This window comes from Aspergillus ruber (assembly GCF_000600275.1).
Source record: "Aspergillus ruber CBS 135680 unplaced genomic scaffold scaffold00019, whole genome shotgun sequence".
Classification (NCBI taxonomy): domain Eukaryota; kingdom Fungi; phylum Ascomycota; class Eurotiomycetes; order Eurotiales; family Aspergillaceae; genus Aspergillus; species Aspergillus ruber.
Window position 1 is genome coordinate 1 of NW_024467315.1, and position 256,822 is coordinate 256,822.

At 47.1% G+C, this 256,822-nt stretch overlaps 94 protein-coding genes across 94 annotated transcripts in view; 44 read left to right on the top strand and 50 right to left on the bottom strand.

The window, feature by feature from the left end:
• Positions 1–2,986: 2,986 nt before the first annotated feature.
• Positions 2,987–3,274, top strand: EURHEDRAFT_413754 (uncharacterized protein). Its single transcript, XM_040782242.1, has one exon. The coding sequence runs from the start codon at positions 3,026–3,028 to the stop codon at positions 3,236–3,238; it is 213 nt and encodes a 70-aa protein (XP_040637453.1). The 5' UTR covers positions 2,987–3,025; the 3' UTR covers positions 3,239–3,274.
• Positions 3,275–3,322: 48 nt separating this feature from the next.
• Positions 3,323–4,305, top strand: EURHEDRAFT_524286 (uncharacterized protein). Its single transcript, XM_040786920.1, has 3 exons — positions 3,323–3,532; positions 3,599–3,874; positions 3,933–4,305. The coding sequence occupies exons 1-3, from the start codon at positions 3,362–3,364 to the stop codon at positions 4,161–4,163; spliced, it is 678 nt and encodes a 225-aa protein (XP_040637454.1). The 5' UTR covers positions 3,323–3,361; the 3' UTR covers positions 4,164–4,305.
• A 13-nt stretch (positions 4,306–4,318) lies between these two features.
• EURHEDRAFT_378762 (uncharacterized protein) lies at positions 4,319–5,045 on the bottom strand (the record flags this gene model as incomplete). The annotated part of the gene is made up of 2 exons (XM_040779101.1): positions 4,319–4,591; positions 4,668–5,045. The coding sequence occupies 2 exons, from the start codon at positions 5,043–5,045 to the stop codon at positions 4,319–4,321; spliced, it is 651 nt and encodes a 216-aa protein (XP_040637455.1).
• A 3,479-nt stretch (positions 5,046–8,524) lies between these two features.
• EURHEDRAFT_459223 (uncharacterized protein) lies at positions 8,525–8,869 on the bottom strand (the record flags this gene model as incomplete). Its single annotated transcript, XM_040784563.1, has 1 exon — positions 8,525–8,869. One exon carries the CDS (start codon positions 8,867–8,869, stop codon positions 8,525–8,527), a length of 345 nt encoding a protein of 114 aa, XP_040637456.1.
• Positions 8,870–9,660: 791 nt separating this feature from the next.
• On the bottom strand, positions 9,661–10,491 carry EURHEDRAFT_413756 (uncharacterized protein). Its single transcript, XM_040782243.1, has 3 exons — positions 10,399–10,491; positions 10,124–10,226; positions 9,661–9,976 (listed from the first exon to the last, which is right to left on the bottom strand). The coding sequence occupies exons 1-3, from the start codon at positions 10,424–10,426 to the stop codon at positions 9,841–9,843; spliced, it is 267 nt and encodes an 88-aa protein (XP_040637457.1). The 5' UTR covers positions 10,427–10,491; the 3' UTR covers positions 9,661–9,840.
• Positions 10,492–11,720: 1,229 nt separating this feature from the next.
• On the bottom strand, positions 11,721–13,032 carry EURHEDRAFT_403835 (uncharacterized protein; the record flags this gene model as incomplete). Its single annotated transcript, XM_040780258.1, has 2 exons — positions 11,721–12,788; positions 12,847–13,032. 2 exons carry the CDS (start codon positions 13,030–13,032, stop codon positions 11,721–11,723), a joined length of 1,254 nt encoding a protein of 417 aa, XP_040637458.1.
• Positions 13,033–16,082: 3,050 nt separating this feature from the next.
• On the bottom strand, positions 16,083–17,981 carry EURHEDRAFT_378764 (GMC family oxidoreductase; the record flags this gene model as incomplete). Its single annotated transcript, XM_040779102.1, has 3 exons — positions 16,083–16,163; positions 16,224–16,387; positions 16,442–17,981. 3 exons carry the CDS (start codon positions 17,979–17,981, stop codon positions 16,083–16,085), a joined length of 1,785 nt encoding a protein of 594 aa, XP_040637459.1.
• A 476-nt stretch (positions 17,982–18,457) lies between these two features.
• On the top strand, positions 18,458–20,840 carry EURHEDRAFT_481565 (catalase). Its single transcript, XM_040785510.1, has 7 exons — positions 18,458–18,981; positions 19,041–19,170; positions 19,226–19,460; positions 19,518–19,610; positions 19,681–20,100; positions 20,172–20,256; positions 20,307–20,840. Exons 1-7 carry the CDS (start codon positions 18,948–18,950, stop codon positions 20,795–20,797), a joined length of 1,488 nt encoding a protein of 495 aa, XP_040637460.1. The 5' UTR covers positions 18,458–18,947; the 3' UTR covers positions 20,798–20,840.
• A 4,284-nt stretch (positions 20,841–25,124) lies between these two features.
• EURHEDRAFT_413762 (arylamine N-acetyltransferase family protein) lies at positions 25,125–26,758 on the top strand. Its single transcript, XM_040782244.1, has 4 exons — positions 25,125–25,259; positions 25,340–25,920; positions 25,976–26,030; positions 26,083–26,758. The coding sequence occupies exons 2-4, from the start codon at positions 25,520–25,522 to the stop codon at positions 26,596–26,598; spliced, it is 972 nt and encodes a 323-aa protein (XP_040637461.1). The 5' UTR covers positions 25,125–25,259; positions 25,340–25,519; the 3' UTR covers positions 26,599–26,758.
• Positions 26,759–27,313: 555 nt separating this feature from the next.
• Positions 27,314–29,260, bottom strand: EURHEDRAFT_413764 (MFS transporter). Its single transcript, XM_040782245.1, has 5 exons — positions 28,952–29,260; positions 28,385–28,893; positions 27,789–28,338; positions 27,673–27,738; positions 27,314–27,612 (listed from the first exon to the last, which is right to left on the bottom strand). The coding sequence occupies exons 1-5, from the start codon at positions 29,083–29,085 to the stop codon at positions 27,435–27,437; spliced, it is 1,437 nt and encodes a 478-aa protein (XP_040637462.1). The 5' UTR covers positions 29,086–29,260; the 3' UTR covers positions 27,314–27,434.
• A 159-nt stretch (positions 29,261–29,419) lies between these two features.
• Positions 29,420–31,299, bottom strand: EURHEDRAFT_459227 (sulfatase family protein; the record flags this gene model as incomplete). Its single annotated transcript, XM_040784564.1, has 4 exons — positions 29,420–29,755; positions 29,801–29,922; positions 29,968–30,921; positions 30,972–31,299. 4 exons carry the CDS (start codon positions 31,297–31,299, stop codon positions 29,420–29,422), a joined length of 1,740 nt encoding a protein of 579 aa, XP_040637463.1.
• Positions 31,300–31,874: 575 nt separating this feature from the next.
• On the bottom strand, positions 31,875–33,655 carry EURHEDRAFT_413766 (putative extracellular lipase). Its single transcript, XM_040782246.1, has one exon. It carries the CDS (start codon positions 33,647–33,649, stop codon positions 31,961–31,963), a length of 1,689 nt encoding a protein of 562 aa, XP_040637464.1. The 5' UTR covers positions 33,650–33,655; the 3' UTR covers positions 31,875–31,960.
• A 728-nt stretch (positions 33,656–34,383) lies between these two features.
• Positions 34,384–35,085, bottom strand: EURHEDRAFT_459069 (UbiX family flavin prenyltransferase; the record flags this gene model as incomplete). The annotated part of the gene is made up of 1 exon (XM_040784549.1): positions 34,384–35,085. One exon carries the CDS (start codon positions 35,083–35,085, stop codon positions 34,384–34,386), a length of 702 nt encoding a protein of 233 aa, XP_040637465.1.
• A 211-nt stretch (positions 35,086–35,296) lies between these two features.
• Positions 35,297–37,806, bottom strand: EURHEDRAFT_108546 (Zn(II)2Cys6 transcription factor). The gene is made up of 7 exons (XM_040777684.1): positions 37,211–37,806; positions 36,906–37,162; positions 36,628–36,859; positions 35,790–36,581; positions 35,663–35,742; positions 35,504–35,607; positions 35,297–35,444 (listed from the first exon to the last, which is right to left on the bottom strand). The coding sequence occupies exons 1-6, from the start codon at positions 37,786–37,788 to the stop codon at positions 35,567–35,569; spliced, it is 1,980 nt and encodes a 659-aa protein (XP_040637466.1). The 5' UTR covers positions 37,789–37,806; the 3' UTR covers positions 35,297–35,444; positions 35,504–35,566.
• A 127-nt stretch (positions 37,807–37,933) lies between these two features.
• On the bottom strand, positions 37,934–39,632 carry EURHEDRAFT_503163 (UbiD family decarboxylase). Its single transcript, XM_040785789.1, has 2 exons — positions 38,580–39,632; positions 37,934–38,530 (listed from the first exon to the last, which is right to left on the bottom strand). Exons 1-2 carry the CDS (start codon positions 39,543–39,545, stop codon positions 37,994–37,996), a joined length of 1,503 nt encoding a protein of 500 aa, XP_040637467.1. The 5' UTR covers positions 39,546–39,632; the 3' UTR covers positions 37,934–37,993.
• A 709-nt stretch (positions 39,633–40,341) lies between these two features.
• Positions 40,342–40,839, top strand: EURHEDRAFT_403844 (uncharacterized protein; the record flags this gene model as incomplete). The annotated part of the gene is made up of 1 exon (XM_040780259.1): positions 40,342–40,839. The coding sequence occupies one exon, from the start codon at positions 40,342–40,344 to the stop codon at positions 40,837–40,839; it is 498 nt and encodes a 165-aa protein (XP_040637468.1).
• A 2,848-nt stretch (positions 40,840–43,687) lies between these two features.
• EURHEDRAFT_403846 (flavin reductase family protein) lies at positions 43,688–44,412 on the top strand (the record flags this gene model as incomplete). The annotated part of the gene is made up of 2 exons (XM_040780260.1): positions 43,688–43,741; positions 43,792–44,412. 2 exons carry the CDS (start codon positions 43,688–43,690, stop codon positions 44,410–44,412), a joined length of 675 nt encoding a protein of 224 aa, XP_040637469.1.
• Positions 44,413–44,485: 73 nt separating this feature from the next.
• EURHEDRAFT_378774 (flavin-containing monooxygenase) lies at positions 44,486–45,946 on the bottom strand (the record flags this gene model as incomplete). Its single annotated transcript, XM_040779103.1, has 1 exon — positions 44,486–45,946. The coding sequence occupies one exon, from the start codon at positions 45,944–45,946 to the stop codon at positions 44,486–44,488; it is 1,461 nt and encodes a 486-aa protein (XP_040637470.1).
• A 636-nt stretch (positions 45,947–46,582) lies between these two features.
• On the top strand, positions 46,583–47,492 carry EURHEDRAFT_413771 (lipase/thioesterase family protein). Its single transcript, XM_040782247.1, has one exon. It carries the CDS (start codon positions 46,593–46,595, stop codon positions 47,427–47,429), a length of 837 nt encoding a protein of 278 aa, XP_040637471.1. The 5' UTR covers positions 46,583–46,592; the 3' UTR covers positions 47,430–47,492.
• EURHEDRAFT_413772 (putative short-chain dehydrogenase/reductase 2) lies at positions 47,482–48,832 on the bottom strand. The gene is made up of 3 exons (XM_040782248.1): positions 48,345–48,832; positions 47,904–48,297; positions 47,482–47,849 (listed from the first exon to the last, which is right to left on the bottom strand). Exons 1-3 carry the CDS (start codon positions 48,637–48,639, stop codon positions 47,576–47,578), a joined length of 963 nt encoding a protein of 320 aa, XP_040637472.1. The 5' UTR covers positions 48,640–48,832; the 3' UTR covers positions 47,482–47,575.
• Positions 48,833–48,973: 141 nt separating this feature from the next.
• Positions 48,974–50,644, top strand: EURHEDRAFT_459414 (cytochrome P450; the record flags this gene model as incomplete). The annotated part of the gene is made up of 2 exons (XM_040784581.1): positions 48,974–49,975; positions 50,027–50,644. 2 exons carry the CDS (start codon positions 48,974–48,976, stop codon positions 50,642–50,644), a joined length of 1,620 nt encoding a protein of 539 aa, XP_040637473.1.
• A 45-nt stretch (positions 50,645–50,689) lies between these two features.
• On the bottom strand, positions 50,690–52,573 carry EURHEDRAFT_516399 (CobW domain protein; the record flags this gene model as incomplete). The annotated part of the gene is made up of 5 exons (XM_040786473.1): positions 50,690–51,386; positions 51,452–51,895; positions 51,964–52,251; positions 52,310–52,398; positions 52,451–52,573. The coding sequence occupies 5 exons, from the start codon at positions 52,571–52,573 to the stop codon at positions 50,690–50,692; spliced, it is 1,641 nt and encodes a 546-aa protein (XP_040637474.1).
• A 407-nt stretch (positions 52,574–52,980) lies between these two features.
• EURHEDRAFT_403852 (MAPEG family protein) lies at positions 52,981–53,580 on the bottom strand (the record flags this gene model as incomplete). The annotated part of the gene is made up of 3 exons (XM_040780261.1): positions 52,981–53,180; positions 53,235–53,527; positions 53,576–53,580. 3 exons carry the CDS (start codon positions 53,578–53,580, stop codon positions 52,981–52,983), a joined length of 498 nt encoding a protein of 165 aa, XP_040637475.1.
• Positions 53,580–56,053, bottom strand: EURHEDRAFT_108649 (putative C6 transcription factor). Its single transcript, XM_040777685.1, has 4 exons — positions 55,483–56,053; positions 53,938–55,437; positions 53,836–53,892; positions 53,580–53,784 (listed from the first exon to the last, which is right to left on the bottom strand). Exons 1-4 carry the CDS (start codon positions 55,999–56,001, stop codon positions 53,713–53,715), a joined length of 2,148 nt encoding a protein of 715 aa, XP_040637476.1. The 5' UTR covers positions 56,002–56,053; the 3' UTR covers positions 53,580–53,712.
• A 259-nt stretch (positions 56,054–56,312) lies between these two features.
• Positions 56,313–57,071, bottom strand: EURHEDRAFT_503185 (uncharacterized protein; the record flags this gene model as incomplete). The annotated part of the gene is made up of 2 exons (XM_040785790.1): positions 56,705–57,071; positions 56,313–56,639 (listed from the first exon to the last, which is right to left on the bottom strand). The coding sequence occupies exons 1-2, from the start codon at positions 56,858–56,860 to the stop codon at positions 56,313–56,315; spliced, it is 483 nt and encodes a 160-aa protein (XP_040637477.1). The 5' UTR covers positions 56,861–57,071.
• Positions 57,072–60,105: 3,034 nt separating this feature from the next.
• EURHEDRAFT_503187 (putative ABC multidrug transporter) lies at positions 60,106–65,375 on the bottom strand. The gene is made up of 8 exons (XM_040785791.1): positions 64,548–65,375; positions 63,162–64,488; positions 62,860–63,069; positions 62,200–62,809; positions 61,673–62,151; positions 60,839–61,623; positions 60,447–60,789; positions 60,106–60,396 (listed from the first exon to the last, which is right to left on the bottom strand). Exons 1-8 carry the CDS (start codon positions 65,024–65,026, stop codon positions 60,247–60,249), a joined length of 4,383 nt encoding a protein of 1,460 aa, XP_040637478.1. The 5' UTR covers positions 65,027–65,375; the 3' UTR covers positions 60,106–60,246.
• Positions 65,376–65,562: 187 nt separating this feature from the next.
• EURHEDRAFT_413779 (uncharacterized protein) lies at positions 65,563–66,639 on the top strand. The gene has a single exon (XM_040782249.1). It carries the CDS (start codon positions 66,027–66,029, stop codon positions 66,225–66,227), a length of 201 nt encoding a protein of 66 aa, XP_040637479.1. The 5' UTR covers positions 65,563–66,026; the 3' UTR covers positions 66,228–66,639.
• A 173-nt stretch (positions 66,640–66,812) lies between these two features.
• EURHEDRAFT_378783 (F-box protein) lies at positions 66,813–68,213 on the bottom strand (the record flags this gene model as incomplete). The annotated part of the gene is made up of 2 exons (XM_040779104.1): positions 66,813–67,473; positions 67,837–68,213. The coding sequence occupies 2 exons, from the start codon at positions 68,211–68,213 to the stop codon at positions 66,813–66,815; spliced, it is 1,038 nt and encodes a 345-aa protein (XP_040637480.1).
• A 162-nt stretch (positions 68,214–68,375) lies between these two features.
• Positions 68,376–70,113, bottom strand: EURHEDRAFT_108769 (F-box protein). The gene has a single exon (XM_040777686.1). It carries the CDS (start codon positions 69,985–69,987, stop codon positions 68,539–68,541), a length of 1,449 nt encoding a protein of 482 aa, XP_040637481.1. The 5' UTR covers positions 69,988–70,113; the 3' UTR covers positions 68,376–68,538.
• A 1,637-nt stretch (positions 70,114–71,750) lies between these two features.
• On the bottom strand, positions 71,751–72,573 carry EURHEDRAFT_378785 (uncharacterized protein; the record flags this gene model as incomplete). Its single annotated transcript, XM_040779105.1, has 3 exons — positions 71,751–72,258; positions 72,314–72,417; positions 72,469–72,573. The coding sequence occupies 3 exons, from the start codon at positions 72,571–72,573 to the stop codon at positions 71,751–71,753; spliced, it is 717 nt and encodes a 238-aa protein (XP_040637482.1).
• Positions 72,574–73,393: 820 nt separating this feature from the next.
• EURHEDRAFT_108879 (uncharacterized protein) lies at positions 73,394–74,141 on the top strand. Its single transcript, XM_040777687.1, has one exon. The coding sequence runs from the start codon at positions 73,436–73,438 to the stop codon at positions 73,850–73,852; it is 417 nt and encodes a 138-aa protein (XP_040637483.1). The 5' UTR covers positions 73,394–73,435; the 3' UTR covers positions 73,853–74,141.
• A 1,204-nt stretch (positions 74,142–75,345) lies between these two features.
• Positions 75,346–76,799, bottom strand: EURHEDRAFT_516405 (DUF1996 domain-containing protein; the record flags this gene model as incomplete). Its single annotated transcript, XM_040786474.1, has 5 exons — positions 75,346–75,359; positions 75,592–76,018; positions 76,065–76,245; positions 76,300–76,424; positions 76,473–76,799. 5 exons carry the CDS (start codon positions 76,797–76,799, stop codon positions 75,346–75,348), a joined length of 1,074 nt encoding a protein of 357 aa, XP_040637484.1.
• Positions 76,800–77,353: 554 nt separating this feature from the next.
• On the bottom strand, positions 77,354–78,042 carry EURHEDRAFT_378788 (uncharacterized protein; the record flags this gene model as incomplete). The annotated part of the gene is made up of 2 exons (XM_040779106.1): positions 77,354–77,753; positions 77,810–78,042. The coding sequence occupies 2 exons, from the start codon at positions 78,040–78,042 to the stop codon at positions 77,354–77,356; spliced, it is 633 nt and encodes a 210-aa protein (XP_040637485.1).
• A 357-nt stretch (positions 78,043–78,399) lies between these two features.
• EURHEDRAFT_413783 (alphaN-acetylglucosamine transferase) lies at positions 78,400–79,720 on the bottom strand. The gene is made up of 2 exons (XM_040782250.1): positions 79,188–79,720; positions 78,400–79,128 (listed from the first exon to the last, which is right to left on the bottom strand). Exons 1-2 carry the CDS (start codon positions 79,657–79,659, stop codon positions 78,464–78,466), a joined length of 1,137 nt encoding a protein of 378 aa, XP_040637486.1. The 5' UTR covers positions 79,660–79,720; the 3' UTR covers positions 78,400–78,463.
• A 163-nt stretch (positions 79,721–79,883) lies between these two features.
• On the bottom strand, positions 79,884–81,714 carry EURHEDRAFT_524308 (uncharacterized protein; the record flags this gene model as incomplete). The annotated part of the gene is made up of 6 exons (XM_040786921.1): positions 79,884–80,363; positions 80,415–80,458; positions 80,598–80,812; positions 81,021–81,056; positions 81,243–81,334; positions 81,386–81,714. 6 exons carry the CDS (start codon positions 81,712–81,714, stop codon positions 79,943–79,945), a joined length of 1,137 nt encoding a protein of 378 aa, XP_040637487.1. The 3' UTR covers positions 79,884–79,942.
• Positions 81,715–82,320: 606 nt separating this feature from the next.
• EURHEDRAFT_108905 (putative O-methyltransferase) lies at positions 82,321–83,817 on the bottom strand. Its single transcript, XM_040777688.1, has 5 exons — positions 83,659–83,817; positions 83,461–83,608; positions 83,397–83,411; positions 83,224–83,350; positions 82,321–83,177 (listed from the first exon to the last, which is right to left on the bottom strand). Exons 1-5 carry the CDS (start codon positions 83,710–83,712, stop codon positions 82,400–82,402), a joined length of 1,122 nt encoding a protein of 373 aa, XP_040637488.1. The 5' UTR covers positions 83,713–83,817; the 3' UTR covers positions 82,321–82,399.
• A 648-nt stretch (positions 83,818–84,465) lies between these two features.
• On the bottom strand, positions 84,466–87,149 carry EURHEDRAFT_459391 (putative C6 transcription factor; the record flags this gene model as incomplete). Its single annotated transcript, XM_040784580.1, has 2 exons — positions 84,466–86,982; positions 87,072–87,149. 2 exons carry the CDS (start codon positions 87,147–87,149, stop codon positions 84,466–84,468), a joined length of 2,595 nt encoding a protein of 864 aa, XP_040637489.1.
• A 1,657-nt stretch (positions 87,150–88,806) lies between these two features.
• EURHEDRAFT_413788 (repressor protein) lies at positions 88,807–91,661 on the top strand. The gene has a single exon (XM_040782251.1). The coding sequence runs from the start codon at positions 89,163–89,165 to the stop codon at positions 91,575–91,577; it is 2,415 nt and encodes an 804-aa protein (XP_040637490.1). The 5' UTR covers positions 88,807–89,162; the 3' UTR covers positions 91,578–91,661.
• A 352-nt stretch (positions 91,662–92,013) lies between these two features.
• Positions 92,014–92,849, top strand: EURHEDRAFT_378794 (uncharacterized protein; the record flags this gene model as incomplete). Its single annotated transcript, XM_040779107.1, has 2 exons — positions 92,014–92,105; positions 92,168–92,849. 2 exons carry the CDS (start codon positions 92,014–92,016, stop codon positions 92,847–92,849), a joined length of 774 nt encoding a protein of 257 aa, XP_040637491.1.
• A 527-nt stretch (positions 92,850–93,376) lies between these two features.
• Positions 93,377–94,484, bottom strand: EURHEDRAFT_459084 (ditrans,polycis-polyprenyl diphosphate synthase; the record flags this gene model as incomplete). The annotated part of the gene is made up of 2 exons (XM_040784550.1): positions 93,377–93,951; positions 94,001–94,484. 2 exons carry the CDS (start codon positions 94,482–94,484, stop codon positions 93,377–93,379), a joined length of 1,059 nt encoding a protein of 352 aa, XP_040637492.1.
• Positions 94,485–94,644: 160 nt separating this feature from the next.
• On the top strand, positions 94,645–98,043 carry EURHEDRAFT_524313 (exocyst subunit SEC10). The gene is made up of 2 exons (XM_040786922.1): positions 94,645–97,250; positions 97,300–98,043. The coding sequence occupies exons 1-2, from the start codon at positions 95,085–95,087 to the stop codon at positions 97,801–97,803; spliced, it is 2,670 nt and encodes an 889-aa protein (XP_040637493.1). The 5' UTR covers positions 94,645–95,084; the 3' UTR covers positions 97,804–98,043.
• A 3,652-nt stretch (positions 98,044–101,695) lies between these two features.
• EURHEDRAFT_413793 (uncharacterized protein) lies at positions 101,696–104,446 on the top strand. Its single transcript, XM_040782252.1, has 3 exons — positions 101,696–101,830; positions 101,947–102,249; positions 102,691–104,446. The coding sequence occupies exons 2-3, from the start codon at positions 102,193–102,195 to the stop codon at positions 104,278–104,280; spliced, it is 1,647 nt and encodes a 548-aa protein (XP_040637494.1). The 5' UTR covers positions 101,696–101,830; positions 101,947–102,192; the 3' UTR covers positions 104,281–104,446.
• Positions 104,447–104,921: 475 nt separating this feature from the next.
• EURHEDRAFT_459001 (vacuolar protein sorting/targeting protein 10) lies at positions 104,922–109,452 on the top strand (the record flags this gene model as incomplete). The annotated part of the gene is made up of 2 exons (XM_040784546.1): positions 104,922–108,775; positions 108,822–109,452. 2 exons carry the CDS (start codon positions 104,922–104,924, stop codon positions 109,450–109,452), a joined length of 4,485 nt encoding a protein of 1,494 aa, XP_040637495.1.
• Positions 109,453–109,615: 163 nt separating this feature from the next.
• Positions 109,616–110,914, bottom strand: EURHEDRAFT_531843 (cytidine deaminase). The gene is made up of 6 exons (XM_040787199.1): positions 110,783–110,914; positions 110,574–110,707; positions 110,438–110,523; positions 110,147–110,228; positions 109,741–110,082; positions 109,616–109,668 (listed from the first exon to the last, which is right to left on the bottom strand). Exons 1-5 carry the CDS (start codon positions 110,856–110,858, stop codon positions 110,044–110,046), a joined length of 417 nt encoding a protein of 138 aa, XP_040637496.1. The 5' UTR covers positions 110,859–110,914; the 3' UTR covers positions 109,616–109,668; positions 109,741–110,043.
• Positions 110,915–111,218: 304 nt separating this feature from the next.
• On the bottom strand, positions 111,219–112,650 carry amcA (putative mitochondrial ornithine carrier protein AmcA/Ort1; the record flags this gene model as incomplete). Its single annotated transcript, XM_040779711.1, has 2 exons — positions 112,142–112,650; positions 111,219–112,088 (listed from the first exon to the last, which is right to left on the bottom strand). Exons 1-2 carry the CDS (start codon positions 112,250–112,252, stop codon positions 111,219–111,221), a joined length of 981 nt encoding a protein of 326 aa, XP_040637497.1. The 5' UTR covers positions 112,253–112,650.
• Positions 112,651–112,782: 132 nt separating this feature from the next.
• Positions 112,783–113,642, top strand: EURHEDRAFT_413799 (CGR1 family protein). Its single transcript, XM_040782253.1, has 3 exons — positions 112,783–112,905; positions 112,978–113,123; positions 113,175–113,642. Exons 1-3 carry the CDS (start codon positions 112,842–112,844, stop codon positions 113,313–113,315), a joined length of 351 nt encoding a protein of 116 aa, XP_040637498.1. The 5' UTR covers positions 112,783–112,841; the 3' UTR covers positions 113,316–113,642.
• A 5,615-nt stretch (positions 113,643–119,257) lies between these two features.
• Positions 119,258–120,414, top strand: EURHEDRAFT_459340 (uncharacterized protein; the record flags this gene model as incomplete). Its single annotated transcript, XM_040784573.1, has 2 exons — positions 119,258–119,688; positions 119,751–120,414. The coding sequence occupies 2 exons, from the start codon at positions 119,258–119,260 to the stop codon at positions 120,412–120,414; spliced, it is 1,095 nt and encodes a 364-aa protein (XP_040637499.1).
• Positions 120,415–120,593: 179 nt separating this feature from the next.
• tma22 (putative RNA binding protein Tma22) lies at positions 120,594–121,443 on the bottom strand (the record flags this gene model as incomplete). Its single annotated transcript, XM_040779108.1, has 4 exons — positions 120,594–121,000; positions 121,076–121,163; positions 121,281–121,300; positions 121,380–121,443. The coding sequence occupies 4 exons, from the start codon at positions 121,441–121,443 to the stop codon at positions 120,594–120,596; spliced, it is 579 nt and encodes a 192-aa protein (XP_040637500.1).
• Positions 121,444–124,322: 2,879 nt separating this feature from the next.
• EURHEDRAFT_516421 (protein phosphatase regulator REG1) lies at positions 124,323–126,020 on the top strand (the record flags this gene model as incomplete). Its single annotated transcript, XM_040786475.1, has 2 exons — positions 124,323–124,936; positions 125,003–126,020. 2 exons carry the CDS (start codon positions 124,323–124,325, stop codon positions 126,018–126,020), a joined length of 1,632 nt encoding a protein of 543 aa, XP_040637501.1.
• A 767-nt stretch (positions 126,021–126,787) lies between these two features.
• EURHEDRAFT_516422 (ELMO/CED-12 family protein) lies at positions 126,788–129,042 on the top strand (the record flags this gene model as incomplete). The annotated part of the gene is made up of 3 exons (XM_040786476.1): positions 126,788–127,054; positions 127,152–128,526; positions 128,579–129,042. The coding sequence occupies 3 exons, from the start codon at positions 126,788–126,790 to the stop codon at positions 129,040–129,042; spliced, it is 2,106 nt and encodes a 701-aa protein (XP_040637502.1).
• A 475-nt stretch (positions 129,043–129,517) lies between these two features.
• On the top strand, positions 129,518–132,179 carry EURHEDRAFT_459085 (putative cell cycle checkpoint protein Rad17; the record flags this gene model as incomplete). The annotated part of the gene is made up of 2 exons (XM_040784551.1): positions 129,518–130,318; positions 130,371–132,179. The coding sequence occupies 2 exons, from the start codon at positions 129,518–129,520 to the stop codon at positions 132,177–132,179; spliced, it is 2,610 nt and encodes an 869-aa protein (XP_040637503.1).
• A 224-nt stretch (positions 132,180–132,403) lies between these two features.
• On the top strand, positions 132,404–134,248 carry EURHEDRAFT_413806 (putative UPD-GlcNAc transporter (Mnn2-2)). Its single transcript, XM_040782254.1, has 5 exons — positions 132,404–132,606; positions 132,669–132,935; positions 132,990–133,015; positions 133,069–133,085; positions 133,145–134,248. Exons 2-5 carry the CDS (start codon positions 132,711–132,713, stop codon positions 134,185–134,187), a joined length of 1,311 nt encoding a protein of 436 aa, XP_040637504.1. The 5' UTR covers positions 132,404–132,606; positions 132,669–132,710; the 3' UTR covers positions 134,188–134,248.
• Positions 134,249–134,515: 267 nt separating this feature from the next.
• On the bottom strand, positions 134,516–137,047 carry EURHEDRAFT_403881 (dynamin-related GTPase DNM1; the record flags this gene model as incomplete). Its single annotated transcript, XM_040780262.1, has 3 exons — positions 134,516–134,830; positions 134,887–136,875; positions 136,949–137,047. The coding sequence occupies 3 exons, from the start codon at positions 137,045–137,047 to the stop codon at positions 134,516–134,518; spliced, it is 2,403 nt and encodes an 800-aa protein (XP_040637505.1).
• A 421-nt stretch (positions 137,048–137,468) lies between these two features.
• EURHEDRAFT_516426 (putative actin binding protein) lies at positions 137,469–140,042 on the bottom strand (the record flags this gene model as incomplete). Its single annotated transcript, XM_040786477.1, has 4 exons — positions 137,469–137,558; positions 137,682–139,529; positions 139,594–139,781; positions 139,838–140,042. The coding sequence occupies 4 exons, from the start codon at positions 140,040–140,042 to the stop codon at positions 137,469–137,471; spliced, it is 2,331 nt and encodes a 776-aa protein (XP_040637506.1).
• A 1,353-nt stretch (positions 140,043–141,395) lies between these two features.
• EURHEDRAFT_403883 (uncharacterized protein) lies at positions 141,396–142,913 on the top strand (the record flags this gene model as incomplete). The annotated part of the gene is made up of 1 exon (XM_040780263.1): positions 141,396–142,913. The coding sequence occupies one exon, from the start codon at positions 141,396–141,398 to the stop codon at positions 142,911–142,913; it is 1,518 nt and encodes a 505-aa protein (XP_040637507.1).
• A 186-nt stretch (positions 142,914–143,099) lies between these two features.
• Positions 143,100–146,589, bottom strand: EURHEDRAFT_413808 (AMP deaminase). The gene is made up of 4 exons (XM_040782255.1): positions 144,996–146,589; positions 143,819–144,939; positions 143,618–143,745; positions 143,100–143,565 (listed from the first exon to the last, which is right to left on the bottom strand). Exons 1-4 carry the CDS (start codon positions 146,394–146,396, stop codon positions 143,228–143,230), a joined length of 2,988 nt encoding a protein of 995 aa, XP_040637508.1. The 5' UTR covers positions 146,397–146,589; the 3' UTR covers positions 143,100–143,227.
• On the top strand, positions 146,530–147,014 carry EURHEDRAFT_109279 (uncharacterized protein). The gene has a single exon (XM_040777689.1). It carries the CDS (start codon positions 146,642–146,644, stop codon positions 146,969–146,971), a length of 330 nt encoding a protein of 109 aa, XP_040637509.1. The 5' UTR covers positions 146,530–146,641; the 3' UTR covers positions 146,972–147,014.
• A 17,047-nt stretch (positions 147,015–164,061) lies between these two features.
• EURHEDRAFT_413814 (ubiquitin-specific protease UBP14) lies at positions 164,062–167,020 on the bottom strand. The gene is made up of 6 exons (XM_040782256.1): positions 166,779–167,020; positions 166,653–166,720; positions 166,457–166,597; positions 166,122–166,395; positions 164,366–166,070; positions 164,062–164,316 (listed from the first exon to the last, which is right to left on the bottom strand). Exons 1-6 carry the CDS (start codon positions 166,807–166,809, stop codon positions 164,172–164,174), a joined length of 2,364 nt encoding a protein of 787 aa, XP_040637510.1. The 5' UTR covers positions 166,810–167,020; the 3' UTR covers positions 164,062–164,171.
• Positions 167,021–167,157: 137 nt separating this feature from the next.
• On the top strand, positions 167,158–169,656 carry EURHEDRAFT_413815 (replication factor A subunit protein RFA1). Its single transcript, XM_040782257.1, has 6 exons — positions 167,158–167,422; positions 167,490–167,641; positions 167,714–167,804; positions 167,851–168,394; positions 168,455–169,347; positions 169,411–169,656. Exons 1-6 carry the CDS (start codon positions 167,379–167,381, stop codon positions 169,502–169,504), a joined length of 1,818 nt encoding a protein of 605 aa, XP_040637511.1. The 5' UTR covers positions 167,158–167,378; the 3' UTR covers positions 169,505–169,656.
• Positions 169,657–169,924: 268 nt separating this feature from the next.
• Positions 169,925–171,777, top strand: dbp3 (RNA-dependent ATPase DBP3). Its single transcript, XM_040782258.1, has 3 exons — positions 169,925–171,262; positions 171,340–171,411; positions 171,486–171,777. The coding sequence occupies exons 1-3, from the start codon at positions 169,980–169,982 to the stop codon at positions 171,640–171,642; spliced, it is 1,512 nt and encodes a 503-aa protein (XP_040637512.1). The 5' UTR covers positions 169,925–169,979; the 3' UTR covers positions 171,643–171,777.
• Positions 171,778–171,795: 18 nt separating this feature from the next.
• EURHEDRAFT_459364 (oligosaccharide translocation protein RFT1) lies at positions 171,796–173,452 on the bottom strand (the record flags this gene model as incomplete). Its single annotated transcript, XM_040784576.1, has 2 exons — positions 171,796–172,650; positions 172,709–173,452. 2 exons carry the CDS (start codon positions 173,450–173,452, stop codon positions 171,796–171,798), a joined length of 1,599 nt encoding a protein of 532 aa, XP_040637513.1.
• Positions 173,453–173,957: 505 nt separating this feature from the next.
• On the bottom strand, positions 173,958–175,109 carry EURHEDRAFT_516432 (OST3/OST6 family protein; the record flags this gene model as incomplete). The annotated part of the gene is made up of 4 exons (XM_040786478.1): positions 173,958–174,139; positions 174,192–174,547; positions 174,609–174,706; positions 174,765–175,109. 4 exons carry the CDS (start codon positions 175,107–175,109, stop codon positions 173,958–173,960), a joined length of 981 nt encoding a protein of 326 aa, XP_040637514.1.
• A 350-nt stretch (positions 175,110–175,459) lies between these two features.
• Positions 175,460–177,422, top strand: EURHEDRAFT_540099 (uncharacterized protein; the record flags this gene model as incomplete). The annotated part of the gene is made up of 3 exons (XM_040787370.1): positions 175,460–175,480; positions 175,573–175,836; positions 175,896–177,422. The coding sequence occupies 3 exons, from the start codon at positions 175,460–175,462 to the stop codon at positions 177,057–177,059; spliced, it is 1,449 nt and encodes a 482-aa protein (XP_040637515.1). The 3' UTR covers positions 177,060–177,422.
• EURHEDRAFT_413820 (RlmE family RNA methyltransferase) lies at positions 177,269–178,553 on the top strand. Its single transcript, XM_040782259.1, has 6 exons — positions 177,269–177,519; positions 177,585–177,635; positions 177,698–177,724; positions 177,786–178,087; positions 178,151–178,199; positions 178,265–178,553. Exons 1-6 carry the CDS (start codon positions 177,325–177,327, stop codon positions 178,463–178,465), a joined length of 825 nt encoding a protein of 274 aa, XP_040637516.1. The 5' UTR covers positions 177,269–177,324; the 3' UTR covers positions 178,466–178,553.
• EURHEDRAFT_413821 (putative autophagy ubiquitin-activating enzyme ApgG) lies at positions 178,315–181,569 on the bottom strand. Its single transcript, XM_040782260.1, has 8 exons — positions 180,913–181,569; positions 180,732–180,840; positions 179,908–180,668; positions 179,703–179,847; positions 179,170–179,637; positions 178,753–179,115; positions 178,478–178,700; positions 178,315–178,426 (listed from the first exon to the last, which is right to left on the bottom strand). The coding sequence occupies exons 1-7, from the start codon at positions 181,101–181,103 to the stop codon at positions 178,620–178,622; spliced, it is 2,118 nt and encodes a 705-aa protein (XP_040637517.1). The 5' UTR covers positions 181,104–181,569; the 3' UTR covers positions 178,315–178,426; positions 178,478–178,619.
• Positions 181,570–181,653: 84 nt separating this feature from the next.
• Positions 181,654–183,322, top strand: EURHEDRAFT_413822 (deoxycytidine monophosphate deaminase). The gene is made up of 7 exons (XM_040782261.1): positions 181,654–181,763; positions 181,831–182,179; positions 182,240–182,601; positions 182,667–182,799; positions 182,861–182,948; positions 182,998–183,048; positions 183,101–183,322. The coding sequence occupies exons 1-7, from the start codon at positions 181,742–181,744 to the stop codon at positions 183,152–183,154; spliced, it is 1,059 nt and encodes a 352-aa protein (XP_040637518.1). The 5' UTR covers positions 181,654–181,741; the 3' UTR covers positions 183,155–183,322.
• A 105-nt stretch (positions 183,323–183,427) lies between these two features.
• Positions 183,428–185,439, top strand: EURHEDRAFT_413824 (imidazoleglycerol-phosphate synthase). The gene is made up of 3 exons (XM_040782262.1): positions 183,428–183,666; positions 183,726–185,171; positions 185,225–185,439. Exons 1-3 carry the CDS (start codon positions 183,544–183,546, stop codon positions 185,312–185,314), a joined length of 1,659 nt encoding a protein of 552 aa, XP_040637519.1. The 5' UTR covers positions 183,428–183,543; the 3' UTR covers positions 185,315–185,439.
• A 934-nt stretch (positions 185,440–186,373) lies between these two features.
• Positions 186,374–188,479, top strand: EURHEDRAFT_459357 (cleavage polyadenylation factor subunit MPE1; the record flags this gene model as incomplete). The annotated part of the gene is made up of 5 exons (XM_040784575.1): positions 186,374–186,545; positions 186,667–186,967; positions 187,022–187,122; positions 187,179–187,899; positions 187,981–188,479. The coding sequence occupies 5 exons, from the start codon at positions 186,374–186,376 to the stop codon at positions 188,477–188,479; spliced, it is 1,794 nt and encodes a 597-aa protein (XP_040637520.1).
• Positions 188,480–188,912: 433 nt separating this feature from the next.
• Positions 188,913–189,340, bottom strand: EURHEDRAFT_459338 (Trm112p-domain-containing protein; the record flags this gene model as incomplete). Its single annotated transcript, XM_040784572.1, has 2 exons — positions 188,913–189,110; positions 189,167–189,340. 2 exons carry the CDS (start codon positions 189,338–189,340, stop codon positions 188,913–188,915), a joined length of 372 nt encoding a protein of 123 aa, XP_040637521.1.
• Positions 189,341–189,693: 353 nt separating this feature from the next.
• On the top strand, positions 189,694–191,815 carry EURHEDRAFT_524339 (yippee-domain-containing protein; the record flags this gene model as incomplete). The annotated part of the gene is made up of 5 exons (XM_040786923.1): positions 189,694–189,952; positions 189,988–190,378; positions 190,481–190,580; positions 190,774–190,781; positions 191,059–191,815. 5 exons carry the CDS (start codon positions 189,694–189,696, stop codon positions 191,813–191,815), a joined length of 1,515 nt encoding a protein of 504 aa, XP_040637522.1.
• On the bottom strand, positions 191,703–193,735 carry EURHEDRAFT_413828 (SHNi-TPR domain-containing protein). The gene is made up of 2 exons (XM_040782263.1): positions 192,528–193,735; positions 191,703–192,464 (listed from the first exon to the last, which is right to left on the bottom strand). Exons 1-2 carry the CDS (start codon positions 193,611–193,613, stop codon positions 192,168–192,170), a joined length of 1,383 nt encoding a protein of 460 aa, XP_040637523.1. The 5' UTR covers positions 193,614–193,735; the 3' UTR covers positions 191,703–192,167.
• Positions 193,736–193,997: 262 nt separating this feature from the next.
• Positions 193,998–196,292, top strand: EURHEDRAFT_403897 (DNA polymerase epsilon noncatalytic subunit; the record flags this gene model as incomplete). The annotated part of the gene is made up of 1 exon (XM_040780264.1): positions 193,998–196,292. One exon carries the CDS (start codon positions 193,998–194,000, stop codon positions 196,290–196,292), a length of 2,295 nt encoding a protein of 764 aa, XP_040637524.1.
• Positions 196,293–196,626: 334 nt separating this feature from the next.
• Positions 196,627–199,957, bottom strand: EURHEDRAFT_459302 (mediator of RNA polymerase II transcription subunit 14; the record flags this gene model as incomplete). Its single annotated transcript, XM_040784568.1, has 2 exons — positions 196,627–199,242; positions 199,298–199,957. 2 exons carry the CDS (start codon positions 199,955–199,957, stop codon positions 196,627–196,629), a joined length of 3,276 nt encoding a protein of 1,091 aa, XP_040637525.1.
• Positions 199,958–200,712: 755 nt separating this feature from the next.
• Positions 200,713–203,271, top strand: EURHEDRAFT_413830 (MFS transporter). Its single transcript, XM_040782264.1, has 3 exons — positions 200,713–200,988; positions 201,050–201,315; positions 201,380–203,271. Exons 2-3 carry the CDS (start codon positions 201,174–201,176, stop codon positions 203,041–203,043), a joined length of 1,806 nt encoding a protein of 601 aa, XP_040637526.1. The 5' UTR covers positions 200,713–200,988; positions 201,050–201,173; the 3' UTR covers positions 203,044–203,271.
• A 1,123-nt stretch (positions 203,272–204,394) lies between these two features.
• EURHEDRAFT_459147 (uncharacterized protein) lies at positions 204,395–206,704 on the top strand (the record flags this gene model as incomplete). Its single annotated transcript, XM_040784555.1, has 10 exons — positions 204,395–204,539; positions 204,588–204,809; positions 204,859–205,055; positions 205,112–205,292; positions 205,344–205,520; positions 205,566–205,781; positions 205,832–206,030; positions 206,096–206,221; positions 206,364–206,402; positions 206,470–206,704. Coding segments are annotated over 10 exons (1,737 nt in total), but the record flags the coding sequence as incomplete, so codon positions are not given.
• A 1,178-nt stretch (positions 206,705–207,882) lies between these two features.
• Positions 207,883–209,594, top strand: pdiA (protein disulfide isomerase PDI1; the record flags this gene model as incomplete). The annotated part of the gene is made up of 4 exons (XM_040784579.1): positions 207,883–208,256; positions 208,328–208,706; positions 208,763–209,202; positions 209,264–209,594. 4 exons carry the CDS (start codon positions 207,883–207,885, stop codon positions 209,592–209,594), a joined length of 1,524 nt encoding a protein of 507 aa, XP_040637528.1.
• Positions 209,595–210,256: 662 nt separating this feature from the next.
• EURHEDRAFT_524345 (uracil-DNA glycosylase) lies at positions 210,257–211,412 on the bottom strand (the record flags this gene model as incomplete). The annotated part of the gene is made up of 3 exons (XM_040786924.1): positions 210,882–211,412; positions 210,366–210,825; positions 210,257–210,314 (listed from the first exon to the last, which is right to left on the bottom strand). Coding segments are annotated over exons 1-3 (1,038 nt in total), but the record flags the coding sequence as incomplete, so codon positions are not given.
• Positions 211,413–211,553: 141 nt separating this feature from the next.
• EURHEDRAFT_413834 (transcription factor domain-containing protein) lies at positions 211,554–214,199 on the top strand. Its single transcript, XM_040782265.1, has 3 exons — positions 211,554–211,689; positions 211,786–212,941; positions 212,995–214,199. Exons 1-3 carry the CDS (start codon positions 211,603–211,605, stop codon positions 213,714–213,716), a joined length of 1,965 nt encoding a protein of 654 aa, XP_040637530.1. The 5' UTR covers positions 211,554–211,602; the 3' UTR covers positions 213,717–214,199.
• Positions 214,200–215,192: 993 nt separating this feature from the next.
• EURHEDRAFT_378833 (uncharacterized protein) lies at positions 215,193–217,247 on the top strand (the record flags this gene model as incomplete). Its single annotated transcript, XM_040779109.1, has 4 exons — positions 215,193–215,464; positions 215,508–216,093; positions 216,151–217,161; positions 217,215–217,247. 4 exons carry the CDS (start codon positions 215,193–215,195, stop codon positions 217,245–217,247), a joined length of 1,902 nt encoding a protein of 633 aa, XP_040637531.1.
• Positions 217,248–218,176: 929 nt separating this feature from the next.
• On the bottom strand, positions 218,177–219,758 carry EURHEDRAFT_403904 (actin family protein; the record flags this gene model as incomplete). The annotated part of the gene is made up of 3 exons (XM_040780265.1): positions 218,177–219,053; positions 219,125–219,620; positions 219,716–219,758. The coding sequence occupies 3 exons, from the start codon at positions 219,756–219,758 to the stop codon at positions 218,177–218,179; spliced, it is 1,416 nt and encodes a 471-aa protein (XP_040637532.1).
• Positions 219,759–220,435: 677 nt separating this feature from the next.
• On the top strand, positions 220,436–221,516 carry EURHEDRAFT_413840 (telomere length and silencing 1 family protein). The gene is made up of 3 exons (XM_040782266.1): positions 220,436–220,463; positions 220,538–220,923; positions 220,981–221,516. The coding sequence occupies exons 2-3, from the start codon at positions 220,560–220,562 to the stop codon at positions 221,220–221,222; spliced, it is 606 nt and encodes a 201-aa protein (XP_040637533.1). The 5' UTR covers positions 220,436–220,463; positions 220,538–220,559; the 3' UTR covers positions 221,223–221,516.
• A 1,338-nt stretch (positions 221,517–222,854) lies between these two features.
• EURHEDRAFT_111200 (transient receptor potential ion channel family protein) lies at positions 222,855–225,346 on the top strand. Its single transcript, XM_040777690.1, has 3 exons — positions 222,855–223,299; positions 223,360–224,877; positions 224,933–225,346. The coding sequence occupies exons 1-3, from the start codon at positions 222,990–222,992 to the stop codon at positions 225,235–225,237; spliced, it is 2,133 nt and encodes a 710-aa protein (XP_040637534.1). The 5' UTR covers positions 222,855–222,989; the 3' UTR covers positions 225,238–225,346.
• Positions 225,347–226,178: 832 nt separating this feature from the next.
• Positions 226,179–227,755, bottom strand: EURHEDRAFT_459162 (heterogeneous nuclear ribonucleoprotein HRP1; the record flags this gene model as incomplete). Its single annotated transcript, XM_040784556.1, has 4 exons — positions 226,179–226,315; positions 226,376–227,429; positions 227,488–227,651; positions 227,719–227,755. 4 exons carry the CDS (start codon positions 227,753–227,755, stop codon positions 226,179–226,181), a joined length of 1,392 nt encoding a protein of 463 aa, XP_040637535.1.
• Positions 227,756–228,967: 1,212 nt separating this feature from the next.
• On the bottom strand, positions 228,968–229,372 carry EURHEDRAFT_459191 (uncharacterized protein; the record flags this gene model as incomplete). Its single annotated transcript, XM_040784559.1, has 2 exons — positions 228,968–229,265; positions 229,329–229,372. 2 exons carry the CDS (start codon positions 229,370–229,372, stop codon positions 228,968–228,970), a joined length of 342 nt encoding a protein of 113 aa, XP_040637536.1.
• Positions 229,373–229,932: 560 nt separating this feature from the next.
• On the top strand, positions 229,933–232,274 carry EURHEDRAFT_111901 (GTPase-activating protein GYP1). The gene is made up of 7 exons (XM_040777692.1): positions 229,933–229,993; positions 230,070–230,175; positions 230,237–230,353; positions 230,416–230,921; positions 230,976–231,856; positions 231,911–232,003; positions 232,069–232,274. Exons 2-7 carry the CDS (start codon positions 230,129–230,131, stop codon positions 232,225–232,227), a joined length of 1,803 nt encoding a protein of 600 aa, XP_040637537.1. The 5' UTR covers positions 229,933–229,993; positions 230,070–230,128; the 3' UTR covers positions 232,228–232,274.
• A 47-nt stretch (positions 232,275–232,321) lies between these two features.
• Positions 232,322–233,597, bottom strand: EURHEDRAFT_378839 (dimethyladenosine transferase; the record flags this gene model as incomplete). Its single annotated transcript, XM_040779110.1, has 3 exons — positions 232,322–233,071; positions 233,127–233,348; positions 233,415–233,597. 3 exons carry the CDS (start codon positions 233,595–233,597, stop codon positions 232,322–232,324), a joined length of 1,155 nt encoding a protein of 384 aa, XP_040637538.1.
• A 208-nt stretch (positions 233,598–233,805) lies between these two features.
• EURHEDRAFT_413847 (U4/U6-U5 snRNP complex subunit PRP6) lies at positions 233,806–237,104 on the top strand. Its single transcript, XM_040782267.1, has 3 exons — positions 233,806–234,238; positions 234,344–236,624; positions 236,702–237,104. Exons 1-3 carry the CDS (start codon positions 233,859–233,861, stop codon positions 236,843–236,845), a joined length of 2,805 nt encoding a protein of 934 aa, XP_040637539.1. The 5' UTR covers positions 233,806–233,858; the 3' UTR covers positions 236,846–237,104.
• EURHEDRAFT_111281 (uncharacterized protein) lies at positions 236,879–237,636 on the bottom strand. The gene has a single exon (XM_040777691.1). The coding sequence runs from the start codon at positions 237,526–237,528 to the stop codon at positions 237,019–237,021; it is 510 nt and encodes a 169-aa protein (XP_040637540.1). The 5' UTR covers positions 237,529–237,636; the 3' UTR covers positions 236,879–237,018.
• Positions 237,637–237,744: 108 nt separating this feature from the next.
• Positions 237,745–245,978, bottom strand: EURHEDRAFT_516454 (uncharacterized protein; the record flags this gene model as incomplete). Its single annotated transcript, XM_040786479.1, has 9 exons — positions 237,745–238,409; positions 238,463–238,571; positions 238,641–238,915; positions 238,993–239,253; positions 239,768–240,880; positions 241,039–241,444; positions 241,498–242,835; positions 243,447–245,141; positions 245,787–245,978. The coding sequence occupies 9 exons, from the start codon at positions 245,976–245,978 to the stop codon at positions 237,745–237,747; spliced, it is 6,054 nt and encodes a 2,017-aa protein (XP_040637541.1).
• A 940-nt stretch (positions 245,979–246,918) lies between these two features.
• Positions 246,919–249,352, top strand: EURHEDRAFT_387544 (putative mitochondrial respiratory complex I chaperone (Cia84); the record flags this gene model as incomplete). The annotated part of the gene is made up of 2 exons (XM_040779712.1): positions 246,919–249,131; positions 249,184–249,352. 2 exons carry the CDS (start codon positions 246,919–246,921, stop codon positions 249,350–249,352), a joined length of 2,382 nt encoding a protein of 793 aa, XP_040637542.1.
• Positions 249,353–249,401: 49 nt separating this feature from the next.
• On the bottom strand, positions 249,402–250,835 carry EURHEDRAFT_413852 (uncharacterized protein). The gene is made up of 3 exons (XM_040782268.1): positions 250,663–250,835; positions 250,475–250,611; positions 249,402–250,421 (listed from the first exon to the last, which is right to left on the bottom strand). The coding sequence occupies exons 1-3, from the start codon at positions 250,791–250,793 to the stop codon at positions 249,718–249,720; spliced, it is 972 nt and encodes a 323-aa protein (XP_040637543.1). The 5' UTR covers positions 250,794–250,835; the 3' UTR covers positions 249,402–249,717.
• Positions 250,836–251,761: 926 nt separating this feature from the next.
• EURHEDRAFT_413853 (NAD(P)-binding protein) lies at positions 251,762–253,674 on the top strand. Its single transcript, XM_040782269.1, has 2 exons — positions 251,762–252,731; positions 252,854–253,674. Exons 1-2 carry the CDS (start codon positions 252,218–252,220, stop codon positions 253,264–253,266), a joined length of 927 nt encoding a protein of 308 aa, XP_040637544.1. The 5' UTR covers positions 251,762–252,217; the 3' UTR covers positions 253,267–253,674.
• A 43-nt stretch (positions 253,675–253,717) lies between these two features.
• Positions 253,718–254,771, bottom strand: EURHEDRAFT_413854 (NAD(P)-binding protein). The gene is made up of 3 exons (XM_040782270.1): positions 254,678–254,771; positions 254,022–254,620; positions 253,718–253,968 (listed from the first exon to the last, which is right to left on the bottom strand). Exons 1-3 carry the CDS (start codon positions 254,717–254,719, stop codon positions 253,746–253,748), a joined length of 864 nt encoding a protein of 287 aa, XP_040637545.1. The 5' UTR covers positions 254,720–254,771; the 3' UTR covers positions 253,718–253,745.
• Positions 254,772–255,509: 738 nt separating this feature from the next.
• EURHEDRAFT_413856 (MFS general substrate transporter) overlaps positions 255,510–256,822 on the top strand; it is a 2,584-nt gene continuing 1,271 nt past the window's right edge. The window contains exons 1-6 of the mRNA XM_040782271.1: positions 255,510–255,865; positions 255,930–256,043; positions 256,100–256,137; positions 256,187–256,241; positions 256,292–256,658; positions 256,710–256,822. The exon at positions 256,710–256,822 is cut by the window's right edge and continues 526 nt beyond it. Coding sequence (XP_040637546.1) covers positions 255,716–255,865; positions 255,930–256,043; positions 256,100–256,137; positions 256,187–256,241; positions 256,292–256,658; positions 256,710–256,822 — 837 coding nt within the window. The 5' untranslated portion in view covers positions 255,510–255,715. The remainder of the gene's footprint in view (positions 255,866–255,929; positions 256,044–256,099; positions 256,138–256,186; positions 256,242–256,291; positions 256,659–256,709) is intronic.

A 256,822-nucleotide genomic window follows, 5' to 3' on the forward strand; every position in this document is an offset into this window, starting at 1 on the left:
GAGAATTCGGGGTGGGCTGGGAAACCCGCCCCGTTAGCTGCCCCAAACTAACCATGGTTGGAATAGTGCGATATTCGATCGACTGATTGGGTTTAGTTTTGAGAGTCTCGGGGTTTTGGGCCAAAACCCACCCCAACCCACCGGGGCCTTGGGGCAGGAAGGGTCATTGCTCACCCCGCCCCAAAGCCCGCTGGGGCGGGGCATCGCCTGCCAGAGCCCGCCCCACCCCGCCCCGAGTGACACTCTAATGACAATCTGTCACGGTGCCGGGCTGCCATCTATGCACGTGACCCGCACTCAAGCACTCGGACTATCGTACACGGCGCGAATATATTGCCCTCTTTCGTTTCAATAAATTCCTCCATCTAAGACCTCGTCTAATCGCAGATCATTGATACCTCCGATTCCCCGAATCCCCACTTCAATGTTAGTACCCATCGGGTCACGTGTCTGACCGCCCTCGCTTTCTGCCCGGTAGTCATAGTTAGCCCAGCCGATAGACCATCGGTCCGATCAACTACTCTGGCACACTAAAACGAGATATCTCTGTCTGACGCTGATCCTGTTGCAGCTCTTCGAACTGCATTTTGTCTATGAACCTGTAGATAGCCTGACTGTAGCTTAACCTGTTCGTCAATTCCTAATATATATCTGTACCCGACCCTGCACCCTGACACTCAGTATGTCCATTGTAGCGTGTGGGCTGGCTTGGCGGGCTGGGTGATCTTTTGGGAGACGAAGAAAGATGCGAAGGGGCTTCTCTGATTATGGTGACTTGTATGGGGTCCTGGGTTGCCTGGCAGGTGTCTTAAGGGTTATGATTGGGGTTCTTGCAGCTTCAGCATAACCGTTGTGCTCAGCAGGTGGAGGTTGATGATTCTCTTCCTCGTTGGTGGGGTCCCCAGTTGCTAGGTTCTTGCTGAAATTGAGGACCAGGGTCCTGATGTCCTTGCCCAAGGAAGCAGCTCCTTGTAGGCTCCTCTTCTCCCAATTGGTGATTTTCTGGCTGACCACAGAGACAAGTCCCAAGACTTCACCTCCTGTATTCTTTATCTGCATGGTGCACGATGCCACTGCTGATGCACTGTGGCTTTGGAGTTCCAAGCCCACTTGGCTTCGGGCGTATTCTGGTTCGGGTGCCCAGGCCGTAGCGAGTTCTCAGGGATAGAGGCTGGTTCTATAGCATTCTTTGGCGTCTCTGGTCTCGGCCGTTTGGGCGGTCGCTTCGGGGTGGTGGACTCCCGGGGGGAAGCGGTCGGGGATTCATGGGCGCCCGAGGCTTACCCCATATTGAGATTGGGCACTGGATTGGCGATAGCAATGGCTGTACTCGGTGGCTGGCGTGGGATTCGTGAGTATCTGCTCACGAATTTGGCGCTGCAGAGTGTGCCTCCGAATCCAATCCTATCCAAAGCTAACCATTGTTGGGCTAGTGTATCACGTGTTTACCTAAGTAGGTTTAGTGTGGTTGGAGCGGATTCGGTTTTTGTTCATTCAACCCGAATCCTCAGTGGTGTAACCCACTCCAACCCGCTCCAAATGCAACTTTATGTGTTGCCATGTAATCCTATACTGAGAAAGGAAGATGATCTGCCTTAGACCTGGCTTTGGGCCACTCTAGGATCACTTCGGCGCGGCTCCCTGATCGCCCTGCTCCGGATACGCTCCGGGCTGCTCAGGGAGCCAAAAGCGGCGAGAAGTCGGACCGAAACGGAAAGGGAAGGTTCCCAGACTTCCACAGAAAACTATCACAATAGCTAGTCATTAGCACCACGAGCCTAGCTCATAACATTCCTCAGTAAAAGTCCGAGCCCATTGATTTCAAATAATAACCGGCCACACTTTATTTTTTATCTACTCTGCGGAAATCTCCGTCTTTTTGCTACTGCATGGCCAGCTCACAATGCATGGTGATGCAAATAAGTCGGATCAACTCTCCTTCGACGTTCCTCTTTTCGGGTCTTTTCTTGCTTTTGTGATAGAAGCGGCGCGGGAATTATCGGCGTAACATGATTCAACCTTGATTTCATGTCGAGAAGCTGCAAGACAAGATGTTCAGCCCTGAGTCTCTGTCTATCTCGCTCTAAAATGTTGGGTGATATCGTCGGTGTAACTCGATCATAAAAGATAAGATGGCCTTTTCCGATGGGACGAATGATTCTCAGTGGGCTCGGTTCATCGGAAAGATTGAACCTGTTTTCCAGTTCACTGTTGGGGAACCTTGACCGCTAGTCTTCACTAGGCTTGATTGGAAAAGGGAAGCTGCAGGGACGGATTTCCAAGTTGTTGTCCATGACAGATAGATCAAGGCATGCCAAATGAAAGACACTCGTTGGATGGAGTCTTTGGCAACGCTTGCTGTTTTGTGGAGAGCTGAATGCAGGCTACGGGGTTATTGCTCGATCCAAAGTTAATTTTGTAGAGAGGATTCAATAGGGCCTGATCGGTCTTGATAGCCAGATCCGCTCCGACCACCTCTCTTGATATGATTTGCTTGCGATGGTCACCGCAATGTGTTTTCGAGTGATGGTGGTTCAATGACCATCACTTTGAAATAGGTTAACCCAGTGGGCGTGAGGATGGGGCACCCACTGAGTCCCCCCCCGTCAAAAGGACGATCTGCAGCACTAATGGCTGCGAACCTGAAATTGGTTCCACTTCAGCTATGCCTGAGCGCCAACTGCTAATGCGGTCGAGTTGCATTCGGACCTAGTCAATATCATTGTAGGAATGTTTAATGCTCTAGTAAGCAGCTAAATGCAGTGCATGGAAGATAGTCCTGACAACAGGAAAAAGATATACTTCTATGTCATTTACCTCAATCTTCAACGAATATAGTACCTACCTGTGTACCTGAATATTGAGGGCCTACAGCCATTATACCATGGCCACAGCAGAATCTTCAGCTCGCCTAGTCGGTGGCGATTCTGAAGACTCAAACTCATCTTCCGATGCGTCCAAACGATACGCTGCTGGTCACTCATGCAACGCGGGTCCCAATCTTCTGGCAACATGGGAGATCAACATGAACCGGTGGACCCAGTCTTGGCCCCCCGTTCGAACCCTGAACGAACACCTTCCAGGCCTATGTTTTGCGCCGATCACTTCCCACATATGTGTTCATGGTATAGATTGCCAAAATCCTGTCTATGATGCTAGCCACAATCACCAGAGTGATTTACTGAAAGGAGCAAGAGCCACATTGCTAGGTATACAAGAATTTGGGTACTCGCCTTGATTGAATGAGCTGAGAATGCCTATATAAACCCCTTCAATCCTCGAGGAATCGGGAATCATTCACTCATCACTTCTATCCTCCAAAGCCTTCTCTCTATTCTCCTCCCTCTTCTCTACCTTCAAAATGCGTTTCACTACAGTTTTCACATCCGTGCTGGCCCTCGCCGCCGGTGCCAACGCTGCCGTCAGCGCTTCGGACATGAAGAACAATATCGACCAGATTACCGATGTGTCTGCTGACACCAATGACATCGCTAAGTCCCTCTCCGTGACGAACATGTTCCAGAAGGCTCCTGTACGTTAAACATTTACATCTCTCCCGTGCAGGGATTATTCGATGTATGATCTAACTGGCTTGCAGGAAGTGATCGAAAGCTTCAAGCGCATCATTGTGATGGTCACCAAGGACATCTCCGCTATGAACGACAAGCGCTCTCTGCAGGCCCGCCAGGAGTGCCTGAACGTCAAGGATATTGAAGGATGTCTCGAGGGCCTTGGCGAGATCATCGAGGACCCCGGCGAGATCCTTGGTAGCAAGCGCGACGTTCCGGACCTCGGCAAAACCCTTGGTCGCAAGCGCCAGTCTCCTGACTACAACGACATGGAGCAGAACCAGATCTGCGGAGCTTTCCGTGGTGTAAGTTTTCCTTTCATGACCATCCAATTTGAGCGGCGCGGTACTAACATCCCAATAGTTCGTCCAAGTCCACCAGGAACTGCTGAAGACCATTATTGGCAAGCACGGCCTGCTGAGCCTGACTCCCTTCACCCAGCCCATTGCTGCTGTTCTCCGCACTCTGGAGGTTGTTGTTGACACCATTGCTTTCAGCATCATCGACACCGTTCCTACCTGTGCTGAGGGTGCTACCAACGACAAGAGCAGCCTGGACGACACCCTGACGGATGCCTTAGACACCTACAACTAAGCGTAAAAGCATGGAATGCGCTCTTTTGGCATCAATTAATGCTTTCAATTCTTAATCTTCTGTCATACTCTTTCTAACGTTACAACTTTGAGATATGCTAATGACGACTATCACTTGAGATTAATTGAATAATACTATGAACTCTTCTACTACAGTCAGCTCTCGCTTATGGCACCAAATTTCCGTGGATGGACCCACTCCCCCTTTTTACCGTATATGGAGTCCCTCAATTGACCAACTGTATTTTCCCTGAGGAGTCGGAAGTTTCTGTTGAGAACCCCAGTGGCACCCCCAATGTGCCACTGACGGGGATCCTTTGCCGGCAGATACTCACTTTGCGGTGATAGGATCTCCTCAAATGTAGGCATGATTTGCACGTCGCATATGTCCGTAGAATCATTGTCATGGCGTCCACCTGGCGGTTGTGCCTAACCGCAAATGACATTTCAGGTGGTTAGTTTCTTTTGACGGGTCGGCGTGCCCCGTCAACTGATGGTAGCGAACTGTCAATGTCAAGATGGTGAAATATACGTTCCAGGTAGGTCCTGGCGATTTGGAGAAGGTCCACAGTGTCTTCCGAATGAAATCTTTAAATATTTCCGCAAATCTCATTGCCACGGGTTCGAAAGGCTCATGGGTAAAGGCAAGGGAATTAAGTTTGATAATCTGCCAGTAAACGACGAGTGACAACTCGAAGTGATTAAGGGTTTCGGTCGTCGGCTGTTCTCTATTCGAAAACACATTGATGAGAAAGCCAAGAAGGGCAATGCCTCGCCTTTCAGTGTTGCCAAAAAGGACATTGTAGATTTTCCCAACTGCCTGCTCCAATACCAGGGATTCGAGGACGTTTGGGAATGTGATGATCTCAAGAAAGGGCAGCATCCGGTTTTGAAAGCGATAGGTTGGACCACAGCCGCTATGTGATCATTGTCATATTCGACAAGCTCTTGTATCCGCTTGAGTCCTCCTTCAGTTGACAATGCTCAAACTTCCTGAAGGACACCATCCCCTTCATCAATGAGCCTCCTTGCTTCTTTGAAAAATGGGCCCAGATGGTTTCTCAGTGGACGGATATTAACCAGTTTCAACGGTATGTCGTTCTTCCAGGCGCGAAGGACTCGCTCACTGCCGGTGAGTTCGGGTCTTCTTCGTTCGGTTAGCTCTGTTCGATCGTCGTGCGAGAATCTGCAGTTTGAAACTCTGCATCTTCTGCTAACGATGTAACGACACATCCTTCCAAGACAGTTAAGTCAGTATGGCTGGATCAGGGTATTTATTATTATTGTTTAATCAAGTATATTGTCCATATCGAGCCTTAGAGCTATGACAGACTATAATTCATAGACTCGATGCTTGCAGCTATTCTGCAGTCTTTTGTCCCTATGAGTTACTGAGGCAGTCTGGCCTCCCCTTCTATAATCTTTCTGATCCTTTTCCTCGCCCCAGACCGCCTGTATGCGAAGGGCTTTCGAGCAGTGTGCTCTCCTTGCGTTTTGGAGCAGGGTGGGTATGGCCTAGGCTGAATATCAGCTTAGGCTACCCTCCCTGCTACCCCTCTCCTGTTCTAGCTGCCTCCTCCAATGCTTCCAGCGCCCACTCGTCATCTCTTCGGGCCCTTTCCGCCATCCGCTGTAGGTGCGCCCGGGGTTGAGCTACACTGGTGCTGCATGAATGAATGTAAGACGATAAACTGTACTTTGGTGCCAAAATCCACTATGGCACAGTTGTTCTACAGTCACTATGCCCAGTCAATGGCAGGATTAACCAAACATTGCCTGTATTGATCAAAGTGAGGTTTGAAATCAGTGTTGTGGCATGAGAGCATGAGAGCATAGTGTCATGGGGCGTAATAGACCAGAAATTTGACAATAGAGCACCAATCATTCATCACTTGGCAGTGAGGTTTGGTTCCAGATTTTACAGAACCGCCTCCGCGGGAATTTGACCGGTGTCTATGGCAAGAATAGCCAACAAAACCACAGGTGAGGCATTTATGCCATTGGATTTGTTTCTCCCGGACGCTAAATCATTGTCATCTGGGTGTTCCAACCGCATACGCTGCACATGGGATCAGCATGGTTAGGGTGAAAGTGCGACGCAGGACAGGCACCCATGGAAAGGGGCAATGAATGGGGTTGATTGTAAGCTGTAATCAGCTTTGGGAGTCTGTCAAGCCTGGAGTCAATATCTTTCCTTTGATAAGGGAGTTGAAAGGGCGGATACCAATAATGAAGAGCGGCCGGAAAAGCAAGACCTCATGTAAATTTATTTTTAGTAGAAGATAGGGGGCAGAGAATATGAGCCAATTCACTGCATAAAAAAAAAGAGACCGAATCAGCTTGAAACGCCGGTCAACGTAAACGAGGAAAAGGAAATTCACAGGTCCTCAGTTTACAAGTGCCATATTCAGGTTTTGAATCGGACGCAAACATATCAATTGATTATTAGACATAACTATATAATGTCTATTTAAAGGCAGGAGCTCGAATATGTGTTTGAATTTGTCGATGCAGCTGACATCTCACTATTTTTAATCAAGATATACACATATTCTCTGATAACATTATTCTAGCTCTAATATCCTACAATACAGGGTAGAAGGCCTGTCAACCAGGTAGCAATGCAATGCTTAAGAGGTTGCAATATGAAACAGTATAATAGGGCAGAACTAATCCTAGAGGCAATGAAATTAGATACATAAATTGTGTGATCCTTTAGACCCCTCCTTCTGATGGACAAGGACTCGGTGCCCTAATTATGGGGTTTTGATGCCTGACCTGGCCGGGACCCAAGATACATGATAGGATTGATAGTTTCCATGGTTTTTCCTTTCCACTAGCTTAGCTTTTCCTACTTGATGAGCGAAACTTAGGAAAGCTAATGTATTTTGGTGAGTATAATACTCAATTGCCTAATTACACAATCTTTGTATATGTAATGAAGCGGATTGGGCGGGATTCGTGGGTTAACACATGGCGTTACAGCGGAATTATATATTTACTATACAAGGAACTGTATATGCATTCTCGTCAAACACTATCCTTCTTAGATAATCCAGCTAAATCCCTTCAACTCTATTTAAGATAGCATCAAAATAATAATCTAAGCCTAAATTATATTCACTTATAAAAATAAAGAGAAACGGTTGTTTTTCTTTGGGATTCTATGAACTTGGAACTCTTTTTCCCTCCCAAGTTAAAGGCTACAGCAGCCTACAGACAGAGTTTTGTGGAGGATTATGGATGACAGCCCCAATGGCGGGGTCGAGAGAATATTTGCAATGACCAGGAAATTCAAGGATCAAGCTGTGACAGCCGAATGCAGCCATACTACTATGCTAGAAGCAGCTATATGCTGCAAGCTGGCACACAATCCATGGAATAGATATGAGCCTCTCTTTCTGTAAATAAATTTCTCTTCTTCTTTTTCTTTCCTCTCTGTCACGGCGCTCTACTAGGATAATGGAACATCCAACTCATGGGTTCTACCTAGGTAGCTATCGACGAGAATAATCAACATGAGGAAGAAACAAAGGAGGTGATGCCATATTCATCAACAAAGCAAACAACTGCATCTTGTGTGATAACTGTGACAGTCTCGAACAATATAAATTCATTGGTAGACTCTCTGTCGAAATACTAACATGGAGAAGGAAAGAAAGAAGCTCGGCCTGCCAGCGCTGCGCTATCTAGTGTGTGAAGGGGGTTCCTGCCCTATATTCAAACAGACCAAAGTATACAAACATCTTGCGTTGTTGGTGAATGCCCGTACTCCGTGACAATAGCCAGCCAACGTGACCTGGCCGTCACACTCTCCAGCTTCGATATTCTCGTCAAACACTAGTTTAGATAGGAATATCAGTTTATTATTATCTACTAGTCCGAGCCCGTGACACAAGCGACTTAGGAGGTAGAAAGTTCTGGGTCAATGGATTATGATATGGCCCACGTAGTATCTCCTATCTCACATAGCATCCCATATCTAATGTAGTATTTCTTATCTCTCCTAATTGAATAGTCTGTGAGGGTCGGGGAGGGTCACCCATGGGTGACCCTCCCCGACCCTCACATCCTGTAGAATCCTGCAGAAGTCCAATATTTAGCAGTCCAAATCACTAAATTTGGCCTTTTGATAATATATCTGGTATTATCCAAAGGTGAAAGGTAAAAATTTAGTGGCAAGGGAGATGAACAGGCCATGGACAACTAAATCTGAAAGTAACTCCACGAAGATATCCTTCTTAGATCTATATTCAGTTATCCTACAGGCACATAAGCATAAGCACAATCCCTGTTCCTAGATTTTTTAACAATTTATCTCTGGGTTATTGGGCTCTGCTTGTCTCTCACCTAGACTGCACACTAATCTGTTAACTCGCCCGCTGCAATCTTCGCATCCAACTCAGCGATTCTGTGGTCGAGTTCCTCACATATTTCGTCCGCTGCCACAGCAATGACAGTCCCATCAGGATCTTTTATGTAGTGGCCATCATTAAAAGGGTACAAACTGGCAGCTGGGTTTGCCAATTGGATTTTGGCAGCTTCAGCAAGGGTAGTAAAGACACTGACACCCTCAGGGATTGGGTCCTTGTAGCGAGTAATTGACATTTCTGAATTCCTCTCAGAGCAAAGATTGGGAACAAAATGAGTGATGGGCAATATAAAAATGTAAAGAGCAGCAATTAAAGTGTCACGGAGTATGGGCATTCACCAACAACGCAAGATGTTTGTAAACTTTGGCCTGTTTGAATATAGGGCAGGAACCCCCTTCGCACACTAGATAGCGCAGCGCTGGCAGGCCCAGCTTCTTTCTTTTCCTTCTCCATGTTAGTATTTCGATAGAGAGTCTACCAATAAATTTATATTGTTCGAGACTGTCACATAAAGAACAGTAATCTATCAATGCCCTTTTATAATGCAGCATTTCATATGGATGTGATGTGATGTCAGCCCAGTAGCCTTCTGATTGACTACATCTTAAATAATATGGCTTCTGATAAGATTTTTTGATTGTCATCCACTGTGCTAGTAACTAGCGAAGATCACAGTTTTCTGATAGCGGGGTCAAATCCTTGGGCCCCAGTCATCATGGGAGTGGCGGGCGAGACCTATCAGAAATCTGTGGATAAGAGCTGTAATTCCACACAGACCGTCTAACGACTTTGATGGAGTGCATAGAGGAATGTGGCAATTCACAGAACTTAATGTGATAGGCTATGCCTAGGTCAGTGCTCTGAGCAGGTCCTCGTTAACACGTGACAACTTGGTTAGATGCCCAACTCACATCGAGCATATCTTCACGCGGACTCTTATATATTAGTCTTTGATATTTGATTGGCGTTCTTCTTTCTTTCTCTATCGGATCCTTTTTGTATATAGCTAAATAATAGCTTCCGCGGTCTAGCCCCTTACACTTAATTCAGTTAAAGAGACAAGTACCAGTTATGGAAGATGGGGGAAACGAGATCCTGATCTATTTTGAGTAGATCTGAGTAAATCCCCCAAGTTTCTGAAGTGCACGAACATCAGTTCTTCTTATTGCTAATTTCCCCTCATCCATCCATTAGAAATACTACGCATAATCCACTTCCTATTATGAAATCTGATTACTCGAAATTGAAGTCTGAGATGACCTTCGTTTTGCTTCTATCATCTACTAGCCACCATTAAAAAGGTCCCTAATCCGACGTCGATACTGTGCTGAGCTCTTCGTTACGAGTAGCACCGTCTCCACTCCAATAGAAGTAATCTACCGTGTTGCGATGAGTCCGACAGTAAGGGCAACTCGTCTTGTTCTCATAACTCTCATAGCAGCTGATTAAACATTAAGATCAGCATCTCTTTTCTAGTCAACCTAACTCCAAGAGCTCTGCTACAGCAAACTATGCATGTCCCTTTGAAACATGAAACCGGGTGTAAAGCGGAAAGGAATTGGAACAGGAAGAAAAAAAAATCACTTACTATCCGCATAACCAGTGCACGTGGCCCTGATCGAAGAGCTGGGTGTCGATTGTATCGCCAGTTACACCAGGGCAGTATATATACATGTCGTATTTGGCGGCATCTACCCAAACTTGTGCTTAGCTCAGGTTTCGTTAGAAACAACTGCTGCTCACAGACAAACTACAGCCACAACCATGTCCCTGGGACTGTAGCATTGTCGCGGAGGATATAGACAGATCAGGGTTTGAATAAACACAGCCATGGGATATTTCAGAATCCAACGAGAGACTTGCATTGGCATATATAACATCCAGGGGCCATCTTGGTTTTTGGCTTACTATAAAAGTCGTTGATCGTGTAGAGGAACAGCGTAAACGATATTGGATTGCCGAAGAAGCAAACGACGTGGAATGTAGGAGAGGTGTACGCCCAGCTCTATAAATAAAGCCAGATTGACTGTCTGCAACCCGGGCATGTTGCCTGGAGCGAGGCGCAATGAGTAGTCGGATAACGCTGTTCATATGACCTTGCCCCGCAGCCCCCGCTCACCGTTATAAGGCTGATTGGAGAACAATATGCCACGGCGTCAGCCATTGCAGAAGCGAAGTCTACAAATTATATCCTTGTCTGCCAATCTGACATGCATTAAGGCAGGTTTGGATGACCTGATCTCGCGTGGTCCATCCAACTACGAGCCTAATCACAGTTCTGTATAGGAAATAATCTACTGATACGTCTTACTGGGTTCCGATGTCAACTCTACATTAAACTCCGATAATTTTCTCCGTCTCATACAGCTCACATTCAGCTTACTTCCGGCATCCCCCCAGTTTTTCCATTTCTGCATAGTTTTCAAGCTAGCATCTGTTTTTCATACCCCCTAGGTGAGAATCGTCACCCCGGTCTTTAGAGTTCTCGATCATATCACCCGCACTCACCCTAGGGTGCCGCTTTGGTGCTGATGTTCTATTGAGAATTGGCCGTGTAGAGTTGGGCTGGACTTGACCGGGAGTGGCACCGGGGCCGGCACCGGGTGTTGGTGAGCAGGATGGGTGTTCCACTGGCTGGGCCCGGCTTCTTGCAAGAGTTCGCCTTCTCTGAAATATCGATGGACATTTAGATGCATGTTACAATGCCGTAGTTTCTGTTGCTCCCACTTCATCAATTTTTAGACCATTCCGAGGCTGACACCCAAGTCTGACTTGGGCCCATCTCCATCGTGTCCCGCGGTTATTATTCTCAGGCGAAACCCACAGGCGCGCTTAGGCCTGTCCGTCCGCAGCCGCAATCCCGTTCGGGTTGTTCAAGACAGGATCTTCGGAGTACACGGGTCGGCTGGGGACTGGATTGGGATGTTGGTTTAAGTCATGACGGCCAAGCTGATGTGAACACTGGAACCTGTGCAGATCCAGAAGCGAGCTACGCCGGAGGCAGCAGGCAGGGGGCGGTTCCAGAATGTTGCACAAGGCAACTGCTATTGCTTAGAGGAATGCAGCCCCAGCAAGTTCAGACACTAATATTAAACAATATTGTTATTAAGGCGCTTGTTCAACAAATGAATGCATCCTGATCGACTGCGTTCTATGGTCTACTGCGTTCTCTGTAACCGCCATATCTAGTTGTTGTTGTCCTTCTTGGGGCGCCAGCCTTCGTCGATGTCGCCATCGTGGAAGAGCGCCCCTCGCCCGAGATCTCCTTGGAATAGCTCTTCCGCATTGTGAGCCACATCCTCAACAGCAACAAGTCGTAGATGGCTCTTTCCATCCACCGCGTCGCTCCAGTCAGGAAGATCCTCGAATGAACCAGGGAACCCCTCCAGGTCTTCGTCCGTGCGCGCGAGCGTGTTGATGTACCGGAACCAGATCAAGTTGCGAGTACGCCGGTTCTTGCCCCCTTGCATGTTCCCCATGCAACTCGTATCACCAGCACTCCCCGTATCCTGTAATCCGACTATCGAGACGACGTCTCGACTGACGTACTGCGTGAAATATTCCTTTGGCGTCATGCGCTTGCCTCCCGTGCCGGGGAACTCATCGAAGCCGTATCTCCAGGTATTGTAAGAATCGCAGGATTTTTTCGAAGTGTCGGTGTCTGGGAAAATAGGACGGTGTTCGGTGAAATACATGCACGACGATGGGTCGCCGTGGATATACCGAACGTGGACATTGTCAGGGGGATCGTTACCCAGAGCCGAGTACCGCTGGGCAAGCTGACCACCGCCACCATGGCCAACGACGGTGACATTCTTCAGATTCGGATACTTCTCCTTGTCTGAATGAAGCTTGACGAGGCCGTCCAAGACGTCGAAAGAGGTGAGGCTTGTATTTGCGGGATGAGTAGCCTGGCCACCTGGTTGCCATGCGTTCAATTCGTCCCACGCCAGCTGGTTTTCCTTGTACTGGCCAGAGTTGAATTTCGTCGAGAAAAACTGCGGGGCGAGCACTGCCATCTTGCGGTCCGTTCCCGGGAAGTTGTCGTCTCTGGCCTTGTTGATGGCGCTGTTCAGCGTCTTCCAGTAGCTGTTTCCATCCCGTAGCCTCCCGTGGAGAACAATAAAGAGATGCTCGATAGACTTCGCGTCCAAGTCCTTTGAGATGAAACCCGCGATTTCCTCGTCGCCCTTCTCGTTGACATTGAATGACGTGAACTCAGCGCCATCCGGTACTCCGATGTCGCCGTGGTCCTGTTGTCCAACCAGTTAGCTGGTCCTGTGAGGTAGCAGCCAATGGGTCCGGACCTACCTCTCCTTCCTCGCTTTTATCGTGTTTGGTCATAGCCTCGGCTTCTGCAGCATAAATGTCCTGTTCGTTCGACACATGGACTTCTCCATAACGGGACTGGTTGTATCGGAATGCAGAACAGTAGGGCATTAGGACTGCCAAGAGGGCTGCCCAAACCAGCACCCGGAATGCCAGGGTGACGGCCATGGTGCAATTCGGCAAGATCTTCGGGTCAGACTTCCAGAGACGTTAGCTCCTGTCTTTTGTCGATGAAAAGAACTCGGGGGTTGCTGGTATTGCCCAGTGCTTACCTTCCTGGTTTTGCTGAATGTGGTCGGTAACGATCAGACTAGGTCCAGGTCGGAGAGGGGAGACGACCAGATACTTAAGGTATTTAAGATATTGGGCTTGGCAACCCGGGTGGAAATTTAAGGTTGGTCCCTGGCGATCGCTGACGTCGGTACATGACTCGACCTCGGGTCGCGAGCTTGACCAGAAAGGGAAAGCACTTGGAGCATGATCTTCAAATATTATGTCGACCCACGATAAGAAAAAGAACCACATGACGCCTGAAGCTCCCACAGCTGTGGAGTTTATTAATGAATATCAGCGGCACGAAACTTCTAAAGACTGAACGTCATTACGCACGAATCCCCCTCAGGTCCACCCTCGGGCCCAACTTGTTAGGCGAAGGAGGATAAAAACAGGTTGCGTTGGCCCAGAGGTCTAACAAGGTCCCTTCCCTGGCCTCCGCTCCTAATGGGAGGCAGGCCTCCTGCTCAACCGTAATGCTCGGGGGCCAAGAGTCCCGTTCCCATCTCTCGTACTTGTATTATCCAGCATCCCATGTGGTATGAAAAGGCATAACGCCCGTTAAATTGACGTATCAAGACCAAAGCTGACGGCGCGTCTAAGCTGATAAGCTGATAGGCATGGAGGTGATGTGCTTTTGTTTGGGCCTGGGCCTGGGCCATGACGACTTGGAAGAGGTATATCTATCGTCTTGTAGATCATGTGGAGTTGCCGATATCGCTGCTACGGCTGTGTTTAATGCTGGATATGTGGGGGATGCGCAATTCTCAGGGGTCAGGCTCAATCCTCCGGAGTCGGAATGGCACGAAAACAACCGGCGGAACGACCACTGGAGGTGGGCCCGTGGACAGGCGGGAACCCGTTGCCGTGCATTCGGTCCCGCGCTGGTGACTCGGCGGTCCCACTCGTTAGTTAAGTATGCTCACCTTCGCTTCGCTTATGAACACTTGCACCCAGCTGTGATGGGGCTGTGATGGCATCCCCAGACCCGAATGGGGCCCCAACGGACGGAGATTACGGCAGGACACCAACGACATTTCTATCAAAAGTCCGGGTCGCATTTTCTCGTCCAAACATAGATAGCGTTTTATAGCCGTACGTCATATCGTACAAGTTTAACCCACTCCACAAATTCATAGAAAATAGGGTTGCGATATACGCGCGTAGGGGCTTGAATTAACTTTCGCGCGGGGGAGCTTGAAGGGCCGAACTAACCTTCGCGTAGGGGCTTTAAACGACAGAGCTGCGGCGGTCAATGTCGTTGGTCTCGGCCCCGGCTGCGCCCAGCGCCCTCTGTCGCTTGCCAACTGTTTGCAACTGTGTTAACTACACACGGGTGTGATGACGTGAGACTCTCATTCTGATGGGTGACGTGTCGAGCGGACGATCGAATCCGCCGTGGGCGATGTGCGGTGTCGATGCGGCTTGATGAAACCGAGTATGTCCGTATGGCGCTTTATGTCCTAGCAGAGTCAGTGAATTCCCAATCGCTCCTAGTCGAGATCGACTCCATTGGCCCTCTTTGTCGAAACCCCATCCGCGACGGGCAGGTTCTACCACCGGGACGACCGACTCCCGACTGCTTACAGGCGGCGGAACAGTTCCCGCATAGCCATGGAATAAAACACGCTGGGACTGGTATGATAAATCCGAATCCGAATCTGAATCCGATGTTACCAACACTATCACTGATCACTTGTCAAGGGAAGATTTGATTGTGGCTATGTGCAGATGCCAAGATAAGTCGGTGTTTTGAAGCTATAAAAAGACAGCCAATGATCAGCTGCTGTGGCATGCCATTAGATGGAGGGGTTTCAAAGAATTGAGATTGCGCGGTGCTGCGCGCGATGTTGGATGATGGCTCACCCTCCATGCTTGTGGTGGTGTGAATTGGATTTTGGTATCTGTAGTTTGATGTAGCATAGACAAGTCGAAGTAAACGCAGCGGTGTCTATGGGTGCCTGTCCTCTCAATCTGATGTCGGCACAGTTTCCATATCGTATGTAAAAGGGACACATTCGTCACTAGATCTGAACTGGTATGGGCCCTGCATCTTGATTCTAATGCTGTACAACGTAATTAGACAAGAATAAACTTGAGGGTTATTGATCTGCCATGACGAGAAGATATCCTCGCCGAAATCCCAACCCGATAATCAATCTGTTAAGAGCCAATCGAGCCGAAAGCTGCTTGAAGTTCACCAATTTTCGGTGTTTTTACCGAGGAAAGATCGCGGAGCAGCTTCTGACAATCACAGGCCTGTCAACGGCGGCGATGGCAAAGACTTCACGGGGTGCCTTCGGAGAAGTCATCACTGTGAACAGCATGGATTAGGTGGGGGCTTTGGAAATGAGTATGCGAGCGAGCATGTGCAAGTTTTTCTAAGAGCCCGCGGGATGCACTGAAACGAATGACGAATTTTGGGGTTCTGTTCCTGGGCAAAAAGACGTGTATCATATGGAGACAAGTCCTTACTCAGGCCCATTTTTTGAGGTACACAAGGGCTTACATCTCCCACGTAATTGGCACTAGCCATGTCCTCCCTACCCGGACAACCGCTAGATATACTGGGGGTCGCTGGGTCGGCAAGCATTTGAAAACATGCACCTATCTAGGGGTTACCTCCGACGAAGCCAGAGGAAGCGTAGGAAGTCTTTTTGGATGGGCTGCACGTGCAGAGAAATCTGATGCATGCGCGATCTGGCGATTTGCGGGCCAGTAAATATATGGACGACAATTTTGAGTGGATTGAGAAGACTCGGAGATAATAACTTTGAACCATTCTATATGTAGCTGTATGAGGTTAGTATGGGAAGAAGTTTTTGTCGTATGCCTCGAGGCGGTCTCTTGTATTACGCAAAGCCTAACCTATATATAAGAAAAAAATAGAGACCAGAAAGTCCAATTGCGTAACCATCCCACATTTAACAGCCTTCTTGACCTTCTCACAGCTTGCTTGGAATAAAGTATGGAATACCCTTCATCTCATACAAGTCTTTGTGCTGAGCCTTGATAATGTCGGCACCCTAGATTTCGTTCGTTCGTTAGTCGTGCCATACCTTGAAAAGAAATGGGTCTGATCTTACCTTTTCGCCAATCATGTACACTGAGTTTTGAATACGGCAGTCAGGAATGACGGGCATAACAGAAGCATCAATGACGCGAAGATTCCTGACACCGTGAACACGGAGCTTGGAATCAACAACACCTTGGTGAGCGCTCTTCGACAGACGTGCTGTGCCACAAGGGTCTGAAACATAATTAGTATCCGCAGCGGATGAATAGTAGATTGTTAGATACTTACGGAACCCAGTCTGACTCCGCTCCAAAACAGCTTTGTTCATAGCCTCGTCGGAATGGATAGGCATCTCCCAGGGATACTCCCCGACGACAATGTCCTTGAATCCCTGGCCATTTAGAAGAACATCATAGGTCCATCGGATACCCTCGCGCATAGCCAAGATATCCAAGTCGTTGGCAAAAAAGTTCAAATTGATGTTGGGGTCTACAAGCGGATCCGCGCTGTTGAGCGTGACCTCGCCTCCTTCAGACACGGGACGCAGAAGGTCCACAATGACCGTCATGTAGCTACCCTCCTTCGGCACAGGGTAGTGCCACTGGAACGCAGTGCTGAACATGCCCACAAAGTCCAACTCGAAATGCGGTTGGCCACCTGGTCCAAAGGGATCAAGGCCATTATTTGCTGCTTTGGCTTCGCGGTAGGTCGGATATTTGTTCAGACGCTCATCAATTCGGGGGAAGCCCACGAGTTCCAAAAGGCCGGATGCTGCTGGGCCGGTCTTGTCTCGTCGGTAGGCGGCAACTGCGGCTTCGTTGGAAGGGCCCGCTCGCAAAAGGTGGTCGTCAAGCGTGTAGCCATCTTTCAATCGTAGGGCAAAAGGGACGATAGGATGGTCAAGCAAGTGCTTACCAACATGCGGAGAGTCAAAGACAGTCTTGATTCCGTGTTGGGCCAATTCTGCTGCGGGGCCGATGCCGCTAAGCAAAAGCAACTTTGGAGTCTCAAAAACGCCCTGGGAAACGATAACTTCCCGGTCTGCATAGAAGTCGTGTTCGGTGCCGGTTGATGGATTGACAACAGAGACACCTACACATGTATTGCTCGCGCCATCGATCAATAAGCGCCTGGTATTGCAGGATGAAAGAATGGTAACGTTCGGCCTGTTTTGCAGATAGAGGAAGCTACCCTGGCGCTCTCCTTTATAAATCGTATCCACACAGTGAGTGAGGCCATGCATCTCACCCGAATAAATATCCTCTGAGAGAGGCTCACCCTTCGACACCCAGGCACTTGTCAGTGCTTCACGGAAAGGTTGAAGCTCCGGGACAAGCTCCGCATGGGCAATCTGAACAGGACCACCAGTCCCGATCTTGTCGAGGTCGGACGGGTACAGTTTCTCATCATCGTGATAGGTCGCACATTTCCGGAGATAATCGACGCAATTGTCCCAGATCCATTCATCGCCACCAAACTCAGCCCAGTCATCAAAGGTGGCTTTGGATCCAGGGATCCAGGTGAAGTAGTTAGCACAGGAGCTACCACCTAGAATCTTGCCGCGGGTGTTTGGTTTCTCGGTGCGTTCGTAGTCATCTCGCTTGATCATGGTGCTCTTATAGGCCCAGTCATACTTGCTGCCTCGGATTCCAAAGGACTTGGATGGGGTGGTGATGTCTTCGATTTGGTGCGGGTTTGCAGTGCCGGCCTCGATGACTAGGACGCGGACGTTGGGATTTTCAGCCAAACGGCCAGCAACGGCGTTTCCAGCAGTGCCGCCGCCGGCAATGATAAAGTCAAAATGGGAATTATTTGCAGTGGTAGTCATTGTACCGAGAGAAGAATTCGGATATCTAGTATGATGAAACTGAATGATGGATGTAGTGTTGTCCTCGAGAAGTCCCTTGATTTATATAAATACTTCTTTTTTCCAATGGTATGAACAGTCGTATAGAGTCCATTTCCATCTATGCTTGCTGCTTGTGAGGAGGTAGCCGATTTCCGTGCGCATTTCATTCTCTCCTCACCGTTGAGTTACTGTTCCATACATCCAATGGAATAATGACAGTCTTACTCATACTACTAAGTTCCATGACAGGCGAGATCGCCCCACAAAAAGAACAAACCTCGAACACTCCGCGAAAATCCCGAGCTAGAACGTCGGTACGGTAAACAATCGGAATTAGCTCGGAGTGCAATTTGTCCCTCGCTGAGAGGTCAATTAGTATTCCCTTTTTCAGAATGGCTGCATTTATAATCTACGGCGTGTATCGTGAGAGGAATTCTTTTTAAAAAATTGTGGATCTTCGTGCTATGTATGGGTGTTTGCTCTTCCCTAATGCACCCACAAAATGAACGAGTGAGTAGTCTTCCATGCTTCCAAAATGCTATTCCCCTCACGGAATGATAATGAATAATCATAGATGAGGGGAATACCCAAGCGGGAGAAGATTGTTCTCCGCATACGTATTTGATATCATCAAGAGTGGTTACGCGATACCGGCATGTATGTCCGAATTCATCCTGACATCTCAACCTTCTTGGAGGAACCACTGGTACGCCGCTTAGAGAAGAATGTTTTCTAATACAAATGGTTGTAGTATCGGGACACCGGCACATGTCGAAAAGATAATGGCTTTTGAGGGCTGACATATCTGAGTATCGATATGAGGAGACAAGAAATCTATATATAAATAACGTATATCTAGGATAAAGTGAGAAATATTTATGATCCCTATCCTTTCAGTACTTCAGGTTTTATCATTTAAACTTAGCCGCAGCAATCATCAAAGCCATGAAGCCCGCTCCTACCTTTACCTTGGGCGAGGGTAAGGGAATATCCTACTGCTAGCACATCTATCACTAACCTTGCCCTTCCCTTTCTCAGGACAGCCCCTTTCAGACCCTGCAGTCAGCACAACCCTCCCAACCTTTGGGGGAGGTGGTCTGGTTCCACTCCAAGATACGCTACTACTCGAGACTTTAGCCCATTTCAATCGTGAACGGATTCCAGAAAGGTAATTTCATGACTTGGAACTTAGTCTAATAAACTCCCTCGATTAACCTATGTAGAGTCGTCCATGCCAAAGCAGCCGGTGCTTGGGGTGAATTCGAAGTCACTAATGATATTTCCCACTTGACCGGGGCCAAATTCCTTCAGGGCATTGGAAAGAAGACACCGGTTCTATGCCGGATCAGTACAACTGGAGGTGAAAAAGGAAGCCCAGATACTGTTCGAGATATCCGGGGGTTCTCTGTCAAGTTTTATACTGAGGAAGGCAATCATGACATTGTGGGAAACCATGTGGTATGCTGGGAAACGGAATTCCTTTCATGGGAAAGAATCTGACGATGACTTTAACAGCCTGTCTTCTTCGTCCGCGATCCTGTCAAGTTTCCTTCGGTAAACCGCAGTCACAAAAAGCATCCGCAGTCTAATACTCCCGATGGAAACATGGTAAGCACTGGTCTCAGTTTTTCATTTTCATTTTCATTCTCATTTTCATTCAGCTAAAAGATAACATCAGTTTTGGGATTTCCACGTCCACAACCCAGAAAGCGTCCATGCTCTAGTTCACCTCTTTGGATCTCGTGGCATCCCAGCGTCAGTTCGCCGCATCACAGGCTTTGGTGTGCATACTTTCAAACTAGTTGCCCCCGACGGGTCCTTCAAGTACTGCAAGTTCCACCTCCGTCCGCTACAGGGAGTAGACAATGTGTCCTCCAATGAGGCCACGCGCCTTGCCGGTGTGAATCCGGATTTCCATACACAGGAGCTGTTTCATGGAATTTCCCGAGGGGATTATCCATCGTGGGGTTTGTATATCCAGGTTATGGACCCGGAGCAGGCTGAGAGACATGGGTTGGCGATGTTTGATATTACCAAGATTTGGCGCCATAAAGACTTTCCGTTGATTCCTGTTGGGAAGATGACGTTGAATAAGAATGTAAGTCTCTTTCCTGATTTGATTGATCCTTGCCTCTTTGACCCATTTGAGCCGATATTAATAAATAATAGCCGACCAACTACTTTGCGGAAATCGAACAAGCAGCCTTTTCACCGTCCAACATGGTTCCTGGCATAACCTCCTCCCCAGATCCGAGTAAGTATTGGCTACTCTGAAGTAGTGGAAGGCCATCTAACACCATGCAGTGCTCCAAGCACGCATGTTCGCATACCCAGACGCCCAAAGATACCGCCTCGGCGCAAACTACCAGCATCTACCCCCCAACAAACCAATTGCTCCAGTGAACGCTCCCTACCAACGTGACGGCGCGGCCACAATAACTTCCAACTACGGGGTAGCGCCGAGTTACGTTCGCAACGGATCCATGCCCCATGGCATTAGGAGGGAGTCTGTATCGACTGCACAAGCGGTGAGACATAATGAGTGGCTTCGAGGGGGAGCCTCTCTGGGATTGAATGAGATTCCGGATACTGAGGATGACTATTTACAACCGAGAGAGTTGTGGAGGAGGGTATTCGATGATGCGGAACGAAGGCTGTGGGTTTCGAATGTTGCGGGGAGTTTGGAGGGAGTTTCGGATGACTTGAAAAGGGGTGTTATTGAGATGTTTGGAAGGGTGGATTCGGAGATGGGGAGTATGCTTGTGGCGGAGGTCAAGGAGACTGCTAGATTGTAAGACGTGTAATGCTTGTCTATAATGGACAGTCAAATAACCCTAGATTTCACTGATAATGCAAATAACAATGTCTACTTGTGGGGTAACCCACGTGAGTGGTGTTAGACCATTGAACCTGATATGCCCCATTGTGGTCACAATTAACTGGCCACTGTGCTGTGTCAATCTTCTCCTAGCAAGAAGTTGAGTTAATCCGCGGAAGAAACTTCTGCAACAGGCCCGTGGTGAACCCCGGCGGAATTGACACCAGAAATGGGTTCTGCACTGTAAAATTTCATTTAGCGACGACCCCATCTTAGGACGTTGGCTCCCCTCTCTGTATCTCCATGATGATTTATTACATGCTGCCGTGCTGTTATTTCTGTGTTATAGTAGTAATTGCTTTGTCTAGCTAAGGTGGCCTCGATTAGTTTCCGGGTCCCCACAATTGTACCACCGCGATCACGACCTTTTGGGCTGAAACTTTCCCCGCTAAACTTGTCGGCCATTTCAAAGAGGCCTGAAATTTTATGCGGCGACGTCGGAGTCTTGATTGTGGTGGAAGTTAGGAAGATCTGCTGAAGCGGGGCAATCAATCCCCGAGGATACTCAATAGGGTTACAAGCAGCAAGAACCGGCTTCATAGTGTTTCCAGCTTGTCTTCGTAGCAACAAGCTGGTAATATGTCTCAGGCGAGGCCCAGCCCTGGTCCGCAATTGTCATTGACTGGCGAAGGCTGGCCTGCGACGACTGTTGTAAACAGATGATGGCTACACCGGAACATACCGCTGAGGTTATGGGATGATTAAGACACTGGTAATTGACTGAATTATACGTGCAGCTAGATATCAGTCCTCATTGGTTGTATATCTCCCGCCAAAGTCGTAGTGGCTTTTGCTGTTCCAGATGCCGTAGTGGCTAGTGCCTGTCGGTCGAATTTTGAGGACACCGACAACTGTCCAAGCGAGGATTGTAAATCCTGCGTACAGGGTGACTAGAAGAAGTATATAGGACATGGAGGCGATTTCTGTCGTAGATGGTTTCTCAGTATGCTCATCTGTGGATGGAACATGGCTTTCTGACCTATTATGTAGATTATGGTCTTCTACTGGTAAATGTTACAGGCTCATGGTGTGTATTGCGTTATTGAAATGCGAATATGGGACGTGTCAAGTATCTCTTCTGTGAGAACAGAGACTCAGCTGGTTCTGGACAAGGATGACAAGTATTCTTATACCGTACCACACTACGTGCAGAGAGAATGCGTGAGTCCATCTAGCAGGTGATATCATATACCACAACTGACATTCATCAGAACATCAAATGAATCCTGTAATATCCTGTTCTAGGAATGGATGAAGAAACAGATATTCCCACATCTACAGAGGGCTCGGACCGCATGTTTGGGACAATCACATTCAACTAGGCTCACCTTTCAGATCCTCCCCAGGCTTTGCAGAGGAGTTTTCGTCGTCGATCTCTAGCTATGACAAGACAGGATATACTTCTACAATCCCCACCGCGTATGCTTTGAATGGGTCTTCTGCAGCACCCACTACAACGGTCTCATCAACTCCTACAGTGGGCACAGACTACCCTGACTCGTATACTATCTGGGATGATGATAATTGGACTTCGATTTCTCTTGCACAGAGTGTATATAACTTTTGGTTTTCTCTATTGGAACTCTCTGGATGTCGGCTGTATCAACTTTCCTTCCCGGGATCGAATGTCTGCCTTCCCACGACTTGTGAAATATACACTTTTCAAGGTAATGATAACTGCTATGAGATTATCTCAAAGCACACCATCAGGGTCACAGTACTGAGCTCCAATCGGAATATCTGGATATCAATATTTTGTTCCAACCTGAATGACTACACAGGAACACAAATTTGCATTGGGTAAGCTAATAATCCTGGAATAGCTGTCTTCTAACACAAACAGAACTCCCTCCTACCTGGCCAACACATCCATGAGCGATACCAATCCAGTAGGCTTAACTCCAACCGAAAGGCCCCCTAGCCCATCAATATTATGAATAGAACCAACACTCACTGCCGAAAATACCATCGAGTCGGCACGAAGATGAGTGCAGCTCACTCACATCCAAATATGGCATCTCCCTTTCTAACTTCTACTTCCTCAGCCCCGAGATTATCGGCGACTTCCAGAATCTCCAGCTCAACGGATGATACTGCGTAGCGCCAGTCGGCGATATCCCCACTTAATTCAACTACGGAGGCACATGTGACACATGGGGTCCCTGTAAAAAGGCCTTTGTCCCCTCTACCTGCTACTAAGACGCATCTTCCCTTCCTTCTGCTTACTTTTTGGGAGGGAAATTCACCTTTGCTACGACCAGTGCTAGCTCTGCAACGGCCGGCACCACTTCATGTACGAGACGAGCTGGTCCCTCGATTGCACCGGGCTCTGTAAGGAATCTTTCGGGTTACGCACATTTTGCAAAGTCACCGGATAATGCAACAGACGTACATCCATTCGTGTTCTAATGTTGCCCTACTACACAAGTGTAGTGTCGGTAATCTTTCACAGTGGAACCCGTCTCTCTCGTCGGATAATTGTTCCTGGAAGCTTTCTGGTCCCACGCAGAGCGGGATCCCTTCTACCCGTGACAAACGGGTAATAAAAACGGATGGAGTGTATTGTCAGATATGGCAGATAATGCTGGTATTTCACTCGAACAGTTGGTCAATCGGAATCTGGCCATGGCCCATAGATAATGATTACAGAGGGTTGAGCCGGAATATGCCTACCGTATCTTTCGTGATTATGGACAGGGTATGAAAAATTGACTGTCTGTGCGACATATTTCCTTGTGCGGTAGCTGAACACAGGAAATTACTCCGCGAGAGAGATCCCCTGTCCCCCGCTAGTCTTCTGCACGATTTAGATCAAGCCACTATATACAATATGATATAAAAGTGCTAGGTACTAGGCTCGACTATTCGTCTCCACAGGGCTCTATAATGCAATTGTCTCATGAGTATGTGGTTTATTCACTTACCTCGTTTATACGGCTGTTAGCTAATAAAAGAGGCTAGGAAATAGACAGTAGCCTTCCCAACACGTTTGAAACTTAATCCCTTGCCCTAATCTTGTCTACCCAGACTCATTGACAGCACCGTCCCGGTTCTGTTTTTTCAAAATAAGTCAGTCACTGTTGTCCACCATATTCCATAACACGCAATTACCTTCAAGTTAGAGCAATTCTTGCAATTGGTACAGTTTATCATATTGGAGCAATTGTGGCAATTTGTACAATTGGTCATGTTCGCGCATTGCTTAGAGTTTTCGCAATTGATGCAGTTACTGCAAAATGAACAGTTGGTACAGTCATTACAATTGGAGCACTGGAGTTACTTGTGAGTGTTTTTCACTGGAGTCATATGGTGTAGAAGCATACATTGTTGCATCCTGTGAAGTGATGAAGTGACTTTTAGCATTGTCAAATGTTAACCCCAATCGCAAACTTGTAGGCTTACCTTTGCAATTTTGACAATTGCTGTTGTTTGTGTTCCCATCATGATCTCTGTAGAAGATTGGTCAGTGGTTGGGTCCAGTTATTGAGAAGGAACATAACGAATACCAGTGAATAGGAAAAGGGCTTTGAACTCACGGAGCTTGTGAACCATGCACCATATTGTCTATCTAGAAAGATCAAATTTGTTGAAATTGTAAGTGCTTTCTCCTTCAACATGCAGTGTTAAACAAAAAGAATCTGGTTGAATGAGCTATATAAACAATATATATAGTTGTATAACCATGTGTCATTGTGATGTAATCAATATACAGATAGTTTGCCTGTTTCAGGCTGATTTCTATTTGAGGTTTGAGTTTTTGTTTTCTTAGGTAGTGACTTGTATTCCCTTTACTCCATAAAAACTGCTTCTTAGAATTTACGAAGAATACGCGTATAAGATCATGACCTCGGTATTTCTCTCGGAATATAGAGGTTGGTTCCTTACCAAACAATACCAACTGATGCCTGATTAATGCCTCGCTGATATCATATGGCGCAAGCAGCTTATTTACTCTGCCATTATTACTGCTTTGGAAACCGCACGATAACTTAGTATACTCTATAAGGTAGTCAACGATCTTATATAGGATCCTAGATAGCACTCTTTTGCAAGAATCAGAGACCTCAACCTTATACGCTCGATACGTACTTTCGACCCTGACTAAGCTGTGATTCCGACAATTTCCTGCGACTTTTGGATTCTGATGAAGACCGGATGAATATCGAGCCGATCTAGTGAGCTCCGGAGAGGTTTTATCGTACGGCGATGAAGCTTTTAGTTAGTTCTTAGCAAGCACTTCACAACAGAATCAGTACTACGTACATTCTCTACTGCGCAATACTGTCGTTTTCGTTCTCGGCTGTCATATAGGCCTCGTACAGTTATCCGGAGAATCGGCATCGCTGCCCCGAAGCTTCCCCGTTTCAGATTCCAAGAGAGTAAGTCCTCGGACCGCATAATGTTCCGTAACCGTGTAACAATCTCTGGTGACTAAGCTAACAGGGGTTGACTAACTTAGTTATTAACCAACTAACCTTCGGCATCGGACTAAGCTAAACTGTGCTTAGGAGTCATCCAGACCGTCGCTCCATTGATACTTATTGCGGTCTCCCTTCCTTGTCTTTCAAGGGTTTATATTGGCATATCCTTTAAGTTCTTGGAATAATCAATTGATCTGCGCATTTTTGCTATCACGACCATGTCGTCTATCATATACAACAGAGCGAAGCTTGAAGAATATCTAGAGCATATTGGCTACGCTGCAAATAGGGCTTGCGGGAGAGCAGGGAAGCTAGACCAGCTAGAATGTGACATGCAAGAGAATTCCCTGACTGTCTTGTCGGAACTCCAGAGGAAGCACCTTGGTACGATTCCATTTGGAAACACGGCGCTTCATTATTCACAGCACCGTACCCTCTCTCTGCAGCCGGATGCCCTTTTTCATAAACTCATCCAAAGAAAGCTCGATGGCTACTGCATGGAGAGTACAGGGTTATTCTACAATGTCCTGATGTCCCTTGACTTTGATGTGTATGCGACGGGTGCTCGTGTCTCTCATGCAGTTAGTGGGAGTGGCCCAAAAGATTCATTTGCTGGCTTGTATGAGTTCACTGCACCTAAAACAATCCTTATATCTGACCGATTTCGTCTGTAGTGGACATATGGTTCTTATTGTGACGATACGGGCGGGGCACTTGGAGCAATATGTGGTATGTTTGGACGGGGCCTTGTTACGGTGGGAATGACTGACGGCGATGACAGGTTGATGTTGCATTCGGAACTCAATGCATGACAAAGCCCCTTAAGCTAGAGGAAGGTACAGCTGTTCAAGTGATAGACCCGGCCGAGGCAAGGTTGGTCAGGATGAGCATCCGTGAACTCTCTGATCGCCAGAAAGTCTGGGTTTACGAGACCCGTTCTCGTCCTCAAGTAGATTGGTCACCGGCATATTGTTTCTCAGAGGTAGAATTTCTCCCTCAGGACTTCGAGATCATGAGCTTCTTTACCAGTCAACATCACTCGAGCTGGTTCACCCAAAAATTGGTATGTGTGAAGATGCTCCTCGACGATGACCATCAGACGATAGTTGGTCAGTACGTGCTATCAGGGAGCGAGGTGAAGAAGCGGGTTCATGGAGATGTCAAAGTGGTTAAAGAACTGAGGACAGAAGCGGACAGGGTTGAAGCATTACAGGAGTTTTTCGGCATAATCCTGACGAAGGAAGAAATCGATGGGATCAGCGGCACGGTCGCACAGTTACCTGTGCAATGTTCCTAGGTCTCTCTTCTACTTTGTTTCCTTTCGTGACATAATACCCTGGTGATTTCCAATTAGGCAGTTAGGTTACTGTTGGATTTTAGACATCTCTAAATCACATTTCTCTCCTCGCCTCTGGAACATTATCTGGAATTTGAGAACTCTATCCATGCGAAGGGCGTCTCGGGAAATAGCGCGCACCATTTCATAGTCTATTCCTGCTCACACTGAGCAGTCTGGTGAGCATCTTACATCCCAAGTTTTAGTTATCTCTTTGGCTTTTGCACACTCAAGCATCATACCATGCTTCTAGTTAAAGGAGAATATAAGTCTTTAATCCATCCCGTGACTAGGATTAATATTGAGTGCGGGCTTTCTGGATCCAACTTCGACTGGCGGTGCTCGGTTGTTTCTAGTATTGCTGGAGACCAGCAATGGTATCGGAGGTCACTCCAACATATCTTGCTCGCATTGAACCTAAAATATGCCAGCACCTTGCCTTAAGACGCAGACAAGGTCAGTTCTGCCAAGCCACTGAGCGCACAGGAACTTACAGCCGTTTGGTATCCAACTTCCCAGCCACAGACACTTTAATTTGGAAGAGAAAGCAGACACATAATGGAAGCGCTGCTTACTTTATGCAGACATGGTAGGATTGTCAACCACAGAACCACAACTGGGTAGTATCAAACCGCTGATCACTGCACGAATAGTAACATGGAACCACAAATGGACTCAGCAGTCAAAGCAAACGGGGAAAGCAACGACGGAAGCCCTTGTTTATTATATTCCTATGCTCAAAAGCGACTCGGGTATCAAATATATTGGACTATATCCCTGTACACAACTCATCCAAATCAACTCGTCTTCCGTCTCCTAACAAAATAATGCAAATTCAACGCCGCCGCAAGCACCCACGCCGCTCCTGCCAATGCACAAATCGCCGTTAAGCCATGGATATATCGCGGCTTGTCGCTTGTGCGGAAGATCTGGGAGCCGGAGATACCAGCGCAATTGGCAGCCATGACGATTACACTGTTCACTCGTAAGATTAGCAGGTGCTAGAATTTGGGATGGGGAAGGTAAGGGACATACGCCATAGCGACACTCCGTTCCTGAGGACGTTCGCAGTAGACAGACAGCCAGCCGACGTTTAGGATGCTGGTCTCATTAGCTTCAACTTAGATTAAGGCCAAAGTGGGGCAACGCACTGCATGCTGATGTAGGCTACATTAGCCACACAAATAACGCCGTATCTATGCCACTGCGACGAATCCCACGGCGTCATCCGCAAACACGGATATGCAATAACATTCCACGTAATAGCTAGCAACACGAATGGACCGCGATGGCCAAGCCAGTCAGATAGATACGCCAATACCAATGTCCAGACCATACTGCAATACACCGGTACCGAAGCTAGCGCATTCGCATCCACGCTGTCAAAACCGAACGATTTGATCATACTAGGCGTGTAGTGCGTCAAACCCTGGTACGCGGACATGGCGACGAGCGAGACCATAAAATGCTGAATGACGTTTGGTTTCCGCATTGTATCCCAGATATCGCGGCCGGTGATTTTGATATGGCCCTGTGCTTTTAGCGGATCGTCAAGGATGACACGGTCACGGATGATTTGTGATTCGCGCTCGGTGAAGTAGGTCCAGCGGCCCATGCTGAGTAGTGGTTTGCCGTCTCCGGCCTTGGGAGGAATGAGGAGGGTGAAAATGACACCGGCGAAAATGGTGATGAGTCCTTCAACTGGATGTTGTTAGCCAAGTTCAATGGCTCGGGGAAAAGGACATACCCAACCACACCCATCGCCAACCCGCTAACCCCCCCTTCCCATCAAGGGTCAACAAACCAGCGGATATCAAACTCGCAGTAGCCCCAGCGAACATTTGCCCGAAAAAGAAAAGCGTGGTCCGGAAACTCGTCTCGTCGCGTTTATACCACGTTGACATATAATAAAGCGCGCCAGGTATAAAGCCACCCTCCAGCATTCCCAAAAGCAACCTCGTGGCCAAATACGCCGGGTACGACTGCACAAACGCCTGGAACGTCGCGACCAGTCCCCACGCGAACAATTGTAGCGATAACCATCTCCGCGGACCCAGCCATTGAAGGACGATATTCGATGGTATTTCCGTCACGACGATTCCGGCTGAGAGCAATTGCGATCCAACGTTAACCTGATTTGTCGTGATGCCTAGATCATCGGTGATTGTCGATGTCAGGACGGCGCTGATGTTCATGCGATCAAGCTGGAGGGAGAAGAACGCGATTCCGAGGATAGGAAGGAGGATGCAGTCGATTCTGGATTGTTAGATTCCGATTGCGATTGCGATCGAGAAATCGAGTAGAGTGATCTTACTTCCGCCGTAATGGTCCCTCCTCTGCATCCCAGTCCTTGACAATCCCGTTCGGCGCATCGGAGACCTCATTGTTAACGTTCTTTTCGCTCGCGGCGATGCCATTGTCATGGTCACTGTCCGACTCGAATGCCATAGTCGCGCGCAGCGCACAATGTCCCTCGTCTCAATCTCACACACGGAGCGAAGTCCTTTGCGACACCCACAAATCTTATAACTACCGGACCAGGTGAACTTATCGCTCCGACCCGACAGCTGATCTGCTTACGCAGCTTTAGCGCAGGACTTCCCCCCCTAGAGATCCCGAGGTCTTACGAATAACTGGGAACGCAAGGCGTAATCGGCGTTAGTGGCCAGTCGAGCGAATCACGGCTTCATTATGGAGCGCGCTAAACTGTGATAGGAAATGCTTGATCAATGCAAACTAACCGCGTTTGTTCTAGTGTCAATACTTAAATATTTAGTGGATTTTAGGTCCACGATTCCCAGCTCAAGCCATCGCGGTAAAGCAAGTCCGCTTGTGGTCCCTCCGCATCGACGATGTAGCCGTTTTCGCATCGGTCGAAGGCGACGTTTGGTATTGCTTGATAGAGAGTGTTGTATTGGGGTTCGAGGGCGGCACGTAGGTTCTGGACAGAACCGTCGGGGTGGAGGACGCTCCATGGTTTGACGCAATTGCGACCTTCGCATGATTTGAGAACAAGTAAGAGCGAGTCGAGTCGAGACACAACATGCTCCAGTGGGTATCCGAGGATATGTTGCGAGCGATCGTCCGAATATAAATTGTTCATTTCGTAAGGGTCAGTCTGAGAAGTTAGCAATGGACATGCAACTTATCCCAGACCACATACCGTCAAGTCATATAATTCATGCTCATTAGTGCAGAAAACAGAGTAGTACAGGTCATATCCGTCACCGATAATCCGCACGGACTTGTAGGTGTTATGGGAAACGTTGAATTGGCCGCCGGGACCTAGTTCTATAAGCACTGAACATTGGCTTCTCGGGAAAAACCTACCAAGTCCGCCCTTCTCTCCCTCCAAAAACGCCTTGCCCCAGTATTCCACAGTGACATGCTCATGCGTAGTTTCAATTGAATTGTGAACGGGCATCGGGGCTCCATCAAAGTCCTTGCGCAATGGAATGCCAGCTAGGTCGAAGAACGTCGGCGCTAGATCGATATGAGTGGTAACTGCGTCTTGCACCACTCCTTCTGGAACACCAGGTCCGCGGATGAAGAAAGGAACACGGATGTCCTCATCGAACCCAGTCGACTTTCCCGGCGGCAGGCGGTGCTGACCGATATGGAAACCGTTGTCGGACGTGTAGATGATGTAGGTGTTGTCGAGTTGGTTACTCTCTTCAAGACGGGTGACCAGCGACTCGACCAGCTCGTCCACTCCCTGTAGAGAACGCAGGCGTTGACGATAGAAATGATCGTTGTAATCAATGACCGACTGGCCCTGCAGAGGCAGGTCGCGAATCCAGCTGACCCCACTTGGCTCGTCCGGGTTGAAGCTTCCAGTGCGTGGCACCTTGGCATCTGGAAATAGATCCTTATGCCTGTCAAGCGGGATTGCCTCTGTCATTGCCGCTCCGCCAAACGTCGACGAATTCACGTTTGTATGCGGTGCAATTGGCGAGACCGCCAGGAAGAACGGCTTCTCTCCCTCAAGAGCATCTTCCAGCAGGCCTAATGCCTTTTCCGTGATCACTTCGGTTGTGTGCCGACCTTCGTAACTAACCGGAGGATCGTGGTTCCGCTGGTAGGTAGAGTTGAGATAGTCATAAGTAAACGGATCAAGCAAAAAGTCCGATCCGGTAAAGCCAGCTACATGGGGCTTGTCGTAATTAGAAACCGTATGCGCATTGAACAACTTCCCGGTATAGTATGTGTTGTACCCGGCTTCTTGCAGCCAAACGGGAAGAAAGTTATCATTGAATCCGCGCTCCACGAACTTCGGATACCCGCCTATACCAGTTAGCAGTCGAACCACTTGCTAATAAGCAATTGAGACATACCATACGGCGGTCGCACATCCGTCACATTAGTATTATGCGCCTGTCTTCCCGTCCACAAACTAACTCTTGACGGACAACACAACGCCGTTGTGACAAAATGATTCCGAAAAAAGGTCCCCTTCTCTTTAATATACTTTTTCGTCAACGGTGTATAATCCGTAGACCCCAATGCCAGATCCTGGTCGTCGGAGATAATGAAGAGGATATTGGGTTGTTTGGCGGTCTTGTTGCCCGGGTCAATGAGGGGGGTTTGGAGGTCAGGTACATTGGCTTCTGCGAGCACGGAGAGGCTCGCTGCTGCTATAAGAAAGGATTTAGCGAATTTCATGGTGAATCTTGGAATATTGAGGAGAGGGGAATGGATTCGTCGTGAGAAGTGCAATATATCAGCTCGGATGATGCAATTGATCGGCGGTTGCTAATTGGCTGTCGTTTGTGCAATTTATTCACTGTATAATGTATGCACTATTCCGCGTAGAATAGAATCTAAAGATGTTGTATGGATAATGCCATGGAGCGCGGGCGAAATGTTTGACTACTTTGGCCCGTTTGAAAATAGGGCAGGGACTCCCTTCGACTAGATAGCGATATCCCCATACACTTGCACAACGGATATCCACCGCAAATACAGAAGCCCCAGGAAGCCCTAAGCATAACATAGCACAGCCGTTCCTTAAAATACGAAATACCAACCCGAGTCATTCATCATTACCCGGCATAAGTTGACAGGGCCTAATCGTTGGCTTTCTAAATATAAGGCGGTGTGATGGTTCAAATCTTGCCTAAGCATAACACCAGGCTTTTAGCCACATGCACTCGGCCACCTGAGTATAGTCCTAGCTGAGCAAGCCTACTTAGTTTCTATTATCAAAGAGAGGGCGTGCAGATGACATGGGTGAGTGAGCTGATCTATCACCTGAGCTATCATGTGCCATATACACCTGGACAATAACCACTAACATTCGTCTAGGCTGCTATATACACAGCAATCAAATTCTGAACGTCTGCGTATTCTCCAACAAAAACGCATACGTCTCATTCCGGAAATCATCATTCAACAACTCCCCCTTATCCTTGAAAAACTGCATCAACTCCACTCCCTCGTTTGTCCACTGCGGCCATTCTGGAAACTCCTCCCCACGTCGTTTATTCGGGTCGAGCTCGTGCACGAAACTGAAATAATACGAGTGTATCGACCTCGACGCGTAATTTGGCAAGATTCCATAGAATACCTGGAGGATGTCGCTGCCGTGGAACGTACCCAGGATCGGGGTGCCGTAGTCGTATGAGGCGAGGTAGGACCATGTGGGGACGTCAGGCTTGAGCTCTTTGGCGTATTTGAGGAAGATGCGGCGGGTGATGGTAAAGGTCAGGTCTCCGAGAATGGCGGCTAGACGCTTAAACTGCGGGTACCAGTTGTTGAAGATGCCGGTGCGGAAAGGAGAGCCGTTTTCAGCGATGTCTTCGTAGGTGTCGATGAGTGTTTGTAGCTGGTCGCGCGAGGCGTGGAAGAAGAAAAGGTTGGAGAAGTATTCGATCAGATCGTCTGTTGTGGTTATGTTGGATTGGAAGAGGGCGAATGCCGTGCCTTCATCTTCTTGATCGCCGACGATAAACGGTACTGAAGCATATTTCCCTGACTGCACAGCGAAATCGGGTGACTGCGTGAAAACCTTACCGTCGGGACGAGGCAGATACGACAGTGACACGGAATGATAGCTCAGGATCCCAGGGACCGAGTTCGCAGCGTTGAGAAAGTCCGTGTATTCCAACCCGCGCAGACACTCCAATGTGTCTTCGGCTGTATTACACCCAGCGTACGCCACAACGGTGTCGTATATATCCTGCCCCTTGTCACAATCCACCGGATCTGCAGGTACCACACTCCCGGAGTTCATAATGGCACCCCGGAACAACGGCGACCCATTGTATTCGATATCCCCGTCGTACAACATCATCTGGTCAAACACGGAGATCGATCCCGCCGACTCACCCCAGATCGTCACCTTATCCGGGTCCCCTCCAAACGCAGCAATATTATCAGCAACCCATTCCAGCGCGAGTCGTTGGTCAAGCAGGCCCAGGTTTGCCGCGCCGTCCGCAAGGATCTCGGCACCAGGCATAAACCCAAATCCGCCAACACGGTAGTTCATCGCGACGAAAACAATTGGCATATCCAGATCAATTGAGTCCTGCACAAGCGATGCCCCATCATACATAGTCGACGATCCTAACTCAAACCCTCCACCGAAAATCCATACTAGCACAGGTAGTTTTTCCTCTGCTGTCGTTCCCGCGGGACGACGAATATTCAATGTGAGACAATCCTCCCCAGCATTAGTAATTTTTTGGAAAAGCGGGATGTTTGCTAGCTCCCCGATGACAGACCCAGGGAACTCAGATGTATCCGTCGTAAAGAAGAACTGCGGACATGCCTGCGCAATACCCGTAGCATCGACATCCCCCAGATCGCTCTCGATAGGTTGCGGCGGTCTCAGTCGTAGAGATCCAGTCGGCGGCTGCGCAAACGGAATCCCATTAAACGACTCAACCTTTAGCCCAGCCTTACCCGTAATAGTAGCCTGGGGAGACGAAATAGTAACGGTAGGTGCGCCCAGAATAGCCGGTACTGCCAGGACGGCTGGCAGCAGGGCCAGAATAGAAATAAAACGAAGCATTTTTGCGGATGTGGTGCGGATGCGCACATAGAACTTGTCTCATTTAATACCGAGAGCGGACATGTCACATTTATACTCCAGTCAAGATTGAAATTGTTCGGGAACTGCCTGATAGGCAGGCACGACCGCGACCCATGTGCCTTTGTCCCTGCATTCCTGTCTTCCTGCCTGCAACCCAAGACATAGTGGCTGAATGTGTCATATGGACAAAACAAACGCCAAGATGACTCGTAGGATGTCATATTATAGCCTAATTTGGAATCCTTACTGTAACGGGAAGGTTATACACGTGAACCGAGGTCTGTCTGTACATTTTTCTATGTGGAAGGAGTAGATCAGATCCCCGCATTCTCCTCCCCGCGGGGAAGTATGTTAAAGATGATAGGCGCGGTTATTAGCACAATGTAGGAAAACAGGGTTGACAGTTGCGTTTCTTGAAGTAAATCAAGTTGTCTATTTGGGTAAACACTGCGTACAAAACCTCGGATCATGCACATCCGGAGAACAAGGATACTCTGAGTACTGCGTGCAGAGCACGGAGCAAATGTGATAGGAGCCTGCGTACGTCCGAGACACCCGCATGGCCTTGTCCTCGATATTGCTGATACGTTACACGGAGAATATACCCAATTTATTGAAATGCATCGCTAGTCTATTGACAAACAAACCAACGCCATCTATGCAAAAGCAATATACAATAATCGAAAATGCACAAGCGGAACAAACAAAGAAACCTATGACTCCGCCCACCCATTCCACCGCTCGAACTCCCCTGTATCCAAGTCAAACAGATCTAACATCCTCCCCACGCTCTGGTCAACCAAGTCTTCCACCCCAGCAGCTCGGATATAGAACGCCGGCACAGGCGGGAAAATGACAGCCCCACTCTGCGTTGCCGTCAACATATTTCTCAGATGGATGTCGCTCAGTGGTGTCTCGCGCGTAACAAGCACCAGCCGTCTCCGTTCTTTAAGCATCACGTCTGCTGTTCGAGAGATCAAGTCGTCACAAAAGCCCGAGGTAATTGCAGCCAGCGTCTTCATGCTGCATGGCACCACGATCATTCCGTCTGTTTTGAAAGAGCCGCTGGAGATAGGTGCAGCCATGTCATTTATGTTGTGGACGTGGTCGGCTAGGGCACGGACGTTGGATGGATGGTAGTCTGTTTCGTATTTGATGGTTGCTTCGGCCCATTTGCTCATGACCAGGTGGGTTTCAACATTGAGGCGGCGGAGGGCTATGAGAACTTTGATGCCAAGGGTCGCGCCGGTGGCTCCTGTCATGGCTACCACGATGCGACGGCGGCGGGTATTGTTGGAAGCATTGAAGATAGTGTGGGTTGTGGGCCGCATTTCGGCGTCGGGGGATTCACGCATTGAATGTGGTGTGACAGTGCCGTTATTGTTGGTATTGCCAGAGAATATCGAATTCAGCATGGTCTGAAATGCTGATTATTGTTTGTTGACAGAACGATTTGGGTGTTTATTGCTTCGAGTCGAGGCGCGTTTCACTAATCCTTGTGCAAATCCTATGAGATCCACTATGCTGCAAAAGATGGAATCGTGTCACATCCTGACAGACGGCTTTGCTTCTTATATGATCCACCTTTTTCCAGACTGCGAGTGGGATATCAGTCATTCCAGAAAATATTGACTTGACGTTGATATGTCCGAGACCCGAGATCCCGAAACCGAGACCGGGTCCCGAACTGTGCCAAACCTGATTGCAATGTCGTAATTTGCCATGTTAATTTTACATGCCAAAACAGGGATAACATTTTTGAGACGATGATATTCTGCAAAGTTCTGCACGTCAGATCTTTAATGGCACAGAGTACATTCATGGTCTACTAACTTCGTGGTTTTCTTACCTGTGTTTCGTCCCGACGACCCGGACCGACCGGATACCTATTGCCGATTACAGAAATTGGCTCTCCTGCGATATATCAAAAAGCGGAACTGTAAAATCAGACTGAGTCAATTATGACCGAGCCTCCAGACCGGCCGAACTCACCGTTCATGATGGAATCGATGTACGTAACAGGTGATACGTCGGATACGTTCAGTCCCTCAGGGAAAATGTTTGATATGTTCCTGATCTTATTAGCAGTCCCCAGAGTAACAAAATATGCTAGACGTACCCAAAACCAGGGAAGAGATTGTTCACATCGAGCGTGGTCTCGGCGCCATGCGGCATTGTCTGCTCCGTCTGCTGATCCAAAGCGCTCCCCACCGTATTACGGAGGGTGACTAATGCCCGAATATGTTGCTCCGAGAGCCACTGTGCGTTATCGGACGCTGATTCTGAGTCACCGCTAGCCGGCTCTGCTGCTGAAAACACTTCAATCACTCTCTGTTGTAGATCCCGACATTCCGGGTCGTGTCGCGTTTCTTCCCAGATACACAGCAACAGCGTCGAGCTCAGTACTGTATGCACCATCGACCATGTGCGAAGGGGGACGGTACTCAGTGCTTGGAAATCAAGGAATGCTTTGGAGGCCTCCTGTAGGCTGGCTTTAGCACGGGTGCGGAGTAGCTCATGTCCATAGAATGCATCCCGCGACTGGGTCCGCTTGACCGCTGGACGACAGAGGACTGAGACCCCGAAGCAGAGGTGCATCTTCAGTGCCAGATGCTCGAGGTTCTGATGGAAGGTCTTGCAGTACTCGCGCGAGCACAAATGTGGCTCTGCTCGACTGTAGACATTGTCCAATGTTGTCAACGCATCAAGTGACCGGCTAGTTTCCTGCATTTCTGTTTCGTCTGACCTGATAATATCCAGAGCCATCCGGCAGAGGTAGTGCATGATATCGGTGTATGATAGATTTGTGCGAGAGAATATAGAGGTATCTGTTGCCCAGCCGGACACAGTGACGATGGGTGGCCGGTCATAGCAAAGACAGAGAAGGCTATCTTGCCACACAATTGCAAGCCTGTTTGGTCAAAATAAAACAAATTAAAGATAAGGTCAGCACCCACCATAGTGATTTGGCCCTGGACCGAACATATTCAGGTAAATGCGCCATGCTTTTACTTGTATGCAACCCCAGAGTTTGTGCCAATCTAACCGTCGTCCCCAACAATGCCCAAGCAGCATCTGACTGTCCGTTGTTCTGCAGCGTATTACCCAGTATTAACAGAGCCTGGATGATATCCAACGACGGTCGAAAGAGAAAGTTAGCCAGACGTAGAGCGTGGAATGACCGTCGGGCTGTCAAGCATTAGCAGGAGTTCACAATATAGACCGCTAGACATACCTAGTTCTTGACATGCTTCGGAGCGCTGCTGGGTCTCCAGATTAGAATAGTGTGCCCCAGCAGCCAACGTAGCCAGCAGCAAACTGATATGGCCAACGGACCCGCCTGTTGACCAACGCTCAGAGATGCGATTTGGGTCCCGGAACTCTCCGGTAGCGTGAGCATTTAGATACGAGCAGAGATCCGATTCAAAGCGATCCACGTCCACAAGAATGGGATTGAATGGATATGCACATAAGCGATAGAAATGGAAGAATCTATCCACATTAGCTCGCTGAATGCTGATCGTATCATAGTACACTCACTTAAGAACTTCCTTCCGCTGAGGCAAGATCTGTAGCAACGAGGACCACTGTTCCTGCGGCGTCCTTGAGTCCATAAAAGGATAAGTGTTGTACGTATTCTGCAAGCCAAGCACCGACCCGACCTCCCGGGCCATTAGACCGTTGGCATCCTGCGTGCGCTGACGAAGAATAGAGATGACGGAGTTATCCCCAGAGAATATATACTCCTTCTCACCTCCGTCCGCGATATTGGCTCGATTCTCTTGCGGTTGAACTTGAACCTGAGTCTGTCCTTGGTTCTGATTTCGAGGACTTGGCAAAGACGTCTGCGATCCTAATCTTGGCACTGGTTCCGGTCTCCAATTCAACTGCGGACTAGCAATCTGCTCATTCCCAACGGACGCAGACCTATTCCGTGAATGAGACACATCATAAGCGCAGATTTCCGGATGTCCTCGTCTCTGACATGTCCGACATGGCTGCGTGCCGTCGCATTTGACCTTGCGTTGGCGGCAGGGGTAGCAGGCTCTGGACTCGCGTTGCTTCCGCCTCTGCTGCAACACGCGGTCTATTTCCTGTTTGTCAATGTTGTTTGCCATGACATCGTTGGATTTGATTGAGGTTGTTCTGAGTTCTTTACATTTTGGAGTTGAGTTGATGTCAAGTCAATTAGTCAGCGGTTTCTAGAATACACAAGAGCCAATCAGGTTTAAGCTCCTTTACAGGGACATTTTACATTTATTACTGTCCAATAACTAATAATTGATTTTTCTATATTTATATAAAAATTCATTTTATATTGATTTAATTACCACGGAAGCCCATCTTTTCCCAGTTCGCCAACACCTTCGACTTGACCTCCTCCGGGAACGAGCTCTCAAAATCAGCAGTCTCCCAGTTCTTGCCGGTGGTATATTCGACGGGCATCAATGCATCCGAGACCACTTTACCGCCCTGGACCGGCGAACCATTACCCTTGCCCATATACGGAATCAATGGGAATCCTCGGACATTCTCATAGTGTGTCTCGTCCATACCAGGCCGGCAACGGGTGGAGAAAGCCCACATAACATCGTTGCCATCGTAGACGTCGATATCGTCGCCAACGAGCACGAGCCGGTGGATGGTGTATCCAGCTTTTTCGTTGAAGATAAGATCACCAACCTTCTTTCGGAATTCAGTGCTGTTAGTCTTCATGCTGCGGAGCTTGGCGGTGTCCACGCGTAGAGCCACCCATGTGACTTGGGATTCGAAAGGTGCGAAGGCGTCGGTTATGGGGAGGTCGTGTTGCTGGCAGATTTTGCGGATTTCTGCGGCGGCGAGGGAGCCAATCAGGGTGTGCTATATCCATTAGCTAGATTATATACCCGGAGAGAAGTTAAATACTTACCGTTTCATCAGTCAACCGTCCACAAGAGGACATGGGAAGGATAGGGTTGTTGCGGTATGTGATCCGGTTCACCTTGTACTTGGGGCAGACGTGGACATCACCCGGGAAGATGTATCCGTGCATTTCACCAAACGGGCCCTCTGGACCACTCTCGGTAATGGACAATGTGCCTTCGAGAACGATCTCTGATGTCGCGGGCACATACAAATTGTTGGTGTCACACTTGACAAGCTCCAACGATGAACCGGTCATCGCTCCGACGTAGCCCGCCTCGGTCACACCGTCGGGGATAGGCATGCTCGAAGCCATAATAGCAGCAGGGGGCACACCAAAGGCCAACGCCCACGGAACATCCTTTCCTTCTTTCTTCCACATTTGATGAATTTGCCATATATGCTGAGGGGGAATGACGAGTCCAGTCAGATGCTTTTCGTCGGAAACCATGGCCCGGGCAATGGACCAGTTAGTCCATTTGCCGTCGGGAGTCTTAATAATGTGCATTCCGTAGGTTTGAATGTATTTTCCACCGTCAGACTGATGGACCATTGGAACCGGAAGAGCTGTCAGATCAATCTGCGACTCCTCAAGATGGTTTTCTTTGCAAGGTCCGGTAGGGAGAATTGTGGGCTCAATCGGAGGCATCTCGCTAGCAACAAGCATCTTGTCAAGGATCTCCCTCATAGTCGCAGTGGGTGGAAGACCAAGGTGTCGGGCCAAACGGCCGTAGCGGTCTTTCGAACTGTTTCTCAACGAACCGGGAGCTCCGAGAATGCGGAAGAGACCGTGTTGCATACCAATAACATTGTTGAACAGGGGTGCCTTGTCGTTAGTCTCACAGACTCGACGAGTGATGGCTGCGGCTTCGAGGTCGGCATCGATGGGGGTGTCGATTTCGACGAGGTCGTTGTCGGCCTTTAGGGCCTCGACGAAGGAGCGGAAACAAAGGTGAGCTTGTGTTTGAGACATGTTTATAGATATTGATGTTAGAGTAGATTAATGCAATCTAGAGTCTCAAGCCTACAGGAGATCTGCTTTGGTCTTTTATAGTCTGACTCAGGATCCGGCATTCTGACAATAGCCATTGTTGGCAACCGTTGGGGAGGGTTCGGAACTCGCTTTTCGGGGCCTCGGAGTGGCCATTCTTCTGGTTCTGGTGTGGGCCGTGGGATATTCGGCACTCGGCATGCCGTGACTTCATTTTCCTCATCAGGAGATCAGAGCTAAACTTCAACATTAAAAAAGTCTGCCGTAATCCGAAACTCAATTACCGAGCATGATCGGTGCTATTGAGCACATCTGCCTTCATGTTCATGATGTCTACATCGCCTAAATCATCTTCCTTCCCCATATGCCTTGTTGTCATGTTATCCAGGCCACTATTAGCCTGGCTTCTAGTTATACGTAATACGTACAGAGTCAATTTAGAAATGACATGAAGAGCTTATCGAAACTGTCCTTTGATAAAACGGGAGCTGCCATTGTAGGGCTACCATCGGCCCTTGACTTGTACCTTGGTAGCAATCCGGACCCTTCCATACTTACAGATGACGGGAGTATACAACAGCCTACAGCTCGAAAAAGAGCAGCCTACTCGCTAGAGAAAGACTAAACCTTTATGAGTCTTCCTTCAGTTATAGATTCTCTCTTTTTTTTTTTTTTTTTTTTTTTTTTTTTTTTTTTCCTACAGCCACCCGTTACTGATCCATCCATCACATCAAACTAATACTTACAAACAACTATCTGCTACTAATATAGAAACAACATGATTGCCTTTAAATTCTTTCCTAAGTGCAAATTTCTATTCTCCAAGGACACGATGAAGGCCAGAGTGATTCAACACGAGTCCATCGAGCTTACTGACATGGGAAGCCACTCCCCCCTTTGCGAAGACAACATGATAGCAGAGAGTATATTTTGCAAGGGAGTGGAGGACAATTCGCTGCGTTGTGAAATTGAGAAAATCCTTGTCAACCATGGGATCTCATTCCAGGAGGTCACTTTCGAGATGGGAGATGAGTCTTGCTATGAGAACAGAGTATCTGCCCCCTATGTGCGAGTGAAGTGTGCCACCGGTCGTGTGCCGCATTCAACCTGGTTCGAAGTAAAGGGACAGATCGCTGATGTGCTTCTGAAAAGAGATTTGGGGATATTTAAGATCGATATAAAGTCCGACATGCCTGACAGGCCTGTTGAGCCTGTTAGGTGTCTTAAAAACAAGCCTTCCGCGTCTAGATTGGGTTGGTTTCGTTTATTGGGATGACTTGCGTTGTCGGATACGGAGTTTGTGTATTAAATTCTTAGACAGTTAAATCAATATCTTTTTTTTTTTTACTACAACACAGTTTAAAGCTGCAGCAAGACATCATTGGTAATGAATTAAGTAGAGGCAGTAGTGTAGGATCGCAAAGAATAAGCCATCCTCTTCCTACTTTTCTATGTTTTCTCTGCCTATGTGGGACGTATAGCGACATCGATCCATCGCTGCCTGCTGCGCCGATGCCTCAAAATTGCTTCATGTTGACCATCAGAGAGTGCATAGTCAAAAGGGAGCAATGTCTATGCCTCCAACGTCCTGTACTAAACAGCAAATTTGTGGTATGACAGGAAGCCTTGCTTTTCTTTCCTGATTAATAATGTGTAGGAGTGATGTAAGAAATCTCAATCGACTATTTCAAGCCACCCCATATCGAGAAATGCTGCAGTATCTATACACGGGGGATTACACAGTTGGATCCGATGATGTAATGAATGCAATGGACTATACTACCTCGTCGACCCGTTGAGCTCCGTGCAATCCGTAGATAGTGAAGAATCCGAAGCCGACGAAGGCCTGTCCTTGGGGAGTGTCTTGCCGTTTTCCATGTGAGAATATGGCCTCGGAGACTACCTTCGGATTGACGTTCTCAAGGTTACGACAAAACAGCAGTTCCAGACCACACTTGACCAGGTGAGTGCAGGGGAAGCATTGGTTGAGGTCATTAATGAGGTCTACAACTCTACTCTGGAGTCTGACAAGGGACTGCGAGATATTGATTACACCGTCATTCTTGGTAGGAGACTTAGTAGGGGTGTATTGAGAAAGGTATCAGATCTCATTCCGATCTGATTCGGAGTTAGGTATAATGGAATATAGACTAAATCTGACTTATACTGACTCAAATCCAAAATATTTTCCTCTTTGGGTTTAGTGCCTTACATTATTCCTGATTTAGCAATGGGTCTCTTCTGGTTGGTCCAGCATCAGACGGCCCATCTCAATATTACGTGCGGAATGAAAGATGAATTATTGGTTGTATGTGCGCAACAATCTATGATGCGGCTACAGTGCTCGCTTATATGTGTCAATACTTACCACAAAGAAACTCATTTGCAGAGTACAGCGGTGGAATTTCTGATCTGGAATGTATATCTATTTATCATGCTCTACTGGCAACAAAACTTGTCTATTATCAACCCTAGAACTCTTTTTGGAACACGATGGGAGCAAGTACTACGGAGAGTTACAAAATAGCTGACTCTATTTGGGTTTGCTGACTGTAACCTGTGATTCATGTAGTACGACGCTGGAGTCAAATAGGAGTCTGCGCAACATTATGGTTCAGAACGTGATAGACAATAGCAAGGGTTTCAACAAGGTAACAGGAGCACATGTAACTACACTATAGGAACTTTTGTGAATGGGTAGAATGGGAAATGCAAGTTCAAATAACTGTTCTTAGAAGCTTTCAAAAACACAAGTTATTCCTCCGAGGTGCGTGCTAGACTTCAGTTTCGGTACGTAGTGCTGATGCTTCCTCGAATTCGACTCGTAGAATCACATGCAATATTTTGTTCAATCCAGCCACTGAAAATACGGATCTCGTGCCACACGTGTATTGACTATCCTCAGCTATATATAGGAATCCGATTACAACAAGATGTCTACTCCCACGTAAATAACCCAATCTTTCGAACCTGTCATGATTTATTAACAAGGGAAGATGGTTTCGCAACCATCTACGGCCCAGTGGTTTTAGAACCATGTGTGGTGAAAAGATATTCCTGGTCCATCTAGACGTTATCTGTTCTGGTTGTTCTCATTTTGCACGTGCCAATAGATCCAGGGCACGTTCATTCCAGCTTCGTGTAGCCTTTTCAACCAACGGAAACAGGAGGTCCTGACACAAGAAATCACATTCAATGGCTTTGATCCTCCCTAGATCGAAAAGCCACTGGAATACTTGTGCACGGGGGACTATACTATTAGCGATAGCGGTGTGAAAACCCTGATGAACCACACCAAATCATCTCCCCAGAGAGCAGCAGTGAGCGCTACATTTTCCGAATCCTGCGAGAACTCATATGACGGAAATGACATGGAAGATGGCGATGCATTCGTCTTCCACGCAGAGATGTACAGTCTCACCGACTATTTTCAACTCAAAGGCCTTCAAATTTTGGCTAAAGAGAGCTTTTATTCCATGTTCAAGACAGTAACAAGCAAAGGACTGACACTAGTGATTCGTGTGGGGTATGGCGTGACGCCAGAGTCGGGTCCTCTACAGCTTTGGGTGGTTTATAAAATATTCCGGAGTGAAAGAGTTGTGCTCAGGGAGATGTTGACCCAAGTACGCGAACTTGCGATTGATCTGTGTGGTGCAGCGTTGACTGCTGTTCGTCAGAACATTACGTTTACTGAGGATGGATATTGGTGAGGATATGGAGGTGATTATCAGGGCTGATAGCCGAGAAATCATGACATCGATCTGGTTACTGTAGGCTATCTTCGGATTAGAAGTCATTGCACACGATGCATACAGTGAGGTTTAGACGAAAAAAAAAAAAAAAATTCTCATATTCATTATCAAGTATATAACCTGTGCATAACCTACTGCACCTTATGTTCCTCCCCGGAAAACCCCCCGAACCACACCGCAGTGTGGACCTACACGCATCTAAGCTTCATCCTAGGCCTAGTCCGGTTGAAAGATTTCCCCATACAGTAGCAATATGTCATCCGAGGTCCGAGTTCCCCACACTCTCGGGGGCTCGGCCGGGGTAGTTTAAATAACCCCCAGGGTGCTGGATAGCGACATGTTCACACATCTAAGAAAGGAAGCAAAGTCACGATGTTCTATCAACCAGGTACAACAGCGCATAACCTTCCCCATGATCCGTTCAAGGTATATCCCTCACCCTCCTCCTCCACTATTAATCCTGATAACGGCAACAGGCTTGCGTCGTCCCCCGCCCAATCGGCTGGATCAGCACCAAATCCCACGACGGCCACGCCAACCTCGCCCCCTACTCCCAATTCAACAACTTAACCTTCGACCCTCCGTACGTCATGTTCTCCGCGAACCAAACGCCCTCCCATTCCCGTAAAGACACTGTTGTCAACGCAGAAACCACAGGCCATTTCGTCTGGAACCTAGCGACCTACGATCTCCGCAACGCTGTGAATATCTCCGCAGAGCAGGTCCCGTACGGGACGGACGAGTTTGTGCGCGCAGGGCTGGAGAAGGAAAATGCGAGTTTGATGGATGTACCCATGGTCAAGGACTCGCCGGTGAAGTTTGAGTGCGTGTATCATTCTACGCTGCGGTTACCTGCGAATCCGCCAATGGGGACTGTGGATGTTGTTATCGGGCGGGTTGTAGGTGTGCATGTGGATGAGGGGGTGTTGACAGATGGGAAGATTGATGTGCGCAAAACGAAGCCTATTGCTAGGTGTGGGTATTTCGAGTATGCGGTTGTGCAGGATACGTTTGAGATGGTTATTCCTGGAGCAAAGGAGATTCTTTATGGGTTGGAGGGGAGTGCGAAGAGGAATGCCGAGATTCCGAGGTTGTAACCACGTGCAGAGTAGTAAGTACAGTATGTACCAGTGTGCATTCTATCATAAGCGTAACATAAATGTACATAGTCTACAAGTCCTTCTTTTTGACAACCTGAAGATCCTGATTGAAATTCCCCCACTTAGCGAATGACAGGTCTGAGATATAGTTATCCCTCGGTCTCCATGGCCCCCGATCAGCTGCCTTGGGCAGGTCCTTCTCAGCAACGGTGACATACGTCGAGTTGAGATTCAACAACCGTCTATTTTCCAAGTGCGCATTTTCAGCCAGGCGCGGCGTCGCAGAGACAACACCGTTATCTTCCATCCACCGCATCAACCGGATGATAAAGTGCGCTGTCGCATCAGCACCGAGTGTCCACGATGCATTCGTGTACCCGATCACAAACGAGGTATTCGGAACATCCTGCAGCATCACGCCGTTCCAGAGGTACTTATCGCCAAGATGGACCGGTTCGCCGTCGACAGTGATGGATGCACCGCCGGCGATCTGCAGTCGCAGACCGGTAGCCGTGATTAGAATATCAAGATTTTCGAGACTATCGCCCGAGGCAAACTTCATCCCGTTCTCCGTGACATGGTCGATCGTATCCGTTTTGATATCTGCGCGGCCCTTGCGTAGCGCTTTGTAGAAGTCTCCGTCCGGTGACACGCACAAGCGCTGGTCCCACGGGTTATACCGCGGGTTGAAGTGCGGGTTCCATGGGATGTGCGCAGGAAGCTGGCTCTTGGTACGCATGCTCATGATGAGCCGTGCTAGCCATGGGAAGGACTGGCAGAACAGGAAGAAAATGCGGGACGTCCAGATCCATGAGATCCGCTGCATTTTACGCGACCATGACGAGGGCAGAATGTATGACCAGATGGACGTGTTACGATTTGGGAGGGAGAGGATGTATGTCGGAGAGCGCTGGACCATGGTGCAGAGGCGGGCTTTTTCGGCCAGATTGGGTAACAAAGTAACTGCCGTCGCGCCGGAGCCGACAATCGCAATGTTTTTATCGGTATAGTCCAGGTCTTCGGGCCAGAATTGAGGGTGGATGAGCTGGCCGCGGAAGTTGTCGAGACCCGGGATGGGCGAGTGCAGAGGTTGGTTGTAGTCATAGTAGCCTGTGCCCCAGACGATAAACCGCGCGTTCATGGTCTTGGTCTTGCCATCGTGCTCAACTGTCAGCGACCAGAGGTTTTCCTCGGAGGACCAGTCTGCGGCGAGGACTTTGTGTTGGAAGTGGATGTGCGGCGAAATCTTATATTCGTCTGCGGTGTCGCGCAGGTATTTTGCTATCGATTCGCCGGTGGCGATCGGGTTATCCTGATGCCACGGATGCCATGCGAACCCGAATGTAAACAAATCCGAGTCGGAGCGGATACCGGGGTAGCGAAAAAGGTCCCACGTCCCACCGAGATTATCGCGGGCTTCAAGAATAGCGTAGGAATGGTTAGGAAAGGCAGATTGAACGCGATATGCGGCGTTAATGCCGGAGATACCAGCACCGATTATGACAACGTCAGTGGTCTGTGTGTCTGCCATGTTGAAGAACATTTGCCAATGTAGTGTTCTGGAAAGAGGGAGATGCAAGTAATATACTTGAAAGATGCTCGCAAGGATTGCAGAAAATAGCAAAGATTGGCCAATCAAAGGCCGTTTGTCGATCCACGGTTCATGGGCAGCCGAGTTTCCTAATGCGGTATTCACGATGCTATTCAATTTCGAGATTCATATTCAGATCAGATGAGAGATCTGGCCTCGGACTGTTAACTGTTCCTAGACCGAGGTTCATTCTTTGGGAAGTTTTTGCGATGCTCGCAAGCCCGTATGTATTTGTACTTGTAGTCTGATGTCCTTCCCCCCTTGATCTGTACAACTCAACAGGTTACACTGTGCGACAATGACACAAATCACCCTCCGGCAGAAACTGGACCTGATCCCAGCCATCGCTTCAATCTGGCTGACTATTATCTTCGCCGCACTAACCGGCTTATTCCAACGCCGAGCTAAAACGTGGTATTTGCATATATGTTATGCAGTCTTGCGAAAGGTCACCCGGCGACTATCGCCGTTGCAGATGCAGTGCGTCCCTACAAACTATGAATAAGTCTACTATATACAAAGTACGCAATATGTTAACTAGTGTAGATGGGTGTCCCCCTCGACAAGCACATTGTACAACAAGTACATGGCCAAAACTAAACAACCACCACGCACTGTCTCACTAGGATCCGGTGCCTACGGACACTGGATCGGATCCCCTGGTGCCTCGCATGTGCTTATCTGGTACCACGGCGGCGGATTCGCACTCCCAGCAAACAGAGGATACTTCAAATTTTTCGCGCGACTGCTGGCAGACGCGAATAAATCGCAGCCAAACTCACTGTCCGTGTTCTGTCTGAGTTATACGCTCGCTCCGCACGCGCAGTATCCAACCCAACTCCGCCAAGCAGTCGACTGTCTACGCCATGTGCTAGAAACCCACACTCCAGAGAAGGTGTTATTAGGTGGCGATTCCGCCGGTGGCAACCTGGTCGGCGGGGTGCTCTCGCATCTCGCGCACACCCACCCCGAAATCAAGCCCATCAACCTCTCCGGTGCTCAAATCAAGGGCGCCATAATGCTAAGCCCCTGGACATCGCTGGACAGCGAATTCCCCGACCAAGATATTGATTCTCGGGGTGACATTGTCACCGAGTATGTAGCGGGCCCCTGGGCAGGGGGGTACCTCGGTTCGGCGGCGCGAGATTATTACACGGATCTGTCGCGGGCACCGACGGAGTGGTATGCAAGTTTTCCGGTAGAGCGGATGCTTGTTTGTGCGGGGGGCACGGAGATTATGCTTCCGTTGTTGGAGGATTTGGTGGGTAAGATGAAGGCGGGGAGGAAGGTGGAATTTGTCGTTGGGGAAAGAGAATGCCATGTTGCGCCGGTTTATCATTTGTATGTTGGGGAGGGGACAGAGACGGAGCAGGGGAAGGAGGTCAAGGTGTTTTTGAGGGAGTGCATCGGGAAGGCACAGTAGCGCGTCGGTCATAGTAACATTTATGCTTGTGATTTAGTACATAGGAAATAATACCAGCACATATGACATATTCAGTACATAAGATGATATTCACATACAGAATCGGAATAATCATACAAATTCATACATAACAATACATAACTAAATCATTGCCCACTTTGTTCCCATTTGCGCAGCTTCCGCAGAATCCCCGATCCAATCCCCCGAGCAGTCTCCTGCATCCACGACGGAAACGCTCTAACCAGCGAATAGTAAGACAACCGCGAAGGTAGGATCACCTGGCCACTGCTCTGTGTCAGGATCTGCTTGACGACTGCCGCAGACACGGTCTGGGGTGTCAACACCGGCTGATTGAATTGGTCACCGGCGTCGGTAAGCTGCTTGATCATGGCTGTGCGCACCCAGAGGGGGTGAATCACGCTGCGTGTGTTAGAACCGTATTTTGAATGGAATGTCTTAAAGAATGGTACCCACCTGGTCCGAACCTTGGGTGCATGGTACCAGAATTTCAACTCCTGTCTCAGCCCTTCATGGAACGCCAACGCACTGCTCTTGGTACAACAGTAATCCACCATCTCACCCAATGCCATAAAACTAGCCATACTAGCAATCGTAATCACATGGCCGTGGTTCTTCTTGATCATGTCCGGAAGGAACTCTCGGACAGTCATGAAGTGCGAGACCGTGTTGACTTCGAAGGTCTGCCGGATCTTGTCCTCGGGTTCCTCGAGGATGGTCCCGTCATGGCCTACACCGGCGTTGTTGACGAGGACCGTGGGTTCTCCGTGTTCCTGACGGATTTTGTCTCCTACGGTCTTGAGGCTGGATGAATTTGTGATGTCGCAGATGTAGAAGGACACGTTTTTGGCTGTTCCGTTAGCTACTTATCCACTTATACCAGAGGCATGGACATACGCAGTTTGAATTCAGGCTCCTTGATATCCACAATAACCACTCTAGCACCCGCCTGTGATAGATCCTCCATGACCTGACGGCCAATACCGCCAGTACCTCCGGTGAGAAGAACCAGCTCCTTCTCACCCTGCCAAGAGTCTGAATTCCAGTTGTTCAGACTCCATCTGGACAGCGTGCGATTGGTATACCTCAGGAAACCCAGGGCCAGAATCGCGGCCAGGGAGTTCTGGGCTAATGGCGATTGAAGTACCTGCTGGACTTGGGGGTGGGCTGTGAGTTCTTTGAATTGATCCATTTCGGTCTTTGTTAATATAATCCGTACTTGTGGTTAATTTCCATATATCGCACCGGATGATAGATCACTTATAAGTCTCCGGGATAAGATATCCTCGGCTCACATGGAGTTGATATGGGTTGGAGTATGGCTGGATTTGAGTTATCATTACCCGATGGGGAAATAGTTGCGAATTGATGATCTTAATGATGGGGTTGCGAGCCGAATATTTGGAGCCTCCGGGTAAACATGCATTGATCTCCGTCGATATATTAGCTGCCTGGAGTATAATTGTCTACTGAATATCTATTGTACGGGGCAATTCTCAGTTTATGTACTTGTTGAATATTGCAAAATGCTCCATCTGACCGGCCTGGCCATCATCCAAGGTTACACTGTCCAACACTTCTTCCCCGAATACCACTTCCGCACGACCGTCTTGACCTCTCTCTGCCTTAATGTCCTCCTCTACGCCTTATACCGACTCTTAATCTATCCCTACTTCCTTAACCCCCTCCGCCATCTCCCCACGATCCCCGGTCGTCCACATGTAAAAATCATCTTCGACAACCCCCGCGGCCGCATCCCCCTCGAATGGATCCGAACAGTCCCCAACGAGGGCCTCATCCACTTCCGCAATGTCTTTTCGCAGTCCATGCTGCTCGTTACGAATCACCAGGCGTTGCTGGATGTCATGTCCTCGCGCACGTATGATTTCGAAAAGCCATGGCGTGCGCGCGACTTTCTCGCGCGGATCATAGGGTTCGGGCTCATTCTGAGCGAGGGACAGGCGCATCGCAAGCAGCGCCGGGCACTGACTCCGGCTTTCAATATTAAGAATATTCGCGCGTTATACGGATTGATGTGGGAGAAGACGGGCCTGCTCTTGGATGAAATGGAGTCGGAACTCCAGTGCAATCCGTTCGAGGAGGTGTCGAGCATGGGCAAGATCGAATTGAGTATCTGGGCCAGTCGACTTACGCTGGATATCATCGGCCCGGCTGCTATGGGACGCGACTTTCGGTCGCTGCATAATCCTGAGAATAAGGTGGCCGATAGCTTTAGTGCGATTCTGGAACCGACGCGTGAGAAGATGGCTTTCCTGGCGGTCAACTTTGTGTTGCCGCAATGGTTTGCCAAGCGGCTGCCATGGTCCTTGAACAAGGTTATTGACAACGAGACTGGATTCCTGCGCGATCTTTGCAATGAAATTGTCCAGGAGAAAAGAGCGGCTATCGTGGCCTCTGGAGCGACGGCCAAGGAACTGGAAGCTGATATCCTGGGAACGATGATGATGGGCGGTGATTTCACTGATGACGAGTTGGTCGATCAGATGTTGACTTTCCTCGCTGCTGGCGTACGTCCTACACCCTCTCCATCTTAAAAGACTAGGTACTAACAAGACCAGCACGAAACAACAGCCAGCGCCCTGACCTGGGGCTGCTACCTCCTCACCCTCCACCCTCAATACCAGGACCGCCTCCGCGCCGAGATCCGCGTCCGCATCCCCTCCGGCAACGCCCCGATAACCTGGTCCGACCTCGAATCCATGCCTTTATTGAATGGCATCTGCCAAGAAGTCCTGCGCCTCTACCCAACTGTCCCCGTCACAATCCGCGAATCCGTCCGCGACACCATCGTCGCCAACAAACCCGTTCCAAAGGGCACGAGACTCATCCTCTGCCCGTATGCTATAAACCGGAGTCCGGAGTTCTGGGGCCCCACGGGGGACGATTTCTTGCCAGAGAGATGGATAGATACGGATCCTGAGAGTGGGAAACAGACGCCGAATCAGCATGGTGGGGCGGGGACGAATTTCGCGCAGATTACGTTTTTGCATGGGCAGCGGAGTTGTATTGGGAAGGATTTTGCGAGGGCGGAGCTGCGGTGTGCTATGGCGGGTGTTGTTGGGCGGTTTAGGTTTAGGATGCAGGATCCAAAACAGGAGATTCATATTGCTGGGGCTGTGACTACGAAGCCCGTGGAGGGGATGCATTTGGCTATGGAGAGGGTTGATGAGTGGTAGTCATGATTTATGAATATGAATGTACATGAACTTTTGAAAATACAATCAATGCATATGTCCATCTTCCTCCTCGGCCTCATTCCACCCCTCAAACCCATCCTCCCAAATATCCATCATAGCATCTTCCTTGTCGTCCCTCGACCCATCACCCTCCATAACACCCTCCCATTGCTTCATTTCCTCATCATCCAACAAACACTGATCGAACACCTCCGTGACCTTCTCCGTGTCAATCCCCTCCCCAATCATCACAATCTCCTGCCGTCTGTCTCCCCATCGTCCATCAAAGTCATTCTCAATGGACTTGCGGACGTCAGGATCCTCGGGCCAATTGGCAGGATCTTCCTCGGCAAACCACTTCCCGCCGCAGGAAATGGTCAGGATAGCGCCGGCTTGTGACCACTCACCTGATTGGAAGGGGCGGGATGCGAGCCAAAAGAAGCCTTTAGATCGGAGGAGGGGGGAGAAGGCGGGGTGGGTGCGTTTGTTTTGGAGGGCTTCGTCGGGGTCGATTACCATTTCGTTTTCTTCATCAGAGGCTCCTTCTTCGTTTCTATCTTCGCCTTCGTCCATTTTGTCCTCACCATTGTCGTCCTCATCCTCATCTTCGTCCTCCTCTTCTTCATCTTCTTCTTCGCCATCGCCATGTTGGAGAAGGATGAACTTGTTATGCAGCAAGTCCCATAGTTTCCGAGGATTAAATGGCCGTCTTGCCGAGTACACAAAGTTGTTGATCCCGTATCTACAACAATTAGCATCAACTCATCCCAATCACAAACAAAGAAAAAAGAAAAGGGGGGGACATACTCAAGTGTCTCCGGCTTCGGTGCCATTCTCTCTCCATTCCCCGTCTTCTGCAAAGTCATCTCATGCAAGCTCCTCAACCACCCAGCTCCACTAGCAGCCTTCAGAAAATCAAACCGTCCCGTCTTGATGATCTCCCTTACATCGACCTTCGAGTACTTACTCTCCAGCACCTTGGCATTAGGATTCAGTAGTGTAAGAAGGTGTTTTATCCTAGCCAGACGGGGAGGATCAATCATATCCGTTTTGTTGATGATAAGAACATCTGCAAACTCAATCTGGTCGACAAGGAGGTCTGAGATTGTGCGCTCGTCTTCAGGGACGATGGCGTCGCCATAGCGGTCAGAGAGGAAGTCTGCAGTGTCGAGGTTGGCGTAGATGTTGAATGCATCGAGGACGGTTACTGTTGTGTCGAGGCGGGCCATTGTATGCAACCCATTCTTCTTCCTAATCCCCACCACCATCAGCACACATCCAAACCCATGTCAATCGAGACCAAGAGAAGGGGGACGTACACATCAACCAAAACTGCCTTATCCTCTTCACTCAACTCCCCCAACTCCTCCTGATCAAACACAGCCCCGAACTCTGTTGTAAATGTCTCAGCAACCTGCATCGGCTCGCTAATCCCCGTACTCTCGATAACAACATATTGCACGTCGTTCTTTTGGGCCAACCGGGCGAGTTCGGCTAACAGGTCGCCGCGCAATGTGCAGCAGATGCAACCGTTTTGGAGTTGGATGAGCTTCTCTTTGGTGCGGGTTACGTGGTGGTGGGTTATCAGGGTTGCGTCTATGTTCAAACTACCCCAGACTTTAGACTAAGTTGGTATGGAGTGTGAAGGGGTGGGGGAGGGCGTACCGAGACATGTCATTGACAATGACAGCAATTCGAAGACCATGGTCTGGTGATTTGAGAATATGTTCGAGGAGTGTTGTTTTGCCGCTTCCCTGTTTTCGTTAGCCCTGCTCACCATCCTCGTCATCATATCAGAATGCTCACCAAAAACCCCGAAAGAAGCGTAACAGGCAAAGCCCTCTTCTCCCCGCTCTCCTTGCCCACAACCTGATGCACAGGCTGCTGGACGGGGTACGAGAGGGTATCTGTACCGGAGTTTATGACCATTTTGCTTGCTTGTTTCGAGTTCTTGGGTTCTTGAGGGATGTTACAGGAATTGGTTCTTTTGCCACGGTTTCCTCGTTATATACCGTGCTATAGAGAGATACCTTGGGGACTTCCTCCAAGGTATGCTGTCCCCAGTTTATCCAGGGATATGTATGTTTTCTATGGGTTGTTTATAGACTAGGGTTATCGTGCTTAGAATTTCAGAGATGTGATTGGTGAATCCAGTCTCCAAGGTACTACAGCAGGGTCCTCGCTGTCGACCCTGGTGTGCGAGGGCGAATCAGGGCGAAGCAATTATATGCTTGACTTCGTAATCAATTATACTCTGTACATTGTCATACTAATCTTAATGTGCCGTTGCTTACTCCGCGTGCCGTGGTGGTATCCACTCCGTGAAGTGCGTGCAGTTACAGCCTCTTCCCGGCCAACACCAGCGCGGTGATACAGGCCGAATTGCCCGACCACCACAGCAGCGACCGGAGGAAACTCAATGTCTCAGACTCGATGAAGACATAGGCGAGACCGTATGCGACGCGGGATAGTGTGTACCAGGCGCCGATGGTGTTGATTGTTTCGCTGGGAACGCCAGCCTGGACGGCCAGGAGGACTGTATGTTTTTTCAGCACTCGTTTAGAATGCTTGTTAGAGGGAAAGAACATACCGCCAGCGACGAAAAAGGGGAAACCCTCAACAGCGTTGGCATGCGCGGCCTCCTGTCTCTTCAACCGGTTCAGCGTCGTCCGGCTCAATTTACCAGCCTTCACGGCGGCCTCGCCGTATTTGCTCAGATCCTCACGGGGCGACACATTATGGTCGAGTCCGTGACGGATTTTGCCGCCGCGAGTGCTCATAAGACCGTAGGCGAGGACGAAGTTGGCGACGAGGTAGCCCGCCGCGTGGTTGGGGGGCTGTTGGCCGGATGCGGCGCGGAGGCCGAGGGTGCTCAGAATGGTCCTGTGCTGTTAGAATTGCCATCGTGACTTCTGATTATGATGTACTTACGACATGTTGTGCAATTGGGGGTGGTTGTGAATTCGGGTTTCATACAAGAGGTATTGATGAGGGGGATCGACTGTTTATACCCCGTACCTCGGTGATCGGCATTAATAACAAACCTGCTTTCAGTTGAACAATTCAAATCAATTCCCGGAAAATAGTCCATTCCATTCCGGGCCATCGGGCAAATTAAACAGCGTCCCAAAATCAAGTGCCTGCAGCGTCAGCATACTGAATACTCCATTGGGACACCTCGGGGTACATACTGAAAGATCGCTGAAATCCACCGGAAACACGTGAACCGGGTCGAATACAGATGGTGTCTGGAAATTAGCAACTTTGCTCCTGGGGAAGCAAGGTAAGCGTACCTTATCGCGGTCCTCTACAAAGTTCATCATCGCCTTACAAGCCGAGAGCACCTCTTCCGATGCCCGTCCAATCGCAGCATGCACATCTTCTCCATTCGATTTTGCCTTGACCGATGCAAACACCAAACAGAGGAAAATATACGCCTTGCCTCCTTTACCGTTAGGATAGACTCGCGATTGTAAGGCGTGGATCATCCGTTCAACGGCCTGCATCATCACGGCTTGCTGCGACCGCACGAGATCTGTTAATTGGCTACCGGACGCCTCCTCCATTTGCAGCTGTAATTCCGCGCAGAGAGTAATAGCCGCGTAGAAGAATTCATGTCGAAACATGCTGGGTGCCAGGTCCCTCATATGCGCATGAGGTGTACTCTCTTCAAGCATCGAGAGAATGTGCAGCGATGACTCGAGGCAGATTTTCCGGGAATACGTGTATTTCGGGGACTGCAGGACTGAAAAGTAAAACGGTCGATGTAGGATGAGAAGGTATCTCCGCATTGTAAATGAATAAAGCGACTTGGCAAATGTCATCCCACTGCCGTGTTCGAATGCAGCCAGCCCCTCCTCCATGTGTCGGATCAACACATCGCTCATGCGCAACGCTTCGTCGTATGTTAGTGTGATCTTCAAACTGTTCACCGTCTCCATAACCTTGGTCCGCACCGGCAGCGACCGAGACAGCACGGCTTGAAAGTATCCATCAGAGACACCGGCCTTCGGTGCAGGATCCTCCGCCATGTCCTCCTCGAGGTCAGAGTCATCTAAGTTCGACGGCGCATCGCAATCGCATTCTTCCAAGTCGATAGACGGCCGCATGCCACCGTCCGCCGATGATTGTAGATCCAGTTCCAAAACAGTAGCCCACAGACGACGACGCATCTCAGCCCAGAATTTAGAATTCCGAAAGCGTTGCGGATTCCGATGTAATCCCATTGTCAGCGCAGACCTTGTTAATGATCCGGATGCAATCCAGGTGATATCCCCGTCCGTCGCATCTATCTGTCGCGCAAGCATCAAGAGGCATTGGATCTGGAGGAGGTCGTAATTGATATTGGCACCAACAAACACAGATGTCACCCAAGACTGAACAGCCATAATCCATCGGCCCGTAATCTGGTGCATAGATTCTCTTCCTGTCGGTTTGGCTTCCGGAGGGTAAAAGCTGCTGCCAACGGCCATCACAGCCAGCAGTTTGGCTAGGAATACCGTGTCTGCATTCATGGGATCCATCCAATACGTCTCATACTGCCGCATAAATGCCTGGTAGTGCAAGATGCGATGCGTAGTTTCGAACGTGGACAAGTACAAGTGCACCAGCTGGTCTGCAAACGGCCGAGCAGGAACCATCTCCTCTAGGCGGAACGCATGGTCGCGATACGTACGCTGGTGATTCTGTCGCTCCCGCGACCACATTTGGTGCTTGAGTTTGTCCATATCACCTCTCTGCTCGGGGTTTTTATTCTTGGACTCACGGCGTAAGAAACCCCCAACATGTGGGAACTATCCAATCAGCTCGGTCCGTAGCAAAAAAAAAGGGAGATATACCAAAGACATGAACAACGCATAATTCGACCGACCAACATATCTCGTCCCGCCATTCGACCCCCGAAAACACTGATCCGGCAACGACTCAACCACCTCAGCAACACCATCCGCCCGTCCGGCGTCCGACAGATCACCCAGCGTCTCAGGCGTATTAATAGGCGCGCCCTGTCTGTAAATCGCATGTTCCAATGCTTTCACTCTCCCGCGCAGCTCCTGCATTTCATCCTGCCTCGAAGCTGGCTTAGTGACTCGATTCCGCGAATCAAACACATGCATCCCACTGGAAAGCGACGCGTTATTGCCAGCGCTGCTAGTGGTTGCCACAGGCGGAGTACTTTCTAACCGCTCCCCACACGCATCTACATCTCTCCATTGACTCATGTGCGCAGCGTACGAGCACTGGTCTGGCATTTTGGACTTGACGCATTGCGCGCACGGCATAGACCTGTCGCATTTGAGCTTGCGGCGTCTGCAGATTGTGCAGGAGAGGGGTGGTCTGCGGCGACGAGGGGGTTCCATTGCAGATTTCCCGGATATGACGTGAATATCTTCCTGTTGTGGTTGTCTGAAGAGGAAGAATAAGATATGGCTGGAGGTGAGAGACGCGAGTCGGAATTACCGGATGCAGAAGACCCGGAGATACCGTTTCTTTTTTGGTAATTATCTCCGTTATCTGGTAGATCTAATCTACCACGCTTTTGTTGCACCGTCTTATGTACTCTACACTCCAGCATAGATGTCTATCGACTCCCACTAGGCCATGTCACTGTTTCTTGAACAAATCCAAGTCCTCCCGATTCCGCATTTTATCAATAGGCGCCACAAAGTCCTCATCTCCCCGTGCCACCAGCCGTTCGAACTCGGACATGTTCTTCTCGAGCCACGAGGAATCTTGTCCGGCCTAGGTAAATCAGCAAGTGATCCATCCTATTCTTGTGAAGAATGAGAGGATACTCACCGAAGGCAAAACGGAACCCGCTTTCGATACCAGTCGTGATGGCCCCCATGACCAAGACTCTCAACACTCTATACGTGTCCTCGAATGCATTGATGATCCGGTTCCAAGCCGCTAGCACCTGCTGCGCGAGATCGTCAAAATCCTCTTTAGATCGATTTTCGCCCGCGCGGACGTATGCTCGGATGCAATTAAGGGAGCACTGTCATTTAGCATGGATATATATCAAGACTAAATCCGTCTTGGACATATTTTCTTTCCACCCACATAATCGCAGTGGTCACTTGATTCCGTAAACCGGACGTACACGAAGAAACTCGGGGTCTTGAACTTGCGGGTGTGGATGTGCGTGATAGCATTCGCCAGTTCTTCTCGCTGGGTCTTGTCCAGCGGGATGCAATGTTCGACTTGATAGAATGGCATGTTGTACGTTGACACGAAGGACCTGGGGCGAAGCGGTCATGGTGATATCGCTGCTGATATAGAGGAGGGTATAGAGGAATCATCAATGGATATCAGGGAGATCTCCGACTTCCCCGCGGCCCGCGACTCCATACCCAATTGAGCAACAAATGAAATCAACCACTGCCTAAGACCTTGTGCTTGCTTCTTCATGATACCAATTTGCTCCTTCTGTGCCTCCAGATCCTTGTTCTTGCTCTGCAACTGTTCACCAGGACGCTTCTCAATTCTCTGTCGTCCTTCATATTTTCTGTCAGAACCGACACGTTGTCTCGCTCTCATTCGAGAGAAAAGTGGATGATTTGTCAATATATTGAATGTTGTGTGCTGCTTTTGCAAAAGATTATGCCTATGGTGGTGCAAGATTGGGATGAAATCCTGGCATTTTCACCAAATGCAAACGTTTATAACTAATATAAATCGTCCAATGACCTCTCACGTACGCCCTTGCTAACAATGCGAATCACACTTTTCAAAGCCGGAAAGTTGTCAGCATTATACGGCAGTCTTCTTTTTTCTCCTCAGAAATTTTCCGAGCCTCCTAGCTGTATGTATGATGTGCACCACCTCACCTTCCTCCTTGGCTACTTTCAGTCCCTTCCTTTTCCACGCTTTCCGCCTGGGAGTGTTATGAGTCTTCTTGAGGTGTGCTCGATTGCTGTGTAATTGGCAAAGTGAGAGGGACAGGGCGCTGCGCCTGCTTGCGCTTCGAAGGCGTTCTTTGCGGTGGCACGAGGGATACACTCATGTTTGGAGAGTAGCCCTGGGCGTAGAGAGTGCTCTGATCACGGGGGAGGCTGGCCAGGGAGGCAGCAAGAACTGGCCTTCCTGGGAGCCATGGCGTTAGTGTTATCGTGGGTAGATGCTATTGGTCATTGCTACACAGGCCTTGAATATGAACATAAAGCACCAGAAGGAAATGTAGGATATCAATCTCTGCTAGTATTCCAATGGCGAGTCTTGAATGCTTGCTTGGCTTCGAGGCCAGTTCAGCAAAAGTCGATTTTTGAAGAATATAACCATATCACCGGAGTTGCTTAGCAGGTAAACAATGGAGACTATTTATCTTGACCAAGTTGAAGAAGCTCTTTGCCGGCAACGAAGTCCATTCTGAGGTCTCAAGAATGATATGCAGTCACGTTTCATGAAAGGCAACATCCACTTTACTTGGTTGGACGAGTAGTGAACTCTATGGGTTCTCAGCAGGGTGGTTTATCTAGGGTAATTCGTTATGCTACGATGTGCCCATTTCAAACAGACATCTTGCGAGTATACCGTATGTGATGACGACCATTGTACCCTTAGGCACACCCAAATAAAATCTTTCAGCAACAATTAAATCTAATCTAACCGGGGGAAAAAAAGAAAAGCCCATCTATCCCTCCATAGGGCAAACCATTATTTACTAATACTCAGGGGATAACGTAATCTATCACCGAGAGGCGCATATCACCGAAAGGCGCGGTCGGCGGCGGTTTCCACTGAAGATTACACCCATATTTTCAAACCTACTTTTCACCAAATTATCCATCATGAATGAGCTTTCTAAAGAAGAGCGGATGAAATTAGCTATTGATGCTTTTAATCAAGGCCAGTTTCAATCTAAGACTGCCTGTGCACAAGCATTTGATGTGCCATCAAGAACCTTAATGAAACGCCTGAATGGAGTCCGCTCCCGCAATGAATCCACTGCAAATGGCCGGAAATTATCAGAACTTGAAGAAGATACACTATCTAGATGGATTCTAGATATGTATGAGCGTGGCCTACCTCTCCAAATATCAAATGTCCATCATCTTGCCCAATTACTCCTATCCGCACGTCTAAAATCGTCCGAGAAAGCGACCATTGGTGAGCTATGGGTTAACCGGTATATTAAACGCCGTCCTGAGCTCAAATCTAAATATACCCGCCGATATGACTACCAACGTGCCAAAGGCGAGGATCCTGAGTTGATAAACGGCTGGTTTGATCGCGTTCGAGAGACCATCGAAAGATATGGCATTCTGGAGCAGGATATATACAATATGGATGAATCTGGCTTTCAAATGGGAGTAACATCAACTGCAAAGGTCATCTGTGGCTCAGAGACTAGAGATAGCCATGTCAAATCTATCCAGCCTGGAAATCGCGAGTGGACTACTATAATAATCACCATAAATGCCTCCGGATCTGCTCTACCTCCGCAGATTATCCTGGCCGGGAAAAGGCATCAATCTCAGTGGTATTCAGCTATTCCAAAGGAATACAGAATTAGCATGAGTGATAATGGCTGGACAAATGATAATTTGGGATTTGAATGGCTTCAGGAGATGTTTGAGAAGCATACTGCCTCTCAGACTGCTGGCAGATATCGCCTTTTGATTCTTGATGGCCATAGCAGCCATGCAACTGCAAGTTTCGATCATTTCTGCACTGAGAGGAAGATTATTCCATTATATATGCCTCCTCATTCATCTCATCTACTTCAACCACTTGATATAAGTTGCTTTGGGCCGCTCAAGCACTACTATGGCCAGAAAATCAGAGAGATAGCGCAAAATGGCATCCATGCCATTGATAAAATGGATTTCCTATCTAACTACACCAAAATCCATGCTCATGCATTCTCAAAGGCCAACATACTAAGTGGATTTGCGGCTGCTGGTCTTATTCCTTTTAAACCGGAGAAAGTGCTTGCAAAACTCCATATCAAGCTGAAGACACCAACTCCACCTTCTTCCTCATCCAGCAATCAATCCTTTTATTTAGGAAGGACACCGGCCAATCTTTATCAGTTGAATCAGCAGAAAAAGCAGATTCAAGACCTTCAAAATCAGTCTCTATCTTCAGTTGTCGCGGACCAGATGCTTGAAAAATTCATGAAGAGCACAGAAGTTGCAATGCAGGATGCTGTTCTATTAAAACAAGAACTCCATCAGCTTCGCACTTCAAATAAGCATCAGCAAGAGAAGAAGATGACACGAGCCTTTATTCAAGATGGAGGGAGCTTAACTGGTGATGAGGGACTGCAAAGATTGAGAGAAAGAGAGGTGCAAGAAGAGCCATCATCAAGATCACGGCGGCCTGCACGGTGCAGCAATTGCAACCAAGAGGGCCATAATAGATTAAAATGCCCTCTTAGATAGCAATAGATTTAATAGATTCGGCATGCTTTATAACATGGAGAGGATACTACGTAGATGTACGAAGTAATTAGTATGCGCCGCCGCCGACCGCGCCTCTCGGTGATATGCGCCTCTCGGTGATAGATTACGTTATCACAGCGAATTATGTAATCGAGAAAAAGAGAAGGCCCATATTAAATCGTATCCCATCAGAAAACCGAAATAATCAAACGCCATACATTAACCACGTTTCCAGAAAGGTTTGATCTTCATGACAGACCGCAGGTAAACAAGTAAGTAAACCATCATGTAATTTGTAACGACGAAAGCCATGAAGATGCCGAAGTAGGGCCATATTTTTGATTGGCCTAGTTCGATCGTAGACAAGTACTACACTCATTAGTATTTTTTATTCTGGTTGACTATAAAGAGGCACTCACATCATCACCGTAACTGTATTCACAATACCCACAGAGCCCATACTCATCTGGGTTAGATAGATATCCCCTCCCCTTCTCCGACAGCCATGACCCGGCGTATTCTGCGCAGGTCATGTTTGCCGGAGACTGGAAGACGGCCAGTTCGTCTTGCGTGCAGGTAACTGGTGTTCCCTTGAGGATAGCGGAGAGGACACCTCCGATCCAGTAGGTGAAGGGCGTCATGTAGTACATTGTGTACTTCCAGAATGTGGGCATCTGCGCATGCGGTTGGAGGATACCGTTGAAGAGCTCGCAGACGCAGATGAAGAAGGGCATAAAAGTCGCGGCAACCACAGAGTTTGGACTGTCATCGTCAGTATGGTCACCATATAGTAGCACTCTGATGAACTCACCTCAATGCACCAATCCACTGTCCCCACGATGTACAGAAGACAATGAATAAAAAGATCATTAAAAATGTGTAACCCGCAGGGAAGCCCAAAGGAAGTCCCACGAGGAAATAGTAAAGAACGTAAAATATAACCGAACCAGCAACCGCATATGGAATCTCAGACAGAACCTGCGCGGTGCTAAAGGCGACCCATCCATATATTCCGCTTGGACGTTCACGAGCATTCCACAGATCACGATTCATAATGAACCGCATAGAAATACCGTTGATAAAATCCGGAACCAGGATAATGATGAGAAAGCACGAATACGCTTTTGATTGCATATCCGTCGTGCTGTTGCCGATCTGCAGATAGGTAAGACCGTTGATCAATGCATGGACGAAGCAGGCGAACAGCCGAGAGTAAGGATATCCCGGACTCCGCCAGAATTGTCGAGAGGTACGCTGAGTCAATAGGAATATCTGCTCTGAGACGGGTGCAGGAGCGATTTCGCCTTGAGAAGTAGCCGGAAGTTCCTTTTCATGCTTGCTACGCATCTCTGCAATTTCCTTCTTGACCTCCTCGGCCTCCGGGGATTGCTCCCAGATGCTGGACCAGTCAATGCCCTTGCCACTATCCTTCATGCCACTCGCAACAACATCAACCAGGTAATCAGCTGCATTGGTGACGTGCGTCGGCTTCTGATCGTACCGGGTGAAGTAGTTGAAAATCGCACGACCAGATTCGCCAACTTCACCAAAGTAGTGCGTACGTCCACCGGGACTGAGAGCCATTACGCGATCAAACTGCGTATGTTAGCGATAATCATCAAAAAGCCACTAGTGAAGATCCTACCTGCTCAAACTGCTCCTGATTCGCCTGGTGAATAGTACACAAGATAGCCAAACCCTGATCCGCCAGACGTCTCATCAAGTCCACGATAGTGGAAGCACCCTGACTATCCAGGCCACTCGTCGGTTCATCCAAGAAGAGCAACAACTTGGGCTTCGCACAAAGTTCCACTCCAATGGTGACACGCTTCTTCTTTTCAATGTCGAGAGATCCGACCAAAGCATTCTGCAAATCCACCAGATCGAGCGTTTCCAGCACCGAATCTATGTAGGACAGCTTTTCCTCCTTGGACACATCACGTCCTTGGCGTAGGAGGGCGGAAAATTCGAACGCTTCACGGATCGTGCTCGTGTCATCGTGGATGTCCATTTGTTGGCAGTAACCAGTTTGTCGGTTAAACGAGCTATCCACGGGACGTCCGTCGACAAACATGGTACCATTAAGACAACCTGAGTTTTGTCTCTGAGTCAGAGCAGTCAATACTAGACAATGTCAGCAGGATGATAACAGTTGAAACTGAGGCCACATACGAGTCGACTTTCCAGCACCTGAAGTCCCAACCAAAGCTGTCATCGTACCTGGCTTGCAATAACCACTCACGCCACTCAATAGCTTTCTCGTCTCTTTTCCAACCTGTACGTGGAGTTCCAGGTTGTCCCAAGTAAACGAGGACTTGCTACCACTGAGAGGCCCAACGAGTTTATCATTAACAGAACCGGGATAGGCGGGCGGATTAACATCATCTCCGACTGGAGCATTCTCCTCATCGCGAGCGTTATCGCCTTTCCTTAGCTGCTTTTGAGACTTCTTGTACTGGATTGGGCCTGCGCTTTCTGGTTGCCATTTCATGACTTCGCTGAGCCAGCATGTAATGAGCGTGTAAGCAACCAGGAAGAGACACAGGATACCAAAATTGCGCCAGAGATGGCTGCTGTGGAAGCCATATCGGGTGGACAGATAGTCATCTCCATTGATCAGGGTAGTACCCACCCGGTTCGCCTGGTATGCGCACGTTTGATAAGCGACGTCCGTGTATCCAGGACCAGAGGGGACCACTGATTCTGGAGAACAACTGAAGTTTGAGTTGCTGAACTCAGCAATCATCACCGATTCATAGGTGAAGAGAGTCGGCGTTGTGAACTGTCCTGCGTTAGCCTATATGGCTTAACATGTTGGGAGGCTCAACATACCGCTATCCACCCAACCCATGGCACATCCGAAATCAACTTGTCCACCGGTAAAAGATAACCACTAAACACGACGGAAAAAAGCACCGACACACCACAATAACGCAACGCCACCGCATAGTCTTTCGACAGCGAGGCAAAGACTCGGAATTGACCGGTCTGAGCTACCGTAGACAAGTAGATGAACAAGAAATCAATAAAGAATGGGCCAGCCTGTTGTTCCACCGGGGTGAACGGTCAGCGAGTGTTCCCTCTTTCGAGAGATAACGATGAAATCCAACTAAACAAGTCCGAGCGAGTCTCACATTTGTTTTTAAACCCGCCAGGAAGTAAACCACAATCATATAAAAAGCGGTAATCAAAAGCGATACGACAACATCCGAAACCACACGAGCAAGGCAGACTGCACTAGGGCGAACAAAAGCGAATTTCTTTTGTCGACTGATGACGTCGCGACCCTGCATGGCATCCTCCAGCTCGGACATTTGCAACCAGGCTAGCAAGATCGAGGAGTAAAACAGCATACCACCACGCGAGTACATGCCGTCGGTGGTCTGCGGCTGATTGTAGAACATTGAACCAATCAACAAGCCATAAACGATAGCAGAAATAAGCTTGATGTACAGTGGTTGTGGGTTTCCCTTAAGCTGCCAGAATTGGCGCTTGGTACACAGAGCCACCTGACGGAAGAGAGAAATCGTGTAAGACGACGTGGCGGGCACGAACCGCGACTTGTCGGTCTGAACCAGAGTCTTGAAATCATCCAGGCTTCCGCAGTCCGAATTGTTCAGGGTTATCTGGGAATCCTTGCGCGCGAAACGCTGAGCTTCATAGGATTGAATATCCTGCTGGATTTTCGCAAATGCCTGACTCTTTTGAAATGCTTCCTCGAGCTCAACAGGCCCCTTGGGGGCACGATGCTCCCAGCCCGGCCGGAAACGGCGTCGTTCGGGAACTGTGATACTGGTGAGGAAGTCGGAGGTCGTTTGCATGTCGCCACATTGGTATCCAAGCTCTTCAAAGTAACGCTTGGCATCTTGCGCTGGGCCCTGGAATAACATGCGACCTTCATCGACCAGAAGCACCTTGTCGACAAGTTCATAAATGGCATCGGAAGCTTGGTATAGCGTCAAGAGGGTGGCTTTCCCGGCAGTGTCGGTCATAATTCGCAGACTGCGCGCATAGTCCAGGGCAGACGAGGCATCCAGACCTCTGGTGGAATTGTCCCAACACGTCACGCTCGAGTCCGTAGCAAGCGACTCGATGATAGAAATACGTTTCCGTTCTCCACCGGACACACCACGGATGTACTCATCGCCAACTAGGGTGTCCATTGTGTGTGACATACCAAACACGCGGCCGTAAATGTCAAGACAACGCGGAATTCGATCGCGGTATCTCTTGGGAGTCTTGCACTGCAGCGCAAACTCCAAGGTCTGCCGCACGTTCATGGTAGGAAAGTGGACATCATCTTCGGGGACGTAAGCTACCTGGCCACGAAAATGTTTCTTCAACTCTTCAGAGCTGAGGCCAGAGTAGTCGATGGACCCGGTGACACCTAGGTACGAGGAATGGTGCCCGGCGATTGTGCGCAAAAAGGTCGAGCAACCTGCGCCTGGGCGTCCCAGGACACTGATCCATCAGTATCCTTCTACCAATAGGAAGTGTCTTAGAGCAAAGACAAAACTCACAGCATCATCTCACCACTGCGCACCACCCCCGAAAAATCACGAATCAAAGCTCGTCCATGTTCAGGCTCCTTGTCACCAACCCACGGCTTGATAGTCCACTCATAAATATCCTGTAAAGTCAAAGTCCTCCAGAACGCCGTTGCCAAGGTCTTGACATTAACCTGCGACTCCCCACCACCCCATGTCGTCAGCGACTTAAAGCTAACGCCTAGATTAGACCTCTTCTTCCCCGCCTGCACTTCCCCCTCCAGGAACTTGTCAAACGACGAGTGCGGCTCAGGATATACCGGTCTTGACTCCTGCGTATCCTGCTCAGTCAACTGATTGTGAATATCCGCGATGGCTTCCCCATCCCCAATAGACAAATGGACCCGGGGAGGCGGCGAGGGCGGAGGTGAAAGAACGTCATCATCACTCTGGCCGTCCTGCGGCGAGGCATAAGGATTGTCCTGTAGATAGGGCGATAAATGGGCTGGCATAGTGCACAACCGGACGTAGCTACTTGGCAAAGAGACGATAGAAACAAAACATGCCTTTGGAGAGAGAAGAGAGATGGCGACGGAAAGGGCTTTTATTATGGCCGCCACCGTTTCCCTGTGTTTGTCTTGTTTACCGGGACTGGGACCGCGACTGGGACCATGGAGGAGTGTGAAGTGTGACTGCCATGTCGACGTAGGATTGGCCACCAGTCATGTAGATCCAGTCCACGGGAGTTAATCTGGACAAACAGAGGCGTTCTGGACTTTTCCCTTTTCCTTTTTCTTCCATTTTTCATCCAGCTTGAGTGGACGAGTAAACAGCCATGCGTCAGCCCGTGGCTGGAATCCGGAGATTCAACAATGCAGGTGAGCTTCCGGAAAGGGAAGGCCATCTGAGAACGACCATTAGGGTGGCTGACTCAGCGAGTCTGGACCAATGCGGGATCTCGGATCATCTGCCGATCCGGATCTGTATTTAGAACGACGAACGAACTTGGGAGTACGTACACGTAAGTAATGCCGCATATGGTATGTGAGCTATCTTAATCATGAATAGGGGTGTCTGGATTTCTTTTTTCTTTTCTCTATAATATTATTATTATTTTGTACGTGGTACGACTCCGCGTTCTGAACGGAGTGCATATAAAACCGCACATTTGGCCCTTACCACACCCCCTACCGCCCTTTCCGCAGATCGTCCGCGGATCCCGGTTCCTGAAGATACGCAATTATATGTCAGCTCTTCGTGGCATCATCTTGATATGATATAATTACATACTACCACCGTTACACCACTTAGTCGTGACATAATCCTCAATTCTCACTAGATAACAACCCAGTATTCCCGGTGCAAGCGCCAAAAAAAAAAAAAGAAAAACCGGTTGCGTGGCCACCATTCCATTAGCCAACGCCAACAGCCACGGAGCCCTGCTTAAACCATATATAACCAGGTATATGGGGAAATCCCGAGAAATGGCTCAGACGCAGGAGCAATTGCATCATGCTGTCACACACTGATTGGCTCTGGACTTTGATTCTCGGAACTAAGCTATATCAAATAGGCAAAAATATCCAGTTCTTCCATCCGGCTTCCACCGCTTCTTCTGCTACTTTTGGCTTCTGCCGAGCATTGCTGTTTCGGGGTATCCGGGGGAGTGCACGGAGCGCTTTTGTGGAGTGGGTGAAGGATACGGGGTCATGAGTACGGGTGGTTTCTCATATTCGTCGGTACAGCTGGATTAGATGCGGACGGACTCCGTAGCACCGTAGCACGGTATCACTCATATAAGTGTGTTTAGATATGCGACACGCGGCACTATTGCCAATTTTCGGTTCTTTTGTTGATTTTGATTTTGATTTTGTTTCATTGTCGTACGTGTTCTGTGCCCTGGCCCTGGCCGGTGTGTATTCGTATACTTTGTATATGTACATACCCAGGCGCCCTTTGTGGGTACCCGACGACCAGTCAATGAGGAGTCAAATGTCTAATATGCTTGTTTTCCAATAAAGCAAGGCTTGTGTCAGGTATGGAAGGTCTCGGATCATTCTGTACGTTGAGATAAGCAATATGCTGTGCCAGAAAATACCTCAAAAGGGATACGTGCATACATGGGACCTGTCCCTTGCAGTTGGCTGAAATGCACATGGCAAACTTGGGGTTTTATTATTGCACACGTCATAGATCAGCGTGGATTGCTTCAATAATTGTGAATACATACATGCCTATTTCCAAACGACGCATCGATACATATGCAGATATCCTACGAGGAACCTTCCGCCTCATCGCTCAATCTTCCGAAGAGCTACTCTCGTCCGCGCTCAGCTGCTCCGATATGCACTTATTGTAGTATTTACATCTCGCGAGAAAGTGGAAGTTACCCTCGCGGGCAGTCCTGTGCAATTCCAGAGCCCGTTCTTTAAATTCCGCCACCACACTCTCGTTACTGTAGAATTCCTCTTCTGTAATATCATGCCACAGCGGGACCATTCCCAGCATCTCGCAGCATGGAAGTTGCCACGTTGATATGGTGACGGAATTCAGGTGATGGAGATGCGTTATACTTTCTTTGACAAGAAACCGCACTAGTTCAAGTACAGACCACATGCAATGCGAGACCTGCAGTACCTTCAATGACTCAGGGAGCTTGGGTGCGTCGGATAAAGACCTCTGGTCAATTTGTAGATGTGTGAGGCTTGTGAAAGAGGTGATTGGATCGAGCGCAGCTTGGGGATCCCAGTCTCTACCATCCAACCCGTTGAGTTCGTCAAACTCGAGATATAGACCGTTGAGGTTGTCCTTCTGACAGAGCAAAGCCTTGCCGAATTCCGCAGCGATCACTGGGGTGGGGTCTATATATTGAGCAATCTGGAGGTCGGCCCCGTATGTGAGAGTCTTGAGAGACTTGCACCCCTTTATTATACTAGACATTGCCTCCTTATCTAGGCAGCTGTGTATCAGACTGATGGATGATGCATTGATTGATTTCGGATATAGGTCCGAGATATCCGTATAATTTCCCAAGCAATAATCCATCTTGAAACTTTGCAGGTGGGGGAGACACAATAAAGGCAGGATTTTTTTGAAACGAATATTCACCCTATACACACTCCGATATGTATGAATAAGCTCAAGATCGATTGACGTGAGATTGGAGAGATATGATCCAGCCATCTCTGAATCAAACTTTCCCACAAAATCGATTAAGCTCTCTTCCCTAAAGGATATGCTGAGTGCCTCAAGTCTGTTCAGTTTGCCGAACAACATCTTCAGAAGAACATTTATATCTCCATATAATAGGTTCTTTCGGTACCTTGCCTTTACATCGTCTCCGATACCCAGCTTCAAAATTCCAATTTGCAGCATTCCAAGAGTTTCGGCCGACAAAGTATTGCGTGCGAGTTGAGGTGCATTCCAGGATCTAACAGAGAGCTCATGAACAGCATTCTGTAGATCGTGTCGCAAGATTACCGTCCGAGTAAAGAGAGCCAAGGCCGCAAAATCGTTGGTGTCAGGATCAGATGAACCCGTCTCAATACCCACATCAAATTTGCTGAAAAGCAGCCGCTGGGCGAGTTCTCTGAATGCGTGCGATACATAGCAGAGAGATAAAAGGTCGTGCCTGTCGCTAACTGGATCAAGTTTTCGGAGAACCTCGAGGACGATTTCAGGAGGTAGATTTTGAAGCATTGTGCTTTGGTGCAAAAGAGCGAAAGCTGGATGATGGCCCTAAAAGAAGGTGAGAGAATGAAAGGAAAAAAAGGAGCGTCCGATGGTGCCCTATGTGCCTTTATCGTGATTCTTATCAGGAACCGCTATCGTGGGTAGTCGTTGGGGTCCAGAGTCTACACAGCTCTTGCATACATACAATGTTTGACTCTCAACGTGAAGTTTCAAGAAAGGAAGTCACTATATATAATAAAAAATATAAATCTCAGTTGGAAAGGTCATAAGCAGAAAATGGATAACCAAGATGGTTGACTGGATGGGCTCGATGGCCGCATATTCTGTCAAATTATTCCGCCTTTGCAGTATCATATCGCCCTGAAATTCTCTCTGCATCTTCCTTTCCCTCCAAGCCTTCTCGCATCCGCCTCAACATAATATTGTAGGAAATGCACTCCGCATAAAATTTGAAATCAGCTTCACGGACAATTGCCTCCATTCTTATGACCCCTTCTTTAAACTCAGTCACTTCGGACTTCTTCCCTGTGAACACTCTTACATCAAGGAATGACGACTCCATGCCCAACATCGCAGTGCACGGCATGGATCGTGGTGCAACCTTGACCTCTACAAGGTTATGGAGACGCGTCCTTCTTTCTTTGACGAGGAATTCTACCAGGTCAAAGACAGAACAGGTGCAGGTCCTGATCCGCAGCACTTGCAATGACTCGGGTAACTCTGGCGCATCTGTTATAGCAGCCTGCTCGATGTCTAGCTCATGAAGGTTTCTTAAAGGGGCGAAAGATTCAAAAGTAGTGGGGCGTTCGCCTGATCCCCCTCGGGCCCGGGACCGTTCCTTCATTTCGATATGCACTTCGGTTAGAGTTTCCTCATGACAACATAAACTCTCCATGAGTTCCTCGGTGTTGGTAGGGTCTGAGTCTTCTAGATTCTCAATAATATCAACGTCGACCACGTACGTGAAGGATTGAAGACTCTTGGAAGCCATTGTTATTTCAGCCAATGTCATATCGTCCAGGCAGCTATCCACCAGCGAAATGGATGAAAAGTTCATGGTATTTGGGGTAATACCCTCTTCGGGGTGGTATACATCATCACCAAGGCAACGATTTGCTTTAAAGTGTTGTAGACGCGGGAGAGCCAGCAAGGGTAATATTGTCTCGGTGTAAATGATATCCATAGCCGGATCCTCATTCACACGGACAAGCTCGATATCGATTGATGTGAGGTTGGAGAAATAAGGTTGAGCCATGCCAGTATCAAACATGTTCAGCAGGCTGTTCATGTGGTCTGTCACATAAGATATCTTAAGCGTTTCAAGTCTTTCCAGGTTGGCGGCCAAGACCACCAGGACAGGATTAATTTCTCCGGATTTTATATCCGTAGAATACCTGGGAAAGGCGTTCTTGTCAATACCTAGCCTTTCCATTTCGTTAACCAGCATTGTGAGGGTGTCACTTGGTAAAGACAAAGTGTCCCTCACGTCATCTGATAAACCCGGGTCATCTAGATCTCTCACAACCACTTCCCGTGTGGCTTTTCGGATGTCGCCTCGCGAGAGTACGGTTCTCGTAAAGAGTGTAAGAGGCACGAAGTTGTTTGCACACAATTCCGCAGGGCCTATATCCACATCAAACTTGCTGAACAAGATTGGCTGCGCGAGTTGTCTGAATACACGGGATACATGGCAAAGGCGTATGAGGTCTTGTCTATCGAATTCGTGGTGGAGGTGGTGGAAAATCAGAAGAATTATCTCAGGAGGTAGGCGTTGAAGCATTCTTCCATATGCCTAAGGCCCTTGCCCTAGCCCTTATCACAATTTTATCCTACAGGAGCTGCCGTGGTTTCGGAGACGGTGCTATGGTACAGACAGATGGCTTTGTGTGCTCTCCGGATTTAGATGACAAGTTTAAACGGAGGACAGCAATCAAGGAGACAGAAAAATGATTGGATATTATTATACAGATAATTGATATATAAGATTGTTAACCAGGTAAGTTATTGCGTTGAAAAAGAGATCCACGATCTTTCAACATATTCTGCCGCGCAACTCCGCTTCTGCCTCAGGTACGCCATAAAAAGGCATCGGCGCATCTAACCAGCAAGTCTTAGTGAGACTGTTGGCAGGTATATTGCTAGTGAGTAGTGGCTGACTGTCCAAAGATTGCGATACTACAAGAACATAATTGAGCACATTGAACCTTACATCATTCCTCATAATGTATGCATCTGAACCTATCGAAACTCGAAAGGCCTATGTCCATAATATATCTTCGAATGAATTCTGGAATACTTCCAGTAGTGTCTCTTTTGTATGCAGGCTTATCCTGTGAGGTCTTGATATCGTGTATCCCGCTTGATGTCGCTCATACAGCTCGACACTGCGTGAGATTAATAATGGCAGACGGCACCGACATGGGTAGAGCCCTGTCGCACAGTGGTTAAAAAAAACCTCTTCATCCTCTATATAGGCTTCCTTTTCTTCTTCTCTTTTCTCTCCTCACAACTCTATTCCCGTCAATAGCTACATTAGTTTAGATAGGAATATAATTTCGTTAGTATCTACTACTTCCGAGTCCGTGACAACTGAGGCCTCTCCTTTCGTCATTGACAGTGGTTATACTCCCAGAATGTCCTTCGACTAGCAGTCAGACCCAAATGGAATGGTTACAGAAGTCAATACTTAACAGTGACTGCAGCAACTGGAGGAAACATGGGAATTGTGTACAAAGGCAGCTCTATGCTACACAGGCATGTCAGCAACGGAATGAAAATTGAACGAGTATACTTTGATTTTGGCAACCTGATAATGGTATCAACATGAAACTGAAACACTGGACTCTCAAGCAAGAAGCTGGACCACCAGTGGACAGGATCCTTTCAAGTCCTTGTAAAGGAGGAGAATTCATTCTATGTTGACCCCCAACTTCTGTCAAGGTCCACCTTGTCATCAATCTAGATATCTCCACAAGGCAATAACAACAGAGCCACTCTCTGGTCAGTATGATGACACTCTGCCGCTATCGTCGACGACCAAGATGAATGGGAGGTGGAAGAACTTTTAACTTCTCAACTGCAGTACCAGGTGAAGTGGGTTTCTAAAAAGAAACTGGGATTGATTGATTGATTGATCTAATTTTAACGTCCATACTGAGCCTTTGGGGTTATGATAGGACCCAAATACAAAAAGATTCCGGCATTATGCATGATAATGCCACAGTGCAGTTCCATTGGGTATCTCACTATCGTGGTTTTCAAATGTGCAGCTCATGGATAGGATTCGACTTGATAAGGGGAGGAATATGCTGCTGGACAGTAAACCACCAGCCATTCGTGTAAGGAACCGGGGGCTTTCTCGTAGTATCGTTATCTTCCAACCCCGACATGATGATTCAACAAACATAATAGATGATATGAGCAAGATGTTTTTCGGTAACTTTTTCTGTTGCTAGAGACGTCGTGAGAAATGATTGAACTTTTGTATTAACTCTGATTTTCAGGTGCACTTATGCTAGCTCACAATATCTTTACTAAATGGCTCTACTTGTGTCCATGTTGAGCAGTCTTCCCTTCAAGAACAAGACCTTCACTAATCAAGCTTGTAACTTCTTCCATGCCCTTATCCTGGCAGTCAGGATCATTAGTCGAAGTCCAGGGAATAATACCCTTGTGACACCGCAGCTCCTTATCCAAATGATACAGACCGACTCCGGGCTGTTTGGATACTCGTGCAGTCTGCTGGAGCAGGTCGCCCATATTCTTGACTTGTCTGGTGTGCTTGCGCAGGAATCGCGTTTGGAGAGCATCAGACAAGGATGCATCCTCACACTTGTCCGCGAGTGCGATTAGCCGCACAATATCATCGATCAGCTTCTTCTGGACTCGGAAGGCTTCCATGCAGGGACCAAGCGGTTCGATTGGATGGTCTGGCCATTCAATCTGGGTGGCTTCGATTGCGGTAGGCTTACATCGGCCTCCCCGTGCGACGAGATATTTTTCAAGCCAATGCATGTCAATAAGACATTCTCGAGCGCATCGCTCCCAGAGCCTGTATGGTTAGTTTGGTTTTATAAATACGTGTTGGAAGAAAAGAAGCTACATACATTCCGTACCCATGAAGGGAAATGTTAGTACGGAAGCAGTCGGCCGCGAGTTTGCGGAAGAACATCCAACTAGTTAATTCTTGATGAATGTGACCTCTTACCGACTATAAACGGTTAACTGTGATTACTCTTCTGAAAGGTCCCGTTTGCCTTACCTCTTCCACCTCGTTGGTGAGAGTACTAGATCTCACCCACTTGTCCAGATCATCACTGGAGACGTCCTGGACGACCTTTCTGGCTAACTCGGCTCCGGATGCCATGTCGTTTCCAATTTTGTCGGTTATTTTCTAGAGTTCGAAGTTTAAGTATGATAATAATGTGGCCTGTCGTAAAGAACTCGCTGAGCGATTGGACTTGATATACATGCACAGTTGAGTTCCCAGGTCACCATCACGTCAGCCCCTCGTACATACAGTGTATATTTTCTTTCCGTATATATACGCATGGGTATATGTTGTGATGTCGGATGGATGTTTCTCCCGGGAGACATGGTCCCCAGAAACAATATAGGTCGTATACATTCGTCATATTGATTCTGTTTTTTGTCGCCGCAAGAAACCATAAGGCCTGTCAAACTGAGACAACCGTAGTGACATATTGTGACGAAATAGGAATTGAGTTTATCGGATCTTAAGTGCCTGTCAACTCAATAAGTTATAGTCCAATATGGCAACTCTTGTTCGAGTTGTTATTCTATGTTGGAACATAGGAGAATAATCACTCTTTCCTCATAAGCTAACGTTATCGCCAGGAACAACGGTCCGGAGAGCATCTCGGAAGGAAAATAGTAATCAACTTGTCCGTTTATGAGCCGCTGCTTGGTAGATCCAACATTTCAGGGTCGTGCATTCAATTGCGTTTCTCTCCCCTACCATGACACTGCAGTCTTATTGAGTAGCGATCACTATATGAAATCTGGCAGATACTGCTGGATTGTGTAGACATCTGCAAACAATAGCCCTAGGTTGGCTGTACAATGCTGAAAGTGGTCAAGACAAAATTGACCATTCTATGATATCATATGCAAACAGAACAAACAGCAGGGGACCCACGAACTGAACCTGTAGAATGACAACATTCCAGCAATTCTGGTTCAATCCCTTCCTAGTCCAAGAATTGGAAATGCAGACAACGCTCTACAATGCCCTCATACGAACCCACCATATCACATCCCGCAAGAAGGTCTCCGCCCTGAAACGGGCCGCTGACACATACAATTGCTTCGTCCTTCTTCGCTCCGGCGGCTGTCCAGGAATCATGTACGTTGAGTCAAAGGAGAAAGACTCTGTTGAGTCGTGGGTGAATACGGTGCGAAATCTGCGGTATAAAGACTTTCAACTTGTTACGCGGCCGGATGTCATGACGGATGAGAAGGGCGGTTTGAATGGTGAGCGAATTGAGCCGCCGCGGTCTAAAAGGAAAACCGAGACATCTAAAGCTGGACTGTCTGAAGTGGAGACTGTAAAGGAGTTTGGGGGCTTGATGGAGCAGCGAGGTGTATGGCAGTGGTGGAGGAAGGGAATGGGGTACACGAGCTGAGGCTGTCAATCGCGGCACCATTGGCGTGCGTTATCTATTGACAGGCGATGCTCGTTAGTCGCTTATCATCCTATCAAGGGGGCACTTTTGGCCGCCTATGATTCACTGGTTGGAAACCCACGGATTTAGGGCTTTAGAGGTCGCGATGAAGTGTCGTGTGGCCTCAGGTATGTGCTGGTGCCTGCATTTGATGTCAGCAACTTATCTTAGCGACTATTAAAAAGCTTCTGCTTTTGGATTACCGTCTTCTTTAGCAACTGTTCAAAATGCCTTCGCAAAACCTAGGGGTGCGCAGACATTTGGATTTCTGTGGGACAATTTCTTGGAAGACAGCACAAACACAATCAAGGATGGCGAAGTTGATGACAATGACCTAAATGACTACACCATCCTTCGGATTAGCCATTTTGACTTTGAGGACTTGGGTTTTAAAGACTTATTCAATCCAATTTCCCTTGAAGAATTTCAGAGTTATTCGACCCTCGACGATTTTATCATATAGAATAGAAGCCCGTTTCTGGACTACAACGTGAAGTGTGACATGAGCACGGAGAATTGCACGCACCAGATAGGTCTCTATGTACGGGATCTGGCCCACATATCGAGGCAAAGTGGACATGTCTATCCCATACACATGTTACAGTACCTCTGATAAGTGGCCCTTTTTGCAGTTCAGACATTTAGCTACTAATTTTAGTTATACTCTTTTCTTCCAAGCTTCAGGAACGAGACTTTCATGGCGTCTATCTGACGTACCAAGGGCGAGTCTAACGCTATAAAAGTGAGCTAGTCGGAATCTCTAGATGATAAAGATAACGCGTATTCCCTCGTCACCCTTTGTCCGTTTATCAACCCATCCATGGTATGGATGACTATTCTGCTTGGAAAACTTGCTATATTGGTTTCAGCAATGCGAGGCAATGCCAACCAGCTAAAAATTGAAATGAAGGATGAGGATGAATGGGAAAAACTATGAAATTGTCAGAAGAATTTATTGCTATGATCTTATATTTCCCAGGGAAAAGTGTTATCCTGTTCTGCTTCTTTCATATATAGGCCCTCATCATGGGCGGTTGTTCTGTACCTCCCTGAATGGAAAGCATTTGGTAATCAGGCAGTCGAAATCTATCGCTTCGAGACGCAGACAATTGCACCGCTTGAGTTCTTCTCGCGAATTCTTCTGAGCCGTCCGGTGCTGGATGGTGATGTGCATGACTGGCAGCCATGGGAGAACGCAGGAGGAAGGGCGCAGGAGGAACATGGCCCTCAGGATGATATTGAGCCGATTCTTTATAGTACCAGGAGGATCACCCAGCAGACAGTCAATGGCAACTAGAATGAATCCGCAAGCCTGGTAGGATGTCTATTAGGTTCTCGGGTGGACTGTTAAGTTTGCTCTTTGGCTTCATAGATCTAATGCCGTATCTTATATTAGCTAGCTTGCAACACATGTGATCACCGATAATGGTATATGGTTCCCGAACAGCAGTGTTTCAATGTACTTCAACTGCTTGTCATTTATGTATCCTGTCTAGTGAAGAATATGTACAAATTGAATATCCCAGACCAAGCTCACAGCCAATCTTTCCATTCACACAACCAACACCCGTCCCCAGACCCCATATCTTCCGGCTTTGGCTTTGGCCTGGAGTTGTTCTCATCCTTGTCCTTTTTATCGTCCCCTTTCCCACCATATTCCCCATCATTTTTCCCACCATAGTTCCCATCCTCCTTTCCACTCTCCTTTCCCACCCACTCCTCTTCATCCTCAGGCCCCGTCACAGGGTTATCTCCCGGTAACTTTGGAATCGGCCCATTCTGTCCAATCTCCCTTTCCTCCTTAGTTGAATGCACTTCCATCGGCCTAGACTGCGGCGCCAGCGCACCATGCTGATTCTTCGTAACTGAGCAGCTTGGAACAGTCAACCCCTTCTCACCCGTACACGTCACCAGCGCTTCCCGTAGCGCGTCGAGGTCCGACCAACCATTTACAAAGTCCCCGTGTAGACCGTAGCCGGTTGGATCGCCCATTGCATATACTAGGTTGTCGTAGTCGGGGTAGGGTTTCGTGTTGAAGAGGAACTCGACGAAGATGGAGATTATTGCGATTGGGTGGGTTGGAGGGCAGACGCCTTGGTTGTAGTGGCCAATTGCAGGGTAGGACATCTACTTTGTTAATTTCTGGCTCATAACACTAGGCTCGTGGACGTACATGGCTATGATGGTCATACGTGTCAACGTTCTTCCCGTCCCAGCATGATGGGAAAAAGACCTGGGATCGCATGAGCGAGCAGGGCTCTTGGGGGAGGTGTTTTGTTTCATTGGAAGATCCGTCCTCTCTTATGCACATGTGAGATATTGCTTGTTGTGCTGGGTTCGAGTCATTGTATGTTCTAGCACGTATTAGTATCGTTCTGTTCTTCATTCATTCGGACAACATATCTCACCGAAGAAAAGGATTACCAGCGATCATCCGCAGTCCATCAGGAGGCGCAATCGCAACCACATGTTCCGAGTCACAAGTCGTCGCGCCCTCGGTATAATTGCACGCTCGGTTCATATAATACAATTCCTGATCCTGTTAGCTCACTGTATACAACCAATCAAGGTCCATACATACAATACCCTCAACATCCACAAGCTCGAACCCACCCTCCGTCTGATGATACAGCTCCGGAATCCAGTAGTTACTCTTATCGATCTCAATGCCACATGTCGTCCCGCTAGCTTTTCGAGCTGTATCCTCTGCCATTGTTCGCTGGAATGCTGTTCCTCCTGCTACTAGGTGGAGATGGTCTGATTCGTTTCCAGGAAACATGATTGGGTCGGACATTTCGATTGTTAGGGGGAGACAGCTGAAGGATATTTCATCGCGAGGGCGGCCAGCTAAGGCTGGTGGGAGGAGGGTGAGGAGAGAGGCGATGTAGTTGAATGGGGTGGTCCGCATGATGATCAAGTCTGTCCGGCGACAGGCGACAAATTTTGAAAGACAGATTAAATATTAAAACCAGCATTTGGCATTCGACCACCGATTATTATATGTCCGCTTGTTTGGGCTACCTTCCAATTTGGACGAAAACAAACATTCCGATCTCCCGCCATGCATACCAAGTGACATGGCCGCGTTTGGATTGCGTCTGTTGTCCGCACCTGTTATGAATGACTTACTATTTTTGAGTTGTTTCAGCTAGTATTTGTTTATAATGGTTATTCAGGAATTGATTTCCAGGTTAGCGTGGATGGGTGCCTAGGGTTATGGTTGGAATGGCGATCTACACATAGTAAATATTAACTGGGCTGTAGTTAAGCATAAACTGTCTTATATAGTATTGTAAGCCAATAAAGGACATCCAAATCATAACTCATTTCGTAGCATCCATATAGTAAGCAAACCCTAACACGCAAGTTGAAACCGACGCAAATATACGCAAACCATCCAAGGAATTCAAAATCGAGTCCTCAATCCTCAATTCATAAAAACCATCTTCTATAATAATAAGATCAACGAAATTGATGATCACAATACTCCGCCCTCTCTACCGCACCCCTCGTCGCTTCCCTAACCCCCCTCGCCATCTCCTCAAACCCCTCCACCTCCCTCTCCACAAACGCAGCCCACTTCATGGCTGTCGCATGCGCTGTCTCCGCCTTATCAACCTCGCCCCACGCATCTGTAGCCATCCGCTGGGCCTGCAAGATCTCGTCTCTAGCAGCCACGGCGTTGTAGTAGACCTTGTCGGATTTAGCGCGGGCTTTTTGCGCGGCTTTGTTGGCTTCGCGGGCGTCTTTGCGGGCTCGTTTGGCGTTCTTCTTCGCGCGCGCAACTTTGTGTTTTAGGTTCGATTTGGATTGTTCGCGGGTCATGTGTAGTGGGTTGCGAAGAGTGAAACTGCCCAGGTTGCTTTTTTTTTTTTTTTTCGTCAGGCTCGGGCTGCTTTTTGGAGAGGGGGTACTTACATGATGAACTCGGGCTTCCTGATAAATGACCGGTAGTCCACGGTCCCGCTCTCATAACAATTGCAGTCCGCGTTCACTTGGTTTTTGTTTTTAATCTTCTTGCGGATGGCCGCTTGTGTTGAGGACCCCATCTTTTCGGGCGTTTGAACAGCCATCATGGCTGTTTTTTGGGCGTAGACTGCCTCTAGGACAGGGTCGCTCTGTATCCGGGCTTGCTCGATGATGGTGGTCATTAATGCTGCGTGGGTGTCTGAGTAGTGCAGGGATAGAGATGGAAGGGCTTGATCCGAGCACAAGCAATGGCAGCGGGGGAGCGAAGAAAAGGTCGTGGATGGTATCCTGTCGTGCTAGGGCTTCACTTTGGTGATCTCATTATCCATCATGCATATTTTTCCGTATATGTTACCACGGGATGATAAGCACTAACTCTACTAGGGTCATCTGAGTCAATTCATGTCTGATAATGTACAGTTTGTCTATAGAATATACAAGTCAACCAAGACTCTATAATACAAGAAAACGCCGTCCCATGCGCCGCCCAAAATATAAGGAAGCAATTATTTAGAATTCTCCACTGGAGGCCAATCCGGCGCAGGATAACTGAGAATCTTGCAAATGTCCTACAAATCATGACAAGTTAGCACGGACCTCGATCTACGGTACAGCACGTTCACATACCCTTCTTCTCCGCCGAAAGTCATCATAAAGATGCCTCCAAATCTGTCTATCCCGACATCCGCTCTCGTTAGGCGTGCCAGGGTTGTTCTTGCACTTCGGCAACATTTCCGGGAGAAGCTTCTGTGGCCACATGACCCAGGGTTTGGGGAGAGGCCAATCAGAAAAGTGTACCAGTTTGGCTTCGGCCAAAACTTTGTCGGGATTCCATTCTTCTTGTGCATCTCCGAGGAAATTTTTGTGATCGTTGGCACGGAATTCGCCTGTGAGAAGGCCATACTGGCGATGAGGGAGTACCATGGCTGAATCACCATAGCGGCTATTCAGTAGTTCCATATCATAAAGGGTCGTATCTGATGCGTTGGTCTCAATCTGACCGAACATAGCCGCCTTGGATGTTTCCATGAGAGCGTTGAATTCGCGGTATGACGGTTCGATCACGATCAACAAGGACGACAGTTGTCTGCTTTCGGGTAGTAGCCAATGCGCCCGGGGCATGGCGACAGTGGTAGGAGGCAGGAAGAACAATTCATCCATGTTCTGCAGAACGGTGATGTCGGAATCAAGATGGATCAACCGTTTGTATTCCGTCTCGCCGAACGCGAGCAATTTGGAGACGCTCTTATCCCACGACTCGCCGGAGCCTAACCCAACCTGTCAGCCTTCTAGTCCGATTTTGTTCTTCCGTATTGTATCGTCCTACCTGATCCCTCCTTGACCAAATCCAGATCAATCGGCACCAATTGCACCCCATACGTATCCCGGGCAAGCACCAACAACTGACTATCCCTATCATCCCTATCCGTAATCTCCGTATCCCAACTCTCTGGATAAAACAGCACTCGGTCTGCACGACTCCCCAGCCGCTGCAGGGCCTCGAAAACCATCACGGCGTTGCATAGATAGGCACTAGACGTCGCATACTGGCTGTAGGCATAGCGGGACCAATCGACCAAATTGTATTGAATATGCGGCAGCGGCGGTGGCTTCGGTCGCTCGCGCCTGTAGTAGAGGATTAGGATAAGAAAAACAGCAAAAACAACCCAGGTTCGAATGCGTCGCAGTTGCCGTTTCACAATCGCCAGGAGCGGTTCTTCAGGGAGGTCGAAGAAGTCAGGTTCGTCTTCGGAGGATGCAGAGCCCCTGCGGAGGGGAAAGGCGGATGTTCGTTTCATTCTGGTAGTTGTGGGAGATTAAATGCGAATGCCATCGCTTTAATTCTTTGATCGAATGATGGCACTGTCTGGGGGCATTCTTGTTATCGACACGCGTTGGTATCGCCGCTGGCGATCGCTGCATATCTACACGTGACATAGACGAGATATATAGTATTTAACGCATTAGAGCAGATAGTGGAAAGTTCTTGAGAATATTGTAAGCATGGTAAGGAATGAACAGTCTATCCTATCTCACTAGTTTTTATGCATCTATGTACGCCGTGTCGTTATACGCATCAATCTATATATAACTATCCATCCTCGCTTCTTCATCCTTCAAACTCTCTCTCCCAGGCCGGAATTGACCTGAAGAATGCAACTCCCTCGACTGCCTCTTATTAACCTCCACAATAAAATCAGTAACCACCGTGACACAGTCATTAAGGACATGTGCCGGCGGCGTCGCCCTGCACGCCTGGCTCTCATATCTCCGAGGGAATGACTGCCCGAAAAATGACTGTCGGTAATAGCCCCTGTCGTTGAGGGTGATGTTGCTGTCCATTGTGCTGGTGGATTTGTCCCGGCAATGGCGCATCTCCATTTGGCGGTTGTTGTCTGAGAAGTAGCCTGTGTATTGGCCTTCGCGGTAGTAGTCCATGAGGACGCGCAGGAGGCGGGATGTATGAGCGCATGAGGCGAGGAGGATACTGCTGTTTTCGATTCTAAGTCTTGTTAGCAGTATTAACAGGTATCAGAGCGTCGTTTTTACCCACTTTGTCCAGACAATGATATCAACCATGTTATCTGGAAGCCACATCTGTCAGTCTATTTTAATCGAATCCGCAAATTGCTCAAGCAAGAAATCTTACAAGAAAATCCTGACCCATCGTCGGACGACTTCAAATGTTAAACTACAATCAGTCGTGATCAAACAACCCGGTAATAGGACAACTTACATATGCTTTCACAATCGAAGCAGCCCCAGCAAGAAGCAAAAGACCACTGATCGCGACAGTCTGCAACGCCCGACGAACCTTTGTACTGCCACTTATATCCCCGAATCTCGACCAAAACGATACACAGGGGCCCTGTCGAAGTGCTGGAAAGGAGAATTGCCAGACTTCAATCACTGCAATGGCTGCGAGCAGGAAATCGACAGTTGCATTGACGCCTGTTGTTGTCAGCAGGCTATTGCAAATGGAACTGGGGCGATATAAATACCTCCTTGCACGAAACCTATTATCATCTGTATTGAGGGAGCCTGGCATTTCACTGAGCCGTCTTCTGGAAGTGCATCCCATATGTAGTGGAAATATTCCAATCTATTGGCCTGACCCGTCAAATTAGCGCACTTCTTGATAGTAGAACGAAGTACTCACTGGAAAATAAGGATGCGGTCCGCATTGCAGCACAGTCTGCAATACTATAGCAGTATTAATCACCACTTGAACCACAATACAGGCAAGAATGCTAAGACGCATTCGCCTGTTCGCGAAACAGGTCAAGAGAGTCCAAGCTATTCCCGTACGAGAGATCATTCCAGCAGTCACACCTAACGGAGTCAACAGGCATCTATCAGAGATGTGTCACGGAGTACATACCAAATGGCTGCGAGATATTCCCATATTTCAATATTCGGACTTTCTCAAATGGCTCCAGATACTGGAAGTGTCTTCCAAGACCCCATCGGGAGCTACAAAACGTCAATAAAACTCATTCTATTCCGTCTGGTCGAGATTCAAACCTCAACTCAACAGTAGTCATGTGTATAATGTCGAAGCCATAACCAGCGAAAATAAAAAGGTCTTCCAATCCCCAGACTTTATTCGGGATTAAGGTTCGAGGTAGAAACCAGAGAATCCATGCCTTAAGAACATATCGTAGGATTAGGGCTATCCCGACGAATGCAGTGAGAAACTGGCTACTGTCAGTTTCTCGGTTATCTTTTGCTTGAATGAAACCATGCATACCCAACACCCTACGACTATCCCCGTTCCTGGCCAAGTCAGCTAGATTCAAGAAATAGAAATTTATGCTTCCCTCACCATTATCGACGTCCAATTGACCGTCCATCTTCAATCACAATATAACAGGACGAACATAGATTGATATGGCGTGATATTTCATTTATACCCTAACTAAATAGCATTCTCTGAATGGTTTAAGGCAGGTTTGTATATGTGCCAGGACTTGTCAGTGAGGTGAGGGTTTCATGTATCCCTCTTGCCACAACCTTGCAGAGCTAACGGAGGTGATGAAAAGCAAGGTAGCAGGGGATGCAGAAGTGTCTGAATGATGGCTTAGAGAGGGTTGGGCTTGGTCTTTTATTCTAGTCTTGTACAGAAGCTGGTCATTTTTTTGACAAATAAGCCATATTCACATCCAATCTGCTAACGAGTGTCAATGGGTCTCGCATGTGTGATAACTCAAGCCCAAAGCCATTGTGGATGGTGCGCGCTCGTGGAATAATCCCAATTGGCAAGCTCAACTCACTCCGTTCTTCAGAATAGATATATCGACCCGGCTGTACGCAAGGGACTCGGGCCGGTAGCAACCAATACATCATCGGGCCGGTAGCACTCTTTTACTGTCCAAGTATTAAATGATATATAGGTTTCAGACCAGGTCACGGCTATCCCTAGCGTGGTCCCTTTGGCATACGGGAAGGGAGAACGGTGTTGCCCTCTGCCTTGTGATCAGTCAAATTTAGCTAAGCCTCTTCAATCCATTGAATCTATAACCAGTCTGAGCTAAGTTCCTATTTACTGCCTCTAACTTTCCGCATCTCCACCAAACACTCCCCAGTCTCCGGATAACTTTCAAACGTAACCTCCAACCCACTCACCGCCGCCATAAGCTTCCACTCCGCACTACTCCGCTCTCTGCCCCCATAAAGCGCAACCATAGCTGCATGCATCGCCGCGTTTTTCGCATTCTTCGTGGCTTCGATAACTAACAGCCGCGAATCTTCGTTCATCGCAGCAGCGGTTTTCTGCAGGAGAGCGATGGATTCTAGGTCCGGGTGGTTGTGCAGGATGTGCTGCAGGCAGTAGATATGCGCGCCTTGGACGGGTTGCGGGGCCGTGTCTTTGAAGTTGTATTTCATCAACGTGACGCCTGGGATTGTGTCGACGGTGGCGTAGAAGTCCTGCACGATTAGCTTGTCGGCACTGAGGTGGGGGTAGGCTTCTTTGAAGGATAACAGGGTGTGGCCGTGGCCACCGCCGATGTCGACTACTGCGACTGTGTCCTTAGGGGCACTGAAGATGGCGTCGTCGAGGTCGTAGCCGAGGTGCTTGATTCTATCTGGGGCTCTGGGCCTTTTGGAGAGCTTGTGGACCATGAAATTGTTGAAGCTGTCCATTCGGCCTTCGTCTGCCATGATGGAGTAGGTGTGTTTCTTGGAGAGAATTTCGTTTCCAAGGCGTTTGTGGGCATATTGCATTGGGGTTTCGGTCCCTTTGAAGGGGTATTCGAAGTTGGTGTCTTTTAGTTTCGAATACGTGAACGCTCCGGCGAGGAGGCCCTCGATGGTGCTGAGAAAGTTAGCATATATGTTACTCTTCGGGGAGGTTCACGGACAAGTGAAGAGCCGCATGCTTTGCGCCTTCCCATTGGTCCAAATGCTTCGTGATGGCATTCGCATTGAACCCATTCTCAGAGACCTGGTCCACCAATCCCAGTCCCGTCATAATGTAGAGTACGTCCTCTACAGAAGTGAGAAATAGTCAACCACGAGGGACAGTCAAACAAACCAGCTAACTTGACACCTGTGCTTGTTAGCTAACGCCCTAAAACAAGGAAGGCATCAGACAATACCTAGCTCTGGCTCCCCTTTAGCCCTCTCACGAATCTTCACATTGCTGATCTCAGCCACTTCTTCGGCGGTGACAGGTTTTCCAGCTCGCGCAAGGATCGTGAAGAGATCAAAATGAATAGCTACTGGGATGAATCCCAGACTTGTTGGCTATAGGACCATCAGCTTCACCCAAACATCGATTCAAGAATCACCCTCACGTTCGTGATAATTTCCCCAAGGGCGACACCCGGGTTATCCAAAGGCAAATCCATAATGGCAAATCGAATAATCTGGACAGACAAAGTCAACTCTGGATAATAGTAATCCAGGAATCTACCGGTTTATATAGAGAGGTTGACGTCGCACACCAAATAAACCTGACGTTATGGAGTAACGTATGCCATCATACGTATACAAGTACGTGTCATAAAAATTATTTGCTTGTTCTCTATGTCGGAGTTTGATTCAGCTGGCGATGAAGTATGCAATTCATCCTTATCGGCATGATGTGCACGATACTATTGGTAGGTGTTAAAGCAGATATGCAAAGCCACGGCACATCGGACTCCGACTCGGAGTCGGCCATTAGTTGTCCGACAGACGACATGAGCAGATTTTGCGCGGTGCAATTGAGTTCAGAAGTTCTTCGGCTCTCAAATGATGCTATAGGCCTAGCAGACTAGACCGCTCATAGCTCGGACTCGGAAAGAAGCCCTGTCTTCCGGCTTTCAATCCAATTCCTTTAGCTGCACGGGAGACCTAATAGTCATGGAAAAGGCTCGGAAAAGAAAAGTTCGGTAAAAAAAAGGCACCGAGATACCGTGTCTATTTCAAAACATTCAATCTCTTATTCATCTATACACGTATTAGCCTAAATTACCAGTCGAGACTGACTTCAACTCACCATGGGTATCATATTCCTCAAAGAAACGCGAATTTTTAAATACAGTGCAATCATATTACATGAGGGTCTTCAACCCGCTATCTACTTTGATCAATTCATGTGAACCTCCATATCCATATCATTACGTACTCATTCGGTCATCCGAATTATCCTGAAATGTCTCCGGGAAGAATCCCGGCGGTGGCCAGATATCAGCTATAGATGGCGGATGAATTAATGGCTGCGATCCCACCAGACGGTCTGGATCGTGACAGAACGCTTGGAATGTGCTGTCGTCGATAAAGCCGAATTCTTTCAGTCCTGCCTCGCGGTTATTGGCCCATTCGGTTGTGTCGAGATATGCGAGGTCTTCGAAGATAGCATCGATGGCGCCGTTTGATGTTTGTGGTTCTCCTATGTTGGAGCCGCTGGACCCGGTCATATTTTCAGGATGTGACGGTCGGTCATTGGAGACAATCATCATCTGGTTCGACACTGACGAGTCAGGTGTGGGCGGCTGTGGCTGTGGCTGCGCTGAAGGTTGCAGTCCGTTGGTCGGAGCAAGCTTCTCTGTGAATGAAGCACTATCGACCTGTTGTTGTAGAGATGACGCATCTGTCATTGCTAGATCTGCATTATCCATAGTAGTGTCCTTCGGAGTCATATACTGCCCATCTGCAGGCATCGCTATACCAAGTATTGACGAAGACAAGCCCTGCTTCGCAGCCCCCGGCATGTTTGCCTGGGACCGAATCGAATTACTGCCCTGTGGGTGATTCCCTGTCATTGTCACAGACCCCGGGGAAAGTCCTGGGACATTCATTGTCCCTTGCAGCGCCATGGACGGAACCTCGGACAGACTGCCTGACCGATACCAACGCTCGATAGTAGTAAGCAGCGTGGCATAGGCCGGCCATGTTGGAGTGAGCTCCTTTGTCCGCTTGACCAGTGCCTCCGTCCACTGTGAAAACGGAAACGAATCTGACTCTATCATGGTTCGTAGTGCAAACGCCTGCTCAGTGATGGTGCGCAGAGACAGCTCGAATACTGGCGGCAGTCCACACATTGGAAAATTATCCAAATGCTGGGATATCATCGGAAGCGCTCGATACAACAATTTCTTTGCACCTTCGGTGGCAGGCCGCTGTGAGTGATGCAGGCCAAGCTCCTGAGGTGCGATACGTAAATAAAGCCATAGGAGTGTGGCAGCATATACCAACCCCAGGTAGCTCTGGTGCGGAAGCAGAGCGGAATGCCGCTCCGGGTAAATGCTTTCGGCACCAATTAGTCGACATCCCAAAGGCAGGTGGTCATCCCATTGTTTGAGTTCCAAGACCATCTGCTGCGCAAATGCATGGCTGTTTGGCCCCGCAGAACAGTCTCGCGCGACCTTATTCAACACACTCGCCAGTTCGACCAGGCGATTAAAGCAGCTGAGAGCAAGAAGGGGACCTCTCCGTGGTGGGTTCTTTGTCTGCGCTGCTCCTGTAGGCAGCAAGACGTCGGGCCAGGAATTCCACTCTTCCAGGCCATCTTCTTCCAACAAGCCCACGGGCGACAGATCCCGCGGGTGCATACAAGGTCTTCGAGAGAGACGGAATGACAGCAAGGAGTCAACTACAAAACAACCCAAGAAAGTTGCTTTACCCTGTCGGAGCTCCTCTGACCGCCGAGTGTTGGTTATAGTCCCAAGATCCATGGAGATAGCCATCCGGACGGCTTTGCCGCTCATCAGCCAGGCCGCTGTCCACTCCTCTAGGCCAATATTCACCAAGGTCAATAGTAGCAACGCCTGCACATGACCCAGTTCATGATGCTCGTTCTCCGACGGGATCAAACTCTGCGCTATCGAATAGTATCCCTTTGTCTTCGTAAGTAGACCTGAAGGGCCGTCGAGTTGATTGGCCCGGGATTGGGAAACGGTATAGCTCAAGATGGCCCATAGTGCTGCATGGTCACCGGAACCAGGGGATACATTTGTAACGGACAGGGTTGGGTTTGCATAAAGGTAGGATGCTCGTAGGATGTTATGTTTCGCTACGATCGGGAACCAGGAATGGGTGGTGGCGAAATAGACGTCCAGTAGATGGGACGTCTGCGGAGGAAGTTGCAACATGTTAAGGCCCTTGCTTTGAGGCTGCGATGCAGCTCGGCCATCTGTTGGTAGAGATAACCGAGACCTCTTGAGACGGGGAGAAGCGGACGGGGAGACCACGCGTGGTGCATCAAGTCGAGGATTCGTGCTTTGATCTACTCGAAGACCCCATTCACTGCTGGAGATAGATGCACTATCCGCTCGGGTCCGTTTCCCAGAGGTCTGCGACGGTGATGATTCCGAGTTAGCCGACAGCATCTTCTCGAGTGCACTGTAAAGATGGCTAGTTTTCCAAGACTCATGCAGACTCTCCGATGCACCATCATCAGACCATAGTGACATCACCCTATCCCTCCGGCCGGCGGATTCTGGCGTTGTGCCCAAGAGGGAGAGCATGGTATCCTCGAAGCCATCAATGTTGCAGATCGACAAGGCCCAGAGCTTCTCCATGCCCCGAACGTAACCTTCGGGCAGGCCGCGCTTCTTCGCATTGGGATCGTATGAGCATGTCTGGCCAGAAGCCTGACAGGCTGAGCAAGCAGGACGAAGCCCATCGCATTTATCCTAAGTTTATCATTCCATGTCAGAACCAGTGTACGAGGAATGCGGGGAGTGTTCTGAGATTGTCTCCACTTGGGGAAAGGTATACCGACCTTCTTACTGCGACACCTGTCGCAGGCCCTCGAGACCCTCTTGCGTCGAGGGGCTTTTGAATCAGAACCCTCGTCCATGGAAGAGGGTTATTTATGGCGAACAGAGCGCCATGTAGAAACGGTGGAAGATAAGATAGGATTCGAACACGCGGGTCCCAACGACAGAAGATTAGAACGCGTACTATGAAGTCGCAGAAAAGGCAGAAGAGTTGAAGACCAAAGACAGGAGTCGCAATGAATAAGAACAATGGCGATAAGACCGGTTGGTAGTCACGGGCCCAAGAGCAGTTGTCGCGTATGTCGCTAAACTATGCGGCCGCATGTCGGTATCCAAAGCGGCTTTTCTCGGCAGGGCCCTCAACGAACTGGAACGACGCAACTGTCGTCCAGCCAAGCAGCGACCTCAGCACGAGGCTTCGATAATCAGAGATAGTCTGATTGACCAGCTCTTTTTCTCCCTCGTTCTGTATTGCCCGAGAGCGGATCCCAAAATAGGTTAAGATAGAACAAAACGCGGAATACAGGAGAGGAGTACTCCTGAGAAGCAGCACGGAACGCTCCGTAATTTTCTAACGAGCACTAATTCAGCAGCACTCAGTCAAGGGTTGAAGCCGTCCGAGGCAAAGGAATGAGGCCGAGATGTTTTCGGGGAGTCGCCCGGGATGTGGCCGCTCTAGTCTCCACTCGACGTCCCCACACTCTCCACGATGCTGTGGGACTTTTCTACTGTACAATGTACTTCTAGATGGTACAAGAACGGGGTTCTAGTGCTGAATCGCATGTCAAGTCAAGAGAGTGGTATTCTGTATTCTCCTTGTTCATTATACAATAGGCAGTCTATTTTCTGGAGAACGAATATATTGACATCCACCCTGTCTCCCCATAAAGCGCAGAGTCCATCCAGACAGTGCTCGAGCGGCCAATCAAGAATGCTCCTTCCTACTATAGGGAACTGCCGATTATCGGTCATTTCAAACAAGGGAAAAATAAAAGACTCAATGAGGTTTCTATTATTCATTGGTTATATAACCGTTGGTATTTGGATCCTGAATAGGCGCTTTCGGGTGTTGTAGGAGGTCCCACAGAAGAAAATTGTCGTCATTGTGAGAATAATGTTGAGAAAGTGAGACTCTGCAATTTGGACGTCTTGAACATATCATATCCAACGTACAGAGCAGCCGCAGCCAATGATCCGAACTCAGATTGACGTTGCTGATCAGAAGTCTTGGTCTCGATTTGACCCACGGCGTTGGACTGAGGACTATGCTCTCGGCATCCCGGGTCGGTAGTGGTTATGGAGGCATGCTGTATGTCGGGAATGAGCACGGAGTAGGAGAGTACGGCCATGTAGAGTTAGCCGGCACATAATAGCGGTTGCCAAAGTATGAGTACTCCAGACTAGACGACTCTGCTAGAGACATGCCCATTGATATCATTCGATTCTGTATTCTGTGCTAGGACTCCACATATTGCCTATATTGCCCATATTGCCCAGGTCCCAATTGCGTATCTCACATTCACCCTAGCACTTGATGGAGCCCCTCCAGGCTCCATTCCCTATATCTTTGCGAACCATGATTTACTGTACAAAGAACCTCTAGACACTTCCACTTTTGGCGGGGATGACATCGGCAAAGTGCTTAGCCGGATGGTAGCTCCGAGGGCGGTGAATCGCTGGAATCCCGCCGTATGCAGTGACGGCAGTTGATTCTCCAACATCCGAGACTACTGTAGGACTCCATAGTAAGAAGCTATCTCGCCCATTTTGTGCTCCATTGCTGTCGCATGTCACTGCTCCCTCCCGACCTCTCATTCATATCCTTACCGCAGCAGTCAATTGTCCACCATTCCCGCAGCATGCGAGCTGCGAACTGCCGCGACGATATCTCCAACTCCAGTATCGCAAGACATCATCTATCCCGCTGTCGTGGACTTTTGCCTCTGATTACATAGTAGGCAGAGTAAATATTTAGCGCTTGCACTCCTTTCAACATATAAATTGAAGCTATGGGATCCTGATCAGAACCTGCCACAATTATACAGGATTGCCGCCATTTGCTCTAAACAAGCCGTTCGCAACGAGCTGTCATCATGAACCTTCGCAATGGTGATGGCACTCATCGAAAAATCGACTCCAATGCTTCCCTGGTGCTGGTTGGCATCAGGGGGTGTGGGAAGCGCTCCCTGGGCTTTGTGGCCGCTACTGCGTTGAAGAGGCGCTTCATCACCGAGGACCATTACTTCAAGGAGCTTACAGGGCAAACGCGACAAGAGTATTTGAAACTGCACGGGAGCCAGGAATTCCAGCGCCGCGATATTGAAGTCCTGAAAACTATGCTCGACAAACATCGGAAACACTGCGTTATCGAGTGTGGTTTGGGCAGTCTCACTCGACCCGTCCAAGAACATCTTCGATTATACTGTTCGACAAATCCGGTTGTGTATTTGGTGCGCGATATCCGTCATATTCAGGACCTGCTGGGATTAGAGGATCAGTCTGTTCGGTTACTCCGCGAAGGCGATTCGTTACATCGAACATGCTCCAACTTCGAGTTCTACAATATCGAGGATCGTTCGAGCGTGGCAGCTCAATTTGACGAAGGATCGCCTGATCGACGTTCTGCGAATTATTCCTTCAAACTCAAGGAAGCCAAAGAAGACTTCACCCGCTTTGTCCACTTGGTCACCGGTGCCAATGCGAACCATTCGAGCTACGATTCGCCATTTGTCCTACTCGAAACGCCTCCGGAGCTTAGATCTTATACACACGCCATATTTATTCGCTTGTCAGATTTGATCGAAGAGGCCATCGATCTTGCCGAACTTGAGTCTGGTGGAGATGCCATCGAGCTTTGCGTTGACCGCTGGGGCCCAGACATGGCAAGCACCCTGAGCCAGCAAATATCTTTGCTTCGCAGAAATGCCCGGACGTCTATTCTTCTTTCCGTTGATACATCACCATCTGGAATTGCGCAGAATGATGATACATCGGCATACTTTGACATATTGGAGCACGGTCTCCGACTTGCAGTTGAATATCTGGCCGTAGATGTGGGCCAAGACCAAGCGAAGGTGCGCAATACAATCCGTAATAGGGGAACAACCAAAATTGTCGGCCAACATGTGTTCGAGCCGTCGTGGGATGTGACATGGGAGGATGATGAATGCCTTTCCCGCTATCTCCAAGTCGAGCAACTCGATTGCCAGTTGGTTCGCATTCTCCGTGTCGCAACAGAACGCGAAGATAATACCGCTGTTTTTAAGTTCAAAAACCGCGTCCAGTCATTACCCGGAACGCATCCCCCATTGATCGCTTACAATATCGGCCGCCTTGGACGCACCTCTCAAGTTTTCAATTCAATACTCACATCCGTGACCCATCCGGCGGTCAAACGAATTACGAACAACGAGCGTGATCCTCAAATCACATCGCGAGATGCAGTGCAAGCGTTGTACCAGAGCTACATACTGGATCCCCTCCAGTTCTGCATTCTCGGAGCCCACGTAGGGTATAGTTTGTCTCCTGCTATGCACAATGCTGCCTTCCGCCATTGCGGAATGAACCACACTTACAGAATTCCCGAGTCTCCTTCGCTAGCGGTGTTAGAGAGACTAGGACGGGATCCTAATTTCGGGGGCTCCAGTGTCGTCCAGCCATGGCGAGAGCAGGTGTACCAGAAGCTTGCTTCGAAAAGCCGACATGCTGAAGCTATCGGGGCCATCAACACAGTTATGCCACTCCGGGGTAGAGCTGACGGCACCATGTTTCCATTACAAGAGCAGGCGAGTCGTCGCAACCAAGCAGGTCCTGTACTGGGGTGGTACGGAGAGAACACAGACTGGGTGGGCATTATGACTTGCATTAATCGAAATCTCTCTCCTCGAAACGCTATCAGTCCACTCAAAACAACGGGGCTGGTGATTGGAGCAGGTGGTATGGCGCGCTCTGCTATCTACGCGATGCTCCGGGTGGGATGTCGGAAGATATTTATCTACAACCGGACCCTGTCGCGGGCGGAAGAGGTAGCCCGCCACTTCAACTCATGGGCATCGTTACAATCCGATTCGCCGGACGTTGTACGGGTTCTACAATCGACAGATGATGAATGGCCATCGGATGCCTGTCCTCCATGCTTGATTGCGTCATGCGTACCGGCCGATCCAGATATGGGTGAACCCGCGAACTTTGAGATGCCTACACAATGGCTTGGGAGTCTAACCGGCGGAGTGATATTGGAGCTAGCATACAAGCCGCTCAACACACCACTTCTACGTCAAATGCGTCGCATCCGGAGTGAAAATGGCCGCGCATGGGTTTTGGTAGACGGACTCGATAATGTCTTGGAACAGGGTATTGCTCAGTTCGAACTGATGACCGGCCGGAAAGCACCGCGACGGCTGATGACTTGGGAGGTACTCCGGAATTACGTTGGCGAGAACGGGCCATTTGACGAGAAGACGATTCAATCTCGATTAGATGGAGTCATCTCTGGCAACGATATGTAATAGGGTAGAATTTTTGGTGACAATCTGTACATAGTTAACTAGAAGAATAACATGATACCATAAAAAGAAAGCTGCACTATCGCCACAACAGGCTTAATGTGTGGATCATGTGTTGCAAAAAAGCACAAGCGCTAGTCCTGAAAAGGTTAAGCTTATCGTAAGTTACCCCGTACCTGATCGATTACTGTACTTTACAGTATCTTGTGTTATCCAGCTTCATTTCTTCTCTTTCGGGCATTCGATGCTTTTCTTTCTCTTTCATTCTTCTTTCCTTCGTTTTTTCTGTCTGTCCGGTGGAATACTCTAATAATAGGCGTTTTCCTTCATTTTACAGACAATCCTCTCCTTTTTCTTTACCTTTCGTTCTTTCAACTTTCTTCAACTCCTTTTACCCATGAATCAAACAGGGTGCTTCAAAGATAACGTCTCTTCAGCAATGCCAGGCATTCTGTCTGAGCAACAACAAGATTCCCTCAAGAAGCGCAAGAGAAATGCCTTACAGGAAGAATCTACAAACTTGGCAGAACCGTAAGTGAGCGGAAAATCCTTGACATCACTATCAATGGCTAATTACATCGCTATCTCAACAGATACAACACGGCCTTTATCCCAGCATATCTCCATACCTCAAATCCCTTGTTCCGCCTGAATTGTCCAGACCTACCAAAGGAAAACTCAGAAAATCCCCACCGTCACCGATGCATTCCTCGAAAGCGACGAGTCCTCCAACAACCCTGCCATCAACAGAACCAACAACCATGGCCTGGGCCCGATAACCAACCGACTCCAGCCAAACTCATAGCTCCAAATCTCTACATTCCCCAGGGCTCGAATTTCGCCTCGCCACCGGTCTCGCCAAAAACTATTGTCCCCTTATCGTACTCGCCTCATCAGCAGAATCAATGTACTTCTGCTGCTTCGCTGCGGCCGTGCCATATTTGTTATCGACGGCCTACGACGAGGGAATTGCTAGATGCGTATGCAGATTGTGATTTGTGTGGTGAGCGGGCTTGCTACATTTGTCTGCGGCAGTGCGATGCTATTGATTGTCGGGGATCTGTTAATCTCGGGGCGAACTATTTGATTAGAGATGGGTCGGATAGGATACAGGAGGATGTTAATGGACGAGATTCGGAAATTATACAGACGAGGAAGATCTGTTCGTGCTGTGCTGTTGAGGGTATGACGGAGACTGGGATGGAGGTGGTGCGTTGTCTTGAGTGTGTTCGTGCTCATTTGCCACAGTGGCAGGCTATGGGACAAGCGGGTTAATGTTCGCTTGCATGGGATACATCAACGAGATATTCGAAATCTCAAGCTCGAGTCGCCCTAACTGGGCACATACCGAGACTTCTGAGGCAGAGTCTCGTGCCAGCGGCTATGGTCTGTTCAGCACGAATGACTTGGAACGGCAATACATCACAACATTGGCTGAGCCTATCGACATATATTGGTTTCATCTGACAACACGGCTAGAGTTGTGGACTGCTCTGTATGGGGTCATTTTTGAATTTGGTGTATTATATAGAATAATAGCATAGCACAGTTTAGCATGGTCGGCGTTCGATGGGTATACCTTGGACTTGAATCAACAATCGTGAATCTAAAGTAGCAAAACGGTCCAAAAGTAATGCAATCCATTAATTTCCAAGGGTATAGCTTTGCCAATAGTACGATATTTTCCAATAGTCTGATTTCCTAAACTCCAACAGGCTTCGTTGTCAATACTAAATGCAATATATCAAAACAGCGACAGAAATGAATGCTACAATACTTCGAACACCCGTTTCAACTGCACCTCACCGTCCAAACCTCATCTGCGCCCCAGCAAAATGCCACAGCCCTTGAACGAAACCTTGATACTCAACTGCCTCCCCATAACCCGTCAACCCATTACCTGTATCACCCGTGCAATACATCTCCGTAAGTCTGATATGCCACGGTGGATACCCATCCAGTTTCAAGAAAGGCCCAAACACCAAGAGAAGATCAGGCTCGGGCTTTATGAAGACAGAAGCACCGTCGCCATCATCATCTGACTGCGCAGGATGCGTGGTGATCTCACTGATTTCCGCGTCAACGAGTTCCGGGGTGATGTCTTGCGGCGAGACCTTGCCGTTTTGGGACATCTCGGCGAGGGTCTTGGTTAGGTCGACGAAGGTTTCGCGGCCATCAGTGGATGAGAGGAGGAGGAGGGTTAGGGATTCGGGGTTGGACTTGGACGGATCTGTGTCTGTTGGGGTTGAGGTTTGGTAGACGGGGTGGTGGGGGGCGAAAAGTTGGAGTTTGGGTTGTTGGGAGGGAGTGCCGTAGTAAGAGGATAGTTTGCTGGTGACAAGCTCGTAGAGGGTTGGGATGCAGGATTTGAGGATTCCTGCATCATTAGCGACTGTACAAAGCCATGAGATTGAGGGCTAACGTACCTGTCTTCTCATACACACTCAACGTCGGGATTCCAGATGCGGTACTCCAAGCAGCCAACTCGGCTACTTCGTCCATCAACACAGCTAGCGCATCATCCTCCTTCCTCAGCGAGAGTATAACACTCAAATGCTCCGGTAACCGCTTCAACCCCTTTACATCCTTGCGAATCAACTCCGGCGTCCGATGATGGTAGTAGACAATAGCAAAGATCCGATCCACAACAGCATGATAGCTCTGAATGAACCGAATAGCAATCCCGAAAAAGATGTGTATAATCGTATATGTTAGTTGGTGGATCTGGGACTTGAGGAATGTCCGCACAGGTGTCTTTCGCGAAATCGATGCCTTCCTGCTCTTGCGCTGCGGGAGGTCGGAGGGATCGGGGAGATATGGCTTCAAAAGAGCCTCGCGTTCTGTAGCGCTGAGGCGTCTGCGATTGCGGAAGTCTTCTCTGAAGACTTCTTGGTCTCGGTGGGAGACCATTGTAGCTGTGTATTTGAATGGTGTGAGGTGGTTCGGAGATGAATTCAGCCAAGAGGTGGAAATGTCAAGCGCCGCGATCGATGATATCAACGATAGTTACTAAACAGAATACAACTCTGCTTTTAACAACAAAATAAACGGTTGTTAACTGAATTAGCTGCACAATAGCTGTTTAAATATCAGCTCAGTTATGAGACAATCTGACTGACAGCATTGCCACAGTACGTCAATGTATCCGGGTACAGTCAGGACATCTGTCAACGGAAATAGAACAGGCATCAATTATACATGCGCGTCCTCAATTACAGCAACTGAATTCGCAGTGAAATATAATATACCCTGGCAATGGCAATGAATAAGATATCCAGAATAAATTAGTATTCTTACTCTGTATTATGTACATTGTTAAATTGTGGAATCCCGTCTCCGGCAGAACACCGCCGCGTGGAATGCCAACTACAATCCAACTCCGATCACAACTCCGAAGTAGAGATGAACAACCACCCACCACCAGGTGGAATCGCTCATTTTTAATCGCATCTTTGCACCACACTCCTATCACGTCCCCATGCTGGCAGGTGACTGCCATCAACCACCAAAATGCCGGACAATGCGTCCATAAACTCCTCCAACCCCGCGTCCCGCTCCGTCTTTCCCAAAGGCCCCAGTTTCACCCTCGAAGACTTTTCGAACCGCGACTTCATCGTCAAGGAATTTATCGAGTCCCTCTCTGACAGCGCAATCTCCAACCGCCGCTCAACCATCGGATCCGCCAGCGGAAACCAACCATTCGATCCCAAACCGCTCATTCGAACGTTTGAAAATGCGCAACGGCGACTGGGCGAGTTATCCGGTGATCTCGAGATCAAAGAAAATGAACTTTCAGCAGCAGCTCGACGAGCAGAAGCACAACATGCGCAAAATGTCAGCTCCCTTGGACGGAAACTAAAGCAGACGATCGACTCGTTCCAGCAACTGGACACGTCGCTGAATGGAGCAGGTCTCCCTAGTAGCGAGGCGACAGGTGGAACGGGGAATATGGCTGTTGAAACGGGAAGACGGTTGGAAGAGCTCGACCGGCAAAGACGTCGGGCGCTGGATGCGCATTTTTTGCTCGAGTGCTGGGATGGGGTTTGCAATCGGGGAGATCTCACGTTGTTGGAGAACCTACGGAGGTCGGGTAGTGGCGAGGCCAAGGTGCGCTCAGCTCATATTGCACGGCAATTACTGCGGATTAGCCAGAGGCTTGATCCTAAGAGTTGGGATGAATCTGGCGGGAAGACCAATGGTGCGTTCGATAGCTCCTCGTCTCTGAATGAGGATGCGGATAGCGGTAGCAAGCGAAACACAAGGGAAATCATCGAGAAGTTTTCGGAGACTCTGGAGAAGGACCTGTTGAAGCAGTTTGACGATTTCTACCGGAAAGCCAACTTCGAAGGGATGAAGGATTGTGCAACAGTTCTTCAGGACTTCAATGGAGGTTCAAGTGTAATCGCTTTGTTCGTCAACCAGCATCAGTTCTTCATCGACCGGAGTCAATTGGTCACAGAGGAAGTGGGTGTCGACCCAGAGTCGTGGGAGAAACTGGCCGACCCGGATGCTGAACCTCTAAAAGTTGAACCCAGTCTCCAATCGCTGATTGATGAGGTTAAAGTCGTGGTTCAGGAGGAATCAGCCATCATCAAACGCGCCTTTCCGTACTATGAACAGGTCCTTGGGAAGTTCCTTCAGCGTGTGTTCCAGCAGTCCATCCAGCAGAGACTCGAGTTGGTGCTGGAAAATGCCAGTAGTGTCTCCTCGTTAGCGTTCTTGCGATCTCTGCAGAGCTCACGCAACTACATTGGTTCCCTGGTTGATGATCTGAAATCACATGGGTTGACAGAGCACCCGGATCCGATTTCCTCCCAGATAGCACTGGTTCTGGACCAGCAATTAGAGGACCTGTTCATCCCCTACTTCGCTGGGTCCTCCTATATTGAACGCGAGAAGAAGAATTTGGAAGAACTATACACATCTTTACTGTTCAAGTTTACGACTTTCCACGCCCGAAGGAAGAAGGCTGCATCGACGTTCATGGCGTCTCTGGCCAAGTCTGGGACCGAATTCCTCTCGTCTGCTAGAGATGCTTATATCAATCGCCTTGAATCGTCCGAATACTCGCCAACGCAGAGAAGAATGTTACTACAGCTGGCCGGTCTACGAGAATCCAGTGATTCTCAACGCCCGAGTGAAATCAAGCTAACCGAAGAAGACGGTCTTCTGAGTCTATCTGATGCAAAGCGCATGCTCAAGTGGCTCGCAGAGGCTGTCGGTCGTGGACTGGAATTGAGTGTGAACAACGAGACATCCAGGGACGTCTCCGCGCTCTTGAACCTGCTGCTCTCGATGATGGGAGAGGGGTACATTGAAGTCTGCCTCGATGCTGCTCTTGACGCCGCGACATCGCAGGAAACGGCCAAGAATGAGCCAGACTTTGCATACTTGCCTGGTGTTCGGAGCACCATCGGCGTCACGAACCTGATGGTGATGTGCATTAACACGGTGCTCATCCCGCTTGCGGCGGGCAACATCACGGCACGAAGAGAGATGGAAAAGAAAACCAACCTGACGACGATGCGTATTGAAGAAAAAATCAATACGATGGAACAGAAAACCATCGACGCAGTCTTGACGTGGGTGGGCAAGCTTCTATCGGGTCAGAAGAAGAATGATTTCAGACCCAAGGAAGGAGACAGTGCGGCCTGGATGGAGAAGCTGCAGACACCGGTAAGTCATCTTTCCCGTGAAATTCCTTACAGTGTATTAATGTGACTAGACATGTGCATCGATCTGTACCTTCTTAACCCGCGTGCACAACCTCGCCCTATCCTCACTCCCATCCAGCGGCCCCAACGTCCGCCAACTACTAACAGAAATCGCCTTCGGAGCCCGTAATCTCCTCCTAGAGCACTTCAAGCGCTTCGTCGTCAACGGCACCGGAGGCCTCATGGTAACCAAAGACATGACCCAGTACACAGACCTCCTGAAATCATGGGACATCGACGAACAAGTCAAAGCACCCGGGGGCGCCCTGGACGTCCTCCTCGAAGTCGGCAGTCTCTTCGTTATCGGATTCGAGGCTCTCCGCGAACGTATTCGTGGCGGCGCCAACGGAGGATCCGGTAACAATGCTGGTGCGCGGTCCGGACGGGGCGCTGGGGGTGGGACGACGCAAGTTGGAGCTGGGGCAGGGCTTAATGTACAAGAAGTGCGGGCATATGTGTCGAGGAGGGAGGATTCGAATACGGCCGCGATGCAAAATGTGCTTAATGTTTTGTGATCGGTTCTTGTTCTTTTTGTATATCAAGAATGGTACTTGGGAGGTTGTGTTGAAGGATATATATACCCTAATACACATTAGGTCTTGCCGCGACTATTTTGTATTTATCGAGTAAAGAGTCAAGAAACAAGCTATGTGGACATCTTAGTAAACGAAGTGTGCTAGGCACATCTTAGTAAACGAAGTGTGCTAGGCACATCTTTGTTCTCGATAATAAGCCGCCAACATAGTCCTAACCCCCAAACTGATCTGACTTCTGATACAGCTACACGACCGTGCAAGCAAATAGGAACAAAAATAACAGTGATATTGATACCGGGAATGGAAACTGGCAAACGGAGTAACCAGAGTAGTTTTAAGGTCCCCTACATCTTCTGTATCTCACGACCAATAACGAACTTCAAGGAGTTGCTGGTACAATGCGGAGAAGATGCTTCATTTTATCGACCCAGATGACTCCCAGGCCATACTGCTGCTGTGCAAGGTGGCCACTTGTGCCGAGTTACGGCCCAGTGACTGCTGGCCCTTTTTGCATTAGATATCTCGTCTTATTCATGTCGAAATGAATGTAAGATTACTCGCCTTGGTCAATCAAGTCTCTGGCAATGAATGGGCCCATGTTCATTTTGTCAGCTTCGCCCGTCTGGTCTTGAAGATCGTTCAGCCTTCCGACGTACTCCGTGATCATTTATTAGGTTTTTGGTTCGGATGAAGAGCTATATTATATCCAAGAAAATCAGCAATTACCTTTGAAATGCTGGAGCTAGTAGAGAATAGAACTCCACATCCTGGTCTTGATCCTGACATTGTATGTCCTTATCCATGAAAATTCCGGGATTCTTGTCTTCGCGCTGTACCATTGCGGAACATAGTGGGATTGACCATCACAATGAAAGTAGAGTGTGTTGTTGTGGATATAGGACTCACAAGAAATCCCTACAACCCGTGTATCCGCTCATGGCGCTCGACTCGGATTAACAACATTTTGTTCGTCGCAACTTATGGTGGAAAGTCATCCAGTGTCACATTTGGTGTGTCTGGTAGTTGGACGTTTTGATGTTGTAATTGATAGCTCGAACTTGAAATTGGTTTGCGACAGTGTTAGTCGACTCCGGTCCACTTGGCCTGATGCTCAACAGGACACACATGGTAAAGGGTGCTGAGAGATACTCCATAAAGAGTTTACCGAACCCCGACTCAGCTCACATGAACATCATCACATCGCATGATAGTGTGCAACTTGTCCCATTGAGCAAGGGGCATTTGCTTCGGCTAGGGGTGAGCAATTGGATGAGTTGGAGAGCTCGAGGAGGACAGAGCTGACAGAGAAAATAAAGAGGGGTGGCTAACCCAACTGTACGGGCTGTTTCCATTAGGTGAATAGGTGCGGATTTCTTTTGCCCTAGCTTCCAAATCCGCAGTGGAGGCGACTCTCTCCAAGTGCAACTTCCGCACATGCATATCCAGAATATGACGGCATACTCGCTCCAAACAAAAAGCTTTTCAGATACTAGAGGTAGCAGCACGAAACGGATAGATTGCAACTATATCAGTATTGGAGTATCACCAATCGCCAAGAGTAGTCATAATGGGTGGCTTCGCCACCACCAGAGAAGCTTTGGACTCGCGAAAGACGAATGAGCATTTATCAGTGGCTTAGACGTTGGTTCCAAGGTGCAGTTGGCATCCATGAGTCTAGCCCTAGAATTTCCATGGTACTTCAGTCTGCCCCATTATGCATGTTCCCAGGAAAGCGAGTAGGTAGGATGTAGGATCCATCAATACCTCAAATAGGGTCTCTTGCTCTTCCTTTTCGGATGTATGTTGGCACTTGATATCCCCAAAAAGACTCAATATTTATTGCGCCGTATCGTTCGGCCTCCCACATTGGCTGCATTCTGTTGAGTCAGTGTGCTGCCCAACCTTCAACTAGTTCAAGCCTGGCTAAGAGAAGGCTCAAAGTCCGTTGTAGTGTGTTTCATCAGGTTGGCGTCTGGTAGAGCAGACTAGGAAAATAGACCAATGGACCAAAAAGGCACCGCGACGATGTTGGGGGATTGAGTACGTCGACGTTAAATGGCTTTTCTCCTCGGAATGAAGCCCTATCTCCATTCAGTGAATATCCTTTTGGAGCCTTCTATGAAAATCCGCAAATTGCATTCACTTAGATACGTGTCAACGTATAATCGAACATACTATGATATTACTCTTACTATAGTCCACTCAATGAAACACCCAACATCCATGACCCTGAAGTAACTCGCTCAGGGGCTCCTTCAAGTGAAACAACGACTCAATAGTCGCGATAGCCAGTTTTTTGAGTCAGTCAGTCTCCAAATACCACGAATGAAACGAACTCCAGTTACTGCACAGGGGTTTCATAGGGCTATGGCCGGAAAAGGTAAACAGAACGCAACGGTCACGGTGGCTTTCTGGAACTGTTGGGATTAGGTTGTTACAGGATGGAGATCGGTTTCAGATTAAATCTGCGATGCTCGTTTATGAGATTGTATTATGGAGTGTCATATGCCATGGGTGTTTTTTATTGGAAAACGGTCGTAATAAGACATGCATAAGTGGCGATCTTATAGGACCAAACATCGGGAAACGATGCATGAACCCTGCAAACGGCTGCATATGCGTGTTCAAGTAAATTTGCGTATACCGTATGCCGTATTCTTTATCTTAACTTCAACAGAGAATCCAAGATCGGTTGGACATTATTACTCCATGGGGTAAGATCGGTTGCTATTTCGGAAACCACATGGAAAGCACCAGAGCGGTATCGACCGATCTCGCTAGGATAGACTATGAGTGATCACTGGACTGGATCGGTTTTCCAACCGAGGTCTCGGCATTTCGTACTCGGCAGTATGTACCGTGGAACGTTGGTCGTTGTACGAGACACAAGGACTTGTAATGTACTACTTCCACTGTACAGAGAACGGAGTACAAGTATAATCGATGAGACATTCGGTGTACAAGAACTATTGTTTCAAAGTCGCATACAATTCCATGTTCAACGGTGAACAACTACAGGGTACCGGAAGCTAAGTACCAAGGCAACGGCAACTGACAGCTCAGAAATTCTCACTTAGCGGTCGATGCTCGCGTGCAGAGAATATCATGTGGCGGTCAGGGGTGCTAGACCGGAGTACATTATAACACAGGAGCTATTGGTTGGGATTGAAAATTTGGGGTATCACACAGGTTAGTAAACTAAATCAAGCGGTTCCGTAGATCTTCACGGTGTTCTCCGTTGTTGGCCTCATGATTTGAGAATACGAAAGCCAATCATGAGAGTTTTCCTCGCAGTCTACTGCCCAGAACAGCAAGAACCAGATAGGATCAGGCAGGATCAGGCGCCGAGGAAATGAACCGTCACCGCAAAAAGTGAGAACCTTCATCCCCACTAGTAGGCGATGATTGGACGCTGGCCACGTTGTGGTGACTTGGCCCCTTGCAGAGAGTCTAGCCTCTTTTCGAAAGGTGTCTCATCCTGAAACTCTGCCTTGTCTGGTAATTTCGAGTTTGTACGAGGGGAAAACGCACTCGGCAAGGTACTCTGTAGTGAAACCAGCGATTCGCAGTATCTGTACTCTGTACAGCGTAGATGTACGGAATACTCTTAAGCGCCGCGGAAATCTGTGACGAAAGTTTCTGCCCGACCGTAAAAAAAAAAGGAACCACTTCTGCAGTTCATCACAACCGCGGTCACATTGTGTGTGGTATTCTTATCTCATTATGGAGTCCGTGAGCTGTCATTCCCCTCCGCGATTCGCCCACCCAGAATAACACCAAACAGTGACCAAACAGGTTCCTGATCTAAAGTAGTCGATGATGAAGCCATAGTAGATAAACTCATAGATAGCGCATGTCCTCTTTCAAATCCCATGAGGCGCCCTTGGCTTCTCTAATGTGGTGTTAAACATCAATATCACCGCGCGAGGTGACATCTCATCAAAGAAGATCCTGGGATGCACATGGTCTATCCCACGCACTGCAGCGTATTGGAGTCCTACTATATGTAAGTGCTCTTGCATTCGGCGCGAGTGTACTCTGTACAAATGCTGTGTTATTTCTTCATCTGGGTCAGGCGCATTCGAGGCGTCCAACGTGGCTGATTTTATCCCAATCCATCAGAGACAGTCCAATTTACGGTGAACAACAGTACAGCCACGAGGGAATTACCATCACAAAACGGACCGGTCATATATATGTATGCAGGCTCTCTGCATTTGCAACCTGACGGCTCCTTTTCTCTCTTTTCCTCTCCTTATAAGCTACGGAGTACAGACAGTTGAACATTGATTCCTCGACTATTGACACTGGCACGGAGCGAGTTTATACCGAGTATCTGGCCAAGTACACACAGCGACAGAGTACACCATGATGATGTTCACCGAAGAAGAGTACGAATCTCTTCCTCCAGCATTACAGAGAAAGGTTAGTACAAGGTATCTCGTCGTTGCTTTATCAATTGCCCAATTTCAAACCCTCGATTCCCGAACGTCTCCGCGTGGATACCGTGATATACCCGGGTATCCATACTGGAAATGAACCCAGACTATTTCTTTATGTACCGCGATTTGTCAAATCACTCTCTTTGTCTGTGCCGGCATTGTCTCCTGAGCATCGCCGCCATTGGCAGATCATGGCCCGATGGTGGACCACGCTATCGCTTCACGGTTTCCCCTTTGGGAGGGTCACGCATCGGTTGACGGCGCGTCGTTCTATATTGCTTCTTCCCCTGAGTGCCCAGGGCGTGAACAGGCCCACGTCCACGCTCAACCAGCACTATCACCCCAATAAAGCATACTTTGGAGAACCTACACGTACTAGACAAAGTATGATTGCTAACACACGGACCGCTTGTTCCTTTTGCAGTTCTTCTCGAATACCGAACGCCTACGCATGCGTCTAGCCCACAGCGATCCCAGCTCAACTGCCAATGGTGGACCTGACTATCCCGCATCGGCTCTTGCCAGTGCGCTGCCCCGGCGCCTCCACTTTCAGAATCTCCGGCGTCGGCCTAATCATACTACTACTGCTGCTACTCCTGCTAGTGCCACTGCTGGTTCAGCTGTGAGAAGGAGGGCTTCTGCCAATAACAACAAGAAGAAGCGGTCTCGTCGTCTCAATACATTCTCCTCTCACGATTCCTACAATTCCTCGGTCACCGCTTCCTCTCTCCTCCCTCCTTCCTCAGCTCAGAAGCCTCAGCTCAGCTCCTTGCAATTGGCCTATCTCTCCGCCCAGGTCGACTCGCAGTGCTTTCAATCGTTACCCCCCAAGGTCCAACAGAAGTTCTTTTCGCCAGACGAGCGCGCCTATCTTCGTCAAGTGTACCGCGACAGTGTGATTCTTGACTCGGCCGACCAAGCTGTCTATCGATTGGAACAGAAGAAGAAACAAACGCATCCTTCTTGTGAAAGTTTACCGTCCGACACGACCACCACCGACCTCTCCCAAACCTCTACCCTTTATATCGAGTCGTCCGATTCCGGCTGGGACACGGAAGGAGAGCCCGACGACGAGATGGACAACTCGATCAACGACAGTTTCCGTTGGCTCGATGGAGATGGCGACCTCGACCTAAGACTGGATGATTATCACGCCCATGTTGCCAACGCCAATCCCGTTCCCAAGCAGCCGCCGCGGAGGAAGCCTTCCTTCCGGCGCACAATGTCCTTCTCCGCGAACCGCCAGGCTCGTAAAGCTGCTTCGTCCATCTCTAACTGTGCGGTCCCCGGTTCGAGCCAGTCTTCCACGGTCCCCTCGTCCCTGGCCAATATCGTTGGTCGCACTTCGACCTCCCGGCCGCCATCCGGTTATCAACGACCGACCATGCACGCCCCTCGTTCATCCACTTCAAGCATCGACCCCGCCGCACAATATTACCAAGACCCTGAAGCCCGCCTCAAGCTACGGGTCTACCTAGCCTCGCCGCAGAAATTCGACGAAGCCATCGAGTTCGGATTCCCGGCCTTGAACGACGGTAAAAACGATAATACCCTCTCAGAACGTCCGGAAAGGGTTTCGGAGGGTCTTGCCTCACCAAAGGTGCAGAAGTTAACCGGCACGTTTTTCGAGGATGCGAATGGAGCAGTTCACGGTCACCGTTGTTCGACTGACAAGAATCGGCGGAAATCGTCCCGGTTGTCGACCGTTGCGAGAGTACCTCAGAACCTAAAGAATCCGCCAAACAAACGTCAAACATGCACAGCTGCGCCTCCACCAGCCCTCCGACGGGTACCCGGGAACCGGGAAATGACGCTGAAGATGACCTTGACCAGGCCCGATCTTCGCGAGCAATCATCTCCATCAGTATCTCCCACCTCAGCAGAAGATCCGCTGAAACCAGAAGAGCTGCCTCCGGTCGCTGATAGCTATCCTGACATCTGGGATGAGTCTGATTCGGAGCAACAAAACGTCATGAAAAAGATGTGGCGCAGGCTTCGGAAACCAAAGTACTAGCCATCTTCCGTCTCATTCCTTTCTTTGTTTCGTTTCGTTTTATTTGAATACCCTCGGATGTGTATGTTTGGCCGGTGTTCACGGTGTTATTCGTCTATTTCTCTCTTGTATTGATACCTATTTGTACGGTTTTTGATGTTAGCGACTCGGACACTTCACCTTTTCCTTTTTTTTTTTTTTTTTTTTTTTTTTTTTTTTTTGCATTTCTTCTGGCCACGGGAATATTTGCTATGTATTCCGCGTTTTATCGATAGAGAATCGAACAATCTGTATATAGGACTTAACATGAATAGTATATAAGCACTTATGAAGACTCCTGTTTTTAATTATATTAATGCACTGGCCATTCCCCGGAATGCTCGATAATCATGCACGTGACTTGAGATGCCGCTGGAGGCCAGCTGTGAGCTCCAGGCGCCAACAACTTGTCCTGACACGCGTTGCCATTTCGACTGTACTGTATCTTTCGTCCTTTAGTTCAATTTTTGCAATATACTTCCCTTGATTATATATTGAAAGACACCTCTCCCACTTACTCGACGAACCGGATCGATCCGTTGCATTACGTAGCTGCGGACTCGCGCATAGACCTCCCTCGTTTGCGTGCATCCGCTTCAAATGGTCAATTCTAGCTCACGGTCATGATCCCTCGGTGGCTGCTCGTCGTGAGCTGCCTGTTATGGGCGCTTATTTGGCAGCCGGTTGCTGCGAAAAAGGACAACGGGCCCACGATCACGGCGACCGAGCTCGAACATGAGCCCGTCGGCTTGTTCTACTTTGAAGACACGGATACAATTCTGTTCCAGGATGTCGAGACTGGTGATCTCCTGCGGTCGTTTGATGGAGGCGAGAAATTTGATTTGGTAGAGGGGGAGAATGGAGATATGAAGGGTCAACTGCTTACGATCTGGCCGCATCCGTTTGATACCAATAAGGCATATGTCTTTGGGAAGGCGGGCAAGCATTGGGTTACGACAGATCAGGGGAAGACGTTTGATTCGTTTGAGGTGGAGATGCCGCCAGCGATTATGCCGTTGGCTTTTCATGGATGGGATTCGAAGAAGGTGATTTTCCATGGGGAGGTGTGTTTTGGATTTATGTGTGCCAATCGCGCGTATTATACTACAGATGATTTCAAGACGATTAAGCCGCTGCGCGACGGGATTGTTAGTTGTGCGTGGGCGGTTGGCGATCCGCAGTTCGCTGCTGATTTAGATATTGCGGGGGAGATTGAGGACCGCATTCTTTGCGTTGTTCCTGGATTGAAGATCTCGCTAAACTCTGCGAATCGTCTTGTGTACTCAGATGATTACTTCAAGAGCAGTGAGGATGGTGCCGAGGTGAAGCTGCAGCATGGCCGGCCGGTCAGCGGTGTTATCAGCACGGCGGCAGTTAAGAAGTATCTTGTGGCTGCTGCGCAGTCGCAAGGTACGGATGAGCATGCCCTGTTTGTTTCTGATGACTCTATCACCTGGCACCGCGCAGAATTTGGAAACCATCGATTGGAGGAGGACGCTTACACCATTCTGGAGAGCACGAACTACAGCATCCAAGTAGGCGTCTTGACTAGCAGTCGATCGAATGGCATGGGCACCTTGTTCACTTCCAACTCCAACGGTACTTATTTCACCAACAACATTGAGCACGTCAACCGCAACCCCTATGGATTTATGGATTTCGAGAAGATCGCCAATATCCAAGGCATCGTGCTTGTCAACACGGTCAAAAATCCCAAGGAGGTTGAGGATGGAAAGAAGAAGAAGATTGTCAGCGAGATCAGTTTCGATGATGGTAGAAGCTTCCAATCCCTCAAGCTTAGTGACGAAAAGCTGCATCTTCACTCCGTGACTGCTTTTGCCAACATGGGTCGCGTGTTCTCCAGCCCAGCGCCGGGCATAGTCATGGGAGTCGGCAATACGGGCGACCATCTCAAGGACTACTCCGAGGGCAACCTGTACGTGTCCGATGATGCTGGTGTCACTTGGCGACTTGCCCGTAAGGGCCCGCACAAGTACGAGTTTGGCGACCAGGGTGCTGTTATCATGGCCATCCGTGATGACGAAAAAACGGACGAAATCTGGTACTCCATCGACCATGGCAAAGACTGGGAATCCGCCAAGCTCAAGCACAAGATTTACCCCCGAATCCTCACCACCACGCCGGACTCGACTAGCTTGAAGTTTCTGCTGGTTGGCAGTAGCTCAGAAAGCAGCGAGGACGGGACACACATCATCTACTCGATCGACTACAACGGCTTGCATGAGCGGAAATGCGGAAAGGATGATTTTGAAACGTGGCCGGCTCGCCTGGATGAAAAGAGGGAAGCCGACTGTTTGATGGGTCACAAGCAGTACTTCAAGCGCCGAAAGGCCAACGCTGACTGCTTCGTGGATGAAGAGTTCAAGGACCCCGAGCCGATCTTCAAACCGTGCAAGTGTACCGCCGAGGACTTTGAATGTGACTTCAACTTTGTGCGCAGCGAGGATCGGAAGAGCTGTAAGCCGGCTGTCTCGTTGACTCCTCCGAAGGGAGAGTGTCAGAAGCCGGATGATACGTACAAGGGCCCGTCTGGCTGGAGATTGATCCCGGGTAACACCTGTATCCGTGATGGCGGTGAGAATTTGGATGCCGACATCGAACGATCATGCGACGATGCGAAAAGTGCACCCGCATACGGCTCGATTGCGGTGACAAAGCAGACGTTCGACTCCAGGCAACTCAGTGAACACTACTATCTGGAACGCCAGTCGAGTAGCTCCCAACATGACGAGACTATCATCATGATTACGGAGAAGCATGTTCTTCACATATCTCACGACCACGGCAAGAACTGGAAGCAGCCTCTCAAGGGAGAGAAGGTTGTGGAAATCATTCCTCATCCGTACTACACCGATGTTGCCTACTTCCTGACTGAAGGTACAAAGTCGTTTTACACCGATGACCGCAGAAATGTCAAGAGTTTCAAGACGCCCACCGAACGGCGTTCGTCTGGAAACCCTCTCGCGTTTCATCCACAGAATAAAGGATGGCTTATCTGGATCGGCCCGCCGCACTGTACCACCAAGGATTGCCATAGCGATGCTTACTTCACGACGGATTCCGGGACAACCTGGAAGCCTTTGCTAGAGTATACGAATAAGTGTATGTTCGTTGGCGACAGGAGCGACGGCAAACGTCAAGACGAGGAAACCAGAAAAAAGAACGAGAACTTGATCCTTTGTGAGCAATACGAGAACGAGGACCATGACAGCAAGCGCCAATTGGTTTATAGTGATGATTTCTTCGCTGCCCACAAGGACGTCCAAGCTAAGAACGTGGTTGGCTTCGCCGCCATGTATGAATATATCATCGTGGCTACCGATGATCCTGAACACGCCGGCTCGCTCAAGGCCAGTGTCAGCATTGACGGGAGGACTTTTGCCGAAGTCGAATTCCCCGTGAATCTCAACATCCTCATTCAATCAGCGTATACCATTGTGGACAGTGCGACGCATGCCGTGTTCTTGCACGTTACTAGGAATGAAAATAAAGGTGCGGAATACGGCTCGCTCATCAAGAGTAACAGCAACGGCACCTCGTATGTTCTCAGTCTACCTAGGGTGAACCGGAATAGTCAGGGCTACATTGATTTCGAGAAGATGCAGGGCCTTGAGGGCGTGGCTGTTGCCAATGTGGTCGAAAACGTCCATGAAGTCGTCAAGAAGGGCGAGAGCAAGAAACTCAAGACGATGATCACGCATAACGACGGGGCTCAGTGGACTTTGCTGTCGCCTCCTTCGCGGGATGCCGATAACAACAAGTTTGGCTGTTCGGTTAAAGAAGGAAGGGGTACGGATGACTGCGCGCTGCATCTGCATGGATACACTGAACGCAAAGATCCTGAGGATACCTTCGCGTCCGGCTCAGCCATTGGTTTGATGATGGGTGTTGGTAACGTGGGCGATTCTCTAGGAAGAGCCGACAATGCGGACACGTTCCTCACGCGGGACGGTGGTATCACCTGGAAATCCGTCAAGAAGGGAAGATATCATTACGAATACGGCGATGCCGGCTCGGTGATTGTAATCGTATCCGATCACAAGCCGACAAAGGTTCTCTACTACACTCTCGACGAGGGCGATACCTGGGAGGAATTCCAGTTCTCGGAAACAGAGGTGCTGGTGGATGACATCACGACTCTCCCGTCAGATACCTCGAAGAACTTCCTTCTCTGGGTCCGAGAGACGGGCAAGGACAAGTTCGCTACGGTCAACGTGGACTTTAGCGGTCTTCGTGAAAAGGGGTGCCATCTTGACGAGCTTGAGAAGGAGGGCCACAGTGATGACTATTATCTCTGGGAGCCTACGCATCCTTTGCAAGCGGACAACTGTTTGTTCGGTCATACTGAGCAGTATCATCGCAAGAAGATTTCGGCGGATTGTTGGAACAATTGGCGTGAACCTCATGTTCACAGTATCGGACGGAATTGCACCTGTACTCGGGCTGACTATGAATGGTGAGTATCTTACATCTACACCGACGAAGCCATACTAACAATGCAGTGACTACAACTACGAACCCCAAAGCGACGGAAGCTGCAAACTCGTCCCTGGCCTCCCCGAACCCGACGCCCTAGCCGTCTGCAGAGACGACCCCGACGAAATCGAATACTGGGAACCAACCGGCTACCGCCGCATCCCTCTAACAACCTGCCAAGGTGGCCTCAACCTGGACCACCACGTCTCCAAGCCCTGCCCCAGCAAGGAAAAAGAATACGAAGAGAAACACGGCGTCTCCGGCACCGCGCTCTTCTTCGCTATCACCATTCCCATCGCTCTCGCTTGTGCTGCAGGCTACTATGTCTACACCAGGTGGGATGGCAAGTTCGGACAGATCCGTCTGGGCGAAGGAGTCGGTGGGACTGAAGGGTGGTTGTCACGGGACTCGCCGGTGGTTACGGTGCCAATTGCGTTGATCGCGGGGGTTGTGGCGATTGCGAAGGCGTTACCGTTGCTTGTGTCGAGTCTCTGGCGGAGTGTGAGTGGATATGTGCGTATTGGTCGGGGGAGTGGAAGACCATATGCGTCGCGGGGGTCGTTTGCTGCGAGGAGAGGTGACTACGCGCATGTTGTTGATGACGAGGATGAGTTGCTGGGTGTGGATGAGGCAGAGGATGAGGAGGATGAAGCTTAGTTGCTTTGCGATGATTTTATGTTATTTACGAGCGTGTCATGTTTTTTGTTCTACTCCGCGGTACATTTCTGAATCTGTACGCGCAACCAGGTTGGTTGGTTTGCTATTGCTGCCGGGTAGGTAGCGGGCAAAAATAGATATAGTGGGGGAATTTACTGAATCAAACCGGTTGACTAGCTTTATTTAGCCATACTCTATTCTAGTATGTACAAACATCTGGATGAAGTAGAGGGATTTATCAACTAACCGAAATTGAATGTTTACAGTGAGTTCTGGAAAACTTCGTACCGTAGATCAGACAATCCGAAAAATCACGCATCATGATCGACTGGCATTCGTCAAGTATATCTCGGATCGACAGTAACCAGAGTTGTATGTAGATCATGGTGTACATTTTCCAATTCAGGTATGATGCTTCTACTATACTGTAGTACTTTGTGAAGACAAAGATAGTGATTATAAACGATATGTAACATTTCATATATAGGAATAGGCAGAAAACAGCGAATCCCACATAAACTCACGTGTACTACCCTACTACATACCACACCACAACGCCTAATCAAATTTCGCATACCCCGTTACATCACATTACCTCAAATCATCCGGTCCAAACGAATTCGGAAGAAGCTGAGCATGAAAGTAAGCTGCTGTCTTGTACCGCATCTCATAATCCAAGTGGTGGGGGAAATACCTCTCCCATAGTCTTCACAATATGTCCTCCCTGCCCATCATACATGTAGATCGGGACCGATGGCGTAAGAAACTCGCGCATGCTAGTGTAATCGAGTAGATTTTATTTGTTAGTCGGGTATAAACTTGCATAGGCGATGGTGTTCTGGAAGAGTGGGATGTCATGGGGATATGGATCCGCGAAAAAGCAACAACACCATTCAACGAAACAATCCGTCGACAAGAAACAAATTGGTAATAACATGATTCTCGTTGGATAAGAAAGTAAGGAAATACAAGAAAAGAAACTCACAATTGTCTACACATGCCACACGGCGACGCCCCCGGTGTGATATCCGAGGCCACGGCAACAGCCTTGAACTCTTTATGTCCGTTCACCTATCACCCCAATAAGCAATTTGTCCCACATAGGTGATAAGCAGACTTACGACAGCAGTTCCAAATGCTACCCTCTCCGCGCAGGTGCCCACGGGAAACGAGACATTCTCGACATTGGCGCCGATGATATATTCGCCGGTGTGAGTGAGAAGGCTTGCTCCGACGCGGAATTTGGAGTATGGACCTGTTGTCGGTTATTTATGATGTAGTGAGAGATGGGGTTATGGTTCTGTGTATCGTTGGTCGTCTTGTGACTTACAGTATGCGGTGGATTTGGCCGAAATGGCTTTGCTGGAGAGGATTTCTAATTCTTGAGTGGTGACAGTATTAGCCATGTTTGTTTTTACAGTGGTGGTTCGTAGAATGTTGAGATTTGGGTTCGAAAAAGGAGGTTAAGTTGACAAGTGGTTATATATCTGTATCTTATCTGACAACACATTTCCCCGCGTTTGACATGACCGTATATTAATGCCACATTCTATCTACAAACACCGATCTCCCAAGCTCCCAAGGCAAACAAAGATTCCAATTATATGCATGTATGACCAAGTACCCGTCTATGCTTTTCTGCACTCGTACTCCGCACCAATACCAGATTGGCCAGCTATAAAACAAATATCAAAATAGGTATCATAAACAAGAAAATATAGAGCAGAAAGAAAAATACATAGGAAAGATATAGGCAGGCGGAAAGGTCATGAAATGAAACCTCGCAGAGCTTCATAAACGGAGAAAATAAAGGCTGAACTGGGGGCTGAACGCGCGCAGGTTATCCCGCAGCCCCGGTACAGAGATCTTAGACCCTGTTGCTGCCACATAGTCTTGCCGACACTCAAGAAAGTCTGCCTTCCACCGTGCCCGGGCCGGATGACATCTTCAGTTTGCATCCGCGATTTGATGGTGTCGGCTGGGTAGAATAGGAAGTTGTAGCTGATGCCGCCTGCTGCTCCTGCAACCATTTGTTGATATATCGGTATGGTCACCGGATCTGATGTATTTTGCCTCTTCGATGCGGCGCGCATCCTGAAAAGCCCTGAAACTCCCTCGTATCCTCCAAACCAGGCAGCGCCTCCTCCTGTTTCACGGATAAACGTGCCTAGCTGGCCTCGCCAGAATCCTAATATTCCATCGTGACGGAAAATAGATGTTATAATAGATAATGTACCTGGGGCCGCACGAGCGGCGCCGTTAACAGGGACCTGCATCTTGCATTTGACGAGTTCAATCGGAGTAAGCGCAATCGACGTGATCGACCCGGATGCTGCACCGCTGACTAGAAGCGCGGAGAAAGGCAGATCTTCGGTTGTCGAGGAATACCAGGTCGACCTCAGAATGTCTTGGAACATACGGTAACTGAAAAAAAGACAGCTATTCTCGACCGCAGCTCCTAGTAAAGGGGCATTAATGCCTCTGTACAGTCCCCGAATCCCATCTGCTCGGATCGATTGGCGGAAACAATCCAATGGCCCTGTATACCGGAGGGGTAGATGATCTGGTTGCGATTGCAGCCGGACTTTCACGGTGTCGAAAGGGTATTCAATGACCTTGCCGGCCATTCCTGCAGCCTAATAGACAGTAAGTACCAGACGCTCTCAATTGGTATCTTGGAATGACTCACCGATCCGCAAAAGACATCCTTCAAGGCCTCGAGTGCCTGATTCGGAGGAAGTAGGGGAAGCTCCATGGACCTTTCATCGTGAATGGTTACCGCGTGTTCTGCAGCCGCCATTGGCGTAGATATAGATGGGAAACGAGCACTGAAGAGCTCCGGAAGCACGGGTTGGAAGATTGGGGGAGGGGGAAGGAAAGGAGTTTTTTCTTCCTATCGGTAGAGCATCGTACAAATTTCTGAGGGCAACGCCAAGGGCGAAGGACGGGAGACGAAGAGTATTTAAGGACTCTTTTTTAATCAATCGTAAGCGGGGCGGAGTATTTCGAGCGAGGGATTTAATCTGATGAATCCGATCCACGCGCCGGAAAAAAAAAAAAGAATGGTACTCTGTAATACGGAGTAATATAATAAGTTTGTAAATGAGGACGAGACCAGTTGTTGCGCGTGGGATGATCCCAATAATAAACCGGTGTCAAATATTGCAGTATAGTGGGGATTTTAGGAAGTTCGCCCAGCTTGAGTGGAAGTCATTACTAGTCATTGCCGTTCTGAGAGCGGATGTATGGGCCCGGATTGGTACTTTTGCCGAGATCCGGTTATCTGATCGGTCTAAGATAACTTTTTCCTCGGTTTCTGAGAGGCTCAAAAAAATTTCCATCGCTATTATCCGCCAGGCTCAACATTCCTCGATTGGTATATTTTGATCATGTCGACTGCGACCACAGCTCCCTCCACAGCTCCTGCACCCGTTAAGGGCATGAGGAAAAATGGTACGATATTGGACACCCACGTTCCGTGCTTTTTTATCTTTTCGTTAGCTAATGTTTCTGGGGTACCCGCAGGCAAAAACTGGCACGACGCTAGGAAGCCCTTCCGACCCGCTGCCGGCATGACCTCGTTTGCGAAAAGACAGGAACTACGTAAACAGCATGAAGCCATCAAGGAACACGAAAAGGAGTTGAAAGAAGAAAAGGAGGCAGAGCGTCAGGTGAGCATACTGCTAAGTGGTGACCGTCTGGATGCTAATAATGGATAACAGGCCCATATTCAAAGGATCAAGGAACGCAGAGCCGCAAAGGAGGAAAAGGAACGATACGACAAGATGGCAGAGAAGATGCACCACAAGCGAGTCGAACGTCTCAAGCGGAAAGAGAAGCGCAACAAGTTGCTCAACTCATGATCCCATACTATTGGAGGCACGTCCTTGCATATTGCCCGTCTGTACATTGTGTGATGCCCACCGCGTGTTGCTGCTTATGCGCGTGTCGTACATTTTCGTTTTGTTAGTTTCGATCAATGGCGTTGGGGGATTGGGTCACGACTGCGTTACTTTGCAAAATACCTGCATATAAACATGGATTATCGTTTTATCCTCATTTATTCGAAGCTCTTATCTGAAAATTTGCAGAAAATACTTCATCTCCTTTTTATAAAGATGATAATATACAATATTTAGTTTCGCGGTTCTGAAGATTTGAGTAACGCAACCTATACTCTAATACATGCCTTGCGCTTCCATCTCTAGTCGTATTGACGGATATCTAGAATTCCTTGCGACACAGAAACTCTCGAGAACTCATTCAAAATGCCCTCCCTAAACAGAAAAATGCGCAAGCACTTGGATTTTCTGTGGAACAATCCCCGTGGAAGATGGTGCCAACAGTCAGGCGGGATGGCGGGAATGGTGATAATGCCCTGTATGAGTACAACATCCTCCGGGTTGGCCAGTTTGACTTTGAATGTCTAGGGTCCGAAGACTTATTCAATTCAATGCCGCTTGAAGAGCTTCAGAAGTACCCCGTCAGCCCTTCCTCACTGTACCACTTACGAGAGTACAACTCAGCAAAGCGTGGTAAAATGCACTGGCGAGCCATTGATTGTGCAACTGATATTAAAGTCTACGTGCAAAATGGACCTAGATGGGCTCAAGACCAATGACATATGCCCCCGACATACTAGCCGTTCGCAGCCTCGACTGGCTCGAGTAAGTGGCCTTCCTTTGCAGAATGCGGCAATATTACTGATCATATAAGGGAACACCACCCTTTATTTCTAAGGTGATTAGGATGGCATGGCCAACGTCCACTTACATACAAAAGTTCGGCAAAGCAATATTCATGTAACCTATTTTAGAATTTTTCAAGATAGGCCAGTGTGCCCACATTGCCATAGCCGCTTATTAGCCTTGTGACGGCAAAGAGGATTGGATTCTTTTGGGGGAGTTTGCAATCTTAATCACAACAATGCAAAACCCTGCCAGCCAACTGAAGGTTGAGGCGGAAGATGAAGATGAATAAGAGGTTAAGAGAGAAGAATGAGGAAAACTTCTTGACATATCAGAGGAAGAACTTCTCAATTTGAATTTGAATTCCCAAAAAAAGAAGTGCTTCCCCATACTGCTTCTCTCATATGTTGGACCTCAACATGGTCGACTATTCTATGCTTCACTAAATCACCGCCAACTAGTGATCAGGCAGTCAAAGCTCTATAGCTCTGAGAAGAAGGCGACTGCACCACTTGACTTTTTTCTCGCAGGTGCTTTTGAGCCAACCCATTCAACAATCAACGGCCACACATGAAAGCCTACATAAGAAACATGACCCCCAAGATGATGAGGAATCGCCCTCCTCTAAGGTCAGGAGGGTCAGCGACAAGCAATGTCAGGAATCAAAAGATAACATGGCCGATTAGTACTCGACGAGTCCACCATTCTGTATGGCAATATACAAATTTAGCGAAGTCACCATGAAATACCATATTGCGCTGTATACATTTATAGACATGTTTCCGTCATGCACTCATAATATCTGATATTGGAAACGGGTATGCTCGATAGAGATGCCATAATAGTGATTGGATCTCCCGCAAAGTTGAATGAAGCTATGTTGTATGGTTGATATGGGGCATGTTTTAGCCCTATAATTATCATGAGTTCTAGTTAAAGCCATAACATAACTGGATTCCAAAGTCACATTGAGCAAGTTCATAACATAATATCGACGAAGATGCGAATAAACCCATTCACTTGATCTGATTTATTCGCCCTCAATGACCGTTACCACCGATAGTGAATAAATCTTCCTCTCTCCTCTTCTTTTATTCCATATCTCTCCAGTTATGATCGTTAACCATCTATACTACCCACATTGCACAGAGAATGACTTTCTCATACCCCTCACTACGCCATAATTGGAATGCTACTCCCAATAATGTCAAAATGATAGACAATTTTCTGGAGTTATGTAGAAGCCTGCGATCTGAATCAAAGGTCATCGATAAGAAATACCTGTTCTTTCGGACTTTCGTCAACCCATACTCTAAAGCTAAGTTCAACATTAGGAACCCCAAATATCTCGAAAGAGCCAGAACAGATGGCTGGAATGGAACATTTTGCTAAAGCCCTGTGAGCCAGTTGTGAGCACAGCTCCTAACCTGCGGAAGTATGACAAATACTGCACTGGCCACATGGTATGCGCTTCTGCTTCTGGGAGCTCATCTTTCAAAGAGCAAGAAAAGAGTTGCCCAGTTCTCGCGAATCCGTGTGAGGCCGGATCGCCAGATCTAACCAAGAAGTATGTATCTCTCTATGTATATTACATTCTTCTTGAATCCGGATGGGAAATCTCTACAGGATTGACAAGTTAGCCCGTCCATGAACGACTGAGGTTGTTCGATAAAGTTGATGTGGATTGACACTATAATTCATCGTTTATAGTCCTATTTGTAAATAAGAGATTCATTGACATTTCAACAAGTTGACATCAATGCGGTACTGGGAACGTGGTAATCCTCACATTTACCTTGGGACGTTCAAACAGGCCGCTAAAACCTATCACTGTGGTTGCTGTTGGTTATTTTCCCGAGGTTAATTGCTGACCGCGCAGCACTCAAGCCATTCCTTAGGGAAGTTGACTCCTGGGATGACCTAGAAATCTCAAGACTATATGACGACTTTGACAGCAAGACATGAAAGCGAGCTGGGAATGGAATTTAATTCAGTTGATACAAGCAGACCCAGAGATGCAGGAATATTCATTACTGGTTTATACGCCATCCTGACCATCTCGGATTTCTGTTACCTGCCACTCTCATTGGGTCTTCGATCGCCTGTTAAGAGAGACATGAATGATGTAGGTATTGCAAACATATATAATTCCATAAAAATATCTTCATACATTTGGCCAAAGGACATTATAAGCATCTCTTTACTCCAGAGCAAAACAAAATAGCGACAGCATCTACTTCGGTTCTTGATATTAACAGATAGTGCCAAAGCTTCAAGATCCGTCAGAGTATAGCATACGGGCAGATTCCCGAGAAGTGGCCCTCCGGGGAAAGTTCAAATCTACTGGCAAATCCTTATCGGGAAGGTCAACCTTCCAAGAGAACTGGCCAATGCAAACTGTCAGGCTGAGGGCCTAGCTATGAGGCTTTAATATGAGTTCGCAGATTATGAGAGCATTAGATCTGGTCTTCTCCTAGTACTTCGATTCACCATCGAACCCAACGCTCAAAACCTATTAATGGGAATTAGGTGCCCTGAAACTGCGTGGGGAACTCTCAAGATGTAATGCTGCCCCACGCCTTGGGAAGTTAATACATGTACTTTTTGAGAAACTGATGAACATGGATGCAGAGAAAATGGAAATCAATGTATCTTCTTACAGCGATTTCGAGAGCTTGTGCAGAATCTTAAGACGAAAACCACCATTCCTTCGTGGTTGGGAACGTCCACTTTCCTTCGGGCACTTTCACGCAGTCTCATCCTACAGGCACTGATGAGCCTGGGTTAGCACGTGGAAGGATGTAGGTGCGAGCGAACTTTACCAAGCCTTCCAACAATTCAAAGCAAACCTCTCGCCCTAAGCATCGTGCCGCGGAGAAAAAGAAACCATTGGAAAGCTTCCACCCTCGAAGCATGCACAACACTTCACCTACAGGTCCTGGCCCGAGTGTCCAAGAGATCTCACAGCAAACGAGATGTTTATGGAGCAAATCTGAGTGCAGATGACTTGCATGAGCCGCGCAAGTTCAATTAAAGATGATGAGTCATAAACGAAAACCTGATAGGCATTACCAAGGGTAGCGCCAACAATATTGGCAGAACATCCCCTATGTTCCGGGTTTCCCACCAAAGGCCGAAAAATGGTTGCTTGTTAGTAGACATAAATATAATGACTGTCAGGACGGGATTACAGGCATAACGACATCCTTGAGTACTCAATTATTGCCGAAAAAAAAAAGAAAAGAAAAGAAAAAAGACGTCAAACTATAAAAGGAGGAGGAACTTCTGTGCGTTTATTTGGCTAGCTAATCCTAATCTATCATCGATTTGATGTAGTAATACCATGTTTCCATCGAAGTTTATATACTAACCCCAGATTGAGTTCTAACATCGATAAGGCAGCAGGCTCAAACGAGACTCGACTTTCTTGAACTCAAGTTCATCCCATGAATGAAGTTAAGGCTAGGCTTGCTTCAAAATAAAGGGATGACAGCAGTCACTGCACATCGTCAAAGTCTTTGAAATCGCTTTGTGCTTGAAATCCCCAACATACTGGAACATATTAATTGGCGAAGGTTGTTCTTCACATCATAAACCTGGATCAAATACCTCCTGATCAAGTAAACCAGGGGCTCATTTACGAGTGTCTTCAAGAAGTGGTTACTCAATACAACTTTTACTCGCCGAATGGGACTAACAGAAGACCATTTACGAATTGAAGTGTCTCGGTGTGTTTGAGTTCTTGCATTACACCCTTAATTTTGGCCCTTCTAACCTAAGTGGATCTATAGCAATATTACAGGATTTTTATAGCTAGATCTCAAAGACATCGGCTTTTCCAAATACGCGCGGGACCGGATCAAGAAATATTGGAGGCAATACAAGGCACGTAGCATCTTCATGCTGCCCATGGGCTGAGTTCATGTTATTTGACTTTCTGCTCTCGAGATTCGTTGTACTAGTGGATTATAGTCAGGAAGGAGGGACCCCCAGCGTAACCCAGGATGCAGACCATCATTTTCAGTCTCAATGACAAAAGGCTTTTAGCACATGGGAAGCGAACTGCTTCCCCATTCTGGCAATCTTGCAATCCACAATGGAGTCCGCTGTCCGCGCAGTGCGTGGGATAAACTGCGATTGGCGTACTCCACTAAGCCATGATAACTTACTAGCCAAGAGTACAACAAGTCATTGGGCTTGAGGTACCACTACCCAGGCGACCCTCTGGTGTAGGTCAAAAAATTCTCACAGGCTGTCAGCAATGTTGAAGCTAAAGCGGCCCTAGTGGTACCCGCCATCTTCCTCGAGTCCTTCTCGGGGCATTCCGCTCTACAACCCTTCCTACAGGAAGTGGACTCCTGGGATGACCTCGACATCACCAAGTTGCCCGAGGCCTTCATAAGGCACGAAGACCTTCGCAAGCAGGTGGGCAAGCAATCTACGGAGAAGACCGGCAAACTCACCAGGAGGCGAATGCAGGATGAGTTAGGAGAGGGAAATACAATTGACACGAACAAGTCGCGGCGACTTCACAAAAAACAATACAAGAGTGTGATTGTCTAACTTACCTTTAAACTCTACGATATACTTCCAGTCTTATCACATAAAACATATGCTTTCACTGCTTGGCTTTCATTGCAATTATTTTCATATCTCTCGCAATATTAGGACATCTCTAGGGAAGAAACCAAAAATTTGTGATTCCTCAGTCTAAACATCTGGAATTTTACACTGAAACCGATGTCAAATTTAGGGTATCATCTTGTAATATCATAGTATTTGTATGTGTTCCCTTTTTAGAAACATACTGCCGATCAGGGCCTTGGCACCGTTACTGTCTAAGCTTCGAGACACTTCAATATCAATGCTTCCACGGAGTAAAGAGCAGGGAGAATGTGTTCGATACATACATACTTGAAGGAGTCGCTGTTTAACCATCTCTTATCCGTGACATACTTCCCCGCTTATTCAACCAACCGTCCAACCACGATACCCAGATAAATACCCACCTACCCTTAAAACAACCGTTTTCGGCAATGTCGAGCAATGGTGATCGGAAGACATTCCAGAGCTTCTACCCTACCCAACAACGTCATGATGAGCGTCGATCCGTCGACATGAGTTGCGATGATAAACATCAGGATCGCCATGCGATAATCGACTCCAACGACAATATAGACCCCGGGAAATCGAGGCCGCATAAACACAAACGCAGCAAATCGCGCGATATCCGATTTCCCCGGACAATGAGTCAGATTGCTTCTTCGACTGGTGCTGGTGCCAGAGCTTTGCTTCCGACTTGGTCGGGGTCAGGTAGTAAGGAGAAAGATCGCGAGGGTGATGATGGGTTGTTGAGGCCGGTGACGCGGGATACTTCTCGGACGCGATGGGGGTCGGATTCGACCAGTGGTGTTGGGACTGGGAGTAGGAGAGGCAGTTTCCTAGAAGGGGTTGAACAGAGTGATAGGATTGGTCCGCCCAGACAGCAGGAGGTTCGCTCGCCGGGGGACTTGGAGCAGGTGACGAGTAGGAGAAAGCAAGCAGAGGAGTGAGTACATCTCCTATTCCTCCTCATCCGACCCATTGGGACGCTGACAAGGACTCATTCAGATATCTACGATCCGCACTGGTATCAATTGGGACGCTCGCAACGGACACCACCCGCCGACTTGACTACACGTACTACAATCTCTTGGAAAAGATCACCGCATTGAATACGACCATTAGCTCCTTTCAAGGCCTGGCCGACTCAACATCAACAATATTCAACGAATTCGAACGAGAAGTCGCGGGTATGTACCAGGAGATCAACAGACAGGTCGGAGAACTCGGCGAATTCCAGCCCCAACTCGAGAAAGTCGAAGCTCTCGAAGAACGCATGAAACGAAGCAGAGAAAAGGCCGAGGCGCTTGAGGGCAGACTTGAGAAGATGAAAGACGAGGTTTCCCGCTGGGAAAAGAAAGAGGTGGAGTGGCAGTCTCGTGTCAATCGGCGACTACGCATCTTCTGGGGCGTTGTTATGGCTGCTATGCTGGCTCTTGTGATTGCTGTGGTTGTCCAAAACTGGCCCTTTGTTGATTCTTCTCAAGCGCGTTTGCGAACTACGTCGTTGGATAACCAGACCTCGGGCATTCCCTTACATCGAGATTCCACTGCGATTTCAAAGATGAAAGACCAGAAGAGCGAGCCTAATCTTAATCATCGTCAAACTGCGAGCGCGGCAGGCACGTCGCCCACTGAAGCCGATCCTCTTAAGATGTTTGACGAACTTTGACGATTCCGTCTCTGGGATCTGTTCACCTGCCTTCTTTTATTCGGATTTCTATTTGTACCGGCAAGATGTTTTCATGATACCCCAGCATGCAGTGGAGTTATTTTCTTTTCGGGTCTTTACCAGTATAGTCGCTGTCGAATAACCATTATAATGCAAAACAAACGTCAACCCTCATCCGATCAAGTGGTGCTCTTCTTCTTCTTATCCTCGACCAACTCGGTGTTCACTTCAGGAATTCCCTTTATCTCCACCAGCCACTCTTGCACATCGTCGCTCACGTCACCCTGAACTGTAATCTCTTCGACACCAGCGGCGGATTTTGTCACTGAAGAACCGGTAGCAAACTTCTTGCCGAGTTCCTTAGCGACCTTTTTGTTCTCCAACCCATGTACCTCCAACCCTGTGATGACGGTGACGTGCTTGCGCTTGTTACGCTCAATGCGCTTGATCTGGACTTTCGAGGCGGCTTTCCGCTCGGCATCGCGTGTTTCGGCTGCGGCGGCCTTGGCCTCCTTCTTCGCAGCATCCTTGGCTGCACGCTCACGAACGGACAATGAAAGGTTCGATAGGTTGGCGCTGACAGCTTCTATATAAGTAATGGAACTGTTAGTTTCTACCACCAGATTTTGCATTCCTTTTCTTTTGGGCAAGCTTTCCATACCTTCGGAGTATAGTTGTTCATGCAAGTCCGGGTGACTGTCCCTTAGCCACTCCTCGCATTTTTTAGCTGTCCCGCCGAACTCGCAGTACTGGAAATCTCGTATAGGTTAACCACCGAACAGCAGTCTTTCGCATGCCATTGACACGGCTATAATACGATGCAAGCGGGAAACGAGAACGTGTCTTCGTCAGGATCCATCCCATACCTCTGAAGGTAATGTACAAACTAGCAGCAAAAAACAGTTAGCATTGTAAAAAGTGAGAAGGGCTTTTTTTTTTAATTGCGTCACATGGATAAGACCAACCTCCGCAATACACGACGTGCTTGGCCTGGGGTTCAATAGGCCCGGATTCTGCGACTTCTGCCATTTTTAATATTCTTTCGAATAATAACACTCTTGCTCCTATTGATCGGAAGGTAGTATCGCTTGTCGTTCACGCAACCGTACGCGGTATCGATACGCGGGGGTCCGGTGGCCGCTGACCTAACCGTATGCGGTGATACTACATGCCATGGATGCACGTGATTTTTCTATACTACGATTGTTGGATGTATAATACAAAGTACTCTGTGGATGATAGTGGAGCAAAGTGAAAGAAAATCGTTTCTATTTCGGCATTAAAGCATTGGCCTCTCCTCCATGCACTCCGGGTTTTCCAAGCGTCTCAGATACTGGTGCATAATGCCGTTCTCTGTTTCGACTCTTGAAAGACCGGGCTGGATCGCTACTTGTTGTGCTCGGATTTAGTTTCTGGCCTTGTCGACGAATCTGTGGTTTCTGTTAGCTCATTGAAATGAATCAATCGAGAGGCGAGATTGGGATGATCAATGGTCTCGACCTGGGCAGATCAACCACTATGCAGAGCACAGAAGACAATCTTTGTCTAGGGAAAGTGGTAGACTGCGCGAGCAATTTCTGTATCCCGCGGACGCGCAAGTTAACAGGCAATCATCTACAGGAACCCTGTAGCATAGTACTAAGCTGCATTTAATGATAGCGACCTCCCGTGAAACCGGTTTTCAATGGGATAACGCCATTTGAAGATATAACGGAGCAATCGACCCCACGTTAAGATCTTCCAACTGATAACGGTTCTGGAGGGCAAGTGTCATCAGAAACACGAAAACTCCGGAACCAATCGGCAGCCAAGTGCTCGTGCTGGTCGAGAACCTACGCCGCATGGCAAGACGCATTTGGCAGTTAGGCTCAAGTAAACGTACAAAGCACTTTGTGGATGGTGAAATATGTACATCTGTTGATGAAACGTGTTGTGTGCGTTGGGGTAAATGATTGTGCACACATGAGGAAAATGAGGAAAGTAAACATTTCAATCACCGGAAGATACGGGACGCAAACCCATGCTGGTACAATTGATTGAGCAGGAAGGATTTAGTGATTAGCATACTCCGCCTTTTCTCGATATGATTTCTGGGGGTCAAGAGAGGGGGTCAAGAAAGAGGATGCCATGTATGTCTTCCGTATCTGGACTTCCCAGTACGCAGATACCGATGCCTCCACCATCCCGAGAACAGGGGGATATAGATTCTCTTCTGCTCCAGACCTCCATGGTGAATTGGAGTCGCCCAATAAGCTTCGAAGCAATAATCGAATTCTTATCACTTGCATCGCAGGATCCAGAAGGTAAGACGCACGATTCGCAAGCCACGTACAGAGTAGTAGCACGGACAAGCATCGGACAGAAAGGACCGTGTTGAGACCGTTGTCAATCATGTCCATACATGCTGGTTGCCACGGACTTTGGCACATGGCTTAATCGGGATTTGTCGAGATTGTAGAGTAGCAACCAGCATTATCATCCTTTTCTTTTCTTTTCTTTTCTTTTCTTTTCTTTTCTTTTCTTTTCTTTTCTTTTTTTTTTTTTTTTTTTTTTTTTTTTTTTTTTTTTTTTTTTTTTTTTTTTTTTTTTTTTTTTTTTTTTTTTTTTTTTTGCGATCTTTATCTTTGCATTGTCAACAATTTTCATTCAGTTTTCCAGATGCCCCCATTTAGATGTTATTCTTGGATTTTCTGGTCTAGGCCTGCCACAGTCCAACCATTTTAGGAACAACTTGCCCAATCAATGTAGTGCATTGTCGGGATTGCTGGGTTCAAATCCTTCTAGAGGCGGCACCAGAAAGTATATTTGAAAGTCTAGGGAGTACAAGTGCACCGTGGAGCATGGAAATTCATATAACGGGGAAAAGGAAAGACAGGCGAAAGCGTGACAAGAAACCCCAGTAATATATGGAGTATTGTTATTGATACTCATTCTGGAGTATGGAGTACATGAGCAACATTATTGATTCTTTCTCGGCTTCCCTGGAAGATCTGGACCATGTACTATAAATTACAGAAACGTATCGGTCTGTACTCCGTACAAAGTATGGGGTCCTGCATCCCAACGGTCTTCCGGTTGGTCAATTCCACATCTGTCACCCCAGCTGGTTGGCCAATGTGGCCTCCGCTTTCCCCGGTCCCGGTTTTACGGAGTACGCAGTACGGTACGAAGTACGGAGTAGTATCATCTCACAATTATAAGTTTGGTGGCGACTTCGATTTCCACTCCCGTACTACTACGACTCTACCACCACTACTATCACTGTTACTGCTACGTCCTCACTACTATTTCATGCTTCCACCGGAACGGGAAAAAGGAAAGTTTTTTTTTTTTTTTTTTTTTCCAAATTGATAACATTCGCTCAAAGCTATTTGTGTTTGCTTTATACCCTGCTTGCTCTTTTCCGAAAAGATAAATCCTCGTTCTCTCCCTCTCCGCAATTTCACTTGAACTCATCGGTCCTGCTTCCCGTTTACCACGTCACTATTTCAACAGCGCCATCCTCTCTTCTACTCCTTTTCCTCAATTGTTTTCAATTATCAATTTTCGAATACGAAGGAAATTCTGCTCTTTTGATACCTACTGCAGAGTAGTGGTTAGGTTACAGGCCCTACATTGGGCTTTCGCCCCCCGTTGGTCAGTCATCGTTGTGCAGGAAGTTAGGGAGCACCACTACGTCTATTTTGCACCGGTTTTACTATCCACAGCTTTGTTATACTATATTATGCCTGGTGGTTACGTCCATCCCTTGATTGATCGGCTACTTTTCACGTTCTGCGACGGATCCCTGGTCCCTGTACCTGCCCCCTCCGAAGTTACTCTCCAGACAGCCATTGTGTCCAAGGACTAGTGGTCGCAATTCCGAATCGTCTTTATATTTATCCCAGTCAATCTGTCGTGGTTGAAATATGACAGCTGTGCTCACTATCCCGCGGGAAAAGTATTCGCGGTTTGCCCCGGATCCACTGCAGTGTCCCACTACACAAAGATACATCCTAAAGGGCCCAGAGGTTTCGGTCAAATCTCCCATATCCATCCATAGTGATTATCTCTCTACGGACTGTCTCAGTCCGATATCATCATCTGTGGCCTCGTCGGTTCCGTCTTCTCCCACTCTCAGTAGCATTTCGCCCAGTATTGACGATGAGCATGATGTTGACAATGACGACGAGGTCCTATTCCCCTCATATGATTTCAAAGAAGTATCCGAGAAGGATGTAATGTCTCAACAGCAACAGCAGTCCAACGAACTTGTCAGTAGTACTCCTACTGAGCCATCAATAGATGACCAGCGCTTGCAGACGCCTGCAGCCGATGATACTTCGCTGGAAGAAGAACCGTCAAGACATGTTGATTATCTCTCCCATGACTGGAAAGAGGAGGACATCTGGACATCATGGCGTTACATGACACGACGCAAGGATGTATACAGCAACGGGTTGCGACTGGAAAATGCTTCCTGGAGAACGTGGACGAAAGTGAAATTTAATTTGGGTACCATCTCCCCAGAAACCCTTAATTGGTGAGCATACTGCTATGGCCCCTCTCCGAGCGCCTTGGTGTCTCAAAGCTAATAGTTTCCCAACAGGCTCAAGGATTGCGATGTGACATGGTTGTATGGTCCGTTGAAAACATCCAAAAATTTCGGTTCAAATGCCTCACCTCCACCGACCCATCTAACGACGCCCAATATATGTCAATCTCGGAAGCCTATCTTGAAGAAAAAGACCGCATCAGAGACAATGCTGCAACGATCATTGTCTCAACACACACTGTTACAACGTGCAGGTGCCTTACTGAAGGCGAAGGAGGCAGCAAATGCACAAGATCAGTCAATTTCGCGATCCAGGCATCAACAGGATCAAACAGGTAGTACTACACCGACAGCAATTGCCGGAACACCTACAACTGCGTCCGTTTCGGACATAGGGTCACCTAATGAAAGGCGACACATCCATTTCAATAATGAGGTCGTACAATGCATCGCTATTGAAGCAAAGGACGAGGAAGAAGAATACGGGAAGTACCCAATAGGGCTCGAGGATGGCCTGCTCTCAGGCAATGTCACCGTGACGAATCAGCTGCTTGCCAACACAGCATCTGGAAACATGAGTTCCCCCCGTAACAACGAAAACAAAACCATTGCACCCCTTCCATCTACCACTCTCAGGGGAGAGATGCCCGAGCCACCTGCAAGCTCGCTGTTTGAACGTTGGTTTGGTTCACGCTCATCACCGTCGCCATCTCCTACACCTAAAGATTCCCATCAATCCTCTGAGCCATCCGCCAATTTCCTTCTGGATGATGATGATGATTACAATGATGAATATGACTCGAATGGCGGTTTTGACTTTAGTTGGCAGTCCAATTGGCAGTCCAAGCAAGTTTCGAGTGCCTCCACTCAAATTCGCCCTCACTCCGTCAGCTCTGAAGATGATGAGGACGGGCTAGAGATAGACCGGGATTTCCATTTGACCTCGGATATGTTCTCGCTGGGCGAGTATAGTGAGTCGCCGGATGCTGGTATTCTCGACAGAGTGCTTGATACAGTAAACACGGCCAAAGATATAGCACATGTTATATGGAATGTTGGTTGGCGGCGGTAACCCTGCGCCACATTCTGTTCTCCTTGAGCATCTTGACCTAGTCATGCTTGCCGATTACGACATACACGCATATAATTAAGATGGCATTTGATGGAGTTAGGGTAATGTTTATACCAACGATACTTGAATTTCACTGGGTTGTTGTCGGACTATTCATTGGCGCTTAATAAACGGCTTTTCTTTTCTTTTCTTCTCCTTAACTCCAGTGCGTGATGATTATAGACAAGGACTGAATTGAGAATCAATGAATTGATCTATTTTGTTATATCGGTGTCTTACCCTATGTTTTCTTTACAAGAACAGATTCTTGACCATGCCCGGGAATGGTCATGACGCAGATGCTAGGGCTTTCGCAGTAGTTAATCGCCTTTACGATAACATGCTTGGAGTATCAATACCCTTCCTTCACACGTTTACACATAGAAAACTGAGGAATAGAACTACCCTAAAAATATTTTTCGCTCGCTCAATGTCTCAAAGATGGATACGATATGGTACACCTTAGGCTAGACGCCAGCTCATGTAACTAAACTCTGGTTCCTGCCTCCGCACCCCTGACTGACTCCGCCCGCAGCGCCAACTTACTCCTCCGTACTTCTTATTTTTGTCGTTGCTGCAAGCTATTTCTTTTCATTTTTATCTAAATTAATTCTACTCTTTCGCTCATTTAAATTCATTTGACCGCTTGGTTGACATTTGTTTCATCTTTTCGTCCATTCGTTAAGCCTTTCCGATTCCTCGCGCAGGACCGCGTTTCTTTTTGCATTATGGAGGGCATCAGCATCCCTGAACTCGTGGAAAGGTTGGGGAGTGATGAAGACGCTGTCCGTAAAATGGCCGTCTTCAAACTTCAGGGGAATATTGGGGATCCTTCGTTTGCTGATATCTTCATCGCTGAAGGCGGGCTGTCCAGATTACGCTACCTCACACTACATGCAAGTGGGAATACATTGGCATACAGTTTGACAAGCCTTGCACGGCTATTGGAGGTCGATAAAGGATGGGAGTTTGTGGACCAGGATGTGGTGGAAAGGGTAAGTCTGGGGATTGGACACAAGTTCGGACTTGATCTCTGGGTGCTTTATTCAGTCACGAACGCCATACTAATGTGGTCTTGTGACTCTCCTCCAGATTGTCGAGCTTATTGTCACGCATCCTTTGGTGAACATACTGCGCGGAGCGATGTCGATTCTCGTATCCGTCGTATCACACCCTTATGTTGGCGGCCATCTTTCCCAGTCAGGAACGTTCGGTTTTCGCGCCCTGAAACCCGCAATCGCCATTTATCCGCAATTCCTGGAGATGCTTGTGAGCAGGCTCTCGTCCGCCGATCATGCACTTTGTGCCAATGCGCTACAATTGATCAATTGTCTCATGCGCGACTCGATAACAAACGACTCAGAACTTGAATGGCCCAAATTCATTCAGAGATTGCAAAACTTAGGCGCGATCAGGGCTGTATATGTTCTCATGCAGGGGACTGCACTGCAGGACCTAGCGCATCCCCTTATTGAGTTCCAGTCTCTAACAAAAGTGCTTTTGCGGAAGTGGCGTGATGTTTATCTTGACCTAGAGAAGCCAGAACACAGAAGGGCATTGAAAGGGATTTACGTGGTAAGCTATCCTGAGAAGAATCAGGACAAGACACCGGATACTTGTGACGAGACGCGACGTTCCTCCAAAAAACACCACTCGGAGAAATGGCGGCGACTTGGGTTCGAGTCGGAGAACCCTGTTTCCGAGTTTGATACGACCGGATTCCTAGGAATGATGGATCTTGCCGATTATGTCCGAAACTTTTCAGACGAGTTTCAGAAAATGCTCTTGGAGCAGTCAACGAAATCGTCAGAGCAACGATGCCCAATCGCTCGAGCATCCTTGACAGTATCTTCAATACTGTACGACCACTTCGAAGTTGACAAGTCGGACATGGAAGATGCCAAAAGTTATCTTATCATGGACTCTCAGTCCAATTTAGACCGAGTATTCAGACCACTGTTGCTGCACTGGACCCGATTGCATGTTGCGGGACTTCATGCGTTCTTCCGGCTGTGGAAAGCTACAGGCTCCGAGGTGGAGGATTTCGATAAGATTGCCGAGCTTGTTCGCATTCTCATTGAGTCGGTTGTCGGAGGAGCGCCACGGACAAAGGATGTACAGGACGTGGAGGAAGAACTGGCCGAATTTGATCATCGACGGCTTCGTGAACTGCAGATGGAGATCTTGGAACTTACATATGAAGATGTATGGGGCCAGCATCTCCGTCAGGTGCGTGATGAACTACATCACGAAGCGCTGCAGTTTGTCAAGGAGCAGAGAATCCGATGTTTACTACAAGGCGCTTGGTTCTTCAATGGCAACCCTTCCAAATCGGAGACAGGGTCTTCCTTGTCCAAGTCCACGTACAGATATGCCCAGCTGTCTCATAACAGAAGATATCTTCACTTTGGGGATTTTGATGCTACAGATAATCGAAATCCAGACCTGGATGCCTTGCCAGACAAGAGTGAGCATTGAACCTTCCACCTAATGATTCATTTGCTAACTTGCGCTCTTAGTTGATCTCTCAACCGTTTCGTCTGTCGTTTCGAACGTCTCGGCAGCACCAGACGACGAGTCTTCTTCAACTGTGAAGACCACACCTCACCAACCTGTTACTTCTACCAAGATTACCATTCATGGTTATGTCCCATCTGGGACAGCTGCGGGCGCTCAGAAAAGCCATAATCGTGCTCGCTCAACTAGTAGGGCGACACAGAAAGAGGTGGTACTGTTGACTCTCCGGCCACAGTCCATCAGCACTGCGTCTGAATGGCTCGACGGCTTACTTATGCTCTTGGATCAACAACCCATCACAGCAGAAACTAACAAAGTGATTGACCTTGTCAGCAATTATGGGCTAAAGATTCGTTTGCTGAACATTCGATTTGACGATGCTGTCTTTGCCGGGGAACCTCCCCAAGTTCCCTCTCGGGAGGGTCTTGACGATGATTATTATTATGATGTGTTTGGGGGTGCTTGATCATATCGTTTAGCCCATCTTTTCTTGTATATGTTTGGGCACTTCAGTTATTTTGTACATGATGTGTCATTTTCTTGTATCATTGATATATACCCATTGCTTTTGTTTCTTTTATTTTCTGTTCATTTTCTTACTCGGATTGGTGTTCAGCATCTAAGTATATTTGTATCACTTTATGGGCAGCCGAACTGTACAATTTTAATGAGGATAGTCTAATTATTGAATCAATGAATCCTGGGTTTAGTACATACCTATTTATCTGACTTGCTAGCAGTCATAGAGCGGTTTATCTTATCTACGTATCTTATCATCATTCGATGCCGGGGGTTGAAGTATCAAAAGCTTCGTTCTGTACGGGACTCAGAAGACCGCCACCGTCGCTCTCTGATTATTCCCCAATACCGATATGCGTCTCTTGCTGCGTATTCCTTAATACAATGAATGATATGCTCCCCTGTGGAAGTGATTTGCCATCATGGACATCCGTCCTTCGAAGAGACAGCGAAGATTTACTGTCTACTCATCTGACGCAGATGACATTGAAGCGCAGATAGAAGCAAACGACGCAGGTTCTACAAGCCATGCTTCGAATACGAAGGGCTCCCGAAATAACGCGTTCCAATCGCCCATTAGCGATTCCAGGTCAAGTTCGAGAGCACCTCCCCTCCTGTCCTCGCGGCCGAAGACGACCTCGACTTCCAAACACTTTAATAACAAATCGCATTCGCCCAGTTCTCTACCTGAGAAAAAGAAGCATGAGAAACCGTTAAATGGAAAATCAACCGGAGATTCTTTGCACGGCTTCTTTCAAATCGCGGATGAGGAACAGCGATGGTCTTCGCAGAAGTTCGAACCGACGCGCCCCGCGGAGTCCACGACGGAAAAGGCTGGAGACGATGACGATTTTATAGAGGATGACTACGATTCTTTTGATGAGTTGTTTACGCAACATTTCATAAACGCGGACATTGGTTCCCAGGGCGGGACAGCAGGAACGCAGGAGAACGGTCAAGACAAATCATTCCAGAATCAACCATCGACCAATTCAAATTCGACAGGGAAGCGTGTGAGCTCTACCAAGCGTTTCTTGCTTCCTCAATCCCCGAAAGGCAAGAGTCAATCTCGACCATCAGCTACCGTCAACGCAGAGGACGATGGGCGTCCATGGGCCCAAAAGTACGGCCCATCCAATTTGGATGAGCTAGCTGTCCATAAGCGGAAAGTTACTGATGTGCAGAACTGGTTGAATGGTGTATTTATAGGGAGAAATAGATGTGTATGTTTCAGTTCTATTTTTTTCGCGTGCTGCTTTTGCTGATGGGTTCTAGAGATTGCTCGTTCTGCGTGGTCCTGCCGGTTGTGGGAAAACAACTACTGTATCTTTGTTGTCTAAGGCATTAGGCTTCGACGTCCTCGAGTGGAAGAATCCGCCAGCCTTTGATTTCAACACAAATGGTTATACATCCATCGGTGCTCAGTTCGAGGAATTCCTGGGACGCGGTGATAATTTTAGTGGACTTGAACTGGACGGGACAGAGAGCACTCTTTATTCTGGAGGAAGCCATGAACCTACACCATCCCAGCGACGTATTATTCTTATAGAGGAGTTTCCCACGATTCTGAGTCGGAATTCGTCTGGTCTGGCTGCCTTCAGGCTTTCTCTCCAGAGGTATCTTGCTGCAACAGCCCCATCTATTTCGAATAACCAAGTGATTCTGGAAGAAACAATGAATCCTCCTATCGTGCTCGTCATTTCAGAAACACTTTTGGGCTCGGCATCTTCTATTTTGGATAATTTAACTGCCCACAGGTTACTGGGACCAGACATTTACAACCACGCGAACGCTACGTTTATCGATTTCAACAGCATTGCTCCCACATATATGCAAAAGGCCCTAAGGCTGGTATTAGAGAAGGAGGCTCGTCATTCCAGGCGAGTTCAAGTCCCCGGGCCAGCATTTCTCGAGAGAATATCCGACATAGGAGACATCAGAAGTGCTATTTCTTCCCTTGAGTTTGTCTGTCTCAGAGGAGACAAATCAGGGGCATGGGGAGGAAGCATAAACAAAAGGACGAAGAAGTCGTCTCAAAATGGTGTAGGACTTACGCAGATGGAAAAGGAGTCATTGAAAATGGTCACTCAGAGAGAAGCGAGCCTTGGGATATTCCATGCTGTTGGGAAAATCGTATACAACAAGCGTGACGAGACTGACAGTACGACAGGGAGCATTAGGCCCCCTTCGCCGCCAGATCATTTGCGTCAACATGATCGACCTAGAGTATCTCAGGTCTGCGTTGATGAACTCATGGATGAAACTGGAACGGATATCCAAACATTCATAAGCGCCCTACATGAAAACTATGTGCCATCCTGCGAGTGCCTGTCATCTACAGACTATCTAGATGAATGTATAGGGGCATTGTCAGATAGTGACACGTTGTGTGCGGGCCAAAGAGGCGCTCAGAGGCATAGGGCAAGGGTCGCTGGAGCCGGAAATTTCAGTGCAGGTATTGACATGTTACGACAAGACGAGATTAGCTATCAGGTAGCTACGCGAGGTCTGCTTTTCGCTCTCCCTCATCCTGTAAAGAGGAAGTCAGGATCAGGGCGTGGGAACGATGCTTATAAGATGTCTTATCCAACATCTTTGCGTTTATGGAATGCGTCCGAGGAAACTGATGGTTTAATAGACTTGTGGATGAAGCGTCTGCTGAACCCGTTCGGCACAGCAGTCTCGCAGCCCAGTGGCATACGGAGTTGGAAGAATCGTTCAGCTGTTTGTGACGTCGACCAACATAATGACAGTGACACGCTCAGGACTGTGACAATGATGCCTCGCAATGATGCATTACTTTGGCACCTACCATATATGGCTAAAATCTTGCAGAACAAAGTCGAATCAAAGGAGCTCCGTGAGATCACCAGCTTTCGTATTGGAGCCCATAGCGATCTTCCTCACAACAACGACGACCGTGGCAACGATTCTTTGCCAGGACCTAATCATCTTCTCCGGCGGAGGTCACCCCATACCAAGGACCACAACAATAACAGTACTTTTGGGCCGCAACTCCCGCAACCCTTGGAAGACCAAGAGGAGAAGCTAGTTTTAAGCGACGACGATATTGTGGATAACTGAGTGGCCGGGTTCTGAACCGGATTGTAATCCAATATTGTTTGCATGTAATCTAAATTGCATATATTTATCTTGATATCATATAGTGGAATAATAATATCTTGACGGTGGTTGGCACACAAGATGAGTGAATGTAACAACCATATGTATGAACCTTGGAATGTCCAGTTTCATCAAATGTCGCCCATGTAGAGATACTATGAAGATTGTCCTTATCGGGGTTATCACGTTAACGACGCGATAACAAGCCTCCGATAAAGCCAGATAAATCGCATTAATTTCACATATATATATATCCATACAAATGTTGGCAATTGGACCAGAATTCGCCAAACTTGAGACGAACCAGACTGAAGATACGGAACATGCAGCTCGACCAGGCCAAACAATAAAGAACCCCAGTAATCGCACATCGAAACGCTCTAACCTGGTAGGTAAAAAGCACACTCTATTCAACGGCCTATGCTAATCACCGATGCCATTGTCCTACAGGCTATTACGGATAGATAGCCCGTCCTTGTCAATTGCTGCACAATGTCTAGTCGCAGCAATGGAACGTCAAAAGCGACTAGCAACGACCTAGCACCGAGTCACACGACCGACTTGCCCGGCATTGATGACAAGCAGAATGCCCACAGCAGTAGAGATACCAATGGCTCTCTGACAGGCATAGGCACGGCAGTGGCCCATGCGACTTTTCCAAGCTGGATGAATATGATCCTGATGATTTCGCTGATTTTCGGTGGCTGTTGTGCCAATGTAAGTTGAGCATCTCAAGGCCGTGAGAGTCTTTGTAGCTGACGCCTGGAGTAGGTGTTTGCGCTTGAAGCTATTATCAAGTAAGTTAGAAATAAAAGTACGTAAAGGCAGAAGCTAATGTTATATACTATAGGGAAGAACCGAGTTCTGGTGAGCAGCTAGTCTTGAAGAAAGCTACATAATGTCTTTATACTAACTTGGAATTGAAGGTCCTCTGATAACATTTGTTCAGTTCATTGTAACTGCTCTGTTGACCCTCCCGGACTTCATCTCAATATCTGAAGGTCCTCGATCATTATTCATATCCAAGCGTGTCATACCACTTCGCTCATGGCTGGTGTACACTGCATTCTTCTTGACAATCAATCTTCTAAACAACTGGGCATTTGCGTACAAGATCTCGGTTCCTTTGCATATCATTGTTCGCTCTGGGGGGCCAGTAGCATCAATGATAATCGGATACCTATTCAATGGCAAGAGGTATTCTCGGGGCCAAGTCATAGCAGTCATCCTGCTTACCTTGGGTGTTGTGGGTGCGGCATTGGCAGATGCAGAAGCAAGAGGTCAATCAATGAACATCGAGACTAATAGCGATAGCCACGCCATTGCAAACACGGTCACTGGGTTCTCTATACTTGCATTGGCAATGATTCTGTCCGCATTTCAGGGTATTTTCGCGGATCGACTTTATGAGCACCATGGTCGGAATAATTGGAAAGAAGCTCTGTTCTACTCCCATACACTTTCGTTGCCGCTTTTCCTCACATCTTACCCGCAGCTCTTGTCCCAATGGCGGACTCTGCTGTCGTCGCCCCCGTTGATTTCCAAGATCTCTACCTTCACATCTACAAATCATGGAGGAGTTTTGGTCACTGCTCCTCTTAATGTGCCTTCAATGCCAACATCGGTTTCTGGCGTTTTTTCATTTTTGGCATTGGTCGTTCAGAGGCATCAGGTCTTTCAGTCTTTCCTTGCTTGTGTCCCGATACAGGTGGTATATCTCTTCATAAATGCCTTGACGCAGTTCCTGTGCATCCGTGGGGTTCATCTACTTGCTGCAAAAACATCTTCCTTGACTGTTACGATCATTTTGAACATTCGCAAGCTTGTCTCGCTGCTTTTGTCCATATATCTGTTTGGAAACCAACTTGCGCCGGGTGTGCTTGTTGGCGCAGCTCTTGTATTTGCCGGTGGTGGCTTATACGGCTTCGAGGGCACGCGACTGAGAGAGAAGAGTTTGAAGAAAGACTAAATCCATATATATGCATATGAACCTTGTATCTCATGTTACGACCTATACAACCTTACCAGCCTTTTTTTTTTTTTTTTTTTTTCCCCTCCGTTTTGAGTGCAAATACCCCAACAAGAGGAAAAGAAATGGAGCAATGTTTTCATAAAAGACATCATCATACTTACATAAACGGGATTCTAACATATACACCAAGCCCAGCATCCTGCCATCTTGGTCCACACATTGTACAAAACCGATGGCAGCTGTTTAGTTTTATAAAACCCTGAAAAGAAACAAAAGAAAAGCAATTGTAAATCCACATGAAGAGTATTGGCAGCACGTAGATGTTCTAGAGAACCTCGCCCACGATTTTGGCTGCTTCCTTGTAGGTCTCCAGAAGTCTCTCACACTTTTCTCTCTCTGCCTTAATGCCATCGTCCTCGTGAAGCAAGTCCGCAAACAAATCCTCCCTGTATAGTTCACTGACAAGCCTATTTTGCACGACATCTTTACTGTGATTGACCAATAAATGCATAATCGCTTTGGGGACCTGGTCAGCAATCGTTTCCCTGACAATGTTGAAATACGATGAGATCAATCGGCGGATCAACTCAGTTTCTAAGACCTCGCGATCGGTAAGGCTCGGCTCCGAGTTCTCATTGGGCTAGAAACTTGGATCAGTCGATGTCAATAAGTATGGAAAAAGGATATGAGGCTTACAAATGGAAGCATATCACTGCCGTACTCAGGTGGAGCTGCAAGATCTTCCGGTGGCATCACGGGAGAGCGCAACTCCGGTCGGCGAATACTTTGGCTAATACTTGGTTCGCTAGGGTAGTTTGCTTGCTTGTTTTGGTGTGAAGAGGATGGGGGCAAAGAGGAAGCGCTTTGCACACCGTCTTTGCCAAAGAAATAGTTCAGGAATGAATCTCGCGTCGTATTCGAAGCTCCAAACGCTGCCTGAGGGCTCGAATGCGCCCCATTAAGCGCCGCTGCGATTCCGTTTTCTCCTGACTTGCCGAAATTGGGAGACATGCTTCGGTTACCTTTGGCTGACTGGCTTCTAACAGGGATGTTTTGTGCTTTTTGTTCGGACAGCTGATCCTCCTCATCTTCTTGAGGTACAGCCCCGTTGACGCCACCCAGCTCCTTGTGTCGTCGTCTTTCACGTCTTTTCCGATCCTCTGCCAAGGCCGCTTTTCTCTCCTGTTCCTGCTTATTCTGAATGATGGATGACATTGCAGCAGTGGCGCCAAGGAAGTTGGGATGGTTTGTGTTGATGTAAGCTCGTTGGATAGAAATCAACGATTCAACGTATCCCGAACAAGGCCCTAGGCGTTCACGGAGAAGATCAGAAACAACTTCGATAAGTTTTCCTTGGAGGCGCGGAAACCGCAGGAGTTCTTGGGAGCCACATGTATGGCAAACTTTTATGAGTTCCTCATAGACAAGTTCCACACATCTTTGACTAGGCGCCTCCAGTAATTTAATTTGGGGTTTGACAAGCAGATCAAATGCAAGTTCCGGGACGAAGAGGCTAGGACGCGGCCCAGTCGAGTTGCGGATGGCAGTTCTAATATCCGAAAGCGTTAGGTTATGTGTGGGATCGACTGTCTCGAGCGAATTTCCAAAGACAGAGTTGAATATATAATATATGCGCGCACCACCACAGAGCTCTTTCGTTGATATTTCGGATGATGTTCCGTCAATGGAAGAAATGAAAGAAGACGCAAAACGGGTCATGAGCTGTAATATCAATGACCCACGATGTTCCTTCCCACTGAACTGCTTATTACCATAACTGGCAAGCTCCTGTTGGGTCTGGCCCATGAGCGTGTTTAGGCGCGCTTTGATGTCCGGCAATCGATCACGAATATGAGCCATCAGGGTGGTATTCAATGTTTTCGCCAAAAAATGCGTTCCGCATCGATTTGCCATATTTCGATAAGCCGGGTGGTGCCGAAAGAAGTCGGCTTCGCCTTGAAGTGCATCCGCTAGAGACTTGCCCGCTTGGATGTCATGTTGGGATCGGTTGACCACACCGATAAAGCCGAGTTTAAGTGGATAAACACGACCGGAGAGAATATCCATTGCATTCGTACCGTGATCCATCAAATCCAATTTCGTCAGAACGCCAATTGTCCTCCGGCCCATTGGATCCACCTGACGAGCAAGCTTCAAGGCTTCAGAATTCACAAGGTCAACATTGGCCGGGGAGACCGCGAGAATGATGCTGTTTGGTTTCGCGATGTACTCCAGAATCAATGTTCGGGTTTGTTTCTCAATATCAGACGGTTGATCTCCAATTGGCACTTTTGTCAGACCAGGAAGGTCAACCAAGGTCAAATTGAGAACGTGAGGAGAGAATATCTTCAGATTAATGGGCTGTCTGTTGATTCCTTTGTTGCTTCCCGCGATCCTCGCAGTTTCGGCTTCGATCTCTTTCTTGACCGAAGCGAAGTCATCGAACTTTCGACCTGGAAGATGATGGAACTCGGCCCATTCATTTTGACCAGCTACACTAGCGGCTGTATGCGGTACGTGAACCTCATCACTACCAGGTCTGTCATGGCGTTCACTGGGTATGTTTATAAGTTGTAAAATCAATGGCCGTCTAGTGACTATGCCACTACCTCTCGGTAGGAAATCTCTACCAACGATGTTTTCGATCACAGAGGATTTGCCCGACGACTGTGAACCTACCACGACCTGACACATGTGTTAGAATGATGATCCATTATATGGCCGGTCATTCAGCTATGGAATAGATAAAATAACTCACAATCTGTGGTAAATCCAAAGAGTCACTCCCAATTGTATTGAAGACCAGGTCTTGCAGCTTGTTGACAGTGACAAGCAAATCCTCTCCTAGTGAAGCCATTTTTGTATAGTCAAAAGTGTGTTCTGGAGAGTGCCGAACACGCACTGAGATTTGATGCGGTAGAGGAGGGGACTATCAGAAAATGCAAGATAAGTAAAACTGGGAGCAGGGTCAAGTGACTGGCGTCCAATCCCTGTAAAACTGCGGCTCGTAGCTACAATGTGCCGAGTACACTGGACTGCGAAGCAAACTCACACTTCTAGTCGGAAACTTTACAAGGTTATATATAAGGAGGTGCAATTCCGAGCGTCTTGACGTGGTCTCACGTGATTGCTCATATCCACAATTACATACCCAAACACTACAAAAAAATCTCCTTTAATATGAAACAAAATAATTGTAGGTTCAGCTGACAAACTGGATATAATCTGCAAAGCAAACAGTCTGCCATTTTACACCAAACCACCTTGGAATTTTACCTTCAGCTGTCGTTAAGCTGGACATAGTTGGCTGGAAATAGGCCCTTCTTACCGCCATACTCGCCAAGCCACCAGTCATCGTCGGGGAATTCCTAGAAATCAATAACGTCAACCATAAACCCTCTATTCAAGGAAAAAAGTGAAGCGAATTTTTAGAAGATGCCTGACGACGATATGGTATGCGACGTGGTAGTATGGAGAGCAGGGTAACTTACAATATTGGTGATTTCAGCATTCTCAGGGAAGCTCAACTCATTGTCTTCCGCAGCTTCATAATCGTACAATGCCGCGGCCGTCGGTCCCTTCACTGTACTTTGCACTGACGAGGGAGCGGCGGACTGGTCAGCTGAAGCTGCTGGAATATCTGCTTCGTGCCCATATTCCTGTGACTCTGATGCTGGTCCAACCGGATGATCGTCCACAGCTTCAACGTAATTACTCGGAAATAGACCCTTCTCCCCATGGGTGTTCATACCCAACCACCAATCTTTATCAACCATCTCAATATCGGTCACATACTCTCCTTCCTTCAGATCAATCTCATTATCTTCGGCCTTGTCATAATCATATTGCACAAGGGCCTTTATACCACCAGCGGCTTGCAAGTCATGTCCCGCGGCGGTCTCGGCTACTGCACGGCCCATATCGTGAGTACTATCTTCAAGGTTCTTTTCGTCTGGAACGGCTTGCTGAAGGCTTTCTGACGGCAAAGCGGGAGGGGGTGAGTACTGTTCATCATGGGCATTTGTGACTCCTCGTCCCACAGGCATGGCAACGCGGATTGGCGAAGCCTCACGCACTGGTGGAGATGGGGGACTCGGCGATCGAGGTTGTTGAGGAGGGCTGGGGATGTTTTGGTGGGTTTCAAGTTCGTGGTCGACTTCTGTTTCCGTAGGACCGGCCGAAAATTTAGGGATAGGTACTGGTCGTGTGCTTTGTGTGTTAGTGGGCTTCGTATCTAAAGCAATTGGCTTTGAAGCAAACTGGTCTCGAATGGCACCGACGCTCTGGCGGGGCACGTCGGTTTCGATATCTGCAACCGATTCGGTAGTTTGCTCATAAGAATCACTGGCACCGGTATGCGCAGTCTGAACCGGTGGCCAGACTTTACCGGCGTTTGCATTTCCGCCCTGCTGTTCGGTTGGCACACCACCGGCACCCTGTGCCTTGGCCTTCCTTTCCGCCCACAATTGGGAAGGTGTCTTGCCACCCTCATCAGCAAAGGTTCTGCTTGCACTACCCACTTGCGAAGCAGCAGCAGCAGCAGCAGCAGGCGGTTTTGACACAGCATCGGCGGGAACAGGTGGCTTGGTTCCCGTGAATGCTGGGCTCGGAGCAACTCTGTTCGATACTTTAGGTTTGGGAAGACTTGTCAGGCGCGCAGAGGAACTAGGCGCTGTGGCAGGTGTCGCTGCAGGTTCATTGTCCCTTTGAGAGTCAGCCAAATCGCTGGCTTTGGCTCCAGCGGATGCTGTAGCATCGCTTGACGGCTGTGCCCTCGCACGGATAGCAGCTATATCCACCTTACCAACAGGCTCGTATGCGCCTTTGACAGGCGCAGGGCGCTCATCCTTAAGCTCTCCTGATTCACGCGCCTGTCTCCGTATGGCAGCAATGTCCACTTTGCCAATTGGTTGATATCCGCCCTTGACAACATCGCCACTGTCCTGAGTGGGTCGCTCAGCGCTGTTTTCCGTCGTTGCCTGTCTCCCGGATTTAAGTTCTTGCATGTTCACTTTTGTAGGTGCGTAGGCTGGCTGGACTTTCTCAAGCTGTGTCCTGGTGACAGGTGGTGCATCAGCCCCCCATCCATCATCGTCAACGTCTCTGTTAACAACTCCAGGTCTCGAGATACGTGGTGCTGGGCTTGACCCGGCAACACCAGTGCGAACCGGAGTAAAAACAGGCTTGGTTGCGATTGGGGGTTTGGGAGTGGGAGTGGCAGCTACCACAGAGGGCTCAGTCGCCGAGTATTTGGAGCCTGACGAATCTGCAACTTTCTGTACGATTCCTTCTGGGGTTAGATCGCCATCGGAACGAGCGGTGATTTGAACATGGTAGCCCTTTGAAATCTGGTCAGTGATCTTTTATATATATAAAGTAACTGGGTTTTTGGGGTCGACAAACATGTAAAAACTTAGAGACAGCCGCCAAGTGGCTAGTAAAATATCCTTTGGTTCGTTCAGGCACACCTTCTCCACACCATGCGATGAGGACGTTTTTGGGAAGCCCAGTGTTCGGATCCCGAACTTTCACAAATGCAAACTGCACTTTCCCCTCTGAGAACTCGTCAATAAGATCGAGTAATTCGCCGTCTTTGAAATAGATGTCAGCCGTTATATCAGCTGTATTGGTACAATGGAAAACTAACCTCCACTGCTCTGAACCTTCAAGACACTCTCTTTGTTTCCGGAATCTTGCTGGAAAACATTGACAAGTGGGGAGGAAACGGAGAAAACAGCCCATTGAGCATACGTTGGTGAGCTTGCAGGACCGGTAGGAAGGGTGGCATTGACCACAGTCTGATAGCTTTTCGATATCGAAGGACCATTGGTTGATAGATTTACAGTCGCCATGGCGAAGAGTTGTTCAACAGAATAATGCTCTCCGAGAATATGAAAGCAGTTAGAAAAATAATGTCATGAAGCGCGAAGAGGTCGACAACTATCTAAGAGTAGATATCTGGTAGTCAGCACAATTGTATGATAGTGCAGGCAGCCACGTTGAGGCGGGGTTGACTAACCAGAGAGGACAACTCTGGAATTGAGTGCTTGTCTTTTACCCAGGCGACAAGAAGGTGATTTCCTGATAATGAAAGGAGCTATTATATGGTTGATTTGATAGTATAGTAGAGTACTGGTGTAGATGTCGGTTGGATAGAAGACTACAGTACATATGTGGCCTGTACGGAGTACATTGGTATCATACAATGATACGGACTCTGACTTCATAGTACCCCATTTTCTCCATCAATATCGAATATCATTGGATATATTTTATTTCCCATGTGTACTGTATTACGCCAGCGTACCTGCTTACCCCTGTCATACTCCGAGCGCTATCCGTACTGTAGTTATTACTATCTATCTATATCTCTCGGTTCCTGTGCTCCGTACTCTATACATGTATCTGGAAACACCTACTAAATAGTGGTGAACTGGCTCATGGACAGCAGACTCTGTACCTACAATACAGAGTCCTATGTGCTCTGCCGAGAGCTTCAATTACTCCTGTCGTACTCAGGTATGTACTTTCATGACAATAGTTGCCACTAGATTGAGGTACGGAGAGTACTCCGTGCTCCGTACGAGTACGGGAGTGCTCCATAAATCCGGACCCATACTCCATACTAAGGTATGTACTCCATGCGAAGTACTCCATACAGTGCCCCCCATGAACATACATAGTACGGAGTACAGGGTGACCGACGAATGTCTCATCCGGTATTTTGTGCACGGAGTAGACTCTTTTGCCCCCTTAAGTTGTCCACACAAATCATTAGTTCTCTCAGATTTCTCTGTGCTTCAGGGGTGCCACTGTTCTTTATTTCGTACACTAGTAGAAGGCGCGGCCCAAATGACAAGCAAACTTTCCCTTAACAACTGATCACCAACCTTTCCTTACCTTATTATTTTCTCATTTCCCTATACGAGTACACACCACGTCCGATCCGATCTTATGAACTCGAGACTTTCACCTTGCTTCACCGAAACGCTCCCATCAGCTATAAGCATCGGCAAAAGAATCGAGACCACAGACATCAGGTTAGAAGGCAGCGATAAATTCGCATTTGAAGAAAGGGGCCGAGTCGGTATCAAATCTGCTCGAACTACCTGCTCGCATACTACAGAGCAAACATTCCGGGCCATTGTTTTTTCGCTAGGTGCATGCGGTATGGAGGTTCCAAAGCGCGACAGCCGGTTGAAACAATGCGAATGAATTACCGACGAGTTCAATTTGAACCAAAACCGTTCTTTCCTACACACAACTTCACACCTACATTTCCACCGAGAAGATTTACTCCCCAGCTCATAGAAACTGCCAGGCGTTCGTTTCGCAGAGACACCTCATATGATCGATATCATAGTGACCCGCCAGAATTGCAGGCAGAAGATACGTATATAGATACTGTCGGTGACCAGTCCTCATGTTCATCACTGGGCCATCGAGATATTCAGAAGATTTACCCAGTCAACATTTCAAGCCTCTCTGAAATCACTTCCGACTATAGCGGGGGTTCCAGCGGTTTAGGTCTACCGTCACTATCTTCATCTGCATCAACAAATGACTCAATAAACAAACCTAAACTTGAAGAGCAGCGTCGAGAGAGCTGTGACGAACAGTTTTCGGCGTATCTACTTTCATTGGCTGCACAATCAACCAACAAGCAATTAAAGGAGCAAATGTTTGCGGCTTTCCCAGATGAACAAGTTTCTCAAAACATAAGTCATTCTTCCATTGATACAAGTTACAACGAAAATCCCGTTCGCTACATCGAGAAGAAGCGGGTTGTTACCTCTCATGGTACACCCTCTGATGACTTGCGGAAATTTCAACACATCTGCCGACAACACATGGGCGAAACGAAGTCGAAAGGTCTGGCCATGGTCGAGGCCAAGGAAGGGGGTACATCGACCGCAGTTCATCAGGTTATAGATACTGTCCGAGAATTCCAGGACGATCATGGAGACTGGCAAAGCCGTGCTACTGTGACGTGCCCTACGAGCCCACCTTTGCTTGGAAACGACATTGTTTTCCCTCGAAGCCTATCTCCTGAAAGAACGATAAATGATATTGGAAATGCTACTCGCCATCAGCGAATAAATCTCGATCAACCATGCCGGGACCATGGGGGATTGTGGAGTGCAGACCTAAACGTTGGTGACAACCGTGGTGATGGTCTGTGGATGGGAACATGCCGCAGAGCCAGTGAGAGTGATAGGAATCTACACAAACTAATCCTAACAGAATCGATAATACCTGTCCGGGGTCATAAGGATGAATCTTCCGCGTCCTCTGATGTAACATCTGAGTACGGAGATCGACATCCCTTTGATCCTTTCATAAGACATAAGTGTACTGATAATGTGGACAGGAAGCTCAACCCCCAGGATGAATTCAACGAGGAGATCCACGATGGGTTTGTTACACAGATTTACAATTACCTTTCGTTGGGCTATCCGTGTGTTGCACATTGCTATGATCATGAGCTCAGCAGAATTTCCAGCATATCTGTAAATGATCTTCGAAAAGATGACTTTCACACTGATTCTAAAGGCTATGTTGGTGTTATCGAAGGCACTTCTGGGAGTATATGGTCTACTGGTCAGACGTGCATGCGCTGGTTAGCTTTACGCGTGTATATACAGAAATGGACAAGACAGCAGCCTTGGGTAGCTGAAGATGACAGTGATATTATCGAGGCGTGGGGTGAGTGGGAATATTGAAGTTGGGCAGCATAATATAATTCCTTTAATTTTTGCATTGAGCATGTTCTTTTCTTTTTCTTTTTTTCACTTTTTTTTCCTTTTCCCTCCCCTCCCCCACCCTTCTCTTTTGGTTGTTATCAGGGTAGCTACTTAGGGTTAAAATCGGTCACATGTACGATTCCCCTGCTAATATGATCATATTTATTGAGATACGGTGCCGTTCAACTTTTAACTATCCTGCATACGCCTCACCGTCTTTTGTCCTTTAATGTCAATAATATGAATTGATATTATTATTGAACGCTGAAAGAACTGTTCTAAGTTGCTAGCTGCTATTGGCATTTTCCATCTTCTGCTACTGGGCGATTGAACCTGCTGCTCCTTTGGGCTCGTTCGTGCACAACACCGGGGAAGATCTTTTGCTCTGGCAAGTTGTCGGTTCCAGTGGATGCTGGCCCTGCAGAACCAGTACCACCGGCTAACATAGGAGATTCACTAAGAAAATGGCCTGACGACTGGGAAGTTTGTGCGTCCTGGCTGAGAAGGTTCGTGGTAGTAACCGGACTCTGAACCCCAGTTTGAGATAGATATTGAGGGTTGTCCAGAATCGATCCAGTACCGGGGTCTGATGAACAGGCTAGGCCCTCAGCAGCGGTCACTTGGGAAGAAGCTACAGATGTCATTCATTTGCCTTGCAGAAGGGTGAAATAGGTGCAACATACCGTGAAAGTTCGGCATATTGGGGATCAATGGAGATGAATATGTAGTCTGTGACAGGTTAATGGGAAGGTTGCGATTTGCCGAGCCTGTTATGCTGCTGGCGACTGTAGAAGCAGAGTATCTCGCAATCCTTGTGAGCATTTAATCAGCTCACTTTACTCTGAACAAGACAATAGCCTGGGATCAAATTGGTAGGACCTTACAGCATCAGCTCTGCAAGTAAAGTATCATGTCTGTATGCTTCGCGTATATCAGGGACATTGCTTTTGGCGACATTGTTTCCAGCAACGCCCGGCAAACAACAATCGTCGCCTAGCCATCTTTCTTTTAAAGACAGCTCGAACCCACTCTGCTCAACTGAATGTTTAGCAAGCTCACACATGTCTACTGCACTGAACTTGTATATCTGTGCAGCAACTGAATATTCTTCAATCAATGGTTCTTTGGTGAAGGCAAATTGCAATGGATCGTCAGTAGACAAAGATATATTCAAACCTCGTCTGAAGAAACTGGCACATGGGTTCTTGTCATAGGTAAGGAACAGCGCATTGTTACTGAGCGGCGACATAGCAATTCCGATCTGATCAAGATAGAACAGGTATTGTAGTAAGGGAACCTTTCGCAATAATATCCCATGGCTGATACTATGGCAGCAAAGAAAACCCACTGCAAGATGATCAGGGTCCCCAGCCTCCCCACAATGCGGCCGAAGGACGAAGGTATTGAACCCGCGTCTTTTACGCCAGATGTTGAGAGACGCGATATTGGCAAACATGAAGTAGATCCAATAGCTATACGGCGGGTTCTGCTTTGTATCCCAGTCCCTTGGCACTGGATATTTCCGGTAGAAACGACGCTCCGCTTTGCTTTCGTCGTCGACGCTGTCAAATCCAACAACGCGTTGAAGAAAAACATGCAGTTTGGGGTGGCTGCGAGGGTCTTTTGTTACCTCGAACAACGGCTGAAAGACATTCGTTATGACTTGTTCGAAATTCTCCATCATACCACTCGCTTTGTACACATCGTAAAGACGAGGGATCTGGATAAGCCAGCGGACATTCGGCGAGAATAACTTGTTATCTATCACCCAGGCAGCAAGCTTGTCCCATTCCTGTACTGATCTTCCGTAAATCGAAATACGCCATTCCACCATTTGATACTTGCTAGATTCCAAGTCGGATATAACTTCTTTGGTTATCTCCGCCAGATAACGGCCTTTGATGTAATTGTCCGTCTTCAAAAAAATCTCACGTAGTCGCGACTCTCCCACAGGATTATACTTGAGGTTGAATTTATCAAATCGGTGGAAGGAATCAGTGTGTGCCTGAAAAGGTCTTTAGCAACTCAATTCCCAGGCCACGTTAATTAGATCGAACTCACATGCATATCAAGCGTATCTATACTCAAGTCATAAGCAGTCAGTTTGATACTCTCAAACACCTCTCTCAATGTCAGATGTTTCCCATCTCTGAAAAGAACAACTTCATCTGGCGACTTCTTCATTTTGCTTTTGATAAATCGAAGAAGATGTTTTTGGTTCATGCAAGCTGAATGGTGAACATGTGTATCAACTTTTCGAACATTATAAAAGTCGCGATGAGGTACTTTCTTGCTATCGGCCATTTCTTGATATTCATTCAACAATGCGTAGAGCTGAAACTTCCCTTCAAGATAGGAAAGGCGTTTGAAAGCAAAGCTTTTGGCAGGCCCATCCGAAGATACATCGATCACGGCCTCAAGATCCATGTAAAAATCACGCAATGAAGGTATTTGCACGATAGGCTCACGCAAATCCGCTGCCTCAGTCGTTTCATAGACTTGGTACACACTGTTCTGATCAAATCTGAAAACTTCGTCTGATTCCCCAGGGAGCGGCATAAGTTCTGCCATGTCAAAATCTTCTCCAATGTCCTGGCCCATCTTCCTTCGCTTTTGACTCCCATAGCAAGGATCCCCAGGGTTCCCTGTATCCTTTTCGCCATCCCAGGCTGGCTCTGGGGGTGGCGGATAAACCCTCCAACCAGTATGGTCTTTCGGGTTATCACCATCCCCTTGTACCGAGAGTCGGACATAATGTGACCTGCGATCAAGCAATCCTCGTATTTTGCCGTATATGGCATTTAACTCAGTCGCGACCGCGTCACTATTAGACCTGAGATTCATTGTATCTTGGGAGGGTCCCAGCCATGGATTAGGTGTCTGAGTGCCACCCGCTGATGAATGACTGGGCTTTTGTTCTGGATTAACACCAGAGTGTGATGCATGAATCTTAGACAGTTGCTCGGCAGCATTGAGGTTCCCTTCAGACTTGAGCGCTGAAGTGTGTTGGCCGGTTGGCGCTAGAGCTTGCAAGGGCCGGACAGACTGCGGTTCAAGGAAGTCACGTATGGCACCTGCAGAAATTTGATCTTTGTTGTCCATAGTCGGCATTTTTTGGCCCTTTGCTTCGATGTTGCCGCTGTGGTGACTAGGGCTCGCTGGAGTCTGCAAGTCTTCGGGGTCACCACCTCGTGACGCCAACTGGTGATGATGATAGAAAAGCTTCGCTTCAGCTTGGCTCATTGATTTCTCATATGTATAGTCATATGTAGGCGTCTTCTGTTGTCTATCTCTTGGCAAGATATCACCAGGCGGGTTCATTGAAGCTATATCGGACCTTCCATGCTCTTCAGGGTCGATTTCATCTTCGCTGGAAACCGTCATCGAGCCATTCGATGCTGTTTCATGGCTTTTTGAAAGGTCCTCGTTCTTGCGATAAACGTCGCGATCAATGTAAGACATATCGGCCTGTGATGGGCTCATCGCATTGGATGATGGGGCCTTTCTTTGCTTGTCAACCACTAATCAGTCCACCTGATCTTTGGTTCTATTCTTGCTATTTTCAATTGAACTGGCTGTGTACCTGGTGTGTAACAATATTCTTGCGTGAATGATGAAGTGACTTGCTTTAACTCAGATGTAGCCAACAATCTTCAACTCTTTTTTTTTTCTTCTGCTTTCCTTTTTTGGGAGATCGGTGTACGTTTATGTGTGTACCAACACAGAATTACACCACCCTTCACAGGCATGAAAACAACTGTCAATATCCCTGTATGATAAACTTCAGAGTACTCCATGCATACATACAGTTAAAAGGGTGCCGGTCATATGATCAACATTCCGTTTACTACATTGTTCTGATTGGACCCATCCTTTACAATGACGTATGCTTGCTTGCTACGAGTACAGGTACAGGGAGCCAAGGATTAGGGCACTGCGGCGTTATCTTAGTTACAGAGGCAATGTATATGTTTCATCTAAGACGCACAATGTATAGGTTGCGGTCCAATCCTGGATTCTTCAGAAGATCGAATTGAGCTGAGAAATTTATTTTCTGATTTGTCATTCCTCACCAATCTGTGCAAGTCACTTGCTCAAGTAGTGGTACACCCTAGTTAACCACTAGATGCATACGTCGCCGCTCCAAAGACTGTTTGTACAATGGGAATAAAAGGCAATCAGGGAAGTATGCAGTAAGAAAATAATTTTTAAGCAGTCTTCATATACGGGATCAGTGAGAGAAGAAGCGCACATAGATGGTGTCAAGTGGCAAACATATTCAAAGTCACATGATGGTATAAACTGCGGCGGCCAATCGACATTGAGCATTGAAAATTCAGATGTCAGAAGCTACTTTAAACTGCGGAGCAAAACTCCGCAACTAGGGTGGTGGAATAATCTGATCGGATAAAAATATCAGATACAGTTAACTTCATTATTTCACTTTTTCAATCTACAGATTTGCGATTGCTCTGTTGGAATAACACTAAAGGTCTCTCCATATTATATCTTTTAAATACGCACTCTTCAAAAAGTAACTTACAGTAGGCTTATAGATTTAGATATCTTACTACTTAAGTCTAGAGAATCCAGCAATAATAAACTGGCTCAAGGATAATTATAATAAGTCTCTTTGAAATAAAATTGAATTCTAATAAAATATTTAGGTATAACATTGGAAAGTTTCCGACTACAATGTGCGAGCTTCATATTCCAGTATACTTGGTACATCGTAGAAAGCTCTCAAGATTATTTAAGTTTAATACAAAGGAACTAGCATATTTAAAAAGTCACAGCTGATATTTATTAACTCTCCAGAAAATAATCTTGTTCTACTAATAGAACTCTTTATGCTTAGTGACTTATTATTACCTATTCAAAAATCACTCTCAAACAATTCTCGAATATAGAAACGTATAAAGTAAATGAAATATTAAAGTAACATCGATTTTAAGAGTTTAATCCGATTTCATTGATTAGACACGTAAGAAAACCCCCCTTTCTCTCTTATAAGTCAGAAATACACATCCTAATTCTCATTAGTTGGTGCAGTGTTTCAATGTCGTTCATTAACATCACTGATCTACTGATATACATCAGCTCCCTCGTCATAGCACCTCCCAGTTGCTCAATCGATTACTTAATATATATATGTAACTCAAATGTGACAATTCCGTAGTCTGTAGGTGCCCATGGGTGCCTCAACACATTCAAGTACCTATATCAGAGGATATGCTTGGGTAGGGGTAATAATTTAGAATAACAAAGAATTCATATAGTGTGATAATGGAATTGTTTTTTTTTTTTTTTTAAAAAAAAAAAAAAAAAAAATCCCGAATTCCCTGTAAACCCTCGCTGGTGAATTCCAGCCAAATTTATAAATATACAAAACAATGCCCTTTTAAGATAAATGTATATAATATCTAGAGAAATAACATATACCGGCTACGTGCAATATATTGAGGGGCAAGGCGGATAATTATACTTAAATACCTCTAAATCTATAATATCTATTTCATAAGTATAATCTAACTTAGACACTTAACGTAATCCACTATCGAGTGGCGCACCTAACGCGAAATGCATCATTCTCCCACACCCTTCCTTTTTTAATCACCCACTATGCAACCAATTCGCTCCCAAAGCTCCCGAAATCCAATAGAGCAGGAGGGCAGGATTTTATTAGCTATAAAGGCTATTAAAAAACAAAAATCAGGTCAGTTCGCGAAGCAGCACGCCGTTTTAATGTGCCAGACCTCTCTACGCCGCTGTCCAAAAGGCCACACAAATTGCGCTGAAACACGCGCCAATGGCCATAAGTTGTTAGAAACTGAGGAAACACTTCTACAATGGATACTCTCTATGGATTCTCGTGGAGCAGCACCTCGGCCTACTGCTGTACGAGAAATGGCCAATCTTCTACTTGCATCGCGTGGATCTAACCCTAACCCCAGTTCAAACAGTTGGTGAGAATTGGGTCTCAAAGTTTGTGAAAAAGACATCCAGAACTTTCAACTTGCTCCTCAGAGCGCTATAATTATGAGCGTGCAGAATGTGAAGATCCAAAGATCATCCAAGAGTGGTTTGATTGTGTAAAACATAATCATTCAATATGGGATCCTTGATGATGGTATCTACAACTTTGATGAGACTGGCTTTGCAATGGGTTTAACTGCAACTGCAAAGGTTATTACAAGAGCTGAATACTATGGTCGGCGAGCTGTTTTACAGCCTGGAAATCGTGAATGGGTTACTGCAATTGAGTCAATTAATGCAACAGGGTTGGCCTTACCTCCATGTATTATTTTTAAAGGCAAGGTCTTTATACAAGCTAGGTTTGAAGACTCAGCTTTACCACATGATTGGTTGTTTGAATTGAGCCCAAATGGATGGACTTCTGATGATATTGGGCTTCGGTGGCTTCAAGATCTTTTTATTCCATCAACAATCGCTCGTACGAAAGGGAAATATCGACTTTTGATACTTGACGGCCATGGTAGCCATTTGACACCAAAATTTAATGAGATTTGCAGTCAAAATATAATTCCAATCTGCATGCCAGCGCATTCATCGCATCTTTTACAGCCGCTCAATATCGGTTGTTTTGCGGTGTTAAAGCGATCATACAGTGGATTGGTTGAAACCAAAATGCGCCTTGGGATCAACCATATTGACAAATTAGACTTCCTTGAGGCCTACCCGCACGCACGAATCTAAGCATTTAAACCTGAGACTATCAATAATAGCTTCGCAGCAGCTGGTTTAAGTGCCTTTTGACCCTGATCGGGTGCTTTCAAAGCTCAATATTCGGCTTCGTACACCAAACCCCCCCCGGAAGCCGGGGTAGTGACTGGGAGCCAAAAACACCTTTGAACTACATGCAATTACAAAAGCAATCCTCATCAATTAAAGCATTGCTCCGTACGAGATCAAGAAGCCCACCAAGTCCACTTATTACCGCGATAAATCAGATTCTTAAGGCCCCGATTGGAAGCCCCAGTAGCTCCAGCACCCCCCCCCCGGCCAAGATGGCCTTCACCATCTTTACAGCCACGTACGCGGCCTCCACGAAGATGTGGAATATGCAGGGTCCCAGGACATAGAAGAGAGACATGTCCAGATAGACCTAATTAGGTAGTTTTCTTAATTTAATGGCATTATAGTTGTTGATATAGATGCATTTAAATACCATAGATATGGGGGCGGGTGCGCCGCTCGGTAGTTGATTACGTTATAAGCTTCTAATAAGTTCAGATATCTATATAGGAAAAGGAAGCCCATATAATAATTATAAAAAACTGGACTGAGCCTGAAATACATTATAATATTGAAGCCTGTTTAAATTATATAAATTTCTATCAATGATTTTATTAAGAACTGTTCTAAAATAACCTAATATTCACTGATCTCAATAAGAGGGATACCAGGAAGGCCATAATATATCAAAATATCTTGTCAGAGTGCAATAAACTGAATAATATGGCATTTATCTGATATCTAAATTCATAGTATATTTATAGTATATTTTTGTACGGGTGAGTTGTTTGCCACCGCCGCTGGGGCAGGGCAGCTGGGCGATGTTATACTTGGGTTGACCACTGATATATGGCAACCATAATAGGTCTAGATTTTAAAAACCAATCAATGAAGTAGCGTGATGTGTTTAGATTAATTTGATTAGTGGCGCAGTGGCAGAAGTTGTTGTAAGGGAAATATAACCATTCTAGAAAATATTGCGGCAAAAAAGACACTAAACATTAGATTAAAAAAAATACAGGTGTAAACGCATTTGCTACTTATTATCCAGCCCTTATTGAGCCTTTTTCTCTTTCTCGCCTGTTTTCTTGTTTTTTTATCATGCTTTTATAACAATTTAGAGCTCTTCCTTCCCTATCAAATGATGTCATTTTTATGGTGAATATCATAGCGTGGGGGTCTTGCAGCTATATATAAGTTACTTCTGTCACTAACTAGACTCATTGTATCTAGTATTCATTAAGCTCCTTAACTACTATGAAATGATAAATATATATGACAATAGTATGCACCGCCCCCCTAGATAGTGGCATTACTATATAAAAGTTATGATGATTGTTCATATTCTTTATTATGCACGTTATAATTATTTTCAGCATAGATTTGTATATCTTCAATATAAAACTAAACGCATTAAATCCTACTAGCCATTCTTTTAACTTGAAATGCCTATAAGAGCAAAATTTAACATATTAATCTGCATTTAAATATAGTCATTAAAATCGAAGTGTACTAAGATAGATGCTATAAGTGCTTCCTAAGCTTCTGGAGGAGGCCTTATAAGCTCTTTCCAGTAAACTTATAATATAATGTTTATAGTAGATTTAGACTGAAAATTTCTACTTATTATCTCCATAGATAATAAACGTAATGTAATCAACCACCGAGTTGCGAATTTTTCCGCTCCCAACATAGAACTCAAATCATCACTTAAAAGATGCGTCAATTTTTCACTATTTTCACAAAAAATGCCTCCTACCCCAAGAAAGCCGGGTTCAAATGGCTATGGATTCCTACAATAATGAAAAAGTTAAATCAATATAGGAGGACCCAAGAGTCATTCAAAAATGGGTTGAATCAATCAATGCAATTATCCAGGAAACATGGTATTTAATGCAGATGATATATGGAATTTTGATGAGACTGGCTTTACAATGGGACTCTGCTCAACTTCAAAGTGATTACTGCAGTTGAGACCTCGTACGGTTATCCAGGGCAACAGTGAATGGTTTACTGTTACTGAAACCAGCACAGTTCAAAAGGAGTTCATATACCACCAGTGATTATACTCAAGGCAAATCTCAGCAAGCTGCCTGATATCAAGAGTCCACACTTCCCAAAGATTGGCGGATTGTAGAGTTGCATTCGAAGCGTGTGGGAGCGGGTTGAGAGCTCATTCCACCCACACCACTACGGATTCAGGTTGAACGAACAAATCCGAATTCGGTCCAAAATTCGTTCTAACCCTACATAGGTAGAAATTGTGATACTCTAAATCAACCACCAATTCACATAATCTGATTCAACCCACACCAAATGGATTCTCCAAATCCATTGCGGGTAGGGTTCGGAGTGGATTTTGCGGGTTGTCCATGCCACTCTAGCGGATTGCACCCAAGTGAAAATTGGATCAGGACATGGGTACCCATTTGGGTACAGGTCTCGTACCCCATACTCAAGGATATGTCTATACGCAAGTTTACATGGTTTTCCTGCATAAAATCTTTAGTCACTAGTGTGTATTTTTCTCTGTTTCTATCCCGTCAATAATTACCGTACAATCTATCTCTCTTTATCACTTAATGTATTCATTCCATGGGTGAGTGGCGCGCACGAACGAGTGACGCGTTTCGTATTCCTATATAAATGCGCAATTTTTTAAATGCTCACATCACCAATTTAAGAAATTCTTGAATGATATTGTATGTGTGAAAACTATACACTATATGTATCATGTACACTACGTTCTGCAGAGTGTTATGACCTTATTATCAAGTTAGTATAAATTACGCTGTATTTTATGATACAATGTGTACTTAAGACAATTATTAGCAAGTCTCGAATTTCGATGGTTTACTTACTACCTTTCGTATACTAGTTAGTAAATAATCAATGTATTTAGTATCCTTTCATAAAATTTAGCTGTTATTGAGATATGAGCACGTTACCATTTTTATAGTATTACAAAAAGAAACCTATGATACGATAATCTACAGTGTAATTCGAGTGTATGTTAATCTCAAAGTATTTCCGATCAATGGACATTGGTTAAATTTATAAAGTGGTCTTTTCGCAGTGTATTCAGTTAATATATGTTTTCAATGGCTGGACAACAGATATAAATGTTCTTTTTTTTTTTTGGTTAAAGAGGTGTTTGAACCATAATACAGGCACTATTCAACTGGTGTAAAGCGAATATGAACCTTGCTTTAAAATGAAATTAGGATTCTTCGAGTTGGAAATGAGAGAAAAACCAGAAAGAAAACGAGGCGTGGTTTACTAAGGAATGACATTCTTCTATCTGCATAAGAGGGCCAAATCGGGCTTAGCAGCTTGATATATAGGCTAATGAGCAACGTGATGAGCCTACACACCTGTGCCTCGAAAGAGTGCTCCATAACGTTGCAGTGGCTATGGGACTACTGGACACACTATGAGGAACTTTCCCAGTAAATGGCTATATATTTAAGCTTTTAGGTATTAGATTTAATGATAAATGTGATTGAAATAACTCAATAATCATGGTGAGAAGCAGGAAAATTCGCAACTCGGTGGTTGATTACGTTAAACATAAATATTAAGTGAGAATCTTTACGCCTACCTGCTATGCAATCTAGTGCTTTGCTAATAAGGGATAATTTATAATGGTTCTTAACAGTAGTAGTGTTTTAGCTCTCTAAATATAAACAAAAGCCTTTATTCTCGAATAGAATAATTGGGTTCCCAGCAAGACCCTTAGAGTTTGATCCACTTCTTAGTTAAGACACTCTTAATATGATTGTTCCTCAAGAACTGTATTTTCTGGTTATAAATAAATCGGTAGAGTGTAGAGTAGTTAGACATCTTTAATAAACTTAGCAGCTTTACATACTTACATACAGATAAAATCTCCACAATAGATTTAGAGAAGATATCAGCATGGCTTTTATTATCATTACATAATTAATAGGTTCCATAAATGTGTATAAAATTACAGGGTTGCATCTTAAAATTGTTTAGCAGCAGTCTCTCGAATATAGGTTTTTTTTTTTTTTCTTTTTTTCAAATCTAACAGTACTAATGTGATCAATCACCAGATTGTGGTCGGCGGTGACTTCCCCTGAACACACTACACGATCCTTCTTATCCTCCCTTTTATCATCATATCTATCATAGACGAGGAAGAACGAATAAAACTAGCTTATATTCAGTGGCATGGCTGCTATGGTCATTAAGAATCAAGGAGATATTGCCAGCAGTCTAGTAAGAAATACACTTCTCGAACAACTTCGGAAGCCATTCAAACTGGGAATTATTATTCGTCCAGCCATCATCACTCATGCTGATCCTGTATTGCTTTGGATAGCTGAATTACCACTGAGGATTGACGTTTTTCCTCGACCAGGATAGTCTAAGGATACAGAGCAGATCCAGAGAGGCATTTACGGCAATTATTATAGTAATCACGCTGACGATTTCTAGTATAAATAGATTTGACGTGGCTATCTCTAATCAATGAGTCATAGAAAAATTTCGCAGTTGATGCCACTCCCATTTGAAGCCAGCTTCATCCATACCGTATTTTTGGACGGTCTCCTGAAACATTGATTGGGCACTATAGCGTATATTTGATATTTGAAGAGGTAAAGCCACGCTGATACATATCTAATCCATCCAGATAGAGTTTCTTCTCCAAGTTCTGATAGTATTCTACAATTGGCATTCAAAGGCCACGATAGCTGTTTTGCACTGCTCAAGCACTTTATGGGCAGGAAATCAGAGAGATAGCGCAAAATGGCATTTATTTCATTGATAAACCGTATTCTCTTCTACCTATCTATACTAAGAGTCCATGCCCATGCATCTTACAAGGCCAACATATAAGGTAAATCTGCAGCTGCTGGCCTTATTCCTCTTTAACTGGCGAAAAGTGCTTGCAAAGCTCCATATTAAGGTGAGAACATCACACCTTCCTCTTCGAGTAGCAATAAATTCTTTTATTTAGGAAGGACACCAGTCAATATTCATCAGTTAAATCTGTAGAAAAAGCAGATTCAAGATATTCAGAATCAGTCTTTACCTTCAGTTGTTGTAGAGCATATGCTTGAAAATCCCATAAAAAAGCAGAGAAGTTGCCATGCAGGAGGCGGCCAGCACGGTGCAGTACTTGCATCCATGAGGGCATATAAATTAAAATCCCCACTTAGATAGTAATAGAATCATTACTGGATTTGATTTGGAGAGGAGGTAGTGTGGATATACAAAGTAATTAATATGGGCCGTCGTCAGCCACGCCTCTCGGTGATAGATGACGGAAAGAGATACATATATTGAAACCCGAAGAACAGGGCTGTTAAAAGAAATAGAAAGGGGAATAGTTTAAGGCATTTAAGCAATGTTAATAAACCACTATTAATATAATATGTATACATATGGTTTTGCTCTATCGATAGACGAGTAAATACATGATTAAGGCAGTAGATATCTTGGTTAGAGATTATTAACCCTAACATTCCATTTATATTAAAAGTATAACGTAATTACCGAATTGGGTGGCAGTGACGGCATCCATACTATATATAGTCTATCTAGTAGGGCATATCGATATATTATGGCCTTTATTGCAATTGCTGCACTGCGCGGCCACCACGATCTTCTTGATGGCTATTCTCGCCCCTCCCGTTTTCTCGGTTTCTGCAACCCTTTATCACTTGTCAAACCCCCTCGAAAAGCCTGTGTCAGTTTACTCTTTTCTTTCTGCTGCTTATTTGATGTGCGAAACTCACGAAGTTCTTGTTTAAATAGAACAGCATCCTGCGTGGCAACTTCTCTGCCCTTTTTATGGGATTTTCAAGCATATGCTCTACAACAACTGAAGATAAAGACTGATTCTGAATATCTTGAATCTGCTTTTTCTACAGATTTAACTGATGAATATTGACTGGTGTCCTTCCTAAATAAAAGAATTTATTGCTACTCGAAGAGGAAGGTGTGATGTTCTCACCTTAATATGGAGCTTTGCAAGCACTTTTCGCCAGTTAAAGAGGAATAAGGCCAGCAGCTAGCTACGAATCAACTCGTTATATTGGCTTTTGAGAATGCAGGTTATGGGTTACTAGTGTGGGTAGGTACGAACTCCTTTATCAATGGGTATGGACACCGTTATGTGCCATCTCTTGACTTGGATGGTCCAACATACGACTACCACCCGAAATTTTTTTGCTGCAGAGTACGTGGTTTTTTCCATAATATGTTCTGGACCCCATGGTTCTAAGCCGATAGCCATCCGAGCAGCCTCAATTATACAAGGAATCAATGATAATCGCCATACGCCACAAATATCAGTAAGTGGACCTTGTTATATTTAATTGCCGGAGAAGTGTGAACAAACAAGCGTTTATCCATAGCTTTGCCATGGTTCTCTATCCGTGAAAAGTGATTGGTTGAAACATTGGTAGGATAATATACCATTGACATAGCCAGATGAATATATTAATCTCATTAAGCCTATAGATCTGGAACTCAGTTCCGTCTATATTTTAGATACCCGATACCTGTAGGTCGTATAATGCCTTGATCATGCTCAGCTATACCATACAATCATAAGCTTATTTTCTCCGGATTATCTGATATGCCACTCTCGTCTTGATATATAGTTGATTGTAAAAGGGTACGAGGCATGGTAGGTGGTTGAAAAGATGATGGACAATATCAGGCGGCACGTCGTACAACGCGGAATTGCGTAGATTTTTGTCAGGTAACAACAGTATATAGCTCTTCCCAGATAATGGAGGTGTAATTTTGAAGATAGAAATCTTTGAATTTGATCTTTTAATGTGGCATGATATGGGAGACATGTTGAATTTTGGCTATTACTTTATATATGATAGCCAAATAATATGGTGGTTAAATTTATGGAAAAAGTAATCTATCTAAAGTATATTCAACCAACGCCCTTTTAAAAATTGGTCTGGTACCGGCCCATTTTAAGGATGGGCGTGGGCCTTAGCAGCAATTATGCTTAGTATCTATTGTATTCTATCTTTTATCGATAGCCTATTATCTTACTAATTATTACTTCAGAATAATTTAGTATAAACTCTACCTTCAAATGAAAGGGAGAAAATAAGTGAAAAAAAATCATAAGAGCAACAAGCTGTGAAATCAAAAATTCTGGCTATAAATATATATAAAACCTAGTTCCAATATGAATACAAAAAAGCCCAAATAATTTCATTATCTTATAATTGAATAGTATTTATATGTAATTATAGTTAAATGTATATATTGTATCGTTATATATGACTTTACAGTCACCTGACAAAAGTCTACGTAATTCCGCGTCGCGCGACGCGCCACCTGATATTGTCCATTATCTTTTCAACCACCTACACCATGCCTCGCACCCCTTTACGATCTACTAGTTTTAATAGAAAGGAATTAGAGCCTTTTCAACGAGGAATTATAGTTGGCCGATTCCTTGCAGGCCAGAAAAAGGCCGATATTCAGCGCGAAATGAATTTACCATATACAACAATTCAAACCACCATTCAAACATATCAGTCCTCCACCACTGGCACTCGCTCTCCTCGCATTGGACGGCCAGAGATCCTTTCTGATGCTGATAAGCGATATATTCTTTTACAAATCAAGCGGGGTCCCTTCATCAAAACTGAAGATATCTGCAACTTACTTGGAAAGCCCATCTCTACACGCACCATTGCACGCATGTTAAAAGAATCTGGGTATGAGCACTGGAGAGCACAAAAAAGACCTCAATTAACTGAGGAAACAGCTAAACTACGCTATGAATGGGCACACGTGCGCAAGGATTGGACGTATGAGCAGTGGAGCAAGATTATAGGGAGTGATGAATGTTCAGTTGGGCTTGGCAAAGGGAAGCAGAATCAATGGGTATGGCGGCTCAAACCACTTCAATGAGAAATGGAAAAAGAAGCATGTAGTCCCATACACCAAAGGCAAAGGAATATCTATCATGATTTGGGCGGCAATCTGGGTGGTGGCCACACTGAAATCTATTGAATGAATCGGGATGAGGAATCTGCTCGGTATTCTTCAGTCCTATTTGAGACTTATTGAAGCTTAACTACTTGCTATATGGGAGTCTGGTATGGAATTCATGCAAGATAATGCTCCCATACATACAGCCAATATTATCAAGAATTGGTTTGATGAGCATGGTATTCCTCTTGTTGATTGGCCACCGTACTCGCCCGATTTGAACCCTATTGAACATGCCTGGGCCAAGTTGAACGAGCGTATATATGTGCCCTATCTCGGACCTTGAATTGTTTAATGGGACCAAAGAACAATTGAAAGAGCAATTTTATAAGGCCATGGAGAATGCATGGAAGAGTTTAGGACAGGAATTTTTTGATGGGTTGGTAATGTCTATGGAGAACCGTGTTAATGCAGTTTTAGAGGCAAAGGGGTGGTATACACATTACTTATACGATTTTTATTTATTTTATTATTTTATGCTGCTTATTCATAACATATTCGATTATCTAGTAAAAATCTTGATGTTTGGTTGATTTATGTGGAAAAGAAATGTTTTGGTGATTATATATTTTTTCGTGGTTGCGGGAAATTACGTAGACTTTTGTCCAAGAACTATATATCATAGAATGTAACGTAAGACATCTCTACTAGTCGGATAACGAAGAATAGATGGTTAAGAAATTGAAAGATTAGAGGTTAAATGATATGGCTGTCTTAGTTACCTGGAAATAAGCAAAATGAATATCTAAATCACCTCTCCAGGCCTAAGGCCCTAATTTGTATTATGAGATTTCAGCTCTCTCTTTCAGACCCCCAGGCCTATGTAATTATGAATCATTTATTCTGCTTGTCAGGTAAGAAGATTCATAGTCTTTAATCTCTTTTTTCCTCATACATACTTTACTGCTTCAGGTTTTCCCTTGTGTACGGTGCACATTTATCCATAAACCCATTATATCTTTATATGCCCTTGATAGTGTAGAGATCCCTTTTGATTTTACTTTTATAAGACTTGATATGCTTTAACGGGACCATGATATACCTTTGACCATTGATTATTTATTGAAGCTTCCCCCCGTTTGTTTTGAGGATCCATTGGCATTGAACTTGAAATCATTTTTCAAAATACTATTAGTAGATTATCAGAGACTAAATATTTAACAAGTTTCCCTTGCGTAAATATTACTCCTAGCTTTTTTAGACTCCCTTTGCATTCTTTTATTTTTAAATCCTTCTGCCCCCCCCTTCTAAAACATAATAAGTCATCATATATACATCGTCATTTAATGAGTACAGAGCCTTTTTCTTGTTTCCAGAAATATAACAAGCTGGATTATAGTAAGTGTTAAACTTGCCCACACTCGCACCACTAGTCATTACTAGCAAATAGAATATTCTAGTTACCATTATTGCATGAGATTCTTGATATTAGTAATGAATTTTACATAACGTAATCGGACACCGAGCTGGCGGGACAGCGAGCTTATCTGAGGAACGTGGAGACATATATAGAGGAATGATCTTTGATGTACAGAATTGGTCAAATTCAAGAGTTGCATGGTTTTGAATGGCCATCAAGAATTAGGAGACGGTATTAACCAGCAGTCTGTGAGGCAGTATGCTTTTCAAAGACTTCTTAAAGCCATTCAAAGCCAAGATCATGATTCGTCCAACAGTTCTCACTCATACTAATCCGATAGTCCTTGGAAATAGCTTCATATTATGGTGCTTGGTGCATCTTTGCTGCAAAGATAATCTGGGGTGGTAGAAGAGTACCAGAAGCATTAATAGTGACTATAGAGGTCGTGGCCACAGACTACCTTTGCAATTGAAGCTATTCCCATTTGAAAGCCGGTTTCATCCATATTATAGATATCCTGTTCGAGGATCCCATACTTTTGTATGGTATTTGAACCACTTCAAACCATGGCTTCATAACCTTTGGATCCTCGCATTTTCCACGTTGGTAATCATAATTGATGGTGAATTTTGACCAGATATCTTGGTGATGTCGTTGAGTATATCGATTCACCCATCTACCACTAAAGGATCTTTAGATGGCTTCACTTTTGCAGCAAGACGACGTACGCTGGCAATAGTAAGAGGAAAACCACGAGAATCCATGTCTAAAATCCATTTTTTTAGTCAACTCTGTATCAGAAAGCTTCCTTGAATTGGCTTCTATCTTGCTGTTTTGGGCCATTAAAGCAGTACTATGGCCAGCAGATCCGTGAAGCTATTCAGAATAGATCAACAGTTCTAATTCCTTTGCAGCCAGAAAGGGTCCTTTCAAAGCTTCGAATTCAGCTAAAAACACCAACACCACCATCTTCTTCGCACTCTAATTCTTCCCCTCATTATTTTGGTCAAACGCCAGCAAATCTATACCAACTGGATCACCAGAAGGAATTCCAAGCACTTCAAGATCAAGGATTATCATCATTTGGTGCAGACGGAATGCTTAAAAAGGCTATAAAAGGTGCAGAGGTTGCAATGCAAAACGCTGTTCTGCTTCAACAAAAGATCCGCCAGCTTCGTACAGCAGATAAGCGTAAAAAGGATAAGACCCTATGACACTTTATCCAAGGTGGCAGTTTGACTGGTCAAGAAGGTCAAGATAAAACTCAAGAAAGAGAGAGAACAATAACAAATCATGCAGCAGCTTCAACTTCAACCTCTAAACGCCCGGCCACCGCGCTGCAGCAATTGCAATAAAGAAGGCCATAATCGGTTGAGATGTCCAAATAAATTGACCGTCTAGAATAATATAATGTACTGCATTTGTATGGCATTAAAAAGCTTCAATTTGTTGGCTTAGTCGAATACGCGAGCGCGTTTTGGTAATGGTGGCGGACCGCCGCCAGCTCGTCGTCCGATTACGTTAACTAAAATAAATCTGTAAAGTTTCTTGACATGGGATAGCTTCTTTTGCTGTAAAAATGGCATCTATTTGCTAATATATTTGTTCTTGGCTTTAGCTAGATTTGAAATATATACCATCCTGCTGCTGTATTTACACTGACATAATTTAATGCGGCCAAGCGAGTATTCTCAATCATTCCAGCTCACTTGACATGACTAGGGGGGTGAAGTCTAACGATGTTCTTTGGAAGATCTGATACTGCAATTAACTATCATCCATTTTATACTCTGGCTATTAAAAAAAGAATATGTGTCACATTCTCAAATTAATCAAAGCGCTGAGCTCAGAATTCTCAACATTACGTTTTGAGCTGCTCTGATCTATATATACTACAATATAACATACTTGATATAACCTCAACAGTGCATATTTTGTATAGAGTTTTATTCCATCAAATAAGAATGGAGCACGTATATAATAATACTATTAGTAACTAAACCAGATAGACTTAAGAATCAGCAGAAGCAAGCGGACCATTAACACTTCTACTAACTTCAATACAGGAAATTAAGTATCTTTCTTAATATTACTAAGTGGGTTAATTAAGTTGGAATCAATCATCACCAGGGATAACGTAATTAACCACCAAGCCTATACTACCGAGCCAACTTTTTTTGAGCCAATTTCCATTGATATGAAAATTAATGACTAATTTGGTTGAATAGGTCACCATGGTTCAAATGGCTATTGAAGCTTATAAAAATAAAAGAAAACAATTCGATAAAAATCAAAGGGTTGCTGTGCACTTTATTTTGGGGTGCCTAAGACTACCCCACCTTTCTTGACTGGCTTTGGAAATTAGCTACGGTCAGAAGCACGCACCGATAACCATACCATTAACTGTCCCTAAAAGAAGTCCTTGCCAAGCATGTTTTAGATGCAGATCAACGTAGTTTTTCAATTCATCCACAGTTTCTGCGTGGTATGGCACAAGTATTGCTTTCTGGATTGCTACAATACCTAAATAGTCATCTTAAAAGGAAAAGAGCATTAGGCTATCCGATGTCAAGAAAAAAACGTGTCTCCAGGTTGGAGGATTACCATTAGTGCCAATAGCTGGACAACAAATGAAATGGGTCTTCACTGGCTAAAGCAGCAGGTGTTTGATTCTTATTCTAAACAGCATTCAACTGGTGCGAAGCGGTTGCTTATTCTTGATGGCCATTCCAGCCGTCAAAATGTGTGGGATTTTGACAAATTCTACAGAGAATGCAATTATTCCTCTTTGTATGTCTGCATATATCTCATACATCTCATTACAACCATTAGGCGTTGTTGGTGATTTTGGGCCGCTTAAACACGCATATGGGAAATTGACTGAGGGCATCATGGCAGCCGGAAACAATTATTTGTTAGAGGATTTTTTATCCTTCTGCACGCGGCGAGGTTTTGGTATATTTTTAAATTACGATTACTAGATAATTTATATAATGGCATTAGTGGTCGAAAAAGCTTCAAGATTCTATGGTCGCGGTGAAAATGGTCAGCTCAGTGTTTGATTACGTTAAATAGTAAAAAGCAGAAAAAACTATTTACCTTTTAAATTAAATAGATGCTCACTGCAGTAATAGCTGAAATAGATTAGATCTAATGAGGTCTAGATACAATAACCAGCTGCCAAATGTTAAAAGGCTTACTACATTATCTTCATGATTATAATCAGAGATATCTTTGATATTCAGGACTGCCATGCTGCTGCTCATAAAGTGGTTGGAGCATGGGAGGAAGAAATTAATAAGACTGATAAGAACCCTTAATGATAAACTGATAGAATTTGGAGACGAATGCCTCTATTTTAAGAAATGATCAAAAGAATAAAATATACTACTAACTAAACTTCAGAGATTCTATACCTTTTGTAGTATTAAGAATAATATATTTAAAAAATTAACTTCTTTATAAGGGACTAGAAAGGAAAACTTGATCTAATAGTATTAGTTATGTGACTGAATAAAAAAAAATATGTTTTTACTGCCAAGAAGACAATTTTTATAATTGTCTTATAGACCCTTCAATCTCTAAGTTGAATAAACTGAGGTAGACTATAAAATCTGAGGATAGAGTTAATAAAGTCAGAAAAGTCTAGCCTAGAAGGACGACTCTGATCTGGGACTTAGAGAAAGTATTAATCTTGGTGAATTCAAGTTCAGCCAAACTGATTAAGGAACAACAAGGCTTTCAATATAAAGTCAGATTGCTTACAATGGAATTAATATATACTACTGGCTGACAATAAAGTGAATGATTATCTCTTTATAGACACTTAATATTATTTAAAGGTTCATTATTGATGAAAATATAATGGGCCCAGGGCCAGCTGATTTAGATAGTATGATGTCTATATATAGGTCTTATGCCACATCTAAAAGAGTTTAGAGTTAAGTCCATTTGTTTCTCTTTAATGATAGCAGCAATATCATCAAATGCTTGAGATATTATTTAATACTGAAAGTGCTAAAATTAATTTGACGTAGATATGAATAGGGCATAGAGTAAGGATCAAATCTGTAGCGCGAGTTCAATATTTCATAACAGTCATTAACAGAGAGCTCCTGTACATATAACTTCATATGAGTACATATGCTTAAAGCCGGTATTCGAATTAATAACCTTAAGAATATTGGTATATTCTGTGCTTATGCCTACTTGGATAACAGATTATACTAGGGTGGAGAAGCATTTTACAATAGAAATGAAGCCGCTTGCGCTTAACTCAGACCTAATCACCCCTCAAAAGAAAGAGTTTAAGTGTATTTACTATACGTATATGGCTACTATACCCATGTATTGAGATTGAAGCAGTTATAAAAATCGTTATTATTTTCCAGTCAAATTATCATCATTATATCTAGGGATCTAGTGATGAGTGGTTCGGATAGTAATTGATGTTAGCATGGCGGACTCATACTTACGTCCATATATGATATAATGCGCACGTAACGAAGTCTTGCCTCTGCTGAGATCCGGGAACTGGACATCAGCAATTAGTATCGTGAATACTCCGCAGAAATCCACCATAACGCCCACTACGCTATCTATAGACTATAGACCCCTCCCCCACACAGCTGATATACTTATCCAGCTGAATATAATGTTCAATTTTCAAAAGAATAGTAATTGATCAGATTCTTTCTTTAATAAAAAATACATAGGCAAAGCTTTAGTTACTATATCAAATTCATTATTTCATTTTAATGATCTCTTCATTCTCTTAAGATTGAATCCGATTATGACCATATTAATGATATCTGTTCTAATTTACCTATCTCTAAAATTTTTTATAAGAAACTTCTCAAATTATTTGTTTACTCGGGATTCTCTATTAGGCAACTATACATTATTCTGTATTCTGAAGATGATATTATTCATTCTATATGACCTACTGAGAGCTGTCTTAAGGATCTAGAGATAACAATATACTTATTAATGTCCAATATCTTTACATATCTGTTTCTATTTTAAGTATATTGATTTTCTATCATTAACACTGATCTAAATGGGAATTATACTTATTTGATGAGACTAACAGCTAAACCCTAAAGTATAAATCCTATGCCCTAAACACGGGAGAATATGTACACATAGGCAAATTTCTTCATCTCCTGTATGTCATCAACCTTCACAACCTTTTCATCATTATACATCACCCACGACAATTTGTTCTCCCCAGGCAAGGCTTTCCGCACAAAGGCCACATAATGACTACTGCATGTTAACATAGTTCAGAGACAGATATTGAGACAACACTTACCCAGCATGCACTGAGGATCCCTTGTGACAAACTATAGACTGAAGCTGGTACCTAGCTGGTGTAGTATTGAAGCCTGACGTTTCACGAGGAGCATCAGGTAGAGGTTCAGAATTCTGATTATCGTCTTCACCCAGATCGTCTGGATGACTGAATACCCAGTCAAGCGCCCTATTGACGTCTTCATCTGTAGCTGCCAGCGCTTTCCTTGCATGTGCATCACTAATGCCCATTTCACTCAGCTGTGCCACCTTGACTGGGTCTTGCTGGTCGCTAGCAGACTCTCCGGCGACTTGACTGGCCGTAAATGGTTGATCAATATCCGGATCTTCCATATGGACAAATAGCCAATTCATGGCTGCTTCAGGGTCCGCATTCCCAGTTGCGTAAAGCGCCTTTTCGCATCTCACACCTGGAAATCCCATACTAAGAAGTTGATCGAGTATTGCCTGATTTGGATTAAATGCATCGGTCTCGATATCTGGGAGGGTCTCCTCGTCATCCTGGGGTCCGGAGGACAGATAACGGCTCAGATCCACAGAATCATCGCCTACTTCAACAGGTATGTCCAGTTTAGTAGGGACCCAATTAACTAACTCAAAACGCCGCGCGTTGATGACAAGTTGTTGGGGTAGCGTTCGAAACAATGATCTTTTCGAGAAGCCATCTTTACTGCCGCAAGCTGGGCAGTTAAATTCAACAAATTCTTCTGATGTAGAAGAATCCAGGCAGTCTAACAAGGTCACCGGTTCAAACTGATCAGAGTGATTGTTTTCAGAATTTGAGGCAGGGTTACCACGATGGGATACTCGACGCGCAGGTACTGGGATAGAGATGTTGTCTTGCTCGTCAACTTTATAGCGCACTTTATTGCATGAGGTACATTGAAGACGTTGCTCCGTTGCGAAACGGAAAGATTGGATTGGATTTCCCAAATCCACAGGGTGCGAGGACAAGCTGATCACCTTAAATAGGTGAAGTAAAAACTCAAAGGCATCTTGTTGCCGCATCGTAGAGAACTCTTCATGACCGCGGCCAATTAAATGTTTGAACATTGCTGGCGCCAATCCCCTTTGATGCGGGACTTCCGGGGAATCTGGTGAAGCGATAACATCCCTGTCCGGCTTCGAGTATCGACCGGAGAGAATACCATCTGCAAGCTTCCGTAATTGTGTCTCGAGGTCTTCTGCCGGGTTCTGGGAGAGCGGGGGCTCTTCGCTTGGATGGTAATATCTTTGCTGAAACTCCGGTAAAGAAAAAACACATTGGACAATGCTTGAAAGATAACAGCTGTTTCCCAGGTTAGTCAATCCTGTAAAACCCGGACCAAAAACTGTGGTAAGCTCCTGGCCATCCTCATTGGTCATTGAAAACTCCCATCTCAAATTATGTTCAATTTGCATCTCCATGAGGCTTTTTTCGGTCTTTTCTCGCCCTGTTATATCTATGCCCCAGTGAGCCAGGTGGGTGGCAAGGTCAGGGTCTATCCTTTCCTCGTTGCACTTGTAACAGTAAATGTCCGCAGAACCATCAGCGGTTATGGACCCGAGTTTGACCGCGACAGCATGGGTTGTCAAATCAGAGTGTGCAAGACCGTGGGAGTTCCCCCCTATGCCACCAAACTGACTGCGTCCACAGCCAAGGTTGCCGCACTCTAAACAGAGCCAAAGATTTTCTTTGAGGTCACACATCGAGCATTGGCCGAGATCTGCATTCTTCATGAGTATATGGCCCCATTCTGTTTGAAGTTGGGGGTTACCTTGGGATTCGATCTGTCTGGGATTGTCCTGTACTAAGCAAAGTGTGTGTTCACAAGGGACGAACTCCTGTTCCCAGGCCTTCACCTCTTCCCTTTTTGAGAATGTCAACGCTTTCATCATTCCGTCAATAACCAGAGACAGATTTCCCTTAGATTGATCTATATCATCTTGGCAGCACGAATAACAGACGACTTTTGTCGTTGTATCGTAGCGATCTTCATCTGTCTCTGCAGCAATTGCAAGCTTGGAAATTTTCTGGGGTGGCTCATTGCGCTACGGCCATTGTTCAGTCAGCCCCCGGAACCACATGCTGGAGTATACGTCCCGAACATACCTGGACCTTCTTTCTTGTTCGCTTTATGTTGAGTGCTAGAGGGTGATTAAATCGGTTGTGATGGAGGAGGGCATGATTTTTATCGCCTGTACAGCCACCGTTGAAACAGTGGAGACAAACATTTAACCCCAATTCGTCATCCTAGCAAGAATGTTAGACGTGCAAGTGAAAAGCCGGGAAGAGTAAATCATTGTACAATCGAGTCAAAACATTGCGTGCAATCTTCCCGATACACGGCCTGTGACGCAGAAGGTGGTTTAAGGTCTGTGGAATACATTAGCCTGTGCTCATTTGCAATAATCCTAGGTAGTTCAAATTGGACCTTCTGAGTGGATGTGTGTACATAAGTCCATGTCGAGAATTCCAATGGCAGTAAATAGAATTATGTGAAAATAACTACCACAGACTCAGCAATAGAGGAATCGTGAAGGAAGCTTGAGTGGGTTGGATGATCAAGGATTGTTGGGGAAGGCAATAATAGAAACTACGTACTGTAGTACAAGTTACATACTCACAATAAAGAGGGGCCGTTACGACAAGAGTCGAATTAATTCATCGCGGGGTATTATTCTCCACACCGCCTACGTTATCTCGTTTGATACATCTCTCGTTCGTGATGATCCATACCGTCATCTATGCCTGTGCAACCGTAGAGTAAGATACGTACTAGTCCACAAATAGTTAATAACTCCGAGCGCTCTTTACATATTTAGTAATCACTTAACGCGTCGCGTATTACTTACACATGTACGCGTTTGGAACCTTTCAAGATAACATCCATGGCCTTGATTTTCAGGGAGAATTCAGCCCATTGATTTTGCTGGACATCAAACATAATTAATCAACCCTTCTTGGAGTTTTTACCTTTTTTCCTTTTCTCTCTCAATATCCGGGCAACTGTATACACTGTACCAACGTTGTTATGGCCTCAGAAGCAGCATCTCATATTTCTGCTGGGGCTCTGAGGTATTTATATCTATATTTTGCTGAAATTCAAGACATGAGATCCTAATTTGCAATTTTTAATTTCTAGTGCCATATTTGATGGCACAAAACCCCAGCCCCGCGAGCCTATTGTTCAATGTGTGCAAATTAAGCCTTTGCCACCCCAACAAAACCAGCAAGAGCGCTATAGGGCTGTGTTCAGCGACATCTCCAATTATGTGCAAACAATGCTTGCTACTCGTGAGTTTGAAGATAACCTATAAAATGTTAAATTTTGAAACACCTACCAACAAGGCCAACCCGAGTTCATAGAGAACAATCATCTGGTTACCAACGGTTTACTCCGAAAGGGATGCTTCGTTCGCTTGAAATCTTTCCAAGCGAACTTGGTCAAGGGAAAGAAGTTTGTGACTCGATTCTGCCGTGAAATGCAGAGCTGACCACCACAGAATTCTCATAATCCTAGACCTTGAAGTTTTGCAAGAGCTCGGTGAATTTGAAAAAATCGGAGAACCCAAAGCCTTGGAAAACAGGGCCGAGGAAGATGAGAAGGCCCAACCGACCACTATCTCTGGAAATGGGTTTTATGGCTCCAAGTTACAAGGACAGCAGATGCAAGCGCATAACCAAACACCGCCAACGCGACCAATTGCGCCTGCATCATCCCATGCTACCATATACCCGATTGAAGCTATATCCCCGTACAATCATAAGTGGACAATCAAAGCACGCTGTACAAGCAAGTCGAATATAAAGACCTGGCATAACCGGAATGGAGAAGGCAAGTTGTTCAGTGTCAATTTGCTTGATGACAGTGGTGAAATCCGCGCAACTGGATTCAATCAACAATGTGAGATGCTGTATGATGTTTTCCAAGAAGGAAATGTCTACTACATTTCTAGCCCTTGCCGTGTGCAAATTGCCAAAAAACAATTCACCAACCTGAACAATGATTATGAACTTACATTTGAAAAAGATACGATCGTCGAAAAGGTCAGTAATATGTCGAATTTTTATTCTTAGAAGTATATTCTGTCTGACTTTCTCTTTCAGGCCGAGGATCAAAGCGATGTGCCCCAAATTCGATTCAATTTTACAGCTATAGGCGAACTCCAGTCCGTTGAAAAAGATACCACCATTGACGTTATAGGCGTGCTTAAAGATGCTGGAGATGCGTCTCAGATTGTATCTAAAACCACAAGCAAGCCGTATGACAAGCGTGAATTGACTTTGGTCGACACCACTGGATTCTCTGTGCGCTTGACTGTCTGGGGCTCTACGGCAACGGGTTTCAATGTGATACCTGAATCAGTGGTTGCGTTCAAAGGTGTAAAGGTTTCTGATTTTGGCGGTCGGAGCCTGAGCTTGTTGAGTTCTGGCACCATGACCGTTGACCCTGACATTTCTGAAGCGCATAAACTAAAGGGCTGGTACGATGCGCAAGGCAGAGATGAAGCGTTTGTCTCGCATGCATCTATGTCCAGTGCGACAACTTCAACAAAACCAGATCGATTCAAGACGATTGCGCAAGTTCGTGAGGAGCAATTGGGAATGTCGGAGAATCCCGATTATTTCTCTTTGAAAGCAACTATCATCTATATCAAGAAGGAGAATGTTTCCTACCCCGCTTGCCTCTCAGAGAGATGCAATAAGAAAGTGACAGAACTTGACCCTGGTCAGTGGCGGTGTGAGCATTGTGACAAGACTCACCCACGCCCTGAGTATCGCTATATCATGCTTATTAGCGTTAGCGACCATACTGGCCAACTCTACCTAAGCTGCTTCGATGATGTTGGCAAAGCAATAATGGGGACTTCTGCGGACAATTTGATGGAAATTCGACAGAATGACGACAAGGCGGACGGTGACTTATTCCAGGATGCTAATTGCCGAACTTGGAACTTCAGGTGTCGCGCCAAAATAGATAATTTTGGCGATCAACAACGGTAAGCCCTAGTCCTTGCAGCAAGGAAATACGGACATGCACTAATATCGGATTTCTGTTGAAGTGTTCGTTATCAGGTCTCTTCGGCCCAGCCCATCAATTATTCCGATGAGGCTTCACGTTTGGCAGGATTGATTGATTCATATGGGCTTGATTGATCCTTGTTATGAGCAGAGTAGTAGGGAGTAACTTGGCAATGAAAATACTGCATACCCATTCATCCCCAGAAAAGAAAAGAAAAGAACAGGAATGAAAAGGCAGACGAATGATAAATTATTATATAGGATTAGTACACGGTGCTTATTACCCTAGACTTCTTACTATCATGTACTCTGTGTACTGAGTCTACTCCGTATGTAGACAACGACCAGAAAGGCGTAGTACTCCGTATGCGGGTAACCGCTAACAGACTCACTATTGGTGGAAATAAATGCGGGTGGGCCTTCCTCTCTTTTTTACTTTTATTTTTTTTTTCCTGTTCTTTTCTTCTTTTTCGTTACCTTTTTTTTTTTTTTTTTTTTTTTTTTTTTTTTTTTTTTTTTTTTTTTTTTTTTTTTTTTTTTTTTTTTTTTTTTTTGCCGGCATCTTTCCTATCTCTTCTCTTAGTTCTCCCTCCTTCTCTTGTATACGACAATGGCGAAACGAGATAAGGATGACGAATGCGAGTTCGAGCATCGACCAAAAAAGAAGTCGAAGACAAAGAAACATGCAAAAGACTCAAAATCGGCTGACAACGATATTAACACCAATGCAGAGCTAGGTGCTCACTACGTACAGTCTTCTGAGCTTGATGAAGTCCCTCAAATTGAAATAGATCAGTTTACGGCAGAGCACTCCATTAAGATAACTGATACTTCGTCTGAGAATGCCGCAGTACTTCGCCCGATCATATCATTTACTCATTTACCTCAATGCGACAACAAACTTTACGAACTATTGAGCTCTTTCAAATCACCGACGCCTGTACAGTCAGCGACCTGGCCACTGCTTTTTGCAGGCCGTGATACAATTGGTATTGCCGAAACTGGAAGTGGTAAAACACTTGCTTTTGGTTTGCCATGTCTTAGAAAAATGTTGGAGTCCAAAAAAAGAAAATGGAAGTCTGCCCGGCCTTCAGCAGTGGTCGTTTCTCCCACAAGAGAGCTTGCAATGCAAATCTATGATCAGCTTTCAAAGTTTGCCAATCCTGTAAACATTGGCTTGGCATGTATATATGGAGGTGTGAGAAAAGAGGAACAGCGTGAAGTCTTGAAAACTGCTGCCATCGTCGTTGCGACACCGGGACGATTGAAAGATCTTCAAAATGACGGATCCGTCGACTTAGGGAAGGTCGAATACCTTGTACTCGATGAGGCAGATCGTATGTTGGACAAGGGATTCGAGCAAGACATAAAAGATATCATTGGCTCCATGCAAAAAACTAGTCGGCAGACTGTGATGTTCACTGCAACATGGCCCCCTTCTGTGAGGAACCTTGCAGCAACCTTCATGACCTCACCTGTGACAGTCACAATTGGCGGGGACCCTTCTGCCGATCCTCGTGCCAACTCAAGGATCAAGCAGGTTGTTGAAGTGGTCAACCCACATGACAAAGAATACAGGCTTGTTGAGTTGTTGAACCGTTCGCAGAGAGGTGTTGCTTCTCCGGAGAAGGTGTTAGCTTTCTGTCTATACAAAAAGGAAGCAATGCGCATCGAGAGGCTTCTTCGCACTAAGGGGTTCAAGGTAGCCGGGATACATGGAGACATGAGTCAACAGGAAAGGTTCAAAAGCTTGGAAGCCTTCAAGTCAGGCTCTGCTACGGTTCTTGTTGCTACTGATGTTGCAGCTCGAGGCCTTGATATCCCTTCTGTCAAGTTGGTTCTCAATGTCACATTCCCTCTGACGGTTGAAGACTATGTACATCGGATAGGACGGTAAGCCAACCGTGCTTATATATATATTTTTGGACCCGCTTTCTCTATGATTGTACTAACTTTATTAAAACTTGAAGGACGGGACGAGCTGGAGCCGAGGGTCACGCAATAACATTGTTCACCGAGACTGACAAAGCACAATCTGGCGCGTAAGTGAAATGATCTCTATCGCAGCCCTATGGCTTTATCTCAAAAATTGGATATACTTTACTGACATATGTAGGTTAATTAATGTCCTACGGGCCGCGAAGCAGGATGTTCCAGAAGACCTTCTTAAGTTCGGGACTACTGTCAAGAAGAAGCAGCATGGCGCGTATGGTGCCTTTTTCAAAGACGTTGATAATAACAAATCAGCGACCAAAATTGTGTTTGATGATTAACTCTATGTTTTTATTGTTGTTTCTTCTTTGTTGGAAACTTTGATTTTGCCATGTGGCAAGCTTTTGTACATAGTTGCAAAAAGTATGCTCTCTCCAAATAAAACCTAGCCTCAAATATTAGTACCCGTTGCCTTAAAACTGCATTTATTGTACTCACACAATAATGACATAGGCAGTATTTAACGCAATTGCCCTGATGATATCGTGGAAATTGTCGTTAGGAATCTCTGAGTTAGAAACCATAATAGATGTCGCTAGAATTCCTGCAATTTGGGTGCAAAGGCGCGGGCTAAATTCGGCCAAGGCAAGCCTATTCTGATGCCGACGCAAATATGAATCTATGAAAACATAGCTCCACACCGTGCGGACTGCCATGTTCACGATGTTAGCCCATACCAATCCTTGAGCTCCCATATTGCAGATTTTCAGAAAAATGTAAGCTGCCAATATGAACGATGCTGAAAATGCCCCCATCCAACCTGTTTGCTTCCGCAACTCCAAAGGACTAGCTGTAGATGACACAAATGCTTCTGTGATACCATTAAATGCTAAAAATGGTATATAGTAGCAATACATCATAAGCAAACGATCAACTTGTATCGAGGTCCATCGGTGCCCACCCAACAGGTGGAGAACGCGAGGCACTAAAGACGGGGCCAACGGGAAAACAATGATTGATAGGAGCCCATATGCGCGCAATATGCCTACCAAATGGTTCTTTGCGACATTAAGACCGCTAGGATCAGGTGCACTAACTTCCCCAGGATTGAGAAGCGATGCAAAGAGTGTTCGACTGCTCTCTTCGATTGGTTGAAAGATTATGCGAGCAACAAGGCCGCCATAGTTCGAGGCAAGAGAATATACCCCCTGATCCTCTAAGCTCGACATGGCTGCAAGTATCATCGAGTCACCTTGAGTAAGAATATGCTTGACTGCTGATTGCACAAAGACGTTTGCAGACAGTGAGATCAACCGATAAGAGAATCTGCCAGCCAGATACCTGGACCGCTTACTGGGGACTTGTTAAGGCAGCTCACCAAACATCTGTCTTGATAATTGTTATTACATACCTGGATTTTATACACATGGGAAGGAACGAGAATCCCCCTTTCCTCGCTGTGCTAGGCATGGTGACAGCATAGCCACCAATGAGAACGAGAGAATGGCATAGATGCCCTAATGCAAATGGAAAGATACCAACATTGAAGCTGGTTTTGGAGGCCCATATAAAGGTGCTGCAAACAACCACACTTTTCACAAATGCTGCGGGCATTTCAACAAGAGCACGCTTTTCGTATAACATGTGTTGTTGCACCACAGCAAAGAAAGGTTCAACCCCAAGTTCTAGAAGTGATGCGACACCAGTAATTGCCACGCTGGTGTGATAGTATGGTGTTTCAGAAACCTTTTCTGAGGCAAAATGCACATAGAACATGGCAAGCGCTATTGTCATGGGAATTCCCATGGCGAGGCTCAAGTAAGAAATGTTCACCACCGACTGGGATGCTGTAGAATCCCCAGTCCCTACTTCGCGATTGCCAGAATGCTCTGCTTTGTCGACCACGGTCCCTGAAGGTTGCCTTTGGATTGCTATCCGAGTGCTCTCCCTTGAGAAATACAGTATTGTAGCCAGATAAAGTTCCAGTTGAGCCGCAATTCCGACAATGGCTGGAGATAACTTGCGCAGAATTAGTTGATTCGCAATGAAGGTAACAATCCTCGAGGTTAGCTGGATCATGATTAGGAATGCCGTGCCAGATGCCGACGATCTCAACATCCTGCCAAATCGATTCTTGTCTGGTTGTGCCATGATCACCAATCCAGCATCAATAATAGTGAAAGGGCAGGCTAATGACAGCTGAAAAGCGAAGAGGAGAACTGGTCAAAGCAGGACGGCGAAATAAGTGACGAAGAGGGGGTATGGTATTATTTAATTGGAATGACTTCCGTGCCGAGCTAAATATACGTGACAAGTGGTGGTACTGAGTTTTTATCGGTGGAGGGAAAAAAAAAAGCAATTTGTTGCAGTTAGAGTATGTACACAGCATTGCTATTGTAATGCCATATGGTTACCATGTGCATTGTTTCAACTAGATCTTACAAAGCCAATATGGGATACAGAGTACATTCAGGTGCTTTAGGTGATTGACCTATATATTTTGATTTTCTTCGAAAGCAGATACTACAGAGTGCTCCATACTCTGTTTAATGATATACAATGATATAGATCACTGCTAAGAGGTCCAAGGGAGACCTCATTGCTCATTTGACCAACAAAGATAACGGAGAAGCTTCGATTGATAAGGCGAAATCGACTAGAATGGGGGCAGGAAGAAAGGGTAGCCGGCATTCTTTGCCTTGAAAACACTGAGGAGGAAACTGTACACCCCAAACAAGACAACTCCCCAGATCACTACGGCCACTTGTTGCGCTTTTGCGTCGGCCATACGAGGTACTTTCATGGCAAGTGCAATTGTCGCAAAAGAAAGCGTGGCATCTTGATGAATTGGGTTAGCGTTGCCAAACGATATAAGGTCATCAGAACTCACATATAGCTGCAACGATTTGTGTCTCCATTCCAAATTGGGTTTGGAACCCACCGGCGAAGTAGCTGATGCCCCCTTTGCCATCTCCAACGACATATGGTACTCTCCGGATGTGATTGAACATGTGTCCACTTGTAAAGAGAAGAACAGCAATAAGGCTGATCGCAGCCCAGATGTTTCGATTCCGAACAATTGGCAGAACGTAGGGTGATAATACCGTAAAAAGCGTCACCGCACCCATAGACAGTGTGATTGCAGAGACAAGTCGCACGTAATTGACAGGACGTACAAGAGGAGGCTTCGGTCCCTCGGGCAGGTGACGGTTAATCCATGTGTACAGTTGGTCCGCGGACATGGGACTTTATGTCAAGGAACAAGTTAACATGAATTCGGCAATAGAGACGTTAAAGATTATCTTACCCTGTAAAGTCAAATCTGAAGGGCGTATCATCAACCCTGGCAAATGGGCCAACAGTCGGAGGGAACAGCAGTAAAACAGGTGCGGTTTGAAGCATCAGCTTCACCAGGAATGTTAGCTATTTTACGCCGGCCCGTAGAAATCGGCTCTGCACATACCTTTTGAAATATAGCCTTGCCGTGGACAAAATCAAGGGTACCAAAAAGCAACTTTAGCTCATCAGACTTCGAGCCCTTGTTCCAACTCTGTGCAATGAGCTCCCATTCTGGCTGAAGTTCCCGGCACAGAATACAACCAAAGCGAGCCTCCGTTGCTGTCAGGACGACGGCGGCATAATAATCGCGTGGCTTTGAAGTCAGATCATCATATAACGAGTCGTCCAGGTCAATGGGTGCAAGACGCGAAAGAGTTTGGAATTGCTCGAATTTATCCGTTGACGGACTCGCGAGTGCACTGGACACTATACAGAGAATAGAGAGAAGTATAAAAGAAAGAGGTTTCATTTTGTCATGACAATAGTAGTAACAGTTTTTAGGAGACGTTGAATGTGCTCTGTTGGTTGTTGCACTTAACTATCGCCATGTGTCCACTACAGGGCAGGGTGTCATAGTACAGTCCGTGACGGTAAATTACTAAATTAGGTATGGTGCTATCCACCCCTGCTGTACTCCGTACTCGATTTCCGATAAGCAATAAAGCTGCCCAAGAGCCACAACAATCTTTGTCGTCTCCTTCTCTTCTGCTGCAGATTAGCGTCGCTTATCGCAGCAGCTTACTGTTTAAATATCTCTATTTAATTTCCCACAGCTTGTTCTTGGTTGTCATATTCGCAAGGCCAACTTCTTAAAATACCATGGCGCTTGTGGGCCCAGAGGTCATAGAGGATGTATGTTCTTCACTCTGGCTTTAAGAATTTCACATGAGCTAAAATCACCCAAGTGCCAGCTGGCTATTAGAACGGCGCAGTTTGAGAGCGAATATGCTAAAATCAGTGGACGCACGGCACAGCTGCTGGATGCCGAGAGAGCTCGTGTCAAACGCATGGAACAACTACTGCTCCAGTTTGAAAATGATACTCTACGCTCAGAATTGGAAGAAGTCAAGGGACAACTAGCCGCGGCTATGCAAGCTGAGTCTGATAACCGCCTTCAGCTTCATGATGCTTGGAAAGAAGTTGATCGCTTGCGGAGTGTCATAAAAGCTTCATCTCACGAGATAGAAGGCCTCCATGTAGGTGGTGCATGACGAATAAACCCATGGTATTGATGTTTTTCTAAACTATCCGACAGGGGAAGCTTTCTTCCTTAGGATCCACCACCTCTGAATCCAGAGACCTGCTCGCAGAGAAGATCCGGCTTTCAAAAGATCTATCGAAATTACAATCAGAAATCGAACGACTAAAATCACAAAATGCATCTTCACAGGATCTTCGCACAGAAAAAAGAGATCTGGAGCGACAATTAAGCATGTTGAAGGTACAAATGGAGGATGACAAACATACACACGAGCGTAGCCAAGCTCGAGACATGCATCAAAAGCAAGAAATCGCAGACCTTACATCACAGCTGGAAAAGGCTCGTAAGGAACTGGCAGAGAGTCGGCAGGAGCATGATTCTCAAAGACAAGGTCTGGGATGGACGACACAGCAGAATGCATATGAAAGCAAGATTGAAAACTTGACCAAAAAGCTAAAATCTACAAACGCTCAACTCGAAGAAGCCCAGAAGTCTCAAAAAACCCGCCAGGCCAATATTACAACAGACGATATAAGTCAAACTAACCATCGAGGCCGTGCTATTCCTTCTCAGCGACCGATGTCACAATTTAACCCAGATATTACTATCGCAACCCCAGGGGCCATCCAGAAGCATGAAAAAGTTAAACAGCCATCAGCATTACCTGGCGACAAATCAACTTTTTCGATAACTCCCTATTTGAGTCGTACAAACGCCCCACTAGACACTCCTGTGAGTTCGGAGGTTGATATGAACGAGCTTGGTGCCATTGATTTGAAGGAAACGATTAAATCTCCATCAGATGAGGCTGGATCTGGTGGCAGCAAAGATGTTGAGATTTGGTCTGACGGTCAGCCAATTCCTGGCAAAGGCTTACCTCGCAAGACGGCAAAGCAAAAACCAACCAAGCTACAAGCAAAAGAAAGCTCGACTAAGGGGCCAGGCCGCATAGACAGTGATGACCAACTCGAGGATTTGAGTGGTTTGCACGCCCAAAAAGGTACCGGTCACGGGCCAGCTAAACCAAAAAAGCGAAAACTTGGTGGCCAACGTGATAGAAACTTGTTTGATGAGGAGGAAGACGAGCTTCACGAATACCGAAAACCGGGACGCAAGCTTGCTTTCGGTGCAGGTCGAAATCCAGTCCTAGGTGGTTTTCAGCCTGCCGGCGGTCTACAAACATTTTCACCGTTAAAACGCGATAGGAAAAGATATTAGATTCAAGAGGTGCGGCACACCACAAGCTGTAAAGAGCCTCAAATTTCGTGTCAATGCAACAAGTCTCATAACACCTGATCTACTGTATCGAGAGCGCCCTGTCCCAAAAATAAAATAAAAATCTCACTAGACCCGTCTAATAATTTTGCCGGCAGAATTTCAATTCTACCAGACAATAAATAACAAACGGCCTTCGAATCAAACTTCCAGAGGTAGCCTATTTCTGATTTTTTGGGTGATTGGATAATTCAGCATTATCAGCACTATGCCGTCACTCATATTAACCTTGTCACCATTGGTGCCGGATCTACGTGCGTTTTGCATTACTACATGCCACACCTTTACAGTAAAAAGACATTCTTCATCCAAACGATGGCAGGCGCGTCAACAAAAGGATCGCTATACGCGGGAAGCGACAGTGCAAGGATTGAAGAGTCGGGCAGCTTTTAAATTATTACAAGTAACACCTCAATATCCTTTTCCACCACACGTGTGCCTGTGCTGACACTTTTGTTCGGCTTCAAGATCGATGAGAAATACCGTATCTTTAGAAGCGGCCAGACCGTAGTTGATTTGGTAGGATGTTATTTTAGAGAGTTGCTATTTAATACAATTTCACGCTGATTTTGCCATTCTAGGGTTATGCTCCTGGCTCTTGGTCGCAGGTGTGTTCTAACCCCGTTGCGTATTCCTGGACACAATTATCTAACAAATATTTGTACAAAGGTAGCAGTCGATCGCACCAAACCGAACGGCCGAGTCCTCGGTGTCGACATAATACCAGCACAACCGCCCAGAGGCGTATCTACGATACAAGGCAACTTTCTGTCAGCGGAAGTACAGAAATATGTCCAAGGCTTTTTATGCGATCCAAGGAGAGGCAGACCTTATGAAGACGGGTACATAATGCCTGGTAGAGGCTCCGAAGACTTTTCACAACATGCTTTAGATATCGAAGCAGGGAATCCAGGAGCGAATCGGGAGAGCGATTCAGAGCTCAAGACAGTAGATGTGGTTCTAAGCGATATGTCTGCACCCTGGCCCCAAATAAATGGGTTTTGGAAAAGGAGTCTAAGTGAGCCCTACCACAGGATGATGAATACCAGCGGCGTAAGCTTCAAAGATCATGCTGGAAGCATGGTACGTGTTTTTCGCAAGAATTCTGTGAACCTCTATTCGACACTAACAATAAAACTTGCGGTTAGGATCTATGTCATGCTGCATTACAATTCGGTTACAACGTCCTCAAGACTGGTGGGAATTTTGTCTGCAAATTCTACCAAGGAGCCGAAGATAAGGAACTCGAAAAGCAGCTCAGAGAACTGTTTCGAAGAGTCCATAGACTAAAGCCAGAATCGTCGCGTAACGTATGCGCCGCACATGAGAGTATCATCGGCGTCCGCTGATAATATCTGTAGGAATCGAAGGAAGCATACTTCATCGGTCTCGAACGGAGAAGCTAAATATTTGGGAAATCGATGTGCATGCATTGGGCAGAAGACCATAATGACCGTGCAATTCCTTCACTAGCTGCTTGCGTCTGCAGAGTATAATTCAATCCTATAGTATCTCTGTTTCTTCATTCTCAGAACCTTCATCCCATTCGACATCGTCTACAGCCGCTTCTGCTGTCATTTGAACCTTTTACAGCGAGTCAGTGTCTGATTGTACGCGCATATTATAACAGACTCACCTCTTTCAGGCCGCTCAGTGTTTCCACATACCCAGTCTCATTCAGAGCTTTTTGGACAAACTCCCACCCCTCTTCCTTATAGGCATTGACTATATTACCAGAGCAGGCACTGCAGCATTTATAGCTCCTGCCTACGATTGAAATGTTCTCAAAAGTTGAAAGGAATCCCCTGATCTGGTGTGGCACAAGCCCAAGCGGGTGGTCTCCTCGATCTTCTTTGCTAGATGTTGAAGCTGGTGCCGTAGAACCCTGCGGGTGTTGGAGGAGTGACACAAGCAATTCAACCAACAATGCTGATGCTATCGCGGCCACGCCAGGACGTGTGACAGTGCATTGCTGATCGAGCGTCTGATCCTTGACGGACTGCGAGATAGTTAGTACTTGTTAGAATACATTGATTCTGAATATCTAACTCACGTTCATTGGCGCAACAACGTCATTGCAAAAATAGCAGCCAAGTTCTGATGTTGGGTCAAGATAATTGGCTGTTCCGTGACGCATGACCACGAATGAATCGAAGCCAAGTGCTGCATTCATCACAATTTTGCCCGCAGCTTTCCCCATCACAGTTGGTAACCAGCGTGACTCTCGTGTGTCCATGAGCAGGAATATGGCATCATGCTCATCTATCAAGCTTTTCAAAGCTTCAAATTCTGCCCGAGCCCTTTCGTTATCCATGATTGGATGACCTACCATCGGAACGGCTAGAACATGTCCAGTAGAGTCAACTCCAGGGTAGATTTCCGACAGAGCCTGCGAGGCACGATATGCCTTTTTCGCGCCACCCTCCAAACAGTCTCTAAAATTAAAGAGTGGCTGTCTCACAGGATTGGAGAAGGATACAGATCCACTATCCACAAAAGTGATTTTAGTGACACCCCAGCCCTGTAATCCATGCTTAGTTTGCATTTCCACTTTTGGATTTCATTCGTCCTCATTCAAGGCCTTACCATTAAATTCCGGGCAACATAACTTCCAAGAGTACCTGCACCAAGCAGAAGGCATTTGGTGCGTTTTATCTTCTCGAGGTTCAAGTTAGGGCTGATCCGCCATTTCATAAGTTTGAGGTTCAGGTCAACAGATTGATCCGCCAATCTGATAGTAAAAAATAAGTAACTTGAATGATCTCGTCAACATTATACCAGAGTAATTTACCTCTTTGGATCCAAATATTCTGTCAGGTCAACTACCTTCCCTGTCAACTTGCCAATAGCATTGCGTTCCCAGCCAGTGACTTTTGGCATGGAAGGAAGTGGGCGCTGTGATTCAATGTCTTTGGTTGACGTCGAATGTTTCGACCTCAAGACTAATATAGTGCTGCGGCCTTGGTTGGGATTTAGATGTGAATCGCGATATCTAAGAATCTGGACCTTATCAAGACCCCAGCGTTGTTTCACGAGTACCAGAAGGTTCCTCAACATCCACCCAGGTGCACTGTCATAGTTGGAAGGGTCCGCAAAGCAGATGTAGGAGTCTTCGAATCTTACTTCGCTGAAGAAACCGTTCTCATACCTCGAAAGAGGCCCTATTTCCCAATAAAACTCGAGGGCGTCCACTGATTTAGCAGGCAGATCTGCTTTGCTAGCAGTCTTCCGAATCTTTCGGGCCAGAAAGAAGCCTCTTTGGCGAGCATCTACATCACGGCTCCAGGATTGGACTGCATCCACAAGTGCCGAACTCTCAATGGAAGAGAGGCTCCTTGTATTTGATGGCTTGGTATGGCCCTCATTCTGATTTAAGCCGACAGAATCATTGGACGTGTCAGAAGGTACCCAAGCAGGCTCCGAATGTATTGCTGGAAACGCAAACCAGTAGTGAAACTTGTACTTCTTGAGATCCGCAAAAGAAAGAACCATGAACGAGGACAGCAGTGACGGGCAGGAATAGATGGAACCGTCATTGATAGCATCCCATATCTGTCGATATACAGAATTGTCATTAGCTACTTGTCAATGGTATTGCTTGTTTGGTTAGCTCACAGTCTTCCCAGCTTGTTGGAGTATATGCGTTTTGTCTATATTTCGGTATTGCTCGATGGTGTTGACGTTCTTGATTAACCCTTCAGCCCTATAGTAACCTGTTGGAACCCTACTACCATTTTTTATGAGCCAAAGTCGCCCCGTAAATATTATTATCTGCAAACGGTTAAAACAAACTCACTCGTCACTTGAGAGCGCATTCCCATGGATCTGCATACGGGAAGAGACATTAGGGAGATCTGAAGGGCGAATTTCGTAAAGACCCTGGATCTTCCGAGCTGAATCATCGAGGCGGTCATTGTTAATCTTTGAAGATGCCAGAGCGGTATAGAAAGGCAATTCTATATCCGAAGCGAACGGAGTGTACTGCATATTGCCCTGTATTTCTTCCTTTGCCGATGGTTTTGGTCTTAGCTGTGATATGGCAAGAGGGGACAGCGCCGCTGTTGGCGTTCAACAAGAATGCCAGGCTTCCTTGTAGATCGCTAAATCACTCCTCTCGATCAGAGGGTTTAAAAACGATGAAGTGCCTTTGCTTCCCAAGCAAGAAGAAAGAAGCAGACTTCAAAATCACACTTTGGACTGAGATACAGTTACAAGTGTATGGCTTCTATGGCGGGGCGCGATAAGACATTAGTTATCACCTGGCCAATGATGTAATCACTAGTGGTGCTTGTCGGGGGAGATTCAACAATGCACCATCAATAATAGTTCTCAGAATGATAAAAAAAAGCTGAAGAACAAGGAATATGACCCTGGTAAGTTAGGAATAGTGCTGCTTTTGGGGTTGACCTGGAGTTCAAGCCACTACTGGAGTGCAGTAGGTAGTCTGTGACCTCTCGGCAGTCTGTTTATTGTACTTCGTACATGGATAATGATATCTTATCTCCCACACTTTTTTTTTTTTTTTTTTTCGGCGCTTCCCTCTTCACATGCTCAATTTCGCATCCATTTTCTCTACACGTGGACATAACCTCAATTATCACGGTCATTTCATCAAATTCCTGAAAATGCTCATTGGCTTATGTGGAGGTTAGCAGTATCTGGCAGCAGTAATCTCTCTTAACAGAACAGTACATGGACTGATAAAGTATTGAAGGCATATGCTCTGGCAAGCATGCCATTGCAGAATACTTGACTCAACACCAAGGTTTTCATTTGCTTGGACTGAAATATAGAAATTATCCCCAGATGAGTGATGAGCCAGGAAATCGTGTCCAGTTACAATCTTCTGGGGCTAGCGGACAGGGTAGTGCACCGTCAGCGGAGGTAGTATTTGAGAATGTCGATTTGCTTCTAGAATTCGTAACCAAGAGATGGCGGGAATGCTGGGTCACAACCGACATCTGGGATGGCGCCACGTTGGATCGCCTCATTCAACGACCCTTCTTTCTCCTCGTGAGTGTTGATGCACCGGTTAGTCTCCGATGGAAGCGGTTCACGGACAGGTCAGCCACCAGAAACAGTCTCGTGTTGTGGTTAGCCATGTGACTAACGATTTACTTCAGATGCCGGGAAAGACAAATCGAGCCTCCAGCTCTTGAGGAATTCGTTATCTGGAATGACAGGCACTTGTATGACAGGGATATCGGACGTGCCTATTTGACTGATCGAGCACAAGCTCGATTGTTTAACTCATCATCATCCCTTGACGAATTGCACGCTGCTCTGAAGGCACTTGACCTAGCTGACGAGCAACGTTTACGACCAAATTGGGACCAGTATTTTATGCAGCTTGCATCTCTTGCTGCGCAGAGGAGCAATTGCATGAAGAGGAGAGTGGGATGCGTCCTTGTTCGAGAACGTCGCGTCATCAGTACGGGGTATAATGGGACCCCTCGGCATCTGAAGAATTGCAATGAAGGTGGATGTACGAATCCTTACTATCTTCCCAAAAATCGAAGACAATGGAATATTTTACTTACATTTCGGTAGGTCCGAGATGTAACTGTGGTGCAGGGGGAGGCGTTGGCCTTTCGACCTGTCTTTGTATTCATGCGGAGGAAAATGCGTTGCTGGAGGCTGGGAAAGAGCGTATACGAGAGGGGGCAATCCTTTACTGTGATACGTGAGGTCTCCTGATGGTTTTTGCTTGCTTGCCATAGGCTGACCTTCCATACTGAATACAGTTGCCCTTGCCTGACCTGCACTGTCAAGATTGCCCAGGTTGGGATCTTTGAAGTTGTATATTCACAGGGCTACAATATGGATCAAGAGGTGGGTTTCTGGCACCTTGCCTATCGGGTTGAGCTAATACGGCTGACAGAGTGCTGCAATTCTTGAATCTGCTGGTGTGCGACTTAGGCAGTTCTCTCCAGTAAGACCTCTGACCTCTTATTTATGCTCTGAGGCTGACCCGACCCCCGTAGCCTCGGAATGGACTTATCTATCTTCAAACCCTAGAGAACACCAGGCCCGAATAAGTTACGCCATAATCCTAAGGAAAACCTCGAAGGTATGTATAAATCGGTTATTGTACCGAAAACGAAACTTTATTGTTGAGATTTGATGTACGCCTTGGAAGATATAAATACATGATTGCCAATACTCATTACAGTCAGACAGTCAAAATTCATTCAAGGAAGCTATTGTTTTTTAGTAGTCTTGATTCTACAAAGTTCGTACCGGGAACGAAAAAAAAAAAAAAGAGTAGTATGACTCAGCTCCTATGCCATGGTCACGGTGGGGTACAACACCCCTCATGGGGACATATTTTTCCCCCTGTCTACCATCATCTTGTAATTGCACCTCTCCTTGCTCTTCCCTTATTCTATCCTAGGGTGATAGGGCTCAGTGTCCAAATTTCATTGCCATGCCCACTGTTCACCTTCTTGACTATGTCGCTGGGAACGTCCGCTCCCTAGTCAATGCGATTAACAAGGTTGGATATGAAGTCGAATGGGTCAGATCGCCGAGTGATTTGAAAAATGCTGAGGTGAGTGTCTAATTCTCCTACTTATGCACGAGTATCGGCACTGACCTTTGGTGTAATAGAAACTCATCTTGCCTGGCGTTGGCCATTTCGGTCACTGTCTTTCGCAGTTAGCGGAGGGGGGTTACTTGGAGCATATCAGGCAGCATATAGAGTCAGGGAAGCCTTTTATGGGCATCTGTGTGGGATTACAGGCCCTCTTTAACGGATCTGAAGAGGACCCCAATGTTCCTGGAATGGGCTTGATCCCAATGCGAATGAAAAGGTTCGACGCTACCACGAAAAGTGTGCCACATATCGGGTGGAACTCTGCCGTCAACACCAGTAGCGGCGATTCAGACAATCAAACGTTCTACGGACTGAACCCAGAGAGCAAGTATTACTACGTGCATTCGTACGCGGCGCTATATGAAGCTGGAATTCTTGAGAAGGATGGCTGGTCGGTTGCTACGGCCACGTACAAGGACGAGGAATTTATTGGAGCGGTAGCAAGAGGGAATATATTTGCGACTCAATTTCACCCTGAAAAGAGCGGACAGGCTGGGCTACGTACACTCCGTGCGTTCTTGAACGGGGACCAAGTCCAATCGCTTAAACAAACTTCGACAACTGGGAGAAAAGAGGATGGTTTGACACGCAGAATTATCGCATGTCTTGACGTTCGTACGAATGATGCTGGAGATCTTGTCGTCACGAAAGGTGACCAATACGATGTCCGAGAGAAAAGTGGCGTTGACGCTGGAGGTCAAGTAAGGAATTTGGGGAAGCCTGTTGATATGGCCAAGAAATATTACGAGCAAGGGGCTGACGAAGTCACTTTCCTGAACATCACGTCTTTCAGGAACTGCCCGCTCGTGGACACCCCGATGTTGGAGATCCTGCGAAGAGCATCGGAGACTGTGTTTGTGCCATTGACAATTGGAGGTGGGATCAAGGATACTGTTGACACAGATGGTACCCGTTTTTCAGCTCTTCATGTCGCGACCATGTATTTCAAATCCGGCGCTGACAAAGTCAGCATTGGCTCTGATGCAGTCACTGCAGCAGAGGAATTCTATGAGGCTGGTGAACGGTTGTCTGGTCAGACAGCCATAGAAACAATATCAAAGGCCTATGGAAACCAAGCAGTGGTTGTGAGCGTTGACCCGAAACGTGTATACGTTAGCAGACCAGAAGACACGAGCCACCACACTATAAAAACGAAGTACCCGAATGCTGCTGGACAGGATTATTGTTGGTATCAATGTACCATCAAAGGTGGAAGGGAGAGCCGCGATCTTGATGTCCGGCAATTAGTGAAAGCTGTGGAAGCAATGGGTGCTGGGGAAATCCTTCTCAACTGCATCGATAAAGACGGAAGCAACAGTGGATTCGACCTAGAGCTAATTAATGATGTGAAGGCTGCAATTAAGATACCTGTCATCGCATCAAGTGGTGCTGGTGTTCCTGATCATTTTGAAGAGGTTTTTAAGCACACAACAACTGATGCAGCCCTGGGCGCAGGAATGGTAAGCCCCACAATCTTCCTACGTGCTTTCTCACCAAGACTAACATCATTCAGTTTCACCGTGAAGAATATACAGTCAGCGCCGTCAAGGATCATTTGATGAGCAGAGGACTTCTCATTCGAGACTTTGAAACCGATTCCTGACTTTCTAGTCATGAGTTGTATAGTAGTATTTCAGTGGATAGAGACACTTAGAGTTTATGATAAATTATCACGAAATTATGAAAGCATTCCTTTAGCACATTCGAAAGGCGGTCGAACAAGCGGTGACTACACAGATAAGCGCTGGTCATGTGACTTGAACTGACTTGCCACGAACAGAGTTTATCAAATCCGCGTCTATTCTGCAGTTCAGTTCTATCTTACATTGGGGGCACCACGACGACGTTAACCGACAGACATAAGTGCCTCGATTTCTCTCGGTCTTATTCTGTTTGAGAGCGATATTTTCGCTGAGTATCTGTCCCTTCAGCCTGCTTATCCAGATCTATTACTCCTACCGACTTTACGACACTCGATTTTACTGGAAAAAGACGCGCTTCACATATAATCATCACTGGAGTGCCTTCCTTTTCTACACCTAGGCTCCTGCTTGACCAATCGCATATTGCTTATCAAATCGGATATTGTACAAAGTCTAACATCTCTTGGAACTCCTTTGAGAGCCGAGAGTAACAGGTTGCCAGCTTTGGTTGCGAGTGAAGAGGCTAGAGCTTCTTTTGTCTCATCTTGTTCTTTGAATTTCTATTGCCACTCTCTCCCCCCCACACTCTTCATTTTCTTCAAACCGATATCCATATCCATTTGCATTCTTGTATCCATCAAACTCCATCTTGTTTTGTATACAGTGATTTGAACACTTACCATCCACCAAGAGATTTTCTTCTCTTACTCACTTTTTTCTTCTTAAAATTGTCAGTTCGTGAAGTCTCGTCGATACCTAGGTCATCGGACTTCCGGCCTGTTGAGCTGTTGAGGGTTTGATAAGGGAACTGCTGTACAAGGCTGCGTCGGCTTGGTCATATTTTTCCCAGGTCATAGTCTATTATCGGCGATTTGCCAGCCCTTCCCGCTGCTTTCTGTGTTCTTCATGGTCGTTTGTATCCTGCTTTCAAAGTGGTGTTTTTTTCTCTCTCCTTTTTTCTTTCTTTCCTGATCTAATTACACTCGCAAACGGTTTCATTGGACGTGCAATTGAATACAATGTCATCCTCTGTTCACTTCAAGTTCAAATCTCAAAAAGAGCCCTCGCGGGTAACATTTGATGGCACCGGTATCTCTGTCTTCGAATTGAAACGAGAAATTATCAATCAGAGTAGGCTGGGCGATGGGTCTGACTTCGAATTGTCAATTTATAACGAAGATACTGGAGAGGGTAAGTTCTGTTATATGACAGACTGATGATCTTTGCTTTTTGTGTATTGATTCGTCCCCTGGATCTTTTCTTTCCATCACCCGTTCCCTCTTTTTAGGCCCTAACTAATAATGAAATGCAGAGTACGATGATGACACAACAATAATTCCTCGTTCGACTTCCGTGACAGCTCGAAGGCTCCCTGCCGCGCGACCCGGAAAGGGTGGAGCTGCTCGCTATGTATCTGGAAAGATGCCTGTTAATGCACGCAGTGCGCCGCGGAATGATCAGTCTGTGTCGAGCCGAGCAACCCCAGGTGCTAGCCACACAGTCAATACCAGTGTCTTGGAGCTCAATAATGCACAGACGGAAGACGAGAAGATCAATGCGCTTTTCAATTTGCAAGCGAACCAATGGAAGGAACAGCAGCAGGAGATGGCCAAGTGAGCGCATACCCTGCCACATGCATGCTTACATACTAAGAAAGTAATGGCCAGTGCTACGCCTGTCCCTTTCGGTCGTGGAAGAGGAAAACCCGTGAATGTCCCTGATCACCCTCCGCCTCCAGGGTACCTCTGCTACCGTTGCCGTGAGAAAGGTTTGTTTGAGAATGTTCAACAATGGCTATAGCAATATATTGACCGGTGATTTTAGGTCATTGGATACAAGCATGTCCCACGAATAATGACCCGAAGTTTGATGGCAAGTATAGAGTAAAGCGTTCCACCGGAATACCCCGTTCTCTTCAGACTAAAGTTGAGAAACCGGAATCTCTCACGGTGGACGGCTCGAATGAAGATCTGAAGAATACAGGCGTTATGGTCAATGCCGATGGCGATTTTGTCATTGCAAAGCCTGACAAAGCAGCTTGGGAATTGTATCAAGAGAAAGCGAAAGCGTCAGCAGCGGCAGCAGCCGAAGCAGCAGCAGCAGAATACAGTAAAGAATTACAAGCTCGTGGTCTGGAGTGCCCGATCGATAAACGTATGTTTCTGGAACCAACGAAGACACCATGCTGCCAGAAAACATACTGCAATGATTGCATCACCAATGCTCTGATTGAAAGCGACTTTGTCTGCCCCAGTTGTGCAACAGAAGGTGTTCTGCTCGATAACCTTTCTTTGGATCATGAAGCTGTTTTCAAGATCAAAGCATATGAGGCCGAACGCGCGGATTCGAAAAAAGAAAAAGAAAAGCAGCAAACAGCCCAGGATGGGAAACCTGTCAATAAGGAGCCCTCGGACCAAGGCAAAGACTCGATTGCAGGGTCATCGTCTCCTGTTCCCACCGGTGAAATCACGCAAGGGCAGTCCAAGAAAAGACCAGCGGAAGACCAGGCTAGCCGAGCGGAATCTGGAGATTCTACTCAAAATTCGTCGATGAAGAAACAAAAACCCAATGATAACAGAAGTTCCGCAGAGCCGCAAAACGTACAAAAAAGCGAGTCTCAAGCTAGCTTTCCTTCGTTCCCTTTCAATCAACAGATGCCTTTCGGCAATTTCGGGTTCGTGCAAGGTACAGCCATGCCAGCAATGTCCTTTCAAGATTCAGGATTTTCCAATGATGGAATGGCGTTCATGAACCCTATGAGCGGTTTCTCTAACAACATGGATATGGCCTGGAACCCCATGAATGCCATGAACTTTAATTCACTTCAGAGTGGAATGTATGGTGACCAGGTAAACAATGGTTTCGGGGCACCCAATATGTACAATGGTACTGGAGAGCCGACTATGCCTATGTTTCCTATGAATCAAATGGCAGGTCCAATGCAACAAAATCGAGGATTTCAGCAGGGACCAGGAATGGGCCACTTTTTTAACCAACAACAAACAAGCTTCAGTACGCCTTATGCCAGGGAAGAAGATACGGCATATTTCCGTCAACCAGTCAATCCACAACGACATCAAGCAAGACATCGGAGAATCAGGCCAAGTGATTACCGGGAACTCTGAGACCATTAAGTTGAGGGTTTCATTACTTTTCTGTCAATTCCTAAAGTTTACGCTACAGCCTAGGAGTTTGGAGGTGTTTTATCGAATTTGCATATGTTCCCTTTCCGTTTTCTTTTCCTCTTCTCTTCCTTTCCCCGTCATTCCGTTTTCTGTATACTCTTTGCATGAAAGGGCATAGGGAATGGACGATGCATTTTGATTAGTACTGTATATACTGCAATCGCATGATTTTGTTTCTCTCTTTTTTTTTTTTTTTTTTTCAAACCACTACCTATAACCCAAATATCGCTCACTAGGCTTTCAAGCATCGAAAGCGGAAAAAGTAGAGCTTCCCTGGCTTATTAAGTGCATGGATGCCCACAGTTGTCTATCCAGAAATTCTTAAACTGCAAGATAACATCAGTAGGTGCTTGGAAAAAGTGCAGTACAAGATTCACAAACCTAAATGGCTAGGTAGAAGAAAGTTTGCAATTCCCTCTTTAATCATGTACTCATGGCCACAATCCCCACATATTAATTTCCCTTCCATGATCTGAACCTCTAAGAGTAGTTTGTGCAGGTCTCTCAGAATCTGCTCATTGTTTAAAGCATCATCATTAGGTTTGGTGTCTGAGATATTAGAGAAACCAAGCTATGCAAACATTGTCAGTACAGTATGAGAATTTAAGACAAGGTGTATTATCTTACTTCATTAGCAGTTATCTGCAGCTTGTCCCAATCAAGCCGAGGAATGATATTCTGTATGAATTCAGCCTGAAAATCCAGCTCCTGAAGTTCAAGTTTGGCATCACGAAAATGAAGTGGAAAGGATTTGCAGTCTTTGACAGCACATGTTATAAAATTGGAAGTTACTACTTTCATTTTGCCCAGATAATCACTGGGAAAAAGACAATCAAAGAAGAGGAAAAAATAAAGATATTACTGTATTCCGTAGAGAGAAGAAAATATTGGGACGGAGATGCTATCAATTCCGAGCCATTTAATGCCTGAGGCATAAATCTCAGGTGACAGTCAGGCTCCTTTTCCGTACCACGACCTAACGTAACCTCCAAGAAATCACCACCCAACCCAGACGCAGTTTATAATCTCGCCATTCCAATTACAGCCTCTCTGTTCCCCGTTGCTCACTTCGAGACCTGTCGATTATCATCAAATCTCAAATCAAAATTGTTCTTAAACTAATCCATCATCTCCCTGGAAAAGAAACCTCCATCATGGCGAAATATCTCAAAAATAACAGTAGTAATCGCAACCAATTCCAGCAGTTCATCAACAAGGCCTCCCAGACTAGTGTCCTTGCAAGCTGTTACAGTGTGACTGAGTCGACCTCAGCTGTCAAGGGCTTCCATTACTGCACTACGACGGGCACCGGTATGGCTTCCTTCTTCTCCCTCTCCCTATCTCTTTCTCTCTTCGCTATTGCTACCTCATCTAAATTTCAACTGCATGCTGACATCTACCTTAATTTTGCCGGTAGGGTCACAGTGGTATCCCTGAGGTCCCTTCAGGATCGAAGCCCCCTTTAATAAGTCCTCCTTTCGATACCTCCATCCGCTCGGGGATGGAGAGCACATGGCCAGGAATTAGTCTGCCAGAATACAGAAGGGAGGCAGCGCATACCATCTCGGGAGAGTGTGAGAGGCTCTTCTGCGACGCACTGTCTGCGATGCTCCATGGTGAGAGGAGACTCGCGCGACGGGAGTTGCTTGAGGTGGATGCGTGTCAAGCTAACCAGCAGGGCCATACTGGACAAGAACATGAGCGTGTCCAATCGTGGGTGGAGATGTGGGATTATACAAGCGATGCTATTTATCGAGGCTTTGTGACAGAGACGAGCGGCGAGCGAACATTGTTCGTCTTCTTCGAAGATAATGCATTGGGGCATGGTCTCAAAAGCGGGTAAGTGATCATTTATTCGGTTGGCTCATTGCTCTGAAGGCCGCTTCGGCACTGAGCCTTGGCGTGACGCATTGTGGCATTTGCTAACTCATAGACTGGCAGACTAATCGCACTTTTCGAGCTTGCTGGCATGTCTGCTTTTTGCTGTTCTCAGATCGTTGCTTGCATCCAGCGTTCGCAAGATACAGCTGAGCTTGAAGTCGTGAGGAATCTGGGGTGGTGTGGATTCAACTTGACGACATTGGGACCTTGGCTTTCTGAACACTCTTGCGCGTCTACGATTAGTTCTAAGTGGATCTTTTTGTGCGCTGAAGTCTAGTCATATATTTCTTTTATCTCCTTGTTCTGTGGTTATTTTTTATTATTATTATCTTGTGGGAGGAAATATTTTCTAGGAAATACAGTACGTTGGTATTCCTATCTACATTAATAACTTGTTTGTTTCTATCATGTAGTAATAGTAGATACATGGATATGTACAAGTACAAATTAGTAATACATAATACGGAGTACAGCGGGGGGCAACCGAGCAACAGATTACCTTACCTAGTTAGCGTGGCTCCATTGCGGCGGCCCGGTAGATCCACCTTTCGTACCTGTCGTGGTATGATCTCAGCATGATACATGTCCTGTAAACCCAGACACTACTCTGTACATTCAACTTCGCCTTATTCATACAGAGGGGCTTCACCAGGGCAGACCACCCAACCAGCAAATATGCCAAACGCACATCATTTCAATCTTCCCCTGATTCCGAAATTCCTGCTTCCGCCCACAGTGTTCCGCTCACGACAGAGTGCGGGGTGTGATCCTTCTCAGCCTAACGATCATGGCATTTCGAAAAGTGAAAAGTATCTAGGCGGTCATGTATCATATCTTCATTGCTCCCGCTGTGCAGCAGACATTTGCTTGGCTTCTCAGGTCGTCAGCAAAGGTTTCAATGGTCAGCATGGCCGTGCCTACCTTGTCTCCCCGGAGCCCGTTGCCAGTGCAGTTTCCATGAGCGCATCATCCTCACCAACCATCTCGCTACCGAATACCATCCTCCAAAAGCCTGTGTGGCGCCAGCTTGTTACAGGAGGACATACTGTCAGCGATATGAGCTGTGCTTCCTGCGGAAGTGTGCTTGGTTGGAAGTATGTTGCTGCCGATGAGGAATCGCAGCGATACAAAGTCGGCAAATTCATTTTGGAAACCAAAAAGGTCACGGCATCATCTTGCTGGGAATCCCCCCCAAGAAACATCGGTTCTGCCGCACCATTTGGCACTGTTAATTCCCGGAATTCAGGTACCAAACTTGATGAAGATATAAGTTTTGACAGTCAAGATGAGGATGAGTGCGAGGACTTATTTGCCGGAATCTGGAATCCTGATCTGGCTATGCGTCGAAGGGGTCGTAAGCCTAACCATCGTTCCACAGTGTTCGGTCTTAGTTGACTACGACCTGGCGACATTGTTCTGCATCATGTCTCTGAACTTCGGAGACTTTTAGTTCTACCTGGAACATAATGACGTCGGGTCTTCGTCTGATACTAACGGCCATAATCATATTTGTCCTGCCTGAATTATGTATGATTGAGGCGATAAACGTTAATGTATAATAACAAAGGTATGGACATGAGACTATCCTTTCGTTCCACGATATTTGAACCCAGGCCGCAAGAAAATGAACAACATAAAAAATTAAACGAATGCTGCAAGCCTTGCTAAAGCCTTTTTATGGGTATCATTCTGACCATCCCGGTAAATTCTCTTAAAAAACAATTCCTTTACCATCCTCTCGGCCCGCCTAAGATTTATCAACGCTGCCATCGCTCACTCGCGCCCGTTTCACGTCATTACCCTGGGAAGACTGCTCAGCAGGTCGCTTATTGCTAGAATCCGGTTTCTGAGAAGACTGGCCATTAGTAGGCTTTCGTTTAACAAACGCGGACAAGTCCGTTGCACTCTTCGTCGCCGCATCCAACCGCGCTGTCTGTTCAGTACTAGATTGGCCAACAATTTGACCGAGGATGCCTTTGAGGATAGCCTCGTCGCTCCGTTCTTGCTCTTCAATTAATACCGGTGGACGCCGGAGATCAATAAGCTATAAGCAAGAAGACACGTATAAGCTATTGATCAGTCATTAGATAGAGCATGTTGAACTCACCCTTTGCTCCATGTCTGCGACTATCTCCCTCACATTATCAATTTTCCTCTTCAGCGCTGTTGCTTTGTCCTCGTCTGGGGCGTCATCACCATCCAATCTCTTTTGTTCTTGAACCATCCGAGCTTGACAGCTTTCAATAGCCTTCTCCATTTGGACCGCCGCCTCCTTCCTCATCTCTTCATCCACTTTGCTTTGACCATGGCTATCTTGTTCACCAGATTCTTCCGTCTTACTGACGGCGCCGAATTCCAAAGCGAGAGAAAGTTTGTAATGGCATTCGGCGACGACGGGATCCTCCATCGGGAATAAGGCCAGTCTCAAATCAAGCGCCGTTCTGAGATCCGTGACAGCATCCAGAAATCTTTCCCCTTCAAGCGAGATTTCAGCCTGTAAGTCGTACGTATCCGCAAGGCGTTCTTTGAGTTGTTTATTTTCGAAAGGCACTTCCGTTGATTTTCCTTTCTCATCACTTTCTTCAGCCGCACTCAATTTCTTCTGGTAAAGTACACGGGCGAGATCGAGCACCTCAAAAGCGTTGGCAAAATCATCCTCGTCCTCATCGCCAGCATCGGCCTGTGCGCCTTCATCCTCCTCTTCCTCTTCCGACTCGTCAAAGTTCTCGTCGCCAGTAAACTGGAAGAATGGCGTATTTTGTTTCTCAGATTGCCCTTTTTCATTAGCACCGGCCTCCTTTTTAGCCGCGCCATTCGCCACGGCACTTTGAATAAGGTTGTCGCTTGCAGACGTCGATCCAACAGACGTGGAGCTTTCGGTAGTTACAACATTTGACTGCGCATGTGGCTCACCCGCCACTTTAGCTCCGAGTACATCGCTTTTGCTGACAGCAACATTATATAGCGCTTTGCCGTAAGCGAACAGTAAGTCTGCATTATCAAGCGACATTTCCCCATTCAAATCTGCTTGAAGTTCCGTGGCCTCGGAGTAAAGCTCAGCAGCTGCATTGTGGTCTTTGATGGCATCTTTCGCAGCAGCTCGAGTAATCAATTCCCCCAACTGCGTTCGTCGTTTTTCGGCGTTGTTCGTCATAGGAGCCGTATTAGACCCCGGCCGTCCAATATCAGTCATGGTGGGTGTTTTCTCCCTTTCCTGGTTGTAGCGCTTCGTCTCGGCTATGCGACAAACCAATATCTTTAAGAAAGGCAGGAGTGTATGGAAATTGCGCGAGTCTTGGTGAAGAGCCTAGTCGACGGTTGTAGTATTAATTACCCGCTCCGTCGCGGGTCGCGTGCCCGCACGTGGTGTCGCGTCTTGACTCTCGTCACATGTTTTACTTTACTCTGTAGTTTACATGAATATGAAGTTGCGAATGACCCCAACTACAAAATTATTTTCAATATCACTCCCTTAAAATTCGTCTGCCTCAATTGGTGCCAAGGCAATATTCTGCTGGGCTATTCTCCCCCAGCGTCTTTCCCGAACGATTGCTGGAATACAGGCGGGCAAGCCAAGATGGACAGGACACCGCGCATAAGTTCTCGTATCCCGAGAGAATCGGATCCTGTGCCATCATCATCGCCCGGATTTGGCACACCGGTACACCCCTTTCGAATAACAAAACCTACAAATGGTCCCACGAAGGCGCCTATCCTGCCTATCCTGCTCCCTCCCTCCACCCTTCGGCCTGTGGCTTTTCGCACTTTTACTCGGAAGCATAACTTGACTATATCATCATCTGCACTTCAAACGCTAGCAAGCTTCGTTGGGAAAAACTGCGGTTCAGGATGGCGCGAAGAAGGACTCGCAGAGCGAGTTTTGGACGAGGTAGCCAAGGGCTGGAAGAAGGTTGGAGGCGGCGTTATCGTTGAAGAAGGCAAGGGGGCCTCGCTGAAGGCCATATTGCAGACATTGGAGGGTAGTATGAGCGGTGGGAGAGTTATTACCGGGAAGACCGCCGACGAAAGAACTATACCTATTTTCAACAGGAATGGAGACTCCGAATTGGGCCGTGATGGTTTACAGCCATCTTTAGTCTCAAAGAAGGCTATTGAGGACCAAGAGGACGATGAAATTGAAGTTTCGCTTCACCCAAGAAGTTGGATCAAAGTTGTTGGAGCCTTTGACCTTCCGCGTCTGACTTACAATGTCGACAAGAAGTATTTCGAAGCCATGAGGGCTAAACCAACTTTGTTCCCATCACCTGCCCACAAAACCACTCTTTTTCGGGACCGTTATAATGTTATATATCAGCGCCTACTCCGCAACGAGTCATTCCAGACTTCCTTGGGCTCTTCTGGTCCCTCTCTGCAAAGATCATCATCAACGTTTGCCCCCCAGCAGTGCTACAAACTGACCCAGATTGCGAACTTGCTGGGCAGGAGTGGCACATCACACTTGCTTCTGGGGATGCTTTCTGTCTCCCCTGCTGGGGATCTCTCCCTCACCGATTTGACAGGAAGTATCGCGTTGGACTTGGGCCATGCACGTATGATCCCTGACGATGGTGCTTGGTTTGCTCCTGGGATGATTGTACTAGTTGACGGCATTTACGAAGAGGAAGAGAATATTCGGGGCTCGATTCTTGGGGTGAATAGTGGAATTGGAGGTGCCATAGGAGGGAAATTTGTTGGTGCTTCTATTTGCGGCCCTCCTTGCGAACGGAGGGAGATCTCCCTAGGGACAAATACTCAGCAAAGCAGCGGAGAGGTTAGCTCCAGCGGTGGTTTTGGGTGGATCGACTTTCTGGGCGTTGGGAGTGAACGTGCACGAGGTTCGCGTATGCGGAAAATCCAAGCTAGATGCATACATGATGAACAAGAGGGTCCTGAAGCCCCCACTCGGCCTAAGATGGCAATTCTGGGCGAGGTAAATCTGGACGACGTTAAGACTTTGGATGCGTTAAGGAGGGTTTTAAACCTGTACAATGATCTCCCTCTAACGGAACGCCCGCTCGTCTTTGTTCTCATTGGAAACTTCGTTCAAAGGGCCATAATTAATGGGGGAGGTCAAGCGGGCAGCATTGAGTACAAAGAATATTTCGACTCGCTTGCCCTAGTCCTGTCCGAGTTTCCGACGTTGCTACAACATTCTACGTTCATATTTGTGCCAGGCGATAATGACCCGTGGGCGTCTGCTTTTTCGGCCGGTGCAGCATCTACAGTTCCCCGGCAAGCAATTCCGGAATTATTCACCTCGAGAGTAAGACGTGCATTCGCCATGGCCAATGCCGAAGCAGAGCGTTCTGACTCGGCTGAGCCACCTGGCGAGGCTATCTGGACTTCCAACCCATGTCGATTTACCTTGTTTGGGCCGGTGCATGACATTGCCATCTTTCGGGATGATATCTCAGGAAGGCTGCGACGCGGTGCAGTGAGTACTAAGCCGGATACTGACGAGCCTGATATCGCGATGAGCGAGGACCCAGCAATCAATTCCGACCCTCTGACATCAGAAGAGGGGCCTGAATCTGCACAACAAGCAGGTAGGAATTCAGGTTCGCCATCACCTGCTGTGCTTATGGCTCGGAAACTGGTCAAGACTATACTAGATCAAGGAACATTGTCACCATTCCCGCTTTCGTTGCGACCTGTTTTATGGGATTATGCATATTCTTTGCAATTGTACCCATTGCCAACTGCAGCTATATTGGCAGATGCGGAGGCTGCACCATTCTCTATAACCTATGAAGGTTGCCATGTTATGAATCCCGGAAGATTGGTCCCTGAAGGCGAGCTGTCTTCGATAGTTAGATGGGTTGAATACGACATCCTGAAGAACCGAGGGAGGGTGAAACAAGATCGCTTTTAGGCAATAGATGACGACTTATCATTCTCACGATAGAACCTCTACCTGAAACAATAATTATCTATGAAAATAAAGATACCTTGAAGGGACTCGGACTCATCAGTAATATTATGAGATAGAAGTAAGAATTCCATTGTACATGTAGAAAAGAAAAAAGAAAAAGAAAAGGAAAAAAGAAAGAAAAGAAAATGCATAACATGCCGCCTACGGCAACATAGAACGCCGCCGGAAATGATATCTTCATATGCATAAAAAAAGAAAAAGAAAAAGAGAAAAAGGGAAAGGGAAACATATTTCTCCCCTGCCAGACAAATAGCAAAAAATTCTTTTAAAATCGCTAGTCAATCATGATAATATCTTCCGAAGCCTTCTGTTCGGGTTTCATGCCAGGAGCCCCAACAGCAGACACAACTCCACTAGGGCGCACTCCTGCATTTATAATTTGTCTAGGATCGCCTTGTCCGACTGCCTGCTTTTGGCCGACATTCCTGGTACCGTGTCCTACCGCGCTATGGCCCGGCGTAGCTATAGTGCTTCGAGAATCGCTAAAACAGCCGTCAAGTTCCAGGACGAGATTCGAAACTTTGTCAACATCTGCAACTATCCCGGTTCCGAGCCCTCTCCAACCATCACCATTTGCATTGTACAGCTTTTCTCGTAGTCTGCCTGTGATTTGACTCTGGTGTGATCTGTCTTGTGTGCCACTCACATCTTTCAATATCCAAGTCATCCGGTTCAAATGCTGACCAGCAACTAGCTGAAAGCGAAACTTTGCGATAGGATAGTGAATTTGATATGTTTTCGCATTGCGCACTGTTACTTGCGCCTTCAATGGCTCGTTGTGGGATGGATTGACGGTTATCTGGTCGAGAGCCCGCAACAATGGAAGAGTGAGAGTGAGAAGTTCAAAGAAGGAGTCTAGGCCGGCTTCACTAGATGCATTGTTTAAACTAGTTGTCAAGGATCCTTGAATGCGCCGGTGAGGGTTTGGATGATCAAAGACAATTCCCAGTCGCTGGAGGAAAACTGAATCGGCCTTCGAAGGGATCCCGGAAAGGTCAGTATGTGCAGAGGACGAGGGTCCAGACGTGCTGACATTGATGTTGGCACGCAGAACCTTGCCAGGACCATAAGAGAAAGCAATGCGAGATAGTGACAGTGACAAAACGTCCATTTTCTTCCGTTGAAGAGACTCAATGATGGACAGTATCTGTTCGAGCCGTTGTAATTTCTCAATGAGATCTACGATGACAATCTGGCCTGCCGGTGCAAGAAGACGAATCGCAAAACCGCCGCCTTTCTGCCGAAAAACGATAGAAGGATCCCATTTCGAGACCAGCGTGCTCAGAGCCTTGACAGGCATTGATAGGCTCCCGTACGCCACGAGAATGGCGAGATTCTTGTGGGGATCGATGCCGTGGAAGGCAACGCGAATGGTGTTTTTTATGTAAGATTTCTTCAATCCAGCAGGTTGTGCTATCCGCAAAGCCGGGGGCAGATTCGAGGCTTCGTAGCGAATGAAGATATCTGGTGTTCTAAGACCCGTTTCGATCTGTAATTTATGCAGCGGAGGGTGGAAATGAATGCACTGTAATTCCACCAGAAAGCGAGCATTGGCGTGGATCGCCAGTATTCCGGTAAGACAATGCCCAAGATCCGCACACGCCGCATAACTTGTGTGTTGCTGCGCAGTAAGGAACCTACTGCTGATAACTTGAGCTGATCGGAGCATAGATGCATCTCGAGCACCAAGATTTGGGTGTTTATTTGCTGATAACGTCGGTCGAAGCTGTATGACCCACCAGTTATCGCTGTCCATGCTGCTCGTCGCGGCTATAAGCCAATTATGTTCCCACAGATGATGCCGGAAGAACGTAAACCGTATAATGTTAGACGGGAAGATTCTCCGGATGTCAACTTTAAGAGACCTAGGGTTAACGGTTTCAAAGCCAAGAATCTTCAGATTTGACTCAATCTCTTCTATCGCGGAAGAACAACGAATCCGTGCCACACGAGACGCAATTTCATCAGTGAGCGACTTATCGGATCCGCGGTCACTATCGAAACGATCCAATATGCTAGGCGTCGCCGAAAGAACACTGGCACCTGACATTGGTTCAACTGTGACACGAAGGTGTCTAGACGAGGTAAGCTGGATGTCGAGCTGGCAGTCTCCAGGCTCCATCCGAGATAATTGAGCACACAAAGATAGTGAACCCGTGGAGAACAATGAATTCTCGCATATATTGGTATATACCGACGAGAGAATGTGAGAGACATGTAGTGCTATAACACTCCGCAGGACATATTCCATCGATAAAATTTGCGTGTCAAATTCGATGTTTGCGTTGTCGACCTCTTGACCATCTCGCATCCAGCGAAGACCCAAACATGGCACTCCAGGATCCCCATGGCTCCCTCGTAGACGACCACTTTTGATGCCAACTTCAAGCCAGCTCTTAGCTCCAGGTTTTAACGCCCAATACTGCACAATGAGTGTTCGATGCAAGAGCTCAACCCGCAAAACATCGGACCAAAGACCTCTTGCTAAGTCGATAGCTTGCTTGAAAAGCACATTGACTTTAAATGTAAGAACCAAACCGTGCAACAGGTCGAAGCACCCGGTGAGGCCGCTGTCACGGAGTACATCATTGATTCTGATGTCAAGCTCATTCAGAACCCGACCTTTGGGAATGGCAGACGAAGGAGAAAAAAGAAAGCGGATATCAACAAAGAAAAACTGAGAAGACTTATTTTCTTCTCCCACAGAAAGATCAAGTTCGAACTCCCCAGGGACGGAAAAAGTTACTCTGCCATCATGAACATGATATGTCTGAAAAGCTCTGGGCACTTGGTCATGCAATGTTAATCGTATACTGATTATCTTATTCAGTTTCTGCAGCTTCTTGAGAGTGCGCTTTGCTGTCAACGGCTTTGGCGGTTTATACCCGAGCTAAGGCACAATTGTTAGATAGGAGAGATCATATCATTCGATACCAAGGACTTACATCTGACATGGCCATTACCCTACCCTTAGATATGACTTCTAGTGCAGTTTTCAAGTCGGGGTTGGCTACTTGAGCCATGACCAGGTCTCTCTTCATGTCACCAACCCATTGAAGAGCTGCCGCATAGGCTTGGTGACGAGTACGAATGAAACCCTGCAGGTCGATGAGTTGGCTAACATCGGCGGCTTGTCGACTCCATTGTGAGAGAACGAGAAGTTTGATGAATTCTGCTCGTTTCGCATGGGCAAAATCAAGTAACCGGAGCTTTTTCTGTACATTCGCAGAAGTCTGGTTCCCTGAGGACTTCCCATGGGGGGTGAAAGACAATGATGACTGATCTTGGTAAGGAACCTGCATTTCTGCTAGCTCTGCGACCAATTCCGACAGGTCGTTCCAGCATTGCTGAACCGATCTATTAACCAACATCGAGAATGGGAAAAACCCTTGAGTGATATGCACAAGCGCGGGTGGCTCTCCCGATGCTACTGACGCCTCTGTTTTCCATAGCTGGCCACTGGCGGTCCCTGATACCCCATTCACATGAGTCGTGCCATTTCGTAATTCAGTAGAGTTCCCTGGCCCGCCGGGATTCGACAAGCCATTCTTAGTCTCGTGAATGCCTGGCTCTTGTCCGGCCCCGCCAACATTAACATTGCCCATAACGACGCCCGGCATATCTGGACGTTATTAAGCGGGTTTATCCGTTCAAGCCCTCCCCTCCTTCACCCTCTGCACGGCCGAAGTCTGGTGGTATCTTGCACACAAATAAGCCGGTGCCGGGGTAGGAAGGGAAGCTGATCGTCACAATTTGAATTTTTACCGGAAGCTTCAGCGCGATTCCATATGTAGGATTGAATATCGTATAATAGAGTGCTCCAGTTGATGTAGCCGCAGTAATAGAATAAGAAATCGGATGATAGGACCGGCCCGGCCGGCCAAAGCGATAGTGACTAGGATCGTAGATGAAGGAACAAGAGCGCAAGACCCGACTGATAAAGCCGGGTTAGGGAAAAGGAAAAGAGTCACGTATAGTTCCAAAGGAAAAATCGAAGTCGCAAAAAGGAAAACGGACGTGCGGTCGGAGTTTGAAGGGGACAAGGTGGAAAATGTCTGATATTCTAGAGGATCTTGTCGATGAATGCTGTCAATAGAAGAGCGGGCTCGATACAAAGGGCTAGGCGTATAGAGTTCGGGAGGAAGCAGACTGCGATGGAGCTGCTTAATTCTTTTTTGGCTGGGATGGATGCGATGCGATGCGAAGTTGCTGTGATGTACGAGTACGAAACCAGCCTCAAGTGGCTGGTGAATAGTGGCTGACGGTTGTTTAATACAAATACCGCGATGATACTAGTTGTATTGTAAATGCTACTACTATGCATCTAGATCACCATGTGATGGTAATTTTACATGTACACCCTGGATATGCCAACAAATTGTTTGTTGTCTTTGGCAACTTGCAGAATAGTTATTCTCATAAAGTCGAATAAATTCGGTTTTAATTGAGGTTCAACCCTTGGATATCCAAGGGTTGATTTTCCTCGTGTTCCTCGCTCCGGTTTCCCCTCTTGAAATTCATTGATTGTTGACCGCATCGACATCATCTAAACAGCAGCCAGCAGCAGTAATAGGATTGCCTAGAGAGATCCTTATCCTGCCACTAATTTTACTGTGTACTCTACAACAATTCCAAGGTATACTCCCTTCCAGTATTTCCCGTACATATAAGCTGACTCTTGCTTGGTGACCTCCCAGGACCTGTTGTCGTCATAGCAGTCGTTCTACGCACCTAGAGTACTCTTGCATCAACCTATATGCGGCTTTTTTTGTCGTGTTCCAGACATGCGAATCGTCCTATGAGAAGGGTACCTGAACCAATATGCAAGAAGACGAGGTAGTCGAGGCCAGTCCACTGCGCCCAGAGTTTCCAGGCGATGATACTCGACCAACAAGTCGGAAGGAGCTTGCTGGTTGGTACAGCTATGGCTGGGCAGCAGAAGTCTTCACTGTGTGTGCAATGGGTATGCATATTTTGTCAAAAGTTGATGACTCGGCGTATTATCTTTATTTGTCTAATAAGTGCAGGTTCTTTCCTCCCGATCACATTAGAGCAGATGGCCCGAGATCGCGGCGTACTGCTATCGGACAAATCAACACCCTGTAGCGCGACTTGGAAAGCTTCCCAGCAAGCCATGGGATTTGGAAGCTCAGGATATAATGAACAAGCTGCATCTAGTGCTGGCCAGTGCATTATATACATTCTTGGTGCCGAAATCAACACGGCTAGCTACGCCATGTATACGTTCTCGGTGAGTGTCTTCATTCAAGCCATTCTAATTATCTCGATGTCAGGGGCAGCGGACCATGGCAATTATCGAAAGATGCTTTTGGTGATATTTGCCTTCATTGGGGCCATATCTACGATGCTCTTCATTGCCGTATCTGCAAAGGTCTTCTTTCTCGGTGGTATTCTTGCTATAATAGCAAATACCTGCTTCGGTGCATCTTTCGTACTGCTGAATTCATTCTTGCCGCTATTGGTTCGGCATCATCCTTCCTTACTTGAAGGAAGCGGCGACGAAGGTATCACGTCCATCAATAACCATACGTCCCAGGACCAAACATATGATGACGCTACCTCACCTTTATTGAGGCCCGGCCCTGCGGAGAATGGTGTGTCTGTGACGCAGTCGGCACATGTTGCTTCCATGCCTACTTCCCAAGAGCTGCATCTTTCTACCAAGATATCCTCTTATGGCATTGGAATAGGCTATATTGGCGCAGTGATATTGCAGATTTTTTGCATTCTTGTGGTTGCTAGTACTCATCAAACCACATTTTCCTTACGAATTGCCCTTTTTCTAATTGGGCTATGGTGGTTTACTTTTACGATACCGGCAGCTCTTTGGTTGCGTGCTCGTCCGGGACCGCCTTTGCCTTCAGCTCACAATGGGAAGCAGTATCGGTCATGGATTGGCTACATGGGCTTCGCATGGAAATCCCTTGGCCAAACTGTCGTACGGGCGCGACATCTCAAAGACATTACGCTGTTCCTGGCTGCTTGGTTCTTACTTAGCGATGGGATCGCCACTGTTAGTGGGACAGCCGTGCTTTTCGCGAAAACTCAGCTCGATATGGAACCAGCTGCGCTGGGATTGATTAATGTGATCGCAATGGCCGGAGGTGTGGTTGGTGCGTTCTCTTGGAGCTATGTGTCTCGACTATTCAACCTTCGAGCATCTCAAACTATTATTGCGTGCATAATCCTATTCGAGCTTGTACCACTATACGGCCTGTTGGGATTCATCCCAGCCGTGAAGACGCTGGGTTTTCTGGGTCTTCAGCAACCGTGGGAAATGTTTCCGCTCAGCGCTGTATACGGGCTTGTAATGGGTGGGCTGTCTTCCTATTGTCGCAGTTTCTTCGGGGAGTTAATTCCTCCGGGCCATGAAGCAGCCTTTTATGCACTGTACGCCATTACCGACAAAGGCTCCAGCATCTTCGGACCTGCCATTGTAGGCGCGGTCACCGATCGCTATGGGGAGATCCGTCCTGCTTTCCTGTTTTTAGCGATCCTCATATTCCTTCCACTACCACTCATGTTACTTGTGGATGTGGAACGGGGTAAGCGGGATGCGCTTAAATTAGCGGCGGACTTGACGGGCAAGTATGAATCTCCTACACTCGGATATGGGACAATTCCCAGTTTACAGTACGCCGACGAGAGCGAGGCGACAATGAATGAATAAGATATGAACAGCGGAAGGAAGAGGCAGAATGATATATCACTGTTTAACAGTTTTTTTTTAAAAAAAGAAAATGACATCATCAGAGTTTGTTGCTTTGTTCTTTCTTTTACTCTGCGGAATTTCCTCTCTGTACTGTTGTCACAAGAGAATATGGTTTAAAGGACTGTGTAGTGATTGGCGTTGACTGAGATGTAGATTTTTTTTTTTTGCAGATGGTGACTGGCTGACCTTATGAAGAATATGATAAATAATGTCAATGCTGCGTGTACACAGGTCGCATGAGCCAAGCGGTGAGCTCATGCGGCCTAGACCCCCCGCACGTAAGCGCCAAGGCTCTTATTAAGTTGATTTATCCCGCACGAGATAATTAAATACTGAACTTTACATGAAATTCAATTTCCGTTCTTAATTCTAAGTATTCGAAGAATATCCACGCAATTGAGGATCAGTTACCAAGCAGTTGCAATAATGGACTCTCTCAACCCTCAGGACTCCCAGGGGCCTTCATTTGATATCAATAATAATTTTGTTGAGCCAAGTGCTGATATCTCCCTTGAAATCAAGGTAAAATTATTTGATTGCCTGTGAATCAGCTGTCAACTGCTTGCTAACCAGTTAAATAAAGGAACCAGATATGCTTATTCCACTTACAAGAGCTAAAGGCTCTGGTCTTACAACATTGAATCTTGAGTATATTGATGACCTTCCAGAGTATCCCACAACTCATATATATGGTTATACATATGTTATTGCTTCCAAAGGACGAACACAGGTTGAAATGGATCATCTTCCTGATACTGTAAGTACTTGACAAGTACTTGATAGCTAGATACTAAGTACTTCTAGATTCAATATGCAAAACGACAGCCTTTCGGACGAAAACGACCTGTTTACTGCCCATTTCTTGGATGTCAAGTTAAGAAATGGACATGGAAATGCTCTGGGATTTATGCATGTGAATTCCTGAGCCCATTTCTCCGGTCCTATCATCATTCATCTGTTGATGAAGGTACTTGGCAAGAAATTCAAAAGTCTCAGAAAGATGTCCAGATCTTAGAGTCTGATATCAGAAAGCGCAATGCATATAGGTACTCTAACTACTTGTTAACTAGTTATCAAGTACTTATCCAGCCTTAGTTATTATCGGTCAAAGGCTTCTTTCTTTAGGAAAGGCCTTGCGTGTGTTGATCAACTTCCAACCTGCAAAGCAGTTTTTAAAAGATATAATCAGATGGTATGTGATAAATGATAATTGCTTCTCAGGCAGTTAGTGAGTGATTGTTAACTACTTTAGGATGTTCATGGAGAATACGCGCCATTCATTGGCTGTATAAATGGATCATATGGAGGTTTAACTAAACATCATATGGGGCAAATTCAAGGACATACAGCCATAGACTTGCAGTTTCTTGAGGATCTTTTTAATAAAGAGATCTTGCCAGCTACTGAAGAATGTGGTGTTTTTGAACCTCTATCAAGCCGCCGAAAGTACTGTGGTAAATACTTCTTAACCACTCTATATCCAGTTACTAAGAAATTATTAGATCGAGATCATCCTCAGGGGTCTGGTCAGTTGAAGCATACTCCTTGTGATATTATCTTCAATGCTCTAGTACCTACAGATATAGAGCAATGCCCATATATAATATTTACATCACATGGGGTTCATAAACATCCACCACCACCACCAAGCAAGGCACCTGAAAGGATTCTAGAGGGTGTGAAAAGAATTATTGAACAAATTCAGGACCCTAATTTAACAACAGGTAAGTACTATTCAACCACTTGTGGAGTAGTTGATAACCAGTTACATAGCTCAATTTCTTCGAAATCCACAACTTGAAGAATTCTGTCGGCAGTATAATGCATCTACATTAGCAGAGATTCACTCTAGCTTTTGTAATAAGGATCGAATTGCAGCAATAATTCAAAAGCAGCGTCTTATTTCTTATCCTAATGGACAGGATATCAATGGCCTGATTTTCCTTCAAAATACTGACCAGCATTTGAAGGTAAGCACTTCAGAAGCACTTGCAAAGCAGCTGACAAGTACTAAACAAGCTCTTAGGATTATATCCAAGAATATTATCATGATTCCCAGGGTATCATGGTTCTATGTGCTTTTAAAGAGCAAATCCAACTTCTTTCACTTCTCTCATCTTTTGAGGTTGATATGTCTTATAAACGAATACGGTCAAAAGATATTAATGAGGTGCTTTTTGCTACATTCCTGCCAGACCAATGCAAAAGTATTAATCCCTAACTACTAAGTGAGCAGTTACTAACCACCCAGTCACTAGTTATTACTTTACTGCGAGTCTTTACCAGTACTGATTCTACTGAGGGGTATTATTTACTTTTCAAGCGAGTTTTTGACCTAGTCCAGAGGGTCTCTTCCCGACCAGTTCTTTTTGATTCCATCCATGGGTCCGGAATCCATGGTATTATTGTTGATATGGATTCAAAACAATATACTGGTAAGTACTTATTAACTACTTGGAAAACATATACTAACTACTTAGGACTTGGTCAATATCTCTCTGAGATTGATCCTCAACACCAAGACATAACATGGCATTTACAGCATATTATTGTCTTCTGCAGGGTTCATTTCCAACGGTCAATCTTGAAAGCTATTGGAACTAATAACCAAGGCTCTCCCCTTTGGAGCCGCATGATGAGTCTTTTAGACTGCAGATCAGAGGATGATTATGATAAATTATTAGATCTTCTGATAAGTATATAACCACCTGTTGACCGCTTGACAATTAGTTACTGACTGCTTCAGTGTATGAGAGTGCTAATGTCCAGAATTGGGCAGTTCAAAAGAAAGGCAAAGTAATCAAAGCCGGGTTAAATAAAGCATGCTCTAAAATTCAACCTCATTACTTTGATATACTGCGAAATCATACAAATGCTGTTGAGCAGTCCCATCAGAAATCATATGCATCTGGAAAGTATTTAACTTTGGTACAGGCAGTTAAGAAGTAAGTTCTTTAAGCACCTACCAACCGCTTGTCAACTGTTTAAGAAAAGTACTAATATACCCTAGTTCTGCGAAGCTAGATAGGGATGATATTGTGCAGTACAATAACTTTCAGGACTTCAATATTCACCATTCATACCGAACTTCTAATATGGAAGCTAACTACCTTCGGCATATGAGTCGGGAAAGTATGTATTAGAGAACTACTTCACCAGCACTTGTTAACTGCTTGTTAACTACCTTGACTTTTAGGGAGCCGAAAGCGCCGAAGGTCTGCCTTATCTACTTCATCTGAAATTGAATCAGCTTCACCCTTACCGCAAGGAAATACAAGGTCAAGGTCACAAAACTCCTCAAAAAATGGTGATAATGAGTAAGTCCCGACAAGTGCTTCACAAGTAGCTATAAAGTAGTTCACAATTACTTACCAAATGAATTAGGTCAATAAGATCGAGTAATCTTCGACGTGCCATTTCAACAAATGTCTTAAATCTTGAACAGAGACGTCAAGTGATTGAGCTAGAGAATCTTGAAATAGAACTTCAACAAAAGAAAGCTAATCTCAAAAAGCAAGAGGAGGATATTCGCCTGCAACAGCTTCAAAATGAGAAGTTGGAACTTGATCTTATGGAGAGAAGAATGCGGATACAGGAACATGAGTTAACTGGTTTATAAGCAGTTTACAAGTACTTGGTAAATACTTTAATAGAAAAGTTGCGTAACTCTCTATAGTTAATGTATCATGCAGAAATATATTTTGGACCAAAGGTAACTTACAAATGTTACAGAGGCACTAACTTATACTATTTCTGAACTAATAAATTGGATCTTGATAAACCTATAGCTTATTAATTGCTTAAAAAGTAATAACTTTTTCTTTTTGAATAGAGCAGCGACAGAGCAGCTATGTAGAGTGGTGTGGTGGTGGTATGGTAGTTACTTTACAAGTAGTTGGTAATCTGTCTGACACAGATGATGCGGGAGGAAAGTTTGTAAAGCTCTTTTGTTGATCACATGATTGCCAAGACTGTTATATAAGCAAGTTTGTCCCGCACGAGGGAAAAGTTGACCTCAGGTCACCTGCAACCACCAATGGTGCTTTATGATTGCCCTGGTGGATCTTTGGTCTGGGGGCGATCCGGCACTAGTCCAGATACGTAGTCTTATGCACATCCATAATATCGTGCTCTTGTTAGCTTCCCATGAGACTCCGTTCAAGGAAACTCCGTAGCAGGATCAAATAGATCATCATAGCTAAGAAATAACGAGATTTTTTAAGCCTCACTGTTTAGTAACAGTATAAATTCCTGGATAGGTGGTAACCTTGCTTGAGCGTTCGCTGTACCTGAAAGTGGATCAGCTGAAGCTATGGATTACGAGCGAGTATTGTAATTACAGTATTTTACTTTACAGGGCCATTCAATATCTTCGACTGAGTCATGATTTAATCACAAACAACAAGTTTTTATAATGCTACATAGGGAGTACTCTATGAAATTGAAAAGAATGGCAGGTTTTAGTGCCCTATGTGCAGAATTACGATACATACATGCTCCGTACACCATGTACCTTGTTATGCGGTCCCTTGCGGTGCTTGATACAGGTGGGCTTGGCATGGCCAGTCAGCTCGTTCCATGACTGCAGAAAGAACAAACTGTCCTTATCGCCTGCCCGGGCCTTTCTTACTTAATAGCGCCAGGCGCGTCGTCGTTCTTTTCCCATGTATTGAATTCTCTTTCAAATCCCCATCCTCCCAGGTGTTTGTTGTCCCAACCTTTTTTTTTCTTGTGTCTTCATTTAACTGCCGTGGAAATTCGGCATATCGGGATCACTCTTTTTCAACAAATTGAACCATGCGGTCTTTCGCACCCTGGGTTTTGAGCCTTGTCGGGGCTGCTGCTGTGGCCTCTGCAGCTGATGCAAATGCCGACGCCAAATCTGATGTCGTTTCCTTGACCAAGGATACCTTTAACAGCTTCGTCAAGGAGCATGACTTGGTGTTGGCCGAGTTCTTTGCTCCTTGGTGTGGCCACTGCAAGGCCCTGGCCCCGAAGTATGAAGAGGCCGCCACCGAGTTGAAGGGCAAGAACATCCCGCTTGTCAAGGTCGACTGCACAGCGGAAGAGGAATTGTGCAGAGATTACGGGATCGAGGGTTACCCGACCATGAAGATCTTCCGTGGTCCTGAGTCCACCAAACCCTATATGGGAGCTCGCCAGGCGGAATCGTGAGTCACTATTGACTGGGAATACTTGAAGGTGCATTACATAGTGCTAACCAAACTGTCTCCCTGATTAGGATTGTTTCCTACATGATTAAGCAGTCCCTCCCGGCCGTATCCACCGTTTCCGAGGCCAATCTCGAAGAAATCAAGACCATGGACAAGATTGTTGTTATCGGATATTTTGATGAGAACGACAAGTCCTCCAGCAAGGCGTTCACCACCTTCGCTGAGGCCCATAGAGATCACTACCTTTTCGCCGCCGCCAGTGACCCGGCCATCGCCAAGGCGGAAGGTGTGAAGCAACCCTCTGTTGTTCTTTACAAGGACTTTGACGAGAAGAAGGCCGTCTACTCTGGAGAGCTGGAGCAAGACACATTGCTCAGCTGGGTGAAGACTACTAGTACTCCACTTGTTGGTGAAATTGGCCCCGAGACTTACTCCGACTACATTACGGTTCGTATTAGTTCCTCTGTGTTCGAAAGAGTCAAGCATCTAACTTGAATTCTAAGTCCGGTATTCCGTTGGCATACATCTTTGCCGAGACCAAGGAGGAACGCGAGAAGTTTGTCGAGGAATTCAAACCTGTCGCAGAGAAGCACAGGGGATTCATCAACATTGCCACTATCGACGCCAAGATGTTCGGCGCCCACGCTGGCAACCTTAACCTCGACCCTCAGAAGTTCCCAGCATTTGCTATTCAGGACCCTGTGAAGCACGCCAAGTACCCTTATGACCAGGAGAAAGAGTTGAAGGCCAAGGATGTTGGCAAGTTCATCCAGGAGGTTATTGAAGGCAAAGTTGAGCCTAGCATCAAGTCTGAACCTGTTCCCGAGACCCAGGAGGGCGCAGTTACGGTCGTCGTTGCCCGTTCTTACAAGGATATTGTTCTTGATGATGAGAAGGATGTTCTCATTGAATACTACGCCCCTTGGTGTGGACACTGCAAAGCGTAAGGGAAATATCTCTTCATCACTACGTTCATGTTCTCTAATCAATTTTCACATATACAGTCTTTCCCCGAAGTACGACGAGCTCGCCAGCCTCTACGCCGATGGTCTTAGCTCCAAGGTCACCATTGCCAAGATCGATGCCACTGCCAACGATGTCCCTGAGCCGATCACTGGCTTCCCCACTATCAAGTTGTTCCCCGCTGGTGCCAAGGACTCCCCTATCGAGTATCTCGGCACCCGGACTGTGGACGACTTGGCCAACTTCGTGAAGGAGAACGGCAAACACCAGGCTGATGCTTACTCCACTAAGGAAGCGAAGTCTGAGAAAGGCGATGAGGCTGCCTCGTCCGAGGCTCCTGCTGCTACCGGAGATGACCACGATGAATTGTAAAAGATAATGCAGATCCGGAAATGTATTTTACCAAAAATCATCAAATTCCTTGATATCCCAGTTCACATAGGCTGTGCTCTACCGATTTGTTGTATAAATACTCAATAGCTACTTACGTATATTTTGCTTGCTTTTCGTGCATTATCACGTGCATGTCTACTACAGGCAAACCTAGCTCTATGATAATCTTTCATGAATATATCTAGCTCATGGGACTGGCCACTCTAAGATGTCAAATGAAAAAGTGAAAACCCGAACGCTTTATCCAGACATTAGCTGCAAATATCACAGGAATTCGCTGAATAGCTTTTTCCAATTAGATGGGTTACCGTTTGAAGCAAGTGGATGGTTTTCCTTGGTCGCAGACTCAACCTCCAATCGGTTTTTAGTTCTGAGCTCGGATCCGTTTTAATGACCTGCACTGATATTTGCCTGCTCTTGCTTTCGTTCTTCTGCGACCAGAGCTTCAAGAGCGTCAACATCTTCGTCAAATTCATCTTCTTCGTCTGCTGACTTTGTAGATTTTCCACTTTCCGCGACGGGTTTGGTTTCTGATGGCTTTTCGACGGGGACTGTTGATTCCTCTTTCGAAATAATGGTGTTCTGTGTAGTAGTAACGGTACTTGTGCTGGGCTTAACCAAATTCCAATCGATGATTTCATCCGGCCCATAACGCTTCGCAAGCCAGTCATTGCACTTTCTGAAATGACCGTTGTTGAACTGTACGCCGTCAGTATCCTCAATCAAAAAGTAGGAGGGCAGTTGACTAACAAAGCCGCGCGATGCACTGAGTGGACTCGGATGTACCGATTGCAACACATAGTGCTTCTTTCTATCAATACCCGCAACACGCTTCCCTGCAGGCGCTCCCCAGGCCAGAAAAACTACACCACGGGTTCGCACCCGGGCGATAAGATCAATCACCTTCTGAGTGAACCGCTCCCACCCCCTATTCGAATGACTGTTAGCCTGGTGAGCGCGAACCGTCAGACATGCGTTAAGCATCAGGACTCCGCGCTCGGCCCATGGTATTAAGAGTCCGCCTTTGTTTGGCGGTGCCTGGAAAGATGGATAGTCGTTCTTGATCTCTTTGTAGATGTTGACGAGCGATGGAGGAGCAATGGTTGGAGGACGGACGGAGAAGGCTAAACCGTGGGCCTGGTTGTGATTGTGGTATGGGTCTTGTCCGACGACGACGACCTTAACGTTGTTCAAGGGTGTATGTCGGGTCCTAAACCCGTGTAAGCAGATGTTCTCCAAAATAGCAAAACCGGAGATGCCCAATACCAAGAATAGACCTCATTCTCTGGGGGAAAGATCTTCGCACCCGAGTCCTTCTCTTTCTTAAGAAACCGCTTCAAGTCCAGAAATTCCGGAGTTACCAGTTCCTCCTTAAGCCGTGCCAGCCAGCTCTCATCCATGGTGTCGATCTCGAGTTTAAGCAAAGTCCTTTGCTCCGGCATCAACGAATCCACCCATTTCTGCTTATTGAAGTTGGAGGGCACAACACTGGCGGGTCTGGCGTTGGCATTGGCGTTAGTGGGTTTGGCCTTCGGGGCACCAAAGAACGACGTGATGCTGCCATTGGTCTTGGTTTTTTTGCTGTCTGTCGCCGGGGATTTGAGATGGCCAGCATCCCGCTTGGTACCCGCTGGGCTAGACATTGTACGTGGTGTTAGTATTTTGGCGGCGGTGCTGGTGGTAAAAGTGACGTGGGATGCGGCAGAGCGCAAAGTGGGAAAGTTGGACGCTGGCGAGAAACCGATGGGTATGTTATTAGAAATGATGGGTATCAATTTTCTGCGCATATCTTTTCGTTATAGATCATATCAGTGTCCTCAGAACGCGTCGTCGCGTTCGCGCGCGTGACTGGATAAGACCCAATCGGGTAAAAGCCGAGAAGCTCACTTTAAGTGCGGATTGGTATGCACTGTATACTCCGTACAGCACAGTACTTCCCAAGAATCAAAGTATCACTATAAGCAGACATATAGCAGCATCATGTGAGATGGAGATTACCTGGGTCGCCAATACTCCCCAAACGCGGACTCGTTCAAGAGCTCCACGGGCATGCACCAGCTGCCAACGGAAAAAGGTGATTATTCCTATGCAGTCGCAAACCGTCTGTTAAAAGCCCATTTGCCATATGAGGTCTTGAAAGCTAAGAGAAGAGAGCCGCAACGGCGTAAAGAAACGTTGCAATCATTTCTGGACTCAGTTAGGCACAGAACCCAGCCAAAGCCCACGGCTAAATGATAAGAATCGCCATCATGACAATCAGACTCAACAACCAACAAGTGAACAAAAACAGTCTCCACTGGCTATTCCGGGCCCATCAGCTGGTGGAGGGTTGCAACGGTTCGTGGGGGATCTTAACCCTGAAGCTGTCATCCGCGAGAGACTAGATGGTCCATCTTCGAAACCTTTAAGAGATCGGATTGGGCTGTGGATCAGCTCCGCCGGTCAGGATGGTATTGATGCTGATGAAAACGCTTATGGAAGACAACAAAGACCGCCGTCTGGCATAGAAATACCGTTCACGGCAAGCCTATCACCTCAACAGCCCATAGCAACATTCTTGCAGCAACGATATGCTGCTGCTCTACAATCCTGTGAGCGCCTGCCATTATCAACCCGGGACCGGCTGATTCCTGTTTACTTTTCTCGGGTCAATCACATTTTACCATTACTCGATAAGGACTTCTTTTTGAAAGCACACTCCGATGGAACGGCATCTATATTCCTCGAGAGGGCACTATGTTTGGTGGCAGCAAAAGACCAAACGGCAGGGCCAGCATTGCGTCTGACTATTGATGGCCCGGTCTTGAGTTCTCGGAAATTCTGCACCGAAATCTATAAAGGACTCTCCGCTGCAATGAACGCAGGACTTGAGTCCGATCGTATAACCGTTATCCGCATTCTGGCACTCATGTCGTTACATTGCGAGGGCTATGAAGGTGGAGAGGCAGCATCGATGAATATCTGTCAGGCTATTCACCAGGCTCAAACTGCAGGGCTACACCTAAATCGACCCGGCCGGGCACCAGGGGATTCGCTTTCTAAACTTTTCTGGTGCCTTTGGACTCTAGATAAGATGCATGCCAGTATCGGCGGTCGCCCTATCATTTTAGCTGATCGCGACATCGGGATTGAAAAGCCTGATCTTAAATCCTCTGCGCCCCGGTCTGCCTTTGACGTTTGGCTGGCTATTTCTGACCTGTTATCGACGGTGATCTCGTTTTACCGACCTTCAGCAGATCATAACATTGGATGGGAAGACAACTTTCCAACTTTTGAACAAATTGTCGGCGACCACATGCAAGACGATCTAGACTTTACGACTCTTGGTGCGCTACTCTCTCCGGAATTCCGGGGCCCCAAATGACTAACAATGTAACAGGTATATTGGAATTGTACTACCATGCAGTTGGCATTCTTTCGTGCAGACCGAAACTGTCCAATCGATCTGATGGTTTGGAACCATCATACGTTCGCCAAGGTCTTGCGTCTGTCCGGATAAATTCTATTGTTGCTTCTGAATGCTCGCAGAATCTCCCACCTCTACCTGTCGCCCCATATGCTCTCTCCCTCTCAATGGGAGTCTCGTATCAGCAGTTCCGCTCCAGTAAGCTGATCACTCATTTTAACAGAGCTAAGCGTGGCTTGGAAGCTTGTTGCGCCCTACTAGAAGGTCTGGGAACGTATTGGTACTCTGCGGAAGCTATGGCTCGACTGGGACGCAAAGCCTTGCACCACATCGAGGGGCTGAAGCCAGAAACTCGTGGACACGGCTTCGAGTCCGAGAAGCATAATTCAGCTGACAAGGTATCCGATTTTACTATTCCAGCGTCGGCGCCTGTCATGGCACGGCCATCCTATCATCATCCAAACGACTTGGCTTCTTCAGGTGAAGTGGCTCCTTGTGAGGATTTAGCCACCACTTCTGCTCAGGATCTTTCCAGGCTGGAATCCTTTGGTATGGGAGAACCTGACGTTTCCGGTAATGGCAGTTTCGCAGATATAGATATGCTTTTTGGGGATTTCCTGGATCTGTCTCTCCCGACCAACTTCTGGGATCCCGTGTTCTTTACCGAGAAAGGTTACAATGATGGAGCAGATTGACTGCTATTTTGTGGTAAATAAAAGGTTAGAAAAGACATTACTGTACGCATTCTCAGCGTATTCTTTCGGAGACATGTATACAACCACACAATCGTGGTCTTTCATTGGCTCATAAAATATATCCATATCAGGTTCAAATTGCATCCATCGTCATCAGCAGCAGTGAAAAAATTAACGCGCATAGTTATTTTAATATTACCCGTACCATCATCATTTGAACCGGACTCGGGCTGTGCGAATAGGAACAGACCTAACGGGCCTAAGGTGTCAGTCATAGCACGGACCCCATTCAAAATGTGACTGATTATAGATGATCACTCCACGAGGCAAATGATGATGTGGAATAGGAAGACAACAGCTCTGAAACAGTTCAATCCTCCGACATGACATGACATGCGGTCCTCCGTGGCCAGCAGCGGAACCACCCACGAGGAATACGAAATGAGGCTCATCTCGTGCTTCTTTCTCCGTTTACGATATACTTCCGAGTCCTTTCTCCAGAATGGGTAACGGTTCTTGTCGATTCTTTGTCTCTTGTGCTAAAATTAAAAGGACAACGGGAATTGGCTGTTGAATAGTCGGTCCGTGTGGAGTTGTCCACCAAACTCCCGCGAGTCAGATGAAGGTTCACCACGAAATCCCGGTAACCTTCATTTCCCTCGCCAGAGAAGAAGAGGAATTATGGACGATAGGGGAGAGGAGGAAAGAGATATGTATCGTCGACCACTGCTCCGATCATAATCGACCATCCAGGCTAATTGCATCGGCTTGTTGCACCCTGCTGTTTTGCCCCTGACTCGGTCCTGTACTTATTCCTGCTTTCCCTTTGATTCTCGGTACATACTTGGGTTTGGGGTTTTTTTTTTTTTTTGGCACATTTCCTCATCGTGCTGTTTTGTTCATCGCCATATCTTTTGTTACGTGTTGCTTGTCGGACTCGTCTGGATCCTCGGGAGTTCCGCTGAACCTGAAACATCGTGTCCGCGACAGGCAGCCTGTAATCCATTGTTATTCGGTCTTGTCGCATAGCAATATTACGTGGGATTGCCGGTGCGACAGTGAAAACTCGTTCTTCATTTGCTGCTTCAATTAAATCTTATTGTTGTCGCTGTCGCCTAATATCCAAATATCGCGTGTGCTGAATTGGCATTACATGTGGCTGCCTTTCTTTTCTTTTTTCTTTTCTATAACCCTACTGAAACGCCGCTTCGTATCGGTCTCGCATTGAATACCTGTTTGTATATATCGCGCTCTATTCCGCCGTGACGGACATGTTGCTCGGAAGAGGGATCAGTGGCTGACAGCCCTCATGGATGTTGAATACATGCAATTCGAATCGGTCAGTCGCATGCGCAGCCTTTTCTCATTGTTCGTTTTATGCGCACGTGGAGAAGTATACACTATCCATACCATCCCGACAGCTCCCTAGCAACTTGTGTTTGACGGGCCCCCGGGCCATTGGAGATTCTAATACAAATGGCGCCTATCTCGAAAGCTCATGAGCAACACGGTGTCTCAGCTGCCGCGGAAAAAAGAAAACAGATTGATTCTCCTGCTCACCCGATCTCCCAGCTGCAAGGTCCCTTTGATGAATCGATTGTGGAAGCTATTGGAGGGACGGAGAATGAGTGGACGGTTGAACTGGACGCCCAGTCCCGCCGCAGGGATCTTCTTGAGAACGCCAACTATGAGAGACTTTGCGGTCGACGATGGCGCCAGAGACGTGGTGAAAGGCAAGCAGTTAACCTGTTTACCAATCTGCAACACTGACTAACAGAAACACAACCATAGGTATCATCCGTTCTGGAAACTCATTGCACAAATGTCTTTCGGTGTTCACCTCCTAGTGAAAGCGCTAGCTAAATCAAATAGCGAAGTTCTCAAGATCCTCCAAAATCATGTTGATGAGATGGATGGGTTCCTTGAAAGGACTTCGGAGGATTTCCTTATCATTCAACTCGACCTTCGCACCCGAATTCAATATCTCAGCTTGCCTCTGCAGAACTTGGATGTATTTGACGGAATGCTTGCAGATCGAAACTTCCGGCTTTCTATGATTGGTTACAACGACCAAATAGAGCATGCCATTGAGCGCTTCTCGCTTACAGTCAAAGATGCGCTGAAGGATATATCCAAGGGGAAAGAGGCTATTCGTGCCTTGTGGCACTACCTATGGCAATCTGCCACGGAAAATGTCCCTTTGCCTAATCACATGCAGGCTGTATTTGATTCTATGGCTGCGAACGTCGAAGGATGGAATAACACCTTCTCAAGGTTGCGTAAAAAGGGCACTGCCCTCGAATCCGCACTTGTCCAACTTGGCCGGGCTGTGACGGAGATGCAACGGCGCGTGGGTGTGGCGAGTAGGAAAGACAAGGTTCGTAAATGGTACCATCTGTCTAATTAAATACAGTCAGCCCCTAACTTACGGCAGGTTTCATCTTTAAATACTTCTCAGAGCCAGAGCCCACCCCCTTCGAGGTCCCTGAGAGAACGACTATTTGAGAAAGGGCCATCCGTCTCCAACCGTCCACTCTCTGACAAACCACTACCCCATGATCCTGATTTCACTAGACCAGAGTCCTCACCGGGAATATCTAGACGAATTGGAAGTCGAAGAATGGCTCAGAAGAGCGTCCCTAATCTTAAAGCTGCTGAAGCTTCGGACAGCCCTGCTACAGCAGAAAGCACTTCTAGCCGTGCAAGATCCGCCAACGAAGCGACAGAAAGTGACCCTGGAGCTGATGCGGTTGCCCCGAAACTTCATAGAAGTTTCAGCAAGAAGCTCTCAAGGGTCATGCTACCAAAACGATCTGCGAGTGAAGACTGCGTAGCCACGCAGAATCGACCTACTTCAGAAAGGTCCAATACACCCAAGCATCGGAGTATTTCATTGGATCGTTTGAAAGCTATACGTGCAAATAGGGATACGTCTGCGCCAGAGGTACCGCCAGTACCATCTGTTGATACATCGATTCCGCCACGACCTTCAACAAGACAAGATAACATGAAGGATCAGATCCTACAACACTTCAAGACAGACCAAGTAGCAAATGCTTGGGAAACGGAAACAGCAGAGAAGAAGGAAAAGAAAATTACTCGTCGTGCCTCATTGAAACTAAAGGAAGGCCCATTGAGTGCATTCCGCAAGAGATCGTCGAACGCACTTCGCATCTCTGAAAGACCTCAGTCTGCAGTGCCATTTGAGAGAGACTTGGATAGGCAAATGGCCTGGCTCCAGGAGGAAACGGCAGCTTTGAACACGTACTCGCTGAAACCGAAACGCATGGTTTCACCGAGACTACATGTTCTTGACGTTCAGTCGGAACTTACTGAGGTTGAGGAAGAGGGCAGATCAGCTGATGATGGTGCTGATGAAATCGGAACTACAAAAGGAGATGCTGAGTCGTTAATAACAGCTCTTCCTTCTTTTCCCCTTCAGCCGGTAAGGATGTCTCCTTCGTTTTCCATGTAATTCTAGACGCTAACTATGAACAGATAACTGAGGTGCGCACTGCTTCTCCGACATAGCGGCAATCTGACATTTCTAATGATCATTTTATCCAATGCGGGATATAATTCCCCATCTACCGACCCGTCAGCCCACATGACATCGTCTCAAGGGTCCAACCCAGATAGCCTGAAACCCGGCCAAGGGAGTCTACGTCAACAGATGGCCTCTCGCAGATCCTACACATTGCAAGAATCGCGTCGGCAACCTGCGTGGTCATAACACCCGGGATACTCAGACACCGGGATCCTACACCACCCTATCTGCGCACATCCCCAAATGAAGGGATCATACCCTCCCGGCGTGACACATAATCCGGCACCTCCATGTAAACCCATCTGTTCTCTTGACCCGCTGGAGAATACGGGGAAAATCAGTCCAGCATATAAGCAGTGATTCTCTTTCTGATACGTCACGTATCCACCGAGACAGGAGAGGGCGAGGCGAAGGACAAATCACGAACAGCGCACCTCTAAATTTATGAATATGGGGACTTGATGTATATATCTTCCCAAATTTGGGTATTCCGTGCAATACTTATGTATATAAATCTAAGTTCAGATCATCCGTATTTGAGAATTCTATACCCAACGCGGCTTACACCCGCGAATTTCTTCTCAATTTGAAATTGAGAGATAAGATAATGAATGAGAAATAACACAACCAATATCCAAGAAGACAAAGGCAGGAAAGAAGAAAAAAGAAAAGAAAAATGTTGATGACATTACTCGTATAAATGAAGCGATTTTATAATATGAAGGACCGTTGCTCTCATCCATACACAAGCACCCTTAATTTTGACCCTCGCCCACATCCCACATAACTAAGATAATGCAAAAAAATACACTGAAAAAGCAACAAAACGGAAACAAGCAAACCACCTATTCAATAACCGCATGCGCAAGGGGTTCTCGGAACATAGAAAATCAGATTGGAAGAAATAAAGAAACTACTTGCAACGCTTCTCCACAATATTCGGCCCATGTTCATCAAACTCCTTCTTCGAGATCCACATTTGATGGAAAGTTCCCAAACTAGCAAGGATACTTCCACCAACCCAAGAGCCAAACTTCCGCTCCGATGTGTTACCAGGTGCCGATATCCTCACGCGAGGACCGGGGAAGGTCTGCATAAGCTCTTGGTTCAAACGGTCCGTGAAGCCGTAGAGCAAGCTGGAAGCTCCAGTGACAACGACGTTCGCCAGCAGGTGAGGGCGGATGTCAACATCGACGCCGTTGAGGGCGCTTTTGATAAGTTCCGTGACTGTTTGTGCCTGCGTCGGCGCGGGGAACGGCGATTCAGGGTCGGCAATCGCGGCTTTGGCGTCGAATAGCGATTCTACCACGCGATAGCGGTCAACGCCAAAGAGTTGGTTGTAGCCGTCGGGGAACTCGAAGGGCCGTGCTGGAGTGGTCTTGGCCATTTCTTCGTTCGGAACCCCGCCGGGACCAATAGCGGCGAGCTTGGTTGGGCCGGGCCAGACCTGGACGACGGATTCCTTGAACTCGGATATCGAGCGCTCCTCGAGGAGGGTTCGGTAGGATGCGTCTGGTGCCTTCTCGGGAGGGAAGGTCTTGTAATTGGCTTGCGCGGGCTGGCCTGCCTCGACGCCGTTCTTGGAGGAGATGAGATAGTGAGGCGTGATGGTGATCGGTTGGGGGGAGTTGTTCTTGAAAAGCGCGCGAATTTGTGACGAGATGTAATCACCCCCCAGAGGAGAATGTTGGACACCACGTTTCAAGATCATGCCGTCATGGACTGGCGTCACCGAGATGTTGGAAGCGCCGATATCGACTACAAGGGCAGATGCCTTTCCTGCAGCAAATCTAAAAGAGCAGTTAGCCAGACGAATGTCCTCCTTCAAACCGCGTGAAAAGAGGAAGGTATGGCTGCTTACGCAGAAAGAACACCATTTCTCGCCAGATAGAAGGCTGGCGTTCCCCAATTCTCCATGGCAATCTCAATAGTCTTTTCGCGCGCCTTGGTGGGATTCCACCCGCACTCTGACATCAACAGCGGGCTATCTGCGAGTGGTTTCTCGGTATCCTCAACCTCCATATCCGCGGGAAGTTCGCCATTAGAGACATCATTCAAGCCGTTGTGCAAAGGATTCCCTGGCTTGGCTCCTGTTAAACGCGACGCGAACGAATATTCCCACACTTTCTCTGCCATATCCCAGTCTTCCACAATCCCATCTCTACCTATTGGGTTGTGGATTGACAGCCCGGGACGGGGAGTGACGAAGACATCGTCGCCGAAGATAAGCTTTTCTTGACCTTCGTAGGAGTATTTTCCGTAGTATGTAGGGACCAATGATTTCGGGGCATCTTCTCCAGCAAAACCGGCGCGCGTGGTGGAAAATCCGGGATCGAGCACAATAGCAGAAACCTCATCTATACGTATCATGCATTAGAATTGACCATTGTGAGTTGGGAAGAGAGTAAATAGGCTGCTCGAAATGTGCCCTGTATGTCTGGGTTGGACATACCTCCGCCGTATTCGGCCGTTGAAGGTGGGATTGAAGGATTCATGGTGGATAAAAGACAGCCAGTCTGACAGTCAAGATGGAATTGACAATATCCTTAAATCAGAATAGAGCTTCAGGGTTTCACGAAAGCAATGGTTGTGGAAGAAAGAGTGAGAGAGGACGTGGAGTGGTAGATGTCGAGAGTGAAGAAAGGATCGGTGTTGGGGTGCCGTTTGGAACCTCACCATTTGTTGCCTCCGCCGGAGTTGTAGCTACAACATCTTTGACACCTTCAACGACCTCGTTTATAGCTACAACCAAGTTTTTATCTTACCTTCCCGAAAAAAAAAAAAAGGCAGATATTCCTTTGTTCCTGCGACATTTCCTGCAGGACAACAGAGATGGATACAGAGCTTCAACCGGCGCCCGAATCACTCTTCCGGCCGGTCAAGAGACGAAAGTTCCTGCGACGCCGCCCAGACCATGAACAAGGAAACAACGAAGTGAACGGTGATAGCGGTCGCGATACAGAGAGCTCTATGGCACAAACACCCCAAGAGACAGATGACGTTGTTCGCCTTCGACGGCCTCAAAGGACTCGGAAAGGTGGTATTGAGTTCTCAACAACTGGTTCGCGCCAGACCACCAACAACGATGCTCAGGCCATAGCACGACGGTCCGCAGAAGAGACTGAGGATGAGAGACTACGAGCGATGTGTGATCGATTTACTGTACATACGGGGCAAACAGTAGACGTGGATAAGCACATGTATGGTCCCTTTGCCACGCGATATCTTCCCTTATGGTTTGCCTTTCTGTCGGCAATGGGACTAACAAGATAAGGATGGACTATATAGAAACCGAAATGGCTAAGCGTCATCGGCGTGATATGCCCAAAGATACCTCTGATTCAGAGGCTACTACGAATGAGGCCATTAGTGGACCGGCCGGTAGCACCAACTTCGCGCGGCGCGAACCAGCGACTCTTGGTAAATTACACGAGATCGATCTCGGTCAGGAGACCAAGCTACAGAATATCGCGCGAACAGAGGCCGCGACGAGGCGACTTGCAGGAAGTGGCGCTACAGCAGCAGCAACACCCACAGAAAATACCAGTGAGAAGACTGCAGTCGAACAAGACAGGAAAGCTTGGCGAGATCGCAAACGGCGAAGTAGCAGGGATATTGAACGAGATCGACTGGTTGAAGAAGTGTTACGGGAGAGCAAATGTAAGTCAATTTGCCCTTTATCTTGTGATATTTTCCCTGTTGACATGATTATAATAGTGGATGTATATGATGAACCGGACGACGAGCCACGAATGGATGATATGGCGGCCGATGACCGCATTGCCGAACAATTCCGGAGAGACTTCATGGATGCGATTCAATCACGCCGGCGAGTGGTACGACAGAAGAACACGACAACCACCAAGGCGGCCAAGCCGGAGGTTACCAAAGGACCAAAACTTGGGGGGAGCCGGAGTGCAAGAGCAGCGATGCGTGAGTCGCAGAAGACTCAGAAATGAGCGATTGTCTTGCCTACCTGAGTGTCTGTGATGGGACAGTAGTATGGAAGATTGATTTGTTGTCGAGACAGTTATACTCTGAGTAATATGACCAATACAAGGACAGCCTGGAAAGAAGGTTTGGCATTCCAGGGCGGTAAGTCTTGCCTGTCTTGTCGGCAGTGGGTATTCCACGATACCTGTGCAAAGTCCTGACTCAAACCGCGGCCAGGGATGTAGATATGAATCGAGGGAGAATCATACTCTACATATAATTGTCTACAGGGCAGTCCCTGTAAAATAGGCGGAATCCAGCAAGGACCGACCTGGATTCTAGGGCGGGAGGAGGTTGGCCCACCGGGTGGAGAGCCGTGTCTGATTTAGATATCTCAATAAGCGCCTAGTTAAATAGATGTGATTATTCTTAGAAGCGGTGTTTTTATTATAGATTAAGTGATGTCAGAATACATGAATTTGTACTCGTTGAATGGAAGATATTCAAAGCATGATGATCCCGAGCTCTAGATAGGGTGCTCCTGGTCTATGGTTACTGGAAGCAGTAAATGGGGTACTCCGTACATTCTTGGAGACGATGATCAACCCCATTGCCACCGCCCGAATCGGGTTAGTGTCGATAGCATGTGGCGGTTTAGTGTGGCGCGTGTCTGGAACAGTGTGGGTCTTGGTCCTTTATTTAGTACTTTATTTATTTGCTCTACTGTATTTGTACTATTCTATCCGTCTGTACTCTGAAGCACAAAATACAGTGTTATGTAGCACATGCCAACTTGGATAAACGCTTTAACATGTATCTATACTCGGTACTCCGCCCAACAGGCAGAGAAATTCGTGCATAACCCCCATGTAAAGTCTAGACGGTCTATGATGGCGGCATTAGCGCCCGCTCCTTAGACCAGCATGCTGTTCCAATCAGAGTATGGAATTATGCGGAATTATGGAGAGACCATTGGCCATCCATGGATCTCGTTCGCGAATCAGCGGGGGTGAACCAGCAGTAAAGAGCGCTTAGTCAGTCAGGGGCAGCCACAACTGTCAACTGCTTGTTTGAAACATGCAGAATAGGCCGTTGGGTCGATTTTCTCTTCAATTCTCTCTCGCTCTCTCTTCTCTGCTTGTTTGTATGCGATTTGTTTAGCCATTCTCTCCTTTGATTGACACTCTTTTCCGTCGTTATCAATTCATCCAGTCTTTCTTTCATTGCGAATTCGCCTTTTAGGTTTCGCGAGATCTCCTTTTCTCATCCTCCTCGACCACTTGTTATCGCATCGCCAGCGTCGAGAAGAGGTCTCTCCCTCTGGCTCCCCTCCAGCCATTCGAATTGACCAGCCAAACCATTCATTGACTCGTCCATTCCCTCGTTCGACTGCGAGGGTAGGACTCGGATGCGATACTAGCTACTACTACCCGCCCAACGAGTCCGATTGACTGCCTCTGCAAGCCTCCCGATTGATATTTCAAACAGACAGACGCTCCTTCTTCTGTTTCTTGATTCTTCATACACACTCTCTCGTCTTTCTTTTCTTTCTTACCCCGGGTTGATCCTGGTCGAACTGGCTAGTCCAGTCCCAAGCGCTCTGTTTCTCGCATACTCCCTTTTTAATACCCAACTGATCGAATCCTCGCCTACTCTGACTATTACTGTCTCCTACGCTCTCTTACGCTCTGTCGCATACATATCACAGCATCAACTTCCGTTTCTCTTCCCTCGTTCTCTTTCGACGCATGATCGTGTCTTGAATTGAATTGTATATCGCAACTCCCATCAGCATGCGGTTTACTCTTTTTGCCCAGGCTGCGTTGCTTGCACTGGGCTCTTTGCCCTCGCTGGGTCTCGCTGGCGGTACTCTTAGTACCAAGGGTCTGTCTTCCTGTCAAACTGACTCTGAAATCGAGATCCAGGACCTTCAATTTACATACACTCGTTCCACCAAGGAAGTCGTTTTCAATGTGGCCGGAACCAGCTCAAAGGAACAGAATGTCACTGCCTCCATTACCATTTACGCCTACGGTAATAACATCTATTCGAAAGAATTCGACCCTTGTAGCCCCGATTATCGCATGGACCAGCTGTGCCCAGGTAGGTCATACTTCTTCCGGGTATCGCTTTAGTTACATTTCGCCCTCTAACTATTCACAGTCCCCAAGGGTCCCTTTTCCGCTGGTGGGTCGCAGCAAATCCCTGCGTCTTTCGCCAGTCAGATCCCGTCTCTCGCCTTTGCCGTCCCTGACTTGGATGGGCAGGCGGAATTAAAACTGACTTCCAAGAAGAGCGGAGACAAGGTCTCTTGCGTGCAGTCAGATTTGTCCAATGGCCGGTCCATGCAGACCAAGGGCGTTTCTTATGCTGCTGCCGGTGTGGCAGGGGCCGCTTTCGCAATGAGCGGAGCCTCTGCCGCTGGTGTTGTCGGCCATGGCGCGGGGGCGGCCACCGGAATGGGCCATGGGCCAGGCTTTGCCCAAACCATGGGGTGGTTCCATACCTTGGCCACCAGCGGCATGCTCAGTGTCAACTATCCCACCATTTACCGCAGCTTTTCCAAGAACTTTGCCTTCAGTACCGGTCTGATCCCCTGGGGCTCAATGCAGCAATCGATCGACTCCTTTAGACGAACCACCGGCGGCAATCTCACGGACAACAACTACGATTTCCTTCGCAATGCGTCTATCGAGTTCTCTAATGGATCGTCAAGCTCGTCCAATGCCAAGCGTGGTGTTGATATGGCAATTGGGGTTGCCAATTTGGTCAAGCGTGACGACGACAGCGGCGATGATGGCGGATTTCATCACTTTGTATCTGGCATTGAGGCCTATGCAGAACAGCTCACCATTCCCCAAGCCAATACCTTCATGACTGTGCTGCTGATTTTCGCCATTGTCGTGGCCTCCATCACTGTTGGCATTCTGCTCCTCAAAGTTATCCTCGAAGTATGGGCCATGTACGGAAAATTCCCGGAGAAACTTTCGAACTTCCGCAAAGACTACTGGGGTCTCCTAGGGCGTACCCTTACCAACCTGATTCTCGTTCTCTACGGGACATGGGTGCTGTACTGCGTCTATCAACTCAGCAGTGGGGATTCCTGGGCTGCCAAGCTCCTTGCCTGCGCTACACTTCTTATATTTACCGCAGTCTTGCTGTTTTTTGCCTTCCGGATTTTTTTGTTGGCTCGCAAATACCAGCAAACAGAAGGAGATGCTTCCAGTCTGTTCGATGACAAGGACAACTGGCGCAAATATAGTCTTTTTTACGATAGCTACAAGAAGGACTGCTGGTGGCTGTTTGTTCCGGTCATCATGTACATGTTCATCAAGGGCTGCATCATTGCTGGCGGAAACGGCCACGGGCTGGTTCAGACGGCCGGTCAGCTGATTGTAGAAGCTCTGATGTTGGCTCTTTTGCTGTGGTACCGCCCCTATGTCGCCAAGTCGCACCAGTGGATTAGCATCACCATCCAGGTAGTCCGTGTTTTGTCGGTGATCTGTGTCTTGATCTTCGTCGAAGAGCTGGGCCTTTCCCAGACCACCAAAACTGCCACGGGCATCGTCCTCATTGTCATCCAATCCACTCTCACTGGCGTCTTGGCCATATTGATTGCTACAAATGCAATCATGGCGTGCGTCCGCGAGAACCCTCATGCCAGGCGAAAGAGAGAAGCCGGTAAGCTACACTTCCTCATTGATCATTCTTTAACAGCTGCTAACGCATTCTTCAGAAAAAATGGATCGTGACATCGATGATCTCACACCGCTCGATGCACGGCAGTCGTTGCTCATGGAGAACCCTCCGCGCAAAGAGTACGCCGAGATGGCCAAGTTCAACTACACCGGTCCCTACGGGCCCTACAAGGACCAGGTGCAGGTCCGTTCCAGTCCTATGGAAAGTACCGATAACTTGGTTAGCACTGGTGATCTCGAAAGCGGCCACATCGGTCGCAGTGAGAGCCGACAAAGTCGTGATAGTCATAGTTCAGTGGAAGGGCGCGAGCCCACGAAGCCTGCATCTGGCCTGGCTAAGTGAGTCCAATGGACTTTATGGATTTTTACGACATTTTCTCTCATTACCTATCAGCTTGGCATCTCCTTTCTATTTTGGTTCTGTTTTGGGTGGTTAGACGACTTTATCGCATTGGGACGGTCCTTTTTATAGATCTTCGAGTTCAATCATTCCTTTATTTCGTTTTTATCTTTCGTTTTAGATTTTGGATTATACTACTTTAGCCAGCCTTGTATTACTGTTTATCTGGAAAAAGAAGTTATGTGGTTTATTTGTGTTGTCTGATAGTGTGCAATGGTGCACACATACAGCAGTATATACGACCATAACGTATGGAAACTAAAGCTACCCGTCCGTACATATACATACAGTAGTGATAATAAAATGTTCATGAAACTATCCAGGCGGCCTCTATCTATAGCGATCCTATCCTTCGGCGCCTTTGACCCGGTTCATTCCTGTATTTCAATCAGCAAAAACAGGATTTACTTGATGGTATTGACTTAAAAAGAAGGGGCCACGCAAGTGATATTTATACGGCCTGTTTGACATAAACCTTTACTGGTACACAGGTATGTTAATATTCAGCACGAGCATTCCTATGAAAGGCAAAAGGTTAATTTTAAGACTATCCTGGAAATTATGCAGAGTGACTCTTCAACTAAACGCTAAGTAATGGATTGCTTGATGTATAAACATTTCCAAAGAGAGCAGTGAATCAGTGTCAAATAATAGCAAGAAGAAAAAAAAAAAAAAATACCATGCTTGGGCTATTGTTTGTGTTTTTGCTTGAAAGAGAAGAAATAGAACAAGGCAACGTAAGACAAAGAAGAAAAGACGTATTCAAACAAAGGGAAAGAAGAAAAAACGCCGGGTAGTTTATTTTGCGGTAGTCCTTTGCGAAGGAAAACAGCATTATCAAGTGGACATATTAACCATGGCCTTTCTTCTTTCCTTTTCATTTCCTAGCCCCGAGAGTAAGGGTGGAAGCCTCGGTGTCCTCCGCGGCCACCCCCACGGTAGTTGGCACCGGGTTTCCCAGCGTTCTTAGGGCCCGTCGGGGCGTTTGCCGGCGGAGTACCCTGGGGTTGAGGGGTAGTCCCTGTATTATGTCAGTATGTTGTTGATCCACTACGAAAAGTGATGGTTATGGAGTGCATACCACGTCCCATACTTCCGGCACGTGTCATACCTTGAGGCCCACTTGGGATGTTCGGTTGGGGAACTTCGTCGTACATGCCCTCCCATGAGGTCGGGCCGCCTTGCTGATACGGCGAGAAACCGCGGTTGTCTACGACGCGACGAGCCTGCTGCTGTTCGTATTTCTGCTGCTCGAAAGCAATTTGTTCATGAGCATTATAACCAGGTCCGCCACGGTTACCTGTGAAGTTGCCTCCTGTACCTCCTCCTGCTGCTGCTGGTGAGCCAGCACCGCTGCCGTTATTGCCCATACCCATTTGCCCTTGCATGTTTCCGGTGGCTGCATTGTTGGTTTGACCTTGGCCCTGGCCTTGCATTTGCTGCATCTGTTGCATCTGCTGTATCATTGCGGGATTCATTATGTTCTGCATCTGCGGAGTCGGACTCTGCGATGGAGGACTCATGCTTCCCTGCTGTTGGTTATTGCCCATTTGCATCTGCTGCATCTGTTTCATCTGCATTTGTTGCATCATGGCCGGGTTCATTCCACCCATTCCCATACCGCCCATGCCGCCTTGACCCTGTGCGGCTGCGACGGCCATTTGCTGTTGCATCATGGTAAAGTATTGCTGCATACGCTGCCAATACTGTGCCATCATCTGAGGAGTAATGCCAGGACCCATTCCAGCTTGGCCTGCAGCGCCTTGTTGCTGAGAGCTATCGACGCCAGCCTGACCTGCATCGCGGAAACCTTCCCGGCCACGACGCCTCCGCTCTTCTTCATCGCGCAGGTTGCCCCGTGGCTGGGCCTTCTTGACCTCGATGGGCTTGCCCAGAATATCAAGGGGCCGCGATAGAGCTGCTTCAACTGCTGCCTCACTGTCGAACGTCACAAAGCCGAAGCCACGAGGGCGGCCGGTATCCTTGTCGATCATTAAGGTAGCATCAATAACGCGGCCGAATTGCATGAAGAACTGCTTAAAATCCTGCTCATTTGCTTCTTGGCTCACACCACCGACGAAGATCTTGCTTGTCTTCTCTTGTTCGTCGCGGGGAATCGCACGTTTGGGATCAATCTTTCGAATATCGTAAGTTTACATCTTGCTCGAGAGGGAGAGGATATCAACTGCTTACAATCTTTCCATCCAAATAATGCTCTTTAACCATCACAGTATTGACTGTCTTGGGGTCCCTAAATGTCAAGAAACCAAAGCCTCGAGAGCGACCAGTAGCACTGTCGCGCATTACGGTGCACTCTTGTACCTCTCCGAATTGGGAGAAATAGTCTCTCAGCGATTCTAGTCTCAATGGTTAGATTGCATCCAACAAGATATCTTAACACGATCTCAATGGGATGAAGCATACGGTCTGTAGTTTCCCAGTTCAAGCCACCGATGAACATTTTCCTATCCAACAAAGCTATTAGTCAAATGATCTCGCCATATATGTAGAATGACAGGTAGACAATGTGCTATCGAGTAAAGCTATCGACTCGCGTTTAAGAAGAGAAAAAAAAAAAAAAAAAAAAGGTCGGCCGGGTTTTGTAGGTCGAGAATGCTGAGAAGTTGCCGACGAACGGGCTGTCTAAATAGCAGACGAGTCTCGTATGCCAATATCATAAAATGACCGAGATTCACTGAGGAAGAGCCATAACCATATCGTATCCGACAATGCACGGTGATGGGAGAAGTTGGAAACATCGTTGATCATCGGATGGGTTGGGACATCCAGGCAGGGCCAAGTCGCCGTTGTTGCTGCAGGATCAGTTCCTACAACAAGAACTGGGGGCATGGTTGAAAAGACGCTGTCGACGGTGACACTCAATTGTCTAGAGGGATTTCCACTGGTTTACGAGACGACCCAGTGGATTGGGAGCCAAGCAACAGGTTCTCCAAGACCCGGAGGCCATGCGCAGCATGTCAGGCGTAACAAAAGTGAAATTGCTTTCTTTTCTTTTTCTTCTGACCAAGGATCCTTTTGCCTGCCTGCTAATAAGAGTTCGAAGCTAGGTAAAGCTGCGCGAAGATTCCCAAAAAGACAGCCCAAGGTATCTATTCCTTGCTCTGCTCTATCAAGATTTATCGAAAAGATGCTATATAGTATCTGCTGTACTATAGTCGCTCGTAATAAGGGTTCGAAGAGTCTGTATGTAGTCCGACATTGATATCGACGCTGACCCGCTGCCATAGATGCATTTGTTTCCATTCGGGGGCGCGTTTGCCTCTTCCAAACTGGGGCTCATGGCTGAATTCGAAGTGTCTCTAGAGAGCCCCGTGTCCGTTATTGGTGCATAAAGCAACTTTGGAAAAAGCGACTGATCCAGTCTCTCCATCACATATCAATGCTCCCCAAAAGCTTTCCCAGACAATCCTCTTCAGATGACCGACGAGTATACCTTGCCCTCTCACTACCAGACCTCTAAGACCAAATGGTAAGTGAAGAGATGAGGCGGGCAAATGAATATTGTCGATGTCCCCAAACGTTCCAAAGAGAGCCCATACGCCATAGCAACTTGTGAATCCCAGGCAATACGGTGGCGAAGCTGACAGCTTTGCCGGGGTGGGGGGAATAGAAAGAGGGAGAGGAACAACTGGTGTAATATAATGAAATGGACTTACCCGTCTTCCTTGATACCGGTCCCTTGGGGCTCCGGTTCTGCAGCAGCGGCCGGCGCATTGATACCTCCATGACCATCTAATTGCCCTGCACCATACGCTTGCGATGCATCATACCCCTGGTACTGGGGTGTCTGGTAGAAGTTCTGTGGAGGTTCCGCTTCAAACTGGGGGGTCTCGACACTCTGAGCGATATGGCCAATGGGTTGAGCTGCAGTGGCAGATGTCGCAGAGATTGAAGGTCTTGGTACTTCCGTCGCTGAAGTGGCTTGGGCGGTAGGCTCATCTGCTTCGTACCTAGAAACGGCCAAGACGTCAGTCAAAATGCGGAACGTGGCCAAAGAACGAAGAGAGCCTTACAGATCGGCGAAGAGATCATCTTCGACACCCTCTGGATCCGCCATGTTGACTCTTTGTGAGGACAAAAAAAAAAAAAAAAAGAAAGAAAAGAAAAGAAAAACAGATAGACAGTGAGGTGATAGACACTCAAAGAGGCCGACTTTTCCGCCTTGAAGATGAGACTAGGAGACTGTGTCACGTTCCCAACCTAAGGTCTCAAGGACTCGAGTTCATTGGATGAAATGAGTAAATAAGACAAAACAACAAAGGGCAATAGCCAATATTGGTGATAATTGGCAAATTATGGTGATGGGATGATATGATATGGGGAGAGAAAAAGAGAAGAGGAAGAACGCGAGAGATGAAAAGAAAGCGGAGAAGTCCCCGAGAAAGAGCGACCGCGCGGGAAATGAACAGCGGGCAATACTTTGGTCCGACAGACAGCAGCAAGATCTCCGACTCTCAGCTCAGGGACCACCAGAAACAAATGCTGGAATTCGATTGATTACTTCTATTTATTTTATTATTCTTTGCCGACGAGGAATAGAGCTATTCCGGGTTGTTGAGTGCCCCCGCCATATAACACCAACAAGCATCCAACTCTCGTTCAACTCCCGATGATCTGTACTATCTCGCTCTACGCCTGAGACTCGCACACCATGGCGACTAAGAAGGGCCAGCCACAGGTAAGTTCGAGCATGGAAATTCTCTGCGAATCAATAGCTTTCATACAAGGAACTCAGTGACTGATCAATTCCCCAGGAAATGGTCCAGGTTGGTTCGTACCTCACTTACTCCCTATCTTGGGAATCTCCGTTACAATGGCTGATGTAGCTCATCTATTTATGGGCAATATAGATCGCTCTGAGTATGTGCTTAGATCCAGTCTGTTCCCTAGTTCTGTCGCATTCATGCTGACAATCGCAAAGACGGGCCGGATCCCCTTTCTGGAAAGGCAGCTCGAGTTCCTTGAACCAAGGAACTCCCAAGTCCCATGAGCAGAATGCGGTCGTGGGCGCCTCATATTCTCATGCTAATATCTTAAAGTTCGCCGTTCCCGTGCAATTGGCCGTCCGAGTCTAGAAACTGACACATGCGTTCCGAACAGAGGGATCCCACAGCAGAATGCGCCTCCCCGAACACCTCCTCGATCATCGTCTGCACATACCCAACAAACCACATCATCTCCCCACCGACCAGGAGCATGGGGCAGTGCATCCGCTCACACATCCTACCCGGGTATCACGAGTTACGCCGATGAAGAGGACGACGAAGACGATGATGACGAAGAGGGCGATATTGTCTACGATGATGATGAGGATGAATTTGGACTCCCTAGTATTGCTAGCATGCGAAGGAAACCAACCAAGCGTTCCGACGCTTTTCAGTTCAAAACCGTTGATACAGGTGGTGGTGCCGGTGGTGACAGAAGTACGCGCAGCGGCGGCTTTGAAGCTGCAGGCAATGCAGCAAATCTGGGGTATGGACTGGGGTCAGGCAGGTTTCGCGCCAATAGCGCGGATATTGCCGAGGAACGTGGTACGCCAATGTACCCCACTGCCCGAAAGGGGGAGGGTAAGATTCTCCGGCCTCAGTATAAAGAAATCCTGAGAGGTAAATCAATTCCGAACCGCAAGCTAAGAATTGGCTTTTTACTGACTCCTCTAGATCCCGCTCATGCCTTAAACCTCATAAACCATTCACCGCCACCAAAAAATGCATCGTCGAAAGAGAATGACGAATACTCGAGCCGCATATCCAGGATCAACAAATTCAAACGTCTCCTGCAAACAAGCACCGTCCCCCTAACCGAATTGAGGAACTTGGCATGGTCAGGAGCTCCTGAAGAAGTACGAGCTATGACTTGGCAGCTTCTCCTCGGTTACCTACCGACTAACAGCGAACGACGAGTTTCCACCCTCGAAAGGAAGCGCAAAGAGTATCTTGATGGTGTTCGACAAGCCTTTGAACGCAGTGCTGCGGCTGCGGCAAACCCACCACCGTCGACAACTGGACGTGGACGGGGTTTGGATGAAGCAGTATGGCATCAAATAAGCATAGACGTGCCGCGCACTAGTCCTCATATCCCGCTTTACGGCTACGAGGCTACACAACGCTCCCTAGAAAGGATTCTTTATGTTTGGGCCATACGGCATCCAGCAAGTGGCTACGTGCAAGGAATAAATGACCTTGTGACGCCTTTCTTCCAGGTTTTTCTTGGAATTTATGTCACAGACCTCAACGTTGAAGAGGGCATGGACCCAGGTCAACTACCAAGAAGCGTTCTTGATGCCGTGGAAGCGGATTCTTTTTGGTGTCTTACGAAGCTGCTCGATGGTATACAGGATAATTACATATATGCACAACCAGGCATTCATAGGCAAGTCAGAGCGCTACGAGATTTGACCACGCGCATCGATTCTGGTCTTGCGAAGCACTTGGAGAGTGAAGGAGTGGAGTTTATGCAATTCAGTTTTCGATGGATGAATTGTCTGCTCATGCGGGAAATGAGCGTTCAAAACACCATTAGAATGTGGGATACATATTTGGTATGTGCAAACTTCAGCTACAGCAGCCAGGAAACATACTCATTATAATACCAGGCTGAGGAGCAGGGCTTCTCGCGATTCCATATATACGTTTGTGCAGCTTTTCTTGTTAAATGGTCGGACCAGTTGATGAAAATGGACTTCCAGGTGGGTATAACTTGTCTGACGCTAAGTATGAAGGAAAATGAGCAGACGAAGCTGACTATATACAGGAGATTATGATGTTTCTTCAAGCTCTTCCAACAAAAAACTGGACAGACAAGGATATCGAACTGCTGCTGAGCGAAGCATTTATCTGGCAGAGTCTATTCCAGGACTCCCGTGCCCATCTTCGTCCGACTGGTGAGAAAGCGCCAGAGGATGGTTTGTAATAATGTCAATCATAATTCATTAATATGCCCTGGATATGTCGTACTCTTGGATTTTTTCCCAGCATGTTGCATAAGAGAAATACGATTCCCATGTTCAAGTGAAATGGAAACCCTTTTGGTTAAACGCCCACAGCAACTTCAGGAAATCATTCTCATCACACATCCTTGCCCGCTTGTCTGCGAGCTTTGTCTCATCTTCCAAGACCTGGCGTACTTTCTCGCGCACCAATTCTGCGACCTTCCCCTTCTTCTTGCGGTTCGGGTTGTTCTTCTTAAGGGCTTCCTGGACACGAGCATTTGCTTGCTCCTTGAAAAAGTCTGGCACATCATCTTCGTCGTCTACCTCCATGGTCTGATCTTGATCTTCCTCTTCTGCGTTGTCTTGCGCATCACCAATGTCCATAGCGTCACCGCCTTCATCTTCAGCAGGCCCATCCTCAACCGGAATGTCATTTTGTGCGCACCATGTCCGATAATTTGCTTCCAACATGTCCATGATGCCGGTTTGCCCAATGAAGCTGGACCGAATAGTCTTATTCTTTCTGACAAAGACAATTCGTAAGAGCCCATCCCATTCTTCATAACTGATCTGTGGTCTGGGGTTCTTGGGGACCAGACGGACGACGCTCGACTCGACAAGCGGTGGAGGCTTGAAGTTGTTTTTCCCAACTTTCATGATATGATCGATCTTAGCCCACATTTGCGCGTTCACGGAAAGTCGACTGTAAAGCTTATCTCCTGGTTTCGCGAAAAGTCGTAGGGCGAATTCACGCTGGAACATGAGAATGCAGACCCGAGGTGCGGGGGAGGTCGCAAGAAGTTTGAAGGTAAGAGGGGAGGAAATCTAGTAGCGATTAGCATACACAGTCAAAACAGAACCCAGGCGTATATAGCCATACCTGATAAGGGGTGTTGCTAATGCAAACATCGAAGTATGGGAGCTCTGTCTTAATCACATCTCCCAGAATGACATCCAGACGCTGCTGCACCGGGGTACCCTGAACACGCTTGGTGATTTCTGCCGCCATTCGAGGATCCAATTCGACAGCGATACATTTCTTCGCCTTCTCGAGGATCTTGACTGTCAGATTACCTGTACCGGGACCAATTTCGAGAACAACCTGCAGTGCGCGATGTCGTTAGCATGTACCATCAATATATAAGCGCATCCCTCTCAAGAGATTTACATCACTCTGCTTCAATGCTGCCTTGTCCACAATAGCCTGAGCAATACCGGGGTTCTTCAACACGTGTTGACCGATATCCGTATTCATCCTGAAGACACTGCTGGCGGCTTTCGTTTTGGCGGCCGCATCTGCGTATGGGCTTTTCGCAGCGCCACTGCGCTTATTTGTCTTCACCTTGGGCATTGTGCTAAAATAGCTACCGGTGATAGAGCAGGAGCCGGGGACTAAATCGTGGATCTAAGAAATAGAAAGGGATCAATTGAGCGGCAATGCTCGTAGACTTTTTTTTTTTTTTTATCATCGCGGACGTACCGATAAGATTACCGGAACCCGGCTCTATGTTGTTGCGTGCCATGGCTTTCGACGCCATCGAATTCCAGTTTACTCTTAAATCCAGCGACAGCAACTTAGTGCTTTTTATTTGCGCACAGGCTTTTCGTCAACATGGCGTCCGGGCGAAAAGATTTCTTGAACCAACCAGCCCCCGAAAACTACGTTGCGGGTCTAGGTCGTGGTGCCACCGGATTCACCACGCGGTCGGATCTGGGACCTGCACGAGAGGGCCCTACTCCAGAACAGATCCAAGCTGCGCTTGCTAAGAGAGCAGAACTTTTAGGTGCAGCTCCCCCGACGGCATACGGGGCTGCTCAAAAAGGCGGCAAGGAAGACGAAGAGGACGAAGGAGGGGACGATGAACGATTCCAAGATCCAGACAACGAAGTCGGTCTTTTCGCCTACGGCCAGTTTGATCAGGATGATGACGAGGCAGATCGCATTTACGAGGAAATAGATGAGAAAATGGACAAGCGACGGAGGATAAGAAGGTTAGTAGCATTTCTCCTTGGCCCGAAAACCATTCTTTTTTGTTCATCGGGTTCACCCCGGTTGTTTTGGACAGCAGACCGACTTGAATACTCGCCACCTTATAGGGAAGCCCGCGAAAAACAAGAACAAGAAGAACACGAACGAAAGAACCCCAAGATCCAGCAACAATTCGCCGATTTGAAACGTTCCTTAGCTTCGGTTTCCGAGGATGACTGGGCCAACCTTCCTGAAGTCGGAGACCTTACCGGAAAGAACAGACGAGCGAAGCAGAATTTACGCCAGCGTTTCTATGCTGTACCGGACAGTGTTATTGCCGGCGCAAGAGACGCGCAGCAATTCGATACTACCATAAACGAGGACGGCACACAAACCGAACGTGGAGGCGGGGACGGAGCGATGACGAACTTTGCGGATATCGGTGCTGCTCGTGACAAGGTGCTGAAAGTCAGACTCGACCAAGCTGCGGGATCGACAGGTGATGCCGCGTCGGGAAGTTCGACAAGTATCGACCCGAAGGGATACCTCACGAATCTCACGCAATCAGAACTCAAGGCTGGTGAAGTGGAAATTAGTGACATCAAGCGTGTTCGCGTCTTGCTCGAGTCGGTAACGAAGACGAACCCGAAACACGGCCCAGGTTGGATTGCACTTGCACGTTTGGAGGAGTTGGCTGGGAAAATGGTGACCGCCAGAAATACCATGGCCAAGGGTTGCGAGCTTTGTCCGAAGAGTGAAGATGCGTGGTTGGAGAATATCCGGCTTAACGAGGGACATAACGCCAAGGTCATTGCTGCGAATGCGATTAAAAACAACGATCATTCGACGAGACTTTGGGTCGAAGCTATGAAATTGGAATCGGATACTCGTGCAAAGAAGAATGTTCTGCGGCAAGCTATTCTACATATTCCTCAGTCCGTTGCTATCTGGAAGGAGGCCGTGAATTTGGAAGAAAATCCGGCTGATGCACGTCTTCTCCTCGCGAAGGCGGTCGAGATGATTCCTCTATCCGTGGAGCTTTGGCTTGCTTTGGCTCGCCTTGAATCTCCAGAAAATGCGCAAAAAGTCCTCAACGCTGCCCGTAAAGCAGTTCCAACGAGCTATGAAGTGTGGGTTGCTGCGGCGCGACTACAAGAGCAAATGGGTACTTTCCACAAAGTCAACGTCATGAAGAGAGCTATCCAGTCTCTTGCAAGGGAGAATGCCATGCTCAAGCGAGAAGAATGGATAGCGGAAGCTGAACGATGCGAAGAGGAAGGCGCAGTTCTCACCTGCGGTGCGATTGTCCGTGAGACGCTGGGATGGGGCCTGGATGAAGACGACGACCGCAAGGATATCTGGATGGATGACGCTAAGGGCAGTATCTCCAGGGGCAAGTACGAGACTGCTCGAGCCATTTACGCCTATGCGCTGCGCGTCTTCGTCAACCGTAGACCCATCTGGCTCGCAGCAGCCGATCTGGAGCGCAACCATGGTAGCAAGGAAGCGCTGTGGCAAGTTCTCGAAAAGGCTGTGGAGGCGTGTCCACAGAGCGAGGAGCTATGGCTGCAGCTTGCTAAGGAGAAGTGGCAATCTGGAGAAATCGATGATGCACGGCGAGTTCTCGGCCGTGCCTTCAACCAGAACCCCAATAACGAAGACATCTGGCTTGCCGCCGTCAAGCTGGAAGCTGATGCCGACCAGACAGACCAGGCGCGAGAGCTGCTCTCCACGGCCCGTCGCGAGGCAGGCACAGATCGTGTTTGGATCAAGAGCGTCGCATTCGAGCGCCAACTGGGCAACATCGACGACGCTCTCGATCTCGTAAACCGAGGTCTTCAAATCTACCCCAAGGCTGACAAGCTCTGGATGATCAAGGGTCAAATCTACGAAGCCCAGAACAAGTACCCACAAGCCCGGGAGGCATACGGAACAGGTACCAGAGCGTGCCCCAAGTCTGTCCCTCTCTGGCTCCTGGCATCCCGTCTGGAAGAAACGACAGGCGCAGTAGTCAAGGCCCGTTCCGTCCTCGACAGAGCCCGTCTCGCCGTCCCCCAAAGCGCAGAACTCTGGACCGAAAGTGTCCGTGTCGAAAGACGCGCGAACAATATCGGTCAGGCGAAGGTCCTCATGGCAAAGGCGTTGCAAGAAGTGCCCAATTCAGGATTACTCTGGAGCGAAAGTATCTGGCATCTTGAGCCACGGCCGCAGCGTAAGTCACGGAGTTTGGAGGCGATCAAGAAGGTTGAAAACGACCCGATTTTGTTCATCACCGTGGCGCGGATCTTCTGGGGTGAGCGCCGGCTGGAGAAAGCCATGACCTGGTTCGAGAAGGCGATTGTTTCGGACAGTGACTTTGGAGATGGGTGGGCTTGGTATTATAAATTCCTGTTGCAGCATGGCACAGAGGTGAGTACCATCTCCAACCCCCTCTTCTGCGAGGCATTGCAACCCATAAAAACAATTCTAATCAACTATTCTTTCAGGAAAAACGAGCGGACGTCATCTCCAAATGCATCATAACCGAGCCCAAACACGGCGAAGTCTGGCAATCCATCGCCAAAGACCCAGCCAACGCGCGCAGGTCAACCGAGGAGATCCTCAAACTCGTTGCAAACAACATGAATTAATGCTTTCCATCCATGTCCGGTGTAATAATTGAGGCCTTTGCTTTTGCTTTTACTTTCATGGGATGGAATGCTATTGCGATTCTGGCGTTTGGGACTGGTTATTCCTTACCTGTATTATGAGAGATAGAACATACTACAAAGATGGCCATATCCACTGAGTGGGTAGTGGCATGTTATTTTGAAAGTTGCTTTTCTATAAGCGTCGCACCAGAAAGGAGTATATATAAAGCAACAAATGGATCATCTTTTAAAGCCAACGAATTGTACATATTGCACATCACTTCTAAGAAAGAGTAAGTAACTAGTAGGAAAGAAATATAAATAATAAGAACCATAAAACCTGTCAAGTCAACCCACGGGTATCGAACAAAATCCCACCACTGGTGGATCCAAGTCATCTCGTCTTTTTGTTGTAAATGTAACAATGTAAAGCCTTCCCTTGACCAAACCATACTAAATATCCAATCCGGAGATACCACAGCATAGCACACTCTGCAAGTCATGTCCTCCTCTAGCAATAGTAACATAAATAAATCTGCAAGGAAGAGGCGATAGACCATGGGATCCAAGATGATAGGAATCGAAGATGGAAACGCAAAAAACAAACAAACAAACAAACAAACAAAAAAAAAAAAAGAGCAAACTCCATGCCAGATGCGAGAATAAAACAAAGAAGTTCTCATGTCACAGCGTGACAAACAGCCTTCCTTTAGATCCCCAGGACGCCAGACCGGACGTCTTAGTCCTTGGTCTAATTATATCAAAATTAGCATCAACAAACCCAACACACGGAAGATTTGCGGGGAAAAATAAATGAGGAAAGGTAGAATGATACATATGTGTCGGAGGTAGGATGTAAGAAGGGAGAAAAGAGAAGAAGAGGGTAAAAAATGGAAAGGTTATGCAGCCATGAACAGACACTCGTCCAGCAACGAGCCCAATTGGTCTTGGTCCGTGGCACCGGCTCCTTCCCAGCCCGAGTCGGCTTCGTCCAGATCCATCTCGTCAGTGAAACTGGCTTTCGTGTCGTCATCAGTAAGAAACGGGGCACCATCAACTGTGCGGTCTTGCTTCTCCGTCTCAAGCTCATCCTCGAGATAACCGCCCATGACCTGATCTATAATTAAAGGCATATGGCTGAGTACACCCTCACCGAGTTCCAAGGCTAACCTAAGATCTCGAACCCCGAGAGGTTTCCTAACGGCCGCTTCTTTCGCTTCCACGGGAAGTAACCCACTTGCGCCGTCCTTGACGATCTCTCCGCGAGTGTAGGCTAGTTCCTCTTGTTCAAGTTGTTGTCTATACTTCCGCATCATCATGCCATTGATGGTACCAGACGGGCCATTGGATCTAGTTCGTGAGAAGACAACGGACAGAACCTCTTTCACAAATGTCTCTGTTGCAATTGCCATGAAATCCGCACAGGGAAGACCCGCACCGCTGACGATGGATTCTTCATAACATATCGGGATCATGCGCGCGTATATGGACTCAGAATCGGGGAACTCGCCAGTTTCTGAAGCTAGGGGTTGTGCGTAGCGTTTTCGAATTTCTAGTTCCCAGTCTGTGAAGATGGCGATTAGCATGAATAATTCAAGCACACAGAAGCAAACATACTGGTCTTATTCAAACCACCGGCACTTGCAGGAACCTGGCTTGGTAATTTGATTTGCTTGGCCAAATGATATTCTTCTAGCTCATTGGGCACCGTCTCGTTGGGATCACGCTGTCAAAAAAGCAAGAACTGTTAGCATCACCAGCGCATGCATGTTCCATAACAATGCCCAAAGAATACCTCTGGAATTGCCTTGAGACGCCGCCGGTCTCGGGCAGGCAGCTGCATCACCTCCGTCTTCAACCTGTGCTCAGCCGCATCCCCGGAGGCCGGCTTCGACACCACAGACGGCTTGTCATTCGCCGATACCCAGCTCGCAACGCCGTGGTCGGGGAGATCTCTTGTCAGGTTTCCAATGATTGCGCATACGAAGTTATTGTGAAGATGTTCGGTTTTCGGGTCGGCGCATATTATATGATCAACACGCGACGAGTATTCGCTTTGGTTAAGATGCCCTGTAGTGTGAAAGCGTACGGAGTTAGCCTTGCCGATGTCACCCAATATTTGCGCAAATATTGAAATAACCGCCCACCTAAAAGAAAAAGTGCCGTAGACTGTTTGTACTCAGACCAGTTATCGCCGATGGCGGCCTTCAACTCCGTATAGGCAGGTTCCAGTTCCAGTCGCGGAACGGAGATCAGGGCCTTGCTGGACGACTTCTGAGTCGCGGGCGCGTTGGGAGCAGAACCCTTGGACGAAGCTATCGCAGTCGACGCAGCAGCGTCCGCCCGACTCAGGGCCGCCGGGTCAATCTGCATGGTGTGGGCAAAAGGGCTCACAGGAGCGCGACGGGCTGCGCGAAGCCGGAGGCGGGGAGGGAAACTAGTAGGACTTCATGAACGTATATTCCGTCTGTAGCTGCGGGTTTCAGCTATAATAAGGGTCCTCGAGCCGACCACGAGCCTGGAAAGGCCGGCACCATAAGAAAAAAACGAGGGAATTGATGGAATCGCGATGGAAATGGGGGCCGGACGATGGAAAGCGTTGATGGGGGATGATGGAAGGAGGTTGAGGTTTCCTCTCGCCAGAAACGGTTATGCCCTCCGCCTTGGGAGCGATTCACGATCGGGTGTTTGCTCTCGAGAAGTGAATAGAATACTATAAACACTGGTCTACAGAACAATTTAAAAAAATATTTTTATAAATACTATAACTACTGCAATCGGACCGCATCTTCGTTGAGTAAACCGAACAACTTCCCGATTTCGCCCAACACCTCTACGATTTCCATCGACAACTGGCCAGTCACCAGAACTGCACTAGTTAGACACCATACCACCAGTATGAACAGGGCAAGTAGGACTTACTGTAGGCATAAATCAGCGCATAGTCCTCGTCAGTCGAGACACGCGACACTTCCTGATCCTGGCGATATCGGAAGATCCGGGCGAGCAGCCGGTCTCGTGAATGCTCAATGCTGGGGAGGACATCGACGAGCGGATATTCGAGTTTCATAGATGAAGCCATTACTGACAAGAGATGGCTGATGCGAGACGACAGATGCTTCCTCTCTTGTGCTGTGTACCGAAGAATAGAAATCTCACCCTCAGAAACATCCCAGCTCTTCACCAGCTCCAGATTCATCGCGTGGAATGCGTCCATCATACTCCGGGTACGACGAAGAATACCACCGTAGGCAGCATCGGAAAAAGCACTCTTCAGCTCAAACTCGGAACGGGCTGCAGCTTGAAGAGATTCCAGATGAGATTGGAAACGCTCAATTTCCAACTTCTCCCGCGGACTCATATATGCCTCCAACCTCCGTTCCATAGCCATGGTGGACAAAGGATCCCGCTTCCAAATCAAACTCATCCGGAGCCAGAGCAAGCTCAGATTGTGTTTCAATCTCGTACGAGCACTGACTGGCCAGATCACCCGTGTGATTATGACACCCCAGGCGCAACCGGATAGGACTGCAACGACGCGATGAAGAACAATGTCGGTAATGACTGGGTTATCTCCTCCTTCGTCATCATCATCGAGGGCCTCTTTCTGCATCAGCGAATAGGCGTATAGAACGGAGAGGTTGTAGGTGAGCATGATGTATCGGCTCATTGGTCCTTGTTTCTTGACAATATTTAGGTATGACGTCCAAGTCGCCATAAATAGGCCCAATACCGCCAGTCCATATACGTTCCCGGAAGTCACGTACCATGCTGCCACGGCACAGCCTGCCCCGAGGAAGGTCCCGAACGAACGAGCATATCCGGTGGTATTCGAGGTGCCGATGGTCATTGAACACACCAACATGTAGGACAACAAACCCCATTCGCCTCTCCAGTGAGCGTATAAGGGTCGAGTATAGGAAACAAACGATGGCAAGGCGTAGAGGGCTGCACCAGTCCCGACTTTGATTGCAAATTTTGTATCGTCCCGTCGGAAGAACCCAAAGGACTTCCAGATGCGATAGCCAAACCGTTCTTTTGTGGGGGAATTTTCGAGACTAGGAGGTAATGAAGTGGAGGGTTTGGACGGCCCAGTAGACACGCCATTCGTAACCGTAGGGCTCCCAATCAATGCCTGCTCTGCTAGGAAGTCAGCTCCTTTCTTCCGACGGAAATGAACGAACAAAACTTACCTGTATCAAGTTCATCCCCATCATTAGTCTCGGGTCCTCCTCGACGCCAGAACTTCAGCCAGTTCCAAGACCGTCCGCTGGGCCTCTCATCAGCCTCGAGGTGCAATTCATCTAGAATTGTCAAGAGCTCTTGTAGCTCTTCACCGAACGAGAGGAGCGAAAAACTAAAATGGCCGCAACTTGCAGAGACTTCCTCAAGGTCAGCTGACAATTCCACGGTTCGTATTTTCATAACCTCCTTTTGGCGGTAGATGGATTTTAGGGCACTTTCTCTCGATTCCTTATACAGTTCGAGGGCACGGTCGAGACTGGTATGGAATCTGCTGTTGATGCAAACGCGGTAATCTGGCCCAGGACCGAAAGGAATTTCCTTGAAGATCTCCATGTATGTAAAGGCGAGGGAGCGCTGTCAATCATTAGCATCCATTGATTTGATGATAATTTTGGGAGAGAAAATACCATAGAAGGTCCCAAGTGGTTTATGAACAGTGCAAAAATGTCTGCGTGTGGAAGACGGTAACTATCCAGCGAGTTCACACTAGACCGGTTTTTACGAGAGCTACCAGAGAAAGACACTTCTTCCTCCGGCCTCTCATCAATAGGCTCCAGGAAAGGGCGCTCATCATGCAATATCCATGGACTTGGCAAAGGGAGTTGGCCGTTCCCGCTTGAGTCGCCCTCGGGACTCCGGAGCTGCATCGATTCACCAAGCCTAGTTTGTTTAAGAAGCTGGAACTGCAGGAAAGCAGCACTGCGTAAACCTCCCATATTATGGGTGATATCTTGCACCAAACGGACGACATTCTTCTCGAGTCTGTATTCCTTTTCCGTGCCGGCGACATAATGCTCGAGCTTAGCTTCTTTCACTAAATTATCAAGCTGGCTGTAGGCCTGTTTGTGACGTGCAGCTGCATTGATGAACTCAGCTGACTGCAACTCCTCCTCAGACCCGCTCAGGAAGCTCTCCGTAAGCACCCCTGACATAATCGCTAGCGACTCGGTAACTGTAGTCAGATTCGACCGGAGTTTCTTTCTTGCAGAAACCGGGAAAATCAAAAGCGAGACGGCCATGGTGGCACCCACACCCAAGATGACCATTTTCAGGACCTGGGAGACTTTGGCAAGAGAGAGGTCGCCGCTTTGTACAGCGCCCTCCTTGGTCAAAACCGTGATAGTCGCAAGCGAAGTCAACGAGCAGGCGACATTGACCAACGGATCACCCAATCTCTGCTTTGTCCATCCAATGAACCCAAGACCACCTCCGCAGAACACAATGAGCACTAATGCATGCCCGAGCGGGCGCAAATGCAGCGTATCCTGGAAGAACATTGAGACACCCATGCTCGTGATGGAGACGAAGGCGGCGTAGAGGAAGGCCAAGAACGCACATATTGACGCCTTGTACATGCTTCCTTGCGACCTCGCTGGGTGAAAGTAGACGGTGACAGTAGCCACGACATGTTTTCCATCCTGCTGGCCCAAGAAAGACGCGATTGCAGGAATGAAAGTCGCCAGAGACCCCAGTAGGTAGGCCAGACTGCACTTCAGGACGCCAATCCCTACCTCCGAAGACAGAAAGTTGTAGACAAAGAGCCAAGCATCCCGAATTTTCGCACGAGTTTTCGAGACGATCCCTTCGTTATTATATGCGATGTCACCGGAAAGAAGCCCGCGTCGCTCGTCGAGTTCCGAATTTGAATTCGCACTGGAATCGGGGGAGGTATATGCATTTCGTAAATTGACCAGGCCTCTTAGACGCTGACCAGTCTTTGGTAGGACAAAGGTCGCCTGGCGTAACTATAGCATACAAGTTATACGTTAGCAAAGAATACCTCTTGAGATTTGTTGACGCTTTTCTACTCTACCTTTGGGCGTGAGAAGCGGGAATTGGTCGATGAGTCCCTAGACGACGGCATGATCTCATTCTATCTCCTGAGTTGCTCAATGCTGAAGCTGAGGTCCATAGTTTCTGGCAGAGAGAATGAACCCTGAGAACATCTGGAAGCGTTTGGAATGAATGGGGTTCTTGTATCAGCATAGCTCAGAACCAGGGAGCTCCACCACAATAGACTGTCGGTATTTATCGCCACGCGATTCACTGCTAGGCACACGGAAGATCTTCAAACCTTCCCTTTTGGGACATATTATGACATGTGACCAACTCAGCAGGATTTCTCACCAGATGCCAAGGGCTGCAGTGTTATCATCATATGTACTCCGTAGAGGCACCATGTGTGCGTTTCTCCGCGTCTAAGGGGGTTGCCAAGTCCTTACAACGGTTGACTACGTCGGATATTCTGCATACCTTGTGGAACAAGATGAGGGCATCGTCGGGATACAATTCAACTATCATACGATATTTTAAGGCATTCTTGTTTGATCTATTTCAGGCCCTCCACTTTCCAGACCTTTATGGCAGCATCAGCACCAGCAGAAGCCACCTTGGACGACCCGGCAATCCATGCCACTCCGGTTACACCCTCCTTGTGAGCGTTCGTGACCTGGAGCCAGTCGCCAGGGCTGCTCAAGCTCCAAACGAAGATGTTGGTATCCACAGAGCCACTCACCACATGAGTATTGCTCTCATCCCAGGCAAGGGAAGTAATTCGGGCAGTGTGCGCCGTCCAGCGGTCAGTAACCAGACTGCCATCAGCAACCTTGTAGACAAGGATGCGGCCACGAGAATCACCAACTGCCAGGAGTGACCCATCGTTCGAGAAGGTCAATGCAGACACAGGGTTCCTGCCGGTTTTGATGTCTGCCTTAGGGGATAGGCTAGTGCTAGAGACGTCGCAGATTTGAACAGATGTATCTTCGCCCCCGACAGCCGCCACGCTCCCGTGAGCCGCGACAGCAGAGACCGACGACTTGGGTTTGTACTCCCCAGACTTGCTTCCATCGCTGTAAATCTCAACACCTTCCGAGGTTCCCACCAACACGGTCGAGTTACCGGCAGCAACGCCCTTTGGTTGGCCGGATAGCTTAGAGGAGCTTCCGGTGTATGTTTTGGCGCCAATGTCAACGGACCGGAGGGTATCGTCCCAAGCCACACTATAGATTCTACCAGCGCCCTCTTGGGTGGGTGCGAGGCCTGCGATGTACGCCGTGTGACCGGCTCCCTCCGCTTCTTCGGCGAGTCCCTTCGAGACGTCCCAGCTGCAGACTCTTCCGTCAAAGCTGCCGGTCCACAGGGTTTGATTGTCACTGGTAGACCCAAATTGGTTTAAAGAAGTGATGTTCTTCTGGTGACCCTGAATAACCTGTCTGGGCTCAGGCGTACCTTCAACGAGGTAATTGAGGTCACCGCTGAGCGACAAACTGATGAGCAGACCGTCGCTTCTGCCAGCAGGCCAAGTCACACCAACCTGGTGGTCTCTGATATCCTCTCCGAGAGTCCAGCTCTGCGAAACCTTGCCTGCCTCAGCGTCCCAAATCTTGACGGTCTTGTCAGCGCTCGCTGTCGCAAATTTCTTCGAATCGCCCGACCACGAGACACCAAAGACGCTTCCCTTATGCTCTCCCTCTCCAATTTGGCTCTTGACCTCACCAGTCTTGCCATCGTAAAGCCAGATCCGTCGGTCCGCGCCGACACTGACCAAATTAGAGCCATCAGGGCTAAAAGCATTTCCGTAAATGTAATTGGTATGCTTCTCGCGGATCGCATTGTTGAACTTGAACGGCGCCCCGTGGTAAAAGACAATCCCCATGTCGTCACCGCCAGCGGCTGCTCGCAGAGGTCTTTGTTGTCTAATCGAAACGGTGTTGATCTGTTGCGTGTGTCCCATAATCTCACCGACTGTGTTTCCACTGTCCCAAGTAATGCAGTGTCCGTAGCGTTGCTTTCCATCGCCAACGGCAATAATACGCTGAGAATCGCCGTCCCAGGCCAGATCATTGATTCGACCATTGACAATGCTGTAGTCGCCCTTTGTGATTCCGTCACCAACACAGTCCCAGACTCTGACTATACCGCTTGCATCACCACTGGCGATGTAGAAGCCGGAGGGAGAGAAACGGGCGACCGTTGTGTTGGCATTGTGTTCGGTGTACTGTCTCGCGATCGTGGGGTTATCGATAGACCGGACGAAGATAGATTTGTTCGACTAGGTAATGACACAATCAGTATTTCGCATTATTACAATAAAAAACTGCCCCGGATAATCTTTCATACAGCATAAGTAAGACGTTCACCCTTGGCATCCGAAGAGAGTTGGGTGGGTTGACCTCTCGTCGTGGAGGGGCTTGCGGCCCAGATGGACTCTGTATATGTCAGATTATGTGCATGAAGAAGGGGATAAATGCATCAACATACCGTTGGTAATGGGCATGGTTATACCAGCAGCGGTAAAGTGTGCAAAAATGAAATTATAGGGTATACAAAGGAGAGGAATACGGATAGGAGAAGAATGTGTTTACTTGTTATATAGACTCTGGGGAAGGTCGTCGGCGTAGTGGGGAAGGAAACATCACAACGGCAGACCGAGTTTCAGACGGAGGATCATCCCCTGTAGTCCGGCCACCAATGAAGCAGTGAAATTACAGGGATCGATATATGATAATCATACTACATATGTATTTGTAGATATAAATGGCTAATATTACACTCGTGTTCTTCTCATTTCTAATCCGTCCCATAAACAAAAGCAGTAAAGGCAAAACTCCATATCCTACACTTGGTATTGATTCATGACCTTCCTTTCTAATTTTTCACTTTTATGTCTCGCGAAAAATGACCTGTCTTAGTACACATTGTTGGAGTTCCCGTCTAGCCTTGCCTTGGCCTCTGCAGCCAGAATCTCCGGGTGTCTGTGAACGCTGGGCATGAGTCCGAGCCCGATAGCCCTGCGGATGGCTTTTGCGATTTTACGCTGGTTGACTGGTCGAAGACCAGTTTCATTGCGGTGTTTGATGCGTCCCATAGGCGTCATATATTCAGACATGATCGAGAAGTTCTGTCACAGCATTCCCAATTAGCCAGCCATTCCATTTCCAAGGTTCCATATAATGAAGTACATCTGTCGAGAGGAGAAGCATACCTTGTAGAGATCAAGGGGATTCTTGTCTATGGCGTCAAAAGCATCCGTAGGCGGGCTGTGGCGCACCTTCCACTTCCTCATCTCGGACGGACTAAGGTCATGCGGTGCATAGACATCTCCTGCCCTCCACTCCCGAGTCTGAAATCTTTCCAATGCCCTGCTCTCAGCCTGCTTCTTTTGTTCCTCAGCTATTCTGGCGCGGTTCTGGAGTGTCGTGCTACGGTGGTATGGTTTGGGACCTATTTTGGAACGTCAGTCAACGATTCGGTACAGGACGCTGGTTTCCGTTCAGAAGTTCGATATACCCCGGGTAGGTCTAGCAGCACTCTGGAGGTACGAGACGGTGTCTGCGTTTGTCGAATTCCACCGGCATGTCGACAAGGGCCCGGAGTTGGCGCCGAACGTGCGCGATGGTAAACGGGAGAATATATTCAGAGTCATTGTGTTTTGGTAGCAATTCGAGTAGAAACCACCCTCCAGAAAGTAATTGATTGGATTGGGGATCAAGAACGAAGATGGTGAAGCCGAAGGCCAGAAGAGTGGAGAGCGGATTCTCGGAGGATTTCTTTTTGTCGCGCCAAGACCCGCGTTCTCTGCGTTTCTTCCCTTTCCGCCGCAATTGGTTTCTAGCAGCTCATTTTTTGTTCCAACGAGGGTTGCTTACAGTGCCTGCTCTGGTTGCTAAACTATCATTTGTATCTTACCTTTTTTGGGCCATACCGAAGTCTAATATAAAGTCGACCTGCGTTGAGAATTGACCCCACCAATCGATTGCCCTCCGACGCCGAATTGGACGACCAAGCACTTTTGCAGGCTGCTAGCAGCTAGGGAATATATTATCAACATGCAATCCCATCTCACCAAACGGGTGTTCCGGGCGATCCTGAATAACGAGCCGTTATGTTCGTCGAGATGCCGCTACCATCTTCTACACACGATCCCCTCACATCGAGCTCGAAGTCTAGGCCTGCCAAAGTTCAACCATGTCCAGCGACGAGGATTATTCGCATTCAATATGAAACCGCAAGGTATTGAACTGCAGGCGACAACTCTGAAATCCGAGATTGGTCTGAAGACGATGAGGGATCTAATGCGGTCGTTAGAGGACAAGAGTCGGGGACCAACAAACGATGTCATTGCGAAAGCTTTTCGAGATTTCTTCACGGCACGAGCGGATACTCCGGGATTTATTACCGGATTCCAGGGCCGCCTGCTTAATATAACATGGGAGCACTTGCATTCTCAACAGCAAGATATGGAATCGAGTGATTGGGCGGCAGTATTTTCAACAGAAAGTCTGGAGAGTGTGTTATTTGTCTTGTCTGAAGCAACGTGCTTACCCGCATCTCGTGAATTTATCCTCAACATAGCACACTCGGTCTTTCTGGAGCTCTGTGCGGACCAGGGATTTGGCCCTAACGAGGTTAGTCGGCCTGCACTCACGGCCTATGTCAACCTGATGTCTTCAAACGGTGAGCCTGAGCGAGCTCAGGAAACAGTCGAAGAGTTCTGGGACAAGCTGCAGAAAGCAAAGCCGTCTCCCTGGCTTGCGGTAATTAAGGGATACGCCGTCCAAGGCGGCCGAGCTGAAATCAAACAAATTCCAGCAAGACTTAAGAAGCACGGCAAGCAGTATGACGCTGCAAGCCAGGAAGAATTGATTAAAGCGCTCATTGAAGAAAATATCTGGCCTGCCGTCCAGGCACTCTATGAGTGCCCTGTGTCAAGCGGCAAAGAAGAGTCCACTTATGCTACAAAGGAAGCTGTGATTAGATACGCGCTTTTCAGATCCAAAGCTACTTGGGCACAGCCAATTTTCAATTCGATTGCGCAACGGCCTATTGCGGAGACTATCAGTATTAGTTTGCTCTGGGAAGCGGCCCAGGGCGGTAACGCGTTTGACATCTCAGAGAAGGCCAGAACCTGGACCGCCGGAAACCCAACCGCACATCTTACGACGTCATGTCTAAACGATTTGATTCACTTTGCCAATGTCATGGACAACCCGCAGCTGGCCACAGAATTCTTCTCTCTGGCCTCGCAATGGGGTCTCGAGCCAGACTCACAAACCAAGATGTTGCAGCTGGAAACGTACATACTGGCTAAGGATGTTGACCGGACACTTGAACTTATGCGGGAGCTACCTGATATCGACGCTGCGGTATTTGACCACCTGCCACTGATGAATAAGCTCATAACGATGCTCTGCTGGTCTGGACAGGGAGACGTTCTATTCAATCAAGTATGCGGCCTTTTGGACCCCTTATTCGAGAACAATGTACGCTTGGAACCTGTGACTCTCGCAGCATTGACACATCTGCTACTTAGTCGACGTGACTGGGAGGCTGTTTCGGAACTGCTTCGTCCGCGCCTTGGTGCCCTTGATTCGGGAGAAGCAACTGTGGTCCGGGAAGTAGTTACAAACTACATACTGGATGCCAGTAAAGACACTGATGATGTTTGGGGGGTATATAATCTCGTGCGACTTGCATTCCCCGAAACGGGGGTGAACAAGCGAACTGAAATCATGTCTGCCTTCTTCGAGCGTAACAGAAGTGACCTGGCTTGTCTGGTATTTGGTCATATGCGCCAGGCAGAAAATCCGGGACAGCGTCCAAAACCCTTCACCTACGCTCTGTGCTTGCAAGGAATTGCCCGCGCAGCCGATACAAAGAATCTTGAACTGGTCCACAACATGCTAAAATTGGATATCGAAGTTGATCTAAACACTCAAGTACGGAACGGTTTGATGCTCGCATATGCGTCTTGCGAGATGCCCGAACAGAGTATGAAGCTATTCCGTGAAATCCTCACATCCGAAGAAGGACCTACGCACAGGACCATCGGAATCTTCTTCAAGGCTTGTGAAAGCCACCACAATGGAGTCCAAGAAGCCATCAAGATGATGCAGAAGGCAAAAGATTTGGACATCGGGATCGACCGCCGGATGTACGTGACGTATATTGTAGCATTGGCTGCGCATTGCGAGTTCGAACTTGCTACGGTGGCTATTGATAACATGTTTTCTGAAACTGGCTACAAGCCAAGTCGAAAGACGTGAGTATTTGTATCCTCTTGTCTTTGTATTATAACGCTAACAGAAAATCAGGATTGGTCTCTTCTACAACGCGATTCCTTACCAGTACTGGAAAGACGAAGTTGAGACATGGGCGAAAACCAAATATCCAGAATTATGGGACCATCTAATGGAGCTGAGTCGTTCTGAGCACGAGGAGGGATTGAGATTCGATAAGCTCTCTCTTGAATACCTTGTATAATGGGACCGAACGAGGTCTCTGATGTACATATTATTGTATCTGTATATATTAACGGCGAGATTATGATGAATTACTGTTCAAAATATATTGCTAATAAATCCTGAGATAAGGCCATTTCTCGATATTCGCTCTTCTGGAAGCAACTTTAATGAGGAGGTCTTTGCTCCCAACTGCTCATGACAACTTCCTTCCCGATCAACCACACTATGTACTATCATGTCGAATCCTCAATGGTGCTTAGTTCCATGCAATGCTACATGCTTCAGCTATCTGGCCAACTTGCTCCCATTCATTACAACCGATATTGAATATTATTACATAGCATAAAGTCATTCGCTAGAAAGAGATATCACAAAGAAAATAGATCACTGCAACCGTCGAGCCCCAGCTTCATGTGCCAGTGTATACTCAGTGGTGACTCGAATAGCAAGCGAAGGATTCCCCTCTGGTCCTGACCCCGACGATCCAGGCCCAGCTTCCTCCTCATCATGTCCACTAACATGGGTATTTTTATTATTCAAAATCATTTCCTTACTTGCAGTCGACGCCCTCTTCGCATCGCCATCATCCCTATCCCCCAACGTCGTCGTAGTCGTCGGCACATCATGCAATTCCATATGGCCCGTTCGATTACTACTGACCAACGATGTAATATATGTCTTCGTATTCCCAGAACCCTTTGATCCAAAATTATTATACCCCGACGATGAAGGACCTGTGTAATTATACTGCTTCCCACGATTGCTCGACCCGATCCAGCGAGTGTTCCGGAACAACGGCTTGATACCGGGCAACGAGACAACGATAGCAGCGACGAAACACTCGCGGTTCGCCCAGCCCAGCGCGATGCTAAGCGTTGTCAGGGACTTTAGAGAGTAGTAGGCGCGGAGAATGGTGCAGATCATGATGAAGATTCCCGAGGAGAACATGGCGGTGAGGATTGCCTTGCGGTGCAATGGGACTTGGAGTTTGATGAGGATGGGGATGGGGATTAGGATGATGATAATGTCGGAAACGACGTTCATGACGGCGATGACAATATATAGTGGACCGCGGATTGTGCAGGAGTCTGTTTTGTGGTTAGCTTCAGGCGCTTTGATACGTGGCTGGGTAGGGACGTACCTCCGGCATAGGGCTTGACCTGCCAATTACGAGCAATCGGCATGCAAATGCAGATATGCGTCAACATACACACTAGCCATGTCATGAAACAGAACGCTGATGCGGCCCAGACTAGATGTTGTCGTCGAGTTCCTTGTCTATTGCCTGTCAGCAATTTAGGGTTTTATCTTGCGAGGAAGGGAGCGTACGTGAGTTTGTTGTATAGACAGAGCAAGACACCTTTGAGGCACCAAATATAGCACATGTACCAAATCCAGTTCATGAAAGCCAGCTTCGAACCGAGCTCTCGTTTGGGCACCTGGTCGTCTGGGACTTCCATTGCGGTGACGGAATTGAGGCCGATGTTATTCCCGAATAAAACTGCATACAATCGATCAGTTTCATATCGTCAATCGGTAGAGCCGGGTCTGTGCAGTGTACCAAGCAAGTAGATAATAGCTGTCTGGAGGGTGAAAAAGATCTAGATCCGTCGACGTTAGTCAATGCTTGTCTCGCTGATACGAAAGGAGCTCACAAGAGCCATGATAGCAAACGCATCGTCCAACTGCAAACCGCACACTCCAGCCATTCTCACTCGGGAAAATAGCCGGAGGAGCAGGAAGCAAGTGCCAATTGCATATTCTGCAAAACACTCGGCGATCTGGTTGTAAGCCATGTCGTGCAGATACAACAGAATAGCATTATCTTCGACACGGTTTTAAGGATGGTACGTTAACTTATATGAAGTGCTTCCATCCTTTGTGTGGATTAAGATATATGGAGTACCATATAATAATATGGAATAGTCAACGTCTTTTTGTCATTCTCTACGAGTACATCTTTATTTCCTTTTTCGCCCCTGTTCTATTGACAGATCGAAATTTCTTGCTGAAACCCATATACATTTACTCGTCTCGCCATGGATCCCTGTCATGAAATCTAGGAGACAGGTCCCAAACGATGTCCTAATGTAGCCAAAAGACCGGGCTGTACCCTCCATTAGGGATCACCAGACGGCAAATTGTAGCAGGATAGTCGAACTGGTTGACTGTGATAGCAAAGCTCATCACATACTCCATACATGAGAAGCTGACACGGCCCAGCAAACAGTCGTGGGATTTTTTTATCTATCATTTTTCGACTCACTGTCACACAATGTCAAATTGCCTCTTTGACGGAAGCGCACGGCATAGTCTGATCGATCAGTGGTGCGTCTCAGATCCATTCCTGCCCAATAATCCCACCTGTATGAATTCAATAAACGACAGCTGTGGGGATCTCCTACTGGCTGATCTTGATCCGGTCTGGAATTATCGTCAGGTCAAGTGGAGCTGTTGTTTCCATTATTATATCCTAGTGCATGTGCCAACGGTAAGGATTTTGGATATGCCGGTATACGACATCCGGACCCGCTTTGCCTTCTTTGTCTTACCCTTTCGGCATTGTGCGCCGTCAATGCAAGAGCTAAGATACAGTCAGACGAAAGAGAAAGAAAGAAAAGTACCGGACGTGATCTGCACAACGCCAGTAAATTGGCAGGTTGGACCGAGTGCCAGTGCTTCGGTACTGTTTTTCCTCCCTCATATGGAAGGGAAGGGCTATGTCCCGTTTGCTCTCTCCCAGGTGCTCGGTATGGCCTGGATGGCACGGCAGGAGTAATAATACTCTGTAGTATGCGAGTAGTTCAACCCAAGTAATATAAAGCCTCTGGTTATTTTGGACGTAGTGTTTCAATCCAGAACAACAGTATCACCTTGCAACACGATGACACCAAAAATCGCACTCATTACCGGAGGTGCCAGCGGCATGGGCCTCGCCGTGGCCAAATCCCTCGCAGCTCAAGGATCCTGGCATATCCATCTGCTCGACATTCATCCCGATCGAGGCACCGAGGCAGCAAATGGCCTACATCCTCATGCGACCTTTCACAAAGTCGATATATCGAACTACAATGACCTGGCAGCGGTCTTCCAGGAAGTTTTTCAGCGGCACCGTCGACTCGACTTTGTTTTTGCCAATGCGGGGATCATCGAACGGACGAATTTCTTTGAGAATCTGCCACAGCAGAAACCCACAGATACAGAGCAAGTACCGCCGGAGCCGAAGGGTCTGCAGGTTATCAGTGTGAATCTGAATGGCGTCGTATTCACCAGTTACTTGGCGATGCATTACTTCCGACGGTCACCTGACAAGGGCAGGGGATGCAATTTGGTCATGACAGCCAGTTGTGGAGGATTGTATCCTTCGCATTACTCGCCGTTGTACACTGCTACGAAGCGTGGGTCTCCCTAGTCCGTCCTATATTAAATCGAATTTTCCCCGGTGATAAATCACATCCAACGGGTGGAACCCCCCAAACAAGAAAGACAAGCACGAGGCAGTACTAATTTTCGGAAACAGATGGCGTGGTCGGATTCATGCGCTCCATTGCAACTCAATTATGGCAAAACGACGGCATCCGGGTCAATGCCATCTGCCCCGGAATCGCACAGACCGATCTTGTCGGTGCTCAAGGATGGGCCAGCTTCCCTCCTCACCTGTTCATCCCGTTGGAAACCATCGCCAGGATTGTGCTTATGCTCATCCTGGCGGATGACGGGAGTACGGACCACGGAATGACCGATGCAACGGGCACGTTCATTCCTGCCACGCAAAGGTACGGCCGTGCGGTGGAGATCTCGGGGGACAAGTTCTACTTCCGAGAGGCGCCTGAATTCTGTGATGATGGGATGCGGGCGATCATGGCAGCGACGGTGGTGGAGAATCAGGTTGGAGGCGTGCTGAATGGTACTTCTCGTACAAGCAAGCTGTAGTGGCTAATGAAGATCATTGGATATCCTTGTAAGCGACATAAGCGAGGGCTAAAGGATTCCCGGGTTGAACTGCCGGAACTTTTGCCGCCTGCGCCGCATAAAAATGAAGTCAAACGAAGTAAAGAGAGGGAAAAACAAGCAATTGTATTTATTGTACATATGAATGCACTTCGGGATAAAATTTCCAAATTAACATCAGACCAATGCGACCCCGTTAACTGTCATTCTTATCCGACTTTGACTTTCGGACTGGCCCGTCTACCAAAACCCCAATCAGTGGGCCCGAAGGAACGGCGGTTTCGCTTCCAGTTGGTGCTGGCCATTGGGTGATGTATCTGTCAATAAATGCAAACGCACTCTGACAGCTATATTTTGGAATTCCGGATCATTTTAAAATGAATATGACTAGTATTATGTATCTATACCGACCCGAAGTTTATCTGACTCGTAGTAAAAAAAAAAAAAAAAAGGAAAGTGCATCACGGAATGGCATCTTGCAGCCGCGAGTCATCCCCATGCATCATCCGGAATAAAGGCTCCCATACGGTTACTGCCCTCTTCGTAGCCATCCCATTGGCGTATTCCGGCATCGGATAGAGGACACACCGGTCCCCGGAGCATTCGAGCATTTCACCTGCCATTCCTGTCGTATCATCCAGGAAGGTTTGGAACGCGCTCAGGACTGTTTCCATTTGTGTTACGCTGATTCAATTCTGTTAGCGACATTCATCCGATTGTTCAAATGGGAAACTCACCACTGCGGCGTGACTGCTGCGATCATCTCCGGTGGCACGATCGGTGTCGCTACAATTCCTGGAAGCACGCAGTTGATCAAGATGTTCTCCCGCTGTTTAAGCAGCGGTGCAACGCCTCGCACGAATTGGTTGACAGCTGCTTTTGCACCACAGTATTCCGGATACGACGGGTGAGGAAACATGCCTCCAACGCTGCTCGTCACCACAATCTTCCCTCCGTGCGGCTGATTAAACTTCATGAAATGTCTCGCCAGTTGTACACCGTAGATGACACCCTTGTAGTCCGCATCTGTGCAAGACAAATTCGGCTCCGGAGGAATTTCATCCACCGTCTTTTCGTGGGACCCGTACTGATAAAACGACGATTGATCCACAACTGCGGCATTGGGAATGAACATATCGATCTGGCCCCAGATCCGGTGGACATCGCGGAAGACCTTGGCCTGACTCTCATACTGCGAGACGTCTGCTTGGAAGAAGAAAACGTTGGGTCCTAAGCTGGCTGCCAGAGCTACTCCGACATCTCTGCGTCGGCCGACAATGGCGACTTTCCAACCTCGCGCAGCGAGGAATTTGGCGACTTCAGCTCCGATGCCAGACTGCAGTGGTACCCATTGTCAGTAAACTGCACAAGATCCGAGGTTAGACTGACTGACAGTGGCACCGGTGACAATGGCAACTTGGGTTTCTCCTCCCATTTTCCGTAGTATGATTCTCGGTTACTGAATGAAAGAATAATGATTTGTAAATTGATCAAAGACTAGTAATGTTAGCTAGAGACATTAGCCCAATAAATGCAAAGACAGACAGAGAAGAGGCTGATCTGCTCTGTAATCATGGAAGCCATGACCCCATAAGACCATTTAATCCACGTGCATTTCGGACCAAATGCTCTGAGTCATGGTCAGAATAGCAAGGATCCCCCTTCTGGTATCTATCGGCCGCGATGCACCAAATGGAGCCCGGCAAACGGTCGACCGCATTAACAGTTAAAACTGGGTCATTCTGGGCCCACCTTTACGCTAAATGGGCCCCTACCTGCAGGATTGTCAGCAGAACACAATTTAAAAAATAATGTATGCTTTTTTTTAAGCCACGCGGCGAAACAAACTCCTTCCGGGGTAGTCTTCTGGCTGGTCAAGATTATGCTTATGGGTAACCACGAATCCGGTAACTCGAACGAGCGGAATAAGTTTCGAATGATAATGATGGACATAGCATTGCGTTACAATATTGCTCGCGGCTACTTGCATCTGATTCGTTTGCCTTCTGTACGAGCACATTCTAGACCGAGTTAGTCAGTAGTAACTAATGCAGCGCGGCGTGGTGGGTGGATTCTGCGTTGATCAGTGAGTCGCATGGCATCCTATGCAATGCATCAAACAGTTACTACTCAGAGGTCAGGGTTTCGGTCCATATGCCCAGAGGGACCGTGTTCCGTAGCCTAAGCGCCCCAGAAGAAAGTCGTTTTAAGTTTTCGTGACGGACTAAAAAGGGATTAACTCCATTTCACAAGACAAGGAACAACAGCTAGAGGTGTCGGTCCAGTGCGTCCGACTGAAAGACTTTTCGGTCTTTTCTCTTGCCTTATTTGTAACATCCCCTTTTGCTGAAGGATAAAGACAATTCTTTTCTCGTCTTGGATTCCATGCTTTTCAGGTTCCGGTATTGAGTCAGTTCACAGACGCAAAATTATGGCAGTCGATCAAGAAAAAGGGTTCCGTGAGCCTGCTTCAGACAGCAATGATCATGCATCTCAGAGCACTATCAATCAGGTTTCTCCTGCCATTGCGAGCCAAGATCCCGAACCCGTCGTGACTCTCAAAACATGGATTGTTGCTTGTGTGCGTGTCTCTGCCTCGGTTTGCAGAAGTTCGACCTTACTGATCCTTTGGTTTCTCGCATTAGATTCTCTCCTGCGGATATGGTCTCTCGTTCTGGCCTGTTCCGGTCGTGGCTGCCATTGGTAGCACGGTTTCTGCTGATCTGGGAGAGCCAAATGCGTATGTTTGGTTTACGCCGGTAAGTCAATTGTCTCTCGTGCTGAACTTCTATCCGGCTGATAATGATGGATATAGGCGTGGACCATTTCGATCACCTGCGCATTCCTCATCTTGTATGTCTCTACCCCTGCTTATATTGTTGTCGGTAACTAATTGACCCAGTGGTCCGAATACCGACCTACTTGGTCGTCGATGGTTCCTTGTAGGAGGAAACTTGGTAAGCAATTCTTTGATACGGAGCTCGTTCATGGAGATTAACATATCCAGGTCTGCACTATCGGCCATATTATCGTCGCATCAGCCAAAACGAACAACCAAATCATCGCCGGTCTCGCAATCTCTGGCTTCGGAGGAGCCAACTGTCAAATGGCCGCATTTGCTCTTCCCGAACTTCTCCCGAACAAATGGAGACACATTGGAGTTGTCATTGCCGACTTTACCGTGTACATTGCCGTCATCTTAGCGCCGGTTACGGCTCGCTATGGCTATGAGTTCGGAAAGTGGTACTGGAACTTCGGTGCGATTGCCATCTTCCAAGGAATTTCTTTCTTCGGATTGCTGTTCTTGTACTATCCTCCTGCGCACCCAACTGGAATCTCGTATGGTGAGGTTTTTAAGTCGTTAGACTATGTCGGTACGTTTCTGTCTGGCTTGTCGTTGAGAGCGCTGATCTAATGCATAACAGGCGCAATCCTATTCACCGGTGGCGCTGTCTCCTTCCTAATGGGCATCGTTTGGGCCGGTGTCTACGACTCCAATGATTCCCACGTTGTCGCCACCCTAGTCGTCGGCGCTTTC

Coding starts and splice junctions, on each gene's coding strand:
- EURHEDRAFT_413754 (XM_040782242.1), top strand. CDS start 3,026: ATGAACCGGTGGACCCAGTCTTGGCCCCCCGTTCGAACCCTGAACGAA.
- EURHEDRAFT_524286 (XM_040786920.1), top strand. CDS start 3,362: ATGCGTTTCACTACAGTTTTCACATCCGTGCTGGCCCTCGCCGCCGGT. Junction 3,533..3,598: donor ACATGTTCCAGAAGGCTCCT/GTACGTTAAACA, acceptor ACTGGCTTGCAG/GAAGTGATCGAAAGCTTCAA. Junction 3,875..3,932: donor TCTGCGGAGCTTTCCGTGGT/GTAAGTTTTCCT, acceptor ACATCCCAATAG/TTCGTCCAAGTCCACCAGGA.
- EURHEDRAFT_413756 (XM_040782243.1), bottom strand. CDS start 10,426: ATGGCCCCTGGATGTTATATATGCCAAT. Junction 10,227..10,398: donor TGGATGTTATATATGCCAAT/GCAAGTCTCTCG, acceptor AAGTTTGGGTAG/ATGCCGCCAAATACGACATG. Junction 9,977..10,123: donor GTGCACTGGTTATGCGGATA/GTAAGTGATTTT, acceptor ATGTTTAATCAG/CTGCTATGAGAGTTATGAGA.
- EURHEDRAFT_481565 (XM_040785510.1), top strand. CDS start 18,948: ATGAAGCCCGCTCCTACCTTTACCTTGGGCGAGG. Junction 19,611..19,680: donor ATACTCCCGATGGAAACATG/GTAAGCACTGGT, acceptor AGATAACATCAG/TTTTGGGATTTCCACGTCCA. Junction 20,101..20,171: donor AGATGACGTTGAATAAGAAT/GTAAGTCTCTTT, acceptor AATAAATAATAG/CCGACCAACTACTTTGCGGA.
- EURHEDRAFT_413762 (XM_040782244.1), top strand. CDS start 25,520: ATGTCGTCTATCATATACAACAGAGCGAAGCTTGAAGAATATCTAGAG. Junction 25,921..25,975: donor AAAGATTCATTTGCTGGCTT/GTATGAGTTCAC, acceptor TTTCGTCTGTAG/TGGACATATGGTTCTTATTG. Junction 26,031..26,082: donor GGCACTTGGAGCAATATGTG/GTATGTTTGGAC, acceptor CGGCGATGACAG/GTTGATGTTGCATTCGGAAC.
- EURHEDRAFT_413764 (XM_040782245.1), bottom strand. CDS start 29,085: ATGGCATTCGAGTCGGACAGTGACCATGACAATGGCATCGCCGCGAGC. Junction 28,339..28,384: donor TTGGCGATGGGTGTGGTTGG/GTATGTCCTTTT, acceptor AACAACATCCAG/TTGAAGGACTCATCACCATT. Junction 27,739..27,788: donor GTAGCCTACATCAGCATGCA/GTGCGTTGCCCC, acceptor TAATGAGACCAG/CATCCTAAACGTCGGCTGGC.
- EURHEDRAFT_413766 (XM_040782246.1), bottom strand. CDS start 33,649: ATGCTTCGTTTTATTTCTATTCTGGCCCTGCTGCCAGCCGTCCTGGCA.
- EURHEDRAFT_108546 (XM_040777684.1), bottom strand. CDS start 37,788: ATGGCAAACAACATTGACAAACAGGAAATAGACCGCGTGTTGCAGCAG. Junction 36,860..36,905: donor CGAAGCATGTCAAGAACTAG/GTATGTCTAGCG, acceptor AATGCTTGACAG/CCCGACGGTCATTCCACGCT. Junction 35,608..35,662: donor CATCGATTCCATCATGAACG/GTGAGTTCGGCC, acceptor CTGATTTTACAG/TTCCGCTTTTTGATATATCG.
- EURHEDRAFT_503163 (XM_040785789.1), bottom strand. CDS start 39,545: ATGTCTCAAACACAAGCTCACCTTTGTTTCCGCTCCTTCGTCGAGGCC. Junction 38,531..38,579: donor GACGGTTGACTGATGAAACG/GTAAGTATTTAA, acceptor TAATGGATATAG/CACACCCTGATTGGCTCCCT.
- EURHEDRAFT_413771 (XM_040782247.1), top strand. CDS start 46,593: ATGGCCAAAACTAAACAACCACCACGCACTGTCTCACTAGGATCCGGT.
- EURHEDRAFT_413772 (XM_040782248.1), bottom strand. CDS start 48,639: ATGGATCAATTCAAAGAACTCACAGCCCACCCCCAAGTCCAGCAGGTA. Junction 48,298..48,344: donor GGAGCCTGAATTCAAACTGC/GTATGTCCATGC, acceptor CTAACGGAACAG/CCAAAAACGTGTCCTTCTAC. Junction 47,850..47,903: donor GCACCCAAGGTTCGGACCAG/GTGGGTACCATT, acceptor TAACACACGCAG/CGTGATTCACCCCCTCTGGG.
- EURHEDRAFT_108649 (XM_040777685.1), bottom strand. CDS start 56,001: ATGGAACCCCCTCGTCGCCGCAGACCACCCCTCTCCTGCACAATCTGC. Junction 55,438..55,482: donor ATGCGTTGTTCATGTCTTTG/GTATATCTCCCT, acceptor CTGATTGGATAG/TTCCCACATGTTGGGGGTTT. Junction 53,893..53,937: donor TTGTAGAGGACCGCGATAAG/GTACGCTTACCT, acceptor GCTAATTTCCAG/ACACCATCTGTATTCGACCC.
- EURHEDRAFT_503187 (XM_040785791.1), bottom strand. CDS start 65,026: ATGCCAGCCCATTTATCGCCCTATCTACAGGACAATCCTTATGCCTCG. Junction 64,489..64,547: donor CGCAGTGGTGAGATGATGCT/GTGAGTTTTGTC, acceptor CTGATGGATCAG/TGTCCTGGGACGCCCAGGCG. Junction 61,624..61,672: donor ATCAGGAGCAGTTTGAGCAG/GTAGGATCTTCA, acceptor TAACATACGCAG/TTTGATCGCGTAATGGCTCT.
- EURHEDRAFT_413779 (XM_040782249.1), top strand. CDS start 66,027: ATGCTGTCACACACTGATTGGCTCTGGACTTTGATTCTCGGAACTAAG.
- EURHEDRAFT_108769 (XM_040777686.1), bottom strand. CDS start 69,987: ATGCTTCAACGCCTACCTCCTGAGATAATTCTTCTGATTTTCCACCAC.
- EURHEDRAFT_108879 (XM_040777687.1), top strand. CDS start 73,436: ATGCAGACAACGCTCTACAATGCCCTCATACGAACCCACCATATCACA.
- EURHEDRAFT_413783 (XM_040782250.1), bottom strand. CDS start 79,659: ATGAAACGAACATCCGCCTTTCCCCTCCGCAGGGGCTCTGCATCCTCC. Junction 79,129..79,187: donor TTTGGTCAAGGAGGGATCAG/GTAGGACGATAC, acceptor AGGTTGGGTTAG/GCTCCGGCGAGTCGTGGGAT.
- EURHEDRAFT_108905 (XM_040777688.1), bottom strand. CDS start 83,712: ATGGATTTGCCTTTGGATAACCCGGGTGTCGCCCTTGGGGAAATTATC. Junction 83,609..83,658: donor TTGGGGAAATTATCACGAAC/GTGAGGGTGATT, acceptor ATGGTCCTATAG/CCAACAAGTCTGGGATTCAT. Junction 83,178..83,223: donor AAGCATGCGGCTCTTCACTT/GTCCGTGAACCT, acceptor TAACTTTCTCAG/CACCATCGAGGGCCTCCTCG.
- EURHEDRAFT_413788 (XM_040782251.1), top strand. CDS start 89,163: ATGAACCTTCGCAATGGTGATGGCACTCATCGAAAAATCGACTCCAAT.
- EURHEDRAFT_524313 (XM_040786922.1), top strand. CDS start 95,085: ATGCCGGACAATGCGTCCATAAACTCCTCCAACCCCGCGTCCCGCTCC. Junction 97,251..97,299: donor TGGAGAAGCTGCAGACACCG/GTAAGTCATCTT, acceptor TAATGTGACTAG/ACATGTGCATCGATCTGTAC.
- EURHEDRAFT_413793 (XM_040782252.1), top strand. CDS start 102,193: ATGATGATGTTCACCGAAGAAGAGTACGAATCTCTTCCTCCAGCATTA. Junction 102,250..102,690: donor CTCCAGCATTACAGAGAAAG/GTTAGTACAAGG, acceptor TTCCTTTTGCAG/TTCTTCTCGAATACCGAACG.
- EURHEDRAFT_531843 (XM_040787199.1), bottom strand. CDS start 110,858: ATGGCTAATACTGTCACCACTCAAGAATTAGAAATCCTCTCCAGCAAA. Junction 110,708..110,782: donor GGCCAAATCCACCGCATACT/GTAAGTCACAAG, acceptor AACCGACAACAG/GTCCATACTCCAAATTCCGC. Junction 110,229..110,437: donor TGTGGCATGTGTAGACAATT/GTGAGTTTCTTT, acceptor CGATTACACTAG/CATGCGCGAGTTTCTTACGC.
- EURHEDRAFT_413799 (XM_040782253.1), top strand. CDS start 112,842: ATGTCGACTGCGACCACAGCTCCCTCCACAGCTCCTGCACCCGTTAAG. Junction 112,906..112,977: donor TAAGGGCATGAGGAAAAATG/GTACGATATTGG, acceptor GGGTACCCGCAG/GCAAAAACTGGCACGACGCT. Junction 113,124..113,174: donor AAAAGGAGGCAGAGCGTCAG/GTGAGCATACTG, acceptor AATGGATAACAG/GCCCATATTCAAAGGATCAA.
- EURHEDRAFT_413806 (XM_040782254.1), top strand. CDS start 132,711: ATGTCTAGTCGCAGCAATGGAACGTCAAAAGCGACTAGCAACGACCTA. Junction 132,936..132,989: donor TCGGTGGCTGTTGTGCCAAT/GTAAGTTGAGCA, acceptor CGCCTGGAGTAG/GTGTTTGCGCTTGAAGCTAT.
- EURHEDRAFT_413808 (XM_040782255.1), bottom strand. CDS start 146,396: ATGTCTTACATTGATCGCGACGTTTATCGCAAGAACGAGGACCTTTCA. Junction 144,940..144,995: donor TAGATACGCTTGATATGCAT/GTGAGTTCGATC, acceptor AGACCTTTTCAG/GCACACACTGATTCCTTCCA. Junction 143,746..143,818: donor TTACTTGCAGAGCTGATGCT/GTAAGGTCCTAC, acceptor AATGCTCACAAG/GATTGCGAGATACTCTGCTT.
- EURHEDRAFT_109279 (XM_040777689.1), top strand. CDS start 146,642: ATGTGTGTACCAACACAGAATTACACCACCCTTCACAGGCATGAAAAC.
- EURHEDRAFT_413814 (XM_040782256.1), bottom strand. CDS start 166,809: ATGGACTTATGTACACACATCCACTCAGAAG. Junction 166,721..166,778: donor TACACACATCCACTCAGAAG/GTCCAATTTGAA, acceptor TGTATTCCACAG/ACCTTAAACCACCTTCTGCG. Junction 166,598..166,652: donor CGCAATGTTTTGACTCGATT/GTACAATGATTT, acceptor CATTCTTGCTAG/GATGACGAATTGGGGTTAAA.
- EURHEDRAFT_413815 (XM_040782257.1), top strand. CDS start 167,379: ATGGCCTCAGAAGCAGCATCTCATATTTCTGCTGGGGCTCTGAG. Junction 167,805..167,850: donor AACTTGGTCAAGGGAAAGAA/GTTTGTGACTCG, acceptor TGACCACCACAG/AATTCTCATAATCCTAGACC. Junction 169,348..169,410: donor AATTTTGGCGATCAACAACG/GTAAGCCCTAGT, acceptor TTTCTGTTGAAG/TGTTCGTTATCAGGTCTCTT.
- dbp3 (XM_040782258.1), top strand. CDS start 169,980: ATGGCGAAACGAGATAAGGATGACGAATGCGAGTTCGAGCATCGACCA. Junction 171,263..171,339: donor TATGTACATCGGATAGGACG/GTAAGCCAACCG, acceptor TAAAACTTGAAG/GACGGGACGAGCTGGAGCCG. Junction 171,412..171,485: donor GACAAAGCACAATCTGGCGC/GTAAGTGAAATG, acceptor TGACATATGTAG/GTTAATTAATGTCCTACGGG.
- EURHEDRAFT_413820 (XM_040782259.1), top strand. CDS start 177,325: ATGCCGTCACTCATATTAACCTTGTCACCATTGGTGCCGGATCTACGT. Junction 177,636..177,697: donor GCCAGACCGTAGTTGATTTG/GTAGGATGTTAT, acceptor TTGCCATTCTAG/GGTTATGCTCCTGGCTCTTG. Junction 178,200..178,264: donor AAGATCATGCTGGAAGCATG/GTACGTGTTTTT, acceptor ACTTGCGGTTAG/GATCTATGTCATGCTGCATT.
- EURHEDRAFT_413821 (XM_040782260.1), bottom strand. CDS start 181,103: ATGCAGTACACTCCGTTCGCTTCGGATATAGAATTGCCTTTCTATACC. Junction 180,841..180,912: donor AATGCGCTCTCAAGTGACGA/GTGAGTTTGTTT, acceptor AAATGGTAGTAG/GGTTCCAACAGGTTACTATA. Junction 179,638..179,702: donor ATGTTGCCCGGAATTTAATG/GTAAGGCCTTGA, acceptor CATGGATTACAG/GGCTGGGGTGTCACTAAAAT.
- EURHEDRAFT_413822 (XM_040782261.1), top strand. CDS start 181,742: ATGCTCATTGGCTTATGTGGAG. Junction 181,764..181,830: donor GCTCATTGGCTTATGTGGAG/GTTAGCAGTATC, acceptor AAAGTATTGAAG/GCATATGCTCTGGCAAGCAT. Junction 182,602..182,666: donor GAATTGCAATGAAGGTGGAT/GTACGAATCCTT, acceptor ACATTTCGGTAG/GTCCGAGATGTAACTGTGGT.
- EURHEDRAFT_413824 (XM_040782262.1), top strand. CDS start 183,544: ATGCCCACTGTTCACCTTCTTGACTATGTCGCTGGGAACGTCCGCTCC. Junction 183,667..183,725: donor GTGATTTGAAAAATGCTGAG/GTGAGTGTCTAA, acceptor TTGGTGTAATAG/AAACTCATCTTGCCTGGCGT. Junction 185,172..185,224: donor CAGCCCTGGGCGCAGGAATG/GTAAGCCCCACA, acceptor AACATCATTCAG/TTTCACCGTGAAGAATATAC.
- EURHEDRAFT_413828 (XM_040782263.1), bottom strand. CDS start 193,613: ATGACTGATATTGGACGGCCGGGGTCTAATACGGCTCCTATGACGAAC. Junction 192,465..192,527: donor TCGCAGACATGGAGCAAAGG/GTGAGTTCAACA, acceptor TCTTGCTTATAG/CTTATTGATCTCCGGCGTCC.
- EURHEDRAFT_413830 (XM_040782264.1), top strand. CDS start 201,174: ATGCAAGAAGACGAGGTAGTCGAGGCCAGTCCACTGCGCCCAGAGTTT. Junction 201,316..201,379: donor CTTCACTGTGTGTGCAATGG/GTATGCATATTT, acceptor TAATAAGTGCAG/GTTCTTTCCTCCCGATCACA.
- EURHEDRAFT_413834 (XM_040782265.1), top strand. CDS start 211,603: ATGGAGATTACCTGGGTCGCCAATACTCCCCAAACGCGGACTCGTTCA. Junction 211,690..211,785: donor CCAGCTGCCAACGGAAAAAG/GTGATTATTCCT, acceptor AACGGCGTAAAG/AAACGTTGCAATCATTTCTG. Junction 212,942..212,994: donor TCTAGACTTTACGACTCTTG/GTGCGCTACTCT, acceptor ACAATGTAACAG/GTATATTGGAATTGTACTAC.
- EURHEDRAFT_413840 (XM_040782266.1), top strand. CDS start 220,560: ATGGCTAAGCGTCATCGGCGTGATATGCCCAAAGATACCTCTGATTCA. Junction 220,924..220,980: donor AGTGTTACGGGAGAGCAAAT/GTAAGTCAATTT, acceptor TGATTATAATAG/TGGATGTATATGATGAACCG.
- EURHEDRAFT_111200 (XM_040777690.1), top strand. CDS start 222,990: ATGCGGTTTACTCTTTTTGCCCAGGCTGCGTTGCTTGCACTGGGCTCT. Junction 223,300..223,359: donor CATGGACCAGCTGTGCCCAG/GTAGGTCATACT, acceptor AACTATTCACAG/TCCCCAAGGGTCCCTTTTCC. Junction 224,878..224,932: donor CAGGCGAAAGAGAGAAGCCG/GTAAGCTACACT, acceptor CGCATTCTTCAG/AAAAAATGGATCGTGACATC.
- EURHEDRAFT_111901 (XM_040777692.1), top strand. CDS start 230,129: ATGGCTGATGTAGCTCATCTATTTATGGGCAATATAGATCGCTCTGA. Junction 230,922..230,975: donor GTATAAAGAAATCCTGAGAG/GTAAATCAATTC, acceptor TGACTCCTCTAG/ATCCCGCTCATGCCTTAAAC. Junction 231,857..231,910: donor GAATGTGGGATACATATTTG/GTATGTGCAAAC, acceptor TTATAATACCAG/GCTGAGGAGCAGGGCTTCTC.
- EURHEDRAFT_413847 (XM_040782267.1), top strand. CDS start 233,859: ATGGCGTCCGGGCGAAAAGATTTCTTGAACCAACCAGCCCCCGAAAAC. Junction 234,239..234,343: donor AAGCGACGGAGGATAAGAAG/GTTAGTAGCATT, acceptor GCCACCTTATAG/GGAAGCCCGCGAAAAACAAG. Junction 236,625..236,701: donor TGTTGCAGCATGGCACAGAG/GTGAGTACCATC, acceptor CTATTCTTTCAG/GAAAAACGAGCGGACGTCAT.
- EURHEDRAFT_111281 (XM_040777691.1), bottom strand. CDS start 237,528: ATGAGAACTTCTTTGTTTTATTCTCGCATCTGGCATGGAGTTTGCTCT.
- EURHEDRAFT_413852 (XM_040782268.1), bottom strand. CDS start 250,793: ATGGAAGTCCCAGACGACCAGGTGCCCAAACGAGAGCTCGGTTCGAAG. Junction 250,612..250,662: donor TGTCTATACAACAAACTCAC/GTACGCTCCCTT, acceptor GACAGGCAATAG/ACAAGGAACTCGACGACAAC. Junction 250,422..250,474: donor GGTCAAGCCCTATGCCGGAG/GTACGTCCCTAC, acceptor ACCACAAAACAG/ACTCCTGCACAATCCGCGGT.
- EURHEDRAFT_413853 (XM_040782269.1), top strand. CDS start 252,218: ATGACACCAAAAATCGCACTCATTACCGGAGGTGCCAGCGGCATGGGC. Junction 252,732..252,853: donor GTTGTACACTGCTACGAAGC/GTGGGTCTCCCT, acceptor TTTCGGAAACAG/ATGGCGTGGTCGGATTCATG.
- EURHEDRAFT_413854 (XM_040782270.1), bottom strand. CDS start 254,719: ATGGGAGGAGAAACCCAAGTTGCCATTGTCACCGGTGCCACT. Junction 254,621..254,677: donor CCATTGTCACCGGTGCCACT/GTCAGTCAGTCT, acceptor GTACCACTGCAG/TCTGGCATCGGAGCTGAAGT. Junction 253,969..254,021: donor GCAGCAGTCACGCCGCAGTG/GTGAGTTTCCCA, acceptor GAATTGAATCAG/CGTAACACAAATGGAAACAG.